The following is a 259,799-nucleotide window of genomic DNA, read 5'->3' on the forward strand; positions in this document are numbered from 1 at the left end:
CACAGGGCTATATCGCATTTTGCGTTGTTACTGACAATGATCGCTACCAGTGAGCTTTTTATGAATGAGCGATTTTCCACTAAATAAATGTCAAGCTTATTTACGTTTTGGGGGGCATATTTTCAGTTAGCAGATGGTACTGTTTGAATCGCGATTCCATCTTCTACTGCCGGGTAACGTCGTAGAATAATCTTCAAAGGGGGTTCTTTATTAATGAATGAATGCAATGAGTAGGCTAAATGCATGAAAATATCACGAGAAGGGAAAAACTTAAAAGGACGTTTAAGTCATAGAGATTAGGTCAATTTGTACACCGGTCTGCCAAATGTATTCGTTTTGATTCAACGATGAGGCTGCCTCTTGCCTCTTGGGGAAATGAGAAGACATCCATTTCATTCTACACTTCACTCGTATTTTCAGTTGTAAATGAGCAGCAAAAAAAAATGCTTTTAAATCTGTCATCTTTATAAATAATAAGTATGCATTTTTATATAAAATACAGAAATATCAGTTGTAAAAATGTCATTAAAAAACAGACCCCTGTCCAACCGACGCAAGCAAGCACACCCTACAATTTCCCCAGAAATTGTACCCTCTCTAGTTATTATTATGTTTTACCCATGGGAGTCAATGGTAGCCCCTAGACCAGTACCGTAAAAAGTTGTGAAATTTGGCATGTTGAAACTGCAGACCATAAGTAACTACCATACCAAACATGGGCCATGTGAGACAATAGGTGGCGCTACAGGCCACGCCCCAATATGTCCATTTTCAAATTGATGCCATTTGCAGGCCATAAGTCCCAAAATTCTGAAATTCATTACATATGCCTTATTTCTCATGAGGAACAAAAAAGCCTCTAGAAGCTATAACGGCCTCCATATTGGATTTTTCTGTACAATAAAGATTAAGGAAACGCGTTTTTCCACTACTCCTCCTACGTTTTTGATTGAATTTTCTCCAAAATTGCCATAGATGATCTCCGGACTGAGCCTCACAAAAGTTATCGTAGGGATTTCTGATTTTCAAAACCGTTTGTCCGGTAGAGCCAATCAAAATATGCAACAAAGCAACCAAACAGGACGTTTGGTCAAATCTCAGCAAATCTTTGAGATATCAACACCAAACTTGGTATGTCACGTGGAAGACACTACAACATGTTACCATGTGCAAAGGCAACTTCATACCTCTAAAAATGATTGATATAAAGCAAATTGAATTTATTGCTAATGCTAAAATAATGCTTTACACATCCGCCGGCCAAAAACTGATACTCTGATTCAATCACTAGTTCATATGAAGACTCTTGAGAATGTTGAGTACACAAATCTGAGAAAAAGTTGACTGTAACATGAAAACTCGATTTTTAGTGAATATTTGAAACATGCATGCTTGGCTAATTTCTAGGGCTGTTTCCCCAAATCCTCTCCCTTTGCTCTTGTGCGCGCGTGCTCCACATTCTCACACACACAAGGGGCCAGAGCCCCTTGACACACGCGCGAGCTTGGTACGACGCACAAGAAGACGACCATTTTATTTTATCGTTGGAGAACTCCTGCAGCCCTCAGAGATTTTCATTGTTACATTTGACAGTGAGTAATAAGAGCCTACAACAGAAGTACAAAACATGTATTTTAGCGTTTGTATTCGTATGATAACTTGAAGACTTTTATACTGTCGTAAACAGGATAGCAGCTAATCTATCTAGGCTAGCTGAGCTAAGGATTTCTCTTTGTACAGACAGTATTACAGGCTAGCAAGTCGTAAAATCTTTAACATTATACTTGCTTCTGTGAGACGCGTTTGAAATTTGTATACTGTGCGTAACTATGCGGTTGGGTTGTTCTATTTTTACATGTCATTGTTGATGTAATTTAAATTAGTACGGTGAGTTCCAAATGTGTCTTTCGATTAAACACTGCAACGTGTATTACACAATGATAATTTGTGGTGCGGCGTTTATTCGAAGGCAACGTTTAATTAGAAGACAGATTCAGTGAATTGTAGCTGAAGTGCGGCCATACACAAACAAATAGACAAGCAGGTCAAACAAATGCCGAGCAAGCTATAACCCTTAACCCTTTCACACGTAGGTTCTAAATTCCTTGACTGGTCCCCCAGAGTGAGTTTTTTATGCGCGTGAGTTTGGATCAATCTCAACGTTCCAGAAATTGATTATGACGCATTAAAATCGAATTGCTATACAATTTAAGTATTTCTCGGTTCGCATTTTCCATTGACCTAGTTTGCACCCCGTATTAGTGACGAATACTCCATTCATTGGTTGTTTTGTTTATCCACCTTCTCGTTACGTATTTCTTCCGCTTCAGGGGACTGGCTGAAACCTTCAAAGTAGATATTTTGGCTATTATTCTGGTGACTGAAGTATTTATATAACTCAAATTATACCACCCATATAGTTTGCACGATACTGAGATGAAAGCATGAACTGTTGTATTTCACGAGGTGATGTTTTTGCCAAACTAGCTAGCTCGTAGTGTAGTAAAGAGTCAATCAACAAGTTAGCTGTTGCTAATTTACTAGGCTATGTTACGTTGTTTGTGTGGTCGGATTATAACGAATACAAAATAATTTGGATACATCCAGTCAGTCTAATTTGATTTCTATTCATCGTTTTGTTTTCTCTAGCTGGCTTCCATCTCGTAAACCTTCTGAGTTGGCAACGCAGCCAGTGTTCACAAAATAAGTTACTGGATGGAAGCCAGCTAAACGAAAACAAAACGATACATTACAATCCTAGTAATACACTAGACTGACTAGATGCACTTGCATTACTTTGTTATAATCCTACTACACAAACTACGTAACATAGCCAAGTAAATTAGCAGCAACTGTTGATCGTCAACCAAATTGAGCTATACTGTAGGCGAGACTGGAACATGACTCCCAGACACCTCGGCGAAAGGCGATCAAGCAAGCTCATGCTGCTTGGATACCTTCAAACCTTTTTGGTTGGCTTCAATTTATCTGGGAAACTTTTCTGGTGAGTAGATTATTTATACCCACAAAATATACACATACCTGTGGCATGATATTGAGACGAAAGCATGACCTGTGGTTGTTTTCCACTATCTGATGTTTTTGCTAGCTAGCTCATAGTAAAGGGTATTATTCAGGTAACTAGCGATTACTAACTTGCCATGTTTAGTCAAATTAAAGCAAACACAATAATTCAGACATCCATTCTATATTGATGGCTATGTTTTGTGATCTCTTGCTACCATCTACTGTCATTAATTTCCGTGTTGATAGAAAATGTATTCCTCATTTATTGTCAGGCCACAGTTCAAGCAAAAATGAGAGGCAAGTGTAATTTGTTTGGAAAATCTGGGCTAGGGCTAGTTGATGGACGACATGTAGAATAAACCAGACTTTATGCTTTATGCTTATGGGTAATGAAACGCACCACTTGTCATACCACTTGATTGCCTGCTGTTGACCGTTTTCTATATCTTGAACATCTCCCTATAATTTTACAGGTGAATGTTGGCCCGCACAGGTCCCGTTCCAAGAAACAGAACATGACAGCCCTGCTGTACAAATTGTCCATGTATAGTACATGGCCTTCTCTCAGGTGTCGAGCAAGTACGGTCAGCACAAAGTGACCATTCCTTGCTGAACATCAACAAGACCGTCAAACACCTAATTCCTTGATGTACCAGCAGCATGTTTATTTTTTTGCAAAGGCTGAAAGCCCATCTCCCATCCCACACCCTCACCACATTGCATAGAGGGACTGTAGAGAGCATCCCAAGGAGCTGCATCACGGCCTGCAGAGGACAGTGAGGACAGCTGAGAAGATAGTCAGGATCTCTCTGCCCTCCCTCACAAACATCTATACCAAATGCTGCATCCCCAAACCCACACGCATTGTGGACAAACCCATGCACCCCACACGCTCCTGTACATCATCAAACTCAATATTTTTGCATATTGCTGCTACCTCAATAACTGATGTCCATGTATTATGGTATTAGTATGTTATGTTTACATTCAGTTTCCCTTGCACTAGCTTACTTGTTTACATTCACAGTATCCCCACTTCTTGGTGTTTTGAGGCATTTGTCACAAATTTCATCTTGTCTTATTGGACCAATTTTATTGACCTAATTCCACACAGTTGTTGTAGTTGTCTAGGTTATGTCTAGGTCCTGGAAGAACGTTGTTTTGTTTCATTGTGTACTGTAAGTATATGATGACAATAAATACCAGTTGACTTGTCATGACAACAGATCCAGAAATCCCAAGCCCTTCATGATCCTGGATGTCCATAGTGGATCCTGTGTAAAGGATCATGTCCTAAACATAGCCAGTACATCACACAACTCAAACATGCTGTACCTTTTTGCCGATATGTTGACGGAAGCTATGCCTACCCCTACACAGTGTCAAGGTTTTAAATAATTTTGATGTGATATTTTTTATAGCTGTGTGCTAATGATATTCATTGATATGTAACGTGACAATGACGAGATTGTACCCTTTCCTGGACATGTAATTAGCTACCTGAAATGAGTAAAAGGATACGTGTTAAAAATTAAGAAACGTGTTGGTGTGGGCTTTTTAACTTATTAAAATATTTATTAAAATAACTTAGTACTGTCATTACTGTTCCGATTTTTAAATATTCACACAGGTGAATCCACAGTGAATTGATATGATATATTATCGTAGTGTAGCTTTTCGATAATGCTAACTTGGCTAATGACGATAATGTAGGCTGCCATGTTTTTTGTTTTGATCAGTACTCTGCATTGTGGGTGTCAAATGGTCAACGAGATGACCTACTCTTCTCACGAGAAAATACTGAGGTGTACGGGGTCAAGGGGTACATCATCAAGGGTCATATTTGTTGCCGGAAGACAAAAAAATCAAAGATGGCCTCTAGTAGCTCAAAACGAGACGAAAGACAGACGAATGTCAGATGTTTTAGATGCATATTTGTGAACGTATATCTATTATTTCGATCTCTGGTTGGTTGTACAATAGTAAAATCTGTTGAAAGCGATAGCCAAGTCAAGGAAAACGGATAATATTATGGTTTACTAGGTGGCGTGAGTAAAGCGTGAGTTATTTTTGGTTAGCTGTCAGCTAACATTAGCTAAACTAAATTGTTTGAACGTTTTCTTATGGATAATAAAGGTAAACTTTCTCAAAATATACAGTAAATTGAGATTCATGTTTATAACATACGCGTAGGCTAATGCTGAAGAGTTTATTGTTACTTAATAAGCTAAACTGGACATTCTAAAGGACGCGTTCCAACACACCGGTGTGTTGGTACGCTCCAGGGACCAGCCAGGACTCAACACACCGGTGTGTTCGTACGCGTCAAAGGGTTAAGGCTAGTTTTTGCTTTTGTGGACGGCGTTTCAAATGTATGTACTGTACGTACCTACGGTTGGGTTATTCTATCTTTAGCTACATGTCATTGTTGATGTAATTTTGTTTGTTCGTTCCAAGTTTTTCTGACGGTCTTCACATCGTAAGTTATTATTTTCCAAACTGTAGCTAGGTAGCCTAGTTTGCTGCACAGATAGAGCTACCTAGCATTAAACAAGTAGCAATGGTACCATGGTTGTTTTGCTTGCTAGCTTTGTTTGGGTTCATGGTTTGATCGTTTAGGAGTTCCATTGAAAGCCTATAGAGCTACAATACGTTTGTAATCGGCATGTTGTACTATGCTGCACGATTTCCCATCTCTTGATAACATTTTATATTTGTATCAATTTTATACACTAAATTGCCAAAGTATTCGCTCGGTTGCCTTTACACGCTCATGAACGTGAGTGACATCTCATTCTTAAACCATAGGATATGATGTCGGACCACCCTTTGTAGCTATAATAGTTTCAACTCGTCTAGGAAGGCTTTCCACAAGGTTTAAGAGGTTTATGGAAATGTTTTACCATTCTTCCAGAAGTGCATTTGTGAGGTCCAACATTGATGTGGAACAAGAAGGTTTGGCTCACAGTCCCTGCTCTAATTCATCCCAAAGGTGTTGTATTGGGTTGAGGTCAGGACTGTGTGCAGGCCACTCAAGTTCGTCCACATCAATCTCGCTCATCCATGTGTTTATGGGGCTTGCTTTGTGCACTGTTGCACAGTCATGTTAGAACAGGAAGGGGCCATCTCCAAACTGTTCCCACAAAGTTTGGAGCATGAAATTGTTCAAAATGTTGGTGAATTATTGCATTTCAGGAAATTAACTTATGGGTGGGAAATATTCAATGGATTGGGCTCGGCGGGGTATTTTGTCATTCATCCATTCCTACTCCATGCTCTTGATTATGTAATTGACCTACAGGTACATCTTCTAGGCTATGTTTATTTGTTTTAATTTTCTAATGTGAGTCAGTGGCTTGGCAGTATTTTAACAGTAAGGTTTGGTTATTTGTGTTAAACTGTGATGATTCTTTTGGTGAAACATGAATTTAAAGTAAAAACCATTTGCAAGATAAATTGTTCTCAATTGGTCTTAATTTGTATTTATAGTCGAGTCTGTTTCTGTATGTTTACATTTTACAGACTTAAATTTGAAATGTGTAAATTGAATAAAGGGAAATAATGGATGTCTAAATATTTTTTTTAAGTACAGAGATTGGTGTTTTGAGAATCCTAACCATTTCAATATTTTCTTAAAGGTCTGTATACTAGAACTGTTGAGTATGAAGTTATGATAATGTAAGACTATGAAATTGTTAAGCAGTAGTGTGGTATGTTACATTTCATAGTTTTTGATGGTTTTTCTATGTGTTTTTTAGATGCCACGTTCCAGCAAGAGATCCAGGGCAGCCAAGAAAAGGATATCTGCTCCAGAAGACCAAGGATCCACTGTTGAGGTTAGACTTCCTTGTGGGAAAAAATGCTAAACCAGTGTGTTTAAGTGATAAGATTAATTGAGAAAAATGAATGTGAATGAGCATTTTTAACAACGTCTTTGTTACGGACCCATGTTTAAAATGTCCTAATTCAGTCTGTATAGTTGTGGTTGTGTGTTTTTTCTTTTCTCCCCTCTTTCTTTCTATTCGCTGCATGCAGGTATGGTCTAGTCGGCGTTTGTTGGCGGTTGGCTATCAGTCTCCCTACCTCGTGATTGGCAATCAGCCGCGCACTTCCAATCAGCGGTTTAGTTGTCAACATAAAATTACCACACTGGTCAGCTGTTTCAGAGATTGCTTTGGAAAGTTGCTTGTTTAGAGAGTTGTCAAGTCAGAGAGACTTCTTGTTGAAATCATTGTAAATGTTGTTATTATTTTGTTAGAATGGTTTGCTTCATAGTGAACCCTTTTAATAGAGCAGTTAGTGGTGCAGCGTTTATTCGAGGGTGGCGTTCATTCAAGGGCAACGTTTAATTGGTAAGAGAGATTCAGTGAATTGTAGCTGCAGTGCAGCCATAGACAAACACAGAATAGACAAGGAAGTCAAACAAAAGCCCAGTGTAAAATGTATGCCGCGCGTGTCTCTACTTTGTGTACAAATCTGACGCAGCATGCCGTAACATTCTTACACTTTAGCTTTCAAACAGAAACCTGTGCAGAAAGCACTCACCACCAGCAACAGATCTATAGCACGCAAACTTGGTGTTGATGAAAAGCACATTCAGGAATGGTTAAGTCAGCTACCTCGCCATATTCTATACAATATGTATAACTATCTATAGGCCTGAATGCAATTGTCGCAATTGCATTATAATAATGTATACATTTTTTTCAAGCAATGTCTTAATTTAGAATTATATAATTGTATTCAGAATTATTACGTGACTTTATTTTGAAGGCCTTTTGGGACGCTCATGAGTGAGAGAGTCGACAACCTAACAGCAAGCGAAGCACAGACAATTTAAAGCTCTGATAAAAGTTTCAAGTTCAAGTTTATTATCATATACTCATAAACAGCATTTATAAGTAATGAAATTCTTTGTGCTCAATGTCCGTTCAACTTGCAGAATAAAAAAATTAAATACTAAAGAATGGAGAAAAAGGGTAGAAAAAATAAGAAAAATTGTAGTGCAAAAAGATATTTCAAGGACAGTTCAGCATCCTGATGGCATGTGTGAGAAAACTATCCCTGTATCTGCTGGTACAGGACCTTATACTCTTGTATCGCCTTCCAGAAGGCAGGAGGGAGAAAAGACTGTGGCAGGGATGACTAGGGTCAGAAATGATCCACTTGGCCTTTCTCCTGCACCGCTGGCTGTAAAGGTCCTGAATGGATGGTAATGCAGTCCTTGTAATACGCTGTGCAGATTTGACCACTCTTTGTAGTGTCTTCCTGTCCTGGGCAGTGCTGTTGCCAAACCATGTTGTAATGCCACCAGTCAGTATGCTCTCAATGGTGCACCGGTAAAAATTGGTCAGTATAGTGCAGTCCATGCCAAATTTCCACAGTCGCCGCTGAAAAAAGAGCCTCTGTTTCGCTGTCCTTGTAACCACACCAATATGGTGGTCCAGCTCAGATCCTCACTGATGTTGATACCAAAAAATCTGAAACTTTTGACTCTCCACAGCTGTGCCCGCGATGTGAATGGGTGCATGTTCTCCCTGCAGCTGCCTGTAGTCCACTATCAACTCCTTGTTTTTTGCTACATTAAGCAACAGGCTGTTATGCTGACACCAGGATGTCATTGTTGCCACCTCTGCTCTGTAGGCAGACTCATCACCATTCTTGATGCAGCCGATAATGGTGGTGTCATCAGCAAACATAATGATAGTGTTGGACCTTTTTGTGGCTGCACAACCATAGGTGAACAGAGAGTACAACAGTGGGCTTAACACACAACTCTGTGGGGCACCAGTGCTGAGTGTTAGACTGGTGGGGTGATGTTACCTAGCCGTACTGCCTGTGTCCTGTCCAGCTGCACATGGAAGGACTGATGTTCCGGTCCTGTAGTTTTATGATGAGCCTGGATGGTACTATGGTGTTGAAAACGGAGCTGAAGTCGATGAAGAGCATCCGCACGTATATGTTGTTCTGATCCAAGTGAAAGAGAGCAGTGTTCAAGGCCAAAGCTACAACATCATCTGTAGACCTGTTCGGCCTATATGCAAACTGGAGTGGGTCTAATGCAGGTGACAGGCAGGATGTAATGTGGTCTTTGACTAACGTCTCAAAGCATTTCATCACAACAGGGCAACAGGGCGGTAATCATTGAGACAGCTCACTGATGGTTTCTTAGAGACTGGGATGATGGTGGCCCCCTTGAACCTATTGGGGACGACAGACTGCGACAGGGAGAGGTTAAAGATGTCAGTGAACACCTCTGCCAGTTCAGGAGCACAGGCCTTGAGAACACAGCCAGGGATGTTGTCAGGTCCTGGAGCTTTATGCACATTCACTCTAAGTGATAAGTTTAAGGTTGTTATAGAGGTTGTTAGCAATCTAAGGAAACCTCTATTCCCTTGTGTAGGCTACAGCATGCAGCCAACAAAGTATGTTGTTTTGTGTCTGTATTTGACTTTGGTGAATGTTATTTACATGCTGCGCATGTCATTGCATGTTCATATTAAGCTAATGTGGTTTTTATTTTCTCATTACAGCGTGAGTTTAGTTTTAACGGTGGATTTGGAGAAAAAGCTTCAAATAAATATGTAGCAAGAAAGACACTTGTGCCTGCCAGTGTTTCATGGGATAATAGTATGCTACACTTGTAAATTACTTGTGTAATAAATACTGTGTTTTAATTTAACCAATTAAATAACCGTTTTCTGATTTTTTGCCATTTATTACACAATGTTCATTTTTGGTGCAGCGTTTATTCAAGGTCAACGTTTAATCAAAGAAAAACTGTAGTTTTCTTCCCAGCATGGGAAGGCCAAAGGATGTTTACAATTGTAGTAGGCCATTGATATGTTTTAAAAGTTCAGGGATGTAATTTGTTGGATAAGAAGCCCCCATCCCCCACTCCAGAGACAATTGATGACAGAGAGGTGCTGACATTAAGTTAAACATAGTCATGCGTTAAAGAGTAGAGTAAAAAATAGAGACAAAATGTGTACATGGATGTTGAAACTCAGTGCTCTGAGTTTGTGCATGTCAGTTTAGACAAACGTAGCCTTTTAAACCTCTAGGTTTAATTCTCTCTTTTATACATTTAAAGTTGGATTTGACATTTAACAGACATTTAATCATTTAGCAAGTTGTTTGACTCAAAAACCATAACGAAGTACATATGGTGTAAAAAATCTGCAGTCAAATTTGGCGAAATTGCTAGCTTGGATGTTATCTTTACATATAGATGGGTTGGTGGTTACAAACAATGAGGATGCGCACGCAGCTTCAAGGCAGAACAATGCCTACCATTTCACCTCTAGTTTATATGTTCCCACCCCCCCCCCCCCCTTCTGAATAAAGTTAGATTGATCTGATTTGTTGATATCTGTTGCTATGAAAACCATTTTAGCCAAGCTAACTAACATTGTTTTTAGCTAGCTGACATTACCATTCAATCACTAACAAAACACGAATAGAAATACTTTGCTAACAGTCCTCACGTGTAATCAAAAGCTTGTAGTGAGATCACATGCATGACCCCCCGAGACAAGCTTTCATGTTTGCATCGCTAGCATCTCGTCATATTACACAGCCGGAAGACAGCTAGATAATAAATATTGTAGCGTCAGCGCCCTTGGGTACCCAGCATGCAGTGCACACCAAAAACGCAAATAGCTGTGGAAAATAGTTTGGTTACAACAGCTGTGCAAGGGATTTCAGTTGTTGTGTTCGTTCACTTAAATGTGTGTAATGTTATTGTTTTTTACTTAAGATAATACTGTTGGTCACCCTGATTGTGCATGTTGTGTAGTTTAATGGGATCAGAGAGTCTGACCATGACAAAATATTGTTAAGCTGCTGTACCATCACAAGGTACACTTGCTAACAGCTGGACATCAGCTATACCTTGGTCCAGTTCTCTACATGACTCTTGACAGTTGTTTGACTGAGACTCTAGAGAGAGCTCAATTCAGGTAGAGTTCCAATAGCCATGGTCTTCTAACCAGTTTCAGTTTAGAAAACAGTGTGACTGTGTATGGTATGTTTTTTGGGCTACTTCTAATACTCATACGGCTGCCGCATTTATGCCTTGGCATGACCTGCGCTGGGATAGAGGGAAACAGCATGGATGGGGAAAGTGTGTGGGCAGAGCAAGCAGTAGTAGTACATAACCTACACACTTCCTTTAGTGAAGTGTATCCTCACTTTCATAAAGTTATTGTTGTAATCAAAGCTTTTAAAGAATGGATCTCTGCATGATGGGCCTGACCAGAGCACAGGTGGCCTGACACAACACGCTTCAAAGTTGTCACTTTCAAAAGGGTGGCATTTTAACCCTGTCAGTCCAACATGTCTAAAAGTTGGTACGCATGCCTTATTGCCAATGGGGAACAAATAAGTCTCAAGAACCCATAATGTCGGCAGCATGGATATTTCTCTACAGTGACAATTTGTGAAGAATTTCAAAAAATGACTTCAAATCAGCCATTGATCCAATTGTCTTGAAATGTTGTGTACATGTATGAAATACATGTCTGTGTCATGTCAATTTTGTAATGGTTTGCAATGCTGAGGAGGAACCCGCCATTGCTGCCTGCAGCTATATTTATTGGTGGCCAAGCCGCGAAGCGGCGAAGCCACTTAAGTGTTTCTACCTTTTCTTATTATTGGTGGCCAAGCGGCGAAGCCACTTAAGTGTTTCTACCTTTTCTTATTATTGGTGGCCAAGCCGCGAAGCGGCGAAGCCACTTAAGTGTTTCTACCTTTTCTTATTAGGGGCCAAGCAGCGAAGCTGCGAGGCACCTATTGTTATTGTTAGTATTATTAGGGGCCAAGCAGCGAAGCTGCGAGGCACCTATTGTTAGTATTATTATTAGGGTTCCTCCGGTAGGAGAACCCTATTGTTATTAGGGTTCCTCCGGTAGGAGAACCCTATTGTTATTGGTGGTATTATTATTTTTTACCCATGGGAGTCAATGGCAGCCCCTAGACCAGTACCGTAAAAAGTTGTGAAATTTGGCATGTTGAAACTGCAGACCATTAGTAACTACCATACCAAACATGGGCCATGTGAGACAATAGGTGGCGCTACAGGCCACGCCCCAATATGTCAATTTTCAAATTGATGCCATTTGCAGGCCATAAGTCCCAAAATTCTGAAATTCATTACATATGCCTTATTTCTCATGAGGAATAAAAAAGCCTCAAGAAGCTATAACGGCCACCATATTGGATTTGTCTGTACAATAAAGATTAAGGAAACGCGTTTTTTCCCTACTCCTCCTACATTTTTGGTCGAATTTTCTTCAAAATTGCCATAGATGATATCCAGACTGAGCCTCACAAAAGTTATCGTAGGGATTTCTGATTTTCAAAACCGTTTGTCCGGTAGAGCCAATCAAAATCTGCAACAAAGCAACCAAACAGGACGTTTGGTCAAATCTCAGCAAATCTTTGAGATATCAACACCAAACTTGGTATGTCACGTGGAAGACACTACAACATGTTACCATGTGCAAAGGCAACTTCATACCTCTAAAAATGATTGATATAAAGCAAATTGAATTTATTGCTAATGCTAAAATAATGCTTTACACATCCGCCGGCCAAAAACTGATACTCTGATTCAATCACTAGTTCATATGAAGACTCTTGAGAATGTTGAGTACACAAATCTGAGAAAAAGTTGACTGTAACATGAAAACTCGATTTTTAGTGAATATTTGAAACATGCATGCTTGGCTAATTTCTAGGGCTGTTTCCCCAAATCCTCTCTCCCTTTGCTCCTGTGCGCGCGTGCTCCACATTCTCTCACACACAAGGGGCCAGAGCCCCTTGACACACGCATGCTTTCTTGAAAATGTGTGCTGACCAAGCCCCCACCCTCGTTTTTTAGCCCCTGTTTCATTTCGCTTCCAATCGCAGCTCGCTGTTACGAATACAAATTATTTTTCGGCGGCCATTGTTGTTTCCCGTGTCCCGTGAAAGTCGTCTCCCGTGAAAGCCGTGTTGGAGGCAGCCACTTTCGGTAAGTCCTGGTTTTACACATTTTAAGCTAGAATTAATGATTGGGTTTGTGAAAGTACACTACTCTTGAATTATGGTGAAGGTTTAGCACTTTTAGACCTTATAGATCGTGATTCTGAAGTGACGGAAAACCAAACTCGAAAAGTAGCTACTGTAGCTCTAGCTTTTTTCCTCTGTGTTTTTAATTAGTGAGTCATTTTGCATCTCGGCGAATTGTTCATCAAAAAGGTCGAGGAGAGCAGCCTTTAGGAGAAAAAGCAATTCCCCACAGACCTGTCGGCTCATAATGGTGATTTTTGGCGTGAAAGTCTTTGTAATAAGCCTATGCGGCAGGGAGACTTTTTCAAGGCGAGCCTGTTTCATTCGTCATATGCCCTGAGAAAGCGACCTACGTTAGCCAGGCTAGTTTTGCCAATTTCGGTAAGTCAGGCTATTTAAAGGTCTCTTACAGTCAGAATCACTGTTTACAAGCAAAGGTCGAGCTGGTCTTTTGTCAGATGTGTATATATTGACCAGTTTAGAGGTAAATACTCTTGCCAGAGCCTGGAATCGAACCTGTGTTTTGAGTGACTGCATGGGTCTCCATGACGTCAACACATTTGGATTCAAGTTCAAGTAATGACACTGCATTTCACAGTCAAAACTGAAGTCTGTATCAAGTGTAGATGGGAAAAGCTTCATTTTTCACAACTGACATGGACCCTTTCTTCACTTTGACAGGTCTGGAGGGTCATGCAGAGGCCTGCTCAACAGAGTTCAACAGAGGATGCAACAGACTCGAGGATGGTGAGATCCACACAGACCCCTTGCTGGACTACCCCTCTCTAGCTGGACAGCTTCTCTTCAGCCCTGACCCCAGAACAGCTTGATCCAGCTGGCCTGCCTGCCTGCCTGCCTGCCTGCAGGCCCTGCTTGCCCCTGCCTGCCAGCCCTCCAGAGACAGTCACCCCACAGACACAGTAGCTCTGCAGCCTGCTTTTTTGAGGACATTGATGAAAAAGGACAAGCCAGCATTACTTTGATGAAAGTCTAAATGTTTAATCCTTTCCATGTGCCAGTATGCCAAGCTGCTGACTTTGTGTCTTAAGTGATGAAACTAGTTCAAGTGATAGACTTTTGACCTGAATCAAATGATTATTCATCTGAATAAAAACCACTCAAGAGAAGTACTGCTTCTTGGAGCATTTGTGCTCCACATCAGTACATCTCACACATTTGCCTTTGTTTCCATGGGATTCATGGAATTGTTAGTTTCTGCTCCACCATTTCCACCCTAGTGTAATAATAAGTATAATTTAGGACAGCAATTACATTTTTGTGTTATCCTTCCGCATTACACACATTTAGTCAATGTTCTTAAACTCAACCGATTATTGTCATTTTACCATACTGTTCATATTGAACAGACATCAGTGTTTACTTGGAAAGATGACTGTATATTTCCACTTTTGATTTGTATTTCCATCGTAAGTTTGGTCTTTAATTTCATTTGGAAGTGGTATTAAAAGGTCTTACATTTAACTTGTTTATACCTGTAGACACCCTGTGAAGCCCCCACTGCAGAGACAGTTGGTGACAGAGAGGTGCAGACATTAAGTTAAACATGCCTTAACCCTCGTGCTGCCTTCGGGTCACATGACCCAAAGGTTCATAACGAACCATCGTTGTGTTTACCCAATTTTACCCAATACAAAAACAAATTAAAATAATTTTCTTTTAACCTTTGCAATGTGGGGGGTCTGAGACAGCCCAACGGTTAAAAGAAAATGCTTCACTTTGTCTTTGTATGCGGTAAATCTGTCGCAATACGACGGTGGGTCACAATGACTGATGGGTCAGAATGACCCGAAGATAACACAAGGGTTAAGAATAGAGTAACAAATAGAGACTAAATGTGTAAATGGCTATTGAAACTGAGTTGGTGCATGTCAGTTTAGGCAAAGGTAACCTTTTAAACCTCTAGGTTTAAAACAAATTCAGATTTGATTGGAACTCTCTTTTATACATTTATAGTTGGATTTGACATTTAATTCATTTAGCAAGTTGTTTAACTCAAACAACCATAACACGGTACATATGGTATACAATGCTGCAGTCAGATTTGGCGAAATTGTTAGCTTGGATGTTATCTTTACATATAGATGGGGTCTTGTTGATGCGCACGCAGCTTCAAGGCAGAAAGACGCGTTCCATTTCACTTTTACTGTACCTACACCTTTAATGTTCCCGCCATCCCCCCATTTCTGAATAAAGTTCGACTGATCTGATTTGTTGATTTCTGTTGCTATGAAAACCAGTTTAGCCAAGCTAACTAACATTGTTTTTAGCTAGCTTGCATTACCATTCAATTGCTAACAAAACATTAGTAAAAAATAGCTTGCTAATCGGGCAGAACTTGAACTCGGGCAGGAGACTCTGAGACCTCAGCGCACCACTAGCATCTCGTCATATCACGCAGTCGGAGCACAGCTAGATAATCAGCGTCAGCGCTCTTGGGTACCCAGCATGCAGTGCGGCATGTTAAAAAAACAACAGCTACGCAAGGGATTTCAGTTGTTGTGTTCGTTCAGTTAGATGTTTGTAATGTTATTGGCCGGGTTTCCCAGATTCGTTAAGAAGCTCTTAACGCTAAGAGCTTCTTAGGAGCGTTCTAAGAGCGTTCTAGAGCGTTCTTAGAACGCTCTTAAGAAGCTCTTAGCGTTAAGAGCTTCTTAACGAATCTGGGAAACCCGGCCATTGTTTGTTAGTTAATATAATCTTGTTGGTCACCTTGAGTGTGCATGCTGTGTAGTTTAATGGGAACAGAGAGTCGGCCATTTTACTATCACAGGCTATACTTGCAAGGAGCTGAACGTGGGCTGTGCCCTAGACCAGACCAATTGCCTATGAGGCTAATCTTGATTCTGGATTGACTGAGATTCTGGAAAGAGATCTACTCAAGAAGAGAGTCAATATCTGTGGTTTTCAAGCCATCTTTGAGAAAGTTTGAAAACAATGTTGCGGTTAATATGTTTTGATTGTGGGAGGCAACTTTTGGACTACACCTAAACCTCATGCGGCCACCGCACCACCCGCACTGGCAAAGAGGGAAACAGCATGGATGGGGAAAGTGTGTGGGCAGAGCAAGCAGTAGTAGTACATAAACTACACACGTCCTTTACTAAAGTGTATTCTGACTTTCATAAAGTTATTGTTGTAATCAAAGCTTTTAAAGAATGGATCTCTGCATGATGGGCCTGACCAGAGCACAGGTGGCCTGACAGAACACGCTTCAAAGTTGTCACTTTCAAAAGGGTGGCATTATAACCCTGTCAGTCCAAAATGTCTAAAAGTTGGTACGCATGCCTTATTGCCAATGGGGAACAAAGAAGTCTCAAGAACCCATAATGTCGGCAGCATGGATATTTCTCTACAGTGACAATTTGTGAAGAATTTCAAAAAATGACTTCAAATCAGCCATTGATCCAATTGTCTTGAAATGTTGTGTACATGTATGAAATACATGTCTGTGTCATGTCAATTTTGTAATGGTTTGCAATGCTGAGGAGGAACCCGCCATTGCTGCCTGCAGCTATATTTATTATTATTAGGGTTCCTCCGGTAGGAGAACCCTATTGTTATTGGTGGTATTATTATTTTTTACCCATGGGAGTCAATGGCAGCCCCTAGACCAGTACCGTAAAAAGTTGTGAAATTTGGCATGTTGAAACTGCAGACCATTAGTAACTACCATACCAAACATGGGCCATGTGAGACAATAGGTGGCGCTACAGGCCACGCCCCAATATGTCAATTTTCAAATTGATGCCATTTGCAGGCCATAAGTCCCAAAATTCTGAAATTCATTACATATGCCTTATTTCTCATGAGGAATAAAAAAGCCTCAAGAAGCTATAACGGCCACCATATTGGATTTGTCTGTACAATAAAGATTAAGGAAACGCGTTTTTTCCCTACTCCTCCTACATTTTTGGTCGAATTTTCTTCAAAATTGCCATAGATGATATCCAGACTGAGCCTCACAAAAGTTATCGTAGGGATTTCTGATTTTCAAAACCGTTTGTCCGGTAGAGCCAATCAAAATCTGCAACAAAGCAACCAAACAGGACGTTTGGTCAAATCTCAGCAAATCTTTGAGATATCAACACCAAACTTGGTATGTCACGTGGAAGACACTACAAGATGTTACCATGTGCAAAGGCAACTTCATACCTCTAAAAATGATTGATATAAAGCAAATTGAATTTATTGCTAATGCTAAAATAATGCTTTACACATCCGCCGGCCAAAAACTGATACTCTGATTCAATCACTAGTTCATATGAAGACTCTTGAGAATGTTGAGTACACAAATCTGAGAAAAAGTTGACTGTAACATGAAAACTCGATTTTTAGTGAATATTTGAAACATGCATGCTTGGCTAATTTCTAGGGCTGTTTCCCCAAATCCTCTCTCCCTTTGCTCCTGTGCGCGCGTGCTCCACATTCTCTCACACACAAGGGGCCAGAGCCCCTTGACACACGCATGCTTTCTTGAAAATGTGTGCTGACCAAGCCCCCACCCTCGTTTTTTAGCCCCTGTTTCATTTCGCTTCCAATCGCAGCTCGCTGTTACGAATACAAATTATTTTTCGGCGGCCATTGTTGTTTCCCGTGTCCCGTGAAAGTCGTCTCCCGTGAAAGCCGTGTTGGAGGCAGCCACTTTCGGTAAGTCCTGGTTTTACACATTTTAAGCTAGAATTAATGATTGGGTTTGTGAAAGTACACTACTCTTGAATTATGGTGAAGGTTTAGCACTTTTAGACCTTATAGATCGTGATTCTGAAGTGACGGAAAACCAAACTCGAAAAGTAGCTACTGTAGCTCTAGCTTTTTTCCTCTGTGTTTTTAATTAGTGAGTCATTTTGCATCTCGGCGAATTGTTCATCAAAAAGGTCGAGGAGAGCAGCCTTTAGGAGAAAAAGCAATTCCCCACAGACCTGTCGGCTCATAATGGTGATTTTTGGCGTGAAAGTCTTTGTAATAAGCCTATGCGGCAGGGAGACTTTTTCAAGGCGAGCCTGTTTCATTCGTCATATGCCCTGAGAAAGCGACCTACGTTAGCCAGGCTAGTTTTGCCAATTTCGGTAAGTCAGGCTATTTAAAGGTCTCTTACAGTCAGAATCACTGTTTACAAGCAAAGGTCGAGCTGGTCTTTTGTCAGATGTGTATATATTGACCAGTTTAGAGGTAAATACTCTTGCCAGAGCCTGGAATCGAACCTGTGTTTTGAGTGACTGCATGGGTCTCCATGACGTCAACACATTTGGATTCAAGTTCAAGTAATGACACTGCATTTCACAGTCAAAACTGAAGTCTGTATCAAGTGTAGATGGGAAAAGCTTCATTTTTCACAACTGACATGGACCCTTTCTTCACTTTGACAGGTCTGGAGGGTCATGCAGAGGCCTGCTCAACAGAGTTCAACAGAGGATGCAACAGACTCGAGGATGGTGAGATCCACACAGACCCCTTGCTGGACTACCCCTCTCTAGCTGGACAGCTTCTCTTCAGCCCTGACCCCAGAACAGCTTGATCCAGCTGGCCTGCCTGCCTGCCTGCCTGCAGGCCCTGCTTGCCCCTGCCTGCCAGCCCTCCAGAGACAGTCACCCCACAGACACAGTAGCTCTGCAGCCTGCTTTTTTGAGGACATTGATGAAAAAGGACAAGCCAGCATTACTTTGATGAAAGTCTAAATGTTTAATCCTTTCCATGTGCCAGTATGCCAAGCTGCTGACTTTGTGTCTTAAGTGATGAAACTAGTTCAAGTGATAGACTTTTGACCTGAATCCAATGATTATTCATCTGAATAAAAACCACTCAAGAGAAGTACTGCTTCTTGGAGCATTTGTGCTCCACATCAGTACATCTCACACATTTGCCTTTGTTTCCATGGGATTCATGGAATTGTTAGTTTCTGCTCCACCATTTCCACCCTAGTGTAATAATAAGTATAATTTAGGACAGCAATTACATTTTTGTGTTATCCTTCCGCATTACACACATTTAGTCAATGTTCTTAAACTCAACCGATTATTGTCATTTTACCATACTGTTCATATTGAACAGACATCAGTGTTTACTTGGAAAGATGACTGTATATTTCCACTTTTGATTTGTATTTCCATCGTAAGTTTGGTCTTTAATTTCATTTGGAAGTGGTATTAAAAGGTCTTACATTTAACTTGTTTATACCTGTAGACACCCTGTGAAGCCCCCACTGCAGAGACAGTTGGTGACAGAGAGGTGCAGACATTAAGTTAAACATGCCTTAAGAATAGAGTAACAAATAGAGACTAAATGTGTAAATGGCTGTTGAAACTGAGTTGGTGCATGTCAGTTTAGGCAAAGGTAACCTTTTAAACCTCTAGGTTTAAAACAAATTCAGATTTGATTGGAACTCTCTTTTATACATTTATAGTTGGATTTGACATTTAATTCATTTAGCAAGTTGTTTAACTCAAACAACCATAACACGGTACATATGGTATACAATGCTGCAGTCAGATTTGGCGAAATTGTTAGCTTGGATGTTATCTTTACATATAGATGGGGTCTTGTTGATGCGCACGCAGCTTCAAGGCAGAAAGACGCGTTCCATTTCACTTTTACTGTACCTACACCTTTAATGTTCCCGCCATCCCCCCATTTCTGAATAAAGTTCGACTGATCTGATTTGTTGATTTCTGTTGCTATGAAAACCAGTTTAGCCAAGCTAACTAACATTGTTTTTAGCTAGCTTGCATTACCATTCAATTGCTAACAAAACATTAGTAAAAATAGCTTGCTAATCGGGCAGAACTTGAACTCGGGCAGGAGACTCTGAGACCTCAGCGCACCACTAGCATCTCGTCATATCACGCAGTCGGAGCACAGCTAGATAATCAGCGTCAGCGCTCTTGGGTACCCAGCATGCAGTGCGGCATGTTAAAAAAACAACAGCTACGCAAGGGATTTCAGTTGTTGTGTTCGTTCAGTTAGATGTTTGTAATGTTATTGGCCGGGTTTCCCAGATTCGTTAAGAAGCTCTTAACGCTAAGAGCTTCTTAGGAGCGTTCTAAGAGCGTTCTAGAGCGTTCTTAGAACGCTCTTAAGAAGCTCTTAGCGTTAAGAGCTTCTTAACGAATCTGGGAAACCCGGCCATTGTTTGTTAGTTAATATAATCTTGTTGGTCACCTTGAGTGTGCATGCTGTGTAGTTTAATGGGAACAGAGAGTCGGCCATTTTACTATCACAGGCTATACTTGCAAGGAGCTGAACGTGGGCTGTGCCCTAGACCAGACCAATTGCCTATGAGGCTAATCTTGATTCTGGATTGACTGAGATTCTGGAAAGAGATCTACTCAAGAAGAGAGTCAATATCTGTGGTTTTCAAGCCATCTTTGAGAAAGTTTGAAAACAATGTTGCGGTTAATATGTTTTGATTGTGGGAGGCAACTTTTGGACTACACCTAAACCTCATGCGGCCACCGCACCACCCGCACTGGCAAAGAGGGAAACAGCATGGATGGGGAAAGTGTGTGGGCAGAGCAAGCAGTAGTAGTACATAAACTACACACGTCCTTTACTAAAGTGTATTCTGACTTTCATAAAGTTATTGTTGTAATCAAAGCTTTTAAAGAATGGATCTCTGCATGATGGGCCTGACCAGAGCACAGGTGGCCTGACAGAACACGCTTCAAAGTTGTCACTTTCAAAAGGGTGGCATTATAACCCTGTCAGTCCAAAATGTCTAAAAGTTGGTACGCATGCCTTATTGCCAATGGGGAACAAAGAAGTCTCAAGAACCCATAATGTCGGCAGCATGGATATTTCTCTACAGTGACAATTTGTGAAGAATTTCAAAAAATGACTTCAAATCAGCCATTGATCCAATTGTATTGAAATGTTGTGTACATGTATGAAATACATGTCTGTGTCATGTCAATTTTGTAATGGTTTGCAATGCTGAGGAGGAACCCGCCATTGCTGCCTGCAGCTATATTTATTATTATTAGGGTTCCTCCGGTAGGAGAACCCTATTGTTATTGGTGGTATTATTATTTTTTACCCATGGGAGTCAATGGCAGCCCCTAGACCAGTACCGTAAAAAGTTGTGAAATTTGGCATGTTGAAACTGCAGACCATTAGTAACTACCATACCAAACATGGGCCATGTGAGACAATAGGTGGCGCTACAGGCCACGCCCCAATATGTCAATTTTCAAATTGATGCCATTTGCAGGCCATAAGTCCCAAAATTCTGAAATTCATTACATATGCCTTATTTCTCATGAGGAATAAAAAAGCCTCAAGAAGCTATAACGGCCACCATATTGGATTTGTCTGTACAATAAAGATTAAGGAAACGCGTTTTTTCCCTACTCCTCCTACATTTTTGGTCGAATTTTCTTCAAAATTGCCATAGATGATATCCAGACTGAGCCTCACAAAAGTTATCGTAGGGATTTCTGATTTTCAAAACCGTTTGTCCGGTAGAGCCAATCAAAATCTGCAACAAAGCAACCAAACAGGACGTTTGGTCAAATCTCAGCAAATCTTTGAGATATCAACACCAAACTTGGTATGTCACGTGGAAGACACTACAACATGTTACCATGTGCAAAGGCAACTTCATACCTCTAAAAATGATTGATATAAAGCAAATTGAATTTATTGCTAATGCTAAAATAATGCTTTACACATCCGCCGGCCAAAAACTGATACTCTGATTCAATCACTAGTTCATATGAAGACTCTTGAGAATGTTGAGTACACAAATCTGAGAAAAAGTTGACTGTAACATGAAAACTCGATTTTTAGTGAATATTTGAAACATGCATGCTTGGCTAATTTCTAGGGCTGTTTCCCCAAATCCTCTCTCCCTTTGCTCCTGTGCGCGCGTGCTCCACATTCTCTCACACACAAGGGGCCAGAGCCCCTTGACACACGCATGCTTTCTTGAAAATGTGTGCTGACCAAGCCCCCACCCTCGTTTTTTAGCCCCTGTTTCATTTCGCTTCCAATCGCAGCTCGCTGTTACGAATACAAATTATTTTTCGGCGGCCATTGTTGTTTCCCGTGTCCCGTGAAAGTCGTCTCCCGTGAAAGCCGTGTTGGAGGCAGCCACTTTCGGTAAGTCCTGGTTTTACACATTTTAAGCTAGAATTAATGATTGGGTTTGTGAAAGTACACTACTCTTGAATTATGGTGAAGGTTTAGCACTTTTAGACCTTATAGATCGTGATTCTGAAGTGACGGAAAACCAAACTCGAAAAGTAGCTACTGTAGCTCTAGCTTTTTTCCTCTGTGTTTTTAATTAGTGAGTCATTTTGCATCTCGGCGAATTGTTCATCAAAAAGGTCGAGGAGAGCAGCCTTTAGGAGAAAAAGCAATTCCCCACAGACCTGTCGGCTCATAATGGTGATTTTTGGCGTGAAAGTCTTTGTAATAAGCCTATGCGGCAGGGAGACTTTTTCAAGGCGAGCCTGTTTCATTCGTCATATGCCCTGAGAAAGCGACCTACGTTAGCCAGGCTAGTTTTGCCAATTTCGGTAAGTCAGGCTATTTAAAGGTCTCTTACAGTCAGAATCACTGTTTACAAGCAAAGGTCGAGCTGGTCTTTTGTCAGATGTGTATATATTGACCAGTTTAGAGGTAAATACTCTTGCCAGAGCCTGGAATCGAACCTGTGTTTTGAGTGACTGCATGGGTCTCCATGACGTCAACACATTTGGATTCTAGTTCAAGTAATGACACTGCATTTCACAGTCAAAACTGAAGTCTGTATCAAGTGTAGATGGGAAAAGCTTCATTTTTCACAACTGACATGGACCCTTTCTTCACTTTGACAGGTCTGGAGGGTCATGCAGAGGCCTGCTCAACAGAGTTCAACAGAGGATGCAACAGACTCGAGGATGGTGAGATCCACACAGACCCCTTGCTGGACTACCCCTCTCTAGCTGGACAGCTTCTCTTCAGCCCTGACCCCAGAACAGCTTGATCCAGCTGGCCTGCCTGCCTGCCTGCCTGCAGGCCCTGCTTGCCCCTGCCTGCCAGCCCTCCAGAGACAGTCACCCCACAGACACAGTAGCTCTGCAGCCTGCTTTTTTGAGGACATTGATGAAAAAGGACAAGCCAGCATTACTTTGATGAAAGTCTAAATGTTTAATCCTTTCCATGTGCCAGTATGCCAAGCTGCTGACTTTGTGTCTTAAGTGATGAAACTAGTTCAAGTGATAGACTTTTGACCTGAATCCAATGATTATTCATCTGAATAAAAACCACTCAAGAGAAGTACTGCTTCTTGGAGCATTTGTGCTCCACATCAGTACATCTCACACATTTGCCTTTGTTTCCATGGGATTCATGGAATTGTTAGTTTCTGCTCCACCATTTCCACCCTAGTGTAATAATAAGTATAATTTAGGACAGCAATTACATTTTTGTGTTATCCTTCCGCATTACACACATTTAGTCAATGTTCTTAAACTCAACCGATTATTGTCATTTTACCATACTGTTCATATTGAACAGACATCAGTGTTTACTTGGAAAGATGACTGTATATTTCCACTTTTGATTTGTATTTCCATCGTAAGTTTGGTCTTTAATTTCATTTGGAAGTGGTATTAAAAGGTCTTACATTTAACTTGTTTATACCTGTAGACACCCTGTGAAGCCCCCACTGCAGAGACAGTTGGTGACAGAGAGGTGCAGACATTAAGTTAAACATGCCTTAAGAATAGAGTAACAAATAGAGACTAAATGTGTAAATGGCTGTTGAAACTGAGTTGGTGCATGTCAGTTTAGGCAAAGGTAACCTTTTAAACCTCTAGGTTTAAAACAAATTCAGATTTGATTGGAACTCTCTTTTATACATTTATAGTTGGATTTGACATTTAATTCATTTAGCAAGTTGTTTAACTCAAACAACCATAACACGGTACATATGGTATACAATGCTGCAGTCAGATTTGGCGAAATTGTTAGCTTGGATGTTATCTTTACATATAGATGGGGTCTTGTTGATGCGCACGCAGCTTCAAGGCAGAAAGACGCGTTCCATTTCACTTTTACTGTACCTACACCTTTAATGTTCCCGCCATCCCCCCATTTCTGAATAAAGTTCGACTGATCTGATTTGTTGATTTCTGTTGCTATGAAAACCAGTTTAGCCAAGCTAACTAACATTGTTTTTAGCTAGCTTGCATTACCATTCAATTGCTAACAAAACATTAGTAAAAATAGCTTGCTAATCGGGCAGAACTTGAACTCGGGCAGGAGACTCTGAGACCTCAGCGCACCACTAGCATCTCGTCATATCACGCAGTCGGAGCACAGCTAGATAATCAGCGTCAGCGCTCTTGGGTACCCAGCATGCAGTGCGGCATGTTAAAAAAACAACAGCTACGCAAGGGATTTCAGTTGTTGTGTTCGTTCAGTTAGATGTTTGTAATGTTATTGGCCGGGTTTCCCAGATTCGTTAAGAAGCTCTTAACGCTAAGAGCTTCTTAGGAGCGTTCTAAGAGCGTTCTAGAGCGTTCTTAGAACGCTCTTAAGAAGCTCTTAGCGTTAAGAGCTTCTTAACGAATCTGGGAAACCCGGCCATTGTTTGTTAGTTAATATAATCTTGTTGGTCACCTTGAGTGTGCATGCTGTGTAGTTTAATGGGAACAGAGAGTCGGCCATTTTACTATCACAGGCTATACTTGCAAGGAGCTGAACGTGGGCTGTGCCCTAGACCAGACCAATTGCCTATGAGGCTAATCTTGATTCTGGATTGACTGAGATTCTGGAAAGAGATCTACTCAAGAAGAGAGTCAATATCTGTGGTTTTCAAGCCATCTTTGAGAAAGTTTGAAAACAATGTTGCGGTTAATATGTTTTGATTGTGGGAGGCAACTTTTGGACTACACCTAAACCTCATGCGGCCACCGCACCACCCGCACTGGCAAAGAGGGAAACAGCATGGATGGGGAAAGTGTGTGGGCAGAGCAAGCAGTAGTAGTACATAAACTACACACGTCCTTTACTAAAGTGTATTCTGACTTTCATAAAGTTATTGTTGTAATCAAAGCTTTTAAAGAATGGATCTCTGCATGATGGGCCTGACCAGAGCACAGGTGGCCTGACAGAACACGCTTCAAAGTTGTCACTTTCAAAAGGGTGGCATTATAACCCTGTCAGTCCAAAATGTCTAAAAGTTGGTACGCATGCCTTATTGCCAATGGGGAACAAAGAAGTCTCAAGAACCCATAATGTCGGCAGCATGGATATTTCTCTACAGTGACAATTTGTGAAGAATTTCAAAAAATGACTTCAAATCAGCCATTGATCCAATTGTATTGAAATGTTGTGTACATGTATGAAATACATGTCTGTGTCATGTCAATTTTGTAATGGTTTGCAATGCTGAGGAGGAACCCGCCATTGCTGCCTGCAGCTATATTTATTATTATTAGGGTTCCTCCGGTAGGAGAACCCTATTGTTATTGGTGGTATTATTATTTTTTACCCATGGGAGTCAATGGCAGCCCCTAGACCAGTACCGTAAAAAGTTGTGAAATTTGGCATGTTGAAACTGCAGACCATTAGTAACTACCATACCAAACATGGGCCATGTGAGACAATAGGTGGCGCTACAGGCCACGCCCCAATATGTCAATTTTCAAATTGATGCCATTTGCAGGCCATAAGTCCCAAAATTCTGAAATTCATTACATATGCCTTATTTCTCATGAGGAATAAAAAAGCCTCAAGAAGCTATAACGGCCACCATATTGGATTTGTCTGTACAATAAAGATTAAGGAAACGCGTTTTTTCCCTACTCCTCCTACATTTTTGGTCGAATTTTCTTCAAAATTGCCATAGATGATATCCAGACTGAGCCTCACAAAAGTTATCGTAGGGATTTCTGATTTTCAAAACCGTTTGTCCGGTAGAGCCAATCAAAATCTGCAACAAAGCAACCAAACAGGACGTTTGGTCAAATCTCAGCAAATCTTTGAGATATCAACACCAAACTTGGTATGTCACGTGGAAGACACTACAACATGTTACCATGTGCAAAGGCAACTTCATACCTCTAAAAATGATTGATATAAAGCAAATTGAATTTATTGCTAATGCTAAAATAATGCTTTACACATCCGCCGGCCAAAAACTGATACTCTGATTCAATCACTAGTTCATATGAAGACTCTTGAGAATGTTGAGTACACAAATCTGAGAAAAAGTTGACTGTAACATGAAAACTCGATTTTTAGTGAATATTTGAAACATGCATGCTTGGCTAATTTCTAGGGCTGTTTCCCCAAATCCTCTCTCCCTTTGCTCCTGTGCGCGCGTGCTCCACATTCTCTCACACACAAGGGGCCAGAGCCCCTTGACACACGCATGCTTTCTTGAAAATGTGTGCTGACCAAGCCCCCACCCTCGTTTTTTAGCCCCTGTTTCATTTCGCTTCCAATCGCAGCTCGCTGTTACGAATACAAATTATTTTTCGGCGGCCATTGTTGTTTCCCGTGTCCCGTGAAAGTCGTCTCCCGTGAAAGCCGTGTTGGAGGCAGCCACTTTCGGTAAGTCCTGGTTTTACACATTTTAAGCTAGAATTAATGATTGGGTTTGTGAAAGTACACTACTCTTGAATTATGGTGAAGGTTTAGCACTTTTAGACCTTATAGATCGTGATTCTGAAGTGACGGAAAACCAAACTCGAAAAGTAGCTACTGTAGCTCTAGCTTTTTTCCTCTGTGTTTTTAATTAGTGAGTCATTTTGCATCTCGGCGAATTGTTCATCAAAAAGGTCGAGGAGAGCAGCCTTTAGGAGAAAAAGCAATTCCCCACAGACCTGTCGGCTCATAATGGTGATTTTTGGCGTGAAAGTCTTTGTAATAAGCCTATGCGGCAGGGAGACTTTTTCAAGGCGAGCCTGTTTCATTCGTCATATGCCCTGAGAAAGCGACCTACGTTAGCCAGGCTAGTTTTGCCAATTTCGGTAAGTCAGGCTATTTAAAGGTCTCTTACAGTCAGAATCACTGTTTACAAGCAAAGGTCGAGCTGGTCTTTTGTCAGATGTGTATATATTGACCAGTTTAGAGGTAAATACTCTTGCCAGAGCCTGGAATCGAACCTGTGTTTTGAGTGACTGCATGGGTCTCCATGACGTCAACACATTTGGATTCAAGTTCAAGTAATGACACTGCATTTCACAGTCAAAACTGAAGTCTGTATCAAGTGTAGATGGGAAAAGCTTCATTTTTCACAACTGACATGGACCCTTTCTTCACTTTGACAGGTCTGGAGGGTCATGCAGAGGCCTGCTCAACAGAGTTCAACAGAGGATGCAACAGACTCGAGGATGGTGAGATCCACACAGACCCCTTGCTGGACTACCCCTCTCTAGCTGGACAGCTTCTCTTCAGCCCTGACCCCAGAACAGCTTGATCCAGCTGGCCTGCCTGCCTGCAGGCCCTGCTTGCCCCTGCCTGCCAGCCCTCCAGAGACAGTCACCCCACAGACACAGTAGCTCTGCAGCCTGCTTTTTTGAGGACATTGATGAAAAAGGACAAGCCAGCATTACTTTGATGAAAGTCTAAATGTTTAATCCTTTCCATGTGCCAGTATGCCAAGCTGCTGACTTTGTGTCTTAAGTGATGAAACTAGTTCAAGTGATAGACTTTTGACCTGAATCCAATGATTATTCATCTGAATAAAAACCACTCAAGAGAAGTACTGCTTCTTGGAGCATTTGTGCTCCACATCAGTACATCTCACACATTTGCCTTTGTTTCCATGGGATTCATGGAATTGTTAGTTTCTGCTCCACCATTTCCACCCTAGTGTAATAATAAGTATAATTTAGGACAGCAATTACATTTTTGTGTTATCCTTCCGCATTACACACATTTAGTCAATGTTCTTAAACTCAACCGATTATTGTCATTTTACCATACTGTTCATATTGAACAGACATCAGTGTTTACTTGGAAAGATGACTGTATATTTCCACTTTTGATTTGTATTTCCATCGTAAGTTTGGTCTTTAATTTCATTTGGAAGTGGTATTAAAAGGTCTTACATTTAACTTGTTTATACCTGTAGACACCCTGTGAAGCCCCCACTGCAGAGACAGTTGGTGACAGAGAGGTGCAGACATTAAGTTAAACATGCCTTAACCCTCGTGCTGCCTTCGGGTCACATGACCCAAAGGTTCATAACGAACCATCGTTGTGTTTACCCAATTTTACCCAATACAAAAACAAATTAAAATAATTTTCTTTTAACCTTTGCAATGTGGGGGGTCTGAGACAGCCCAACGGTTAAAAGAAAATGCTTCACTTTGTCTTTGTATGCGGTAAATCTGTCGCAATACGACGGTGGGTCACAATGACTGATGGGTCAGAATGACCCGAAGATAACACAAGGGTTAAGAATAGAGTAACAAATAGAGACTAAATGTGTAAATGGCTATTGAAACTGAGTTGGTGCATGTCAGTTTAGGCAAAGGTAACCTTTTAAACCTCTAGGTTTAAAACAAATTCAGATTTGATTGGAACTCTCTTTTATACATTTATAGTTGGATTTGACATTTAATTCATTTAGCAAGTTGTTTAACTCAAACAACCATAACACGGTACATATGGTATACAATGCTGCAGTCAGATTTGGCGAAATTGTTAGCTTGGATGTTATCTTTACATATAGATGGGGTCTTGTTGATGCGCACGCAGCTTCAAGGCAGAAAGACGCGTTCCATTTCACTTTTACTGTACCTACACCTTTAATGTTCCCGCCATCCCCCCATTTCTGAATAAAGTTCGACTGATCTGATTTGTTGATTTCTGTTGCTATGAAAACCAGTTTAGCCAAGCTAACTAACATTGTTTTTAGCTAGCTTGCATTACCATTCAATTGCTAACAAAACATTAGTAAAAAATAGCTTGCTAATCGGGCAGAACTTGAACTCGGGCAGGAGACTCTGAGACCTCAGCGCACCACTAGCATCTCGTCATATCACGCAGTCGGAGCACAGCTAGATAATCAGCGTCAGCGCTCTTGGGTACCCAGCATGCAGTGCGGCATGTTAAAAAAACAACAGCTACGCAAGGGATTTCAGTTGTTGTGTTCGTTCAGTTAGATGTTTGTAATGTTATTGGCCGGGTTTCCCAGATTCGTTAAGAAGCTCTTAACGCTAAGAGCTTCTTAGGAGCGTTCTAAGAGCGTTCTAGAGCGTTCTTAGAACGCTCTTAAGAAGCTCTTAGCGTTAAGAGCTTCTTAACGAATCTGGGAAACCCGGCCATTGTTTGTTAGTTAATATAATCTTGTTGGTCACCTTGAGTGTGCATGCTGTGTAGTTTAATGGGAACAGAGAGTCGGCCATTTTACTATCACAGGCTATACTTGCAAGGAGCTGAACGTGGGCTGTGCCCTAGACCAGACCAATTGCCTATGAGGCTAATCTTGATTCTGGATTGACTGAGATTCTGGAAAGAGATCTACTCAAGAAGAGAGTCAATATCTGTGGTTTTCAAGCCATCTTTGAGAAAGTTTGAAAACAATGTTGCGGTTAATATGTTTTGATTGTGGGAGGCAACTTTTGGACTACACCTAAACCTCATGCGGCCACCGCACCACCCGCACTGGCAAAGAGGGAAACAGCATGGATGGGGAAAGTGTGTGGGCAGAGCAAGCAGTAGTAGTACATAAACTACACACGTCCTTTACTAAAGTGTATTCTGACTTTCATAAAGTTATTGTTGTAATCAAAGCTTTTAAAGAATGGATCTCTGCATGATGGGCCTGACCAGAGCACAGGTGGCCTGACAGAACACGCTTCAAAGTTGTCACTTTCAAAAGGGTGGCATTATAACCCTGTCAGTCCAAAATGTCTAAAAGTTGGTACGCATGCCTTATTGCCAATGGGGAACAAAGAAGTCTCAAGAACCCATAATGTCGGCAGCATGGATATTTCTCTACAGTGACAATTTGTGAAGAATTTCAAAAAATGACTTCAAATCAGCCATTGATCCAATTGTATTGAAATGTTGTGTACATGTATGAAATACATGTCTGTGTCATGTCAATTTTGTAATGGTTTGCAATGCTGAGGAGGAACCCGCCATTGCTGCCTGCAGCTATATTTATTATTATTAGGGTTCCTCCGGTAGGAGAACCCTATTGTTATTGGTGGTATTATTATTTTTTACCCATGGGAGTCAATGGCAGCCCCTAGACCAGTACCGTAAAAAGTTGTGAAATTTGGCATGTTGAAACTGCAGACCATTAGTAACTACCATACCAAACATGGGCCATGTGAGACAATAGGTGGCGCTACAGGCCACGCCCCAATATGTCAATTTTCAAATTGATGCCATTTGCAGGCCATAAGTCCCAAAATTCTGAAATTCATTACATATGCCTTATTTCTCATGAGGAATAAAAAAGCCTCAAGAAGCTATAACGGCCACCATATTGGATTTGTCTGTACAATAAAGATTAAGGAAACACGTTTTTTCCCTACTCCTCCTACATTTTTGGTCGAATTTTCTTCAAAATTGCCATAGATGATATCCAGACTGAGCCTCACAAAAGTTATCGTAGGGATTTCTGATTTTCAAAACCGTTTGTCCGGTAGAGCCAATCAAAATCTGCAACAAAGCAACCAAACAGGACGTTTGGTCAAATCTCAGCAAATCTTTGAGATATCAACACCAAACTTGGTATGTCACGTGGAAGACACTACAACATGTTACCATGTGCAAAGGCAACTTCATACCTCTAAAAATGATTGATATAAAGCAAATTGAATTTATTGCTAATGCTAAAATAATGCTTTACACATCCGCCGGCCAAAAAATGATACTCTGATTCAATCACTAGTTCATATGAAGACTCTTGAGAATGTTGAGTACACAAATCTGAGAAAAAGTTGACTGTAACATGAAAACTCGATTTTTAGTGAATATTTGAAACATGCATGCTTGGCTAATTTCTAGGGCTGTTTCCCCAAATCCTCTCTCCCTTTGCTCCTGTGCGCGCGTGCTCCACATTCTCTCACACACAAGGGGCCAGAGCCCCTTGACACACCCATGCTTTATTGAAAATGTGTGCTGACCAAGCCCCCACCCTCGTTTTTTAGCCCCTGTTTCATTTCGCTTCCAATCGCAGCTCGCTGTTACGAATACAAATTATTTTTCGGCGGCCATTGTTGTTTCCCGTGTCCCGTGAAAGTCGTCTCCCGTGAAAGCCGTGTTGGAGGCAGCCACTTTCGGTAAGTCCTGGTTTTACACATTTTAAGCTAGAATTAATGATTGGGTTTGTGAAAGTACACTACTCTTGAATTATGGTGAAGGTTTAGCACTTTTAGACCTTATAGATCGTGATTCTGAAGTGACGGAAAACCAAACTCGAAAAGTAGCTACTGTAGCTCTAGCTTTTTTCCTCTGTGTTTTTAATTAGTGAGTCATTTTGCATCTCGGCGAATTGTTCATCAAAAAGGTCGAGGAGAGCAGCCTTTAGGAGAAAAAGCAATTCCCCACAGACCTGTCGGCTCATAATGGTGATTTTTGGCGTGAAAGTCTTTGTAATAAGCCTATGCGGCAGGGAGACTTTTTCAAGGCGAGCCTGTTTCATTCGTCATATGCCCTGAGAAAGCGACCTACGTTAGCCAGGCTAGTTTTGCCAATTTCGGTAAGTCAGGCTATTTAAAGGTCTCTTACAGTCAGAATCACTGTTTACAAGCAAAGGTCGAGCTGGTCTTTTGTCAGATGTGTATATATTGACCAGTTTAGAGGTAAATACTCTTGCCAGAGCCTGGAATCGAACCTGTGTTTTGAGTGACTGCATGGGTCTCCATGACGTCAACACATTTGGATTCTAGTTCAAGTAATGACACTGCATTTCACAGTCAAAACTGAAGTCTGTATCAAGTGTAGATGGGAAAAGCTTCATTTTTCACAACTGACATGGACCCTTTCTTCACTTTGACAGGTCTGGAGGGTCATGCAGAGGCCTGCTCAACAGAGTTCAACAGAGGATGCAACAGACTCGAGGATGGTGAGATCCACACAGACCCCTTGCTGGACTACCCCTCTCTAGCTGGACAGCTTCTCTTCAGCCCTGACCCCAGAACAGCTTGATCCAGCTGGCCTGCCTGCCTGCCTGCCTGCAGGCCCTGCTTGCCCCTGCCTGCCAGCCCTCCAGAGACAGTCACCCCACAGACACAGTAGCTCTGCAGCCTGCTTTTTTGAGGACATTGATGAAAAAGGACAAGCCAGCATTACTTTGATGAAAGTCTAAATGTTTAATCCTTTCCATGTGCCAGTATGCCAAGCTGCTGACTTTGTGTCTTAAGTGATGAAACTAGTTCAAGTGATAGACTTTTGACCTGAATCCAATGATTATTCATCTGAATAAAAACCACTCAAGAGAAGTACTGCTTCTTGGAGCATTTGTGCTCCACATCAGTACATCTCACACATTTGCCTTTGTTTCCATGGGATTCATGGAATTGTTAGTTTCTGCTCCACCATTTCCACCCTAGTGTAATAATAAGTATAATTTAGGACAGCAATTACATTTTTGTGTTATCCTTCCGCATTACACACATTTAGTCAATGTTCTTAAACTCAACCGATTATTGTCATTTTACCATACTGTTCATATTGAACAGACATCAGTGTTTACTTGGAAAGATGACTGTATATTTCCACTTTTGATTTGTATTTCCATCGTAAGTTTGGTCTTTAATTTCATTTGGAAGTGGTATTAAAAGGTCTTACATTTAACTTGTTTATACCTGTAGACACCCTGTGAAGCCCCCACTGCAGAGACAGTTGGTGACAGAGAGGTGCAGACATTAAGTTAAACATGCCTTAAGAATAGAGTAACAAATAGAGACTAAATGTGTAAATGGCTGTTGAAACTGAGTTGGTGCATGTCAGTTTAGGCAAAGGTAACCTTTTAAACCTCTAGGTTTAAAACAAATTCAGATTTGATTGGAACTCTCTTTTATACATTTATAGTTGGATTTGACATTTAATTCATTTAGCAAGTTGTTTAACTCAAACAACCATAACACGGTACATATGGTATACAATGCTGCAGTCAGATTTGGCGAAATTGTTAGCTTGGATGTTATCTTTACATATAGATGGGGTCTTGTTGATGCGCACGCAGCTTCAAGGCAGAAAGACGCGTTCCATTTCACTTTTACTGTACCTACACCTTTAATGTTCCCGCCATCCCCCCATTTCTGAATAAAGTTCGACTGATCTGATTTGTTGATTTCTGTTGCTATGAAAACCAGTTTAGCCAAGCTAACTAACATTGTTTTTAGCTAGCTTGCATTACCATTCAATTGCTAACAAAACATTAGTAAAAATAGCTTGCTAATCGGGCAGAACTTGAACTCGGGCAGGAGACTCTGAGACCTCAGCGCACCACTAGCATCTCGTCATATCACGCAGTCGGAGCACAGCTAGATAATCAGCGTCAGCGCTCTTGGGTACCCAGCATGCAGTGCGGCATGTTAAAAAAACAACAGCTACGCAAGGGATTTCAGTTGTTGTGTTCGTTCAGTTAGATGTTTGTAATGTTATTGGCCGGGTTTCCCAGATTCGTTAAGAAGCTCTTAACGCTAACAGTGCGTTCACACTGCAGCGTTTTTTAACGCTCTGCATCGCTTGCCTTCCCACAGTACACCACGCTCGGGGGCGTGTTAGACAAGTTAATACAGAGTTGTAGTTCTCTAAGGTCACTGTTGTAGTCATGGCCAAGCGTGCAGATTTGGGTTAATGTACTCACAATATCGATCAAAATACCACTTTTACACAACATTTATGTAAGTGCAAGATTTTACTAGTGCAAGATTACAGTAGAATACATGTTACGCCACCGGTCACTCAACCAGTCGTTTGTAGGCTGGGCTAGCGAGCTAGCAGTGGCACAGAACAGTCACGTAATGTGACGACTACATTTAAAAGTAGGCTATAAAAACACACTAGGAACAATGACGACATCGGCAACCATGCACCATGCATTATTAGTTTAATGTAATCTTTAAATTCAGGCTCGTCACATTAGTAACTTTGTTCTGAACAGAACTGGGTGTGCAGACACATACGAAAAGTTTCTCCTCCATCTTGAAATTGTCAAACCTAGAAATGTTTACCATGACGAACAGTTGCTACGTTACAAGAAACAAGAAACCAATCCGATTGGCCAACGCTAGCGTTTTCACGCTCCTCATTTACATAAAGTTGAGAAAATCCAACTTGCAACGCTCCGCTCCGCTCCGCTCGCCTTCCCACAATGCCCTACGCGAGCGTCAACGCCTGGTTTCATTGAAAATGAATTGGAAGCCGACGCCGCGCGCCGCCCGCTCCGCTGCAGTGTGAACGCACTGTAAGAGCTTCTTAGGAGCGTTCTAAGAGCGTTCTAGAGCGTTCTTAGAACGCTCTTAAGAAGCTCTTAGCGTTAAGAGCTTCTTAACGAATCTGGGAAACCCGGCCATTGTTTGTTAGTTAATATAATCTTGTTGGTCACCTTGAGTGTGCATGCTGTGTAGTTTAATGGGAACAGAGAGTCGGCCATTTTACTATCACAGGCTATACTTGCAAGGAGCTGAACGTGGGCTGTGCCCTAGACCAGACCAATTGCCTATGAGGCTAATCTTGATTCTGGATTGACTGAGATTCTGGAAAGAGATCTACTCAAGAAGAGAGTCAATATCTGTGGTTTTCAAGCCATCTTTGAGAAAGTTTGAAAACAATGTTGCGGTTAATATGTTTTGATTGTGGGAGGCAACTTTTGGACTACACCTAAACCTCATGCGGCCACCGCACCACCCGCACTGGCAAAGAGGGAAACAGCATGGATGGGGAAAGTGTGTGGGCAGAGCAAGCAGTAGTAGTACATAAACTACACACGTCCTTTACTAAAGTGTATTCTGACTTTCATAAAGTTATTGTTGTAATCAAAGCTTTTAAAGAATGGATCTCTGCATGATGGGCCTGACCAGAGCACAGGTGGCCTGACAGAACACGCTTCAAAGTTGTCACTTTCAAAAGGGTGGCATTATAACCCTGTCAGTCCAAAATGTCTAAAAGTTGGTACGCATGCCTTATTGCCAATGGGGGACAAAGAAGTCTCAAGAACCCATAATGTCGGCAGCATGGATATTTCTCTACAGTGACAATTTGTGAAGAATTTCAAAAAATGACTTCAAATCAGCCATTGATCCAATTGTATTGAAATGTTGTGTACATGTATGAAATACATGTCTGTGTCATGTCAATTTTGTAATGGTTTGCAATGCTGAGGAGGAACCCGCCATTGCTGCCTGCAGCTATATTTATTATTATACTTCTTAAGACTGGGTGTCTATGGCAGGCCCTAGAAGCGCTTGGTCGAAAGTTGTGAAATTTGGCACACTCATTAGGGACAGTCCCCTGGTCCAATTCACAAAGTTTCATGTCCCATACTTGGGCACTCTAGCGCCACCAATGGGTCAAAGTTGGACTTGTGTTTACACACGCAACTTTTGAACCGTATGACCCATTTTCAAAAATGAGGTACCATTGGATTCCCTGGACCAAGACGAGTTCAACGCACCCTATGGGGTCAATTTCCGGTTATATAGATTTTCCGCTATTTCCGGTTTTATCAAAAACCTTTGAAAGCCTACTCCTCCTACAATCTTTGTCAAATCTTCTTCAAAATTACCAGATATGCTCTTCAGACCAAGCCGCACAAAAGTTATGGTAGAGCATTTTGATACCCACAAACGTTTGTCCGTGACAGCCAATCAAAATCAGCAGAAAAGCCACCAAACAGGAAGTGAAGTCATATCTCAGCAGTTGTTTGAGGCAGTGAAACTAAATTTGGTACGCCGCCTCGGAACCTTATTCTGAGGATGTCCTCCAAAGATTGTGTCATGTGACTAAAAGGGGGCGTGGCCGGAAGCATAAACGTGTTTACGCTAATAACTGTTGAAGTGTTTACCTTAATAAAGTAATTTCTTTGTCTGTTGATGTCTTGTGAGATATCAAGCCTGACTATTAATAACTTTTCATAAAATTCGAACGGACGTGGCCGCCATTTTGGATTTCATGGAAAAGTGTAAAAACCTTTTGCACGCCACAATTTTTGTCCAATGTTTACCAAATTTGGCAAAGATGATCTTTAGACCCAGTTTCACAAAAGCAATCAGATGAATTTTCAATTTTCAAAAACGTTTGTTCGGTAGAGACGATCAAAAGCGGTGGCGAAGCCGCCAAACGAGGCGCAAGAGCATATCTCAGCAACCATTTGCGCGATTGTCACCAAACTTGGGTTTCATCGTTCCCATGAGGAGCAGAGGAGGCCTGCAGTGTTATACCATAAAAATAACTTTGAACTCTCAGTACTCTTGAACACAAACATATATTTCAACCAAACTTGGTGTGTTGCATGAGTGCAACAGGTTGTTGTGACTTAATTGTTGCACAAGTGCTATGGAGGCCATGTCCTGCTCTGGACTGCTTGGCCCCTCCATTGCTGCTTGCAGCTATATTTATTATTATTATTAGGGGCCAAGCAGCGAAGCTGCGAGGAACCTATTGTTATTGTTAGTATTATTAGGGTTCCTCCGGTAGGAGAACCCTATTGTTATTGGTGGTATTATTATTATGTTTTACCCATGGGAGTCAATGGCAGCCCCTAGACCAGTACCGTAAAAAGTTGTGAAATTTGGCATGTTGAAACTGCAGACCATTAGTAACTACCATACCAAACATGGGCCATGTGAGACAATAGGTGGCGCTACAGGCCACGCCCCAATATGTCAATTTTCAAATTGATGCCATTTGCAGGTCATAAGTCCCCAAATTCTGAAATTCATTACATATGCCTTATTTCTCATGAGGAATAAAAAAGCCTCAAGAAGCTATAACGGCCGCCATATTGAATTTGTCTGTACAATAAAGCGTTTTTTCCCTACTCCTCCTACATTTTTGGTCGAATTTTCTTCAAAATTGCCATAGATGATATCCAGACTGAGCCTCACAAAAGTTATCGTAGGGATTTCTGATTTTCAAAACCGTTTGTCCGGTAGAGCCAATCAAAATCTGCAACAAAGCAACCAAACAGGACGTTTGGTCAAATCTCAGCAAATCTTTGAGATATCAACACCAAACTTGGTATGTCACGTGGAAGACACTACAACATGTTACCATGTGCAAAGGCAACTTCATACCTCTAAAAATGATTGATATAAAGCAAATTGAATTTATTGCTAATGCTAAAATAATGCTTTACACATCCGCCGGCCAAAAAATGATACTCTGATTCAATCACTAGTTCATATGAAGACTCTTGAGAATGTTGAGTACACAAATCTGAGAAAAAGTTGACTGTAACATGAAAACTCGATTTTTAGTGAATATTTGAAACATGCATGCTTGGCTAATTTCTAGGGCTGTTTCCCCAAATCCTCTCTCCCTTTGCTCCTGTGCGCGCGTGCTCCACATTCTCACACACAAGGGGCCAGAGCCCCTTGACACACGCGCGAGCTTGGTACACGCACAAGAAGACGACCATTTTATTTTATCGTTGGAGAACTCCTGCAGCCCTCAGAGATTTTCATTGTTACATTTGACAGTGAGTAATAAGATCCTACAATGGCAGTACAAAACATGTATTTTAGCGTTTGTATTCGTATGATAACTTGAAGACTTTTATACTGTCGTAAACAGGATAGCAGCTAATCTATCTAGGCTAGCTGAGCTAAGGATATCTCTTTGTACAGACAGTATTACAGGCTAGCAAGTCGTAAAATCTTTAACATTATACTTGCTTCTGTGAGACGCGTTTGAAATTTGTATACTGTGCGTAACTATGCGGTTGGGTTGTTCTATTTTTACATGTCATTGTTGATGTAATTTAAATTAGTACGGTGAGTTCCAAATGTGTCTTTCGATTAAACACTGCAGCGTGTATTACACAATGATCATTTGTGGTGCGGCGTCTATTCGAAGGCAACGTTTAATTAGTAAGACAGATTCAGTGAATTGTAGTTGCAGTGCGGCCATACACAAACAAATAGACAAGGAGGTCAAACAAATGCCGAGCAAGCTATAACCCTTAAGGCTAGTTTTTGCTTTTGTGGACGGCGTTTCAAATTTATGTACTGTACGTACCTACGGTTGGGTTATTCTATCTTTAGCTACATGTCATTGTTGATGTAATTTTGTTTGTTCGTTCCAAGTTTTTCTGACGGTCTTCACATCGTAAGTTATTCTTTTTGAAACTGTAGCTAGGTAGCCTAGTTTGCTGCACAGTTAGAGCTACCTAGCATAAGCAAGTAGCAATGGTACCATGGTTGTTTTGCTTGCTAGCTTTGTTTGGGTTCATGGTTTGATCGTTTAGGAGTTCCATTGAAAGCCTATAGACCTACAATACGTTTGTAATCGGCATTTTGTACCATGCTGCACGATTTCCTATCTCTTGATAACATTTTATATTTGTATAAATTGTATACACTAAATTGCCAAAGTATTCGCTCGGTTGCCTTTACACGCTCATGAACGTGAGTGACATCTCATTCTTAAACCATAGGATATGATGTCGGACCACCCTTTGTAGCTATAATAGTTTCAACTCGTCTAGGAAGGCTTTCCACAAGGTTTAAGAGGTTTATGGAAATGTTTTACCATTCTTCCAGAAGTGCATTTGTGAGGTCCAACATTGATGTGGAACAAGAAGGTTTGGCTCGCAGTCCCTGCTCTAATTCATCCCAAAGGTGTTGTATTGGGTTGAGGTCAGGACTGTGTGCAGGCCACTCAAGTTCGTCCACACCAATCTCGCTCATCCATGTGTTTATGGGCCTTGCTTTGTGCACTGTTGCACAGTCATGTTAGAACAGGAAGGGGCCATCTCCAAACTGTTCCCACAAAGTTTGGAGCTTGAAATTGTAAAAATGTTGGTGAATTATTGCATTTCAGGAAATTAACTTATCGGTAGGAAATATTTAATGGATTGGGCTCGGCGGGGTATTTTGTCATCCATCCATTCCTACTCCATGCTCTTGATTATGTAATTGACCTACAGGTACATCTTCTAGGCTATGTTTATTAGGGTTCCTCCGGTAGGAGAACCCTATTGTTATTGGTGGTATTATTATTTTTTACCCATGGGAGTCAATGGCAGCCCCTAGACCAGTACCGTAAAAAGTTGTGAAATTTGGCATGTTGAAACTGCAGACCATTAGTAACTACCATACCAAACATGGGCCATGTGAGACAATAGGTGGCGCTACAGGCCACGCCCCAATATGTCAATTTTCAAATTGATGCCATTTGCAGGCCATAAGTCCCAAAATTCTGAAATTCATTACATATGCCTTATTTCTCATGAGGAATAAAAAAGCCTCAAGAAGCTATAACGGCCACCATATTGGATTTGTCTGTACAATAAAGATTAAGGAAACACGTTTTTTCCCTACTCCTCCTACATTTTTGGTCGAATTTTCTTCAAAATTGCCATAGATGATATCCAGACTGAGCCTCACAAAAGTTATCGTAGGGATTTCTGATTTTCAAAACCGTTTGTCCGGTAGAGCCAATCAAAATCTGCAACAAAGCAACCAAACAGGACGTTTGGTCAAATCTCAGCAAATCTTTGAGATATCAACACCAAACTTGGTATGTCACGTGGAAGACACTACAACATGTTACCATGTGCAAAGGCAACTTCATACCTCTAAAAATGATTGATATAAAGCAAATTGAATTTATTGCTAATGCTAAAATAATGCTTTACACATCCGCCGGCCAAAAAATGATACTCTGATTCAATCACTAGTTCATATGAAGACTCTTGAGAATGTTGAGTACACAAATCTGAGAAAAAGTTGACTGTAACATGAAAACTCGATTTTTAGTGAATATTTGAAACATGCATGCTTGGCTAATTTCTAGGGCTGTTTCCCCAAATCCTCTCTCCCTTTGCTCCTGTGCGCGCGTGCTCCACATTCTCTCACACACAAGGGGCCAGAGCCCCTTGACACACCCATGCTTTATTGAAAATGTGTGCTGACCAAGCCCCCACCCTCGTTTTTTAGCCCCTGTTTCATTTCGCTTCCAATCGCAGCTCGCTGTTACGAATACAAATTATTTTTCGGCGGCCATTGTTGTTTCCCGTGTCCCGTGAAAGTCGTCTCCCGTGAAAGCCGTGTTGGAGGCAGCCACTTTCGGTAAGTCCTGGTTTTACACATTTTAAGCTAGAATTAATGATTGGGTTTGTGAAAGTACACTACTCTTGAATTATGGTGAAGGTTTAGCACTTTTAGACCTTATAGATCGTGATTCTGAAGTGACGGAAAACCAAACTCGAAAAGTAGCTACTGTAGCTCTAGCTTTTTTCCTCTGTGTTTTTAATTAGTGAGTCATTTTGCATCTCGGCGAATTGTTCATCAAAAAGGTCGAGGAGAGCAGCCTTTAGGAGAAAAAGCAATTCCCCACAGACCTGTCGGCTCATAATGGTGATTTTTGGCGTGAAAGTCTTTGTAATAAGCCTATGCGGCAGGGAGACTTTTTCAAGGCGAGCCTGTTTCATTCGTCATATGCCCTGAGAAAGCGACCTACGTTAGCCAGGCTAGTTTTGCCAATTTCGGTAAGTCAGGCTATTTAAAGGTCTCTTACAGTCAGAATCACTGTTTACAAGCAAAGGTCGAGCTGGTCTTTTGTCAGATGTGTATATATTGACCAGTTTAGAGGTAAATACTCTTGCCAGAGCCTGGAATCGAACCTGTGTTTTGAGTGACTGCATGGGTCTCCATGACGTCAACACATTTGGATTCAAGTTCAAGTAATGACACTGCATTTCACAGTCAAAACTGAAGTCTGTATCAAGTGTAGATGGGAAAAGCTTCATTTTTCACAACTGACATGGACCCTTTCTTCACTTTGACAGGTCTGGAGGGTCATGCAGAGGCCTGCTCAACAGAGTTCAACAGAGGATGCAACAGACTCGAGGATGGTGAGATCCACACAGACCCCTTGCTGGACTACCCCTCTCTAGCTGGACAGCTTCTCTTCAGCCCTGACCCCAGAACAGCTTGATCCAGCTGGCCTGCCTGCCTGCCTGCCTGCCTGCAGGCCCTGCTTGCCCCTGCCTGCCAGCCCTCCAGAGACAGTCACCCCACAGACACAGTAGCTCTGCAGCCTGCTTTTTTGAGGACATTGATGAAAAAGGACAAGCCAGCATTACTTTGATGAAAGTCTAAATGTTTAATCCTTTCCATGTGCCAGTATGCCAAGCTGCTGACTTTGTGTCTTAAGTGATGAAACTAGTTCAAGTGATAGACTTTTGACCTGAATCCAATGATTATTCATCTGAATAAAAACCACTCAAGAGAAGTACTGCTTCTTGGAGCATTTGTGCTCCACATCAGTACATCTCACACATTTGCCTTTGTTTCCATGGGATTCATGGAATTGTTAGTTTCTGCTCCACCATTTCCACCCTAGTGTAATAATAAGTATAATTTAGGACAGCAATTACATTTTTGTGTTATCCTTCCGCATTACACACATTTAGTCAATGTTCTTAAACTCAACCGATTGTCATTTTACCATACTGTTCATATTGAACAGACATCAGTGTTTACTTGGAAAGATGACTGTATATTTCCACTTTTGATTTGTATTTCCATCGTAAGTTTGGTCTTTAATTTCATTTGGAAGTGGTATTAAAAGGTCTTACATTTAACTTGTTTATACCTGTAGACACCCTGTGAAGCCCCCACTGCAGAGACAGTTGGTGACAGAGAGGTGCAGACATTAAGTTAAACATGCCTTAAGAATAGAGTAACAAATAGAGACTAAATGTGTAAATGGCTGTTGAAACTGAGTTGGTGCATGTCAGTTTAGGCAAAGGTAACCTTTTAAACCTCTAGGTTTAAAACAAATTCAGATTTGATTGGAACTCTCTTTTATACATTTATAGTTGGATTTGACATTTAATTCATTTAGCAAGTTGTTTAACTCAAACAACCATAACACGGTACATATGGTATACAATGCTGCAGTCAGATTTGACGAAATTGTTAGCTTGGATGTTATCTTTACATATAGATGGGGTCTTGTTGATGCGCACGCAGCTTCAAGGCAGAAAGACGCGTTCCATTTCACTTTTACTGTACCTACACCTTTAATGTTCCCGCCATCCCCCCATTTCTGAATAAAGTTCGACTGATCTGATTTGTTGATTTCTGTTGCTATGAAAACCAGTTTAGCCAAGCTAACTAACATTGTTTTTAGCTAGCTTGCATTACCATTCAATTGCTAACAAAACATTAGTAAAAATAGCTTGCTAATCGGGCAGAACTTGAACTCGGGCAGGAGACTCTGAGACCTCAGCGCACCACTAGCATCTCGTCATATCACGCAGTCGGAGCACAGCTAGATAATCAGCGTCAGCGCTCTTGGGTACCCAGCATGCAGTGCGGCATGTTAAAAAAACAACAGCTACGCAAGGGATTTCAGTTGTTGTGTTCGTTCAGTTAGATGTTTGTAATGTTATTGGCCGGGTTTCCCAGATTCGTTAAGAAGCTCTTAACGCTAAGAGCTTCTTAGGAGCGTTCTAAGAGCGTTCTAGAGCGTTCTTAGAACGCTCTTAAGAAGCTCTTAGCGTTAAGAGCTTCTTAACGAATCTGGGAAACCCGGCCATTGTTTGTTAGTTAATATAATCTTGTTGGTCACCTTGAGTGTGCATGCTGTGTAGTTTAATGGGAACAGAGAGTCGGCCATTTTACTATCACAGGCTATACTTGCAAGGAGCTGAACGTGGGCTGTGCCCTAGACCAGACCAATTGCCTATGAGGCTAATCTTGATTCTGGATTGACTGAGATTCTGGAAAGAGATCTACTCAAGAAGAGAGTCAATATCTGTGGTTTTCAAGCCATCTTTGAGAAAGTTTGAAAACAATGTTGCGGTTAATATGTTTTGATTGTGGGAGGCAACTTTTGGACTACACCTAAACCTCATGCGGCCACCGCACCACCCGCACTGGCAAAGAGGGAAACAGCATGGATGGGGAAAGTGTGTGGGCAGAGCAAGCAGTAGTAGTACATAAACTACACACGTCCTTTACTAAAGTGTATTCTGACTTTCATAAAGTTATTGTTGTAATCAAAGCTTTTAAAGAATGGATCTCTGCATGATGGGCCTGACCAGAGCACAGGTGGCCTGACAGAACACGCTTCAAAGTTGTCACTTTCAAAAGGGTGGCATTATAACCCTGTCAGTCCAAAATGTCTAAAAGTTGGTACGCATGCCTTATTGCCAATGGGGAACAAAGAAGTCTCAAGAACCCATAATGTCGGCAGCATGGATATTTCTCTACAGTGACAATTTGTGAAGAATTTCAAAAAATGACTTCAAATCAGCCATTGATCCAATTGTATTGAAATGTTGTGTACATGTATGAAATACATGTCTGTGTCATGTCAATTTTGTAATGGTTTGCAATGCTGAGGAGGAACCCGCCATTGCTGCCTGCAGCTATATTTATTATTATTAGGGTTCCTCCGGTAGGAGAACCCTATTGTTATTGGTGGTATTATTATTTTTTACCCATGGGAGTCAATGGCAGCCCCTAGACCAGTACCGTAAAAAGTTGTGAAATTTGGCATGTTGAAACTGCAGACCATTAGTAACTACCATACCAAACATGGGCCATGTGAGACAATAGGTGGCGCTACAGGCCACGCCCCAATATGTCAATTTTCAAATTGATGCCATTTGCAGGCCATAAGTCCCAAAATTCTGAAATTCATTACATATGCCTTATTTCTCATGAGGAATAAAAAAGCCTCAAGAAGCTATAACGGCCACCATATTGGATTTGTCTGTACAATAAAGATTAAGGAAACACGTTTTTTCCCTACTCCTCCTACATTTTTGGTCGAATTTTCTTCAAAATTGCCATAGATGATATCCAGACTGAGCCTCACAAAAGTTATCGTAGGGATTTCTGATTTTCAAAACCGTTTGTCCGGTAGAGCCAATCAAAATCTGCAACAAAGCAACCAAACAGGACGTTTGGTCAAATCTCAGCAAATCTTTGAGATATCAACACCAAACTTGGTATGTCACGTGGAAGACACTACAACATGTTACCATGTGCAAAGGCAACTTCATACCTCTAAAAATGATTGATATAAAGCAAATTGAATTTATTGCTAATGCTAAAATAATGCTTTACACATCCGCCGGCCAAAAACTGATACTCTGATTCAATCACTAGTTCATATGAAGACTCTTGAGAATGTTGAGTACACAAATCTGAGAAAAAGTTGACTGTAACATGAAAACTCGATTTTTAGTGAATATTTGAAACATGCATGCTTGGCTAATTTCTAGGGCTGTTTCCCCAAATCCTCTCTCCCTTTGCTCCTGTGCGCGCGTGCTCCACATTCTCTCACACACAAGGGGCCAGAGCCCCTTGACACACCCATGCTTTATTGAAAATGTGTGCTGACCAAGCCCCCACCCTCGTTTTTTAGCCCCTGTTTCATTTCGCTTCCAATCGCAGCTCGCTGTTACGAATACAAATTATTTTTCGGCGGCCATTGTTGTTTCCCGTGTCCCGTGAAAGTCGTCTCCCGTGAAAGCCGTGTTGGAGGCAGCCACTTTCGGTAAGTCCTGGTTTTACACATTTTAAGCTAGAATTAATGATTGGGTTTGTGAAAGTACACTACTCTTGAATTATGGTGAAGGTTTAGCACTTTTAGACCTTATAGATCGTGATTCTGAAGTGACGGAAAACCAAACTCGAAAAGTAGCTACTGTAGCTCTAGCTTTTTTCCTCTGTGTTTTTAATTAGTGAGTCATTTTGCATCTCGGCGAATTGTTCATCAAAAAGGTCGAGGAGAGCAGCCTTTAGGAGAAAAAGCAATTCCCCACAGACCTGTCGGCTCATAATGGTGATTTTTGGCGTGAAAGTCTTTGTAATAAGCCTATGCGGCAGGGAGACTTTTTCAAGGCGAGCCTGTTTCATTCGTCATATGCCCTGAGAAAGCGACCTACGTTAGCCAGGCTAGTTTTGCCAATTTCGGTAAGTCAGGCTATTTAAAGGTCTCTTACAGTCAGAATCACTGTTTACAAGCAAAGGTCGAGCTGGTCTTTTGTCAGATGTGTATATATTGACCAGTTTAGAGGTAAATACTCTTGCCAGAGCCTGGAATCGAACCTGTGTTTTGAGTGACTGCATGGGTCTCCATGACGTCAACACATTTGGATTCAAGTTCAAGTAATGACACTGCATTTCACAGTCAAAACTGAAGTCTGTATCAAGTGTAGATGGGAAAAGCTTCATTTTTCACAACTGACATGGACCCTTTCTTCACTTTGACAGGTCTGGAGGGTCATGCAGAGGCCTGCTCAACAGAGTTCAACAGAGGATGCAACAGACTCGAGGATGGTGAGATCCACACAGACCCCTTGCTGGACTACCCCTCTCTAGCTGGACAGCTTCTCTTCAGCCCTGACCCCAGAACAGCTTGATCCAGCTGGCCTGCCTGCCTGCCTGCCTGCAGGCCCTGCTTGCCCCTGCCTGCCAGCCCTCCAGAGACAGTCACCCCACAGACACAGTAGCTCTGCAGCCTGCTTTTTTGAGGACATTGATGAAAAAGGACAAGCCAGCATTACTTTGATGAAAGTCTAAATGTTTAATCCTTTCCATGTGCCAGTATGCCAAGCTGCTGACTTTGTGTCTTAAGTGATGAAACTAGTTCAAGTGATAGACTTTTGACCTGAATCCAATGATTATTCATCTGAATAAAAACCACTCAAGAGAAGTACTGCTTCTTGGAGCATTTGTGCTCCACATCAGTACATCTCACACATTTGCCTTTGTTTCCATGGGATTCATGGAATTGTTAGTTTCTGCTCCACCATTTCCACCCTAGTGTAATAATAAGTATAATTTAGGACAGCAATTACATTTTTGTGTTATCCTTCCGCATTACACACATTTAGTCAATGTTCTTAAACTCAACCGATTGTCATTTTACCATACTGTTCATATTGAACAGACATCAGTGTTTACTTGGAAAGATGACTGTATATTTCCACTTTTGATTTGTATTTCCATCGTAAGTTTGGTCTTTAATTTCATTTGGAAGTGGTATTAAAAGGTCTTACATTTAACTTGTTTATACCTGTAGACACCCTGTGAAGCCCCCACTGCAGAGACAGTTGGTGACAGAGAGGTGCAGACATTAAGTTAAACATGCCTTAAGAATAGAGTAACAAATAGAGACTAAATGTGTAAATGGCTGTTGAAACTGAGTTGGTGCATGTCAGTTTAGGCAAAGGTAACCTTTTAAACCTCTAGGTTTAAAACAAATTCAGATTTGATTGGAACTCTCTTTTATACATTTATAGTTGGATTTGACATTTAATTCATTTAGCAAGTTGTTTAACTCAAACAACCATAACACGGTACATATGGTATACAATGCTGCAGTCAGATTTGGCGAAATTGTTAGCTTGGATGTTATCTTTACATATAGATGGGGTCTTGTTGATGCGCACGCAGCTTCAAGGCAGAAAGACGCGTTCCATTTCACTTTTACTGTACCTACACCTTTAATGTTCCCGCCATCCCCCCATTTCTGAATAAAGTTCGACTGATCTGATTTGTTGATTTCTGTTGCTATGAAAACCAGTTTAGCCAAGCTAACTAACATTGTTTTTAGCTAGCTTGCATTACCATTCAATTGCTAACAAAACATTAGTAAAAATAGCTTGCTAATCGGGCAGAACTTGAACTCGGGCAGGAGACTGAGACCTCAGCGCACCACTAGCATCTCGTCATATCACGCAGTCGGAGCACAGCTAGATAATCAGCGTCAGCGCTCTTGGGTACCCAGCATGCAGTGCGGCATGTTAAAAAAACAACAGCTACGCAAGGGATTTCAGTTGTTGTGTTCGTTCAGTTAGATGTTTGTAATGTTATTGGCCGGGTTTCCCAGATTCGTTAAGAAGCTCTTAACGCTAAGAGCTTCTTAGGAGCGTTCTAAGAGCGTTCTCTTAAGAAGCTCTTAGCGTTAAGAGCTTCTTAACGAATCTGGGAAACCCGGCCATTGTTTGTTAGTTAATATAATCTTGTTGGTCACCTTGAGTGTGCATGCTGTGTAGTTTAATGGGAACAGAGAGTCGGCCATTTTACTATCACAGGCTATACTTGCAAGGAGCTGAACGTGGGCTGTGCCCTAGACCAGACCAATTGCCTATGAGGCTAATCTTGATTCTGGATTGACTGAGATTCTGGAAAGAGATCTACTCAAGAAGAGAGTCAATATCTGTGGTTTTCAAGCCATCTTTGAGAAAGTTTGAAAACAATGTTGCGGTTAATATCTTTTGATTGTGGGAGGCAACTTTTGGACTACACCTAAACCTCATGCGGCCACCGCACCACCCGCACTGGCAAAGAGGGAAACAGCATGGATGGGGAAAGTGTGTGGGCAGAGCAAGCAGTAGTAGTACATAAACTACACACGTCCTTTACTAAAGTGTATTCTGACTTTCATAAAGTTATTGTTGTAATCAAAGCTTTTAAAGAATGGATCTCTGCATGATGGGCCTGACCAGAGCACAGGTGGCCTGACAGAACACGCTTCAAAGTTGTCACTTTCAAAAGGGTGGCATTTTAACCCTGTCAGTCCAAAATGTCTAAAAGTTGGTACGCATGCCTTATTGCCAATGGGGAACAAAGAAGTCTCAAGAACCCATAATGTCGGCAGCATGGATATTTCTCTACAGTGACAATTTCTGAAGAATTTCAAAAAATGACTTCAAATCAGCCATTGATCCAATTGTATTGAAATGTTGTGTACATGTATGAAATACATGTCTGTGTCATGTCAATTTTGTAATGGTTTGCAATGCTGAGGAGGAACCCGCCATTGCTGCCTGCAGCTATATTTATTATTATTATTATTATTATTATACTTCTTAAGACTGGGTGTCTATGGCAGGCCCTAGAAGCGCTTGGTCGAAAGTTGTGAAATTTGGCACACTCATTGGGGACAGTCCCCTGGTCCAATTCACAAAGTTTCATGTCCCATACTCGGGCACTCTAGCGCCACAAATGGGTCAAAGTTGGAGTTGTGCTTACACACGCAACTTTTGAACCGTATGACCCATTTTCAAAAATGAGGTACCATTGGATTCCCTGGATCAAGCCGAATTCAATGCACACCATGGCGTCAATTTCCGGTTTATAGATTTTCCGCTATTTCCGGTTTTATCAAAAACCTTTGAAAGCCTACTCCTCCTACAATCTTTGTCAATTCTTCTTCAAAATTACCAGATATGCTCTTCAGACCAAGCCGCACAAAAGTTATGGTAGAGCATTTTGATACCCACAACCGTTTGTCCGTGACAGCCAATCAAAAAAAGCAGAAAAGCCGCCAAACAGGAAGTGAAGTCATATCTCAGCAGTTGTTTGAGGCAGTGAAACTAAATTTGGTACGCCGCCTCGGAACCTTATTCTGAGGATGTCCTCCAAAAATTGTGTCATGTGACTAAAAGGGGGCGTGGCCGGAAGCATAAACGCGTTTTGGCTAATAACGGTTGAAGTGTTTACCTTAATAAAGTAATTTCTTTGTCTGTTGATGTCTTGTGAGATATAAAGCCTGACTATTAATAACTTTTCATAAAATTCGAATGGACGTGGCCGCCATTTTGGATTTCATGGAAAAGTGTCAAAACCTTTTGCACGCCCCAATTTTTGTCCAATGTTTACCAAATTTGGCAAAGATGATCTTTAGACCCAGTTTCACAAAAGCAATCAGATGAATTTTCAATTTTCAAAAACGTTTGTTCGGTAGAGACGATCAAAAGCGGTGGCGAAGCCGCCAAACGAGGCGCAAGAGCATATCTCAGCAACCATTTGCGCGATTGTCACCAAACTTGGGTTCCATCGTTCCCATGAGGAGCAGAGGAGGCCTGCAGTGTTATACCATAAAAATAACTTTGAACTCTCAGTATTCTTGAACGCAAACATATATTTCAACCAAACTTGGTGTGTTGCATGAGTGCAACAGGTTGTTGTGACTTAATTGTTGCACAAGTGCTATGGAAGCCATGTCCTGCTCTGGACTGCTTGGCCCCTCCATTGCTGCTTGCAGCTATATTTGGTGGCCAAGCCGCGAAGCGGCGAAGCCACTTAAGTGTTTCTACCTTTTCTTATTGGTGGCCAAGCCGCGAAGCAATAAGCCACTTATTATTATTACACTTCTTCTGCCATTGGAGTCTATGGCAGCCCCTAGAACCGTATGGTAAAAAGTTGTGAAATTTGGCACACTCATTAAGCACAGTCCCCTCTTTATATTCACAAAGTTTCATGTCTCCCATTGGAGCACTCTAGCGCCACCAATGGGTCAAAGTTGGACTTGTGTTTACACACGTAACTTTTGAACCGTATAACCGATTTTCAAAAATGAGGTACCATTGGATTCCCTGGGTCAAGACGAGTTCAACACACCCTATGGCGTCAATTTCCGGTTATATAGATTTTCCGCCATTTCCGGTTTTATCGAAAACCTTTGAAAGCCTACTCCTCCTACAATTCTTCTTTAATCTTCCCCAGAATTGGCACACATCATCGTCAGAGCAACCCTCACAGAAGTTATCCAAAGATTTTTGATTTTCAAAACCGTTTGTCCGGTACAGCCAATCAAAATCGGCAGCAAAGACACCAAACAGGAAGTTGGGTCATATCTCAGCCAATCCTTGAGAAATCAACACCAAACTTGGAATGATGACTCGGAACCCTCATCTGAGGATGTCCAAACAATTTGGTGTCATGTGATCACTGGGCGTGGCCGCAGGATGCAAAAATGTGTTTTGGCCAATAACTGTTGATTCGTTTGCCTTTATTAAGTGATTCCTTTGTCTCATGATATCTTGGGACATCCCGTGTGTGACACATGATAACTTGTGATAACAGCCGAATTGATGCGGCCGCCATTTTGAATTACTGAAAAAACGTTTTTTCTGTACTCCTCCTACAAATGTTTTCCAATCTTCACCAAATTTGGCAGAGATCATCTTCAGACCAAGCCTCACAAAAGCCATCATATGTTTTTTGGATTTTCAAAACCGTTTGCCCGGTACGGCCAATCAAAATGTGCCGTTAAGCCAGCAAACAGGAAGTTGGGTCGTATCTCAGCAAATCTTTGATGGATTCGCACCAAACTTGTTGCGTGTACTCGTAACCCTCTTCTGAGGATGTACAACATGTTTTATGGGTCATTCGATTGCTTGGCCACCTCATTGCTGCTTGCAGCTATATTTAGGGGCCAAGCAGCGAAGCTGCGAGGCACCTATTGTTATTGTTAGTATTATTATTATTATTATTATTATTATACTTCTTAAGACTGGGTGTCTATGGCAGGCCCTAGAAGCGCTTGGTCGAAAGTTGTGAAATTTGGCACACTCATTGGGGACAGTCCCTTGGTCCAATTCACAAAGTTTCATGTCCCATACTCGGGCACTCTAGCGCCACCAATGGGTCAAAGTTGGAGTTGTGTTTACACACGCAACTTTTAAACCGTATGACCCATTTTCAAAAATGAGGTACCATTGGATTCCCTGGATCAAGCCGAATTCAACGCACCCTATGGGGTCAATTTCCGGTTATATAGATTTTCCGCTATTTCCGGTTTTATCAAAAACCTTTGAAAGCCTACTCCTCCTACAATCTTTGTCAAATCTTCTTCAAAATTAACAGATATGCTCTTCAGACCAAGCCGCACAAAAGTTATGGTAGAGCATTTTGATACCCACAACCGTTTGTCCGTGACAGCCAATCAAAATCAGCAGAAAAGCCACCAAACAGGAAGTGAAGTCATATCTCAGCAGTTGTTTGAGGCAGTGAAACTAAATTTGGTACACCGCCTCGGAACCTTATTCTGAGGATGTCCTCCAAAGATTGTGTCATGTGACTAAAAGGGGGCGTGGCCGGAAGCATAAACGTGTTTTGGCTAATAACTGTTGAAGTGTGTACCTTAATAAAGTAATTTCTTTGTCTCTTGATGTCTTGTGAGATATCAAGCCTGACTATTAATAACTTTTCATAAAATTCGACTGGACGTGGCCGCCATTTTGGATTTCATGGAAAAGTGTAAAAACCTTTTGCACGCCCCAATTTTTGTCCAATGTTTACCAAATTTGGCAAAGATGATCTTTAGACCCAGTTTCACAAAAGCAATCAGATGGATTTTCAATTTTCAAAAACGTTTGTTCGGTAGAGACGATCTAAAGCGATGGCGAAGCCGCCAAACGAGGCGCAAGAGCATATCTCAGCAACCATTTGCGCGATTGTCACCAGACTTGGGTTCCATCGTTCCCATGAGGAGCAGAGGAGGCCTGCGGTGTTATACCAGAAAAATAACTTTGAACTCTCAGTACTCTTGAACGCAAACATATATTTCAACCAAACTTGGTGTGTTGCATGAGTGCAACAGGTTGTTGTGACTTAATTGTTGCGCAAGTGCTATGGAGGCCATGTCCTGCTCTGGACTGCTTGGCCCCTCCATTGCTGCTTTCAGCTATATTTATTATTACACTTCTTCTGCCATTGGAGTCTATGGCAGCCCCTAGAACCGTATGGTAAAAAGTTGTGAAATTTGGCACACTCATTAAGCACAGTCCCCTCTTTATATTCACCAAGTTTCATGTCTCCCATTGGAGCACTCTAGCGCCACCAACGGGTCAAAGTTGGACTTGTGTTTACACACGTAACTTTTGAACCGTATGACCGATTTTCAAAAATGAGGTACCATTGGATTCCCTGGGTCAAGACGAGTTCAACACACTCTATGACGTCAATTTCCGGTTATATAGATTTTCCGCCATTTCCGGTTTTATCGAAAACCTTTGAAAGCCTACTCCTACAATTCTTCTGTAATCTTCCCCAGAATTGGCACACATCATCGTCAGAGCAACCCTCACAGAAGTTATCCAAAGATTTTTGATTTTCAAAACCGTTTGTCCGGTAGAGCCAATCAAAATCGGCAGCAAAGACACCAAACAGGAAGTTTGAATTACTGAAAAAACGTTTTTTCTGTACTCCTCCTACAAATGTTTTCCAATCTTCACCAAATTTGGCAGAGATCATCTTCAGACCAAGCCTCACAAAAGCCATCATATGTTTTTGGATTTTCAAAACCGTTTGCCCGTTACGGCCAATCAAAATGTGCCGTTAAGCCAGCAAACAGGAAGTTGGGTCGTATCTCAGCAAATCTTTGATGGATTCGCACCAAACTTGTTGCGTGTACTCGTAACCCTGTTCTGAGGATGTACAACATGTTTTATGGGTCATTCGATTGCTTGGCCACCTCATTGCTGCTTGCAGCTATATTTATTATTATTATTTTTATTTCTTTCTCCCACTTTTTTCCGTCGCCTACTCCTTTCACACCGTTTAAGCTAGAAACACCGTTCAAACTTCATTTGATAAAGTCTGAACTGCTCTAGTGTGCTATTACTTTTCTCATTGATAACTTTTAAAGTTTTTAAGGTATTAAAGTTTAAAGTGCTAAAAAAAATGAATGGGTTTCAATGGTTCAGAATGTTCAAGTCAAATTCAATTGTGACGTCATGCACTGACAGAACTGTTTCTCACCGCGTCAATTTTTGACAGTTTAACACTTTCCTGCCTGAATATGCAGACTTTTTCAAATCAAATTTCAAAATACCTGAACTGTTTATACCATTTTGAAGACAAGATTTAGGGCTTTCTAATGATGTAAATATTTATATGATCATATTAGGCAAATCATCCTTTATCAAGACGATTTCACGGAGCCATTCTGACAAAAATCTTCTCCGTCTGCATTACTTTTTTAGAAAACCTAATTTTTAACCACTTTCACTACAAGATAGAGGATATGTTAGAGCGTATGAAATGTGCGTACGTTTGTCGTGAATTCAGAACAGCAGACAGATTTAAGATAGACTATTTTGTTCAAAAGTTATGACCACTGAAGTGATGAGTGGGATAACGCAATTCCAAGCTAGCGCGATGGCTCTCCATAACTAAAAACGGTTCTACTTTTTTCCACAATCGACCAAATTGGCCAAACAAGCTTATTTACGTTTTTGGGGGCATTTTTTCAGTTAGCAGATGGTAATGTTTGAATCGCGATTCCATCTTCTACTGCCGGTAACGTCGTAGAATAATCTTCAAAGGGGGTTCTTTATTAATGAATGAATGCAATATGAGTAGGCTAAATGCCTGAAAATATCACGAGAAGGGAAAACTTAAAAGGACGTTTAAGTCATAAAGATTAGGTCAATTTTTACACCGGTCTGCCAAATTTATTCGTTGATTCAGCTATGAGGCTGCCTCTTGCAGGGGAAATGAGAAGACATCATATTTCATTCTACACTTATTTTGAGTTGTAAATGAGCAGCAAAAAAAAGATGCTTTTAAATCTATGTAGGCTAATCTGTATAAATAATAAGTAGGCCCTATGCATTTTTATATAAAATATACAGAAATATCAGTTGTAAAAATGTCATTAAAAAACGGACCCCTGTGCAACCGACGCAAGCAAGCACACCCTACAATTTCCCCAGAAATTGTACCCTCTCTAGTTTAATATTGAAACAACGTTGAAAAACCAATGCGATTCTAACGGTATTTCCACCAATATAACTATTGAAACAACGTTGAAAGATCAACAATTATTCTTTACAGCAGCAACACACTCGTCCCGTTTTTATAGGAAATTTAAACTTGTTGACAACTTGTTCTTCCCCAATCTCAACGAACAGCCAAACACAGCAACATTTTCTGCCACAGTAAAAAGTTACTTGCTCACTTATGCTTCTAAACTGACTTCCATCAAAACAATCATTCGCGCGTCTGAAACCGGAAGCTTTCAAGGGCCAAACTTGACGAATTAAAATTCTAGAATGTTCATCAAAAAAGGTCTATACTGTGGGTTTAGGTTTCACGGTGGATTTGGAGAAGAAACTTCAAATAAACCTGTAGCAAGAAAGCCACTTGTGTCTGCCAGTGCTTCGAGGGAATTATAGTACACTTTTGATTTACTTGTGTAATAAAAACTGTGTTTTAATTTAACCAATTAAATAACCGTTTTCTGATTTTTTGAGTAAATGTATTCTTATCTAGGCAAGCAGCCTTCACAGTTCCCAACAATAATGCCTTTTATGCTGGAAAGATTTACACTCCAGCTTTATTTAAACTACCGCCTTCAAAATCAATCTCTGTCCTTGTCCATTTCTCAGCACCACCACCTTCATCACTAATTACCTTCACCCCCCACACACATACACACACCCCACACCCCTCACCATAGACTAGGCTGTAACAGGTCTTGAGGTAACGGATGACGCTGATGGCGGCGATGGTAGACATGCCGCACAAGCCGAAGATGTAGCAGCCCAGGCCGTAGTAGGTGCAGGTGGTGTGGTGGCCCAGCCAGCCGTGGCTGAAGGAGGACAGGATGGACAGAGGGTAGAAGCAGATACAGCTGAAGAAGTCCACCACGGCTAGGTTGACACACAGCAGCTCGGAACCCGTGATCTTCCTTCTCCGCTGGTAAGAGACGATTAGCACCAGACTGTTCCCTGAGATGGACAGCAGCACTGTGCGACCAGAGATTTATACACATATTTAATTAATTTTATGTCAGACCCCAAACTTTCTATATGGATCAGGAATTTGTGCATAACATTGGAATGATAACGTAAAACCCTTATCCGGTATTAAATAAGGGGAACTTCCTCTTTCCATTTCTCCCAAAGTTTGAAATATAAACCCTTTGATCTGGACTTGTTATATATAACATTGTGCAGGGTTCATGTTTTATGTTCAACCACCAGGCTCATGAGGAGCTCAAGGGTTATGAAGTCATATAAATATTTCAAAACGATTTTACTCATTACATAACACATGAACTTAGGTATGACATGGTGTGTCATGTTCCTGGAAGACCGCAGATAATGCTGGTGTTTTGAAGTGTGTGTGTGTGCAGAGAATGTTACATTAGCAAAGACAAAAGGTTACATTAGCAGGACATGGGAGAAAGCACTGTCCTATATAATCAGAATTATGTAGCCTAATTGCAGTTGTCTGGGAAAACACAGATCGTTCTTTGGCACTAACTACTAAACGCAGTTAGAACTGTGCACATCTGGTCCTAGATTTACTGATGTACTATATGCATTATTTTATGTCCTTTTGGATAAAAGTGTCTGCTAACTTAATAAAATGGTATAAGTAAATGTTAAGCAACAAAACCTCGCCACAATTAAGCACCAATTCAGCACTTTTCAGGGATTTCCATAAAAACATGGTCAAATGACAATTCCCATTTTCTCTGAATGTAAACCTTCTTTGTAAAAGTGCAAGTGAAGTCACAGAAGTGAAGACTTTGAAATATTAATATAGAGAAATCAAAGACGTTAATTCAAGGAAAGAGGATGATATTCAAATATATGTAATAATGATGCGATAAGTATGTATTCAATACATTTCATAATTTAAGAATTCACCTAACCCTAAAGAAAGTAAATTAATACATCTTCTCAAATAATTAGTCTAGTTCGTTAAAGAGCCATGAAAAAAAGGCATGACTGACTTTTTATGTAAGCTACATGGTCCTACTTGTAATTCGGGGGAAAATAATCATCCTAATGTTTCACTCACCAATCGACAGGATAACAAGCCCGACACCGATATCAGCACCGGGCGCAAGTTTAGAGGTGAAGATAGAGTTTTGAATGTTCTCATCGAAGCCGGGCAGTGCCAACGAGTCCTCTGTCATGTTGGATTGAAACCCAGTCCAAAGACTCACCAGTCTATCAATCGTTGGATATGAACAGTTCTGACAAATGGCATGTTGATGGTTTAGACCATCTCTCAATACACCAATCCTTGACGTCAAAGACCTTCAACTACATGTGTAGGTTACACACGTGTGAGTGGAGGGATGATTGCCTGTATACGAACGCTGCTTTGCAGTTTTTTTTAGTTGACATTAGAAATGAAAAGCAGTGGCGGTCCTAGCACATTTGGTGCCCCGGGCGAGTTTTTCACTTCCCCCCCCCCGGGACGAAGAAATCCAGTGCCGCCTCTACCCCGCCGGCCGCACCAACAAAGTACACGGAATGAATGGCACAAACACAATTGCAATACCGTGTTTTGGCCAAACACACAAATTGCAGAAAATGCGCCCCTTCTCTGCGGAAAATGCCGCCCCTATCGTCATAGCACCCCTGGCGGCTGCCCGGTTGGCCCGTGCCTTAAACCGCCCCTGATGAAAAGAATCTTCATTAGCATGCAATATCAATGTTTCCAAATTATCCATAGTTTAAGAGAAACATTTCAACACATTTCATTAAGTCAAATTGTTTTCAAATGTTTATATCCCCCAGATAATCAGTGCCTAAAATGATCAGGAACTAGTTTACATGATCTGACTGCCCGAAGCATCATCTTATGCTGGGTACACACTAAAAGATTTTTGAAATCTTTAAGATTTTCAAAATGTGAGAGACCACAAACATGAGGACAAATAAATCCTAGATGTAACTGTTTTGCTCCTATAGTGTGTGGTGTTTGTCCTCGGGGTTTCCCCCACACATCAGGATTTCTGATCGTAAATATTCAACACTATTCGCGATTGGGGCGGCTCCGACGTTCTTCCGAGCAAGTTCGGTCACTGAACACACCTCGGGAAAATCTGATCAAATAATCTGTAGATAAATCGGGACATTACCTAGGATTATCGGGACATACCTAGGATTGTCGGAAGAGGGAAATCGGCCCAAAATCAGCCCGATTATCTTGTGGTGTGTGCCCAGCATTACTTAGTTTCCCAACATGTGGCATTCTTTACAAACGACTAATAGTAGAAGGTCTTGAAATTAGTCTCTATTTGTAGACTCTGGCACCACCTATTGGCTACAACCATCCACTGCTACTCAACACAAAATCAAACGTTACTACTGTACATTGAGTAGAAACATAAGGTAGACTTTATTTTGATGGTGTTCAAAACCTATATAAGGTCTGTCATTACAAAACAGGTTCCCCACACAGTTGTATGTCACAGAGATTGGAATGGTACACTCTGACAGAAAAGGCATCAGAAAGACTGGGACCTACAATAGAGAACAGACACGATAAAGCAGACAATCCCCTCATACATACTGTACACATGCGCACGCACACACACTAACTCCATCCAGCCATGTTTTATCTGCAAAACCAGACAATCTGTCACCACCTAGTTTAAAAACCAAGATCTTTGTCTAACAATACTCGGAAAAAATATATGGCTCATTTTTACTCATTTTTTTATCAATCAATTATATATTCAGACTGAAAAAATATGGAATTAAATCTGTGCCCATTTTGTTGTTCATTTGTCTAAAGTCTGTCATTTCAATACTTACTGTAAATAGTCTTCTGGCTGCAGATCTGCAGGTGTCACAACAGCTAGAACATTAAGCTTCATGTATTCAGATAGAAATATCAAACATCCGAACAACACAAGATCTCATGATAGTGACATTCACAAAGGTCTCATTTGGGAAATATGAACACCCTGGGCTCTCTAGCCACCCCCTCTCCCCCACCTCTTAAAGTTTTCACCCCTGTGTGTTGGCAGCAGTGAGGAAAGCACATACAAAATAGACAACATCTTCAAATAGCCATTGAGCTTCTCTAAGTGCAGCACAATCAGAAACGTTATTTTCAAGTCATTATCCCCCCCTGCAACTCCCGTATTTGTATACAATGAATATCACAAAAAATTCTCAGTTAGGAAACTAAATGTGAAAGGATAAATCTTTGATCAGACAAATTTTTTTTACCAATATACTGTGGCCACACTGTAACATCCAAAAATAGTCTTAAGTTGAAATATATGTTTCCTGCCATAGAATTGCTGGCATTGAAGTAGATTTATATAGATTTAACATACTGATGAGGTTTATCTTTTTTTCTCTTTTTGCTATTATCTTTCCTCCATCTCTCCCCCCCCCCCTTCCTGACAGTCTCAAACCATTAAGGAGTAGAAAATGCAGTCCTGTGTCATTTGGCCTCTGTGACGCTCTCCTCGGTCTCCATGGCGACGGCGAGGCCTTCGAGCTCTGCAGCAATGGTGGCCGTGGTGCTCTTCTCTTTGTCGTCACCGTGATTGTTGTTGTTGCTGTTGTTGTTGTGGGCGTTGAGGAGGCCGTGGCTGTTGTTTTGGACCAACACAGAGTTGCTGAGCCGCAGCTCATCCAGCTTCTTCCACAACTCCTCCCTCTCCTGCTCCTTCTTCTTCTCCCTGGAGGTCAGAGAGGCCATCTCGTTTGAACTAGTTTGTGTGATGAAGATTCTAACTCTACACACAGGTATTACCTAAACTTTGTTTTGCCAAGTAAGCACCTCATAAGTGCTCCTTCTGAGTTGAGCCCATTTGGACAGAGTTACAGAAGTGTGGAAGCACAGTGACACCATTTACATTTACATTTTAGTCATTTAGCAGACGCTCTTATCCAGAGTGACTTACAGTACGTACAGGGACATTCCCCCTAGGCAAGTAGGGTGAAGTGCCTTGACCAAGGACACATCATTTGGACCGGGAATCGAACCGTCAACATTCTGATTAATAGCCCGATTCCCTAACCGCTCAGCCATCTGACTCCAGCTGACACCAGCTGCAGCTAGGGGGCGCTCACTCACCGTTGCCTGTCTGATTTGTAGGAGGCCGTCAGCTCGTCAAACAGTGTGCTGTTCATCTCCATCAATGTCTTCAGCACGTTGTACACCAGGGCTACAATCGTCCTGGAGGAAGGGAAACATATATACATCATACTGGCATTATGACCCTGTCCATGCACACAGAGTGGACAGCATCAACAGCTTTCAGAGGACAGTGAACATGATGTTGCAGATATCTCTAGTTGGCACCACCTATATTCTCTCTCATATATTTTTTTGTTTATTCATTATCCCCCCCCCCCCCCCTTAGATTTTTTTTTTGCACTACATAGACAATGTCGGTGTCAAAATGTGAGTCCCGTCCCGATTCCGTATTCGCTCGAACGTTCCGTTTGACAGTTCAGGCCTAATTTAAGTTTTTGTGGAGAAAAGTGAGGCATTTCCCCAGAAATTGTACCCTCTCTAGGAATATGGACTCAACTTGAGTCTAACTTCTGCTTTGCACAGCTTCCAGGCACATTCATCACTTCTTGTGATTCCTGCAACTGTGTCCTTTCCCAGCACTTTGTCTTTGAGATACTGTTGTTCCACTGTCAAGATAATGCACCCATGAATAGATGAAGTTGCACTTAAGATATGTTGATCTTTCTGCTGCACTGTACTAGGCACTACTGTAATCAAAATGTTATTGTTACACTATAGTTGAGGAATTGAGATAGTGTTATGGCACTGTAATATTATTTTTGTTCGCCGCACCTTTTAGCTGACATGTGGTTAGTTTGCATTGTGGCTTGAAAATACAGACCATTCTTTGACTCTGAACACTGAATTACTGTAGAACTATGCACTTTGGATGAAACCATCAGCACAGATGTTTCTAAACTCCTGCACAGTAGGGTTTTGGTATGTGGCACTAAAGTGATGAACCAGTCAGGAGAGGTGAGAATCAGCTGTAGTGACATGGTGTCAGAGGGTGATGAGGTGAAGGCTGTATGCCATACGTACGGATTCCAGTGTTCTTTGGAGATTCTGTACAGGCTGCCAAACATAGTTGGCAGAATCTTGTGGATGTTCTCCTCAATCAGACTGAGGATGTACTCGTTATTCCAGAAGTAGAGAGCTCGCTCAGCTACCTGAAAGAAACACAGAGTTGCCATCTCTCCAGATACAGCCCTTCTCCGTTCCTCAGGACAGGGATGCATGTCAGGTGGAACATCCACTTTGAGGCAAACACACTTTCAAAAGGAAAAGGAGCTTAAGTTGTTGTGTGTGTGCACTTTCACATGTACCTGGAAGTGGGGATTGGCCACACACTTGGAGATCTGCTTGAATAGAGGTTCCTGGATCTTCTTAAACTGTGTGGGCTCAATTACATCCAAGATCTCTTCGATTTCACCCAGGTACATTACCTAGACAGATGGACACAACACATAGGACCATCAATACAAAGATCTGCTAGGTGGGACATCGTTGGCATGGAAGAGGGATTATTACAGACTGGTTTGGCATGGGAGAGGGGTTATTAGAGACTGGTTTAGCATGGGAGAGGGGTTATTACAGACTGATTTAGCATGGAAGAGGGGCTATTACAGACATACCTCCTTCTGGCTACAGGTTTTGGGCCAAAACTTCAACAGCCCACGAATCACCTGCGAACACAAAAGAGAACCTTAAAAAAGGATAATTCGGTCTCTTATGTTTGACTTTTACGATCAGAAGACTTAGGGAACTTAGTCTGTATGACCAGGATCCTTTTTTTCTATATGGATGCTACAGCATTAAGTGCTTTCTGTATCCTCTCAAAGTGACCGTTCTATAGACAGCACATCACGCTCTAAGCTTACCGGCTCAGTGAGGGTAGGATCCTTCTCCAGGAACTGGACCACACAGTAGGCCAGCTAACAGGAACATGGGATAGAGAGAGGGCTTTAGGTGAACAGAAGGTATTACATGAAACAAACTGTACATATCAAATGGGGCCTGCAAGGACTTTATTCACATCAGAATCAGAAAGGGTTTTACATACCAAACATGTTGATGTCACAGCCACTAGGTGGCTGTACAATCCAATCCAAAACAAAATATGGACCCCAAGAAATGTATAAATCTCTATGAGTATATAGATGGTTAGGCCCTGTCCTGCAGCGTTATCAGGTGAGCGCTGGGACAGTTACCTGGGCGTGGAACAGGGCCAGTCCTTTAGCGGTGTGCATGGGGATGAGCACCTTCATCAGGAACTGCTTGTGCTCTGCCTTCAGCGGCAGCGCAAACCCGTTGATGATGCTGCGGACAGAAGCAGAAGTGAACTCGACACCATGACCGGGGGACAACGGCAACACCCTGGAGAGGATACTCGTAGGACAGGACGGTGCTCAGTGGGGGAGGAGCAGAACGTCGGGTTCGCGCCAGGAGGGGTATAAAAAAAATTATGTAAATAGTTTAACTGTTCTTTGTGAATGGATTGAGTAACCGAATCAACGGACCCTTTGTAGATACATGTGGTGTCCACATTCTTTCTGTCTCTAAGCGTCCCAGTCCTTTAATACATCTGTGTATGTTTACTGAGCGTCATCCTAGCCATCATCACCCTTTTGTCACTTTACACTAAAGCAGACAATACAAACAAATACCTAAACTAACTAAACTAACCGCGGTAAAGTTAAAGGTCATGTTGCAGGGTTAATTTTCCAACAAATTTGCGCAATTTGCTTGTTGGTAATAAACATTTAAACTGTGATCCATTGTATTTTATTTGATGTTGTTGGGTGTCACAAAATCGAATATAATACAAAATATAGCTGCAAGCAGCAATGAGGTGGCCAAGCAGTCAAATGACCCAGAAAACATTTTAGACATCCTCAGAACTGTACCGGGCTGTACCGGGCAAACGGTTTCGAAAATCTAGCTTTTGTGAGGCTTGGTCTGAAGATAATCTTTGGTGAAGATTGGACAACATTTGTAGGAGGAGTAGAGAAAAAGTTTTTTTCATTAATTCAAAATGGCGGCCGCATCAATTCGGCTGTTATCACAAGTTATCATGTGTCACACACGGGATGTCTCAAGATATCATGAGACAAAGGAATCACTTAATAAAGGCAAAAAAATCTACTGTTATTGGCCAAAACGCATTTTTGCTTCCTGCGGCCACGCCCAATGGTCACATGACATCAAATTGTTTGGACATCCTCAGAAGAGGGTTCCGAGTCGAAATACCAAGTTTGGTGTTGATATCTCATAGAGTTGCTGAAATTGACACCATATGGTGTGTTGAACTCGTCTTGATCCAGGGAATCCAACGGTACCTCATTTTTGAAAATCGGTCATACAGTTCAAAAGTTACGTGTGTAAACGCAAGTCCAACTTTGACCTGTTGGTGGGGCTAGAGTGCTCCAATTGGAGACATGATACTTGGTGGAAATAATGAAGGGACTGTGCCAAATTTTACAACTTTTTACATTACATTTACATTACATTTATTCATTCAAAGCAGATGCTTTTATCCAAAGCAACTTCCAAGAGAGAGCTTTACAAAAGTGCATAGGTCACGGATCATAACAACGAGATAGCCCCAAACATTGCAGGTAGCCAAAACATGAAGCATACATTGTGAAAAACCAAATAGCCTAAGTGCCAAAGGCAAGAACCATAAGAGCATGTAGTAAAACAAGTTGCAACTAGTGATAAACAATTTAACTGTTTGAATTGTTTATCACTTGTATTATTGTTTTTATTGATTTTATGTAAAGCACCTTGAGCTACAATTCTTGTATGAAATGTGCTATATAAATAAAGTCTTACTTACTTACTTACTTACTAGAGAGCCTACAATTTCTGGGGAAATTGTAGGGTGTGCTTGCTTGCATCGGTTGCAGATGGGTCCCTTTATTAACTGTAATTTTTACAACTGATATTTTTGTATATTTTATATAAAAATGACTTATTATTTATGAAGATTGCATAGATTTAAAAGCATAGCCTACATTTGTTGCTGCTCATGTACAATTCAAAATACAAAAAGTGAAGTGTAGAATGTCCCTGTACTTCCTGTAAGTCGCTCTGGATAAGGGTATCTGCTAAATGACTAAATGTAAATGTAGAATGAATCTAACCTATATGACTTAAACTTCACCTTAAGTTTTTCCCTTCTAGTGATATTTTCAAGCATTTAGCCCACTCATTTCATTCATTCATTAAGAACCCCCTTTGAAACAAGCTGAACCCCCTTGAAACAAGCTATTTTAAGTAACAACGTTGTCACCGGCAGTATTAGATGGAATCACGATTGAAACAGTACCATCTGCTAACTGAAAATATGCCCCCAAAAACGTAAATAAGGTTGACATTTATTTAGGGGAAAATCGCTCATTCAAAAAAAAGCTCACTAGTAGCGATCATTGTCAGTAACAACCATAGACTTATTATATAGGTAACAACTCAAAATGCGATGTAGCCCTGTGTGGAGAAGCTGACCCCGGTAAATTGTACTAGACTACTGCTGTGTTCGTCTGGGTGGTAGTGATTGCGTTGCTTGAATTCGATGTAACGTTCCGTTTCCGGTTTAGGCTGATTTTTTTCATGAACAGATTGACAAAGTTTAGGCTGTGGCAATGAAGTTCAGGTTAGTAGTCAGATAGTTTCACCAATTGAAAGACTTTTGATTTAAGTAAGGGGAGTGCCGAACATGTTCTGTCGCCGTTTGACTTCCTAAACAGCTGTGGAGTTATTTTTATTTCTAGTGTCTTGCGTACAGCGTTGCAGTGAGCTACACTGGTTCGAAACCACAGGTAATGATAATTTCACCAACAAAAATTTTATTTGTGAGGAATGTTTATTTAAAGGACCCATGACATGAAAACTTCCCTTTAAGAGGTTATTTAACATTAATATGAGTTCCACTAGCCTGCCTTTGGTCCCCCAGTGGCTAGAAATTTTGATAGGTGTAAACCAAGCCCTGGGTGTTCTTCTCCGCCTTTAAAAAAATTAAAGCTCAAATGCTCGGTTTTGAAAATGCTATCCTTGTGACGTCAGAAGGAGGAAGGTTACCTCCCCTTTCTCTGGCCTGCCCATGAGAATCTGGCAATGCAAGTGCAATATCGTTTTTTCCTCGAGAGACATCTTGGCTTGCAAACGAACGAAGCATAACAGTTGCTCAGTGTTTGTATGTACAAATGAAAACAAAAGTATTTTTTTAGTTCCTTCATCCGAGCCTCTGAAGAACCAGTGTCTTAATTTTATTTTCTCTGGAAATGCGCCGGCACAACTTCCCAAAGTTTTGTATGTCTGCGCCACAACTGTCTCAACTTGGGCCAATACAAAGCTGGCCTTCCTGACCATCTAAAATTAAATTCTGGATCAGTACCAACTCTCCTTGGTGCGGCCACAAACCTCGGATAAGTAAGTCAACTAACGCTCATTTTGTTGCTTTACTGTATATGGTTACCTAGCTTGCTACTCTTCATCATGTCAGAATGTCACCTTCAGAATGTGGCTGTAAAATTATCTCTGCAGCTAACAGCTAACCGCTCAGTTACTGTCGCTAACAGTAGCGGCGGTTAGAACCGAAACTGTACTGTACTGTAACGAGTGGTACGTGCCAGTGGAGTGAGTGGTACATGACAGTAGCTAGTGGTACGTGCCATTGCCTCCACTGGTACGTGACAGTAGCTAGTGGTACATGCCAGTGCCTCTACTGGCACATGACAGTTACTGTTCTGTTGATAGTGGTACGCAAGTGTCTCGTGGCAGTTGCATTGGGTGTCTTGCAGCTTTAGTTTACTGTTGTGTAACTGCCCCACGGCCATTTTAGAATAAGAGAACAGGCTATAAACTTTTATTTTTGAAATATAAGTTAAACTGTTCGTGCTAACAGACTCCAAACCATACTTTTGATGTCTCACTACAAGCTCACCATACGAAGTAGTCTATTTAGACATTATGTTGCATATAGTGTAATAGTGTGACTGTAATGTAAAGCAGATTTGTACACACGTAATGAATGTGTGTACAAATGAATGAATTAGTAAAAAATTATTTTATTCAGAGTAACCGAATTTAAGCGTGCACATGAGCCACCGTTGTAGACTCTCCTACGTCTCTAATGCACATCGTTGTGTTGTTATCAGCGCCTCCTAGTGGCGTATATAATTAATTGTAATAACTGAAGTCAACATATAGGTAGCCTACATTTGCATTTCCCCCTCCCTGAGTCACCACCTTACCGCGGTGGAGGGGTTTGCGTGTCCTAATGATCCTGGAAGCTATTTTGTCGGGGGTTTTATGCCCCTGGTAGGGTCACCTAGGGCAAACAGGTTCCAGGTGAAAGACCAGACAAAGCGTGGCTCAAAAAAACATGAAGAAACACAACAATGGTTCCCAGTTGCCCTTGCCCGGACGTGGGTCACCGGGGGCCCCCCCTGGAGCCAGGCCCGGGGGTGGGGCCTGATGGCGAACGCCTGGTGGCCGGGCCTTTTCCCATAGGACCCGGCCGGGCTCAGCCCGAAGAAGCAACGTGGGACCCCCTTCCAGTGGGCTCACCACCTACAGGAGGGGTCATGGGGGTCGGGTGCAGTGTGAGACGGGCGGCGGCCGAAGGCGTGGGCCTTGGCGGTCCAATCCTCGGCTGCAGAAGGTAGCTCTAGGGACGTGGAACGTCACCTCGCTGGCGGGAAAGGAGCCTGAGCTGGTGCGCGAGGTAGAAAGGTTACGGCTAGATATAGTCGGCCTCGCCTCGACGCATAGCATCGGCTCCTTGAGAGGGGCTGGACTCTCTTCCACTCTGGAGTTGCCCTTGGTGAGAGGCGTCGAGCTGGGGTGGGAATACTTGTTTCCCGTTGGTTCGGCGCCTGTACGTTGGGGTTCACCCCGGTGGACGAGAGGGTAGCCTCCCTCCGCCTTCGGGTGGGGGGACGGGTCCTCACTGTTGTTTGCGCTAACGCACCAAACGGCAGCGCAGAATACCCACCCTTTTTGGAGTCTCTGGGGGGGGTGCTGGAAAGCGCTCCTCCCGGAGATGCCCTCGTCCTCCTGGGGGACTTCAATGCTCATGTGGGCAACGACAGTGAGACCTGGAGGGGCGTGATTGGGAGGAACGGCCTCCCCGATCTGAACCTGAGCGGTGTTTTGTTGTTGGACTTTTGTGCTAGACACGGCTTGTCCATAACGAACGCCATGTTCAAGCATAAGGGTGTCCATATGTGCACTTGGCACCAGGACACCCGAGGTCTCAGTGCGATGATCGACTTTGTAGTCGTGTCGTCGGACGTGAGACCGAATGTCTTGGACACTCGGGTGAGGAGAGGGGCGGAGCCGTCAACTGATCACCACCTGGTGGTGAGTTGGCTACGATGGTGGGGGAGGACGCCGGTCAGGCATGGCAGGCCCAAACGTAATGTGAGGGTCTGCTGGGAACGGCTGGCAGAATCTCCTGTCAGAAGGAGCTTCAACTCCCACCTCCGGGAGAGCTTCGATCATGTCTCGGGGGGGGGGGCGGGGGGGGGACATTGAGTCTGAATGGGCCATGTTCCGGGCCTCCATTGTTGTGGCGGCCGACCGGAGCTGCGGCCGCAAGGTGGTCGGTGCATGTCGCGGCGGTAACCCTCAAACCCGGTGGTGGACACCGGAGGTGAGGGATGCCGTCAAGCTGAAGAAGGAGGCCTATCAGACTTTATTGGCTGGTAGGACTCCAGAGGCAGCTGATGTGTACCGGCAGGCCAAGCGGAATTCGGCTTTGGCGGTCGCGGAGGCAAAAACCCGGGCGTGGGAGGAGTTCGGCGAGGCCATGGAGAACGACTTCCGAACGGCTTTTAGAAAAGGTTCTGGACCACCATCCGGCGACTCAGGAGGGGGAAGCAGTGCACTGTCAACGCTGTATATGGTGGGGATGGTGCGCTGCTGACCTCGACGGGGGACGTCCTGGATTGGTGGAAGGAATCTTTTGAAGACCTCCTTAATTCCACCAACACGCTTTCCGACATGGAAGCAGAGTCTGGGGACGTCAGGGGGGGGGGGCCCTTCTATCTCTGGGGCTGAGGTCGCCGAGGTGGTTAAAAAGCTCCGCGGTGGCAGAGCCCCTGGGGTGGATGAGGTCCGCCCGGAGTTCCTTAAGGCACTGGATGTTATAGGGCTGCCTTGGTTGACTTGACTCGGGGACAGTGCCTCTGGACTGGCAGACCAGGGGTGGTGGTTCCCCTCTTTAAAAAGGGGGACCGGAGGGTGTGCTACTCCTCAGTGTCACTGGGAAACCTCGGATTCAGGAGGAGCAATGTGGTTTTCGTCCTGGCCGTGGAACTGTGGACCAGCTCTACAGCCTCGGCAGGGTCCTGGAGGGTGAATGGGAGTTCGCCCAACCAGTCTACACATGTTTTGTGGATTTTGGAAAAGGCGTTCGACCGGGTCCCTTGGGGGCTCATGTGGGGGGTGCTCCGGGAGTACGGGATACCGGATTCCCTGATCGGGGCTGTCCGGTCCCTGTACGACCGGTGCCAGAGTTTGGTCCGCATTGCCGGCAGTAAGTCGAACTTGTTCCCGGTGAGGGTTGGACTCCGCCAGAGCTGCCCTTTGTCACCGATTCTGTTCATAATCGGATCGGTGCTGCGTCCCCAGTGATGCGGGCTCTGCACCGGTCCGTCGTGGTGAAGAAGGAGCTGAGTCAAAAGGCGAAGCTCTCTATTTACCAGTCGATCTACGTTCCTATCCTCCCCTATGGTCACGAACTGTGGTTCGTGACCGAAAGAACGAGATCGCGAATACAAGCGGCCGAAATGAGTTTTCTCCGCAGGGTGTCCGGGCTCTCCCTTAGAGATAGGGTGAGAAGCTTGGTCATCCGGGAGGGGCTCAGAGTAAAACCGCTGCTCCTCCGCGTCGAGAGGAGCCAGTTGAGGTGGCTCGGGCATCTGATCAGGATGCCTCCTGGATGCCTCCCTGGTGAGGTGTTCTGGGCACGTCCCACTGGGAAGAGGCCCCGGGGAAGACCCAGGACACGCTGGAGGGACTATGTCTCTCGGCTGGCCTGGGAACACCTTGGGGTCCCCCAGGAAGAGCTGGTGGAACTGGCCGGGGAGAGGGAAGTCTGGGCCTCCCTGCTTAGGTTGCTGCCCCCGCGACCCGACCCCCGGACAAGCAGCAGATGATGACGATGACGACATTTGCATTTCGATACTCTGAGTAAATATAGGTGTAAACGCAAGCTGTAAGTATGATTTTGTCGATAACAGTTAGCAATGCTAACGTCTCCTGTATCTAGCATAGGTAGAATGCTAAATACGTTTCTAAACACATCAACATACCTTACTTAGCAAATGACTCTAGCTAGACTAGCTGTAGTCGGGGGAAGGGAAGCTTCCGAAAAAATAGCCAGAAAACGAATAGCAGTCTGGCCTATTGCCAACGCCTGTCAAGATTATTTATTTGAAATAACTAGAGAAAGGCAGGTGCTAGATACAGGATACGTTAGCATTGCTAATAACTGTTACCGACAAAATCATACTACAGCTTGCGGTTGGGATGAACATAAAGTCGGAACACATCTCTTTTCAGCAACAGCAACAAATCCTGCTTTACATTGTCCCAGGTTTTCTAAACGTCCTTGGTAAAATGGTTCACGCAAATGTGTCCAGGGTCGAACTGCACATGGATCTTCTACGCTACGGTATAGACAAACATCATGCCCGTCTAGTCAATGTTAGATAGACTCTAGCTCATCTGCTTTTTAGTAACGCTGATTTGCAAGGAATGCAAGAACAGCTAGATAGCGAAAACACCTAGACTGTAAACTAGTTTAGCTTGCTAACGCAAGAGCATAGGTAGAATGTGTGATGATGTAGCCTAGTTTATTGGCAATGGGGCTAAAGTTATTTCATGTTCCTGACTGTTTCATTCAAATAAATAAAACGTGTTGTCATGTAATTCTACAATTCAAGATGCATGTTTGTCCAGATCTATTTTTCAGTACGATAACTAGAGCTAACTGAAGCTGAGTTGAATCACGATAGTTTGTTTGCTAAGCTGTAGTGCTAACGTTACCCACCTAAGGCGATCCCATTTGCTTCGACAACATAAGTGGAAACAACTAACGTAATCATTTCAAATGATACCTAGTCAATCAGTTGAAAACAGTGTTGTGTAGACACAATAGATTTATTTGTACGTTTTTATTTCAAGTCTCCACCTTCATGCTTCAGTGAGTGTTGGTAGTGTTGCGTCTCTGCTCCGCAGCTTCATTCGTTGTAAACCAACCAATCAGCGCGCAGCTCATGTATATATTCATGAGCATACCATAAAACGTTTTTTTCACGGGAAAATTTCACTGGATGTATAAGGGGGCATAGAACAGCACCCGGGCCATTTTCAGCCCAACCAATGTTACATACCCTATTCGGAGACCTTAAGGAACAGTGTGAAATACCCCAAAAACCCAGTCAATCACCCCTTTAATAACTTCTATTTTTAAGTTTAACAGCCTGACTTCATTGATCAGTTGTTAGGGGCTGCTGCAGCACACAAAAGAGCAGGCAAACTGAGCATTTGATTTGACATGGCTTGAAAATCTTGCTAGCTGACATGTCCAAAAAAACGTTTAAATTGACAGTTTTTCATAAGTAATCATATACTTTTTGTACATTATAATGAAGTTTACAAAACATCAAAAATCTCAATTTTGACAGAAAACGATTTTCGATCTTTTATGGCTTATAGCCAACAATTAGCGGCCGCGACATCCACAGGTTTCCACAGGCCGCCACACATTTAAAAAATAAAAGTTTATAGCCTGTTCTCCTATTCTTAAATGGCCGCGGGGCAGTTACATGACAGTAAACAAAAGCTGCAAGAGACCCAATGCAACTGCCACGAGACACTTGCGTAACACTATCAACAGAACAGTAACTGTCATGTGCCAGTAGAGGCGCTGGCATGTACCACTAGCCACTGTCACGTACCACTCGCTCCACTGGCACGTACCACTCACTACAGTATAGTACAGTTTCGGTTCTAACCGCCTCTCGTCGCTAATGTAAAGGTAGATAGCATCAAGTATGTGTGTGAATACACACACTGTAACACGAGTGTTGTACACTTCTTTGTTATTTGGATAACCGTTCTGCTGTTGGTGTTTCATGGCGTGCGATATCCGCCTTTCCCCTCATTGAAATGACTATGGGTGTGCACCTCTGCAAACCAGGGTGATAAGATGAGAATGGGCAAATTCGAGGCATCTTACAGCAACAGGGCTACGAGCCATTGCGATATATCCACTGTAAACATTAGCGTATGGTGCCGCCTCTCTCCTCCTCATTAGCATTTAAAGCAACAGACACCGAAACAGCTCGTTCTGAGGAAAGCTCATTGTGGGACTGCTCGTAGTGGCTGTAATTCTGCACCAAGGCTGAATTTCGGGAAAGACACTTCAGATACAATATTAGGGGACCATTAAGGCCTATATAAAGGCATCCAAAAACAGCATGTCATGGGATCTTTAAATAGAACTACCGTATTTCTTCGATTAAACGCTGCAGCGTTTATTACACAATGATCATTTTTGGTGCAGCGTTATTTCGAGGGCGGCGTTAATTTGAGGGCGGCGTTTAATTAGTAAGAGAGATTTAGTGAATTGTAGCTGCAGTGCGGCCATAGACAAACAAAGAATAGATAAGGAGGTCAAACACAAAGCCTAGTGTAAAATTGAAACCGCGCGTATCTACATTGTGTAGAAATCTGAAGCAGCATGCCGAAACGTTCTTACACTTTAGCTTTCAAACAGAGAGCTGTGCAGAAAGCACTCACCAGCAGCAACATATCTGTAGCTTGGGGTTGATGGAAGGCAAATTTGCGAGTGGTGAAGTAAAAGCATAAAAAAAAAGCATGTCATGTGACCTTTAACGATTGAAAACAGATGCATAGACCGCTGTAGTATGTGTTGCCCGGGCAACAGAGGCTAATGTCATGATGCTAATGCTTCAGTGAAATAGTAGACTACTGTTTCCGAAAGTAGATGTACTTCCTTCAGCTTATATTGGACATTACACTTCAGAATTGTGTTTCATATCACAAAGTAAAATGAGTAAATAGTTATCACCCTGGCCTCTTTGCTTGTGGAGTTTCTGCAGCTGCCTTGCAGTAAAGCTATAGTTAGCCTAGTCATCTCCCAGAAGTTAAGGAGCTGCTAAACGAATGCTCTGCTACAGGTAGTCACGCGTGTTTTCGTGACGTTAGTAACGTCAGTGACTGTGGCTAGCAAGTTAGCCACCGTTAGCTTCACTTGTCTCCACAAAAACTTAATTTCAACTTAAACCAGGCAACGGAACGTAAATAAAAATACAAGCAACGCAATCGCTACCAAGACGAACCCTTTGACAACGACGTTGTCTATGTAGTCCAAATATTGAGGGATCCTTAGGGGTGTGAAAAGAAACAATAACTAGAAAGTGCATTTCCTGCAGAAAATGTGTTAGAATGCTGTACCATTTGTATTTTTTGTAATATTAGTATTTTTTGTATTTTTATGATGTAAATTACTTCAACTTATATTTTATTTGACATTTTATTGTATAGTTTATTTTAATTCTAATTCCACTTAGTATTGCTAGTTATGTACCCTTAGTATAGTTAGTCCTCATATTTAAAGTTTAGATTCCTATATGTTTATTGTTTGCACCTTCCTGCCAAAGCAAATTCCTTGTCTATGCAAACTTTCATGGTGAATAAAACCCATTCTGATTCTGAAAGCTGAAATTTTGTAAAATTGCAGAAAATACAGAAATGAGAAAATACCAGTTAGCTGAAAGCTAAAATGAATGTAAAAAATGTGTGAGTCACACAAAAGAGGCAGTATGGAAGCTGAACTGCATCATCTAACAATGCTAAGAGCTGAAATACAATGCGGGAGATGCTGAAAGCTGAACTGTTAAACTGTAGAAGTAGTAGAATATTCGTTTTAGTAGTTGAAATTATAGTTGGGATAGTAATAGCAGTAGCAGATACAGTAGTATCAGTGGCGTAGTAGAATAAAACAGTTCCATTAGCAATAGTAGTAAAAGAGATATTAGCAGCATCTGCTGAATTAATAGTTGTAGTAGTGACATAAGATATAGCAGCAGGTGCAGTAGTAGTAGCAGCACGAGTAGCATCAGTAGTGGTAGTAGTTGTGTAGTAGTGCTCTTAGTCTTTTAATGAAACGAGTTGACTGAATAGCTCCGTCTTGTGACTCCACTAATAAGCTAATACCAATCACCTGTGTGAGAGACTGAGTGGTGCGTGTCTGTGTGGTTGCCACGATGATGGCGCAGCTGTGATCGCTAACGAGCTGGGCAGAGAGAATAACATACATTTACCTAGCACCACACCTCAAACAAGTTAACCTAGACGCAAAACTATACGTCCAATCCAAAAAATAAGGATATTTTCCGAGATCCAAGACTCTGCCGAAACCAGAGATATCCTTTATACGTCTGTGCGGTCAGAAATACGACTCTACCGGCAGTTTCAAAAACGTGTACCTTCTGCTTTCTCTGAGAAATTTGTCACCAGATTTGCATTGGTCTCTATGGGGCGAGAGTTGGACTTTGTCTCACTCTCGTGGGGCTCTGAACAAATGTGTAAGTCTGTTGGATTCCAGAGACAACTGTCTACGACCAGCACAAAATTAGCTATCTTTTGATCCAAAATTGAAGCATGAGTGAAAATTGTGGTAATGCTGACGAACTAGAAAGATTTTGAAGCTCCTCTCAACTGTAGCGTTTCACGCCTGGGACACAGTGGCTGCGAAGCGCCTGGACGCGCCGTGCAGCGCCACGATCGGCTACGACTGAGCAAAAGCTGTTCACACCAGATGCGCATTTCTCCGCAACGGTCATCAAGCCTTTCAGCTACTCTGAACTTTCCTTTTTCACTGACATGGTACATAAACATGGCATAGGCTATATTTGGGTAACGTGTTATTCCAACGGCCGCCCCAACAGCATCCCAACATTGATCCTTCTCTACGTTGTCCTTGTAAAATTGGTGCTGGGGGTCATACAACTCCCTTTCAACTTAGAGAAATAATTTAATGTCGTCCATCTCCTTGAATTTCTCGCTGATTTTCAAAATCGACTTGGGGGTTCTCTCTCGGTAGACTATGTCTGCTTGCGTGTGTGTTGTGTGCAATGCGTGACAACTCGTTTCTCTCAAACAAACAAAACAACTATGAGCATGATGGGTCAACAGATCAATCCATTTATTTTCATTCTTTTTTATCAGGGTAACCACATGGAACGGCCGTTCGTTACCAACATTGTGCAGTTAGGTTTTTATATAGAGTTAATATTGTACGTAGGCCTCCAAAGTAATATAACAAAAACAATGATAAAGTCTACAACTTTACAAATGTTCACCGTGCTCTACAATTAATGTAGTAAAATATTAACATGTTTTTGTATTCAAATATATCAACTAATATGGTGTATTCTATCATCCTGCAGCCGATTTCGCAAGCGTCTTGCGAAAATATTCGACCAGCTGCCGAAACGATCGCTGCAGATCGCAGGCAATCGCGGCGCTTTGCAGCCCTTCGCAGCCAGTGTGGTCGGCCCCATTTGATAACATGGGCGCCGAAAGAAAAAAGGCGGCGCTTCCAGGCGCTTCGCAGCAGATCGCAGGTAGTGTGTCCCAGGCGTCAGTCAGCACTCTAGGCTCTCACATACACACCCATGTAAATCTCAGAAACGGTTTGAAAAACTCGCGAAACATAATCAGTGAATAGATAGTTTAGGGTTTTGTCAACATTTTAAAGTTTAAATGGTGGCTGTAGCTGAAATATTGAGGAAGAAGAAGGATTTGAAAGTTGAAGAAGTTTAACCTTTTAAGGAGTGAGTTCTAAATATTACCGACGCTTCCACCAGAGTTATTTTTCCAAAACGGAAGCTAGCTAGCTTTAGTTAGCTTCCGTTACCTAGCAACCTAGCATAATACTCGTAGCAATGCTACTACCTGCTAGTATTACTTGTTAGCCTCCTAATTGTAAATTTTGAAGCCATACTATAGCGTTTGTCATATAGTTTTTGTCTATCGGAAAATAGTCGGTTGGAATGTTCAGAATCACACATGTGACGGTACTCTGTGGGGCCCGCTTTCGAACGATCACATATGTGTGACGCTACTCCTTAACGGGTTAAGAGGATTGAGAGGATTTGGAAAAAAAACTCCATTGGATAACCATGTAAAAATATTATGAATATTGATTTATATTAATTCAAGCATAAGGGGTACAAAGCTTAAAAGTCATAGCACCCACAGCCTAAAACTGCTGAATTTTTTGATAGCAGAAGGGTTTTAATACCTGAATATTTGAAAGAGCTGAAAGGTGTCAAGGAAAAAATTGAAGAATATGAAGAAGTTGAATAAAGATTCAAAGAACAATACTTGGAATGCTCTCGCCGAAGGCTTGAGCACACCCAATTAAACAACATGAACCTCAAAAGTGCAAGAGTGTACCTGTAGAAAGCAAGCAACAATAATATATTTCACAGCGAGTACAAGAATTTTAAATCAGTTACAACTAACCAACAAGAGCAACGAGTCTCTCAATAAGAGTCATTTGTGATCCTGGAGGAAACTAACATCAGGTCCAGCAAATCATCCTAAGTACCGTTGTACTCCCGGAACAAGTGCGTCTTGAGCCTTTTCTTTAAGGTGGGGAGACAGTCAGTGTCTCTGATGGAGGTGGGGAGTTGATTCCACCATTGGGGGGCCAGACAGGAGAAGAGCTTGTGTTCGGACCGTATGTTACCATACGATTCTCGGGGCTGCCATAGACTCCAATGGGAGAAGATGTGTAATAATAATAATAATAGTAAGAAAAGGTAGAAACACTTAAGTGGCTCCGCTGCTTCGCTGCTTGGCCACCAAAAAGTAGGTACTATCTGAGCCCGTCTACGGAGAGCCTGTCCACTCCAAGCCCCATTGTACAGAATTTGGTTGCAGTTCCACCGAGAGTTCCACTGGGGGTGATTGAGGGCGAGTGCAAAATGAATGGGAGTCCATGGACCTAGACGGCTAAATTTGTCTGATTGTCGTTGAGAAATCTCAGATTTGATTGTAGTTTTTGCATGGTCAACATGGATTATAGGTTGAAAAGTTGAATGAACGAGTACTTATGTCCTTTCGATTTCTTACAGGGTGAGTCATTGTTGCCCATAACACGCTAGCATTCTGTTAATGAATGCTGATTATATGACGTCATTGACATTTTAAAAAGCTTTTTATAACAAAAAAGCGACTTAATTTTTTTTTAACACCTAGCAGTGTGCATTTTCTTTGCCTTCCCTTTCAAATGCAACATTCAACTTACTAGACAAAAATGATATCCTGAGAAAAGTGGATTGAGGGGTATAGCTCCATAGACCTCCCTTCATTCTGCACTCGCCTGTGAGCGCCCTCATATGGAACCTCGAGTGGAACTGCAACCAGTCCGGGACAAGTGGATTTTTTTGTAGGGCAAGTGGAAGAGAAATTGACTTGCCCCACTGGACAAGTTAAAACTAACAAAATAAAATTCCATGTTACTTGCACTGGCCAGCTTGCAAATACTGAGGATAGCCTATCGAAGTTGAGTTAGCCAATGTCGTTAGCGATGCTAGCTAACGTTAGTTTGCTAGCTGTATAACATTTCACTGGGTCTTGCAGCTGTTTGATTTACTAAAATGATTATGAAATGTTATGTTCTACTAGCCATTTGCCTACTTTAGCAAGTCACAGTATTTCCAAGCCCTGATAGTGTAACTGAGACAACACAGTAAATAATTCCTCTTTCAAGTAATAAGCCCCCGTTCAAGTGTTGCGCATTAAATTAGATCAAATAAGTGTGCTGGAAACTTCACATTGCCTACTTGAATTCGGAATCGTAGATTATAAACTTGAACATGACGCCATAACCAGTGTTGGGAAAGTTCACTTTCTACATGAACTAGTTTAGTTCATAGTTCACAAATTTTAAAATGAACTAGTTCAGTTCATAGTTCATAATTCATAATTTTGAACTAAGTTCACAGCTCCAAAAAATGAACTAGTTCAGTTCTTTTTTTCAATATGTTGCGGGCTATAATTTTTCTAAATTATTTCCACAGCCCATATAGAACCACAGACGGTGCGGCGGTGCGACACTGGTGGCTGCCGTTGCCAGATTGAAATCTCTATCTGTCTGCAATACCGCTCTCGGCCTCTACGCAACTTCGGCGCTCTCACACTTGCCAGCAGGCATAGACAGTAGAAGAAAGCACACGCAGCGATTGACTGGTTGGGCAACCCTGGATACAGTACTGTCAATGGTGTGTTTTTCGCTTGGAAGTCTCTAGAAATCTGGCACCTTATTGAACAAATTTAAAAAGAGTGAACGTGCCGTTCACAGACACCAGAATGAACACGTTCACAGTATCGTTCATCAGGCAGTAATACAGTACGTTCAGTTCACGTTCACCAAAATTATGAACGAGTTCATGAACTTTCGTTCAATGAACGCGTTCAGGCACAACACTGGCCATAACAACCAATTACGAATTGATTTTAATCACTGAAGCAGTTTAACCAGAGAATGTCTAATATGGGGAGAACTGCCACTCGGGAAACTTCCGGGTTCTGAACTGGTTGCAGTTCCACTATAGTTCCATATGAAGGAACTAACGAGCGAGTGCAGAATTAATGGAGGTCTATGGAGCTATACCCCTCAAAATTCACTTTTCTCAGGATATAATTTTTTGTCTAGTAATTTGAAATCTGAATTCGAAAGGGGAGGCAATTTTTTTTTTTTTGACTTTCTGTTCTAAAAAGCCTTTTAAAATGTCAATGACGTCATACACATCCGCCAGATATACTGCTTTACGGCAAGCTCTGGTCACTTCCTTTTTTCTCTCAAGGCATCGACAACACAACTGACAGGTTAGGCTCTCCCTGTCAATACACATGCTAGAAAGAGTTTTGGCTTGCTAATGTTGCTAATGCTCTGACATTCTGCTTCTGCTTCGGATGCCATCAAGCGGGATCTCTGGTCGTAGTCAGTCCTTCACTAACCAATCAGCATTCATTAGCAGAATGCTAGCGTGTTATGGGCAACAATGACTCATCCTGTAAGAAATCGAAAGGACATAAGTACTCGTTCATTCAAGTTTCGACCTATAATCCATGTTGAACATGCAAAAACTACAACCAAATCTGAGATTTCTCAACGACAATCAGGTGAAAGAGACAAATTTAGCCATTTAGCTCCATAGACTCCCATTCAGCATGCACTCGCTCACGATCACCCCCAGTGGAACTCTGGTGGAACTGCAACCAAATTCGGTACATGGGGCTTATTAGGGAGTGGACAGGCTCTCCTTAAACAGGCTCTGATTTAACCTTGACCCTCTGCTAGTACTACTGTAGTGTAGTACAGTATGCTTTGCTTTAATTATTGATATGTCCCCTTTCTTGTTGATTTGAATATTCTGAATATATCCACTGCATATTGCAATCCGTTTCCCCTCAATCTGGAGGTATCACTCCAAAAAGAATCACTTACACTGACCGGTACAGTATGCTACTGATACAGCAGTATAACAGTGGTACACTATACAAAGAAGTAACGCTTGACGGACTAACAACGGTAACTAAGGTGGTCGTGGCTTACGTAAAAGGTCAATTGAGCTCCAATGTTGACATGGCACCATGTGTGTGCAGTCTGTGTGATTAAGCAGCGCTGTGAGACGCAGACTCACCTCCCCAGGATCTCCAGCAGCTCGGCCACTCCGTTGAAGTGGTCTGTCTCGTAGATGAACCTGCAGGAGACAGAAAGACGCATGAGAACGCAAACACACCTGCAGCCTTTCCACAAACACACATCCGCAAGAAACAGCAGCGCACGTATGGCTGCCAGCGCTAAGTGGGATAGTGAAACTGGGGATTCAACCCTGAGTCTGAATGAGTTGAATATTTAAATGCATAAATCCCCCCACATCCCCAAAAATGAAATACTGTATGTTTAGTCACTGTAGGGCAACTAACTCCATACCTCATTTGTCGCAGACAGCCTGGCTGAGGTGGGAAACCTATGTGGGCCAGCCCAGGCAGCTCTGGAGGCAGTACCAGGCTGCACCAGGCCCAGCTTCTATTTTAAACCCCGGCAGCAGATGGTTGGAGGAGGCACATCCATTGTCTTCTACACCACTTAACTGGTGGCCGTATTATTATATATATTTTTTACTACTTTCTGCCCTCAGCTGATGGCAAAACACAGCCCTTTTTAAAATATATATTTTTGGCCTTTTTTAGCTTTATTGGACAGAGATGGGGACAAAGTGGGCCACTGTTAAGGCCTCAACACATATGATACACGCCCCTGTCCCTAACCCGCAAAATACAGACATTTGTAGATACAATGCTGGACTTTAGTCTCCAGCAACCAGCCCAAGTTGCTTAGCGAAACCTAGAGCTGCATAGACCTGCATGCCTTAGGGACTGACTACTAGTTTCCACTAACACAAACCATATGTTTCTTGCCTCTCTATTAATTAGGAAATGAAAATTATCTGTGAAAGTGCATTTAGAGATAACAATGCCTGTGCACCATCAGCTTTCAACTCAGTAGCCTTCCTCAACCTACCTAGCGCCTAATAGACAGTATTGACATGACAGGATGGGATAAATGCTGGCTTATCAGATCTGTTCTGGTATGACTGGGAGATCAGAACAGATCACTTGTTTCTCTGGTAGAAAACAGAACTTGATAAAATGTGTTTCTCACAACATTCTGTTGGAGTAGAGGAAAATTCTAGTTGAAATAAAAACATCCTTAATTCATATTTCTGACATTTCGTCCTTGTGTGTGTATCAAAGTAACAAAATAGCTGGTGCTTAAAGTATTTGTGTTTTCCATGGTGATGATAAAATTAATTTGAGTCTGAAATAAGTCTGCTCTCCAGAGCTGTTATACTCATGGTCATCTTTAGGTGCAATGTGCAGCTCAGAAAGCCTGAGCAAATGGTTGGGGGGGATGGGACATCACGCTGTGTGATGTCCCACCCATGACGCAATGTCAGAGCGCATGTGTGAAGTCTGTAACTTTTCCAGTGAGAGCCCCCTGTGTGACTCCAGACCCTCTGACCTAAAGGAATTTCAAGCGTACATGACAGCAGATGTGCTTGGCTCTGATCTACACTCCTGTCATGTCTATCTAGCTGTGAAAGCTGCAGAGGAAACGCTCACAGCTCTGCTCGCTTTCTACCCAGCAGGCCAAAGACAGAGAGAGGAGCAGAGAGAGCAGGGAGGAGCAGGGTGGCAGGAGAGCTGGAGGACAGAGAGGAGAAGAACAGGGATGGTTCAACCTGCCTGACCCTCCCAAAGGCTGAGCTGAAGGCAGGCTCCACCTGCAGCTAGATGGATGCTGCCATGTGACTTACAGACACAGCCCCAACATCAGTCCCTACAATAAAAAGTTTTACGCAGCTCACCGCAAGAAAATGTTGTTGATCTGTTTCCTGATGAATGCTCGCAAGCCCAGGAACTTCCCGTAGATCCGATGCAGGACTGTCTTCAGGAAGTCCCTCTCTCGGGGGTCCTCGCTGTCAAACAGCTCCAGGAGCTGCAAAGACAAACACCAGGAGGAGGGAGGGAGGGAGAGACAAAGAGAGAAATAGGGAGTGTCAGGAGAGATATAGGGGCAGAGAAGGAGAAAGAGCATAATTTAGTCACTCGTAGTCACTCGACGTCACTCGTAGTCACTCAACGTCACTCGTAGTTGGTTAACAAGCAAACCGTCAAGGACGTATTTTTTCAGTGTACCGGCTGCATAGTTGATCACATACAAAACACACATAGAAAACCCAGGAACAGAAGAGCACAGTATAAAAAGATTTGGCATCAACCTTTATACCAAACAAACAAATAAAATGTTCCAACGCATGGCAGGCATCAAATACACAAAAAAAAACAAATAGCCTACTGAACATAATCAAATCGTATCATATTCCAGTGTTAAACTGTTATTTAACATGCATGCATCCCTGTTGGCTCTGTTAAGGGATAGGACTGACACAGAGCATTTATTTCCAGCAGTGTGTGATGAATGGTTCCACTAGAAGTGCTCTTGGCAGCAGGGCAGCTGGCAGCAGCAGGCTGCTAACCCTAACACCAGGATGGCAGGGTTGCTACCATTCCACTGAAGACCCTTCCAGACCTGCCATCTTCTCCCAGCCCAACACTTTGTGGAAGGCCACAGGGTTGTCTCAAACGTGCGTAAAAAATATTTTTGGTAGTTTGTGGCGATGGGTGGCATTTCACGACATTGACACGTGGCCCCTTGTGGGTATTCAGCCATAGTGAGTGCCTGAGGCCTGGGTCAATATTCAATTAGCGCCGTACAGTGCTGCACCACAGGGGGGATTGAACACAGCTGTGGAGCGTCCTGATTTGAACTTCACCTCTGACCTGTGTGGCACGAAGCAGAGACAGTTTTCCTCACGGCACACCCTCATCACATTACTTAGCCTTGTCGGATGCACCGTGTTTGTCACATCCGTCAATAGACTATGACTTCCTGACAAAAGGGAGAATGACATACAATTGCTTGTAGTGAAAGCAGAATTAAACAGTCTATTGAGAGCTGGCGAGTGCCTTGTAGACTAATTCAACTTCTGACAAAATTCCCACTGTGCTTATGAGAGGAAACAAGAAGCCTGCACTGCAACTATCTGGATGTTAAAACAGCCTCCTGTGACTAGCCTATCTCACAATGTTCACATTGTAGCGCTGAAGGATATGACAGCTGTCTGTTTTAAATGAAATCACATCGGCATCAGATGACTATACTGGTGAGTGAAAGTCCACAAATGTGTCTGTCAACCATCTGAGAGGAGACACATTTTCACAGACAGAGTGAAGTTCACGTGAACATACTCCATTTCTACCCAGAGCTATTTTTGTGGGGTTTTTTTTGTACCTGGAACCTCATCTGAAAGTGCAAATCTGATGCGTATCTGCCTGCTACCTCAAAGAGACATTGGGCTCAGCTTGAAGCCCTCTTAGTCGATCGATTTGGAAGCCAAATAACAGGTTTCTATTTTTAAAAGGCCCAACTCCCGCCATGCCCTGGATGGAAAAAGCGTAATAAATGAAGGGGACTTGGACTAGTCTATTTTTGTCGCGCTGGCAAACACTGCTTGACAGGCTTAAGGAACATGTTGATGCATTTCGTGTGTAGGGATGGGGATCGTACATTTTTATCGATATCGATACCATTTTCGAGACTGCTTAACGATCCGAGTCTTTAATCGATTCCACTATCGATACTTTTCTGGGGTGAGCTTAAACTAACCACCATCTAAATGAATGAATTTGGCAAATGTTAAACATATAGCAGCACCCACAAAACCCACGTCACACTTTATGTAAACAAGATTACTGAACAACATTTATAACAATAACTTAAGTAAAACAGATGTCAAATAGAACAAGGGGAACGTGTTGCTCTCAGGAGGAGGCTGGATAAAAGGAGCACATATTGGCACAATGGATCCTGGCTCTGGCTAAATCTACAATTGTCCACTACAGATGTACTATCCACAACCTGGATAAGTAACTAGTATAAATGACTGTGATTGGTTGGTTGTCAAAAAGTGACATTGACAAGCCGTCATTGTTCAAAACTTTATGAAAAGTTTAACACGTTTCAACAAAAGGCACTTGATATACAGTTAGGTCCATAAATATTTGGACATTGACACAATTTTCATCATTTTGGCTCTGTATACCACCACAATGGATTTGAAATGAAACAATCAAGATGTGCTTTAAGTGCAGACTTTCAGCTTTAATTTCAGGGTATTTGCATCCAAATCAGGTGAACGGTGTAGGAATTACAACACATTTTATATGTGGCCCCCCCCTTTTTAAGGGACCAAAAATAATTGGACAAACTAACATAATCATAAATCTAATTGTCACTTTTAATACTTGGTTGCAAATCCTTTGCAGTCAATGACAGCCTGAAGTCTGGAACCGATAGACATCACCAGACGCTGGGTTTCGTCCCTGGTGATGCTCTGCCAGGCCTCTACTGCAACTGTCTTCAGTTCCTGCTTGTTCTTGGGGCATTTTCCCTTCAGTTTTGTCTTTAGCAAGTGAAATGCATGCTCAATTGGATTTAGGTCAGGTGATTGACTTGGCCATTGCAGAACATTCCACTTGTTTGCCTTAAAAAACTCTTTGGTTGCTTTCGCAGTATGCTTCGGGTCATTGTCCATCTGCACTGTGAAGCGCCGTCCTATGAGTTCTGAAGCATTTGGCTGAATCTGAGCAGATAATATTGCCAGAAACACTTCAGAATTCATCCTACTGCTTTTGTCAGCAGTCACATCATCGATAAATACAAGGGAACCAGTTCCATTGGCAGCCATACATGCCCACGCTATAACACTACCTCCACCATGCTTCACTGATGAGGAGGTATGCTTTGGATCATGAGCAGTTCCTTCCCTTCTCCATACTCTTCTCTTCCCATCATTCTGGTACAAGTTGATCTTGGTCTCATCTGTCCATAGGATGTTGTTCCAGAACTGTACAGGCTCTTTTAGATGTTTTTTGGCAAACTCTAATCTGGTCTTCCTGTTTTGAGACTCACCAATGGTTTACATCTTGTGGTGAACCCTCTGTATTTACTCTGGTGAAGTCTTCTCTTAATTTTTGACTTTGACACAGATACGCCTACCTCCTGGAGAGTGTTCTTGATCTGGCCAACTGTTGTGAAGGGGTTTTTCTTCACCAGGGAAAGAATTCTTCTGTCATCCACCACAGTTGTTTTCCGTGGTCTTCCGGGTCTTTTGGTGTTGCTGAGCTCACCAGTGCGTTCTTTCTTTTTAAGAATGTACCAAACAGTTGATTTGGCCACACCTAATGTTTTTGCTATCTCTCTGATAGGTTTGTTTTGATTTTTCAGCCTAACGATGGCTTGCTTCACTGATGGTGACAGCTCTTTGGACTTCATATTGAGAGTTGACAGCAACAGATTCCAAACACAAATACCATACTTGAAATGAACTCTAGACCTTTTATCTGCTCCTTGTCAATGAAATAACGAACTCCCATGAGGGAATAACATACACCTGGCCATGGAACAGCTGAGCAGCCAATTGTCCAATTACTTTTGGTCCCTTAAAAAGGGGGGGGCCACATATAAAATGTATTGTAATTCCTACACCGTTCACCTGATTTGGATGTAAATACCCTGAAATTAAAGCTGAAAGTCTGCACTTAAAGCACATCTTGATTGTTTCATTTCAAATCCATTGTGGTGGTATACAGAGCCAAAATGATGAAAATTGTGTCAATGTCCAAATATTTATGGACCTAACTGTAGTTAAATGACTAGTTAACCAAACCCAAACCTTCCTTATCTCACCCCTATTTTGTTCTGTCTCTGATATTGTTTAACAAGATGCTTAAGCAGCCCACAGAGCCATGCTTCCCGGTGACTATGTTTTGAATGATCAGCAGCGGGGCAGGGGAGACTAGTCTTTACTCACACACTGACTGTGCTTGTAAATAATCTTTCCGGTTTGCGCACACATCAAATTTTAGGGGCAAATGCGAGTGAAATAGTTGCACTGTACAGCCCTGGCTCTTATTATTAGGGTTCCTCCGGTAGGAGGGAACCTATTGTATTCGTTAGTTTTATTATTATTATTATTAATCTTCTTCTCCTTGCGCCACAATAACTCAACATGTTATTGGTAACAAATTTTCTAATTTGGCACATTGATACTACATCCAAGTGGGTACCCCCACACCAAATATGGGACACCTTCGACTGTAGGGGGCGCCACAGGCCACGCCCTAAAGTCTGATTTTCAAAGTGATGGCATTTCCACCCCATTGCTCCAATTCTTCTGAAACTTGGCTCATGGCTCATTTTTCATGAGGAACAAAAAAGCCTCAAGGACCCATAAGGTCCGCCATGATGGATTTTCCTGTACAGTGATAATTTGGGAAAACCTTCAAAATTCCTCTTCTCTTGAACCAAAGCTCTAATTGACTTGAAATTGAAATTTTACTTAAGACAGTTGAATCAAATACAAAATGGCTGAAAGGGGTGTACTTATGTAAATGTCCACATTGCCTCAATACGTTTGTGTCACTAAATCAAATGTCATTTTGAATGATGGTTTTTCAAACCTAATAGGGTTCAAGATGACATCACACTGAAGTACCATAAACAATTTCACCTTGGTATGTCAAAATATGATTGAATTAGAGCTGTTTCAACCTTGGCTGAATCTAACAACGCTTACCACAGGAGAAACAGCTTACTTTTTCATACAGTAACTGAACATGACAATATTCAACACTGAGAATAGCTCAATGGGCTGGGACGGTGACCCGCTAAGTATAAGGTCGTAGGTTCGAATCCAGCCACAGTGGTTGAGCCTGTCTTACATTTGAATATCTGTTTAGTTAAACAGGATGACATCGTTCTGAAGTACCATGCGCAATTTCACCTTGATATGTCAAAAGATCATTGAATTACAGCTGTTTAAACTTTGGCCGAATCGAACAATCCGTGCTACAGGAGAAACGGCTTCTTTTTTTTGTACAGTAACTGACCACGTATTCTCATCCTTGAGGGTAGCTCAATGGGTTGAAACGGTGTCCTACAAAGTGCAAGTCACAGGTTTGAATCCAGGCACAGTCTTTTGGCCTGTCATCATTTTGATTACTTGTTTAGTTAAACAGGCAGACATCATTCTGAAATCCCATGCGCAATTTCACCTTGAAATGTCAACCGTTTCTTAACCTTTGTCCCAAAGCTGACCAAAAACTAATACTCATATCACGCAGTCGGAGCACAGCTAGATAATCAGCGTCAGCACCCTTGGGTACCCAGCATGCAGTGCGACATGTCAAAAAACGCAAAGACTTTTGGAAATAGTTTGGTTACAACAGCCGTGCGAGGGATTTCAGTTGTTGTATTCGTTCAGTTAGATGTTTGTAATGTTACTGTTTGTTAGTTAATATCTTGTTGGTCACCCTGATTGTGCATGTTGTGTAGTTTAATCGGACCAGAGAGTCGGCTGCTGTACTGTCACATGAGCGCTGCCCTAGCCCAGTTGCCCACATGACTATTGTTAGTTGTGCATTGTCTGGAAAGAGATCAACTCAAGAAGAGTTTCAGTATCCTATAAAAAGTTAATACTCAGCCCTTACTAATCATACAATCTCAGCAGTTGGTGTGCAGCAGAGAGGCTAGAGAGACTGACTAGTAACTTTATGCTCATGAGTTAAAATCCCTGTTCAGCCTATTGTTGTTGGCCAAACAAAGTAGTTTTGCTCTCTTGTTGTTCAAGTCTCGATCTTCTACAGTGTACATGTTTATAATATTTTGCCATTTTGCGGAGGAACCCGCATCGCTGCTTGCAGCTATATTTGAGGCTTATTATTGTCAACGATGGATAATTGCTACGCAGTTGGGGTGAGCTGACAGCGCTCACCGTGCATACCTTGGGTTGAGGAGGATTGTCCTGCAACGGCAGCTGGAGTTGGTACCGTTGCTTCTCGAAGACAGTTGAATGTACTGCATTTTACCTTTAGCTGATGCACAACGTTGAGGTGCTTATTCATTGCAGTAGTGTCCCGTCCCCTTACAAGAAATTTTCTTCGATCATATATTACACGTCACTTCGTCCTTATCTTTGGCTTTATTAAAATGTAGCCAAGCCTTTGACCGCTTAGTACGTTCAGCCATCGTAGCTAGCAACAACATGAGAAATCAAATGTAGTGAAGTAGGGCATGAGCCAATTACATTCTTCTTTTGGTTTAAAGGCGTTTGGCAGGCCATTCAATTGAATTTAGTAATTTTATTAGACAATCGATATATGTTTGTGCACCAGTGATTTGATTTAAATGACATGACTTGTCTCTCGAGACATAAGTTACATTATATTACCTGGTCTCGATAAGCTCGGACCTTATTGATATTCGGGTTTTGAGAAATTTGGAACCGGGTCCTTACAGAACCGGGTATCGATCGTGTCAGATCAATTCCCAACCATGAGACAAAGTACCTGGTTTCCTATGTACATAAGCAAGGCAGAGACCATCCAATATTATGAAACAAATTAGCATGTCCACAGTAGAAATATTTTGTGTGTGTGTGTTGTTACACCATATGTATTATCGTGCTTGCGTAGCCGGGTGGGGTGCTGACTGAGAAGGCACTAGGAGGAAGTGTGTGTGGGTGCACTAGGTAAACACGCAGAGAGGAAGTTGTGACCCCGGGATTTCCTTTTCACACCCCCACAACCCCTGAGCTCTCCTTCCTTCACTGATGATGGGTCTTCATGATAACCCAGAGCTCTCCTCCCTTCACTGATGATGGGTCTTCATGATAACCCAGAGCTCTCCTCCCTTCACTGATGATGGGTCTTCATGATAACCCAAAGCTCTCCTCCCTTCACTGATGATGGGTCTTCATGATAACCCAGAGCTCTTCTCCCTTCACTGATGATGGGGCTTCATGATAACCCAAAGCTCTCCTCCCTTCACTGATGGGGCTTCATGATAACCCTGAGCTTTCCTGCATGGGAAGTGTTCCTGCCAACTCTGTTTTGCTTTCAACAGACTCACCATCCTGAGGAAAAGCATGGTTCCAAAACAGCATACAAACATCTTATCTTAACAGCCAAGAAAAATCGGCTTCTGAGATACAAGAAAAGGTTCACCAGAGATGATGATCCTAGATTTGAGGTTGTATATCAGCGTGCATCTTAAGAGCAGAGGTGTCAAGTAACGAAGTACAAATACTTCGGTACCTTAGCTACTTAAGTAGAAATTTGGGGTATCTATACTTTACTGAAGTAATTATTTTTCAGCCGACTTTCTACTTCTACTCCTTACATTTTCACGCAATTATCTGTACAAATAGCCTTGTTAATCCAATTTCAGTTCGGCTTGTTTTCATTCCGGCTTGTCATTGTTCAAAAAAACACACACACAAAAAAACTATCCAGAAAAAACGCGCCATCCGGATAGAGTGAATTTGATTGTGGTTGGATGAGAAGTATAAACATATACCATTCCGACACCCTATTGGTTTATATGTGATCCATCACCTGCACATGACACAAAATAATGTCAAACTCCAGCAAGGAAATAGCAGACGTATGTAGCCTACGAAGATGTCCGTGGCAGAGACTCAAGAGAACTCGAGCAAAATGTCCGAACCAAGCACCAGCGAGGAGGTTGGTAGCTAGGAAGATTAGCCAACCCTTCTACATCCCTGGCCGTACCTGGAAGAATTTTTTGACATGTTTGGATGCAAAAACAACTCCTTTAGAATGCGCTGCAAGCTCTGCGCACCCAAGGAGGCTACCACAAGCTAATGGCTTTCACAAACTCGCCGTCTAATTTGAATAAAGGCTATTGATAACATGCCTCTGAAGTTTGACTTTTTGCAGCATTACAATACTTATAGGCAACTAGTCATCATATCTTCTGCTCAATGAAACACATGTTAATGCTTAGTAGTAGGCTAAACATATATGGTTCTTTAATGTATTTGCATTGTACTAAAATGCGTTCATTTTCACAAATTTTTCAACATTAACATTTCAATATAACAAGTCATTATGGCCTTTGGAAAAATAAATGGGGGGGGTGGGGGGGGGGTGGGGTCGTGCATTATAGACCCGTGCCTAAGCTTTTGTCCTTAATGGCATTTCTTCTCCTTACTTTTACTTTTATACTTTAAGTAGTTTTGAAACCAGTACTTTTATACTTTTACTTGAGTAAAAAGCTTGAATTGATACTTCAACTTCTACAGAAGTATTTTTAAACCCTAGTATCTATACTTCTACTTGAGTAATGAATGTGAATACTTTTGACACTTCTGCTTAAGAGAGCTGAGGACGCAAACAGCTTGTTCAGATGTAGGGTTGAGGGCAGGGTTGGACTGGCCGTCGGGAGAGTCGGGAGATTTCCAGAACAGCCGGTCAAACGTCCGCGGCATAAAATATATATATATAAATAATACACGGTCGTGGGCTGGTCTGCGTTTCAAAGTCCTGGGCCGTGTTTCAGTCCCAGTCAGGACCTGGTTGAGGGTGTGGTTATGGATGTATGGATGTCTCTGTCTGTCTGTCAAGTCAGTCCTTCATCTATCAGGTCGGCCAAGTCCATCAGGTCAGCCAGCCAGAGTGATCACCGTGGTGCCATGACGCCGGTCCCAGCAGGGCACCTACTCATCCCTGGCCACATCTCTGACAGGAGTCTGAGTGCTCCTGCCCCAGCAGCTCTGCAGCATGACAACCCTGACAGCCCACACCATCCCAACACCGCCTCACACACCTCCCCGACAGCCAGCACACACCGTCAAGACAGCATGATAGGTATTCTATTGACAGAGACATTTCTAATTTCTGATAGCTACAGGCCAAACCGTTGCTGTGAGTCCAATGATCAGCCCTGTAGATGCAGGAAAAGGCTTAAGATAACCATCAGACGCAAGAGTTTAGTTGATCCTATTCGATTCAGGATCATCAAAGTCAGCATTCTGAGAGGAAGTTGTTCTGTGGTACAGTGGCACTCTAGCTGTAATGACACGCCTAACTTCCTTCCTTACTGCTTTGTACTCACACACACTTTCAAAAATATATCACCAGACGCCTACAGGCTGAAGCACTCTCCCTGGTTTAGATGCCAGGACCCATCCTGACAGCAGAATGAAAGGAGTCCACTAAGCAGTAGTCCGGTACAGAGCCGCTGGGACTAGTCTCACAGCCTGACCCTCCCAAGCCTGGCTCGTTGAGTGAGAGCGGGGTGATAGAGGATAATAAACCAACCCAAACTCCTCCTTCCCCCCCGCCCCCCCAACTGCCGTCCCCTGTTCCTTCCTGCTAAGTAAACAACAGCGGCTATTTAAAGCTCCTCCGATGCCGAGCTCACATCATGGAAACTCAGCCTTAGCACCTCAGACGGCTCCAGACAGCATTCCAGGTCGTGTCCCTGTTCGGTCACTTGCTCCAGTGCATGCTTGTTACCCCCTAGCCCAGCCGAGACTGATGCAGTGGCAGGCAGGAGGGAACCACAGCCCCCATGCGAGGCTCTGGCTGGACCCTCTACCTCCTTCTTGATGAGGAGCATTAGTGAAACTGCATTCTGGGAAAGACAGAGCCCAGAGGGGATTAAGGCCAGCGGCATAAGGGGAAGCTCAATAATGTGCTCCAAACAAATGAGGTTGTGGTGTGGCCTGCCTCACAGAAAGCCTTTTGTTTAAACATAATCTTCTTCTAACCAGGTGGTAACAAGAAGAGTTTTTATTTTATTTGATGAGAATCTAAATCATCATTGTTCTTTTGTGTCAAGCTGAGGTTTTCAAAGACAGAATTAAAAACTGCCACTTCTTTCAAAGCAAAATCAAATAGCCACAACCACCCCAGATAGATTTCCCTTTCAGAAGATTATTCAATCATGGTTTGTGTTTGATGTATTGTACTAGAATGCTTTTGAAGAGGATATGTTTAGACGTTTCAGTGAAGCCTGTAAGACTGCAGGATTTGTATTTAGCACTGGCCTTTTGAGTGTGATGCAGCTTTTTAAAGTAGTGCCAAAAGCTTCCATCAAAGAATAAAAAATAACACACACAATTTAGCTGAAAACAACAACACCAAAACTTGTCATTGTAATAGTTTGGGAAATTAATGGCTCGACAGACATACCTGCAACACGAACTTCTGGTCAATGTAGCGCTTTGCAATGCTGGGCTGAAAGTCTGGGTTCTCCAGAAAACGCAGGAGAAATTCATAGACGAGCTGGTGGAGAAGCAGATCATTGTGATAATTAGAGTTCAGTCATCAGACCAGCACAGTACTTCTAATTTCACATGGAAATAATAAATTACTGTCAGGGCTCGACAATAACGATGGCCCGGGGCCAGTAAAAAGTAACGTCGGGACAGTTAAACTAGCAACTCACTGGCCCGATCGGGCCACTGCAAATTATTGATTGAAAAAAAAAATTGCATCGTAAAAGTCTAATGAATAAATGACTTTGCAGCTCGTGGGGGGCACAGTTGGCAAATCAAGACTTGAGTAGTGCATGACGACTGGTTGTCAAATTGTAATTCTCTAATCTCTCACATTTTTTAACAACTGGCGCGAGACTGGCGCGAGACAATAAAGTGAAGATGGCAGCAAAGTAGAGCTACGAGCTCAAACAGAAGCAACTTTTTTTATGGAACAAAGATGCACTGTGTCGTCTGTCGTATGTTCCCGTCTAAAGCAGACAAAAGTGGATATTTTTACAGAGGCACCGACAATTTTCGAAAACAATACCTGACCAGCCATGCTAGCAGACAGCACCTGGTTTGCGTGACAGCTAAGCGGATGGTTGACAATCCATCTTCGAGGCCGTTGACCATGCTGGTCAGGAATTTAAATGTAGATGCCCATCGTGTTATTGCACGACTTAGAACAACGGCATAGCACGTAATTAAGACGGGCCAGCCGTTCGTCTCGTTCCCCCAGGCTATTGAACTGCAGCAGAAGAATGGTGTCGACTTGGGTACTTAGTATCATACTGATGAAATGCTATGGAAGCTTTTATATATTAGCATTGAGGGACCAGAGGTTTCAGTTTCAGCCAGACAGAGTTGTGCAGAGATGGCTGTCAGCAGGGAAGAGATCACGTCATGTTTGAGGTTAAAAGTCAATTGTTTTGCTGACTATTACCTTTTAATTTTTTATCACTAGAAATGTGATTTCATTTTTGTTCTTTTTATATCCAGGATGTGTTTAATAAATGGTTAAACATGTTAACAGAATAACACAACTTATAAGTCTTTGGTTTTGTTGTAACAATGATAAATTACAACTTTTGGAGGGGGGGCCAGTAAAAACTGTCTTGGGGCCAGTAAGTTTCAAACCCACTGGCCCAATGGGGCCAGTGCCAATTTTTTTTAATGTTGAGCCCTGACTGTAGTATTTATATTACAGATTATGATCCAAAAAACTCCCAAATTCTCCAGTGCAGTAGCTAAGCACAGATATGTCACCTGTATGTGAGGCCAGGAGGCCTCAAGAGTGGGCTCATCCTCCTCTGGGTCAAAGTCGGGGTTTTCACTTGGCGGAAGAGTCCGGAATATATTGGTGCTGATCTGGGAATAAAAAGAAAGAACATGAGATATAAAATGGCTGCAAACAATGATAAAGAGATCAGTCCACAAATCACAGGAATTTCACCCAGTTGACAAATCAAATAAACTCCACAAAAAAAGTTCGGAAACGTTATTTCGATCGATTATTCCTCCCCTTCAATAATACCAACCGGTATTGTATTTTATATAATTGGAAAGCCTGATTAGTCACATTTACAACGAGGTACAACTTGTAAGGATCATGCATTCGTGGAATGAGCAACACAGCTAACCATGTGGGTAGCGGCCCCAAAGAATTTGCCAAAATCCCCAGTAATCTTCCCCTGCAATACACTCTCATTTTGAGCTTCAAGTGGTGTCAGCTTGGGCGTGCTGTACGTGCCAGGGTGACCAATGCAAACATGTTGGCTGACTTGCGACAAATTCTGGTTGAGGAATGGGATGCCATCCCACAGCAGTGTGTGACCAGGCTGGTGACCAGCATGAAGAGGAGGTGCCAAGCTGTTGTGGCTGCGTATGGATCTTCCCACACGCTACTGAGGTCCCTGACAGTGTAAAATGAATAAAGTGTAAAAATGGCCAATATGTGTCGTTTTTTCCTTATTACTGTGGGAGAGTGCAATTATCCAATCCACCAAGCAACTCAAAACGAGAGTGAATACCAACAGAAGAATATTTCAGGGGATTTTGGCAATTCTTTTGGGTCCGCTACCCACGCGGTTAGCTGTGTTGCTCATTCCACGAATGCACGATCCTTACAAGTTGTACCTCATTGTAAAGGTGACTAATCAGGCTTTCCAACGATATAAAATACAATACCAATTGGTATTGTATTCTCCAGGCTCTCCCTTAGAGATAGGGTGAGAAGCTCGGTCATCCGGGAGGGGCTCAGAGTAGAACCGCTGCTCCTCCGCGTTGAGAGGAGCCAGTTGAGGTGGCTCGGGCATCTGATCAGGATGCCTCCTGGACGCCTCCCTGGTGAGGTGTTCTGGGCACATCCCACTGGGAAGAGGCCCCGGAGAAGACCCAGGACACGCTGGAGGGACTATGTCTCTCAGCTGGCCTGGGAACGCCTCGGGGTCCCCCAGGAAGAGCTGGTGGAAGTGGCCGGGAAGAGGGAAGTCTGGGCCTCCCTGCTTAGGTTGCTGCCCCCGCGACCTGACCCCCGGACAAGCGGCAGATGACAACGACGACCAATTATTGAAGGGGAGAAATAATCGACCGAAATAACGTTTCCGAACTTTTTTTGAGGAGTTTGTAATACATTAGACTTGCGAAAGATTTGTACAGACGACAAGGACAAATTAATCCTCAGGTTCCGCTGCTGAAGTCCCTCTGAGCCGACAAGCCACATTCATTCAAGTACTGGTGAGGTTAAGATAGCATGCTGCTTTCTCACTCATTCTTACTGTAGCACTGAACTCAGACACATTTGAATAGAATGACCACAGGGTCATTTGAACTGAAAGCCTGTGTCTTGTGACCTAGAATATGGTAAGTGTGCTGAACGCCTATGCTGCTATGGTCCGAGAACACATGAATAAGACAAGGCCAGGAAGTGACCCATTCCAGTAATAGGAATGTTGTATTAATGTATTAAACTGCTGTTTAATACCTATTACAGAGAGACATTATCACACCAAAGCATGGCAAAGGGAAAGGAAGCACACAGTGTTAGGAACTATACACCAAAATACAAAATACTGAATAAATGCATCTATCAAACCCCTGTGGAGCATTTAGTCTAGGCCTATTCATCTATTAAATATAAACTAATCAGCGCATTACCAGAGGTTTGGCTAAGACCACTAGTCTCCAACCATTGCTCTAGCTCTAGAGGACGCACAGGAAAATGGCATGGCCTCCTGGGGAGAATAAATAAGGAGGGTCCATTACCAAAAGAGGGAAGGAGAGAGAGAAAGAGAGAGACAGATAGAGAGAGGGAGAGATAGAGAGAAGGAAAGACAGAGAAAGAGAAACGGAAGCAGAGAGTGCCGCAAGGGCAAAGAACTGGCATCTTCCTCCCCCATCTTGTCTCCTGGTCCTCCTCCCTCCACACATTCAGGGTGGAATTCTGGGCTGCTCTCTTTGGCCTATTTCTAGCAGCAGGAAGCCGTTGGGAGCCAGCTTTCTGCAGGAGCCTTCCAGGTGGAGTGGAGAGCCTAGGCTACAAGCTCTCACAATCCTGTCTCCTTAGACCAAGGGATGTCATTCTATTTCTGGTCAACTTTCACAGTCTCCTTCAAAACTTAGACTGAAAAGGTGGTTGAGATCTGAGATATTATTGCACATATATAGTATTTCTTTATTTCGCCATAGATTGATTGGGGAGTCAGATGGCTGAGCGGTTAGGGAGTCGGGCTATTAATCAGAAGGTTGTTGGTTCGATTCCGTGCAAAATGACGTTGTGACCTTGGGCAAGGCACTTCACCCTACTTGCCTCTGGGAGAATGTCCCTGTACTTACTGTAAGTCGCTCTGGATAAGAGCGTCTGCTAAATGACTAAATGTAAATGCGGTTAACCAGAGGGCAATGGGCTTGGGCACCTGTAGCAGTGTTGAGTTATTATGACTCATTCTGTCAGGGCAAAAATGAGTGATTCACAGTGCACAGCACTGACAAGCATGTGAGTCAATCATAGTTTTGCATAAACCAACCGTGATTTAGAGTGATCGTACAACTTCCTTTTTCCTTGATTGTGACTCAGCGTGTTTCAATACAGCGATGATGGATACAGAATTAATGAATGAAATTGGAAAGAGTGAGCAGCAGCCATTCTGGATTCCAAATCAACCCCATGTTCTTATTAAAATGCAGTGCTAGAGACAAGGTTTGTAGGCAGGTCATCACTGCTACAATCACAGCAAGATATTTTTAGCCTTGGGGAAATTGGAAGTGACACACACAGTAGACGCTGGCAGAAGAGCTACCGTTCAGACAAATCTTGGGGTGTGTGTGCGCGTCTATGCACACAAAAGAGACAATGACCAGCCTGAACATCCAAGTGACACTAATGGCCGAGGAGAGTGGCAAAGAAAAGTAGTGGCTGGCAGTAACCCACTGTCTGACATGCAGCAGAGCTCTGAGTGCAACTTATAGTGCAACAATATTCTGTTGCTTTTGGAAACTTCTAAAGATGTGCCTTTTGGTGGAATCCCACCAGAATGAGATCGACCTACATTCCAATTCACAGTGAGTGAAAAAAACAAACTTACTTGGTTTGTACTAGCCAATGAAAAATATGCAACACATTTCCACCCATTAGCTATATACTACTTTTTCATGACCGCAGCTTTTTCTGGCCCGCTTTCCCAGAGTGCACTGCAAATGATGTGTACCCCATTAAAGATAACGGCTCGCCCGTCTTTTGATGTGCGGGTTGTGGAAACACTTTGCTGGTTTCACAAGCCAAGGTTTCTAAAGCAACAGGGTTCTGGATATGCTTCTGCGAGGATGTGTGAGAGAGGGAGGAGAGATGGGGGGAGACAGGTGGAGGGAGAGATTTGGAGGCAGAGTATTGAAGAGAAATGGAAATAATAGAAAATAGGTTTTTAGAAAGGCAAGTCAGAAGGAAAGACTGAGAGATGATGGAGAGGGGGGGATGAGGAAAAACGTAGGCAATCTAGAATATAGCGGAGTCCCACTTTGGTGTCGTCAAGAGCAGCGTGCCACACATCCCTCCCACTCACACCCCGGGACGGATGAGCAACAGTGTGGGGGAGCTGGAAGGACAGACACACACAGCCTGGTACCCCTCCTTTAAAAAAACATAAATAAATTAAGACCACAAAACACACTACAAGCTAATAGTTTTTATAATATACTGTATGTATATATATATATGTTATACTTAAAATTAGAAGATATAGAGCCCCTCCCGAGATGACCACTAGTTAACCCAAGCCTGTCAACAAGCAACTAAAGTACCCCTAATTTATCCCAAAATAGCAATAACGTCAAGAGCAGGTCCAATGTGTTTCACCAAAACCTTTCTTGTTGACATTTATTAACACTTCACAGAAACTGAAAAAAAATAAGAGTCACTGCAAGAAAATGCCAGATGTTTGTTTCATCACATCAAATTGTTTTAAAAGACGGGATGATTAATCTTTTTGCTTAACTGAAAAGCAATTTCTAAATGGTGCTGGTGTGTTGGACAAGGCATGAAGCTGCCTGAAGCCCTGCTAATTCCTGGTTCTTTCAGCAAGCACCTCTCTTAGACCCAGAATACCTTGCACAGGTCCCGGGGCTCTATGTGCAGGTGCAGCTGGAGAGCTGCCACGCTCGCCTGTTTCAACCTCTCTTTACGTTTTGCCTTGCTTCCTCTTTCCCTCATTTCATTCCCTCCCTCATTCCCTCCCTCCCCTCATTCTTTCCCTCCCTCCATCTGTACACTTCCTCCTTGCTCCCTCTCTCTGGTCTTAATCGCGTCTAGTCTCATTAGGATGGGCCAGTCCTGCCATGGATAGGGGATAAGAGGCCTGACAACGGCCACCATTGGCAACAAAGCCTTTTATCTCCAGCCCGCGTCCTCTGGGAGGCTGAAGGACAGGGCAGGAGACACCCTCGCCCACGATCCCAATTAGTGACATTCAGAGACCATGCGCAATGGAACATTTTGAACTATGTGGGCCGGCCAAAGTGGGATGTACTCATTGTTCAACCAACCCTTTGTATTGCTGATCCCAACCTGGTTGATAAGAGGACACTCATTTGAGTAAGAGGCCCAAATGAAACCCCATGGTGGAGGAGGTCTGAGTGATTGTGCTGACCATGCTCAGCTGCTAGCTGATGAGGATGAGAGAGCTGGCCCTAGCAGCACTCACAGGAGTACTGCCTTTCCTAGCGAGGTGCACCTTGTTGGCTGGCGTGTTGTCATGTGAGCGTGGACCATAGGAGAGGGATGTTCAGCCTCAGTGCTACACTGGAGGGAACTACACACACAAATATAAAGATTGTAATTTCTAATATAAATTCACTTTTTCTGTGCTGTTCAGCATAACTGAAGTATCAAAATCGTTTTCCAAAAATAGCCTATTGTATCTGTCAACCCTGACACACACCCGTGTGAGAGTATGCTGTGTGTCGCCCACACTCGAACAAGCTCCATCCAGCTGACATAGAGGGTTATGTAACTGGCTCCACACACGCACACAAACACACATTAGACATGTCCATTCAATTACCCAACCATGAACACTGATGATATAGAAACGTGGGCACAGACATTATCCTACTTCTGACAATCATGGCAAGGTGACCCTAACAGGTAACCAGGTGTTTTGGATGTTAGATGTAATAATGGGGGGGATCAAGAGAAAGTGGCATCAAGAGAAAAGGAACAAATCATGTTCCTTCAGGTAGGTTTGTATTCAGGACTGAGCTGTGAGTGAATCATCGTGTGGACTTGTCAGGCTGCTTTCTGTATGTAGGGGGTCGAGGGGACAGTGTGAGAGTGCAGAGACTCAATCACACCGGGGGAAACCAGACATCTAGAAACGGCTAGAAAGAAAGCAGGAGCAGCAGAAAACCAGGAGACGGGGGGTGGAGAGAGAACATTGCTGACTTCTGAAACGACACTGTGTAATCCCAGTCTCGCGGGCTGGGGAGATTTAGAAGAAAGAGAGAGCAGGGTTTTTCCTGCATAGAGAAAATTTTGGCGCGCGCCAAAGCCGTTTTCCCGGGCGCCAATGACAAATCCCGAGAGCCAAAGACAAAAAAAAGTCCTTGATGAAGAAAAGAAAAAAATACGTGTTCTTCACGCGTGCAATGCATGTCAGCGAATATTGTCTCAATAGTATGTTTCAAGTAGGCTACAGCCGAACCCTCGTTCTGTTTTGATCAATAGTAGGCCTAATCGAGTTGATAAGCGTGTCTTCTTGTCTGATCAATACGCAACTGTGAGGTGCGCGAATGGACAGAGTGGCCACTAAACTGTTGTTCTGCTGCGAGGGCCAGCCCGACGTGCACGAATACACCTGTACAAATGCAAATGAAATTTCCACTCAAGATGCTGACAAAAGTTTGATTTACAATTTCCAACGCAGCATCCATTAGTATTCTTAACCTGGAATGATAATTTATAGTGCAGTGTTTCCTCTATGGCTAAATCTCTGCCGCCACGGTATCAGAAATCAGGCTGTACAAAATTTTAGGCCGTCTATCAGCAGTGATTGTTAGAGTGCATGTCGGAGAATTGCACGGACACGCGCTTCACACGGCAGTTGAGATTGCGTGTGTGCGTCCTTGAGAACTGTAAGTCGTATAACTTATGTTGTCAGTTCATTTAAGCCTGTTATTGTATAAGTCTATAGTTCTTGCAATATAAATCAAGTTAACTGGTGATTTTCGTTGTTTGTATTCTTCCCCTGCTAGCTAAATTGCACATGTCTGTTGATTCGATAGCGATTGCTGCCCTTGCTCAGGTTTGTATTTTAGGTGCATTATTATGCTGAAGTAGTTTTAATTAATAAAAAGTGGGTTTATTGTTATTATTTGCTACAGAATGCTTAGCCTATCAAGATCAAATGAAGCAGGCAGTGTACATGCTTCAGAGTGTTCTACCTTAATCGATAGACCAGGCTACTGACCATTTACAATAAGTTGTTACGTCAGAGAGCCGCCCCTTTATGGGGCTACATCTGTGATGAGGCTGCTTGTAATTTCCCATTGCTTCAATGATCAAAGTGCTCCTTGTTGCTCCGGCATAATAGACTGCACCTAAAACACCCACTCCTTAATTAGCAGGGGCAGCAGAAGGTGGAGAATCCCAGAGAGGGGTTAGGGTGTGTGTGTGGGTGCTTGGAGGGGGGGGTGCATCACCCCACCCTTACTTTAGCTTCCCTCTGTCACCACCTGAACCCCCCCCCCCCCCCCGCCCCTGAACACAAGCTGCCAACACCTTCTGATTTCTGTTCATGTGTGAATAATAAGGGAGCTTAACGGTGCGTGTCCACTACAGCGTTTTTTAACGCTCTGCACCGCTAGCCTTCCCACAGTACACCACACTCGGGGGCGTGTTAGACAAGTTAATACAGAGTTGTAGTTCTCTAAGGTCACTGTTGTAGTCATGGCCAAGCGTGCAGACTTGGGTTCATGTACTCACAATATCGATCAAAATACCACTTTTACACAACATTTATGTAAGTGCAAGATTTTACTAGTGCAAGATGACAGTAGAATACATCTTACGCCACCGGTCACTCAACCAGTCGTTTGTAGGCTGGGCTAGCGAGCTAGCAGTGGCACAGAACAGTCACGTAATGTGACCAGACTGAATTTAAAAGTATAAAAACATACTAGGGACACTGACAACGTCGGCAACCCTGCACCATGAATTATTAGTTTTATGTAATCTTTAAATTCAGGCTTGTCACATTACGTAACTTTGTTCTGAACAGAACTGGGTGTTCAGACACATACGATAAGTTTCTCCTCCATCTTGAAATTGTAAAACCTAGACATGTTTACCATGAGCAACAGTTGCTAAGTTACAAGAAACAAGAAACCAATCCGATTGGCCAGGGCCGGAGTGGGGCCACTTTTCAGCCCGGGAGTTTCAGGCCCATGACCGGCCCTTTTTTTTGTATACCAAACAGGGGCGGATGCAGCCTGCTTTGACTGTGGGTGCAGTGAACTTTTCTGGGGGGTATCATTACAGAAGGGGATTGTATTATTTTTTATATTGATACAATTTTTGAGACTGCTTAACAATCCGAGTGTTAATCAGGCATGGAGCCAGACGTTGTAAACATTCGGAGCTTTGCCCCAACCTAGGACGTATGTGTCTGATGTGATGTAAGATAGGCACTTCTACACTTAATGCGAGCGCGCAACATTTTTTGGCCATTACTTGAGCGCAAAATACTTTTTGAGCTTTATGTAAAATAAACAGACGTTTTTCAATTGGTAAAACCTTGTCTTGTGATGCCATCACTCCGGCCCTGCTCCCATCCATTCCCCATGACGCGTATCGTTACGGTAGGGCCGCCCGTCCCAGCTATCGGTAGCTGATCTGAGAACATTTTTAGGAAAAGACGCGCTATGGACCAAACCAACTCTATTTGGGAGGGGAGAACTCCCTCACATGGTACAACCCATGCAGAGGCTGAGGTGTCAGAATGCGGAACGTGTGTAGCCTACTTTAAGAAAAGATAGACTAACGTGACAAATGTCCAAAAAAAAATAATCCTCGACCGGCCCAAAAGTGAAGCGGCCCACCGGGAACTCTCCCGATTCTCCCGATTACCCACCTCTCCCATTACACCAACCAATCTCCATCCCTGACACAAAGGTTAATTTAGGCTGAGCCCGTCGCTACTGTGACGCACAAACACTTTTTAGTGGCCATCTTGAATTGGCAACGCTGAGTGGAGAAGGCTAGCATGGCATCAAGGTCATCTTTATTATCCCCATGGGTCAACTGGTTGCCCAGCCAGCGGTAAATACAGTAATTGTCAACAATTACACACAAATCAACACACAAACAATTCACACAAAAAAAACTGAAAATTACAATGTGATTCAAAAGGGCAATTCGAATCAGAGACAAATTAGCTTTTTAAATCTCTTGGTCCTGCATCTTGGCATATTGTATCTGTACCGGTTGGAAGCAAGCTGAAGTCACTGAACAGTCACTGGACCTGACTGGGACTTCTCTGTGGCTCTGATTCAGGGCAAAGGGACGAGGCCTGATTAAGACTGCATGGAAGGCTTTGTCAGGCGCTACCCCAGTCTATTTCATTACCTCACACTCCTGCTCCAGTGTTCCTCCCTCTCTCCTGCCCCAGTGTTCCTTCTTCCTGCCCCAGGATCCCTCCCTATCTCCTGCCCCAGGATTGTTCATCTACCCGGATTCAAGTAAACTGAAAAATTGCTAGTGCAGGAAATTATGGCAACTCTTCAAGCCAGAAATACTCATCTAATTTTTATATGTGTGTGGTGCTATGATAGCACACCCTCAGGGGGGTTGTAAGGAATTGGGACACTGAAAATGTATGGTGGCCTAAAAGTAAAAGTGTGTGGGGAAGTGCACCCTCTTTCTGTGATCCCTCGCTCACAGCATTCACTGCTGCTGCAGCATCATGCTGTTTGACAGTGTCAAGGCTACTACTCCTTTCATTCTAACATGGTTCCTGATATTAGATACTTCTCATCAAGCCCCCACAAATCTCACAAAGCGTCTTTATTTGACCTAGCATCCAGTATTAGAAGAAGCCAACATGTCTAATAAGGGGATATGGGTTCCTCACCATATTGGAGATCTCTGGATAGGCAGACTCCACCAGCACACCTCTGTTGGTGGACACGTAGTCTACCAACTCATTGAGTGTGGCCCTCTTGATCTCCTTGCTCTTCAGGTCGGTGACCGAGTCCATGAAGTCGAACAGCATGCAGCACTGCTGCAGCTTTTGAGTGAACAGCTCCTGTTGCTCTGTGGAGGGCGCATCTGCAGGAGCACGGAGAGAGAACATGAGGAAGCCACATCTACAATAGGGATGGAATATAAATAAAATAAAAAATGTTTTTTTAAAGAACAAAAGAATGTTTGCTATATCCAAATAACTTTGCTGTGATAAACGTAAGGGCTAATATAACAAAATGGAGCCATACAGTCACAAGAGGACCAGTCACTCGAACACCCCCTGCTTGATAAATACTACAGCTGTGAGGGAAAACGTTCACCAGCGAGCACAAAAGCCTGCCCGCTCCTGCCCTGACAGTGAAAACCACAGCTTGGAATAACAAATGAGCACTTTGACAATTGAAATGATCCTGTGTACCCAGGATCATAACTATATTGACACAATCCTTATTCAGATCACAAAAGAAAGGGAGAAGGATTGATATCTTATACAACAGTCAACAGGACCCAGAAATAAGACTCTATAAGCACTTATCTTAAACTTCTGGAGGTTCTGGCTAACTGGCAAGTTTATGACATGTTCGACTCAATAGGCCTGGTGGTACTTTGTCTTTGCCGTTTCAGGCCAGTACAGTCACTCAAGGATTTTAGCATTAAGCCCAGTGTTTCCTCTATGTTGATTTTGCCGTGGCGGACCACCACGATTGCGTGTCTGCGTCCTTGAGAACTGTAAGTCGTATAACTTATGTTGTCAGTTCATTTAAGCATGTTGTTGTATTAGTCTATAGTTCTTGCAAATTTAAATTAAGTTAACTGGTGATTTTCATTGTTTGTATTCTTCCCCTGCTAGCCAAATTGCACATGTCTGTTGATTCGATAGCGATTACTGCCCTTGCTCACGTTTGTATTTTAGGTGCATTATTATGCTGAAGGAGTTTTAATTAATACATAGTGGGTTTATTGTTATTATTTTCTACAGAATGCTTAACCTATCAAGATCAAATGAAGCAGACAGTGTACATGCTTTAGAGTGGCCTACCTTAATCGATAGGCTAGGCTACTGACCATTTACAAGAAGTTGTTACGTCAATTATTAATTGGGAGCATTTATGCCATTTAGAACATACTTGGTGCTTTATGGGAAATAGGACGAACATTTGTGCAATATTACATTAGCTATTACATTAACCTGCTCCGAAATATCGGGTTCAAACTTAGTTTCAGTGGGGGGGGGGGGGGGGGGGATTTATGGATTAAACGGTGAGTGTGTGCAGGGTTATTAGAGCTGTCCAACTTGACCCCGGCCAGGCTATAAACAGTGTCGGGCAGCCTGCCAGAAATACTACATGAAGTGTAGGCTACAGGAGTAACTTCTGTGATAATGTTAGCCTATAGCTGGCAGCCATTGGGGCCAAAATACCTCTTAACTGACACCAGGACATTATGCACCTGAAACCACTGCTCTGGAGTGATTTACAGCCACACAGAGTGTGTGTTTGTGTGTGGGGGGTGGGGGGGGTCTACGTGCCCTCTGCTGGGCGCAGTCACACACAAAATGAGGAAGCAACAGGGCTGTAACAAGGCTCTCCAACTCACGCTGAAGGTTGGGAGGTTGTATAAATTCTCCCTGGGTAAACAGTAGGGATGCACCGATCCAACTTTTTCAGTCCCGATACCGATGCCTGGGCTTTGTGTATCTGTCGATACCCAATACCGATCCGATACCGTTGTTGAATTAATAATAAACTGTATACCTCCCACCTTATACCTTCCTTCCAACATGTGGAAAAGACTAAAGGCGCCAGACTTTCCTAACTAAGAGAAAATAACAAATGTAATGTACTGAATTCTTATTTAAAAATCAATTGTGCATTCAAAATGCGAAAATAGAAAGTAATCAAATGTATTAAAATAAATCAAATGTAGCAGTAGAAACAAAATAGTGTATTGGTCAAACATACAATAGTAATCAAACAGTTACCAAACATTGTAAAAATGTAAATAAATAAATAAATAAATTGAATTCATATGCATTTGTTGTTGCTGGTGTGTGAACCATGGAAGTTTTTATCTTGAAGCATTGCACCGTGCGGTGTACAGCTAGTGTTCAACCAGTGGACAGATAGCTAAACTTAAAAGCAACATGGAGCGAGCCAAAGAGTCGGCTGTGTGGATATATTACTAGCCAACTAGTTCGTCGGCTGTTAGCAAAGTAAATGATTTGAGGGGTGGTGGAAGTATTGCAAAGTACAATCCTACCAATTTAATCAAGCACATCCAAAAGCACAATGCTAGGAGCACGCCGAATTCCTGCAGCTCAACAACTCTACTATACTGTAGAATCTACAGTGTAGCAGGAGTAGCGTCGCACATGTGATCGTTCGAATGCGGGTCTCACAGGGTAACGTCGCATATGCAATTTCGAAAATTCCAACTGAATATTTTCCGATAGACAAAAACTATGCGTCAAACGCTGTACGGCTTCAATATGTGCTAATGAGAAGGCTAACAAGTAACACTAGCATGCTAGTATCATTGTTACAACCATTATGCTTGCTGTGGGGACCGTCGGAAATATTTAGAACTCACGCAACGCATCTAAAAGGTTCGGTTAACTCATGCTGCTGACAAATGACATAGGATGTGCTGGGAAAGAAAAATGGATGGATCCCCGATCCAGCTATTTGTCAGTATCGGGGCCAATATCCGATCTTAATATCGGATCGGTGCACCCCTAGTAAACAGTCATGGCTCGGTTGAGAGTAGGAGCTAAATCCCCCCCCTCCCCCTCATCTGACAGACTGTACCCGCACAGATGTGCAGTTCTACAGACTCTGAAGAGAAGAGCAGGATGGTTTAGTAAGGTTGTGAATACTGGCAGAACCATGTTGAGAACACGTTTCCATGCACTCAAGACCTCCTGTTAGTGACTGACTTAAGCACAGACTGGACCATGATTAGATGATAGTAGTGCTGTCAAACGATTAAAATATTTAATCGCGATTAATCACATTGTCATAGTTAACTCGCGATTAATCGCACATTTTTATCTATTCTAAATGTCCCTTGATTTCTTTTTGTCCCATTATTTTTTCTCATTTTAATGCTCTTATTAACATGGAAAAGTGGATCGGATTGCTTGGTGCAAATGTTTTTTTTTATATATTGAAAACAACATTGCAAATCGCCTGGCTTTGAAGAGGGGGCGGAGAATTCGCATCAGCTGTGTGCTTGGCCATCAAGTGGTATTTCAGACTGGACGTGCTGCGATGATAGCTCAGTTCACAACGACAAAACACACAGATCACTTTGGTCACAACTTTTTAAAAGTAAACTTTCCATTCAGAATCTTATTGGCATCCATTTCGGCGTCTCGCGCTCGCCATCCACTGAAAACGTAACGTTAGCCTACTACTCTTTAGCCGGCTCACAAGCCCAAACAAGTGTGTGCGGCGTGCCTGTTGTTTTGTTTCCGGTCTACCTAGATCCGGTGTGGTGTTGTAGTTTTTCTAACGTCAGTAGTTGTTGCAACAGCATGTGAAAAAGAACTACAAAGTTTGCTAGGCCAAAAAGAATGTTAATCTCACAATAAAAAATTGACGCCGTTAAAATGGGTTTGCGTTAACGCAGGGCTCTACAGTGCGAGTATTTCACTCGCATTTGCGCCTAGAAATAGGTATGTGCGAACTTGAAAAATAATTTTCGAGCACAGTGCGCGAGTGACGGGCTTTTGTCGATACACGGAACAACAGTGCGATGAAGTGAAGCATACCATTGATTTCACATGGAAAGCAAGTCACGGAGTCGCGACTGCACGATGTGAACATAGCATAATGACGCACGAGCGACGATTCGCTTTTATATGGCCAGAGCCATATAAAAAGAGAGTTACAACACTCTTTGATCTCGCCGACACGTGATCACTTGGTTCAAGAAGCTCGCAAAAAAAACACTGCTGCCAACCTGTTTGAATGGTTTTCAACAAGACGGACAGTAGCAGCATCTCGATTTACTGACATTTTCGGTATATTAACACATAATATCAATTGGTTACTGGTGTGTTGTATTATGTATATGTCTGATACTTTATTAACATTTATGTATTACATTAACTTATAACACTAGGCAGCGATTGTGAAGCAGAGCTAGAAATGGATATGCTAGCTACCATACTGTAACTCACACCAGCTCAATTTAAGACAAGAAAGGAGTTTGGTAAATAGAACAGAATATACAAGGCAACAAATTGCATTCAATAAAACATTTTATTATGCAATATGTGCAGTGAGAGGGTCAAGTTTGTTTTTAGTGAGTGGACCTGAAATTCCCGCCGAGCGTCGACAGCTAGCTGGACGATTGGGGAGCCTTCAATCTGCAATTCATTGTTGCAAGCTCTAATCAGATGTGCATTTAGAATCTAACAAGCTATATCTTACAATAAACTTTAAGTAAAGCTGGCTATATAGGCTAAAATTTGGGTGACCAGATGTCCTCTTTTCGAGACCTAAAAAATGCATCCGGCAGGGATTCCAAAATTGTCCGGGATTTTGTCTCGTCGGATATTTGTGTTTCTCTGGGTCTTTCACAAACTATTACGCCATTCATGTTCAGTGTGATGAAGCAAGTTAGCTGGTAAATTGATCAAATTACTGCATGATTTTAAAACTATTTTCAAAACAGCTAACTTGATTCGTAACACTGAACATGAATGGGATTGAACGTTGCAAAATACAATGTTTGGGACTATAGGTTGCAAACGCTTTACTTCTGCCTTCTTCGATGACAATGGATGTCTATGGAAGTGTCCCAACTCTCTTTTTAAATGGCTCTGGGTCTACCTAGCTTTGACTACCAAGCCTTTTAATCCGTGGCGTGCGTACATAGTCTATAATGTCCCAGTATTTTAAGAAAATATTAACTATAACTATATACATGTTTGTTAAACTATTTGTTCTAGTTCTATCAGAGTGAAAGTTGCTAGTTGTCTAGCATTAACTGTTAAGTCAGTGGCGTTGTTAGACATAAAACTGTACTGGGGCACAGGCCCCTATTCATATCCCTTTTTCCAAGCGTGTTGCGAACAATGCACTATTAGGCTATAGAAACTCCCCTCGCTTAACCCACTATATAACAGTTCAGGGACGCAAGTTTGATATCAGCTTTGGCAGGGACATCTATAGTTAATGCAAGCTTTGTGTTAAACTGCTTTGATTTTACATGCGTTGATTGGGATATTGCGTTTATTTTTTTCGGGATTATCAACCTTAATGCACTGACTAATAAAGTAAATTGTTAAAACTCAAACTTTAGATTTTACTGGGACACAGCAGATTTATACTGGGCACGTGCCCCTATAAAAATGGTCTAACGACGCCCCTGTGTTAAGTTATGTTTCATAAACGTATACAATAAAAAAAAACACTGTGGTCCTGAATTTCTTTGTTTGCTCCTAAATGTTTTCATTTAGGAGCACATGTACTCCTTGGTGAAAACATTAGCAATAGGGCCCAGTAACGCCGTTACTAACGCGTTTCACTGACAGCACTAGATGATAGATTGTGCGTGTTGGGGCGGGGGAGGAAGGTAAGAGAGAGCGAAAGTGAGGAGAGAGACAGGCCGGGGCCTTGGTAGAACTGAGACAGGAACTCTCATAACAACCTGACACTATCATCTGTGGAGTCTTCCTGTTCCTTACCGTCAGATAAGCCACCGATTTCATTTTTTTTTTTTATGTCTGACACTTCCTGTCTCTGTTTAGTGTTATGTCCCTACATGTTACTGGCGATTTTCATGTCGGATCTCATATTTGCTGCGGTGAATATGAAAGTATAGGCTACGTGCGCACTACATTACCATTCATGACAAAATAAATGGAGACAAAATAAAACATTTGCAGGCTCGCATGAAGTGGGATTCGATCGCACTAGAGCAAAACACGTAGTAAACCAAAGGGCATTGCTTTACACTACGAGCTATTCTAGCTCATGGAAAGTCATCAAATCAGTTACGTACTTAGTAACCACCTTGGCCTTCAGGTAACATCTTGATTTGGCTTCTTCTGAAACAACTAGTACCCATAGACACTACCCGAATGTAGGCTACTAATCACGTATTTGTGGTTGTTTCGAGGCAATAGCCGTATTTACCACAAAATCACAGCTCCTTCTGACACCACATATTAAAATGTAATACTAAGAACGTTGTGCTACCCCAGACAATACGATCAAAATACGCGTAACCCTTTGAAACAACATGGGTCTATTTGTTTCCTATGCGAATAGACCCATGTTGTGTATGGCTGAGTGTTTCTTTGCTATATCTTTTGAAATCAATTCATTTTATATTCTGAACAAATGTAGTGAGCACGTGAATGTGCCACCTATTATGGCAAATTCACGCCATAATAAATGGAAGCTAAGAAAATAAAAAATTAGAGTGGGATTCGATCCCACGAGCAAAAACACATTCATCATTGTAGTCCATTGCATTACACCACGAGCTACTGAAGCACATGGGAATTTTAGGAATTCAGTCACGGATTTATTAACTACGTTGACCTTCAGGCAACATGTTTTGGTTTTTCTGAAACGACTAGTTACCGTAGACACTACCCGAATGTAGACTACTCATCACATACCATCTGGTACGCTGCTGCCACTGCCAAGGACAAGAACAGGCTGCAGCGTATCATCCGCACTGCGGAGAAGGTGATTGGCTGCAATCTGCCTTCCCTCGAGATCCGACTTGAAAATCGAAAACAAACAATTATCGGTTTTAAAAGCGAATTCGCTTCTAAATAACAAGTGTCAAAATGTTCGTCTTGGTACCGATTGCGTTGCTTGTATCCCTGCAAACGTTCCGTTTGATGGTTTAGGAATAATTTACGTTTTTGAGGCGAAAAGTGAAGCCAACGGTGGCTACCCAGCTGGCCACAATCACAAATGTCACAAACCCATGCGCTCGTTAACTTCTTGGAGATAGCTAGCTATAGTGGGGCGGATAAGAGGAAAATCGTGCATATGGTGATACAAGCACCAAAATTGGCATGATGACTCCCAAAGGTATACTTAAAGGGGAAATTGATTGCAAAACCGATTTTACCTTGTCATAGTTGAAAAATGACAGTTTGGTGTGTAAAATAGACATACAGTGAACCTCAAAGTCCATTGAAACCTCTTTCCTATCAACATTTCACTTCTCACTACTATTTTGAAACTGCAACTTGCAAACGCTAGCTTTTTAAACAGTGCAACTTGTGATGTCACAAGTTGCAGCATCAACTTTGTCACTCACCAAAATTTACATTTACCCGCCCTCTGTTTTTTTGGACCAGGAACATAAACGGAGGTCGCGTAGATCTCCGACACTTTTTTTTAGCTAGCTGCGCGTTGCTCTGTACTTCCACACGAATTACAAATAAGAGAGTCTTCCTAAGGAACCAAACACTCGACGGGCTGTGATGTTTGTCTATGAGAAGATCCCTGTGCGGTTCGACCCTCAATTACACATTTGCTCTAACTAATTCACTGAGGACAGTTTTGAAAACCTGGGACAATGTAAAGCATGATTTGCTATGAAGCTGTTGCTGAAAAGAGGTGCTGTTCCGACCTTATGTTCATCACAACCGCAAGCTGTAGTATTATGTTGTCGCTAACAGTTATTAGCAATGCTAACGTATCCTGCCTGTATCTAGCATTGGTAGAATGTGTGATGATTTAGTTTATTGGCAATGGGGCCAACGTTATTTCATGTTCCTGACTGTGTGTTTCATTCAAATAAATAACCCGTGTTGTCATGTAAATCTACAATTCAAGATGCATGTTTGTCCAGATCTATTTTTCAGCAAGATAGCTAGAGCTAACTGAAGCTGAGTTGAATCACGATAGTTTGTTTGTCTGTAGTGCTAACATTACCCACCTAAGTGAATCCTGTTTGCATCGACAACATAAGTGGAAACAACTAACATAATCATTTCAAATGATATCTCTGTTGAAAACAGTGTTGTGTAGACACAATAGATTTATTTGTACTTTTTTATTTCAAGTCTCCACCTTCTTGTTTCAATGAGTGCTGTTGGCCGTGTTGCGTCTTTGCTCCGCAGCTTCACTCGTTGTAAACCAACCAATCTGCGCGCAGCTCATCTATATATTCATGAGCATACCATAAAAGGAGAAAACCTCACGTTTTTTTCCCGGGACAAATTCAATGGAAGCATCAGGGGGCATAGAACAGCACAAGGGCCACTTTCAGCCCAACCAATGTTACATACCCTATTCGGAGACCTTAAGGTACAGTGTGAAATACCCCAAAAAAACAATCAATCACCCCCCCTTCAACAAATCTGTCCGACTAGCCACTTGAAAATCCAAGATGGCGGCCATTTTCGTCAAATGGAGCTCCCGATAACAATTGTTCTCATAAACAGGGATCTACCTGGCCGATTTGAGTGATTTTGGTGTCAAATTGTGTTTTTGGGTATGCTGAAATAATTTTTTCTACTTTCAAAAGGTTTTTAGCAACGCTTAGATGAATATCAATAAATAAAACCAATTCAAATAATAAAACACGTTTAAGAGTTTCAATCAGGCACTTATAGCATTGAGCATGTGCATATACAAAATAAATGGACGGAGTGATTATGTTACACAAACTGACATAGAAAATGAGAACATCCCATTAATACTTAAATAATAATACATCAAAACATTTAGAATGTCCCGTAGTGGGTTTAGGTGAGTGTTCCTGTACAAAATTCAGAAATTCAAAAATCTAGCGACAAGCGTCAAATCAAGCGACTTTCCGTTACTTTGGCAATCTCCGTTTTCGTTGTTGAGCAGCAGGCAGCAAAATAACTAGGCCTACGTCTGTTTTCACAGCAGCCATAACACAGCATGTTAACATGCAGTCAAGCGACGGTGCGCCATTGAAATCTGCGCTAAACTTATTATTTGCCTGTGGCCATGACACAGGGTGGTAAAAGGATAAACCTTCGACCCTGAGCATAACAATGGCTTCAAGTATATCATCTTGGCACACCGACTGGGACAAATGTTGCCTTTGCCAAACAGACAGGAAGGAAGATCTCACGTCTCCACTTACAAATCCTTCCAAAAGTGTAGATGAAGGGTACAGCCAGTTGGGAAGGAATATTCCTAGATTCCTTTCTGTCAACGAGCTACCAATCAAGCTGGATCCAGCAAGACTTGACGATGGCAGCGGGATACAGGAAACTTTAAGGAAGAACAAGGCGCAATACCATTCCAGTTGCAAGCTGCTGTTCAACAACACAAAGTTACACCAAGCTGAAAAAAGATCCGCCCCTGCAGCTGACAGCAGTGAGAGCAGCAACAACAGCAACTACAGCAAAGTACCACTGAGAATCACAGATCCCAAAACGACAGAATGCTTCCTGAATGAGGAGGCAGGGGACAGCCTGAGACCAGCAATGACCATGAAACTGAACAAGAAAATCAATGACTGTGCAAAGACTCTCAATGATGGGAAGCTCCTCGCAAAGCTGAGTGCTGGAGATGTCATCGCGCAGGAGCTGAAGTATTACCCTGCTTGCTTGGTAGATCTGTACAACAGATCTACGGTCCTGCAAGAAAAGAACGCCTATCCAATGGCTTTTTCTGAACTGGTGACATACATCACTGAGCAGAAAAATGCAAGTGAGAGTTCAGATCCACCCATTTTCCGACTTGGAGACTTGTGTTCCCTCTACAGGGAGAGGCTAGAGCAGCTGGGCATCGAATCGCTCGATGTGCATTCTACCCGCCTGAAAGAGCAGCTGCTTTTTCACATCCCTGAGCTAGAATATCATCACCAAGGGCGTGATGTCCTACTGGTCTTTAAGAAGGACGTCGGGGAGATTCTTGCACAAGCCAGCAAATACAGTGAAGCAATCCACCTGGCAAAGGCTGCTGGGATGATACGACGCAACATGCTGAAACAGAAGAGACAATTTAACAGCACATTACATGATGGATGTCTCGAAGATGCTGTCCCAGCTTCACTACTTGAATTTGTATGCATGATCGAACATGAAGCCGATATCAAGTCCCAACTCCAACATGGAGCATCGAAATATGAGCTTGCAACTAAGAGCCAGAGGGTCTTAGTTAGGTCTGGGGGTTGGGGGAGATTGTTATCTCAGTTGAGCGAGCTGACCTAACCTTTTGGCCAAGGAGATTGTGTCCTGTGTCCTGTTTGTGTATCATTAACCATCTCCTCATTTAGAGAGGGAGCTGGGGCATCAAAGAACTGTGGGACACTTGATGTGGAGTCAAACTGTCACTGAGTAGTGCTGGCCAATCACAGAGACCGCTATATTGATGGATTGACCATCAGAAGAACCATTTGTTCTAAGTTTATATAAGGCAGGGTTTTAGGGTTGTTCTTCACCACTCTCTTGAACGACCTGTAGGTTACATCTGCATGTCTTTCGCTATGACCGGTCCAGAGTACTCTGTTAACCCTTGTGCTGCCTTCAGGTCACATGACCCAAAGGTTCATAACGAACCACCGTTGTGTTTACCCAATTTTACCCAATACAAAAACAAATAAAAATAATTTTCTTTTAACCATTGCAATGTGGGGGGTCTGAGACAGCCCAACAGTTAAAAGAAAATGCTTCACTTTGTTTTTGTAGGAGGTAAATTTGTCGCAATACGACGGTGGGTCACAATGACTGATGGGTCAGAATGACCCGAAGATAACACAAGGGTTAATTCTTAAATTGTACAAACTAAATAAATCATATTGAAACCGCCATCTTGACTATTCAGATCTACACAGTGCCACTTGAATTTCCCCCACGTCACATCCCAAGGACCGGGAGACACCTTTTGCTGTGTATGTTGGCATGTCCGTCTTTGCCAAGACAAGGAAGAGGCAACTCATTGAGATGCTTCATGAGACTGGGATCAGCGTGTCCTACGATAGAGTCCTCGAAATCTCAGCCCACCTAGGAGAGGCTGTAGTGGCACAGTATGTGGAAGATGGAGTCGTCTGCCCACCAGTCCTGAAAAAGCATGTGTTCACGACTTCAGCAGTGGACAACATTGACCACAACCCGACTGCAACTACAGCCCAATTGCCCCGGGGGCAATAAACAGAAAGCAGCACTTCGAAACTGGTCAAAACAACCACCACTACTTTATTTAAACAACTAAGTATTTAAGAAGAGCAAGACAATACGATACAAAATTCAAGTTACAAACATAACAAGATAGTGAGGATATCGTTTTTTTTGTTTTTTTTGTTTTACTATATCCTCTCATCCACTACCAAAAAGCATGTTAACTAGCTACTTGAACATCCAGCCAGCCAACACTAGCCTGCTGCTTCGTCCTCGGTCACTGGCCTGTAGCTGGATTTGTAAATCGTGTTGGTCCGAGATCCTTTATCCTCTTTTTTTCTTCCAGCGAACGTCTTGTGAAAGGGTTTTTTTGTAAATCAATGACAGAATTTGTTTTGACGCACCGCCACTGATTCACAAAACCAACGTTTCTGCTAGCTATGCTGCTCTCGTAGATGCTTGTTCTGGTAAGTAAGGGAATTTTAAAGGTCGCTGATTCACCGAATCAGTCCAATCGCGTTGAAGTAAGAACGATAGGAAACCATGTAATTGGTTAGGGCGCAAAGATTTGCGCCCCAGAATCGAACTTTCAATCCGCCAATTAAAAGCTGTCCCTGCTGAATTGACAGCGAAAAGTTAACTAGCTTCCATAGACTTTGCTGTTACTGGCGCCCTTCACCTGAAGGAGGGGCTTATCTCAGTAATGACGAATGGCAATATATTATGTTTTGTCACATTTAAGTGGTTGCTGTCAGGGGCTTACAGTCTCCCACACACATTTAACGCGTAAACACGGTACATTTCTTATTTTATTATTTGGTCTATATTTTTTGACATGCCTTTTGACATGTTCATCTAAAAATGTTAAGGGGGGCGGCGCACTTGCGCCCACTATTGACGCACCGCCACTGGTCAAGTGTCACCAGGGCAAGACTTGCCCACCAAATCACAGCATGCAGCCTTTACACACTGATGAAAGAAGCTTACCAAGACTACTGTTCTGAGGCAGCTCGCCTCTGACCTTGACTGGCACGATAAGCGGAGGAGTGCGAGTCCAAAGTTCCAATTCTGGAATCTGGTGTTGGATATGGAGCTCGCCATATTCCTCCTGATCCGCTCTTTCAGGGAAGGAGACTTCGAGCTGTACCGAGAAGCCCTGTCGGAACTGATCCCGTACTTCTTTGCAAACAACGACACAAACTATGCCAGATGGCTTCCAATCCACTTGCGGGACATGTTGGCACACATCACGAGAGAGGAAAACAACAATTTAAGTCATTCGTGGAAGTCTTGGAGATTGAAGATACAAGCTCATTCTACCATCCCATCAAGAACAAGGTTGCTTTCTTAAAACATGAGAAGGCTGCCAGCAGTTCCAAGGAGAAGGTGCTGAAAGATAACTGCCAGCTTTTCTCCAGACTATTCATCTCCTGCCAGGTCAGACAGTGTGATTTGCAATACTTCTTCAAGCATGAGAACCAGGCAGTTCCTGTCTTGCTGAGTGACAGTGGAAAGCTCCATACATACCAGAAGTCACAGCTGACTGAAATTCTTCAAACAGCAGTGACTATGCCAGTCAGAGAACCAAAAGGAGATGTCATCATCATTGATGGCTCAGCTCTCATCAATGCCATACCTCCACAGAGCTCAAAGTCAATTGATGACTACGCCACAGAAGACATCCTGCCGAAGGTGGAATCGTATGGTGCCAAATACGATCGGGTGGACATAGTATTTGATGTCTACAAGAAGTCAAGTCTGAAGTCTGAAACCAGATCCAAAAGAATGGTTGTTACCAGGCTTCTGCTGAGCTAGATAACGACCCACTCATTTGAGTCAGGTGTGTTGGTGCAGGGAAACATCTAAAACATGCAGGACAGGGGGTCCCTGAGGACCAGGGCTGAAGACCTCTGCAGTACAGGAACACTCACCTAAACCCACTACAGGACTTTCTAAATGCTTTGATGTATTATTTCAGTATTAATGGGATGTTCTCATTTTCTATGTCAGTTTGTTTAACAAAAGCACTCCATCCATTTATTTTGTATATGCAAGTGCTCAATGCTATAAGTGCCTCATTGAAATTCTTAAACGTGTTTTATTATTTGAATTTGTTTTATTTATTGATATTCATCTAAGCGTTGCTAAAAACCTTTTGAAAGTAGAAAAAATGATTTCAGCATAAAAAGACCAAAAACATAATTTGACACCAAGATCACTCAAATCGGCCATGTAGATCCCTATTTATAAGAACAATCGTTATCGGGTGCTCCATTTGACGGCCATCTTGAAAAATGTCCGCCATCTTGGATTTTCAGGTGGCTAGTAGGACAGATTTGTTAAGTATACCTTTGGGAGTCATCATGCCAATTTTGGTGCTTGTATCACCATATGCACGATTCTACTGCAAAATTGCTGTTATCTGCCCCACTACTAAAACTGCAAGACAGCAGCAGAAACACCACAGTCAAAGGCCAAGGTGATAACTATTTGCTCATTTAACATTGTAAGAATGTTGGGTGTGAGAAGTAATGTACAATACGATATACGCTGATATTATTAGTACATGTGTAGATGGCGCACCATATATGACGTTGTGATATACATGGGAGAAGAGGATAATAAAAGTTGTCGAGTTGCATCCTGATGGTTGTGTCCTTGAATACCGCGTATATAGGCACAATACATGGTGTCAGAAGCTTGTAACCCACGACAGATAGAGTCTGGAGGTACAGACAACTAGTTGGAGTAGTTTAACGGTGTGGAGAGTGAAGACGGTGTGGAGCTAGAGAGAAAGTTTGACGGTGAAAGCTAACAACGAGCTAGCGGTAAGCTACTAGCACACAGCATGGATCACATTTTTACAATCCCACCACCGGGACCCTTGGGTCCCCAATGGGTGAGAAAGCTGACGATATCCTGAGCTCATTGCAATTAGCTGAGGATAAACAGGATGACTATGACGAGTAAGGCTGAACGATTAATTGCATTAGTGATTATATCTTATTATATGTGACAAAACGAGAATTTGTAATAGCAAAGGCTGCGATTTTACTTTGGTGCACGTTACACTTTACCTTGACCTGTACGATGGCCTCAGGCTCAACAGAACCTGACAATACAGACACTGCCAATTTTGCCTTTAAAAAAGATGCTGCGCAGTGTCAAGTATGGTGCAAAACCTGCCTGGCTAACTGTGCATTCACACTGCAGCGTTTTTTAACGCTCTGCACCGCTTGCCTTCCCACAGTACACCACGCTCAGGGGCGTGTTGGAAAAGTTAATGACACCAAGGTCACTGTTGTAGTCATGACCAAGCGTGCAGACTTAGGTTCATGTACTCACAATATCGATCAAAATACCACTTTTACACAACATTTGTGTAAAAGACTTACTAGTGCAAGATTACAGTAGAATACACGTTACCGGTCACTCAACCAGTCGTTTGTAGGCTGGGCTAGCAAGCTAGCAGTGGCACAGAACAGTCACGTAATGTGACCAGACTGAATTTAAAAGTATAAAAACACACTAGGGACACTGACAACGTTGGCAACCCTGCACCATGCATTATTAGTTTAATGTAATCTTTAAATTCAGGCTTGTCACATTACGTAACTTTGTTCTGAACAGAACTAGGTGTGCAGACACATCCGAAAAGTTTCTCCTCCATCTTGAAATTGTAAAACCTATAAATGTTTACCATGACCAACAGTTGCTACATTACAAGAAACAAGAAACCAACCTGATTGGCCAACGATAGTTGGCCAATCAGATTTCACGCTCCTCATTTACATAAAGTTGAGAAAATCCAACTTGCAACGCTCCGCTCGCCTTCCCACAATGCCGTTCGCGAGCGTCAACGCCTGGTTTCATTGAAAATGAATTGGAAGCTGACGCCCCGCGCCGCCCGCTCCGCTGCAGTGTGAACGGCTACTGACTGGATCAGAAATGTTCAGACAGTGTTTCTTTTTCTTTTAAGATTTAACCTTTAGATGCGTGAGTTCTAAATATTTCCGACGGCCCCCACAGCGCAAGTTTTTTTCCCAAAACGGTAGCTAGCTAGCTTTAGTTAAGAAAGTGCAACGCACATTTGATTCATTTTCGAAGAGGTAGGCGGGTATGTTTTCCTTACTTTTTCTGAACTTTGTGTGTTATGTTGCTGACTGGAGATCAGTAGTATATATCTATATTTATTTATGATAAATCATATAATAATCGCATATTTAAAAAGCGCAATCCACATTTCACGTTTACATGTCATCTGTTTATGACAGTGACTTTAAATACTGAGTGTCGTAAGACAAAGACCTGTTTTTATATTTCAGATTTTCTGTGATTTGTTACTGACTCTTACATTAATGTTTACACCAGGCTTATTTGACAATGCTTTATGTTATTATTACATGTTTACAAGGCTGGAAAAAATCAGTCAATGTACGGGAGTCAGGTGGCTGAGCGGTGAGGGAATCGGGCTAGTAATCCGAAGGTTGCCAGTTCGATTCCCGGTCATGCCAACTGACGTTGTGTCCTTGGGCAAGGCACTTCACCCTACTTGCCTCGGGGGAATGTCCCTGTACTTACTGTACTGTAAGTCGCTCTGGATAAGAGCGTCTGCTAAATGACTAAATGTAAAATGTAAATATACTACTGTGATTCAAGTAGGTAAATAAAATGTGTATATTAAGTCACGCATCACCTAATTTCATCATAAGTTTATTTTGAATCTAATATTGTGAAAGGTCATACTATACAGTTATTCGGCCGTCTCTGTTGAATATTACAGAACATAAAAATAAATAATCGCAGAAATAATCCCAAATGCAATATTGGTACCAAATAATCGCAATTATCATTTTTTCCAAAATCGTTCAGCCCTAATGACGAGGTAAAAAATGCTTTTGATGGACATTTTGTAGGAGTGTATAATGTAATTTTTGAATGAGCCAAGTTTAATAAACGAAGTCAGGAAGTTGGCGAATCTGCAGATAACTTTATCACAGCAGTGCACAAGCTAGCTGAACATTGCAAATATGGCGTCTTGCGTGATGAGATGATCCGAGCCAGGATTGTTGTCGGGATAGGTGATGCCAAATTGTCTGAGAAAATGCAGCTCAACCCAAAATTGGATTTAGCTACAGCCATAGTTCAAGTGAGGCAGCACGAAGAGGTGAAAACGCAGCAAGTTGTTCTCCGGTCAGCCGATGATGCAGTGTCTTACAACAGCAAGAGACAGGCTTATAAGAAAAATTCTCAACAACACTTTGCATCTGTGTGCAGATCAGCTCAAAACCTAGAATCCATTGAGGAGGATTATGTGGAGGCTTATTTGGGAGCTGTTGACAATCCACAGTCGTCTACATGCACTGAAAGGCTTACCATAAATGGTAGCCCGATGTGCTTTAAAGTGGACACGGGGGCATCTGTGACTGCTATCCCAGAAACAGAATACACGCAAGAGAAATACGGCAGCTACACAGTGACACACAGACCTCTGCTGGGCCCCCTGGAAATTCAGAGAATGAAAAATGCCAGTTTGCACTGACAGAAGTCCGTTTTCTGGCATGTCATAAACTCAAAGGGCATCAGAGCAGACCCGGATAAGATAAAGGCGATCCGTGACATGCCTGAGCCGAAGGATGTGGCAGATGTTCGCCGTTTCATGGGCATGGTGAACTTTATAGGGAAATTCTCACCACGCCTGCCTGACTTGACAAAGCCCATCCGCGATCTGTTGAAGACAGAGAACAGCTGGACATGGGGAGCACCCCAACAGAAAGCGTTCCTGGACACTAAGAAAGAATTAGGGTCAGAGACTGTGTTCGCCCAATACAGCCCAAACCATGAAACCATGGTGTCAGTGGACGCCTCTTCGTATGGACTAGGAGGTGTCTTAACACAAAAACAGATAGGTGGTGAGTGGAGACCTGTCGTCTTCATTTCAAGAAGTTTGACCAAAGCCAAGTCAAGATATGCCCAAATAGAAAAAGAGGCTTTAGCTACGACCTGGGCATGTGAGCGCATGCGCGGATACTTGAGCTGCCTAGATTTTACTATAAGAACAGATCACAAGCCACTCATAACACTCCTGAAGTCCAGAGCACTGGATGACCTTACGCCGAGGATTATCAGATTCAGATTAAGGCTGCTCAGATTCAATTTCAACATCATCCATGTCCCAGGTAAAAAACGCAAAAACAGCTGATGCTCTGTCCAGAGCGCCTCTTCCAGCCACAGCCACGGAGGCGGAGCAAGACCTGGAAAAGGAATGCAACACAGAGGAGATGTGCATTAGCTGCTGTTGCCCTACTGGCCTGAAAGGTCAGTCCTGCATGAAGGAGGAGGACTGCTTATGAAAGGTGAGAGACTCATCATCCCAGAACACATGAGACCTGACATCATACAGAGACTTCATCAGGGACATCAGGGTATCAACAAATCCCTATCTAGGGCTAGAGAATTAAAGCTGTGTTTGCTAGGTATGGATGCCCAGAAAAGCTAGTCACAGACAACGGTCCTCAGTTTTCCTGTCATGAATTCTCTCAGTTTGCAAGAGATTATGACTTCACACATGTGACAAGCAGCCCCCGTTATCCCCGCAGCAATGGGGAGGCTGAACGGGCCGTCAGAACTGTTAAGTCTCTCTTAGAGAAAGAGGGAGATTTCCACAAAGCTCTACTGGCCTACAGATCTACTCCATTGGCACACGGGACCTCCCCAGCACAACTACTGATGGGGAGGAGACTCAGAACACCAGTCCCAGTGTCACCGCTACAGCTACAACCACAGTGGCCTGATCTCAAAGCATTCAAAGAAAAGGACACTGCGTTGAAACTGCAACAGCGACAAACATTCAACCGGAGACACCGCACTCAAACCCTGCCACCTCTTCAGTCTGGACAGCAGGTGTGGATCGGACCCACACGCACCAGAGGGACAGTTGTGGGCCCTGCACCTACACCACGCTCATACGAGGTGGAGACCCCGGATGGAGGACGGCTGCGACACAACCGTTCACACCTCAGGGAAGTACCGGTGCCCCCAACATGAGGTGACATGTCAATGACTAGGTCAGGGAGGCTTTTCTAGGGCTCCTGAAAGACTGGACCTTTGAACACTAAACACACTACGGAGGACAGAAAATAAAACATGAAAAGCTGTTAACCTTTTCATGTTCCTGTTAAATTTGCCTGAAAACGCCTAAACAGCATACCCAAAGTAAATTGGAAGCTGTTCTTGAACCATTTGGAGTACATGCATGTAAATGATCTCTTTTGAAAGCTGACACTCTGAAGTTATGTCCCCTGTTGTCAGGACCCCTGTCAGTCCTTCTAGTGTTGAGTAATAGAAGCTTGAACACAAGGAAAGTGAAAATTTCTATTTCCGCCTAGATTTTGTTTTGAAAACAGAGGCCTGAAGAGGCCTAGAGGTGGTAGGTATTATCTGGAAGACTAAATTGGACCACAGGTTGAAGCCTTACCCAATTCAAATCAAAAGTCAAACATAATACCACAATATATTCATATTTGACACATGTTTTTATAAGAGTACATCCAGGAATTTTCTAAAAGGGTCTTTTGGAGACTCCAAAATGACCCTTTGTAACCAAGGTCAAGGTCAAATAAAAAGGTATTATTTTTCATAATTGTTATCTCTGGCCCATCTCTGGTACTTAGAAATATCATATATAATAGCTAAATCCCTAATTAGTAATACTGAAACACAAAAACTGAAGCATGAACACATTGGAGTGCTTTATCTGATTCCAAGGATTGGCGCACAAAGAACACTGATTCTGTCAACCATATTGCGCAATCGACTGTTATTTTGAAGGCTCCACAGACGCATACAAATGAGGTATTGGCATTTTCAGCTAGCTGTCAGCTACAAGGCTAACGAGCTAATTTCAGAGCCAGTCGAAGCCAGTTCGAGAAATTTGTTTAGAACGAGTGTGGGGGGGGGGGGCGGGGGGGGGCAGGACGCACAGACCTAGTTGGCTTTAGAGGGCTGTCAACGGGGCATGGAAGCTCCTATTGGGTCGAACAAGGTGTCAATCAAAAGGGGAGGGTTCAACGGACATTTTGAGACCTTCATTTTGTAAATACTCCGTTGATAAATCGGAGAAAATAACACTTTTATGTGAACAAGTTGTTTCTTCCGTCGGCTAACTTGCATAATGAAACAAAGGATAATGGCTATTCATGAACGTAAAACATTGTATTTGGACGAATTACTTTACATGGTTAGATACTTTGAACCCTTGGGACTTACGCAGATCAAGTTTTGATGGCATGATTTGCACACCTGGACCTATTTGAACAACTTAGGGTGAGTACAACTTTTTTCTTTGGCATTGTTGAAGGAATGTTCACCGGAAAAAGACGTTGACTTTGCTTGCTATTGCGACTTGATCTTGAATTGGTTTATTTCAATGGAAGCACAAGAATCGTAGCTTTCCAACGATGTATAACATGTGTAGCGTCTAAAAAATATATTTTTTAGAATTTAGTGCGTCGTAACTGAGGAAGGGGGAGGCAGCATTTTTGTCTCGCGGGCGAAACAGGAGCGTAAACAGGTTAAAACAAAAGTCATAATGTTCAGTTTAAAAAGTGAAATGTTTTGTTGAAAAGCTATGTGCTGATTTAATGCATCTAGTGAGTAATCCATACAATAGCTACAGTAAAGTATAATTTATTCTGTTAGTTTCTCAGTTTAGACTTAAGTTTTAAATAAGGATTCGAGTGAACTCCTGAAATTATAAGATAAGTTAGAAAACTGGAAAGTAGCTATATTGTTGAATGCACTTTGTCATCTTGAGGTTCTGACAAAGCAGTTAAACTTTCATCTAAAGGGGGGAGATGTAGTGGCCGTCTACGGCCAGGTGATGGCGCACCATATATGACGTTGTGATATACGTGGGAGAAGAGGATAATAAAAGTTGTCGAGTTGCACCCTGATGGTTGTGTCATTGAATACCGAGTATAGAGGCACAATACACATGTACTTTCGGAAACAGTAGTCTACTATTTCACTAAGCGTGAGCATCATGACGTCATTAGCCTCTGTTGGACGACACATACAACAGCGGTCTGTAATACCGTATTCTTTGGAACAAACGCTGCCCTCGACAAAACGCCACCCTCAAATAAACACTGCACCAAAAATGAACGTTGTGTAATAAACGCCGCCTTCTTCGAATAAATGCACCAAAAAAATATCTGAAAACGGTTATTTAATTGGTCAAATTCAACCCCAGTGTTTATTACACATATAACTTTCTGCATAGCTTTCTGTTTGAAAGCTAACATGCATGAACCTTTCGGCATACTGCATCAGACACACAATGTAGAACACTTGTATTTGAGACAGTTATACTACCAACACACACCTAATTGTTGCCAATGAGAAAGGGAGTTGCCGCACTCATAGACAAACAAAGAATAGACAAGGTGGTGAGCGGTAGTAAAAAAACAAAAAAAAAACAGTGTTTTTAGCTGCATGATTCATTTGTCACAATGCCAGCAACGAAGTTGTCCATGGCTGCACTGCACCTACAATTCACGAAATCTCTCTTATTAATTAAACGACGCTCTCGCATAAACGGTGCACCAAAAATGAACGTTATTTAATAAACACTGCAGCGTTTATTCAAAGAAATACGGTACATCCTTTTTCAAAACGTTAAAATGCTAAACATTCCTCACAAAAAAAAACTTTTAGTTTAACATTAGATTACAAGTAAATTAGATTTGTTGGTGAAATTATCATTATAGACCTGTAGTTGTAAACTAGTGTAGCTCACTAACGCTGTACGCGACAATGGTAAGAAAAACGTTATTCCACTGCTGTTTAGGAAGCCAAACGGCGACAGTACACTTTCGGCACTCCCCTTATCAACATCGACATTAGCTTTACCACAGACATTTGGACATCAAGCATGAGTCCTGTTAGCATAACATGGCTCCAGACTAACTTTTTTCCTTGGTTGATCTGGTGTGCCTAACCTTTCTATTTAGGTGCACCCGCACAAAATTTAGGTGCACCCAAATTTTTCCTTGCGTCGCCACAATTTCAAGGTCACCTTTTTATAACGCTCCATATACATTCATATATATTATATAAATGATATTAAACAAGAATAAGGTGTAGGTAAATACTTTTTTTATTTGAAGCACAATTATACTGTATATAAAAATTAAAATATTTTAAGTGCTTCACTGAGCTGCCAAACAAAATAAAACATTTCAAAATAGAAAGTGCTACTGTTTAAAAGTGCCTACCCTAAACTGAGACCTAACATCTCATGGTTCCAAGTCTTCTAGCGTGTCCCCCCTTGCTGTCGCATGCCCTTCAGATGGCCAACACCTGTAATTTGGCCTTCTTGCCCTTTGGCCTTGGCTAAACCAGCTTGCCACACTCTCCCTAGCATCAAAATCCTAGCTCCATGGGTTAGCTCCATGGCCCAGCTCCGTAACTCAAGGGTGGGCAATTATTTTTTACAAGGGGCCACTTGTAAAAATACAACACATTTCAACACCTGAAATGTGTTGGAGGGCCGCATCAACGATAACTTGAACTTAATTCTGCTCACTATTCATTTTCTCCCATTGTAAAAAGCAGTAAAGTATATATTTTGATTAGCTGCTTCTGGTTACCAGAAGAATAAGGATATTTTAAAACGTTGGTGTAGTTCAAATAGGAAGACTATAAAAGTAATAAACAGTAAAAACTAAAACAATCATTACATCAGTGTTTCATCCATCCATCCATCCATCATCTTCCGCTTATCCAGGGGTCGGGTCGCGGGGGCAGCAACCTAAGCAGGGAGGCCCAGACTTTCTTCTCCCCGGCCACTTCAACCAGCTCTTCCTGGGGGACCCCGAGGCGTTCCCAGGCCAGCCGAGAGACATAGTCCCTCCAGCGTGTCCTGGGTCTTCCCCGGGGCCTCTTCCCAGTGGGACGTGCCTAGAACACCTCACCAGGGAGGCGTCCAGGAGGCATCCTTATCAGATGCCCGAGCCACCTCAACTGGCCCCTCTCGACGCGGAGGAGCAGCGGTTCTACTCTGAGCCCCTCCCGGATGACCGAGCTTCTCCCCCTATCTCTAAGGGAGAGCCCGGACACCGTGCGGAGAAAACTCATTTCGGCCGCTTGTATTCGCGATCTCGTTCTTTCGGTCACTACCCACAGTTCGTGACCATAGGTGAGGGTAGGAACGTAGATCGACTGGTAAATAGAGAGCTTCGCCTTTCAACTCAGCTCCTTCTTCACCACAACGGACCGATGCAGAGCCCGCATCACTGCGGACGCCGCACCGATCCGCCTGTCGATCTCGCGCTCCATCCTTCCCTCACTCGTGAACAAGACCCCGAGATACTTGAACTCCTCCGCTTGGGACAAGATCTCCTCCCCGACCCGGAGATTGCACTCCACCTTTTTCCGGTCGATAACCATGGCCTCAGATTTGGAGGTGCTGATTCCCATCCCAGCCGCTTCGCATTCGGTTGCGAACCGCTCCAGTGAGAGCTGGAGGTCACGGCCCGATGAAGCCAACAGGACCACATCATCCGCAAAAAGCAGCGACCCGATCCTGAGGTCCCCAAACCGGACCCCCTCAACGCCCTGGCTGCGCCTAGAAATTCTGTCCATATAAGTTATGAACAGAATCGGTGACAAAGGGCAGCCCTGGCGGAGTCCAACCCTCACCGGGAACAAGTTCGACTTACTACCGGAAATGCGGACCAAACTCTGGCACCGGTCGTACAGGGACCGAACAGCCCCGATCAGGGAGTCCGGTACCCCGTACTCCCGGAGCACCCCCCACATGAGCCCCCGAGGGACACGGTCGAACGCCTTTTCCAAATCCACGATAACTTGAACTTAATTCTGGTCACTATTCATTTTCTCCCATTGTAAAAAGCAGTAAAGTATATATTTTGATTAGCTGCTTCTGGTTACCAGAAGAATAAGGATATTTTAAAACGTTGGTGTAGTTCAAATAGGAAGACTATAGAAGTAATAAACAGTAAAAACTAAAACAATCATTACATCAGTGTTTCATTTGATTTGTAACTAGTTAATATTCACAAACACTGAAAAGCTGTTTTGCAGTATGTTATAGATATGCAATTGATCAACTTTATACAAAAAGCAATACTTTTTGGTGGCCAATGCAGAGCCATTTTTTGATTTTCAAAACAGTTTGTCCGGTACAGCCAATCAAAATCGGCAACAAAGCAACCAAACAGGAAGTTGGGTCATATCTCAGGCCAATTTCAGTTTACGCAAGCCTTTTAATTCAAGTCAGATTTAAGTAGCTAATTGCACGTGCTATTCTTAAGCAGCCCGAGAGGTAGAACATGGAATATATCGCTCCACCATGGCAAAATCCAGAAAGAACGTTCCCTTTAAGCAGCTCCCTCATCCACCACTTACATTTACATTACATTTAGTCATTTAGCAGACGCTCTTATCCAGAGCGACTTACAGTAAGTACAGGGACATTCTCCCCGAGGCAAGTAGGGTGAAGTGCCTTGCCCAAGGACGCAACGTCATTTGGCACGGCCGGGAATCGAACTGGCAACCTTCAGATTACTAGCCCGACTCCCTCACCGCTCAGCCACCTGACTCCCAATCAAAATAAAATGACACGCCCTGATTGACGTGAACAATAGGCTACGTAAATTAAGGTCCTTTTTTATAGACCTTTAATTCATTGATAAAAAAAAGACACCCTCTAAGCACATTAAATTGACTTTCTTGACATTGTTTTATAAATAGCCTACTATTAATCAATACATTATCCAATAACCTAACTTTTTAACCTGGTTTTTGTGTCAGGAAAATGAAGGATATGTATTTATATTCGTTTTGCAATTGTAGGCTACTGTTAACAATAATGTAGCTATGATAATTACACTGGGATAATTTAGATTGAGATATAGGATTATATGCCTTATGACTAAACATCACAAACTTCCACCATATAGCCATACGTTTAACGTAGGATATGTAGGTTAGTATCATTATGAAATCATTGTTCATCATTGTTTAATGCATTAGGCTAAATGGTTTTAGCCTATGTATTTAAGTTTATTTTCAATAAATGTAGCCTACATATTGAACTGAGGGAGAACGACAAAATAAGAATGTCTGTGGTAAATCATTGTTTTCCCGTTGGGTCAGTGTTACAGGAATGTCTGGTTAAGCATGGGCTAAGCCTGACAGTTAGCCTGCCCCGGACCAGGCTAGTTTCGAAGCATAAATTTCCCTAGTAACTGAGTTCGAACTACGTGGAGCTGGCTTTATGGAACTGAATGAACTAGAAATTAGTCCAACTAACTGGCATAAGCCTGGCTTTTTTGGTAAACTCGCTTTATGGAACAGGCCTCAGGGGGCAACATCCATATGTCAGCCTACAATACATGACATGTTTCAGAAACAACAGATCAAAACGAATGGACAAACTGATCACATAAATGATCATTTCTGACAACCAACCATTCACAATTGTCTCTGACGTTGGCTTTAAGCGACTCATGGATGTGGAAGAACCACGATATGCACTAAAAAGTGAGAAGTATTACCGCACTGACAAGCTGCCAGAAATCTATGAAAGAGCTGTAACCAAGATAAAAACACTAATCCAGCCAAAAAATGCCATTATATTGACAATGAATGGAACAGAAGGCAGTTTTTAAATTGTTTTAAATACAAGAGTAATGCACGGATCCCATATTGGGGGATACATCAAAGACACATTCCTGCACATGCTGGAGGACTGGGAAATTACCAAAGACCGTGTAGCTCTGGTCCTGCGTGACAATGGCACAAACATGGTGAAGGGTTTGAGGCTTGCCGATATTGCAGACCTTAGCTGCACAGCACATACGTTGCAGCTGGTGGTGAATGATGGTTTGGCCAGCCAAAGATCTGTGATAGATGTGATTGCCATGCAAAAAAAAAATGTCACTCACTTCCAACATTCCATCTTGGCCAAGCAGCGTCTGAGAAACATCCAGAGGGACCTTGGCCTACCAGAGCACAACTTATTCCAGGCAGCCCCAACATGGTGGAATTCAACATGCTGCAAAGGGCATTGGAACAAAAGCAAGCTCTTAAAATCTACCAGTGGGACATTGTGTCCAATTTGGTTGAAACATTCATCCCCATTGAGGAAGTGACACTAGAGGTGAGCTACAATAATTAATCTGCATCCAGCATCATTCCCTGTGTGACAGTGCTCAAGATGCTAAAGGACCATCAACACAGGGAATCAGAACGCTCAGGGAGGTAATGAAGGAGATCATAATCAAACGATTCGCCAAACTTGAAGAATGTTATAGCGTGTCTTTTGGATCCACGTTTCAAGTCATGCATTCTCCTCTGCCTCTACACTAAACAAGGCCAAATAATGACTTAAAGATGTAGATGGTGCTCTTCAAGAGCAGGCTGAAATAGAGAGAGAGACAATCAAGAGCAGCAGGCGGATGGAGAGGAGTCTCCTGCAGAAGACCAAGCCTCTAAAAGGCAAAGGAGAGAAGAGACACCCTGCCATAGCCAAATAGACAAGATCTTCAGTTCTCTTCTTGGCCCCCATACTGGTAATCTGTTGGTCAAGGACAGCATTGAAGACGAGTTACATCAGTACCTCAAAGAGCCAGTGATTGACCGGCGTAAGGGGGATCCACTCCAGTGGTGGAGACAGAATGAAGAGTGCTTCAAGCTACTTGCCAAAGAAGCAAGAACATTTCTTTGCTAACCACGCTCATCAGTCCCTAGTGAGCGTGTCTTCAGTGAAGTGTCTGCAATTTATGACAAGAGAAGAAGCAAGCTCCCTGGAGAGCATGCCGAGCAGCTCTGCTTCCTGCACCACAACCTGGTGCTGCTGGATTGGGACTACTAATTGTTAGTTACCCATTTTATTACCTTATAAAACTTCAGGGAACTATTACATTTATTTTCCATTATTTGTTCATTTGTTGCTAGTTGTGGTTTAAATTGATTTCTTTAAGTTTTACAAAATGTTTACAGAATGCTGCTGGATGCTCCTTGCACTTTTTATGTTGTTGTTATTATTAATATTAATGTTGTTATTATTAAGTTCTCAGAATTAAAGATATGGTTAAAATAATTTAAAGAGAGTCTTTGTCAGAGGCTTTTTTATTCTTAATTTTGACATTAATTTTCATTTTTACACTAGACATATATATCGGTTCAAAATATCGGTTATTGGTCTATTTGATCTGTAATAATCGGTATCGGTCCTGAAGAACGCATATCGACCCCTAAAATCTACCATTAAAATGATAGACTGATCATTTCTTTGTCAGTGGGCAAACATACAAAATCAGCAGCGATAAAAAAAAAAAAATTACCTCACTGTAGCTTCGCAAAACTTGCCTACACAAGCTAAGACATAAGTGTTTAAATACTGACACAAAAACAATATGTATTTTTGTCTCATTCATAATTTATCTGTATGTACACATGCCTTTGCTTCTGCAGACTTTTGAGAAGACAGCACTGTATGAAAACGACTGTAAGGCTATATAGCAAGTAAAAAAAAAAACGTGTTGTATGTGAGTGGCCTCCACTCACATACAACACTCCGGAGCAGCCGCGCAAAAAAGTCAGACCGCTCTGAAAAAAGCACTGTAGTATGACACTCAGCCTTACTCCCCATAACTAAATACTCTCTGATACAAATAGGCCACATATTGAGTAGGCCAATATACGAGAGTGAATACCAACAGAAGAATATTGCAGGGGATTTGGGGGGAAAAAAATTTGGGCCGCTACCCACACGGTTAGCTGTGTTGCTCATTCCAGGAATGCACAATCCTTACAAGTTGTACCTCGTTGTAAAGGTGACTAATCATTCTTTACAAAGATATAAAATACAACACCAATTGGTATTATTGAAGGGGAGGAATAATCGACCGAAATAACATTTCCGAACTTTTTTTGGAGGAGTTTACATAGTTTCTCACTGAGATCCAAACCTACATCGCCCTGTGTGAAAAAGTGATTGCCCCCTACAACCTAATAACTGGTTGGGCCACCCTTAGCAGCAACAACTGCAATCAAGCGTTTGCGATAACTTGCAATGTAACTCATCTTTGCAGAATTGTTGTAATTCAGCCACATTGGAGGGTTTCAAGCATGAACTGCCTTTTTAAGGTCATGCCACAGCATCTCAATAGGATTCAGGTCAGGACTTTGACTACGCCACTTCAAAGTCTTCATTTAGTTTTTCTTCAGCCATTCAGAGGTGGAATTGCTGGTGTGTTTTGGATCATTGTCCTGCTGCAGAAACCAAGTTTGCTTCAGCTTGAGGTCACAAACAGATGGCCGGACATTCTCCTTCAGGATTTTTTGGTAGACAGCAGAATTCATGGTTCCATTTATCACAGTCTTCACTGGTCCTGAAGCAGCAAAACAGCCCCAGATCATCACACTTCCACCACCATATTTTACTGTTGGTATGATGTTCTTTTTCTGAAGTGCAGTGTTTCTTTTACGCCAGATGTAATGGGACACACACACACTTTCCAAAAAGTTCAACTTTTGACTTGTCACTCCATAGAGTATTTACCCAAAAGTCTGGGGGATCATCAAGATTTTTTCTGGCTAAAATGAGACGAGCCTTAATGTTGTTTTTGCTCAGCAAACAAAAACAAAAAAAAAAGAAATCTGGAAGGGGGCAAAAACCTTTTCACACCACTGTATTTGGATGGCATAAGCAACTGTGGCAACCCTGGAGCTCGGGGTCAGGTGATTGAGGGGAAGTAACACAGATTCCCGCTCCCCGGCCAGCTAACGAGGGCCACAGCTGCACCTTGTCAGCTACTCAGGGATCCACAACATATAAGTTGGCCAGTACCTTTCCCTCCACCGAGGCAGTTTGAGTGTTGGTTCGGAGCCAGAGCCTATTTTCAAATCAGTTCTTTCTCTTTCGCCACCTAAAGAACCAGCTCTGAACCAGGGAAGGTGGTTCTTAAGTAGCACCAAAACATTGCTGGTTTAGAAGTAAGAACCGTTCGCGTCAGGGGCTGGGGGCAGGGTTACCTTGACCAACAAGACAAAGAATCCTTTGACCGCCATTTTTGAATTAGCAAACCGAGCTGCGCGAACACATTGGATGCGCCGTGTTTGGATGCCGATGTAGGTCCGCAAAGCCATGAGCATCAACAGCAACGAAACAGTCGCCATTGTTGTTTGTGTTTGGCGCTGCCGCACTAGCGTTGCTTGGAAAGATGAGACGTATACAGTGATGCAAGACCTGGCTCTGTGGTGGCTCTCTAGCCCGTGGAAAGGCAAACCGGTTCATAGAAGCCCGTCAAACGAACCAACTCTGAACCGGCAATAGCACTAGCTCTGAACGGGTAGTATTTTTTTTTTGCATTTTGGTTCTGTTCTGTTGAATCAACACCCTACCTGGGTAAAACTGGATATATAGCTATAGCAGCACTGTGCAGCTCCTGCACAGTGCTGCTATAGCTCCTGCTGCTGTATCTTCTGCTGCTATAGCACAGGGCTGCTGTAGCTCCTGCTGCTGTAGGCAAGTGCTGCTGTAGCCCAGTGTTGCTGTAGCTCCTGATGCTGTAGCCCAGTGTTGCTGTATCTTCTGATTCTGTAGCCCAGTGTTGCTGTAGCCCAGTGTTGCTGTATCTTCTGATTCTGTAGCCCAGTGTTGCTGTAGCTCCTGATGCCGTAGCCCAGTGTTGCTGTATTTCCTGCTGCTGTAGAACAGTGCTGGTATAGCACAGTGTTATTGTGCCAGTGCTGCAGTAGCTCCTGCTGCAGTAGCTCCTGCTGCTGTAGCCCAGTGTTGCTGTAGCATAGTGTTGCTGTAGCTCCTGCTGCTGTAGCTTCTGCACAATGTTCCTGTAGCCCAGTGCTGCTGTGGCTCCTGCTGCTGTAGCCCAGTGTTGCTGTATCAGTGATTCCCACACATAGACTAATTTGTGGCGGTGCCCACAGAATCAACACCGGTCGCCACATATAGCGTTTCGTTAATATTTTTTTTACGATATTTAAAACACGCAGCATATTCGTTGAGCTGCATTTCCTTTCCCTGCTCTCCCTCCATCTCTCTGTCACTCACGCGTCTCTCAGATACACACACACAGTCACAACGTCAGCACTATGCGATATCAGCGAGCCTTCAGCATTAGTACCGTAGCTAAAAGTCTAGGAAAGTTGAGGTTACTTTTCGCTAGGTACCTACGAACATGTCTGCTGGACAAGTGGGTTCCCCATCGTTCTTTTGGTGAGCTGTCTCACGAGCCGTACTTACCCGGCGTCATGGAGCCGACCAGCTAAATAGTTATTTAGCATCCGAGTTGCTACCTGCATATATGCAGAATTTGTTTACAATATTTTCAGGCTTCAACCAGTGCTGCTCAAGCAGAAAGACAGGGTCAGGGAGAGAAAGAGATAGATTCGTTAGGCATTGAAGAAAGAGTAGGAGTGGAAGATAATACATATTTAATTTTAAAAATTAAATATGTATTACCCCCCCCCACGCCACAAATTGCGTTCTAATCTGTGGGAAACACTATGTCCTGTTGCTGTAGCAGTGTTGCTGTAGCTCCTGCGTCTGTAGTACAGTGTTGCTGTAGCCCAGTGTTGTTGTATTCTGCTGCTGTAGCTCAGTGCTGCTCTAGCTCCTTCTGCTGTAGCACAGTTCTCTTGTAGCATAGTGTTGCTGTAGCTCCTGCTGCTGTAGCTTCTGCACAGTGTTGCTGTATCTCATGCTGCTGTAGCAGTGTTGCTGTATCTCCTGCTGCTGTAGCACAGTCTTGCTGTAGCTCCTGCTGCTGTAGCTTTTACACAGTGTTCCTGTAACCCAGTGTTTCCCGCAGCAAAGGCGGCCGCCTAAGCAACACACGCCTGCCGCCTTAACTACGTCGTAAAAAAAAAATATATATATAGATATTTTATAATTTGAGGGATATCTGCCGTGTTACTCTGTCCTGTTTTTCTCCCTTTCATTCCAAACCGTGACCAACGCCAGTCTCCCTTCTCTGCAGAACGCATTAGTCTATCGCACAAACAAGCGATAGACTAATAGACACCCCTAACAAGCAATAGAGGACCCCCCGGTCTGCCTGCAAACCCCACCCTACCAACTAAGTAACACATTTTCTGTGGGAAACCATGCTGTAGCCCAGTGCTGCTGTACCTTCTGATGCTGTATCTTCTGCTGCTGTAGCCCAGTGCTGCTGTACCTTCTGCTGCTGTAGCCCAGTGTTGCTGAAACTCCTGCTGCTGTAGCACAGTGCTGCTGTAGCTCATGTTGCTGTGTTCTCCATAAAGGAATCCGCTCTGAGGTTCACACCTCATGAACGTGCCGCCAGCATGGAAGACTACTTAACTCTCCCAGAGCACAAATGCTGCTTGTTGCTGCGCAGAGTTCAGAGGAGGACATAGTTCTACCCATACATTGTGCCAGTTACAACTGAAAGCTCGAAAACGTAATCCATTAGTTTACACAGATGAGTTTACTCCCAGTAGCTGAGCGAATAAGACTAGAAGTACAAAAAAGGCTGTATCTTAGAATTTTGCATGTGTAGTACACATATGTGGTACTACAGTAGTAGGGGGCTAGTATGCATGGTTGGGCTTCCCCTCGCTTTCTCCTTTACACATGAGCTCATCTTTCTATCATAGAGAGAACATCCAGGCCTTCAAAATGAATACTTTCCAAACACAGAGGCCCCAGAGAGGATTCTTTATTATGAGCCACTGTCTGAGGCCAAACTGAATCAGGCAGGCCTACGGCTCAGGCGAGGGAATAGAATGCACCGGGCATGAAAGTGTAGTGTGTTTAAACGCGTTACATTACAGTTGTGTGTGTGAGGTTTTTTCTGCTTTACTTTTACTGTGCAGTGGGATTCCTCATCCAATGATGTGCATGCAGACTCACACAAATACAAAGCTCCCATTCCTTCTCTGTGAGTGCAAATTTGTGTTTGTCTGGGGCATAGGTGCTGGATGGGATGTAGTTGTGACTGACTGGTTTCAGGCTCTAGTCCTCTCAGGTAGTACAGATGCTACTGCTAGGCTCCTGACTGGAACCAAGAAAAGAGACACTGTGCAATGGCCTCTTCACTGGCTTCTCACATTTCATAGTTACTGCCGACCCCAAGTTCAATACAGAATTCAATTTAAGGTTTTAATTATTTGTTTTCAAGGGATTGCATGGCTTGGCACCTGATTACTTTCTGACCTTATTTCTGTGAATAAGACCCATAAGGTCGTTAAGGCCTTCAATCTTAACAGTGCGTGTCCACTGCAGCGATGCGATGCGAGCGACAACATGTTTTCCATTCATTTTCAATGGAGCCAGGCGAATCGCTTGCGTGGTGCATTGTGGGTAGCGACGCGACCGAGTTGAGATTCTCAACTTTATGCAAATGAGGAGCGATTTTCGCTAGCGATGGCCAATCGGAGTGTTTTCTTGTTTCTCGTAACAATTGAATCGAATTATTAAATTTTGCAGTGAAATATGACGTCTTACTCTACTAAAAGCACCAATGTTTTCAACATTTTACCAGCCATATAGGGTAACTGGGTGAACATTATTTGTTACTGAAGGAACTGACTGTTTTGTCACAAACAGCATTTGATGTTTTAGTCAAACTTTCCATGGAAAAAAACTGTCAACCTTGTATTTTTGTCATGTCTCTGTGATATTCAAGCACTTCCAGTTAATTTCCAGTGTGCCTTCATTTGTCCTTTTGAAAACATAGTTTGACATTCAAATACAGAGAAATACAAAAAGAGGACGCAAAGACATGGAGAAAGGAAAGACACTGTGTTAGTCTGTAGGGTGAGAGACATGGTGATGGTGAGGCCGGGCCTCTGAATGACAGAGTTCAGAAGACCTACGTGTGCGTCCAGCCTGTTTGTTTACCTTTTAGGGCAGAGGCATGTTAAACACTGTTTTCAGTTAAATGCCTACTTCAGAGGACACTGAGCAGCACCTGAACTGGAGATGCCTGGGATTAGAGACTTTAAGCTCTTTAGCAACATGACCTGAACTGATGAGACAATCCCCAAACCCACCCAAAACTGCAGTGCAATTTATAAAATGGGCCCACTTTATTGGAAAATCCACAATGAGTGGATTCCTCAAAACACTGTCTGCAAGTGAGTTAGAGAAAATACAAAGACATGACTGTATTGTGCTGCTCCCAGTCAAAAAAAACGCAATGATTTCAAGTCAGGTTTTCTAGTCATGCAAGTTGGTTTTAAGGAAGACTTTTCTTCTGGCAATACACTGCTGCAAAGCTGCTCTGCATTTAGCAATGCTAGCCTCACACAAGAGGCTCTTGTAACTAAGCAACCAGATAGTGCCCTGGCCATGCTGAGTCTGCAGCGTGGGTTCTATTTAGAGTTACCGTCACAAAATATACTTGAAATGGTTATTTAAGGAGCTGCTGAAAGGTTTATGAGTTTTTTTTATCTGTTTCCGCTTTAAGGATACTTGGCCTAAGGTTGGAGTTTTGTCAGAGATGCTGGACTATACTCAAATTTAACCCACAACATACTGTCAGAAGGATCCCAAAGCTGAATTGTCAGTCAACAGACTGTTGTGGAGATTATTGTGGTATTAAGATTTTAGCAGCCATTTTTTTTTTATCAGCAAAATGACTAATGAGGAGAGGACTTGGAAGGTGGTGGTTAAGTCCAAAGTCTGGGAGAGTGTGGGGGTATGGCAGTGTTTCCCCTAGGTTTACAGCTTGGGGGGGGGGGGGGGGGGAGACAGAAGTGACACGCCGTCGTGTAAATAAGATAAACATAAGGCCATTTAGTTCGTTTAATAAAAGAGAAAGCTATAGACCTGTTTTATAGGAAAGGTAACCTTAAATGACTTATTTTGTGATCGGGTGCTATATATATATATAGCATATATATATATATATACAGTGAGGAAAATAAGTATTTGAACACCCTGCTATTTTGCAAGTTATCCCACTTAGAAATCATGGAGGGGTCTGAAATTGTCATCGTAGGTGCATGTCCACTGTGAGAGACACAATCTAAAAAAAAAATCCAGAAATCACAATGTATGATTTTTTTAACTATTTATTTGTATGATACAGCTGCAAATAAGTATTTGAACACCTGAGAAAGTCAATGTTAATATTTGGTACAGTAGCCTTTGTTTGCAATTACAGAGGTCAAACGTTTCCTGTAGTTTTTTACCAGGTTTGCACACACTGCAGGAGGGATTTTGGCCCACTCCTCCACACAGATCTTCTCTAGATCAGTCAGGTTTCCGGCCTGTCGCTGAGAAACACGGAGTTTGAGCTCCCTCCAAAGATTCTCTATTGGGTTTAGGTCTGGAGACTGGCTAGCCACGCCAGAACCTTGATATGCTTCTTACGGAGCCACTCCTTGTTTATCCTGGCTGTGTGCTTCGGGTCATTGTCATGTTGGAAGACCCAGCCTCGACCCATCTTTAATGCTCTAACTGAGGGAAGGAGGTTGTTCCCCAAAATCTCGCAATACATGGCCCCGGTCATCCTCCTTAATACAGTGCAGTTGCCCTGTCCCATGTGCAGAAAAACACCCCCAAAGCATGATGCTACCACCCCCATGCTTCACAGTAGGGATGGTGTTCTTAGGATGGTACTCATCATTCTTCTTCCTCCAAACACGTTTAGTGGAATTATGACCCCAAAGTTCTATTTTGGTCTCATCTGACCACATGACTTTCTCCCATGACTCCTCTGGATCATTCAAATGGTCATTGGCAAACTTAAGACGTGCCTGGACATGTGCTGGTTTAAGCAGGGGAACCTTCCGTGCCATGCATGATTTCAAACCATGACGTCTCAGTGTATTACCAACAGTAACCTTGTGGTCCCAGCTCTTTTCAGGTCATTGACCAGCTCCTCCCGTGTAGTTCTGGGCTGATTTCTCACCTTCCTTAGGATCATTGAAACCCCACGAGGTGAGATCTTGCATGGAGCCCCAGTCCGAGGGAGATTGACAGTCATGTTTAGCTTCTTCCATTTTCTAATGATTGCTCCAACAGTGGACCTTTTCTCACCAAGCTGCTTGGCAATTTCCCCGTAGCCCTTTCCAGCCTTGTGGAGGTGTACAATTTTGTCTCTAGTGTCTTTGGACAGCTCTTTGGTCTTGGCCATGTTAGTAGTTGGATTCTTACTGATTGTATGGGGTGGACAGGTGGCTTTATGCAGCTAAAGACCTCAAACAGGTGCATCTAATTTAGGATAATAAATGTAGTGGAGGTGGACATTTTAAAGGCAGACTAACAGGTCTTTGAGGGTCAGAATTCTAGCTGATAGACAGGTGTTCAAATACTTATTTGCAGCTGTATCATACAAATAAATAGTGAAAAAATCATACATTGTGATTTCTGGATTTTTTTTTTAGATTATGTCTCTCACAGTGGACATGCACCTACGATGACAATTTCAGACCCCTCCATGATTTCTAAGTGGAAGAACTTGCAAAATAGCAGGGTGTTCAAATACTTATTTTCCTCACTGTATATATATAAAAAAAAAAAAATATATATATTATTAACTTGACCTTCCAGGGGGGGCAGGGGGTGCCGTTGGGGGGGCGGGGCGCGGGGCGCCCCCCTAATATAATGGTAGGGGAAACACTATGGGATTACTCTAACAATTAATTCTCAGCATAGTGCAAGCAATATATGGCTAAATATTTAACCCAGCCGAGAAAGGAGAATTTATAAATGTATAATAACAGAACAGGTATGATTTGCTATCCCCATGTCCCGGGAGTCAGATGGCTGAGCGGTGAGGGAATCGGGCTAGTAATCCGAAGGTTGCCAGTTCGATTCCCGGTCATGCCAACTGACGTTGTGTCCTTGGGCAAGGCTCAAGGAGGGGGATTTTGGCAAAAAAAAATGTGGCCGCTACCCACACGGTTAGCTGTGTTGCTCATTCCAAGAATGCACGATCCTTACAAGTTGTACCTCGTTGTAAAGGTGACTAATCAGGCTTTCCAACGATATAACATTTATTTTTATTTAAATTTTTATTGTAACGTTTCAGAACTTTTTTGGAGGGGTTTATAAGCCGTACAACCACAAGAAAACTGTAAAATCGTGGTACAAGCCGCAGCTTTATTTCCCAAAAATACAGTACCCAGATGGGGAAGACCAAAACAAGACTTCACCTGCACACCCTACCCTCCCCAGCTGTAAAAAAAACATGCAGTATTTGTATTATACACTGAAGCGGCAATGTTTATCATCTAAGTTCTTTAAACCAACAAGTGGCCCTGCAGTGCCCATCAACATTTCCTAGAACAGCAGCCATCCAGAGAAAGACCAAAACAAGTGTGATGTAGGTATGCAGGCTAGATTACCTCCTCCCCCTCTCTCTTTAGTGTGAGACGGGCAGCTGAACTATGCTGATTCCCTCCACTCATCTATCACTCACTCACTCTTGGTTGGTCTGCTCCCAAGTAAAAGTATCAATGAGCCTGTCCCTTCAGGTAGAAAAGCAAGCTGGTAGGGGAAAAAAAAACACAGGATTGTTATTTAATCCTAACCTTCTATGTGCCTTTGGACATTCCCACCCAGTAACACAGAAGGCACACACAGACATGTGCACACACACAACCAACACGGGGCCTCCCCATGCAGTGCACCGGCACACAGGGAACCACATTTTATAAAAGTAAGATGTAGCACAGGACTATGAGGACAAAAAATCCATTAGAAAATGTTCGTTTTGGAATGGAATCAACTTTTGATTAAACAAAAACATTGCCTGGAATTATTCAATATTGGAAGTATTAAAAATGCTCGAATAAGATATGATTGTCTATATGAAAGTGTCCAACTCCAAGTGTGCCCAGGTGAACTGACAGATGATACCAGTAGGATAGAAGTACAGAAGCACTCCAGACAACAACCACTTCAGGACAAACCTGCTCCGGAGTTCCATTAAAGACCAAGGAATCGGGCTGCGCAAAATGACCTAGGATCCCCTTTTTAAACAGTGGGTGTTAAGGTAGGCAATGGAAAAACTGTTTCCTTTACTGAATAAAATGTCACACTTTATGCTAACTGCAAACAACCCTTATCGACGATCTGACTGAAATAACTTAGAAGAAAACTTTACTTGAACTGCATGGGATTGTGATGAGTGCAGCGTCATCATTGTGTCTGGTTCAGGGTTGGGCGTGGGGCACCTCTGAACGGAGGTGGGGCACCTCTGAACGGAGGTGTGAAACCTCTGAAGTAGTAACACACCTTTATTGACCAGTAGTACAAGGAGCCCCAAGAGCTTGGGCGTTACAAGGCAGTTATCTGAAACCTCATATCATTACCTTAGTGAGGCAATGACAATTGTCAAATATATGGACTCAGATTGTAGTTAGGCTAGCTAGTTGTCAGGATAAGCCCATAGAGTGTTTAGTCACCCACACAGACATAAGGATGCAAATGCAAACAGAGAGCCTGAAGGTGTGCAGGTAATGGCAAGTCATAGACATGGGAGTGACAGCTTGCTGTAGTGAGTGAATGCGTAAATCTGTGTAAAAACGCGTTGCTTGAATGATGCCACATAACTTCACATAACTGGTTTGGCAAGACTCAAATCTGTCGGCTTCACATCAGGCTTGTTTAAGGTTCAAACTGAATTAGGCTGGTGACAAAGAATAGAAGACAGGTTTAACATGGGCCTTGCGTCATCGTGTGACATATACAGTTAGGTCCATAAATATTTGGACATTGACACAATTTTCATCATTTTGGCTCTGTATACCACCACAATGGATTTGAAATGAAACAATCAAGATGTGCTTTAAGTGCAGACTTTCAGCTTTAATTTCAGGGTATTTGCATCCAAATCAGGTGAACGGTGTAGGAATTACAACACATTTTATATGTGGCCCCCCCCTTTTTAAGGGACCAAAAATAATTGGACAAACTAACATAATCATAAATCTAATTGTCACTTTTAATACTTGGTTGCAAATCCTTTGCAGTCAATGACAGCCTGAAGTCTGGAACCGATAGACATCACCAGACGCTGGGTTTCGTCCCTGGTGATGCTCTGCCAGGCCTCTACTGCAACTGTCTTCAGTTCCTGCTTGTTCTTGGGGCATTTTCCCTTCAGTTTTGTCTTTAGCAAGTGAAATGCATGCTCAATTGGATTTAGGTCAGGTGATTGACTTGGCCATTGCAGAACATTCCACTTGTTTGCCTTAAAAAACTCTTTGGTTGCTTTCGCAGTATGCTTCGGGTCATTGTCCATCTGCACTGTGAAGCGCCGTCCTATGAGTTCTGAAGCATTTGGCTGAATCTGAGCAGATAATATTGCCAGAAACACTTCAGAATTCATCCTACTGCTTTTGTCAGCAGTCACATCATCGATAAATACAAGGGAACCAGTTCCATTGGCAGCCATACATGCCCACGCTATAACACTACCTCCACCATGCTTCACTGATGAGGAGGTATGCTTTGGATCATGAGCAGTTCCTTCCCTTCTCCATACTCTTCTCTTCCCATCATTCTGGTACAAGTTGATCTTGGTCTCATCTGTCCATAGGATGTTGTTCCAGAACTGTACAGGCTCTTTTAGATGTTTTTTGGCAAACTCTAATCTGGTCTTCCTGTTTTGAGACTCACCAATGGTTTACATCTTGTGGTGAACCCTCTGTATTTACTCTGGTGAAGTCTTCTCTTAATTTTTGACTTTGACACAGATACGCCTACCTCCTGGAGAGTGTTCTTGATCTGGCCAACTGTTGTGAAGGGGTTTTTCTTCACCAGGGAAAGAATTCTTCTGTCATCCACCACAGTTGTTTTCCGTGGTCTTCCGGGTCTTTTGGTGTTGCTGAGCTCACCAGTGCGTTCTTTCTTTTTAAGAATGTACCAAACAGTTGATTTGGCCACACCTAATGTTTTTGCTATCTCTCTGATAGGTTTGTTTTGATTTTTCAGCCTAACGATGGCTTGCTTCACTGATGGTGACAGCTCTTTGGACTTCATATTGAGAGTTGACAGCAACAGATTCCAAACACAAATACCATACTTGAAATGAACTCTAGACCTTTTATCTGCTCCTTGTCAATGAAATAACGAACTCCCATGAGGGAATAACATACACCTGGCCATGGAACAGCTGAGCAGCCAATTGTCCAATTACTTTTGGTCCCTTAAAAAGGGGGGGGCCACATATAAAATGTATTGTAATTCCTACACCGTTCACCTGATTTGGATGTAAATACCCTGAAATTAAAGCTGAAAGTCTGCACTTAAAGCACATCTTGATTGTTTCATTTCAAATCCATTGTGGTGGTATACAGAGCCAAAATGATGAAAATTGTGTCAATGTCCAAATATTTATGGACCTAACTGTAGGTCTAGACAGCGCGGTCAATTGGCGTTAATCATCATTCATTTCAAGAACTTTAACTAAATGATGAAAACAATGTAACAAGCTGTGGTCCCAACACAAGCTCTTCTCCTGCCTGGCCCCCGATTGGTGGAATCACTTTCCCACCTCCATCAGAGACACTGACTGTCTCCCCACCTTCAAGAAAAGGCTCAAGACGCACTTGTTCTGGGAGTACAACGGTACTTAGGAATGATTTGCTGGACCTGATGTTAGTTTCCTCCAGGATCACAAATGACTCTTATTGAGAGACTCGTTGCTCTTGTTGGTTAGTTGTAACTGATTTAAAATTCTTGTACTCGCTGCGAAATATATTATTGTTGCTTGCTTTTTTGTACAGGTACACTTGCACTTTTGAGGTTCAGGTTTTTTAATTGTAACTTGTTTAACTGGTGTGGTTTTTCACAACGTATGCTTCATGTTTTGGCTACCCGCAATGTTTGGGGCTATCTCGTTGTTATGATCAGTAACTTATGCACTTTTGTAAAGCTCTCTCTTGGAAGTCGCTTTGGATAAAAGCGTCTGCTAAATGAATACATGTAAATGTAAACTTCAAGAAGACTCTAAGTGGCCACTCTCTTTAAGCTACAGCACAACTTTTAAACAAGTGGTTCACTCTGCAAGTCTCGCTACTCTGGTTTCAAATAAACAGGGCTCGAAATGTACTTTTTTACTTGGTAGAGCACCAGCAAAGATTTTGGCACCCACCGGAAATGTTCATATTGTCTCTTCAGCTCCTCAAATTTAGCGCGCTAGTTAGCTCCCTGTCACGTGACAATGGAGCGCAGTGACAAGGATTGATTGACGGCTAATATAACCAATCTGAAATCTGCAATTAAGTTAAGAACGAAAATATGAAGTTCAATTGGTTATGTAACGTTGGATAGAATGGTGGACCGATCACTGTATCACCTCACAGCAGGCACGTACTGTGCAGTAGGCTACTTTGCGAGCGTTTTGTAAAGAAATTAAAACAGGTCGCACCATAACGATTATTTGTACTTGCACAAATGCTCCCAAATATATTTTGAGGTCGCACAGATATAATTTGGGGGCATATGCAACCAAAATCGTCACAATTTTGAGCCCTGAACCTATTTGCCAACCCTACGCTAAACTCCTGGGTTTGACAGACAGGGAAACTGGGCACAAACCACAGACAGGCTTGATTAAAATAAGAAAGGAAAGCAGCAGAATACCTGAGAGGAGTGGCATTCTCCTGAGGTGTATTCTGGGCATAACAACTTCTGTACTTCCCAAGTGTTAATCCTGCCTGTCGCCCTGTGACTGCAGGGCAGGGGTTTACTACTCACCTTACGTCTATGGGGAAGCTGTGACATCTGAGAATGTGTTAGCCATTCTGAGACAGTAGTCTGTAACGTGAACTGTTCTATGGGTGTCAGGGCTTTGCTTCGAAGTATCTACCCTGTCAGCTTTCACTGTGAGAGCAGTTTGCGGTGGTGTGTTTGCTATATAGACTGTATATAAATGGGCGACGCATCTCCGCTTCCTTCCACTGTACAACAATGAAGCCAAAATATTCCGGTCCGGATACGGGTGCTGCCATCTTGCGCTGGTGATGTCATTTGGAGCAAGAGTCGGCGCAGTTGTGATCGGGTGGTGGAGCTGCAGTATTGAGATGCCACCCCTACACTTGCCCGACCCAATCGCAAGCACACACTAACCCCTTTTTATATATTTTTATAACGTTAAAAACAAACTGATCAGAAAAATGAGCAATTGAACAGACATCAGTGTGGTAAGAACGACCTAAAATGACAGAAACCATCTTTGGGAAAGAAAAAAAATGGGCGTGCTCTTAGATTTTTTCTTTTGGTTTATGTCCCATCCGCTAACATGGGGGGGGGGGAACTTATGACTTATACTGCCACCAGGGGGCGATCAAAATGTTTTGGCTTCACTTTTGGGGAGCTGTCATGCCGTCCATTCTTTGTACAGTCAATGGTTTGCTCCACTTGGTTCTCTAAGCCTAAACTTCTGGCTGGTGGGCTTGCTATTAAACAGACATACGACGGGGAGTACAGTGTGGGGAGACTGAGTAGATACCAAATCTTAATTAAAATCTGCTTTCAACCGAACACCAGCACAAGGCTGGATAGCCGTCCAACGTAGGCTATCTGGGAAGAAGCCTACACACTTTTTTTGTTTACTTTTATTAGGTTTACTTTTCTCAAAGTAAACCTAATATAGATCACTAATGGATATCAAGTCAAGGGACCTGAATGGGGTGAGAATTTTGTATTCATAGTTTTCAGTCACGTGACATGCTCTGTGACCTGGAGGGCAGAAAGCTGCTGGTGATAGCAGCTCACACCATTGAGACGCAGCAAAAGCCGGCAAATTTACCTTCCCACGTTTCTTTGGATCACCTCTCAGCTAAAGAAAAGGAAAGATATGGACACAAACTGCAAGTGTTGGCGTCTAACACAACAACCTAACTATTTAGCTAACTAGCTAACTTTATCTCACTACGACCAATGCAGTTGGTCACCTCGATACACAACAAACTATCTACAACCGATTACATAAAGATGTGTTTTATGTCTAAAAATACGATCATTAATATACTTGCGTTTAACTTTACTTGTGCTTAGCTTTGATGAAGTGTTCGCTGCAAATACGTGTATATTTGGACGGCTGCCATTGTATGCCCTCACCTGAGACAGAGGTAGTGTTGTTTAATGGCACAAATCCACAATCTTCTCTCTATATTTTCTTTATCGGACGGAATTCTGTAGAAACCCAACCCAGGCTTAACTCCTCTGCAATTAGTGCATCCGATAGCACAACAACTATCCGGCATTATGCCTGAACAAAAGCAGCAGACTCAACATAAATGTATGACTTTATAATGGGTGGCAGGCAGCAGTCTTTTTTGCCCTCCAGGGGGGTGTGTCCCTTGGAACGTGACGTCACGTGAAAACTATGAATGAAGTGTTAAATGTGTGGATTTTGGGTTGGGCATGTGGATTTTGTGAAGGTGTGAATAATTTTTTATTAATGTTTTATATAGTTCTGTGTAACGAATTATTAACAAAGGAATTATTTTGAACCCCCCCGCCCCCCGGTCAGACACGGGGTGACCCCCACGGAAAGGTTACCTCCCCTTTCTCTTCCCAGAGAATTCGGCCCACCAATGAGAAAATGAGCTACGACCGTGCGAGCGCGATATTGGTTTTCCCTCAAGACACATCATGGCTTGCAAACGACCGAAGCATGGCAGTTAGCCCCGCCTCTCTCTTCCTCATAGCATTTAAAGCTACAGACACAGAAATGGCACGTCCTAAGGAAAGCTCATTGTGGGACTGCTCGTAGTGGCTGTAATTCTGCACCAAGGCTGAATCAGAGGAGTAAACATGCAGTGTGTGGCTATTACTAGCGAAACTTATGTAGTCCAAATGATCTGTTTGCCAGAGAGAGTGGAAATTCCACTGTGTTTGCCTTTGAAAAACTTTGAGAACCATCCATTGCAAATGAGTCATTAAGCACATTAATAAATCAAATTAAAACAAGAGAGAGAATGAGCTATATGAAAGCTTGACACATCTCTTTGATATCTAAACAAATATTCATTGATTCCCATTCTGCTGGCACACACAATGGAAAAAGGCCACATGACACAGTCGGTCAATTAATTGGCAAAGCTGCCATTACAGCAGAGTGCAGTGGTAGTCAACCTCACTCAAGTTCTGATTCCTGGACTCAGTCCTGATTTTGTCTTTTAACCTTTTGTTGACCTTTTCGTCAATGGAAAATCCAAAATAATCCACTTTTTTGCCAGTCAGGTCCGAAAAGGGGCAGTTATAAAAAACGGCCTTGTGACAAACCTTTATAGTCAGCCATCTTTGAAAAATCAAAGATTTGTCTTACTTGCTTCAGAGAAAAACTGCCTACCTCTCAGGGCTTCAGGCTGCCATGGCAACACTGTCGTTCTCCCAGTGAGTCATCATTTCAGCGTCTATCACACAACAGGGGCTATAAACAGTCCAGCAGCACATCCACTGCAGGAAGGAAGCAGCATCTCTACAGCTGTACTTCAACACCCTCCTACATTTAGGTTTGGTCACTGTGGTCCATCTCTGACAGGTCAATCATTATGTCTGAATGTCTTTTCCAGCTGCAGTACCTTCATCATCCCTGACCTTAGGTCAGAGAGAAACAGACAATATTAATAGAACGTAGAGAGTAATGTCACTGCTAAAACATCATTATAGCAAATGCCAGGCCTTTATTATAAGCTTGTTCTTAATTGACTAAAATTAAGGTAAAATAAATATAAATTGCATGTGTCGAACCGTGAGTCTATTCAATCAGCTACAGTATGAATGCTGATACGAATACTTCAAAGAGCTGAACAGTCAAAGCGTTTTACGTGAATCACGCCAGCCTTGTGTTTCCTAGGCATTGCTGATTGCGGACACAGGCCTTTTTCGAATTATGTATAAACCAAGGTACATAACCACTAGAGGTGGGTGAAAAATCGATTCACATATGAATCGCAATTCAGTCTTATAGCGATTCACAAATTTCAAATATCGATATACCGTATTTCTTCGATATATACCGCCCTCAAATAAATGCTGCCCTCGAATAAACGCTGCACCAAAAATGAACATTGTGTAATAAACGCCGCCCTCGATTAAACGCTGCACCAAAAAAACGGTTATTTAATTGGTTAAATTAAAACACAGTATTTATTACACAAGTAAATCACAAGTGTACTATAATCGAAGCACTGGCAGACACAAGTGGCTTTCTTGCTACAGGTTTATTTGAAGCTTCTTCTCCAAATCCACCGTGAAACCCACAGTAACGAGAAAATAAAGACCACATTAGCTTAATATGAACATACAATGACATGCGCAGCATGTAAATAACGTTCACCAAAGTAAAATACAGAAACACACAACAACATACCTCGTTGGCTGCATGCTGTACACAAGGGAAGAGAGGTTTCCTTAGATCGCTAACTCAGCTATAAAAACCTTAAACTTTTATCGGAGCATTACATTTTCCGTGCTTCGCTTGCTTTTAGCTTGTCGACTCTCACTCAAGGCCTTCAAAATAAAAGGCACTGTACTCTTACCAAATAAAGTCATTTAATAATACTGAATGCAATTATATCATTCTAAATTATGACATTGGTTGAAAACAAATGATAAATTATTATAATTTTATTGCGACAATTACATGTACAATATAGCGAGATAGCTGACTTCACCACTCGCGAATTCACCTTTCATCAACCCCAAGTTCGCGTGCTACAGATCTGTTGCTGCTGGTGAATGCTTTCTGCACAGCTTTCTGTTTGAAAGCTAAAGTGTAAGAACGTTTCGGCATGCTGCTTCAGATTTCTACACAGTCAATTTTACAATAAGCTTTGTGTTTTACCTCCTTGTCTGGTCTTCGTTTGTCTATGGCCGTACTGCAGCTACAATTCACTAAATCTCTCTGACTAATTAAACACCGCCCTCGAATAAACGCCGCCCTCGAATAAACGCTGCACCAAAAATGATCATTGTGGAATAAACGCTGCAGCGTTTAATCAATGAAATACGGTATATATATTATTATTTATTTTCTCAACACAACTGCCTATCACAGTCAAATAGAAACAAGTAACACTAAGCAGAAAACAGGAATCAAATGTAAGCATATATTGAATGGAAATTTGATTAAAAATCGTGAGTCGATTCTTTATTGAATTGTGACCCCAAGAATCGATTCGTATCGTGAGGTACCAAAATATTCCCACCCCTAATAACCACACCACCCATTAGAGCAGTATAGATTTAACAGAAATCAAACCAGTCCGGTTGTGAGCTCCCCTCTCCCATTTCTGCTCCCAGGGAATACTTCAATGTGACTGAGGCGGGGGAATCGACAAGTTATTTAAAACAGGCTCATCTGAACTGGAATGAAAGGTCGGTTCAGAGAGAGCCCCTGGGGAGGGTCTGTTATGAGACCTGACCCTGGGAACCACAGATGACCGTTGGGATCTCCGTATGTGTGAGGCTAAACCCCAACTTAGGACCTACACCTGAGCTGTAACAAACAAAACCTTGAGTTGCTTGCAAAAAAAGACCATGACAAAACATGGTCAAAGTGACCGATATTACTGCTCAGTGACGAGTAGGGTGGGTTACCGAAACCTGGCGCCAATATGGCACCGGTATCTATATAACCGGTACTGGACCGAATCAGAACGCTGATTTTGGTGCCTCTTAACTGCCTGAGCTGTCAATTGAAATATTTGTCCTCTGGTGCTCAAAAATGGACGGAAGAAGCACCATCACCACACATAATCGCTAGTTAAATTATACTGCATTCATGTGGTATGATAATGGTGAATAATCAACACAGCAACACAGCAACACAGAAATTCAAAGAACATGGCAGACAACAGTGATTGGTTGATGGTTTTTGTTGTGTTTACTTATATTTATACATTTAAGTATACTTTAAGCTTTTAACATATTGTTCAATTTAAAGAAAAATAAATTTCAATGAAAAGGTCATCCACCGTCGTTTTGTGGGTCTTTAAAAAAAGGATGGGTTCAGACACCGTTTAGGCACAGTTACCATTTTATAAGTATCAATTTGCCACCGGTATCTAAAAAACCCAAACGATACCCAGGGCTCGACATTAATGGATTTTTTTGTAGGGCAAGTGGAAGAGAAATTTACTTGCCCACTGGACAAGTCAAAACTCAAACAAAATGCCATGTTACTTCACGTTATGTTCCACTCATTATGTTTATTTTACCGATTTTATTTGACCGAATTCTGCATTAGCAAAACACAAAAGTCCCAATATCTCTACAGACGATGCATCTAATATCATGCTCAACACTTGAACGGGGGCTTATTACTTGAAAGAGGAATTATTTACTGTGTCATCTCAGTTACACTATCAGGGCTTTGAAATACTGTGACTTGCTCAAGTAAGCAAATGGCTAGTAGAGCATAACATTTCATAATAATTCCAGTAAATCAAGCAGCGCTGTAAGACCCAGTGAAATGTCATACAGATAACAAACTAACATTAGCTAGCATCGCTACGACATTGGCTAACTCTACTTCGGTAGGCTATCCTCAGTATTTGCAAGCTAGCTAAATTTATACTGTATCTAAAATAAGATAAATAGTCCCGAGACGAGCTTTCACGGGTGTTCGCGTGTCTATGTTGCTTCACTCCTTGTGCCTGTGCCTCGTCCATTACTGTTTACAACGTTAGCATTTACATTTAGTCATTTAGCAGACGCTCTTATCCAGAGCGACTTACAGTTAGTACAGGGACATTCCCCGAGGCAAGTAGGGTGAAGTGCCTTGCCCAAGGACACAACGTCATTTTGCACGGCCGGGAATCGAACTGGCAACCTTCTGATTACTAGCCCGCTTCCCTAACCGCTCAGCCACCTGACTCCCTTAGCAGGACTACTTGGTTGGCGTTGCCTTCTTAGCGTGAGAAGTACAAGGTTTGGCGTGAGAGCGTGTGAACTGGTTGAATTGTGTCTCACGGCCAATGCGTGAGCGTTGGCAGCCCTGTATTAAAAGGTGTATAGCCTACTTTACAGTTGAATATGTGCTGATATTTAACTATGTAACTACATTTAACCGATACAAATGCTGCTAATGCTTGCTAGGTACACAGCTGCCAACGCTAGCTAGAAACGTCAACACAATGTTTTTTTTAAATAAAATGATAAATCTTTACCCGGACAAGTGACTTTTGTGCATGGACAAGTGAAACGTGAATGTACTTCAAAAAGTTAATGTCGAGCCCTGATACCCAATGAGTGATGAGGAACAGTGACAGATGATCTACTGCAGTCACTAAGCAAACATGAAGCAAGTCCTCATTGTGCTGCTAACTCACTGTATCATTCCAGCTTCCTTACTGCTAAATTATGCTACCATAAAGATGGGACAACTGGTCTAAAGCCAACCAGACTTCACAAACATACCTAGCTGCCCCCTCCCACTGCTGCCCTGGCTTCCTAGACCCACAAACACAGACCACTACCACCCTGGCTTCCCAGTGCCACAACCACAATGCCCTGGTCTCCCAGCCCCACAACCACAGACCACTACTACTGCCCTGGCTTCCCAGCCCCCCGTCTCCACAGTGACTCGTGTGCTGTCATTGATAACTTCCTGAATTAATTCTGTCTTGTGCTTCACATCCTACCAGTATCATGTTTCAGGCGATATCCCTAAAAATAATGGGCCTCATTCTCAAACATTTTCTGAAGTTTCTTCTGAAATGTTTCTTACGGGCTTCGGAAAAACAACGTAAGAAAAAGACATCCGCCAAATTCAAGAACGCTTGAAAATGTGTTCCTACGCAGCAGAAGTTCTGAGCTGTGCTCCCCCGAAAGAGTTTTCTTAAGTTGAAAGCGTGTCCTCGTGCTCCTGAATTTGCATACATACACACCCCGACAGCTCCTTATAAGGGCACGCAACAGCAGTGACGTGTGCAGTCAGAATCGACACAATTAGGAAAGCAACAGGAACGCACGTTATGTCCAAGCGAAAAGCAATTGTGCCATATTGTATGCCTAGGGTGCACACTCGTCCCTTTAAATAGGTCGAGTGATCAGTGATAATTGGATGGCCTGGTTGAATTTATATGATGTTCAAGTCCAATTTAAAGGTTTTATTTGTCACATACAACATCATACCAGTAAGATGAGCAGTGGAATTGTTTCCACTGGATCTAATAGTGTGCACACTAAGCAAGGTAAATTATTATAATCCGAGGATGTCTGTAGAGTTGATGTGAACGCAATCACCAACGATTTCTCACAAATTCATTAGGTGCGTTCGACATGGACTGCGGCTACATGAAACGACCGGCGAGAGTAGCTGCTTGCAGTCGGGGAGGAGTTGAAAACGGCTCTGTGAAGTCGGACATTCCAGCTTCTCGTGGTTTGCTGCGTTGACGTCGAAGTTGTCGTGTGTGAGTCTGGCCAATCATGAAATAGCTGTGTCGTCATTGGAACCCTTGCAGTTGCTCTTGAGAAAATGCGCTCGGCTACACAGCCGGCAGTTCTCGAATCGATATCGCGGTACTTTGATGGCTACGTCACAGTGACCTAGCCTCGGCGCCGTCTCAAGTCGGACAAAAAGTCTAACCAGAATTCATTGTTTCAAGTCAGCCACCTGCAGCCGGCTGCAGCGCTGCATGAAGTCAGTTCATGTCGAACGCACCTATTAACACTTGTAACACAGAGTTTTCTTAACCCTCGTGCTGCCTTCGGGTCACATGACCCAAAGGTTCATAACGAACCATCGTTGTGTTTACCCAATTTTACCCAATACAAAAACAAATAAAAATAATTTTCTTTTAACCTTTGCAATGTGGGGGGTCTGAGACAGCCCAACGGTTAAAAGAAAATGCTTCACTTTGTCTTTGTATGCTGTAAATCTGTCGCAATACGACGGTGGGTCACAATGACTGATGGGTCAGAATGACCCGAAGATAACACAAGGGTTAAATGCGATTCCCCTTGTGGTTTTTTAACGAATCGCATTTGAGACAACTCTGGCCGATTTACGACTGCTATTTCAAGTTCGGAAAGTCTTCTGAAGTTCAGAACAAATCCCAGATGAGAAAACTTTCATGAATGCCAAATGTTTTCCTAAATCCAATTCAGAAGAAATTACTTCTTAAATTCTTCTTAGCTGCGTTCGAGAATGAGGCCCATTGACATTAGTAAAGAATTCATTTCAAACAATAAACCAAACATTGACAAGACAAACCTTTCTTGACCCCTTATTAACACCGAACGCGTCTGCGGAGCTGATCGGGTCTGCACACGGTGTTTCAATGCACAGTGTTTTTACTTTGAAGTGACCAGGGGCATGTTCCGCAAAACGAATTTAAGCCAGGCATGTCAGTTACTTTCCTGTTTATTTGGTAAACTCGGTTTATGTAAGACGCATTCGATTTGTCGATGTTATCAACAACGTAGACAAAAAAAAAAAAATATATATATATTTCTGTTGTCGACAAGTAGTTTGATATAATATGACCTATTTTAAGGGCATGCAATAACGGGATTTGATCAGTGCAGCACTGTAGCGCTAGACTGTAATGCTCCCTTATGCAATTCAATAGAAAACCAGACAGAGCCGAACTAGCAGTGTGGGATCGTTTTACAAAACTTCAAACAAAATTCTGTCGTGTGTAGTAATACCTGCATGGCGGAACTTGCCTTTCATGGGAGCACAACGTGCATGTTGGAGCCTTAAAAACGGGCTAGTTGTATGTGTCCTCTCGTATTTCACGCTTAGGCCTACTAACACCATAGCAACATGTTCAAAGACAGCGGTTCGACAGCACTGTGTGTATAACCATTTAACCCTTGTGTTATCTTTGGGTCATTCTGACCCATTAGTCATTGTGACCCACCGTTGTATTGCAACAAATTTACTACATACAAAAACAAAGTGAAGCCTTTTCTTTTAACCGTTGGGCTGTCTCAGACCCCGCACATTGCAAAGGTTAAAAGAAAATAATTTGTATTTGTTTTTGTATTGGGTAAAATTGGGTAAACACAACGATGGTTCATTATGAACCTTTGGGTCATGTGACCCAATTTTTTTTCAGACAGGCCTGCCCCCACTGCTAAAAAAAAATCCTGACGGAAACACCGGGTACTCTTGCTTGTCTGAACTTGACCAATCAAGTAACAAAAACAAATTGCATTTTTGCCATCAAAATAACACAGGTATGATTGCATCTGCTAAAAAAGTATTCAGAGAATCCTGCTTGCAGCCACCTTTAAGGTTAAAACAAGCACAATTTGTAATTGTCTTCAGAGACACATTTGTCATTGCTGAATACATTAACATTTCACTTTCAGGCACATGCTTTAGCATCACAATGTTTGCTATGGCAGCTGAACCCGCTGAGATTCACCTACTAGTTAGATTCAAGGCAGAGCCACCATCTAAAGGAACAACATGGCTTGGGTTAAACCTTTTATCTGGTCACTTCTCCCAATAATTCATAGTTGATAAATGGGAAATGACTGTCAAGGCTCTCCCAAGAGCTGGATCTTGATACTGATAGTCAACACACACACGCCCCTCAGATAAAAACCCAGCTCTATACCTTGAAAGTGAACACGAGACTCAACACCTGTGACTATGCGAGTGTAGCAGGGCCGCAACAACCAAATAAATGAGAAGGGCCAATCCTAAATCAACAACTGCCATATTTATAGCATACTGTTTCACATATATGGGCCAGCGCAAGATCTTTCACACACTAAAGTCTTTAATGGAAAATACCTTGCCTTCTCAAAGCTAAGCATGTGACATGTCTGCACCCCTGGTCATTACAACAGTTCCAAAGATCTGACACTGTTTACTGACACATGACATGGGATGGGTGGGTTATTAGCCCTACCCAGAACTGTGCGAGGTATCTGAAGGACTATGCAGGCTTCTCTCTGTAAGCTGTTTAAGTCTGTGCACTTGTCAAATCATACGCTTAATTTCCATGTGAAGTCTTTAGCCTCTAGGGGAAAGGTGAATACATTTATGAGTCAATGACATACAGTCCACCAACTGATACCAATAGTATAATCAACGTAAGTGCTATTACGCTCACTAGATTAGCCAGTTGCAGGTATTTCAATATGATCCGCCGAACTGAAGACACCTTAACAGCATACCGCTGCCTCCAAAGAACTAATATTTCCGTTCCAAGAACGCTCCTGTAATGTTAAGGCTACACAGCTTATGTATGATCAATAATTTGTCTTCCAAATACCCAACCGAAAAGAGAAATGTATTTTCATACAGATATAACTCGTCACTTGTAAAAAAAATATCCCCACTAATAACACAAAATCTCATTTTCTTACACGTTTATTTGGCCATTTATCGTCTTACCTTTGAGCTGTGGCAAGGGTGAAAGCTCGACCAAGGCGCTTTGAGTTCGAAACTGGGAAGAACCTTGGGATTTTTTCTGTTTCTGGGCCTTCCTCATTGATTTTCGGGTGAACCCGTCCACTTTCTCAGACGCAGAGATAGCAGACATTTTGATTCACCAACAATTGAAAGATTTCTGGCAAGTACACCTGACTACAACAAACGGGTTTTCCTCGGATATTCTCCCGTGTGCATCAGAAATGTTCTTGAAGTTAAAACCACTGATCACCCAGCAGGCTTGTTGAGGCAGCACTATCCTTGTACGATCCACCGTGGTCGGTCGCTCGCTAGTCAATTTCCACAACCCGCATCATTCGGTCTGCTCCGCTTGTTGATAGTCCCGCGAGCTGTTTACAAAACTACTTGCATTAAGCCAGGAAACTCATGACATTCAACTGACTGAATAGGTGCAGGTGTGACAGCTCTAAGAAACTGCAACAACAACGACCTATCTGAATGTGTACGTTGACGGGATCATAATTGCTAAACATCTAGCTACCTGTTGCTATCATTGCATGAACACTTAGCTTTAGACAGGAAAAACAGCTTAGCTAGCTTGTAATGCTACTGCTAGCCAGGTTGCTGACTCAATGACACCACACGCAAAGTTCAGAGTAAAGTTACCTAGCTTCCTGGTTTGAAAAGTTGCAAACTAAAGAAAACAATAGTTATTAAATTATTGCAGTTTCTAAAAATAAATATCTAGCTATTCCGTGCAGACGGTTGGTCCAAATACAAGTAACCTGGCCGTGTGGTCTGGAAACCTCGAACTGGTAGAAGCTGCTAGTTAGCTAACGATCGAAAGGGAGGAAGCAGCACAGCACCAATGGAGTCACACTCGGTCTTGCTTTTGTGATAGTCTGATGTTGGTGAAATGAGGCAACAAAAATCAATAGTTACTGTACTGAATATCGGATTTTTTCCAATATAAACGCCTGAATCATGCAATAGACCTCCACAATGAGCTGACGAGTCCATAGACAATCATAAACTGTCGCCCCGTCGTTGTAGAATTCGGGGGTGACGCGTGAGTACGTCATTGACAGACACTTCCATAACCCAATGAAAATGTAGACAGTTTTGTACTTTTGAACCAATCAAGTTATTTAATATATTAAAACCTAATAAATAAACTTAATCCCAAATGTAATTATCCACAACCTACTGTATAGTTATTTGATGTATTCAAAAAAAACAACTCACATGTAAGATTTTGTTGTGAAACGTAATACATAAGTTTCAATCAAAGAAATGCAAATACTCACTTCCACATGTGATAATTTATGAACAAGCATTTAAATTCAAATTAGAAGTCAAATATTGCATCTCAAATACCATAATCCCAATTGGTAAAAAAGAAAGAAAAGTCGATGGCAGAAGAAGTAGAGGGTTCAGGAAAAGGCCATGTAAATAAACAAGTTATAAGAGAAGCCAGCCAAGACAGTTTTGTTCCAAACATAAAACCATCAAAGTGGCAGACAAAAGGAGAGTCAAGGAATACTACTGACAGGAATGGGCTTGAAAGTGTCAGTCTTCAGTTGAGTTCAGCCAGGTGAGATGGTTTGTTGCTGGACACATTGCAGGTAATTCTACGGTTTGGGCTACAATTGCCACAATTTCTTAGCTTTTTATAACTGAGTAACAAACATTTGACTGTCAATACTTCAAAATTGTAATTAAAAAACGATATATTTTTTTAACAATATAGCAATTTGAAAGGATTACATTGAAAATGAATATCAAATAGCTTGTTTAATCCATGAAACGTAGCTTTGGTTCAAGCAATACACAAGCAATCAGTTATCAATATGTACATTACAAACATTGAATCATAAATGGTGCCCTGTATGACAATGAATATATGGTGTAAAAGTTCAAGGCCAAAATACAAAATTCATGCACAAAACAAGGAAATGGGATTGGGAATCTCAGACCATGTGGCAATCTTTGATGAGTAAACCACTCATCTTCAGGTTACCACATATTGTATCCATTGAATGTAAAGACTATGGAGATCTTTAAAAAAATATTGATATGTTTAATTGTGATACCAATTAAAATAGGTACACATTTAAATATGGGCACAAAACGTTTAAAGAATGTACATTTAAGGAAAATATAATCCCTAACTGATTTAAGGCCGGAGAATGTTGTCAGTTAGGGGTCACTCTCTGGAAATAGGAGGATATCTTCTTCATGGCATTTGGGGAACTCAATGACTGAAGGAGAAAAGAAAAAAGAGAGTAAATGACTTTATTTATAATTATAGTGTTAATTACTATATCATACATACTTGATACGGTTTACACACAACACACACAGGACTTTCTACACATAAGCCTGACAAGCAAAGAGCAATTAAATAATGAGGATACGTGTCTTGCAACTTTCAAACACGCCGCAAAGAGATGGTGAACGTTAATTTAAATCTCATCAACTTTATTAATTTGTGGCTAGCTTGGACTGGGAGTATTGTGTGCTTACCGGTGAGGGTGGTGTTCTGCCATCTTGCCTTTTGGAGGCACTGGGACTTTTGGGACTGCTTGGCCCTCCAGGTCCTTCCTTCAACTTCCGGCCCATCACTGACAACCAGTCCACCACTCCCAGGGAGCTGTTCTCCTTATCTGCCTGTCTGAACGGCTTCTGGTCTTGCATGTGGAGCTCTTCTCCTTCCAAGATCTTCTCTGTTCCTGCCTGGGGTCCTTCTTGAGCACAACACACACCAACCAGTGGCCGGCTTCTCTTGGCAGCGGGGTAAAGCTCTGTGACACAGTCACAATTCCTCATGCCCCCACAACTTCCTAAATCTCCAGAACCAGTCTCCAGCCTGCGCTTGGCCCTCCTCTCTGAGGGTGGTGTGCCAGGCGCAGGGCTCTGGGGACATGGGCTGAGCACCTGCCGCAGAGGAGGACTGGCCTGCTCTATTGGAGCGGTGTGTGAACACCACTGTCTGATGGAAGTGGGCGTCCGTAGGTGTGGGCGGTTGGCCTTGGCCCCCTGAGCCTGTGTGGGTGAGCTGGTACTGGATGGCAGGGGCAGAGCGGCACCACTAGGAGCACAGGCAGCAGGTTGGGGAGATGATAGGCCTCCCAAATTCTCTGTCCTAGGGTTCTTAGGTGGCGTGTGCTCAGCCTGGTTCAAGGGCCCTTTAAGAAAGAGACAGTTTACATTGAAAAAATTTATCAAGTGTTCTACCTTTAACAATGCCCAAACATGTTCAAAAATGAGTAAACCAAAATGGTGCCTGCCAGCCCCAACTCGACAGACAAATAACAGAACTCACTTGAGCTTGCTACAGTGGAGGTAGGACCAGGACAGGCCCAGCCAACTAGATTGGCCCCTGCCACAGATGATTTAGCCCCGTCCATTCCCCGGTCCAAACGCCAGATCCGTACAGTATTGTCGTCAGAACAGGAAGCAATCTGTAAGACAGGGCTGAAGGTTACACAGTGACACAATTACCTGACCACTTCAAATAAATTGTAACAAAGCAAATGTAACAAACCACGATAACTTTCTGCCAATCAAAGAGAGTATCAGTTCCTGGGAGGCTGAATAAATGACAAACGCAGTGCAAAGTGTTTGACGTAGAGAGTATAAACTTGTACAGAAAGTCAAACTCTACTAGAAAAAGGAATATCTCACCTTTGTGAAATCTGTGGGGCACCATGCAATCGAGGTCACCTCCTGGCTATGGCCCTGAAGCATCATAGTGGCCTGTTTTGGGTCTGAGATCTAAAAAGCAATCACATTAAATAAATAAGTGAAATAATATGTTTGTAGCCATAGGAAGTACCAGCCATATACTGATAATTTAATGCTAGATGTTAATGGCACATACTAGCATGCTTTTTAAGGACAGTAAAATACCTTCCATATGTATGTGTGATGGTCACTTGAGCCACTAGCCAGGAACTGGTCATCAGGACTGACGGAAGACTTGACATAAAATGAAGAGTTACGGTGACCAGTGAAGAGAGCCACTGTAGAAGACAGATAAACACAGAGGCACATGAAAAACTACTTCAAGCTCAGTTGGTAGAATTTTTTTTAGGAGAATAGTCATAAAATTGTATTTCTTCAAGAACAGTAATTCTACCGCAGATAATTGATAACATTTCGAAGGTGGTATTACTTTTTCTAGCCTCTTGTACTATGCTACTCTGCATGTTTAATAAACTCAGAAACTGTCTGATGCAAATTCACATTACAAATACATGTGCATGATGTTTTAATCTCATTCTATCCATTACGGGTGGAACGGTACATGTATTCGTACCGAACCGTACGGTACGGGCGTCACGGTTCGGTACATGAAATTACACGGAGAATACACGGTATAAAAATAAATAAAACTTGCGTGCAAATTAATTAATGTAATGCGGAACTACTGTTAGATACTCGTGTTCTTTAGATACTTTGATTGGCACCGCCATGAGTCAGAGATAGGCTAGCTAACAGCACTAAGGACGAGTATGGCGAGTCGGGCAACCCACGAGAGATAGAGGACCCGCCGGCCTTTTTAAGATTGAAAATTTGGGAAAACTTTGGTTTCCCATTCAGTTACAGTAGTACAGGCGAGAGAGTGGTGGATAAGACCATAGATATATAAAAAGACTAGATGTCTCGTCCACGTTGCCGGACAATGGAGTCGAACGTCCGCACATGGCGGCCATCTTGCTACAGTCAACTCGCTCCCCCATAACATTGTGTTGATGCTACATGTACTTTTTAAATGACCATAACGACATCTCTGATGTTGATAACAAACCAAACCGTTTGAAAATCGGTTGAAAATTGAGCAAGTTCTGGTCATTTAAAAAGTACATGTAGCATCAACACAATGTTATGGGTGAGCGAGTTGACTGTAGCAAGATGGCCACCATGTGCGGACGTTCGACTCCGTTGGCCGGCAACGCGGACGAGACATCTAGCCTTTATATATATCTATGGATAAGACAAGCACTGTGTGTTGGCGTTGTTCAGCAGTTCTGGGCAGTGACGTGCAATCTGGGTAGGCACTGCGTACGCTGCCAAAATTCAAACGTAAACATTTTTATTAAATCATTTTATTTAATAAACTTGTATTTTTACTGTTTATTCTTGTGATTTATATATGCAATATGTGTGTTATTCCAATTGTTTAGACGTTTCGATGAAGCAGTTACGCATAATCAAATACATTTTTTTTTTGAATAAGCAGTGCTTTTTACTGATTGTGGGGTATGTGAGTGGAAATACATCTAACATGCTAACGCATATAACGCATCTGGCATGTGCTAAATGACTACAAATATCCGACGCTATCACCCAGGTGTGCCAATCACTGGAACGAGACAAAACATTTTTTTTTTTAAGTTCTCCCTACAGTGCTTAACCAGCCATTAGATACACATACAAACAGGGCCCAAAAGATTACTGACGCTATCGGAATTTACATGTCATATTCAATGTGCCGTATTCACTCGTAGAGGAACCTGGTTTGTTTTGCTTTTCCCTCCGTTGTATAGCCTGGGTGCCAGCCAAACTTAGCCCCACCCACAAAAAAATTGGTCGGGAAGTTGGGTCTGGGGTCGCTCGGTTGGGGAAAAACTATGTCCGAACAAGAGCTGTTCGGACCAATCAAATTGTCAGGGCGGACTTTAAACGATGGACAGATGATCAACAGTAACATAATCAACCACGTCACCAAAGAGCACTTGGGTTGAATTAATTTTCAACAAACATGGCTGCCGCTGGAGAGCTGAGATGTGATGATTCTACCATCGATTCTGTTTCAGAAGACTTCGACAGCGCATTAATTTTGAAAGAAGGACACAGAAACGCGTTCAAGGCATTTGTAGATGGAAAATATGTTTTTGCCGTCCTTCCTACGGGATTCGGTAAAAGTTAACATGATAATTGGCTGACCACAGTAACAAAGTATTTAAGACTGGGTTAGTATAGCTCAGTGGTCGATTTCCTGCAGATATAGGAAGCCGGTTCAAATAGCTTTGGATAAAAGTGTCTGCTAAATAAATGCATTACATATATTTATAACTTGCTTGCTAATTGGGTGTGCTTTGACTTCGGCAAGGGCACAACCTTTGTTCTCTCACATATATCTTATTATTATTATCCCACCCCTAAGGATCATATTTGGACTACATAGACAACGTCGGTGTCAAAACGTTCGTCTTGGTCACGATTGCGTTGCTTCTATTGGGATTTACGTTCCGTTGCACGGTTTAGGCTGAACTTAAGTTTTTGTGTCAAAAAGTGCCTTGTGTCAACAAAGGGTACTCAGTGCTAGCCTTCGTCACAACGTCAGCACACGTTAGCAACGACGCATGGATACAACGTGCATAGATGTGCTGTTGCACAGCGAGTATCATGCCGTGGTGTACTAGCAGCATCATACATATACATTTAGAACAAATCAAGACTTGCATGTACAGTAAGTAATGTAACGTTGTGTAAGCTTGTGTGGTGCGTCGCTGGCTTCAGTGCCACAGCCTAAACTTTATGTCAAAAGAAACATTCTCATTTCCGGCACTTTTAAACAATCCCCTCACTCAGTGAAGTTTGGCTAGCCACCGCAACTAGCTTGCTCATAGCGAACCTCTTTTGAATTAGCCAATTCTCCCTAAATAGATGTCAAGCTTATTTACGTTTTTGGGGGCATATTTTCAGTTGGCAGATGGTACTGTTTGAATCGCGATTCCATCTGAAATACTGCCGGTGACAACGTTGTTACAGTAGTTTGTTTCAAAGGGGGTTCTTAATGAATTACGCAATATGAGTAGGCTATATGGTTGAAAAATGTCACTAGAAGAGAAAAACTTAAGGGGACGGACCCACCTGCAACCGACGCAAGCAAGCACACCATACAATTTCCCCAGTAATTGTACCCTCTCTAGTTATTATTGGGTGTGCTCACGCCTTCGGCGAGCACAACCATTGTTCACTCACATATATATTATTATAATTTCTTTTTGCCCCCCCAAGCATCAGTCAATATATACAACATCGCTGTCAAAAGGTTCGTCTTGGTAGCGATTGAGTGGCTTGTATTTTTATTTACGTTCCGTTGCATGGTTTAAGTAGAAATTACGTTTTTGTGTCGAAAGGTGAAGCTAACGGTGGCTAACTTGCTAGCCACAGTCACTGACGTTGCTAACGCCACTAACGTCACGAAAACACGCGTGACTACCTTAAGCAGAACATTAGTTTAGCAGCTCATTAACTTCTGGGAGATAGCTAAGCTATCTGCTTTACTGCAAGGCAGCTGCAGAAACGCCACAAGCAAAGAGGCCAGGGTGATAACTATTTACTCTGTGTGATATGAAACACAATTTTGAAGTGTAATGTACAACATAGGCTGATATTATTAAGGAAGTACATGTACTTTCGGAAACAGTAGGCTACTATTTCACTGAAGCATTAGCATCATGACATTAGCCTCTGTTGCCCGGGCAACACATACTACAGCGGTCTTTGATGCATCTGTTTTCAATAAACATTCCTCACTAATACATTTTCGTTGTAGGATTTATTATGACAATAGATTACAAGTAAACTATTTGTTGGTTAAATTATTATTACCTGTGGTTTCAAACCAGTGTAGCTCACTGCAACGCTGTACTGTAGCCAGGGTCGTAGCCACGTGGTGGCCAAGGGGGGCCACGGCCACCATTGGTCAGAGAATGGCCCTGCCGCCCCCCTCCCCCCCCCCAACCTCACAAAAAGGTTGGGGGGGGGGCTTTTATTCTTTTTTATAAACCTTCCTGGACAGAAACGGTATAAAGCTGAAATAAATGCATTAGTATTTTTTTATATAGTCGTCTTATATTGGCATTTGTCACTTATGCTACAAGCCCCATATTCGCAACATGTTGGGCCACGCCCCCATCAACAGCGCAAGACACAAACCAACGTACCTGCATTCTGACAACGCTTCAATGGAGACTAGCAGCTAACCACTGGATACCGTTAGAAAACTGCTGCTCTGAGGGATGCAGTGTGTGAGTTTTAAAATAGTAGTTTTTGACAATCTAGTGCCACCCCAAATAAAAGACTGGCCAGAGCTGGCCCCCCCAGAAATAATGTCCTGGCTACGCCCCTGACTGTAGCCTTAGCAAGACACACTACAGGGCTCCAGACTGCAACCAAATGGTCGCATTTTGCGATCAGTTTTTGAGACAGTGCGAGCATTTTTTACAAGTACTCGCGCATGTGCGACCAACAAATTTGGAATTTATTGGGTGTGCACAACGTCAGCAACGACGCATAGATACCACGTTCTAGTAAGACAGCGATATCAGCGAGCCCTCAGCATTAGTACCTTAGCTAAAAGTATTGGAATGTTTAGGCTATTTTTCGCTAAGTTCCTACGAACATGTCTTTATCCGCCAGACAAGTGGGTTCCCCTTCGTTCTTTTGGTGAGCTGTCTCACGAGCCCTTCTTACCCGGCGTCATGGAGCCAAGCAGCTAAATACTTATTTAGCACTAGCGTTGTTAGCTACTGTATCCCTGCATGTGTTTGCGCTGTTGCTCAGCAAGTGTGGTGTAGGACTGGGGCGATATTAGGATCAGACCTTCAGGGGTGCTCAGCCCCCAATGAGAATGTGACATGAATACAGTGCCTTGCAGCCTAGTGCTAAACCCCCTTGTTAATAAATCCCTTAATAAATCTTTATGTATTATTATTCAAAATATTGCATGAATGAAAAAACTAAGGACTACCAGCATCAAATGATAATAAACAATAAGTTTTTTTTTTTTTTTTTTTGGGGGGGGTGCTTGAGCACCCCTAAAAAGGGTCTAAAATCTCCCCTTTTAGGAGGACTGATTGATAAGTGCATCATACATTTAAGGCATAGCTAAGACTTGCATACAGTATGTAATGTCACATTAGATAATGTATTTAAACTCAAGCTTGTGTGGTGCGTCGCTGTATATCAGTTGTAAAAATGACCCATCTGCAACTGACGTAAGCACACCCCACAATTTACCCAGAAATTGTACCCTCTCTGGTTACATTAATAATTGCATTGCAGGTCGATTTTAAAGGTGTGCCCCTAAATTTTCTGCTTGCGCTTCTAAAATTTTCAGTCAGGGGCTACGGTGCTCCTAGTAAAAAAAGTTAGTCTGGAGCCCTGCACTAGTATAGTAGCTAACAAAAACATCTCCACACAGCTGGGGGGTATTCGTCGTAGCTCGCTAAGCGGTTTAGCGAGCTAATTTTCAGGCTAAGATAAAAAACGCCCCTCTTTTTGGTTCGTGGAAGCAACTTTCGATAAATCACCATAGTAACATATCAATTAGCACTAACCTGCTCCAGATCAGGCTAACGTAAGTGTAGCTGGATAAGCTTGCCACACCCCCGAAAAATAACATGGCAGCTCCCTTTTTGAGAGACCCAGACCAAGGAGCTATATTTTAGTTCGATTAGCTTTCCATACCAATAGAGTTCTTCGCGATTGCCAAGATCCTTTGTTTCACACGGATGAGTTCTTGTTTGAGCGATATCGATTCAGCCGACAAGGACTCATTTATTTGCAAGACCTTCTCGGGCCGTACATTGCAAATATCACACGTCGCAGCAAGCTTTATGCTTTATTATGAGCTTATGCTGCTGTATGTGAATATGTAACGCTATGTTTTAGGAAATGTCTTATCTGTTGTGCCTGTGCTTTTTATGTTTCACTGTGGGAGAGTGGGAAACGTCATATCGATTCCTTTTTATGTCTTGACATGTGAAGAAATTGACAATAAAGCTACTTGAAACTTTAACTGTGCTTCAGACTCTGTATAGCCTTGAGTTTTTTTGCGTCAGGTATAGGCTACATTTTTATACAGTATGGGCGATGCAGAAAACATTGGCAAAGCCGCAGCATGCGTTGCTGTAAGAAAAGTGTACTTGGCGCTTAACCAGCTGATGAATCAATTCATCATATTCCCTGGCCATGTCCCAGTCAATGAAATCAAAGAGGGATTTACACATAGGCCTACATGCATATACACATATATAGTACATGATATAAGCGCAGTAGCCTACATATATCCTCATAAGTGTCTATGAATTCGTATCAATTAGATACTCTTTGGCCTTGTTTTTAATCTAGCCCACTTATTCTGAAAGAGTTGAGATCATTATTTTCGCTAGCAAGATCTCATTCGATTATTAATTTCCATTAAGCCTACTGCCAGCAGGCACATTTAAAGAAATGTTATCTGATTGATTGGTGTAATGAGGCACTTAAGATGAGCTTATACATTTCCCCAAAACTTTCGCATTTAGCTTATCGGCAATTTTTTGCCAAGCTGCTTGTCTTGCTCTGGCAGCGGTGGCGGTGTTTGACTTAGCCATGATAATATGTTCATTGTCTTCATAGAGACTCATTATAATAGTTTGCGCGGATGGCGAGATAGCCTATCACCGCTCTCTCTTTCGTCTTTTCCGCCATCATACCGTTAGAAAATCACGGTTTTGGTTATCGACCTTTCCTGCCTTTTGAAGTAGGACGTGCACGTGCAATTTCTCTGATAAGTTTAGCCTGATTGAAATTAACCACATGATTTGGATGCGGATCAGCCGTTGACGAACCGATATTTGCTGTTCTCACTCATCTCGCTAATGTTAACGGGCTAAAGGGACAATTGATTAACTTAGCTTCAACCCTTACGACGAACGGGGCCCTGTTTTGTTAGTCAAACGGCGACAGAACATGTTTGGCACTACCCTTACTTAAATCAAAAGTCTTTTAATAGGTGAAACTATCTGACTAGTGACTACTAACCTGAACTCCATTGCCACAGCCTAAACTTTGTCCATCTATTCATAAAAATAATTAATTTAAGCCTAAACCGTACAACGGAACGTTAAATTGAATTCAACCAACGCAATCGCTACCAAGACGAACACAGTCTAGTACTGTACTGTAGTAGTACAATTTACCGGGGCAGCTTCTCCACACAGGGCTACATCGCATTTTGCGTTGTTACTGACAATGATCGCTACCAGTGAGCTTTTTATGAATGAGCGATTTTCTACTAAATATTTTCCCCAATTTCCCCAGAAATTGTACTCTCTCTAGTTCTTTATGTAAAACCTTTGAATGGGTGACACTTAGGGTGCTTTCACACCTGACATGTTTGGTCCGTTTCAATCGGACCATGGTTCGTTTTCTCTGAAAGTCCGGCTCGTTTGGAGAAGTGAGAACACGCATTCGAACTCTGGTGCGGACCAAACAACCGAACTATGGTCCCCCTAAAAAGACGGGACTCGGTCCGGTTCCAAGTGAACCATGGTTTGGTTCGCTTTAGGTCTGAACGTAATTGGACTTAATATTGACCTATTCCAGGAAGCAAACCAAAATGTAGTCCATTGTGGGTTGAAAAAGGAATTGACACTTGTATTGGCGGAGACAGCCGTGCCACTCATTAGTTGAGGGAAAACGTGGGGGAATGATGAAGTGAAGGCTCTTCGGCAAATATGGGCTGATGATATTGCAGAGATACTTGGAGACACATAAGAGTAGCGAGGTATTTCAATTATTTAGTGACATACTGAAATAAAGAGTCATCATTGCACAGTGGACCAATGTTGGTTGAATGTTAAAAAACGAACTAAAAGTGCGTGATGTTCTATGGAAAAGTCGGACGGAAAAGTCGGACAAAAAAAAAATAATTCCCATGTTTTGATAACCTGGATTTAATCCTGAGTAAAAGACCATTGAGCAACCCAAAAACCGTGTCTTGCAACACCAACTCATAACAATTAAAGATAGTATTGTAATCGCAATACGCTGCTGTTGCTCCATTGTTGTTCATGACAAGGAAGTGATTTTCCCTCACACATTTTCTGTCCAATAGATTAACAACCTGTACAACCGCATGTCATTGTTTTTTTCAAACGTCATTGTTTTTTTTACACACGTTGGTTCGCTTAAAACAGGACCGTGTGAACACTAACCGGACATAATTAAAAATGCAACAAAGTAGCAACTCATCCACTGATTCGGACCAAGCAAACGGACTAATGGGTGTGAAAGCACCCTTAGGGTAATTTTACACCTAACCTGTTTGGTCTGTTTCAATCGGACCATGGTCCATTTTCTCTGTAAGTCCGGTTTGTTTGGAGAGGTGAGAACACGCATTCGTACTCTGGTGCGGACCAAAGAACTTAACCATGGTCCTCCTAAAAAGACGGGACCGAACCATGGTTCGGTTTGCTTTAGGTGTGAACGTAATCAGACTTAATATATGACTTATTATAGGAAGCAAACCAAAATGTAATGCATTCTGGGATGAAGAAGGATGTTGACACTTGGCAGAGACAGATGCTCATTAGCAGCAAAATGAGTCGAGGGAAAACATGGGAAATGATTAAGTGAAGGCTCTTCTGCAAATTTGGGCTGATGATCATATTGCAGAGATGCTTGTGGAATAGCGAGGTATTCAAATTCTTCAGTGATAAACTGAAATAGTAGTTGAGCGCACGGTGGACCAAATGTCGATTAACACAGGACCGTGTGAACACTAACCGGACCTAATGAAAAATGCAACAAAGTAGCAACTCGGGGGAACAGGGGGAATGTCCCTGTACTTACTGTAAGTCGCTCTGGATAAGAGCGTCTGCTAAATGACTAAATGTAATGTAACTCATCACTGATTCGGACCAAGCAAAAGGACTAATAGGTGTGAAAGCACCCTTAAAGACACATTTACATTTTAGTCATTTAGCAGACGCTCTTATCCAGAGCGACTTACAGTAAGTACAGGGACATTCCCCCCGAGGCAAGTAGGGTGAAGTGCCTTGCCCAAGGACACAACATCATTTGGCACGGCGGGGAATCGAACTGGCAACCTTCAGATTACTAGCCCGATTCCCTAACCGCTCAGCCACCTGATTCCCTCACACATACACTACAATCAATGAAGATATTCCATAGCCCCATCTAATGGTAGAAAATGGTAATGAATGACAAAAAAAATACGCTAAACAGGGCTGAAAAGAGCGTCACAACCGAATAGGTATTGATTTTTATACAGAAAGTCAAAAGAATAGGTTGCGTATCACTGAATGGTGTCTGGTACATACAGCGACTTCCAACAGAACACTTATTTACCTGGGGTAGTTTTCAGCCCACTGATGTTAAACATGTAGATGTTGTCATCAGTGCAATTGGCAAACAGGTTGGCTCCACTGGAGTCTAATACAAGTCCTGAATAACCTGAACCACAAACAACACAAGTTATAACTATTTTCTTGTGAACTGCAACACATTCCACCCTCTCTTGAAATCCCATTTGAGGTTAGAGAACATACCTAGCTTCCGTGTGCTGGCTCCTGGGTAAGGGTATGCTAGGAGCGGTGTAGGATCCTGGAGGTGTGCGGTGTAGTTTTTTCGAAGGTCCCACATTTTGATAATTCTGGTGAGGGAAATGTATTAATTTTGCAATTATTATTGTGTATACATTTGTACCTATCAATATGGGAGACAAAGACCTATGGCTTACCCATCAACAGCTCCTGTGGAGATGAGGGTGTGTTCATCACGAAACAGAACAACAGTGACGCTCTGTTGGGAATCCTGTAGGAGGAGCAAGCAAAATATATATATATTTGTGCTGTCAAACGATTAAAATATTTAATCGCGATTAATCGCATTAATGTCATAGTTAACTCGCGATTAATCGCTCATTTTTATCTATTCTAAATGTCCCGTGATTTCTTTTTGTCCCATTCTTTTTTCTCATTTTAATGCTCTTATCAACATGGAAAAGTGGATCGGATTGCTTAGTGCAAATGTTTTTTGTTTTTTTTATTGAAAACAACATTGCAATCGCCTGGCTTTGACGAGGGAGCGGAGAATTTGCATCAGCTGTGTGCTTGGCCATCAAGTGGTATTTCAGACTGGATGTGCTGCGTTGATAGCTCAGTTCACAACGACAAAACACACAGATCACTTTGGTCTTGTCAATGGAACCATTTGGCAACTTTTGAAAAGTAAACTTTCCATTCAGAATCTTATTGGCATCAATTTCGCCGTCTCACGCTCGCCATCCACTCAAAATGTAACGTTAGCCTACTACTCTTTAGCCAGCTCGCAAGCACAAACAAGTGTGTGCGGCGTGCCTGTTGTTTTGTTTCCGGTCTAGCTAGATCCGGTGTGGTGTTGTAGTTTTTCTAACGTCAGTAGTTGTTGCAACAGCATGTGAAAAAAACTACAAAGTTTGCTAGGCCAAAAAGAACGTTAATCTTGCGCTAAAAAAATTGATGCCGTTAAAATGGGTTTGCGTTAACGTTGTTAATAACGTGTTTAACTGACGTCCCCACTCAGTCGACTAGTTGATTTTCTGGTCGATATGCTCTTGGTCGATTAAGATTTTTTTAGTCGAGCTGCCGTATGGCAGTGTAAGATCTGATTCCCACTTGTGTCATCATTGCTGAATTAACGAAATGTTCTACAGAAATTGTAGATTATATTATTTAAGACAAATAAAGCAAATTTAAAAGAAAAGGTGTTACTGTTTTCCCTTTCCTTAATCTGCGCTTTGTTTTGGTTTGGTAATTTGCACACGGCACAAGCATAATTGGCTGCCGAACTACAAACTCTGCCATAGCCTACTTTGTCTGTGTTATTAGTCAAAATGGCTAAGAAATCTGTGGTATGGCAGCATTTCATTAAAGTACATTTACAAAGTACCGGGTGACTCGAAAAACGTTGAATGCAAACTCTGCAAACAACGGTTTATTTTTTATAGTTCGACGTCGAATATGATGTAGCCTACCACCAGAAAAACGTAAGTTGACCTAGCCCTACTTCGCTAATGCTAACGCGCTGGGTTGAAAAATGAATATGCCTATTATAAAAATCACATCCAAATCGAATGACATTATCTTCTCCGGCCAAGACAACAAAATCTTTCTCTGTTGCATCGTTCCCCACTCAACTTCTACGTAAGTTCGCATGCTGCAAGTTTTCAGGCAGTGATAAGCGCGCTCTGATGATTTGCATGTTAAACAAACAATATTTTTTAATTTGTAGTACATTGTAAGAGATACTAAATACCATCTGCATTCGGTTACAACAGGACTGGTGGTACGAGTCTTATTATTAGTAGGCTATCTGAATCTGCAAAATGTTTGTAAACTTTTTTTGGTGTGAAAAAAAAGCGTTTCAAATTTCGATTAGTCGATTTTCAGACGTTTTAGTCGAGTCTTGTTCGACCAAAGAAAATCTTAATCAGGGACAGCCCTAATATATATATATATATATATATATATAACAATCTTTGCCGTCTAGCCAGTTCCTAAGGATGTGACCCGAGTATAAAACGAACAGTCAAATCTGGCCGTGTTCAGGTCACTCACCACAGAAGGAGCTCTGCCACGCTGGCCAGGCCGTCTTTTCTTCATCTTAGAAGGGGTATGTGTGTCCATCTTGTTGTGGGCCCCACTGATCTGCTTTACCTGCCTGTAGAAACCATCTGGTGGGGAAAAAAACAGTATGCAATCACTTGAAAAACGGAATTAGGGCAAAACGTCTAAAACATTTTGGATGTCGTTGGCCATACCTTTTTTGCTGCACCTGGTGTCCCAGATCATAATATTTCCATCTCTGCCACCAGTGCAGAACACAGCTATAGAAAGGGAAGAAGACAAATACAACTGTTGTGATGGAGACATGGTCATAGAAAATTGGTATTCTTACTAACAAGAGACCAGACACATTACATTTACATATTTAGCAGACGCTTTTATCCTAAGCGACTTCCAAGAGAGTTTTACAAAAGTGGGTAGGTCACTGATCATAACAACGAGATATCCCCAAACATTGCGGGTAGCCAAACATGATGCATACATTGTGAAAACCAAATAAGTCCCAAATTGAAGAACAATAAGAGCATGTAGTTAGACAAGTTACAATTAAACAGCAAGAACCTCAAAAGACACATTCTACACCAGTATGGAACGTACATTTCTCCTGCTGTGTGAAAGAGACCGACTTGAGGCTGCACTGGTGCCCCTTGAAGCTGCCAAGGAGGTTCTGTGATTTCACATCCCACAGCTTGGCCAGCTGATCACCTGAAGCAGTAACCTGGAGGTGACACGACAGTTTCTTTACCTCATGGACTCTCACATGCTCACTCTGACTGTATATTTATTCTCTGACTGTATATTTATTCTTCTGACTGTATATTTATTAGGGATGTAACAATATATCGTGGAACAATATATCGCAATACAAAAACTGTACAATATGTATCGTAGAGTTATGGCAATATTTTTACAATATGACGTCCGTTTGATGCTATTGGTTGAGCTACCAGCACGCGACCTACTCTGCGTGTCATGCGTGCATTCACAGAAATCACTTGAACTGAATTCACTAAATTGTATGTACAACAAAGAAAATTATTGAAAATGTTTAATGTGGAAATACATCTGTTAATCAAATGTTTTTTATTAAAAATGCTGTTCAAAATATTGTGATACATATTGTATCGTACACCCAGTATCGTAATATGTATCGAATCGTGAGCTGAGTGTATCGTTACACCCCAAATATTTATTCTCTCTTTTTTGTATATTTTTCTTTTATTGTAATTATATGGAAGGAGGACATTGCACTATAAGAATTTCATTGTACCGACTAACTTTGTTAACCCGTATACGTGACAATAAATATCTTGAATCTTGAATCATTTGAGTTGACCAAAGGAGAAAATCTGCTCACCAGGCTAGTTTCTCCAGGCACCCAGGCAATGTCAAAGACAGCATTCTCATGCGCCATCCACTCTGAGGAATATGAAATTCAGTTAGTCATTACACAAATTTATTTGAAGAAACTAATGCTGATACCCAGTGCAGAAGGGCCTATATGTGGAAGACCGGCCGACATTACCTTTGAGAACTGGACTTTTCCGGTTTTCTGTGTTATACAGCCTCACTATTCCCTCTTCATTGGCCACAGCCAGAACACCCTGCATCCCTCTGGCTAAAGACGGCCAAAACGTGACACAGTTAACATAAACAAATATAAGAAAGTGAATGTATGTACATTGACTCTACAACGGTATTATACCAGTCGAGAAGGCACATCCAAACGGCGGCACTGCTTCCCCCAAATTCCCATTGGAGATGTGCTCATCGTGCTGGGAACACTGGAAGCAGTCCAGAAGCGATGTCAAGTGGAATCCAGGGCATGAATCTAATCGGAACGACCAGAGAATTTCTTGGGTAAAATTACATGTAAATAAACCTACTAGTTCTCAACCTAGGCTAGTTATCACTCCTCCCCCTGCCCAAACCAACTAGCATGTATACATTTAGCGATATAGTTGAGCGTTGTAAAACATGTATGATCATGATTTCAATTGGTGATCTTTATACATTCGACTCTATCATATCGCTACCATTTCACTCGACCTCAAATTTACAATGGCATCCACTCGCTAGCTGGCTAATTTGACTACAAGTCTGACCGTGTACATTAGCATTAGTTGATCATTTAACATAAGTCTTACCATTGCGCCTTCGTTTACTAACTCCTCTGTCTACTATTGAGCGAAACAGCATTTTAACGGGTCCAGCAAAAACGTCTCGATTTACCGATTTGTATTATGTTGATCTATGATTGTCTTGGTGGTCGCCTTCTTGCATCCCTTTCCCGCGAACTGAATGAACATGAACAGTAAACCCGAATACCCCGCTAAACTTGCGTCACGCTATAGGATTGGTTGGGAAGTAACACTTCCGGTCTTGTCACTTCCGGAATATAGTCTAGTTGCCCACCGAGAACCGCTAACCTTATGTTCAACTGTTCCCTGTGCACGACGTTTTACTAGGTAGTTTAATGTCAATGATAGCGTAAAACATGTCGCTTTCTACTGCACGATCCTTTCTGTCAGAGGCTGGCTATGGGGAACAAGAACTAGATGCCAATTCTGCTCTCATGGAGTTGGACAAAGGTGTGTACACAGTTAGCTTGCTAGCTTGTTGGCACTCATACTGCTATAGTAAAGTATACTGGCTACGTCTGTATAATAGATTGTCCACATTGTTATTTAGTTACGCCGTAGCTAGCAAGTAGCAGCCCAGTGGAGTAGGTTGGTATTACTAAACTCGGTTTTACGTATCAGTTCTTTACTCTTGGATATGTTTTAATTTGTCTCATTTTCTAGGATTGAGGTCGGGGAAGCTTGGGGAGCAATGCGAGGCCGTGGTGCTATTCCCCAAACTCTTTCAGAAGTATCCTTTCCCCATCCTCATCAACTCTGCATTTTTAAAACTGGCAGACATTTTCAGGCTGGGGTACATATGACGTTATTTAACAATTCATGGTATTTGTTCCTCATACATGTATATTCAATAAAATCTACACAAGGCAAGTAATAATCTCTTTATACTCTTTCAGGAACAACTTCCTGCGTCTGTGTGTGTTGAAGGTTACTCAACAGAGTGAGAAGCATCTTGAGAAGATTCTCAACGTGGATGAGTTTGTCAAAAGAGTCTTCTCTGTCATCCACAGCAATGACCCAGTGGCCAGAGCCATCACTCTGAGGTACCACAGCACGTCTGTTTCTCTTCCACTCTTTCTTATCTGCCTCATCCTCTAAACATTAAATATAATATTATATAAAATAATTACATTATATACCTTTTGTGTTTTTCTGTTTTATGTAATTTATTTAGGATGCTTGGTAGTTTGGCTTCCATCATCCCTGAAAGGAAGAATGCCCACCACAGTATCCGTCAAAGTTTGGACTCTCATGACAATGTGGAAGTAGAGGCAGCCATCTTTGCTGCTGCCAGCTTCTCTGCACAGTCAAAGTAAGGAGTTCTCAGAAAGGAGCATGTGGGACAGTATATTTTGACATCTGTTTAACACCCCCAAAAAATACAGATGTCTGAAATTGCTCTTATACCTTATTCTCAATATCAGAGACTTTGCAGCTGGAATTTGCAACAAGATCAGTGAGATGATTCAAGGTAAAGTGAAGCGGTGACGTGTTCTAAGCATCATCTCACTCAACCAAAGCCCTCATATACAAGGCTTCAATATCTATCTGCCAAATGGTTACTTACAAAATAATTTGATGTTGCCCAGACATAATTTTATTGGAGAGGAGCAAATTAATAATTTGTCAGTTATCTTCTGAGGCTGATTTGGTCTAAGTGTGTAACACCGTGTCCTAACTGGATGCGAGCTTCCGACTATTTCGTCTCATCGGACGCTCTCTGTCACCCTGTCCCCCCTCAGGCCTGGACACCCCGGTAGACCTGAAGCTGAAGCTGATCCCCATGCTGCAGCACATGCACCACGACGCCAGCCTGGCCTCCAGCAGCCGCCAGCTACTACAGCAGCTGCTCACCTCCTACCCCTCCACACCCCTGGTCATTGTCAGCCTACACACCTTCACACAACTGGCTGCCTCCTCTCTGGTTGACATCCCCAAACAGGTACCGCCCGTTTTGTGCCCGCCATTGTACACTCGCTCCATGGCAACATTAGAAATAAATGCCTCTAGTGTCACATTTTTGTTCACTCAATAAAAGGTGATTTTATTTGATGAATTGTTTTTGTCCTTTAGTTGGAGCTGCTTCTTCAGTACCTGAAGGAGGACCCCAGGAAGGCTGTCAGGAGACTGGCCATCCAGGACCTGAAGCTCCTGGCTAAGAAGGCTCCCCATCTCTGGACCCGGCAAAACACCCAAGTCAGCACACAGCTGCCGACACCACTCTCATTCAATGTGTCAGCAGACCCATACGTCTAACAGGAAGTTGTATCCCCTGTGTTTGCAGACTTTGTGTGAGTGTGCCCTGAGTATCCCCTACAACAGCCTCAAGTTGGGCATGCTGTCTGTGCTCTCAACGCTCTCTGGAACCATCGCCATCACACAATACTTCAACTCTGGAACGGGTGAGATACAGAATTAGTTTGAAGATTGTTATTTTATTGTTAAAGGGTTTCCATATTGATCTGATTATATTTCAGAAGAATTGGTTACCAGTTGTACTGATCTGATAGTAAAAAAAATAAATAAAAAAAATCCACAAATCCACCTATTGCTTAAAAGCATATAAGTTTTGTGAGAGAAAGTTGGGAACACTGTTAAGGGATGTAGACAACAAGGTTGAAAGTGTTTGTGTCCTGTTTCTCAGGAGGTTCTTCTGCCTCTCCCCGGCTCACTGACCTGGTTAAGCTGGCCGAGGAATGTTGTTACCACAGCAACCTGGCAGTGGCCGTTCATGGAGTCACTGTGCTTGCCAACATCTCCATTTCCTGTCCGGAGAAAGGTGTTGTAAACAGTGGGATGAGCTGTCGCCCTTAGTTATACTTCAGAAATGCCAGACCTCCCCAGGCTCTGGATCATAGTTCTTCTTATCTGCCAAGTTAATGACAAGCACATGCATGCTATATTCTCGCATTTCTTCCTATTATCACATTTCTTAGCTGCTCGGCTAGTCTAATTTCCTAGTCTGCTACTGTGTTGATTGCCAGTGAGTATGCTACTGAATCTGAGTCCTTGTTGCCATCGTCAGACATGGTTCAGCTGGAGCAGGACACAGTGATGGGGGTCGAGTCCCTGCTGTTGCTCTGCAGTCAGGACGACTCCCCCAGCGCTCAGGCCACACTTAAGGTCTCTCTGACTTTCTACTCTTCCCTTGAAACAAACATTCTTTCTTTTTTATTTGATAGATATCCATCTCTCATATTCACTCCTTCATTCGTCTTTGCAGACGGCCCTCACCTCCTTGGTTCGGCTTCTGAAAAGTCGACCTCACCTCAGCCAAGCTGTGGTGGAGTTCCTGCTGAGTCAGCTGCACTCCGCTCACGCCTGCTCCCGCGTTGTCATGTGCCACGCTCTGGCTGCCATTGCCACTCACCTGCCTGTCCTGGGAGAGGCCATGCTGGGAGACCTGGTGGACCTGTACACAGTAGCCAGCCAGTCGTCCGCCGACAAACAGCAGGAACTCCTGGTTAGAGGCATTTTTGTCCGAATGACTATACCATTCTATACGCTGTACTTAAAGCGTAACAATGCCTGCTCTTCCCGGGGTCGTTGGCAGGTTTCCTTGGCGACGGTGGTGTTCGTGGCCGGCCAGGCGTCCCTGTCGGCCGAGGTGAAGATCCTGATCAAGCAGCAGCTGGAGGACGTGGCCAACGGCTGGACGGTTTACCGCATCGCACGACAGGCCTCGCGCATGGTGAGGCCTCATAGCTGTGGCTGCTAGGCTGTGTATAGTCATGTCAGAGGAGATGGAACAGTCATCTCACATGTTTTTGATCACATCCAGCTTTGTTGCACTGTGTCCAGTAACACACTGTTCTTTTGTGTAAGCCACTGTAATGTTACAAACTGTGCACCTTTAGTCCTGGATATTAATAACCTCCAGCCTTCACACTTTCCTGGATGACTTCACATGTCGTCAACTACTGTAGCATTTACCAGTTCAGCATAAATGCTGCACCTCTGTCTGTTCTCATCACTGTTTCTTCCTCATACCTTTTTCCTGATCTTTTTTATATGTCCATAATCAAATCGCCAATGGTGATTCAACAAAGTTGTGTGCTCCGTGTCTCCAGGGCTGTCACGAGTTCTCCAGCGAGCTGTACCAGAGCCTGCGCACACGTGTGGCCTCCGAGCACTTCTACTTCTGGCTCAACAGTCTGAAAGAGTTCTCTCAGGCCGAGCAGTGTCTGAGCGGTCTGAAGGATGGAGACTACAGCGCTGCCATGACGGCCATTGCCGAGGCGCTGCGCTCTTACCAGAAGGGCATCGCCTCTCTCACGGTCAGCCTCTGGTCAGGGTTGTCGGACTTCCAGCTACAGAACATGTACCTCTGAGTTTCCCCAGCAGTGAATTACATGTTCAGTCAAGCAGTGGGAGCATGTCAATGAGGTCTGTCGTGTCATGGTTGCCCTGTGTCCTCCTCCAGGCAGCCAGCACCCCCCTCAGCCCGCTGGCGTTCCAGTGTGACTTTGTGAAGCTGCGTATCGACACCCTGCAGGCTCTGTCCCAGCTCATCTGCACCTGCAACAGCCTGAAGACCAGCCCTCCGCCCGCCATTGCCACCACCGTAGCCTTTACCTCGGGCAACGAGCTGCAGCGCTGCGGACGCATCTCCCAGCAGGTACACACACACACACACAGCCAGGGGTAAGTTGCTGGACAATAAACAGGAGAGGGTGTCTATAGCTGAATAGTAGACCACCATTCCAGTGTATCCTAATGTATCCATCTAGTCATCAACATTGCATCGTCATTTGATTAGGAATATGCTGAGTCCGATGCCATCTAGACGTCTCAACTACCAATAGCAACATATCATACTTTCCTCAACTTCTTCTTTTCTCCACCAGATGCGAGTGTCCATGGACGAGTTCAGGGGCCTTGCAGCTCGCTATGCTGATCTGTACCAATCTTCCTTTGATGCCGACTATGCCACCCTCCGTAATGTGGAACTGTATCCTTAAAGCACATGTCAATCTCAAGGTCATTTTATGTGGCCCGCGGGAGCTTAGATGGTGTATTGAAATAATTCTACGCTGCTTTACAGCATGCATTGACCATAAACTACATCTCTCACAATGCATTTCGATTATGTTATGGCAAAGTGACGACATCCCGCCTCTAGAAAGCCGTGTACACATCAGTGTTTAACGCAAAGTTCCAAGTTTAGCACCGAAGTTGAGCACAGAGTACTCCAATGGAGCTGGTTCTGGAAACGTACCCCATGCGCATTTTCAGCCAAGGTCCTTGGACCTTGATACCAACCCAAGTTGGTATCGATCTCGAACTTGGTTAGATACTCAGCCAAGCTAGATGCATGTTTCTGCTTTCCCTGTACAATTTGGAGCCAGAAAAGATACAGAAATCACCTTCACTAGACAAGGTTTTTCCAATTGGAAAACGGCAATGTTTATTTTACATTAAGCTCAAAAGGCTATTTTTCTGTGTGCCCTCGCATTAACTGTGGATGTCCCTATCTAGCATCACATCGAACCTAGAGTACGTCCTAGGTTTGGGATAATCCCCGAATGTTTACAACGCCTGGCTCCGCGCCTGACTAACACTCGGATTGATAGCCTAAGTCTCAAAAATGGTATCAATATAAAAAATTATACGATCCCTTTCCGTAAATGTTCACTGCACCCCCAGTCAAAGCAGGCTGCATCCGGCCCTGGATGGAAGGCATTTTCAAGAAAGATGGGAAAGCGAATACATGTCGGTATCTCTGGTATCTCCGTCGGCATTTTGACACTTAACACAGAGATAAATATGCCAAATTTATCCTCCAAGAAAAACGGTAGATTGTCCAAGAATTAAATGGCGGACTGCAATCGCAGCGGAATATGTTCACAAAAGCTACAGCTAAAAACAATGTTTTTACATTGTTACATTGTAGTTACAATTGGCCCTTTGAGGGCAACCATAATGCTGATGTGGCCCTCGGTGAAAATGAGTTTTACACCCCTGCCTTAAAGGATGGGGAGAACAAGCCACACGTTGTGTACATGATTCAACCAAACATGTCAAGACATTTTAATCCAGCCCTCTTCTCTTAACATGTTATTACTTTCATAAAGCTCTTCTTTCAATTGTCTTTAACTCTGGCTCAGCCAGCAGCAGAGCTGTTTGCTCGTCTCCCACGTGATCGAGGCTCTGATTCTGGATCCTCAGGCTGCCAGGTGAGAGCTGAGGAGATCGCCATCAACCAGCCGACCTCCAACTACCTTACCCTACACCCAAGCGATACAGGGATCACTAAATATTGAATACATTCTGATTCGGCAAATATTGTTTTTAATGTTTTGCTTTGCTGGTTCAGAAATATATATATATATATATATCACATGTCAGCAACTCAATGCATTTAGGCATGTAGACATGGTCAAGACAACTTTTTGAAGTTCAAACCGAGCATCAGAATGGTAAAGAAAGGGGATTTAAGTGACTGAACGTGGCATGGTTGTTGGTGCCGGACAGGCTGGTCTGAGTATTTCAGACTGCTGATCTACTGTGATTTTCATGCACAACCATCTCTAGGGTTTACAGAGAATGGTCCGAAAAAGAGAAAATATCCATTGAGCGGCAGTTGTGTGGACAAAAATACCTTGTTGATGTCAGAGATCAGAGGAGAATGGGCAGACTTGTTCAAGATAATAGAAAGGCAACAGTAACTCAAATAACCACTCGTTAAAACCAAGGTATCCAGAATACCATCTCTGAACGCACAACACTTGAAGCAGATGGGCTTCAGCAGCAGAAGACCAGACTGATTTCAGCTATGACATTCAGATGGTAGGGTCAGAATTTGGCATAAAAAACATGAAAGCATGGATCCATCCTGCCTTGTATCAACGGTTCAGGCTGGTAGAGATGGTGTAATGGTGTGGGGGATATTTTCTTGGCACACTATGGGCCCCTTTGTACCAATTGAGCATCGTTTAAACCCAACAGCCTACCTGAGTATTGTTGCTGACCATGTCCATCCCTTTATGACCACAGTGTACCCATCTTCTGATGGCTACTTCCAGCAGGATAATGCACCATGTCACAAAGATAAAATCATCTCAAACTGGTTTGTTGAACATGACAATGGCCTCCACAGTCACCAGATCTCAATCCAATAGAGCACATTGGGATGTGGTGGACCTCGTGCTGTCAGTTTAACGCGTTATTAACGGCGTTAACGCAAACCCATTTTAACGGTGTCAATTTTTTTAAATCGCAAGATTAAAGTTCGTTTTGGCCTAGAAAACTTTGTAGTTCTTTTTCACATGCTGTTGCAACAACTACTGACGTTAGAGAAACTACAACACCACACCGGATCTAGCTAGACCGGAAACAAAGCAACAGGCACGCCGCACAAACTTGTTTGGGCTTGCGAGCCTGCTAAGGAGTAGTAGGCTAACGTTACGTTTTGAGTGGATGGCGAGCGCGAGACGCTGAAATGAATGCCAATAAGATTCTGAATGGAAAGTTTACTTTTCAAAAGTTGCCAAATGGTTCCATTGACAAGACCAAAGTGATCTGTGTGTTTTGTCGTTGTGAACTGAGCTATCATCGCAGCACGTCCAGTCTGAAATACCACTTGATGGCCAAGCACACAGCTGATGCGAATTCTCCGCCCCCTCGTCAAAGCCAGGCGATTGCAATGTTGTTTTCAATTTAAAAAAAACATTTGCACCAAGCAATCCGATCCACTTTTCCATGTTGATAAGAGAAATAAAATGAGAAAAAATAATGGAACAAAAAGAAATCAAGGGCCATTTAGAATAGATAAAAATGTGCGATTAATTGCGAGTTAACTATGACATTAATGCGATTAAATATTTTAATCGTTTGACAGCACTAGGTGGAACGGGAGATTCGCATCATGGATGTGCAGCCGACAAAAATGCAGCAACTGCGTGATGCTATCATGTCAATATGGACCAAAATCTCTAAGGAATGTTTCCAACACCTTTTTGAAAGTATGCCACAAAGAATTAAGGCAGTTCTGAAGGCAAAAGGGGGTCCAACCCGGTATTAGCGAGGTGTACCTAATAAAGTGGCCAGTGAGTGCATGTATACAGTGTTAATAGACATTGGAAGATCAGTGTGGAGGACTGATGTCTTCCTTTTCCTGACCGTCAGTTTTCAGGAGTACGGCACCCTGGGTTCGGTGCAGACGGAGAGCGAGTACGAGAGGAGGATGATGTCAGTCTTCAATCACGTCTTGGAGGAAGTGGAGAGCCTCAGCAAGAAGCACCCTCCTGTTTCCTACCAGGTGAGCTCGCAATTCGCTTCTGCCGTTTCCAGGTAAAAAAACAAGTGTCAACGGTAAACGTGATACCTACTCTGTATTGGTAAAGGCTCTGGTGTACAACAAAAATACTTGTTTTGCTTTTTTGACTTTTTCTAGCATACTGGCTGTCTGTGTGATGCAGTCATAGCTCTCCTCAAGGTCCCAATGTCCTTCCAGAGGTACTTCTTCCAAAAGCTACAGTCAACCAGTATTAAGGTGAGCATACAGACAGTAGTGATAATCTCTGCTCTACAAACCCTGAAACACTGTTCATTTCAATGTTACTTTCTCCTTTTTTGATCCAAACTTTTCCATGCTGCTTGGTTGTTTTCCAGCTCGCACTTTCTCCATCCCCTCGAACACCGACCGAACCGATCCCGGTCCAAAATAATCATCAGCTGACTCTGAAGGTGGAGGGCGTGGTGCAGCATGGCTCCACCCCTGGGATGTTCCGGAAGATCCAGTCAGTCTGCCTCAACGTCAGCTCCACTCTGCAGAGCAAGACTGGGCCCGACTACAAGGTCAGTACCCAGATATGAAGTTACCAAACATACTCCCTTCTCTATATCTATAAACGCATGTGCCTGTATGCTGTGTTATAACCAATGGCTTAATCTCTCCCATTCAGATTCCTCTGGACAGTAAAACCAATGAGATTGAGCAACGGGTAGAGCCCCATAATGACTACTTCAGCACCCAGTTCCTGCTCAACTTCTCCATCCTGGGCAGTCACACAGTCAATGTGGAGGCCTCAGTGGTGGATGAGAGTGGCATTGAGTGGAAATCTGGGCCCAAGACCACTGTGTCTGTCAAATCCCTGGAGGATCCTTACTCACAGCAGCTCCGCCACCTGCAGCAGCAGGCTGGGCCCCAGCCAGCCCCGCAGAGAAGCGTGTACACTCGCTTCCAGTAATTCACCAGCACTGTACATAGTCCCCCTAGGACCTTGGTAGTATTGTTAAAGCCTGTTTAGACTTCACATTATTTGTGTGCATTTTGCCAGTACAGTCAGAATCCCATTTTTGATATTCACATTGATTAAAAGACCACGTTTAATTATTGTCTGTGTTTCGTGTGTTGTTTAGCAACGGGCTAACAGAATACACTTCAAACTTGGAAGGCAGGTATATCTCAAAAATATATGTGTGAAATGAGTTCCTGAAAGCATGTGCAAAGCGCTAAAACTTTGTCACACTGAAATGTGGAGTTAAACCGAAGAACAGTTTCTCTTCCGTTTTCAGATCAGGTTTTAATGGGCGGAGCCAAAAAATGCCCTATCTACGTCATTTCGCCCTATCTACGTCAGATCACTGAATGGCTCCTCCTGCTGTACTGTTATTGTAGCCTACATCAGCTAGCTAGCTAGCTTCAGGATGTCTCCCACCAGCCGCAACTGCATCTTCCCTGGATGCAAGAACTCCAGCTGCGCTGCAACGCCATTTAAGTTCCCTATTGATAATGAAAGGAAAAATAGGTGGATAGATTTTGTGAAGAGCCACGCTCATGGAAAGCTTCGGATAAACTCCAACAGCCGCCTCTGCACTGACCATTTCACGGCGGACAGTTTTAACATGGACCAGAGACAGACGGGGTTCACCAACACACGGCTTCTCTTGCAGCGCGGAGCCGTACCGAGCATCGCCCCTCCGGCCGTTCATCCTCCGGTCGCACCTGGACCATCCACCGCCGCCAGCAGTTCATCACTCAGTTCTGTGTGCTTGTTATAATTATACTAGATACCTTTTCCAGAGGTATCTCTGCTATGAGTTAGTGCAAACCGCTAAATTGATATTACGCTACTCGGTGTAGAATGATGGTATTTTGGTGAAATGGTAGCTAATGTGTTAGAAGTAGCCTAGTTGGAGAGCTCACTGTCTGCTGTATCTGGTGTCCATTTTTACTGTTACAGCTCAGGGGAACATTTCATTTATATGCATCTGTATGTTTCACTCATTGAACAAATAAATTCTAATTCTATACGGTTTTGTTCGGCTTGACATAGCGTTTAGCCATTATCTGGGTCGGAGGTCGGCACTCGGCAGCGAGGGGCGGAGCTTCAGCTCCTTCAGGCGACACGCCCCCCCAGTCTCAAGCAGAGAAGACTGCAGATTTTTCACGATTTCAAAGCCTAATTTAACATACTTGTCGGTGTTATTTTTTCATTCGAATTTGGATGGGTAGTTAATAACACATTATTCTGTGGTGTGGCTAACTTAAAACTCGTTTCCAGGTCCACTTTACAGGAGCTTTAAACAATGCTACACAGTACTGTGAAACAACAACAGGGGGCAGTCGACCTCATAAAATGAGTTAACAGTAAAGCAATTCTATATTTTGTAAATTTGATAGCCTAATTATTTTTTAACTATAGTCTCCAATTTAAATGATTAAGTACTTTTTCTACTAAAGCATTTTGCTGATGTTTGGTGCTATACATGTATCTGGTAAAAACAGTTTGTGTACTGTGATGCTCTGAACAGCTTTTCTATTCAGAGATGCAGTAACCATTTTTGTTGTATTAGTTATGTATCGTGTGCCTACCACATTTATCTATATCGATGGTTTGTCAGCATATTATCGTAGGGATGAGAAAGATGTTTGTGATGGGATGATCTTCACCGCAGCACAAAGTGATCACAAAAAAGCTTTTGACGCAAGAACGTGCGCGTGCGACCTAGGAACGTTTACTAGATCCTCTCCTCCGTGTTAGTGGGGCTGCGCTCAAGAAGGGTTAGCTGGATGGCTAGCTAAAGATAATCTAACGGATTGTAGCTGTCGCCGGCTGCCTTGGAGCAAAGTACACGTTGGTTATCATCATTGACCTATGATCACTTCATCAAGGACTATTTTGGCATTTGGATAAATACGGTTCTTGATTTGCAACCTAGGTAGCAAACTGATGTTGCATCGATGGAATTATTCCAGTGCGCTGCCATTGATTGAGATGCACCCGGGGACGCCAAACTGGAATACATGGATGGCTAGCTAACGGTCTGCTAGCTAGCTAGCCTTATGACCGGAGCTTGACCGATGAACATTGTGTAGTATGTACTTCATGGCTAGTATGAGTCTCGTAGACAAGATCAGTGTTATAAGATCTTGGCAACATGTTAACTAAATAGCTAGCTAGCTAGCTACATGTGACTTGACATTCATCCATCTTAAGGCAGCTAGCTAGCTAGCTTTCTCTGCTGCCTGGCTGATACTATTACTGTATCAACCGGTATTTCAGAATAGGACTTGGATGGTCAAATTTGGGTAAGTAATATTTGCCAATGAATGGGGCATATTTTTTTCTTTCAATTAGCTAGGCTATCTAGGTTCCATGTATTGGCCTTTAACCTACTCTCCCTTGTAGAGATAACGTAATGTATCTAATCAGAGTTAGCTGAAATAATAGCCCACACATTAGCCAGTTTACCAAAGGTCGAATAGTCGGGCTGAATAAGAATCTTTCGTTTTATCTGAATTTGGCCAATCGCGCATCACATGGCCACGTAAAATCACTAGATAAAGCCGGCGGATCGGGCCGCGCAGACAAGATAGTTCTATTGGGTATCTAGAATAGCGACAAAATAATCGAATGTGTAATTGGCTAATACTCTTAGAGATCTTTCAAAATGAGTATGTGTGTCACATGTTGGCAACTTAAACGGACCAACATTTTTTTTATGAAATACACATGAGAAAATCAGGAGTCAGGTGGCTGAGCAGTTAAGGAATCGGGCTAGTAATCAGATGCTGGTTCGATTCCCTGCTCTGCAAAATGACGTTGTGTCCTTGGGCAAGGCACTTCACCCTACTTGCCTTGGGGAAATGTCCCTGTACTTACTGCAAGTTGCTCTGGGTAAGAGCGTCTGCTAAATGACTAAATGTAAATGTTAATGACCGACCTTGCTGACGTCATTGTTTTGGCCCCGGTGAGCTAGCTACGGTTGTCAGAAACTGTTATCTGGAGCATATAATAAGTAATATGTGTTTAGACATCCAACATGATACATTCAAGCAAATAGTCATAGATCGATAGGTCTAGGTGTAGTCAACCATCTCCCTGGCGCACCGGCGGATGTACTGGTTATCTAAACAAATTACTTCTAGAAACCAGTTTTACTGGGCGCGTATTCTTGACTAATGTTAGCCTATGATAGCTGGGCATATTTTGCGAGGATGCCTGCAAACTGTTAGCTGGCTAGTATCTCACAAAAAGACGGACTTTGAATGAAAGTTTTAGCCACATGTAGCTAGTTAAGCAAGCTAACGTTAATCATTATGTTTGCTTCAACAATTTTAGCCACCTGCTGGCTATCAAATACTGTGTTTTTTATTCAGCTAGATAGCACTTGATTTCTAATAGCTCTAGCTCTAATTATGGGGTGGTCGGTTAGCTACAAGTAGGGGATATGTCCTTAATGTTGTTAATAATCTAATTCAATACCCTATTTTTTTATAGGTGGCAAATTATGATCCGAAGTTTAAATGGATCAGCATTCATGGTTACGATTTAGACGACGTGAAATGCCAAACGGTGTACCAGCCAGGGCGGAGTTTAGCAAAGGGGCCATACAGACAGTGACCAGGTAGTGAGAAGCTTTCACCCATGTTTAAAATGTAGAAAATACTCGTCTAATTGTTTTACTCGTTCCTCCACAGGCAGTGAGCATCAGAATGGCACAGCTTCTAGAAGACGCCCGCAAGCTGGGCTGGATTCTCCTGAAATCGTTGCTTCGCTTCGTTTTTATGTTCATCAACAACTGTGTCGCCATCCCTTCCTATTGCCTCTACCTAATCCTTCTTCAACCTCTCAGAGTAATGGATAGTGGCACTTTCTGGCAAATTGAAGGAATTATGTTCAGATGGATGTTGGCAATGGTGTCGTCCTGGGGCTGGGTTGCCGGTTATACAGGTGAGACAATACCCAAGTTAAACACACATTTTTCATAGTGTAAAAAAAAAAACTCATCTGTGAGTGCAAATTCTGGTGTTAAGCTTCTTGGTCTCTTTATCCCTTTGTTAGGAAAGTTGGCATAATAGCAACGTATGCTACAACACTCTCCCAAGTTAATTCACAAAAACGCATAGTGTTCTCATCATCAGCCAGGCTGATTGAATGTCCAGAAAGCCTGTGGTCGAGGCCAGGTGTTTGGTTGCAGTGAGTGAAGTAAAATGCTTACAAACTGGTGTTGCTGAACATTGAGAGTAACAAGACATGCTGATGAATAATGGAGAGGTATCTGCTTAAAGAGCAACAAGACTTGATTTTATGTAGAAATCCTATATCCTCTGCTTCAATAGAAGTCTGTTAAATACTGCACTAAGTTGGAGGTAGGTAACTGCTGTGACTGTTGGAAGGGGCATGTGTTTAGAAGCAGTGTAGGCTGATGATTTAATCATGAATCATGTGTCTAAACACTGAAGATGGCTTTGCATAGAAGGAGACCATTTTATTGTGTGGTATTTTCAGCCAGTATCACAGATGGAAGGGATCCTTCGCATGTGGAAAGTTCCAAATGTCTTTGCATTTCTAACTTTGTAACTGCTATCTTGAGGCGTGATAACTTCTTTGAGTGTCACATCTCCACTGCTGAAAGATGCTCCCAGTGGGAAGGTCTCTTCAGAGGACACTTGACACAATGAGTCATGTGTTAAGCTGTGCACTGATCAGAGGGCTGTATAGAAATTCTCCAGGAATGTTGACAAAATAGCTAATCAGGTAATGGTTTGACTTCAATCTAGCAGTATAGGTCAAATGTTGACCCGCTGTACTGTTTGAGTAAGACTGCCTAAAAGCTCAGTCCACCACCAGCTCAGTCCCGACAGCCCCATTTCTAGCAGCATCTTACCGGAGACTACCCTGTCCTTCATGGACTTGAAGGTTTTTACAATCTGATTTTCACACGGGTCGCTGTTTAATGTCCTGATGTGGAACATGGCCTCAAGTCCTGTGTCCAAACCTCCTGGCCCCCACCCCAGCCTGCTGGCTGGGACGCTGGAATGGCACGCACCACACTGGGGGGAGACAGCTGCCTCGGACCAGGGGAAGGCAGGATTAAATTGCCATGTCAGGTCCAGTGACTGACTGGTCTCGTGGAAAGATGAAAGATAATGTCTTTAAGTCTGAAGCCTAGCTAGCAAGAATTGTGTTAGACCCCGATCATATTTTCAGATTAGTATTGTGATGTGCACAGTTATTGCTTGATCCATTTCGAGCATAGAAAAAAAGATCAAGATCCCATATCTTGAAATATTGTCTCTTTGTTTTTTATGATTGTAAATTATACTCATCTTTGAGCTGTGGCAATTCCATTTGCTTACATGCCAAGACTCCACCATCTTGCCTGACGGTAACCTGTGACCTGGCTATACCAGTGTTTTATCTCTAGCAGGACAGGGTGATCCAGACCTCATTTGGTCTGTGCTTACTCAAGACTTGGAGGCATTGAAGTCAAATGCAGAAATTGGTAAAATTCCTTAAGTACAATTGTTGTTTTTAGTCCTCAGTGCCTGATTCCGTCTCACAGACACGCTATTCACAGGAAGTCAGTCACAGGAAGTGATGTCATGATTTCTCTCTTTCTCACTTCCAGACTGGCTCAAGGAGGATGGGCACATGCTGGTGTTAATGCTCAGGAGAGGAGGGTGTCTTGCTAAATCACAGCTCCCCTAAAGAGACAGGAGAGAAGGAGGGAGGAGTGTATGGGAGAGGGGCAACCTAAGGTCAGGGGATCACCATTTAGCTGGCCTCTGCTACCGGATTAGAAAGTGTCCTTAAGCCTGGCCGTCCAACTGCTGGGATAACTGTCATCTCTCAGATACAATCTCCCTAATGAATTCTACCTGACAGCCCTCTTGTAGATGCTCTGTCTCTGTGATATCACTTTGTCTTCTCTCTCAACAATGGGATGTGGTGCTGCTCATTCTTTGACATTCATCACCCTCTCCAGGGCTCTGGCACCCTCCCACACTGAAGCAGAGCTGTCATTGCGTTGTAAAGATTGCTCTCATTTCCAATTCTGATGGGGGTTAACTCTCCTGAGACCTATGGAAAAATTGGAGGGCAAAACTGAGCAAGTGAATGACATGTCATTTGTTTCTTATCATCAAGAATCCAGTTTGCACAACGGAGCGTTTGTATGATAGCCTAGCTATAGACTATTTGAATAGATTCGGCTTGCATGCATATATTTACATGCAAAAGCAAGAGTCATGAGAGAATGTTTAATGACATTTGTGGGTTTATATAACCTGTGTGTTTAGATGGACTGAGTAAATAGCTACATGTTTACATGGTGGGTAAGTACCGTTAATGGAAAGAACCAGTTTGAAGCCAGTTAACTCCTTATTTGTGAAGATACATGACTATTGAGATGTTTTCTAGCTCTGTGGTGAAAGCTATGATGGTTTGCCCTGGGGTGATCTTAACTGAATTCATACTTGTTTGCAGTACACGTTTGAGGTAAATGCCTATGTGCAAGTACTGTGTTGAAACTTCTGTTTAATATCTCTTATAAGACCAATCTTATCAGTGTGTTTGTTTGCTATAAGGGAGAAATACATCAAACATGTATTACTTTTCAGGTGTAATGTATCTGCCCCCTATCTAATTTGGAACTATTTCTGCAATTAAGACCACCGTAAACAGGTATATCCATGGAACTTGATTGATGTCCTTTTAATCACTGCCTGCGTAAGTCTTGAGGCACCAGTCATACCTTTTTAAAGGCTGAACACTTTTTCTGCTTTCTGCTTCCAAGTGGCTTTAGTGAGTACACTCATTCAGGGAATGTTCTTATTCTAGATGATCTTGTAGGTATTAACCCTTGTGTTATCTTCGGGTCATTCTGACCCATCAGTCATTGTGACCCACCGTCGTATTGCGACAGATTTACTGCATACAAAGACAAAGTGAAGCATTTTCTGTCTCAGACCCCCCACATTGCAACGGTTAAAAGAAAATTATTTTAATTTGTTTTTGTATTGGGTAAAATTGGGTAAACACAACGATGGTTCATTATGAACCTTTGGGTCATGTGACCCGAAGGCAGCACGAGGGTTAAAGCATGCAAGGGAACTTCTGCTGTGCTGCTTTCAGTAAGCACCTAACATGTTCGAGAGAACTATTTGACCTAGAAACTGGCTTTGAAACACATGGCCTGCCTATGGTTTTTCTCTTAGTTTGATATTTATTTATCTGTTTTGCACCATATTGTTAAATATTACGGCTTACCACAGCTTCACTGAAGGAACATTTACTCTATTGATGATACTGAATACTCCTCAAACACATCTTGGAAACCCAGTTGATCACTGATTTTCTCTTTCTTGCCATCCACCATCTCATCTCTTACCCTTTTGTAACTGATCCAACTCCAGTTATTCATTCTGCTCAGTATAAAATGAGAAAGGTATATTGTTACTGTGTTATAGTGGCAATTGAGATTCTGCTACATAGAAAACTGTTTGGCTGCGCAATTTATTTCAGTTAAGCATTTTTATTTAGTTGAGTAACTTGAGCGTGTGGGGCATAATCGGTAACAGATCAATTAAGGGCAGAGAATGCCTTCAACCGGTTTTCATCATTATTATGATGGCAGAATGGAACAATCAATAGATGCTTGTCTTTGTGCAGCTGGGAGGTGTAGATCAAATATATCTCCTAGCAACATCCTATCACGATATTTGACTGTAAGCCAAGTATCATTTTCTTTGTCATCCTACAGTGGGGTGGATTGGGAGGAACAGACCAGGCCTGTATTTCTGCAGTCCTGTGCTATTAGTCCAGGCTAAGTAGCGTTTTACGACAGACTAATTGTAAAATAATTTTTTGCAGCATAGATAATTTCTATGAGGTGTCCAGAACAACATACTAAAAGTTCTAAGAAATCCTAGTTGTGGAAATGTTTAATTCTCATCAATCTGAGATGTGTGCCAATAAGGCCAGGCAACATTACACCCCAATGGGGCTTTTTTTTCCCCTTTACTCCTATCAAAATGAAACTTTACACAATGAAACTACCCATGAAAAGTAACATTTTTTGCATTACAAGTTTCTTTGAAAATGAATTTTAATATGCAAATGACGACCTATACACTATTCGAATATGCCCAAAATACACCCAAATAGGCTTAATTTTTTCCTTTACTCCTACCACAATAAAACTTTACATAGTAAAAGTATACATGAAAAGTAACTTTTTTTGTATTACAAGTTTCTTTTGAAATTAGATTGAATATGCAAATCAGCGCCACACTTATTGAATATGTACTAATTTGCATAGGCAGAAACACCATTCATATGTATGACAAATACATCGGCCCAATCTTCATCCAATCATCCTACTGCCAATGACCTGATGGTCATTATTGGTATAAATCTCCAATCAAAAACATGCCACCCCCAGTCTTTTGGGTCCATATGTTCACTTCCCCCTTTCCACTCCATCATTTGGTAAAAGACAAAATGTTACTTTACATGGGTAGTTTCATTGTGTAAAGTGTCATTTTGATAGGAGTAAAGGAAACAAAATAGCCCCATTGGGGTGTAATGTTGCCTGGCCTTATTGGCACACATTTCGGATTGATGAGAATTAAATATATTTCCACAACTAGGATTTCTTAGGACTTTTAGTATGTTGTTCTGGACACCTCATAGAAATGGTCTGTGCTATTTTTGGCTCCAAAATGAGTTACTTTGCCTGGACTATATCCCTGAGTGTTGACTCCTTCCTGTACACCCTCAGTATTCAGGGGCCCCCTTCCTGGGACTTACTCTGCCAGTAGTCCCTTGAAAATGAATCTCCACCTGGACTTCCACAGGACAGTAAATGCTAACTCATTCTGCATTATCCACCCTGGTTCTGATGGCTAGCAGCAGCATTGTAGTGAAATTCAGTCATCAGAGAAGAACCATGGTGGGGGGGGGGATCCCAGAGAGACCAGCTCAGCGGTGCCCTCTACCATGTTGCTTCCAGGCCCACCCTCACTCATTGCATCACTGCAAGACGTAAGGGTTTAGTGAGTTGATGTGTTGGTCTTTTGCAGGGGAGCATGACAATTTGTGGTCCGGATTATCCAGCCTAGGATTGCTCACTGGTGGTTAAGGCCTACTTGAACAGATCCAGGTTATTTTTTGCATAATGCAGATGCTGTTTCACATTCTCCCCCCCACCCCCGTACTGTTTTGACAAATGGTACAGCCCATTTCAACATCCTGACTCTTTGCCAGACCTTGTAAATTTCCCATCCTGGATCAGTCTGCACAAAACATGAGACACATATCGTTAACGTGAAGTTTTTAAGTTGTGTAGCTGAGGCTAAACATCTCAAATACAATCTTTCTCTCCCCCTCTCTCTTTATCTCTCTCCCCACATGTCCTTGTTTGTCTCATCCCCTATCTCACTGTTTTCCTCTGTCTTCTAGTCATGGAATGGGGTGACGATGTGAGGCCCATCTCTGAAGAGGAAGCCATGGTGATAGTGAACCACCAGGCCACAGGAGATGTTTGCACCCTCATGATGTGCCTGCAGGACAAGGGCACGGTAAGAAGCCTTGAGCCAGGGAATCTCTGTGCTGAATGTTAATGGGTCACTTCACTAAGGCGGCATTCACACTGCAAGCATTAATGCTAAATTCCAATTGATCAGATCCGATTTTTTGGCGGTCTGTTCATATTGTCATTTTAAATGTGGCCAATATCAGATTTTAATGTGAACTTGTCGTGGTCCTGAACTGCAAAAGAATGTGCAAAAGAACAAAAACAAACACCTCACATGCACACGCTCTCACACTTTTTAAACATGGAGGTCAGTGAAGTACTTTTTCAAGCATTTTTGTATAAAGTCTTGTTCTGTGAAGCCAGAGAATGTATGAGCAAGTAATACAGAAGAGGAGGAGAAGAACCACAGCTTTTTCTGCAGCAGTGGCTGATTGACGAATATCGGTCAAGGGTGACATAAAAGTTGTACAAATTCCAATTTGACTGTTCAGACTGAGGTTCCATCGCCAAATAACAGACCTGATTTAAAACCACATGACAGTGGCCCAAATATGATTTGAAAATGTCAATTTCGATGCGCTTTGGGCTGTTTATACTGTCATCCAAGTAACAGACCTGTGTCACATGAGGAATTTGGGCCACATTCAGCTGCAGTGTGAACGTAGCCTAAGTGGATATCTACCCTGTCTGAATGGATCGTTGCTGAGACGAGTTGGTGTTTGAGCTCCTCAAGGACAACTCCTGTCGGGTGTTAGTGGACAGTTAGTAGACGTGTTCTTGTAGCTCTCTTAAAGTTGTGTGTGTGCGCAGGAGCTGGAGCAATTGACTGAGTCCCCACACACACCATCTTGTGAGCGTCCTAAGAATCTTCTATTTAATCATGTCATCTTAGCTATAAAATAGAACCATCCATCCAAAGTATCGGGATGGTGTTTGTGAAAGATAATTTCTGCATTTCCTGCATATCTGTGATAAATGGCAGTGTCTGACTGTCAGTCAACAGTTGACATCATTAGACCGAAGCTAGATTTGATTTTTCTTCCTGCTTTTACAAGACTTGCATGCCTGTGTTGTCCACATTGCGATTTTGGTTGATTTGAAGTCAGCTCCGTTAGTTTGATGGATTACTTATATTTCCCGGACAACAATCTTTAAGTATTCATTCTAGTTAAGTGTGTTTGACTCACAGCACACTCACTCTTTCACACTCGGTCACTCCCAGATCTTCATCTACACATTGATCTGGACTCTCCTCCTCAGTCCTGTTAGTGGCCTGGAGATATCTGCTTCTCCACCTTACTCCATTTATAGGGATTGACTGGTGCTGTCACGTTCTGATGCCCTCTGAGACCTAGTCAATGGCTCTGGCCCAACTGTAAACAGAAATGGATCCAAACAACAGCCTGGCTAGCTTTCAAAAGGGCCATCAATAGCTTCACTTTAATACAATTAATATCTTTCCCTTTAGTACAGTGGAGGTGCAACTCTGTCGGTGACAGCCAAGCTAGGTATGGGACTCTGAAGGGCTGGGGTCATGTGACAGGGGATATCCACAAAGTCTTGAGAACCACTTTGGTCTGGTGTCTGTTTTTCATTTCTGTAAACTGTTACTCTACTGCTCGCAACAGTGTGACAGAGACTTGTATGGGAGGGTGTGTTGCAGTGTGGATGTGAACAAGCGTAGTCATCTCATTCATTCAGCGTGTTTTGCTCACAGATGTTATCACTCTGTCACAACAGGCTGGTGTGGCCTGTCTGTCACCAGCATACAGAGCCTCACTCCTGTCTTCCTGCCTCCCTGCAGGTCGTACGCAAGATGATGTGGTTGATGGACCACGTGTTCAAATACACCAACTTTGGCCTGGTGTCCCTGATCCACGGAGACTTCTTCATCAGACAGGTGAGACCTTGCACGCCCAGCTCTTGGGTTTTACCTCTGTCTGGGGCAGGGGAACTAGAAGCCTGACAGCCAAGTGTTTTTCAAAGCGTGAATTCTGGGAGGGGGTTAGGTCTGTAAGCACTGGTCTTCATACGTGAAGTGAATTTGAACCCCCAACACCCTCCATCCTTGTGAGTACAGTTGACCAGTCATCATCACGTCTGAATTCGGCCAGCAGCTCGGTTCGATTCCCCATGTGAGCCGTACAGTGGTAACGAGTGAGTGTAGTCCAGCTCCCTCAGAGCCCCACCAGCAATAGGGTGTTTGTTTATTATGTGATGGGTACTGCTAGCAACAGTTAGCAGTGTGTCGCACACACATTTCCTTGTCGCTTGTGATAGCCAGGCTGTATGTGTGTGATGCTGTATCTGTGAACTGTAGAGTGCTGCTGTACTGTAGCCCTCCAGCTGACCTAAGATCACTGTAGCGTGGGCGGAGCTGGAGTCTCCAGTCTCCCTCTCCGTCCCTCGAGTCCCTGCATTCCTAGAATACCTCATGCAGCCTCACCCCTAGCCACGTCAAATGTGCTCGTCTGACACGCCTGAAGTCCTGCACTGTCTTAGACCCGTACCCACTCGTGTTGCTAGAGGGACTCACCACTGAACACACGGCACACATTCTCTTGGTCTCCTCCTCTCTACCACACATACACACCTCCTCACTCTACCACACACACACCTCCTCTCTTTACCACACATACACACCACCTATCTCTACCACACACACACCTCCTCTCTTTACCACACATACACACCACCTATCTCTACCACACACACACCTCCTCTCTCTACCACACATACACACACTAACACAGGGGCCACTCATCCGCCAACCGGCCTGTGTTGACGCATTTAAGGTGCCTTTTAACCTGGCCTAACTGAAAATGAATCCCCCCCACCCCCAATCATTGCAGGGCTTTCACTTCTAATTCGGTAGCGTAGCTAATACGAAGCCCCCTCACTCTGCTGCTGTTGTTTTGATTGCACTCCCCCTGCCTGACGCGTCTGTGTGTCCGCAGGGTAAAGCCCACCGGGACAAACAGCTGATCTACTTGAAGGACCACCTAGACAGGTACTATCACAGCCGGGACAGGAAGTGGATTGTGCTGTTCCCGGAGGGTGGCTTCCTCCGCAAGCGGCGGGAAACCAGCCAGTCGTTCGCCAAGAAGAACTCCCTCCCCCACCTGTCCCACGTGACCCTGCCACGGCTGGGGGCCACGCAGGTCATCCTGAAGACTCTGGGGCCCCAGCTGGAGAACGGCAACCTGGGGGCGGAGGCCGGGGCCCCCAGCCTGTCAGGTACCCACACACACATTCACACCCTCTCAGTGGGAAACTGCTGCCCCCAACAGAAATCTAGAGTTGTCTCCTGCCTTCCACACACGCTCCATCTCTCTGAAGTCCTGATGATCTTCCATCCTCTCGTCTGATCCCCACCCAGGTTCTTCTAGGGTCAGACATGTGTGTCCACAGACACACACACACACAGCCCCTTGCCTGGGACACAGCACTGCTTAACTGGCCTCCTGCAAGTCCTGTACACAGCCTCCCCTGAGGCAGACGAGCTAGCTTGCTGTGAGGACAACAACATGGAGCTGCTGTTACACAGACAGCAGGCTCTGCTCATCCTCTCATTCAGAGGGTGCCGCAGCGAACACACCTAGAAAATATGACACTCCTTTTAGTCTTCTTTTTCTTCCCTTCCTTCTCCATCCATCCAGCTTTGCTTAAATCTGTCCTTCATACAGAGCTGTTCCTGTCCACTGCTGACGACCAATCAATAATCCAGTCCCACTGGCCCTGAGTTTGGGAAACAGGGACTTGACAGTTTCTGTGTGTGTCTGTACACGCATGATATATTTTCACACACACATCCATCCGCACTTTTCCGGGCACCCTGGCAAGTCCCACATGCTTGCACATTGGAATTCCCTGGCTTGAACTCAAAATCCATTTTAAATGACTCCCGTATCCACAGTCATTTTGACTGGAGTGTTTGAGCCAGCACTATGGAGTGCTTAGCTATGTAATTCACTCCCAAAATAGGGGGCTGCAAAAGCAGCACAGTCTCCTGACAGTCAAGAGTCAGCACTACCAGGAAAAACTGCCCTGACACTATCTAGGCCTTGCAAGGGTTAACGCACACTCCCTGCTAAAACACTCACTGTCAGCCAGCCTTTTAGTCTCCCTTGAATATTAAGAAGAATGACACAATCTGATGTAGGGCATTTTGTCATCGAAGGGGAAGAACCTTGTTGGCTGTGCCCTTTGTCTTTGAATGTAAGATGGCACCTCTTCTTAATGAGGACGATTCTGTTTCAGCAGAGGGATCGCGTTGCACGAGACACATCTCCAATGCTGCTTTAGAAAGGAAGGATCATGTTTGAATGCTGTAGAACCACGTTTCCTCTCCCTTCACATTCTCTTCTGTTTTTCTCTGCTCCTTCTGGCTGGACACTAATGATGAGAAAGTAGGCCCTGCCCTTCCATTAAGCTTGGCTTAATAGTATGAAACTAGTGTTTTCCTCGTGTGTGTGTAAGAAAATTAGAAAAGGAGAGCATATGCGCTCGTGGCTTTGGGTACAGTGTCCGTGTGTGTGTGTGTCCGTGCGCACACATGCATCTTGTGTCTGTCTGGTTGATCAAAGGCACAGTGCTCTCTTTGACTGAAGGGTGCTGACTCACACAAAGACAATGGCTGCAGGGAGGAAATTGGATTTTATGTAAATTTGAGTGCCCCCTGCGTTGGCTACACAATGTCAACAGGGATAAACAACACTGCTCTCTCTGAGCCATGGCTAGCTGCTGGTAGCTAGCTACTGTAGTATAGAAGAGACAGACAGACAGACAGACAGGCGGACAGATGGACAGGTGGAAAGACAGACACACAGGTGTCAGGCAAAGACAAACAGGAATGTCAGCAGACTGTCCTAAACACGATGTAATCACCCTCCAAGGCCAGATTTCACATGAATGAGAGGGCGAGCCACAAACCTATCCTGTTCTGTTGCCAAATCAGATTTCAGCATAATTTCTAAAGCGGCAGACACTTTCAAGTAAAGAGAATCACAGTCAAAGACTTGTTTGAGTTCCAAATCCTTTCCCCTCTCACACGCCCCCTTATCTCTCTCTCCCTCTATTTGTCTTTTTCTCTCTCACTCTGTCTCCCTCTCTATCTTTTTCTATCTCTCCTTCTCTCATCTCTCTGTATATCTCCCTCTATCTATATCTCTCTCGCACACTCTGTATCTCTATCTCTCTCTGTATCTCTCTCTGTAGCTGTTTCTCTACATTCTCCATCTGGTGTCTTTAAATTTAAAGACATGCAAGCACATACAAACACACAGCCTACTTACATAAACACATACACACACACCCGACTGACTCACATAAACAAACACACACACAGCCTACTAACTCACATAGACAAGGCATATACTCCTCTCTTATACTTCAGACAGCACACACACTCAGGCCACATCTGGATTGGGACCTTATTCCAGGGATTAGAGGGCTGGTGGGAGTGATGAGCTTTATCCTCACCTGGGCTTTTCCACCTGTGTGATCCACTTACATTGATGATGTATGATGGCGCCATGTTACTGTGTGTGTGTGTGTGTGTGTGTGTGTGTGTGTGTGTGTGTGTGTGTGTGTGTGTGTGTGTGTGTGTGTGTGTGTGTGTGTGTGTGTGTGTGTGTTGGAGTGCCAGACCCGACCCCTGTCTTCCTCTCAGTCACAGTCTTAAGGTTATTCTGGATTCACATACTAACACATCCGTACAGTTGGCATCTGTCTCCCCTACCCAGCCCCCTCCACTTGCACTCCTCCCTCGCCTTCCCCTCTCCAACATGTCCAAGTCCTGATCTCGCCCTCCTAACTCATCGTTCTCTATCCTTCCCTCTCGCTCTCTGTCTCTATCCCTCCACCTGTCCCTGTCTCTGCAGGTAGTAAACCCAGAGGCCTACAGTGGGTGGTGGATGTGACTATAGCCTACCCCAAAGCCAGGCCCATGGACATCCAGACCTGGATCTTTGGCTACAGGCCTCCCACAGTCACGCATGTGCACTACAGGTACGGAGAGTCCACAGACACATACCGTGTTTTTCGGAAATACGCCGCGGTTTGTACCCCGATTTTACAGTTTTCTTGTGGTTGTACGGCTTATATTTCGAAGCGGCTTAAAGCCCGGTTTTAGAACAAAAAAGTGGCTTCGTCCCAAGATCTTTACAGACCGTGCAGCTAATTTAATGCTCAACACTTGAACGGGGGCTTATTACTTGAAAGAAGAATTATTTACTGTGTCGTCTCAGTTACACTATCAGGGCTTGGAATACAGTGACTTGCTAAAGTAAGCAAATGGCTAGTAGAACATAACATTTCATAATAATTTCAGTAAATCAAACAGCTGCAAGACCCAGTGAAATGTTATGTACAGCTAGCAAACTAACGTTAGCTAGCATCGCTAACGACATTGGCTAATTCAACTTCGGTAGGCTATCCTCATGTTACCTTCCTGACTCGTGGCTCCGTACCGTGGTAGGGAAATCTCAGGGTGAAAAGGCTAGCTTGCCTTGCTAGCCTGGCTCGTTGCTGGTAACTTTGCTGCCCGGAAAAATCCACAGTGCACTGGAGAAACAGTGAAGGACTCCAAAGTAGCCTTTTATGCGAACCAGACTTTATTAGTTAATAATATTACTTGTAACAGTAAGTTACTAAACGTTACCTCGGACGACGTGCTGTGTACAGTAACCCAAATAGTAAAGTCATACATCGACAGGGCAAAAACTGTCTACTTGCTCGTTAGCGAACTGACAGACATTCCCCGGGCCAAGGTTGCTAATACAACCGTCCAACAAACCCACATCACACACACAGTAACCTACGAGGCTGCCTCCCAAAAAGGGAAAAGGCTCGGCTGGTAACACTCTAACACAATCTGCAAGCTAGCTAAACGTATATTATATAAAAAATAATTTTGTAGATATAACAATGGATTTTGCCACTAAATAAGTGTCTTTGCTTTATTTCTGGACATACAACCGAAATGTGTTACACATGGCCTATACTCGTGCATTGCTTGGTATTGTAGCGACAATGCTCTGGTACCCAGAATGCCCCGCGGCAAGCTGAAAAGCTACAAAGTTAAGGGCATTAGCTTAGTTAGATAAGCATTGTTTGGAGTTCTATTGTTGTGTTCGTTCTGTTTTGATATGTGTAATGCTATGGTCTGTAGTTTAGATCATTTTAGTGTTCACCCTGATTGGGAACGTTGTCTAGTTAGATGGCTATCCAAGCTGTCCTATAGGAAAGTGATTTCTGGTTAAATAAATAGTCGTGGGCATTGTTCTGCTGAACGCTAGCCGGCGCTACGGTATTGTTGTTGCCGTTTAAAGTGCGGCCTATAGTCCAGTGCGGCCTATACTCCGATTTACAAACACAAATCCTCCATTCTGGCGGGGTGCGGCTTATAGAAAATGCGGCTTATTTACCGAAAAATACGGTACACAAAAACACACACCCACCCATTCTCTTTGGGTGCTTCGGATTTTGGTTTGAAGTTGAACCTTCCAAGAAGGGTGGCTTGTTTTGTGTTGGCCTCTGAGTTCTTTTTAGCTCATATTCCATTATCTCGCGCTTTTTCTCTCTGTCTCTCTCTCCAGTCAGCTTCTATCATTTTCTGTTCATTGTAATTGTGGAGGGATCATATCCTAGAGGACTCCTAAGCGCATGTCTTTAATGAAATTACAGTGCATCCGGAAAGTATTCACAGCGCTTAACTTTTTCCACGTTATGTTAGAGCGGTATTCCAAAATGGATTAAAGAAATGTTTCCCTCAAAATTCTACACACAATACCTCATAATGATGATCATTTGTTTTTATTATATATTTTCTTCTTTTTTGTTTATCACATGTACATGTAGTATTCACAGTATTTGCCATGACACTCAAAATTGAGTTCAGGTGCATCCTGTTTCCACTGATCATCCTTGAGAAGTTTCTACAAGTTGATTGGAATCCACTTGTGGTAAATTCAGTTTATTGGACATGATTTGGAAAGGCACACACTTGTCTATATAAGGTCCCACAGTTGACAGTGAATGTCAGAGCACAAACCGAGGCAAAAGGTTCAAGGAATTGTCTGTAGACCTCTGAGACAGGATTGTATCGAGGAACAGATCTTGGGAAGGGTACAGAAAAAGTTGAAGGTCCCAATGAGCACAGTGACCTCCATCATCCGTAAATGGAAGAAGTTTGGAACCACCAGGACTCTTCCTAGAGTTGGCCGACCACCCAAACAGAGAAGGGTCACTCTGACACAGCTCCAGCGTTGCTTGTGAAGAAAGGAAGGACAACCATCCCTGCAGCACTCCACCAATCAGGCCTGTATGGTTGTGTATGGAGTGGCCAGACGGAAGCCACCCCTCAGTAAAAGGCACATGACAGCCCACCTGGAGTTTGCCAAAAGGCACCTGAAGGACTCAGACCATGATAAACAAAATTGTCTGGTCTGATGAAACAAAGATTGAACTCTTTGCCCTGAATACCAAGCGTCATGTCTGGAGGAAACCAGGCACCACTCATCACCTGGCAAATACCAGTTGATTAGTCTCAGCAACAGGAACTGGGAGACTAATCAGAATCGAGGGAAAGATGAATGCAGCAATGTACAGAGACATTCTTGATGAAAACCTGCTCCAGAGCACTCTGGACCTCAGACTGGGGCGAAGGTTTATCTTCCAACAAGACAACGACTCTAAACACACAACCAAGATAATAAAGGAGTGGCTTCAGGACAACTCTTTGAATGGCCCAGACTTGACATCTCTGGAGAGATATCTGAAAATGGCTGTGCACCGACACTCCCCATCCAACCTGATGGAGCTTGAGAGGACCTGCAAAGAAGAATGGGAGAAACTGGCCAAAAATAGGTGTTCCAAACTTGTTGCATCATACAAAAAAATATTTGAGATTGATTATTGCCAAAGGTGCTTCAACAAAGTATTGAGCAAAGGCTGTGAATACTTATGTACATGTCATATTTTCGTTATTAATTTGAGCAAATCTATAAAGAAAAATATGAAACAAACTTTTTTCACTTTGTCATTATGGGTTATTGTGTGTAGAATTTTTAAGGAAAAAAACAATTGTCAAATTAATTTTGGAATAAGGCTATAACATTAGCCTGATGTTGTCATACTCATAATTATAGTCAGAATATGAGTCTGATACCACTCCGTTGGGCTGTGAGTATGGGGCTTTCCAGATGCACTGTAGATTGAAATCATCCGTGGCACACTCATACTATAATTTCCATTCCATACCTCTCCATAGCATTAAATAAATAAATTGGGATAATTTATTATACTTGTACTGAGAGAACTTTGAACCTTCCTTAGCATCATCTAAGTGACCAACATATAGCATGTTAGTCATAGGAATTTCCCATCTCACACCTTGACACACATTACAGTTGTTAAGATACTGTGTCAATATGACGCTCCTGTAATGAAGGAGATAAGGACAGCAGTTGGGAGCGTTCAGGCCAGAACAGAGGATCCATCAATGACTGACTATTGCTGGCAGACCAGGACTGAGGTTCTAATCCCTCCCTCTCTGTCTCTCTCATCCTCTCTTTCCTCTTTTGCTTTTTTTCTCTTTCTCTTCCTTGCACTTGCTTTATTTCTCTCTTGTGCACACACTGTTAGAACTATTAAAACAAGAACTATTAAAACAAACATCATAAAGTATGGTCTTTCTTACTTTGAACAATGATGGCGCTATACCTGACCCATCTTCTGGGGTGTGTTCTTGGCAGCATTTTAAACAAAAAACAGGTAGCCACATTGCAACAAGCTAGCTTAGTTTAGGATTTATTTACGACAGCCTTAACCCTTGTGCTGCTTTCGGGTCACATGACCCAAAGGTTCACAACGAACCATCGTTGTGTTTACCCAATGTTACCCAATACAAAAACAAATAAATAGCATTTTCTTTTAACCTTTGCAATGTGGGGGGTCTGAGACAGCCCGACAGTTAAAAGAAAATTCCTCACTTTGTTTTTGTATGCAGTAAAGTTTTCGCAATACGATGGTGGATCACAATGACTGATGGGTCAGAATGACCCGAAGATAACACAAGGGTTAAACGGAATGTATTCAAATAAAATAAATAAAAATTGAGTTTGGACTCAAGGATGAACTGGTTAGAATTTGGTGGTACAAATGAAAAATATATATTGTTAATTGAAATGCTAGAAAATATCTAATTACTATAAATATCAAATAAATAGTAGTCACCCAAAATTACGTAATTGGTGTTAATGCTAGGCTAAACACTTAAGAAATAATGCTCTGAGTCTTTGAAGGTCATTAGAGGAAGTGCAGTGGACAAAGGCGTATTGGACCAAATTGAACATGTATGTCTTTTAACCCTCGTGCTGCCTTCGGGTCACATGACCCAAAGGTTCATAACGAACCATCGTTGTGTTTACCCAATTTTACCCAATACAAAAACAAATTAAAATAATTTTCTTTTAACCTTTGCAATGTGGGGGGTCTGAGACAGCCTAGCTGTTAAAAGAAAATGCTTCACTTTGTCTTTGTATGCGGTAAATCTGTCGCAATACGACGGTGGGTCACAATGACTGATGGGTCAGAATGACCCGAAGATAACACAAGGGTTAACATGGTCAGGTACATGACTGCAGTTTTCTCCTTTAATTAGCTAAATACAAAATGGCTAAACTGTACTGGCAGGCTAATTGGATTTGCCAAGATGGCAAGATCCAGGAGACAAACAACATATGGCTTTAGCATACCATTGTATACAGCACAATCTAGATGACAACTAACAGCAACATGATACCTCTTATAGTTAACACAGAATTTTGCTCAAACATCTGTTAAGAACGACTATAAAATCGTTATGAAAAATATATATATTTAAGGGAAGACACTCACTCTTTGCTTGGATGTCCCTAACCAAATAGACTACACTACATTTATTGTAAGAGTCTAGAAAGACAAGGATGTAAACTGACACTTGACTGGCTGGCGGAGGCAGAAGACGGAGAGGTGGTTCTTTTTAGTTTTCGTAAGTGTTGTGGAGGCTCTGGGAAGTACAGGGACAGCCTCTCCCCCAGGAGCACATGTCTGAGGGGCTGTGGGGGGCTGTGGGGCTCTCCTCTCCCATGTTCAGGGTTGACGTAAGGATCCCAGGACCAGGAGCTGCCCTGGAGGCTAGATGAAAGCTAAAGACTCATTAGAGCCGTAGTTAGAGAGTCAGTCAGGAGAAGCCACACCTATGGGACTCTGAGCTGGGCTGTGGAAACGATGGCTGTCCCCCACCCAGAGTGGCAGGGTCTCCAAACTGAGAGACAGATAGTGAGACACCACACACACACGTACGGTCATGTGAGCTACACACATTCTCTGGCTGTGGATGAGGCATAGCTTAGCCAAGAGAGGCCTACATGAGTCCAGGTGCAGACAACAAGAGCATTAATGTGGTCTGCTGATTAAGTGGAGGCTGCAGATGTGTGTTCAGTGTTCTGTAGTATAGTCTGTGTATGGGTAGTGTAGGCTGTTCCCCTCTCTGGCTCTGGTCATTCAGCCTTTTGTGTCCTCTGAATCTGGGATAGAGACATTCAGTCAGCTAATGAGAGGCGTTTCACAGCAAGCCACACAAAGCACCATGCACTTCTACCTGAACACTTTCTCCCTCTCCAGATCCCTCCCTCTCCCACTGCCTCTCTCCGGCATAATCTCAATTCTGGCAGTATTATAATCTCTGTACACCAACCTCATTAACATCTGTCATTCAAAGGTGAGATGTGGGAAGAAGGAAGGATTTGATAATGTGTGTGTTCCAGGCATATTTTCCTCTTTGTGCCGCTGCCTGCTTTTCTGACTGCTGGTTCTGAGGTTGTGTGAATAGGGATTTATGGGAGTGGAAGCCTGCCTGTTCATCAGACCGCACACCTGCTTGTGATCGTGCACACGCACACACACTCATCTGCAGCCATATCAGATATTTCAGTTTATTGAGGCCAGTTGAATGGCTTATCTGGTGTAGCTCTGGTCTTTCTCTCATTCTTCCTCTGACTCAGTTGTCCCTCTGTGTTTGGCAGGCATGCAAACTCCTCACCTTTAGGTGAGACTCACCTTTTTGAAACCAAAATGGGTCACCTACGTGGGGGGGGGGGGGTCATGGCCTTGGCCAACACAGCATTTTACCCGTGCTTTGCAACTTTACAACTGGCTCTGGAACCAATCGTCACTCCTAATGCCTAAACCTCACAGCCAATCAGTGGTAGTGTGGGGAGAGGTTTTCTTCATTGATCTAGCCTCTTAATTTTGCTCTCAAAGTGCACTAGATTGATGCGTTTAACTTTAAAATTTAAGACATTTTCTTCCGGGGGACCGGACCCCCCTAAAGGGTCTGGGGTTCGCCGTAGCGTTCTCACCTTATTTACCCCTGACCTGTTGTCATGCCTGGTTTGGGTGAGGAGTGCTGGAGAGTAGCGGTAAATGTGAGAACTCCAACCAAAAATTGGTCTAACAGACCACACTGAGGACATTGCACCCTAACACACACACACAGAACGATGCTTGTTTGAGGTTTGGAAGAACGTAATGTTGACTGTGGCTGGCTACTAGTGAGAATTTGTTTTATTTCACACAGCTGGTGTACCTACCCTGTGTTTAGAATGGTGTTGGTAGGCTGTCCTGTCCAATGCACTCTGTTCCTTTGAAATATGGTTGGCATCTAGGGTACACTCATGGGAGATCTAGGCGTGGATACACAATGGAACAAAGTTTCTGTGTTTGTTTAGCAAATATTTTAACATCTGGGTGTGAAAATAGAATGGAAACGACATAATAACTTTAAGAATAGGTAGGTGGTTCTGTGAATGGTATAGTTTGCTGGCTACAGTCTGCATGTATTTGTGATAAGTACCCAGATTTCAAGCATACTGTACTTAAAAAGTATGGCTTTTTAAATGATAACAAAGAAAAATATAATTGTGACGTAATAATTTCAAAGCTTTTATCGGCTTACATTTCAGTTCTATGAACTTTTTACTATCTGTATCCTTTGTTTTAGTGCTAATCATTGCATTTCATATCAGAGAAATAGGCTTTTTCATGCATTTCAAAGAAGTGTCTTATACGTGAACCATGAGGACCAACCTTTTACAATAATATTTTGTGCAGCAAGTATATATTTGATGGACGAGAATAAAATATTTATTTTTGGACAAACAAATCTAACATTGATATGGTCACACATTTAGTATCCAGCCCTAATGTCATCCAAGAGATTGTGTCTTTGACCAGGATGTCATTAAGTGCTATTTATGCTCAGGTGTAGGCCAGTGTGAGTTTGAATTCAGTTATCTTCCTTAATCCATTTTATCATTTTATTAAAGGGAAATTGCATTATATTCAAGAGAGAGATGTCTTGATCCATAGGATGGAGTTATCTTTTTATTGTTTAGAAGTTTCCTTGGTTTTTCACACTTCTAGTTGAGGTAAGGTACATTTAAGTGGGGTAGGAATGGAAGTGGAGTTGAGTAAGGTAGAGTAGAATTGATTTGGGTGCAGCTAATTAGGGTAGGGCGGTGTGTGTTCTGGTGTTCTATTCCAAACAGTTTACTGGAACTATACAAATTGTAGACTAAAGATCGTAATTAACCAGTGGACTCTTGTCTGTTTGACTTTAGATAAGAGGTTGTTAGGAGTTTTGTAGATGCCCTTTGATAGCGCAAGGATCGTTATAGCTGTTTATAACTGCGAGTCATCGGCAGCACACTGTACTTTTTAGTCATGAGACTGTTGAAGCTTAATCTCTTATCTAGTAGCAACGATATCAGTATGCTAAAAACTCAGCCTCTTGTGATACCGTTCCTATGGTAGCCTGATATGACTATAATCTCAGGGCCTTTAATCAGTCTGTTTTTATGGAACCTGTGTTATCTTGGGTAAGAAGGAACAGTCTCTCTGTGTGTTCTCCACAACTCTATAGAAACAAGGACAGCCTGCCCACAGCCTTTGCTCCAGATGCTTCACTTGCAGTTGCTGTCTTGCTCTGTGTGCGCTCATTAGAGATGTGTCATGTCACAACGGACAATCAATGGCTCACATCCGAGTGTTTGTGTGTTTTGAGGGTTTGCCATAACGTTGGCCGGCCGTGGTCCGGCAGGAGCTTAAAGGGCCGTTGAGCAGGGCAGCCTTCTTGTCTTAGGGGAGTAGGACGCGCATCAGCAGCTAGGGCAGCACCAGTGATGGCGGTAACGCGTTACTTAGTAACGCATTACTTAGTAACGCGTTACTCTAATCTGACCACTTTTGTCAGTAACGAGTAATCTAACGCGTTACTATTTCCAAACCAGTAATCAGATTAAAGTTACTTGTCCAAGTCACTGTGCGTGTGCACTATTTTGTCATTAATAGTAAAATATATATTTGATTTCTTCTTGCGTCTCTGGGAGTAAAGCCTATGCGACAATTAAGTCACGTTTTCAGCACAAGGGTCACGTCACGTGTATATACATAGACCTACCACTCAGCGACACAAACAACAATGTAGCAGGAGAGAGAGAAATGCGCATTTTCGAGTTGGAAATACAATCACTATTTTGAGTATTTGTCAGATGGAAATATCAAGGTTCGTTGTACACTCTGTGCTGGTGGCGACAGTGCTATCAAGCTACAAAAACATGACGTCAAATTTGAAGAAACATTTGGAGTCGCAGCACTGCACAGTCAAACTTATAGAGACGGTTGTCAATAGGTGTGTTCGACTTCGCTGCATGAAGTCAAACGCACCTATTTTTATGTTGAGGCGGCGGGGGTGTTGTCGGCAGCTGCTGAATGTAACTAATGAAGTAACTTGTAATCTACCTTAGTTACTTTTAAAATCAAGTAACTGTAACGTAACTAAGTTACTTTTTCAAAGTAACTGTGGCAACACTGGGCAGCACCTCCACCCAGCAACCGCACACACTGTACAGCTGGAGACAGGAAGGGCAGCTGTGGTCCAAACTAGTGACAGTAGACCGCAGTGACAACCATTACGCTCTTACTAAATAGAAATTGATCCAAATGGGCAATATCGGATTTGTTAGTGTTTCTGACAACTTTCTTTTGGTACACTGTTGTTTCACCTGACCTGGACGGTTCACGCTTCTGCATTGTCCATTATTTTATGAAAATGTAAACCTTGTCGTGCATTATCCCTTATCAGTGTTATTATTTGCGTTAGCCCATTTAGTATAGATTTGTGAAGTTGTTCTCATAGCGCATGTTCAAACTATTCAGTAAACCCTGGCAGGCAGGTCTGGTTGAGGACTGCTGAGAGGTGGAATGGGAGCGATGGTGGAGGGCTGACAGACTGAAGGAATGGGAGGGCTGGTGGAGTCCTGCTGGTGGACAGGAGGAATGGGAGGGCTGGTGGAGTCCTGCTGGTGGACAGGAGGAATGGGAGGGCTGCTGACAGGAGGAATGGGAGGGCTGCTGACAGGAGGAATGGGAGGGCTGCTGACAGGAGGAATGGGAGGGCTGCTGACAGGAGGAATGGGAGGGCTGGTGGAGTCCTGCTGGTGGACAGGAGGAATGGGAGGGCTGCTGACAGGAGGAATGGGAGGGCTGGTGGAGTCCTGTTGGTGGACAGGAGGAATGGGAGGGCTGGTGGAGTCCTGCTGGTGGACAGGAGGAATGGGAGGGCTGCTGACAGGAGGAATGGGAGGGCTGGTGGAGGGCTGCTGAGCGGAGGAAGGGCAAGGCAAGTTTAGTGTTTGTGTAGCACATGTCAACACAGCAATTCAAAGTGCTTCACATAAAACAATTAAAAGCATCAAAACATAATGCAAAAGAAAACAAGATTCAACAAAAAATAAGAACATTCAATAAAACATTAAAAACATTCAAAAAGCAAGAAATAGAATAAAAGTTGCTGTGCAGTTTAAGAAATAAAAATGCAGGAGTGAGATGCCGAAATTGATTGATATCCTTGAATCTGGTTCAATCAAAGTCAACAGTAAAGTCTTCAATCTGGTCTCAGCAGACCTGCAGCTTTCAGGGACCTTGTTCCAGATATGTGGAGCAGAAAAACTGAAAGCTGCTTCTCCATGTTTAGATCTTGACTCTTGGAACACAAAGTAGACCAGTCCCAGGTGACCTGAGGGGTTGGAATGGTTCATAAGATAGCAGCAGATCACAAATGTATTTAGGGCCTAAATACATTTGTATGGGGGCTGACAGATGGGAGGGCTGCTAAGAGGAGGAGTGGGAGGGTTGGTGGAGGGCTGCTGAGAGGAAAAATGGGAGGGCTGCTGGAGGGCAGACAGACAGCGGGAATGTGAGGGCTGGTTGAGGGCAGAGAGACAGGAGGAATGGGAGGGCTGGTGGAGGGCTGCTGAGAGGATGAATGGGAGGGTTGGCAGAGGGCTGCTGGTGGACAGGAGAGCTGGTGGAGGGCTGCTGACAGGAGGAATGGGAGGGCTGACCGACAGGAGTAATGGGAGGGCTGCTGACAGGAGGAATGGGAGGGCTTCTGAGAGAAGGAATGGCAGGGCTGCTGAAAGGAAGAACAGGAGGGACCCAGCTGTCGGTCCGGCACTGCACAGCAGGGTGTCAGGTTTGCAGGCCACTCCTGTGCCAAGTAGGTTAAGGTGAAGAGAAGGAGTGAGTGGACAGGACCATCCTCCAGAATTATGCGATGGTAACCAGCTCTCCAGTACTGTGGTAACCAGCTCTCCAGTACTGTGGTTACCAGCTCTCCATGGTTCAGGACTACTGCTCCACACAGTAACAGATGCAGCAACCGGTTACACTCTACTGCATCGCACAACATTACACCGTAATGGGTTGTAGCAGCAAGCACATAGCCCGAAGGACTTCACTTCCAAACACTTTCATCCCGGTCCCCACGTGTGACCTCTGAAGTGGCAAGAGGTTCAAAGTCATGGAAAAATGAACCCACCACACCAGCTGTGGGAACTTAATACATTTTTATTGAACTGGCCTACATACCTCCATACCAGCATGTTCCATGAACCACCACTGGTCATTTTAGCCCAGATTTGTCATTAAATCAGGTCTTGGATCTCAGCCGCTCTCACTGCAGAGAGGTGGAACAGTAAAGATCCCCTGAATGAATATTTTAACAGGAGTAAAACGCAGACAGCCACCTGCTAACCGAGGCCTAAACAGCCCTAACACCTCTTAAGCGGCCCAACCCATCTCCACTTCCCTCCATCTCAAGGATTACCGGCCTATAGGTTTACCCCTGGCCCCTGGGGATGCCCAGACCAGGCCAGACCAGACTAGGACAACCCGCTTACCAAGAACGTGGGAGTCAGGTGGCTGAGCGGTTAGGGAAGCGGGCTAGTAATCTGAAGGTTGCAGCCCTGTTGGATATGGGAAGCTATCTGCTATAGGTGTAGTTTTCACAATCCTGTATCTATACTTGATACTTGATAAAATGTGAAACCTGAAGGGTCTTGGTCATTTTAAGCCCATCTGGTATTTAAGAAGGAATGTTGTTTTTTTATTGGGTTCTTTGCCGGGGGCAACACACACAGGGAGAACATGTTAACTCCACTCAGAAAGACCCGGGAGATACCCTGTCTGAGCATCGAGGCACAGCGACAGGCGTCAAGCAAGGATCACACCCAGGAGCTTCTTGTTACCAGTCCCATGAGTGGTAGTTGATAAAGTGGTAAAAAAAAGTGGAAAAAACAGGCAGTTATTAGGGCTCTATTCTCTTGACCCTTAGGATAACGCTGTACAGGGCCTGTACAGTTGGCCTACCTGGTTGAAGTTTGGTAAAACGGGACCTCTGTTCTGAACGGTAGTTAAACGTGAACACAGCAGTGCTAGTGGTGTTTGTGATGTCCCGTGACAGGCAGGAGACCTGATAGCCCTGTAGGGCTCTAATGGCAGTATCGGGTCACAAGTGACTAGGCCGAGCCAGCATAAACCACTCAGACTAGGCAGAACATAAACCAACTGCTCTGTAGCAGATGAGGAACGGGTGGGGGGGCAGACAGACAGACAGACAGAAGAAGAGTTAGAATTGGAGGACCTTGCTGAAACCACTTGAGAACCACAGAAGATGGATACATTTCTGGGCAGCACCATACAGGAAACGCTTATGATCTCTTTCCTACTCAAGTGAAAGACAGCTTCTCTCTTGTCTTTCGTATGCACGGGCTGTGACCTGACACCCACCGGCGGTAAAAGGTGATAAAGAGGAAGTGATGTATACAGCGGTTAGTCGTCCCTCACCACCAACCGTGTTCCACCGTGTGCTGCAGTCCTCCCATATCTGAACCACATCAGCCATGCACATTCCACACAACGCAAGTCACCACTTGTCAACCACCCCCCCACACACACACACACACACAAACACACATTCTCGTTGTCAGCCTAAGGTCCTGTTCATGTAATAGCTATTTGAGTACCAGTATAGCATTTGTAGCAGCATAGCTTAGCTTGCTGAATGTCTTATGACCTTGCTTCACCAAACCTTTAACCGCTCCTAGCAGAGGCTGTTGAGGGAGTGGGGCTGTGTGGCTATGGAAAGGCATTTTTCCCAGGGAGGAGACAGTCACCTCGGCCCTGTCTGGATGTGATTCCAGACAGCTCTGTCTGAGAGAGCAGCCCACTAGGGACATCTGCTGGCCAAAATAGGAGTAGCACACACAAAATGACCTTGTCAACCAGAAGGGAGATTGATCAAAGAATTACATTTCTTACTATGACTTGTCATGTAGCAAAATCTGCAACAGTGTACCGGAGTCATATTACACATATTGACACCAGCATTTAGCTACCTGGTGGTAGTTTTTCCACGTTAACAGTCTTGAGAGAGAGGGATTTCTTGTTGTTTGTGCTGTTGTTTTCCCTATCTCAGGCTGTTTTCAGGGGGCTGGATGCTCCCACAGGCAACCTCCCCTCAGCACTACTGTCTCCCCTGTTACAGCTTGCCAGCTAATGAGCTCTTAAAAGAGCTGAGGCTGGAACACACACACACGTTTGCATTCTAGACAGACAACACATACACACATGCACTACATTGCTCGATAGACTGAGTGGGACACTTGAGTTTTGGCTTCAAAAAGGAATCAATGAAGCTCACCATGGCTGAGTAAGACTTCATTAGTGCCGCCTCCTCTTTCTCTTTGTATGTCTTTCTTATTCTGTGTCTCTCTCTCAGGTTGTACCCCATCAAGGAGGTTCCTGTGGAGACAGAACCCCTCACAGACTGGCTGTATCAGAGGTTTGTGGAGAAGGAGGATCTGCTAGCCCACTTCTATGAAACAGGTTAGTAGCATCCACACCTGCAGAACAGCACTGTCTATCCAGCCTACTGACCAACCACACTTACCTGCCTCTCTAAACCCACAGGAGCCTTCCCGCCACCCAAGGGTCAGAAGGAGGCTGTTTCCCGGGCGATGACCCTTGACCCCATGTGGCTGTGCATCATCCAATCTCTCGCCTTTGCCTCGGGCTACATGTGGTACAACGTTCTCCAGTACTTCTACTGCTGTCTGTTCTGAGTGCACTGGAGGAGGGAGGGTGAGGGGAGGTGCAGAATCCCAGCAGACCCTCTGCTCTACACACCCCTCCTCTCCCCCTCCCTCTCCCACGATGGATGAATGTACATTTGCAAAATGGAGGGACTGGGGTTTTTTAAAAGAGGAAGAAGAAGAAAACAAAACAATGCAGAGGCGCCCACTACCCCTTGTTCCCTTTTCTCTCCCCTATCCCGGATACATGAGTACACACAGACGCAGTTGATCAGCACCATACATATGAACATAATCATGTTTACACATTCTGCTAACGCAGCACGCTGATACAGTACACTCGGTAAGATACAGTAGATACAGCATCACCCCACACACACACACATACACCATATTTAATGTTTACACACTTTCATAAGACACACACATTACATTGGTTTTTAATTCTAAAATGAGAATGAGGCTCAGGACTACCCCAAGAGGTCATTCTGGACTGGACTCTCCTGTATCCTGGTTTAGTAGTGTTACTGTGTTTCGTATGTGTGTGCACAGATGTCTGAGTGTCAGCATCATGTCTCCCTCTTACTGCCCCTGTTGAACCCTTCCTCTCCCTCCAAGCCTGCTGAAACCCTCCAAGCCCCCTCCCCCCCAGAGAGAAGAGTTGTATGTGTTGAAGAACTACACAGCCTAGCCCTCCTCTGGCTTTCATTGCACTAAGGATCCATAACTGCCCTCCCACCCTGGGAAATATTCCCAAACGGTAGACGTTAGTATTTTATTATAATTTGTACTTTATTTTTTTATTTTTTTCTTGTTTGTCTATTTTTGTTGGGTCCTGTCCCCGCAAGCCCTAACAGCCATTTTAATTTGTCTTCGATGTTGTTGCTGTCTGTGTTTCCCCTCAATACTTTGTTTTTGAAGCCTCAGACTGTATTCTGAGCTGGTGGAAGGATCTTGTTTACACTAGTGGTCCTTCTGGGTCTACAGGGATGCTGGCTGGGCCGGGCAGGGGGGTGGTCAGGCTCTGGGAAGGACTGCTTCCATGACAGACAAACATGGGATGGGGGGGATTGCAGAGGGGAAGGCCAGGATTTTGGGGGCGGAGGCAGGGCCAGAGAAGTGCCCAATAGCTGATGATGTAACCCCTGATGGCACAAGCGGCAACACTGATCCAAATTTCCATGGGGGGGAAAAACTCCTGGAACAGGGATCCACAACACCCCTCTTCACTTCCTGGGTTCTCATGAATATTCTGTTACACACACACAGGCATGTGTGCACAAGCCCACCTTTGCACACACACAGAGCCAGCGTGGGTCTCTGTATGTAGGATAATCTCAGCGAGCCAGGGAAAGAAAGGCAGAGCAACTGAATTCCCCTCATTGGACTCCATAGTTTAACAAATGTTTTAGCCATAAGCTTAGTGTCATGGAGTGAGAAAATGACCCAATGGAAAAAAATCTAGATCTTTTTATAAAAACAACTACCCTAATGCTCTGAATTCAAAGTGTTTGATTTTGGCTTAAAGATTCATAGGAGTCATTACTGTAAATTTACAGCATAACCTGCCTGAGTGAGTGTGTGGTTGTCTCCCCCCCTTTCTTTCTTTCTATATATATATATATATATAATTAATGCTGTGATAACGCTCCGACATCGGAGTTGACGGCAAATCACTTAGTGGTCAAATTTTATTTTGTTTTTAAGTTACTTGAACTATTGTCCTTACGTCATTGTTTAATCTTGTACATAAAGTTGAGGAAGACTTCATAGTTTTTGAACGACTGTAAAGTTATCTCTCATATTTGTTCCTTACCATTTCTGATTTAGTTCGAAATATCATGAATGTGGAAAAAGAAAATGGAGAAGGGCAAGGTTTCCAGCCGTCACTTCTGTCAGTGTTCCACTGTTTCTTTGGTGTGACCTCTGACCTGGATGTTATTGTGTTGGTCCAGGCTCCCTGCTCCTGCACTGTCTCTGCTCATTCACACTCGCAGGCCCAGTTCCTACCAAACACCCTCCCCCCCCCCCCCCCCACAAGTGGGCTGAGGGGCTGCAGTGGTGTCGACCAGAGAGGCAGGGGATCTCTAACCATGGTATTCCCCCCTAGCTGGTCCTGAGACGTCAGTGGAGCAGGCCGGGGGGGGTCGAGGAAAGTCTCATGGTCGGCTCAAAGGGGACAGAATAAAACTGGGCCTTTGTTAAAGAAATCACTTTTCACTTTGAAGGGAAATTAAGACGCGTCCTTGCAATGATGCAGCTCCCAGTTGTTTTAAACGTTAATCATGTATGACATTGTATTATGTAGTAAGGTGAAACACTAAAGACAAGCTGTACCGGTTACGGTAAATGAAGAATTCACTAGAGTGCTTTTTGGTAGGGATTCCTCTAAATATGGAGGGAAAGAGGCTGTTATGAAATGCAGAGAGAGCTAGCTGGCTTGGGAGACTAGGAGCCCATTTCAAGACAGGCCATAAATATGGTTTTGGCTAGCAGCCGTTTGAGATTGCCCTTCAATGTGAGAGTGACAAAGTAAAACATCTGCTTTTTTATTTTTGACTGTCGCTTCAAAGAATGCAGGGAAAATATTATTTTCCTAGATATGGTTTTAGGAAGGAAAGAAATACTAGGAATTTAAACAAATTGTATTAGAACTGTCTGTAATTTTCCATTTTGTACTTCTCCTTTTCTTCCTAGCTACACAGCCATTTTACAACACAAATAAATTGTGCTGGAATAAATCTGATGGTTAAAAAGATCCCAAAAGTCTGTTTGTTTTGTTTCTACCTAAAATATTCCAATGGACATCCACTGTAAATATTGACTGTTGACGTCTACTTGTAGAGTACAGGGACATTCCCCCGAGGCAAGTAGGGTGAAGTGCCTTGCCCAAGGACACAATGTCATTTTGCACAGCCAGGAATCAAACCGGCAACCTTCTGATTAGTAGCCTGCTTCCCTAACCGCTCAGCCAACTGACCCCCAATCGCAATCACGATAAACGGTATCACGACGGCAGTTATTAACTCAACCCAGATCTTTCCAATCTAGAGACGTGCGCGTTCACATAAAGGGGCGGTGTTTGCACCGTATGTCAAATCGCAAACATGGACAAAACTATGGCGTGAAATTAGTGCCAGGAGAGCGAGCTCTGTAAAAACGATTTGTAACTTGCAAAAAGGATTTGTGTCTCTGTAGAAAATGATTCGTGTACTTGCAAAAAAAAGTTGTGTGTCTCCGTAGAAGAAGGAAAGATTTGTGTACTTGCAAAAAAGATTTGTAACTTGCAAAAAAGGTTCGTGTACTTGTAAAAAAAAGTTTTGTGTCTCCGTAGAAGAAAAAGATTCGTGTACTTGTAAAAAAAAAAAGTTTGGTGTCTCCGTAGAGGAAAACGATTCGTGTACTACACTGCTCCCAAAACCATCTAAGCCAATCAAATATAGCCATTTCTGTGTCTAGTATCATTGGACATTTTCGTCTGTCTATCACACAAAGAACGTCAGAGAATAGGGGATTATCACGCTTCCGGGTTTCATGGGCGGGATTTGTCAACTTTGTGCATGTCCACTTCCGGCGCAGTTCAACAATGGCTGAAACGAAGGCTAGATGTCACTGCTCTGTTCCACTTTGTAAATCGAACAAACAACGCCAACCCTACTTAAGTTTCCATGGATTCCCGACTGAATTGAGTCTAAGGAAGAAGTGGATTAAAGCGGTTCGCCGGGATGAGGGGCCAAACTTTAAAATAAAACAAGGTAGCACGTTTGTTTGTAGCCGGCACTTTAGTGAATCAGACTACACTAACGCTACAGGTAGTGCTAGCAGGCTAGCGTTAGCTGACGTGGCTAACTTTACCAACCGAGGTCGCATCAAGCGTCTGCAAATCGGTTCTGTGCCCTCCCGTTTCCAGTGGAACAACTGGGGACTGCCAAGAAGGGAGTCTGCTTATAAAAGAGCATCAACTCGCTTAGGCCATGACGTTTGTCCAGCCCATCCTCTGGAGCAGCCCCTACCATGTGAGGAAGAGGCGATGGAGGAGGTCGCAGCTTCGGTGGTGATGACAGAACATGATTACGGTTCTGCTCTTAAACCAGGTATGTCAGTGTTTGCCGGTGTTCTGAAATGTTGGACTACCTCCTCATGATGACCTACCAGCTTCATCACAAGTACAAACATTGCATTTTATATCTTACTTGATTAAACGTAAAGGTGAATATTGAGCTATAAAAAGCTATTTCATGTAGCTTTAGAGGTCCAAAAAACTTCCAATATGCAAGTCACAGACAAAATCTGGGTCAGATGTTTTAATTTTTTCTCTCCTCTCATACAGGTGCACTGGATGCTGCTGCTGCACACATACAGCAACTGGAAGACAAAATCAAGGAGCTGACAACAGAGCTGTCACAGCTGAAAGTGGGTGAAGTGCATTTTCACCGATTTTGTGTCTCAGACAAGGACATCCTTTTTTACACAAGATTCACGTCAAGATATGTTTTTTGTCACTTCTGGGAGGCAATTCAACCATCTGCCTCCATGGTGGTTTATTGGTCGAAAGCTCAGAAAAAGGGACAAACATTTGAACCCATTTCTCCCAGTCCAACGCGTAGGCTGCAACTGGTTGATGAGTTTTTTCTTTTCTGCTGCAGAGTTGCTGCAGGCCTGCAAGAGAAGGTGCTGGCTGACATGTTTCAGGTCAGTGTGTCCACTGTCTCCCGTGTTGTTATAACGTGGGCCAACTACCTTTACCTGCTCCTTGGCTCCCTTCCCATCTGGATGAGTAAACAGCAAGTCAAGAACACCATGCCAAGCAAATTTGTGCAGTACAGTCCAGATGTTCGGGTAATCATCGACTGCACCGAGGTGCGATGCCAGAATCCATCATCCCTCACTCTCCAGTCTGAGGTTTTCTCATCGTACAAAAACACGACAACCTTGAAGGGATTAATTGGGATTGCCCCATGTAGTGCTGTGACTTTTGTGTCAAGTCTCTTCACCGGCTCCATCTCTGACCGAGAGCTGACTGAACAAAGTGGACTGCTGGACTTACTGGAGCCAGGAGATGGCTGCATGGCAGACAAGGGTTTCACCATCGAGAAGCTGCTAGCTGACCGTGGGGCAATGCTGATTATACCACCCTTCAAGATGACAGGTAGGCATGAAAGGAATGAACATTTCAAATTAAAACTGTGACCAAAATGATAATCATTAAGGTGTGCAGACAAATGTTTAAAAAAGTACTGAGGCACTCACTGAAATAATAGAAATGAACTTATTTCATCTCAAACCACAGCGCAGTTCACCAAAGAGGATGCTCTAAAAACACAAGCAATCGCCCGACTTCGAATCCTCGTGGAAAGAGCAATACGCAGAGTCAAGGAATATCGCATCTGGGAACACACTCTCCCTCTAACCTTGTCTGGGACAGTCAACCAGCTGTGGACCGTCTGCTGTGTGATGACCAACTTCCAGGGACCACTTGATTTAAAAGGCTACATCCCTGTTGAATAGTGTTTCCCCCGATCACATGCATTCAACTGTATACTGAATACATTGTATATATTGAATGAGATGTATATAATGAATGAGAAGTCATTCATCTATAATCAATTGTAAAGGTCAGTCCATCCTGAAAGTATTCAAATAATGTAAATATGTAAATAATGTACTCAGAAAAAGGGAATTAATAAAATCTTTTATTCATTCAGTTCATTTCACTTTCTGCTGAAGATACACATTCATATATGTACCAAAGAAGTACAGGTCCACCTTCTTTTTCATCTCTTTTATCATTTCATCATCCCTCCAGACCCTTTCGACTGTTAAGTCTCCCTCAGTATCTGTTATAAAATCGCACCAACTCAATCCAGTTACTGCCAGTTGGCCTTGAACCTGCCAGTGGTATTTATGATTCTGCTTCAGTTTTGCCTGACCATTCACAATTTTTACATGTCCTGCCTCAGAAATGCTGGAGATGTCTGGGCACTTAACTTCAGCAAGCCCAAAACACGGAATGGCACTAGGGTCATATACCCTCGCATCGGGGCTAGCCCCGATGTGAGGAGCATCGGGATGGATAACAAATCCACAGCGTGAGACATTTACATTGAAATGTTTTGAATATTGTTCCAGCACCTGTGGCTCGCGTTCAAGGCCCCTTTTCATGGCGGGAGTCTGGTGTACTCCCTTAAGTATCCGCCCTGCCAGGGTCTGACCAGAAGACGGCCCTTTCACATGGCTAACCTCATAGAACCTACTAGCTGTCACTCTAGGCTTGCGTAAAGCTTGCCATAATGGGCACTCAGACTGCTCACGTGTCTGCTCCTCTCTCTCAGCTGCCATCTCGTGTGTCACAGTTAAGCTGTCCAAATGGAGAAACTGTTGGGAGTTTGGGTCAACGTTTGGAAAAGTAGTGGGAAATGTTGACCCCTCTAAAGGCAGTTTAGGGAATGTTGGTGCACCTGGGTGTTGGACATAATTTCCGCGTTTGACCACAGGAGGACACTGGTAGGACAGGGGTGAACCTCGCGGCACAGGTCCGAACCTGGAGTCGACCATGGAGAGTTGAGACAAGCCATGCAGCACTGAGGATATTAGTGGTTGCGGCCTGAGGTTTTTCAGTCCTTCCCCAAGAGACAAGACTTGCGGGTCTGGGAGGGATCCTGAAATGTAAAATTAAAAACAGTAAGTGTTAAATTATCCACACATCTCTTGTCTTTCTGGAGAATTGCTCACTGCTGTTACACTACTGTGTGTTATATTTGCTACATAATTATGTGTATAAAAGTGGCAAGATACAATTATGTATTATACGGCAGCCAACAGTATGATATTAGTTACAGTAACATTACCTGTGTATGCTTGATAGAGTGTTGATTTGCATACACTCCTGGCAGATGGCTTTGGTCTCCTAACAACCAAGTCCTGAACCGGCTCTGCATGGATCCCCTGGGAATGATATTAACAAGTAGCCATGATTGTAATAGTATCTTGCTTGTAATGGTGTAAACACTATGCTCGCGGTAGCCACACAGAGTGGCACCGCTTCCAATTCACTCCCATGTTAACCAATGTAGCCAGACGTACAGCTGTGCTGCACCGCTTTGAATAGACTTCCAGTCTATTTTTCAGCTGCCCCGTGTGCCACGCTTCGCTCCGCGAACAGTGTGTCCCAGGCGTAACGTTTGGGATACACTGCTCGTGGAGTTAAGGGTGGCACTTGGGGCAGCTCACGCCACGGCTGAAAAATAGACTGGAATTCTATTCAATGCGGTGCAGCTCCGCGCGGCTACAATGTTACCTTTGTCCTTGGTCGATGCCATGTTTGCAGAGAGCTTGTGCAGGCCACAGGTGGTGGTACAGCTCTCACCTGCAGAACAAGAGATAGAAAAGCAAACCGGGATGTGCTTGTTAACAATCAAAGGTAGACCTCTAGAACCAGTGTCACTCCAATCAACCTGCCCATGTTAACATCCCAGACCACAGCCCTCACCTGCAACATGCTGTAATGGGCACTCTGGAACAACAAGGCCACTAGATGGTTGCACAGAACCTTGCCTGCTGTACAGCTGCATGAGGTTTCTTGAAGTTCGGCTGCATCAGCTTGGAAAACAATCTACATTAAAGACAACACTAATAATGTTAGTTGCTAAAGTTAAACTAAAATGAAAATCTTGTTGCAAATGATACAGAAATGTAAGAAAGAGCATTACAATTAACCAAAAATCCTAGGAAATCTGCAACCGCAGTCTAGGAAATCTGCAACCGCAGTAGAGTAGTTAACCCCTTACACCATTAACTTGCTGGATTCAACAAAAAGGATATTAAAGAATTTAAATGCAAAGTTACATTATCATGATATATATTGATATTTGCATACCGTACGTATGTCACAAATCACATGGCTGTTGACTGACTTGATGTAAACAGGCAACAGTGGAAGGGGTTACATTTCTTGCCATTATGCCTTAGCTTCTTAAAATAACCTTCAAATAATGGGGCTGTTCTCGCTTCTTCATCGACCTGTAACACCTAGACCTGACAGCCACCGCCCTGTCAATGATGTTGGACACTGGTGGACAAAATAATTAATGCATATACTGTGGATTTTTCATTCTAGCAAAAGGGACACTCCTATGCTGACGTTAGCTAGCTGACACTGACAGAGGCTAACGTTCTTCCTATCAGAATACAAATTAAAAGGGTGAATTGACTCAGCCTCATTTAAAGGTGAATAATCTTACTTTACTTGGATTTAACGTAGGTTAAACACATTATAACCATACGAACATCTGAGCTGACGCCAAACTGACGTTAGCATAAGCTAACCTACCTAGCTAATGTTATGTTAGCTAGCTAGCTAGTAGCCACTCACCTTCGTAGTCGTAGATGAAGTTCTCGAAAAAGAAACTGTATCCCTTGTCCACTTTGGAGCGGGCTGTGATGGAGTGTTGTTCAGTTAGTCGATGTACGTCAGAAAAAGTTATTTTGGGTAAATTTACCAGGGATGCAGTATAAGTTAACTTATAATCGTCCATCATAGGTTCGCCAGAGTGATGAGTGATCCACCGGAAGTGGCAGTGCACAAAGATCACTGAATGCGGAAGTACTACGTATCAGCGTGATAATGGCCTATAAGAACAAAACTAGAATGCTGATGATTTCAATGGCGAGTCATTTGGTAAGTAGTTCAAAATATCCATGGGCATGTACCTTTAATGCAACATTTAAAGATTATTCGGTTAGCACACTCTTAACAGTATACATTAATGGATAAGAGTCGTAGTAAGTTGAATAGTTTTTTAATGTAAATATCTATACGGATATTTAATTAGACGACCAGTCATTAAACCTAGCATTAGTTGGACAATGTGCAGCTAAATTGCAGCCGGTAAGCATCATACTAAGCGTTCACAACTTTACATGTTTTTTAATGTTGGTGTATTCGCCATGCTAAACTAAACATGAGCTGGACACACTGGATAGATCTCAAATGTTGGCTGGGAAAGTTAAGCGCATAAATTAAAAAGATATGGATATTTCACTCTAGAGTGTATTATTTACTGCCAGCTTTCATTTCGAATGAAAACCACTAAGTATATTGAGTGATTTCGCGGCAGTTCCCTGCCATTTAGCTGCACATTGTCCAACTAATGCTAGGTTTAATGACTGGTCGTCTAATTAAATATCCGAATACATATTTACATTAAAAAACTATTCAACTTACTACGACTCTTATCCATTAATTTATACTGTTAAGAGTGTGCTAACCGAATAATCTTTAAATGTTGCATTAAAGATACATGCCCATGGATATTTTGAACTACTTACCAAATGACTCGCCATTGAAATCATCAGCATTCTAGTTTTGTTCTTCCCCTATTCTCTGACGTTCTTTGTGTGATAGACAGACGAAAATGTCCAATGATATTAGACACAGAAATGGCTATATTTGATTGGCTTAGATGGTTTTGGGAGCAGTGTTCCCGCCTTCTTCTACGGAGACACAAAACTTTTTTTTACAAGTACACGAATCTTTTTCTTCTACGGAGACACAAAACTTTTTTTTACAAGTACACGAATCTTTTTCTTCTACGGAGACACAAAACTTTTTTTTACAAGTACACAAATCTTTTTTGCAAGTTACAAATCTTTTTTGCAAGTACACAAATCTTGCCTTCTTCTACGGAGACACAAAACTTTTTTTTGCAAGTACACAAATCATTTTCTACAGAGACACAAATCTTTTTTGCAAGTTACAAATCGTTTTTACAGAGCTCGCTCTCCTGGCACTAATTTCACGCCATAGATACAGAAAACCCTGGGTTGAACCTGAAGTTACCTCGCTAACGCCAAATCTTGATTCATAGTACAGGCCCCGGATCCTCCCTGTGTGGTGCTTTGGATAAAAGTGTCTGCTAAATTAATATATTATTCAACTAGTTTATTGGCATTCTGTTTGTATTGCTTTCACCACACTTGATACAGTATTGTAATGACCAGCCTAGGTCCGAAAGCAACAGGCATGCGATGACGTTACAGGATCTGAATCGTTTATTCACGGTAACACAGGCTACTGTTTGGCCATAGCCTACGCCAAATCAACTAACAGAAGGGTACTAGCACACACAGAACAATCACGACCAGCTCTTGAAAACCCAGGCGTAAGAGAGAGCGCTAAAAAGGTCAAACCTGGTCCTAACAATGCCCCATCCTTTCAGCCCAACCCCCCCATGCCCCTCCACCAACCACCAGGATGCCCTGCAACCGAACATACCGTGCATTCCTGTGATTGGCAGATGGCAGGTTGATCGGCATGTCAGACCCCGCGAACACTGAACAATGGCCACAAAACACAACAGCCCAACATGCCACACACATCTGTCTGTGCGGGTCGCTACACAGCCCCCCCACCACAAAGTCCCTCGTCCCCGAGGGAACAAACAAAGTCTTTGAAGCGACCCGGAGGTCTCCTTCGCCTGCGTGACGGTGAAGTTTGCAGAGTGTCCAGATGTGGAACAGGAGGCTCCACCCGTGGCAGAGGGCTGACCATCTGAGAACCAGGGGACGAGGGCAGTGATATGGGGGACAAGGAAGCAGGAACGGGGAATACAGTCCATGGCTCCGGGGAACCACACGGGGACACAGGGAGGGAGACAGGGGGGGGGTGCCTGGGGAATGTCATGGCCAGAGAGGGGAATTGTGGTGGTCCCTGGGGTTTGGGGGGAAGAGGCCCCTCTGTATGGGGCTAACCTGTCCCGGTGCAGTGTCACCTTTCTCCCCCTGGGAGGAAGCTGCACCCGGTAAACCACCTCCCCTACCCTCTCCAGGACGCTGCAGGGTCCCACCCAGTGACTGTCCAACTTGGGGCATCTGCCCTTTTTCCTTAGGGGACTGTAAACCCAGACCAGCTCCCCAGCCACAAAGTGCCTACCCCGGGTGTGCACGTCGTAGTTCCTCTTCTGCCTCACGCCTGCATTCACCAGTTGCCCCCTGGCGAAGGTGTGGGCTGTCTCCAGCCGGTCCTGGAGTCTCCGGGCATACTCCAGCCCCGGGGGAACAGGAGGGCTATCCAGGGGCCGACCAAACGCCATCTCCGCAGGGGTGCGGATCTCTCTCCCCAGCATGAGGAGGGCAGGCGTGCAGGCGGTGGAGTCTTGGACAGCAGAGCGGCATGCCATGAGGACCATAGGCAGGTGCTTGTCCCAGTCACGCTGGTGTTTGGCAGAGACGATGGCCAGTTGCTGTCCCAACGTTTTGTTGAAGCGTTCCACGAGGCCATCACTTTGAGGATGGAGAGGGGTAGTGCGGGTCTTGTGCATACCCAGCCTCTCACACATGGTGGCGAACACACGGGACTCAAAGTTTCTGCCTTGGTCGCTGTGGATCGCCTCTGCAGCTCCAAACCTGCTGAACATCCCTGCTGTCAGGGCATCGACGATGGTCTCTGCCTCCTGGTCAGGCAGAGCATAGGCCTCAGGCCATTTTGTGAAATAGTCCATGGCCGTGAGCACCCAGCGGTTTCCACTGTCTGTGGTGGGGAACGGCCCAACTACATCCACTCCCACCCTCTCCATGGGAGCCCCCACTGGGAACTGTTGGAGCTGAGCGTGAGGGCGGCCTGTGGGGCCCTTTCTCGCTGTGCAGTTGTCACAGCGGCGGCAAAAGTCCTCAACATCCCTCTTGTGCTGCCCCCAGTAAAAGCCCTGACGGAGGCGGCGGAGTGTTTTTGTGACTCCAAAGTGTCCAGTCCCCACCTCCCCATGAGTACTCTGGAGCACAGCCTCCCGCAATGCTTTTGGGACCACCACCTGCCACCTCTCCTCCCCTGTAGCTGACTCCTTCCATGCCCGCTGGAGCACGCCATCCGCCAGCCGCAGTCTCTCAAACTTTGACCACAACCCTTTGGTTGCAAGTGAGAGCGCTGTTACCTCTTCCCATGGTTGCCTCACCTGTGCCTCTACCCACTGTAGCACTGGCTGTAGGTCTGCATCCCGTACCTGCTGTTCCCCCCATGCAGCCACGTCGACAGTCTGCAGCTCACAGCTGACAGGCCCGCTCACCCAACACTCTTTGTCACAGACCCCCTCCGCTGCACACAGCTCCCTCTCCCGTTCCTCTTTCCGCTCACAGTGGCGGCAACCGTCTGCAGTACAGGGCCGGCGGGACATGGCGTCGGCGTTGGAGTGGCGTGCCCCTGCCCTGTGCACCACTGTGGAAAGGAAGCCAGGGGTCCGCACCACCCGGTTTATGCGGACCCCGAGCCGTTTCCCGGAGCTCTGGGGGACACTTTGGGGTCTTAACAGACACGGAAGAAAGCGGGGACTGGGCGCCGCCATGTTTGTTTACCATCCGAGCCCCAGATTCCTCTTCCCGCCGAAACGTCGACGTCACCACTTCGGTCCGCCCACCAGAATCCGCACGAAGCACAGTTGAAGAAGCACCCATGCCCGCTTCAGCCGCCATCGCCCTAACGTCCTCCCTCAAGCGGCCTCTGCGTTCCGACGCCCCGGCGATCCCCTCAGCCATATCCTCCGACGTCCATGCACACGCACCTCCCTGGCCGTAATCGTCCTCCACTTTCACCTTCGGAGTCCCTCGAAGCATGATCGACTCCTGTTCGGCCACGGTAGCTAGCCACAGAAGTCAGCTAGCTAGCTGACTAACTTTCCCTACGTTTTTACTTCTGACACCAATGTAATGACCAGCCTAGGTCCGAAAGCAACAGGCATGCGATGACGTTACAGGATCTGAATCGTTTATTCACGGTAACACAGGCTACTGTTTGGCCATAGCCTACGCCAAATCAACTAACAGAAGGGTACTAGCACACACAGAACAATCACGACCAGCTCTTGAAAACCCAGGCGTAAGAGAGAGCGCTAAAAAGGTCAAACCTGGTCCTAACAATGCCCCATCCCTTCAGCCCAACCCCCCCATGCCCCTCCACCAACCACCAGGATGCCCTGCAACCGAACATTCCGTGCATTCCTGTGATTGGCAGATGGCAGGTTGATCGGCATGTCAGACCCCGCGAACACTGAACAATGGCCACAAAACACAACAGCCCAACATGCCACACACATCTGTCTGTGCGGGTCGCTACAGTATAATCAAATCCCTGTTTTACATAAACATGAATAGACTAAGTTAGCAGACTGCATTTGTGCGTTCCAGCGATGGTTCTGTTTCACACTGGCATCGGCACTGATGTGTAGTGCAGTCTCCAGTTAACTGAAACCTGCGTTTGCTTTGGTTTGTACCTGTTGTTTAACTTTGACATCTTTCACTGGCAACCCAGAGCCAATGGCTTACATGACATATCTGTTTTCAGCTGTGAAATCCGGTCTCTTATGTCTGAGGAAGGAAATGCTGGCACGCTTCTTGCACAAGAGTATCTTTTACTGTCTTTGCCCTTGTGGGCCAACTGACTGGCATCATGTTTTATTATTCAGACTGTAGCCTTTTTGAGTTTTACCATCAGGTACACTTAAACTGCTGGGTGAAAAACCTTGCTGAAACTGCTGTGAATCCAGACTGGCGTGATAAACGTGTTTAGGGCAAACAGGAAAGAGATGAAAGTGATGAGTGTGGGGGGGTGGGGGGGGGGGGGGGGGGCTGGGTCACCAAAATAACCACATGCTGCAGGCAACCAATAGGAAGGAAAGACCCAGACACCGGGAAGTGAACTGTAAAATTGTATTAAAGATGCGTAGAGCTTCATCTCCATACTAAACACCTCAGAGAACCAGAGATAAGCTATCACGGTGTGTCAGACCAAGACCCAATGCCATTTTTATGGCTAGTTATGGCCACAGACTTAGCAGAAGGAATCTTTGTGATGCACGACATCTGAACACAGGCACCCACAAAAGGTGGCATTACTTCATCTGATACTGTGTGTAAGGCCCAGGTAAAAGCATGTGGCTCTTCTGACGTGAGAGACTGGAGCACAGGAAAGTATTCCCCCAGCAGGCAGCAGGGTCTGTCAGCAGAGCCCTGGGGTTCTCAGACATGGCTCTGCAGGTTCTCTCTAGCTGGGCTCCTGGTCCTGGCTGCTGAGTCAGCTAACACTCAAACTCCCAGCTGTGTCGGGGGAGGGGGGGGGGTCATGGTTAGCCGTGGTTCCTGCGGCCAGACAGATGAATGTCAGAGCCGCAACCTAGGGCGTCCATGTTGGTGTGATGCTGGGCTAGGGGCATTAGGTTCATAAGGTTCTTATGCACTAATCCCCCACACATTCACACAACTGACTAACAACACACCTCACTTTTGGGTCTTGTTCCTCGAGACGGAACTGTGAACCTGTCATTAGAGTCTTGGCGGCTGTGGAAATCTCCGTGTCCCCTCCCTCACAACTCCTGGGGGGGCAGGATGACTTCTAAGTGCCCTGCGAGGCCCCTGTCAGTGTCTGTTGATGTGGATGTCAGTTCTCCCTTCAGCATCCCACTGTTGTTCTTATGCATGGAGAGTGATGTCACTGCCATGAACCTTGTACAAATGACCTTTTGCGCAGACAAGACGGAAAGCTTCTCTCTCACCCTGCTGCTATCTGGGAAACGTGTCAGCGCATGTTCGCAAAGGAGAGCTGTGAGCAGGGGCGGACTTAGCTACGGGCGGCATGGGCAGCCGCCCAGGCCGGCATCTTGCTGGGGGCCCAGACAAAAACCATCAAAATCTGAATGGTGTCATTCGCACGATCAGTGTCTATCACTCATTTGCAAGTCACGTAAATGATAGCCAATAATGTCACAGTGTGGGACAATTCGCCTTGACTTGAATGGGCGTGAGTGGATGCCCTTGTTCAAGTTTGTGAGCTAGGCAGACTTCTGCCTGGGCTGGGAAGGTCTCCCACTCAGAAGCACGAGATGGGGAGGGGGGCAGGGGAAAGTTGAACTCAGGTCTCCCCACTTGAAGCACGACGGGGGAACAGGAGATTCTATCAAATAGCACACCTCTAACTTTGTACAGTATGCAAATAGTGAAATCTGTCACACTACGAAATGCTACCAAATTAACCACAACTCATGACACCGAGAATACATAATTTCACAGATATATAGTTGCATTTTCTTATGTTTTGTACGAAATCAAATAGGAACTAATATACAACCAGTCTGCACACCACCAAGGTGAACTGGTTTAGTCTTGACCCTTGGTTGACAGTGTTTGGGGAAGGGCATGGGCGGAGCGGGGGGTGGCTTCTGGGGCTTGAGCCCTAAATGTTTTTTCTAAAGCCCCAAATCTTTTGGGTAAAAATGTTGTTGTAATTTTCGGCATATATAATAATTTGAGTCTGACGTAATGTTTATATTACATTAAGCTCCAAAAACCATTTTGCAACTACCTCTGATGCTGCTCATGAAGAGCATCACAACCTAGAAAAAATTATTTATTGATCTTACAGTGTGGTAAACACTGTAAACACTGTGGTAAACACTGTAAATGTAAATACAAACACATGCGTGCAGCTTTTCGTGCTGCGAATCGGCAGTGCAAGGCACTCTATTAAAATATGAGACTTGTTCTCAAAAAAGGGGTACGTTTTCTTCCCTTGATGTTCGTGTGTCTTTACCGCCACCCTGTGGTGAGAAAAAAAAGCCTTTTTCACACCCGCGTTACACTCGCGGGTTTCATATGCGTAGCAACCTTGGTAGCAACCCAAGCTTGCCTCTTCATGAAAGCCAATCAGAATGCCCGAGTGACATTGGAAGACCAATCGCATACAAGTATTTAGGCACCAATTTGAAACAAGCTCTACTCTTCCTACTTGTTTTTGTCAACGTTAACGCGTTGTTTACGCAGCAACGAGCAAAATAAACAGCTGGATCTATTATATGTAATAGCTAGATGTTATCTAGATTCTAGATTATGTAAAATAATCCGCTACATATACAGATTTTGACAGAATAACGATTTTACTTCCTGACACTATCTTGTAAAGCTGGTTTGTTTGAACCGTTGTTTAACTACTGGAGCGGACACGAAGCTAATGCTTGGCCATAACCGCTTTGCTGGAAAATGCCGTCCCGTGTTGAGGATTATGAAGTTTTGTATACCATAGGCTCCGGCTCGTACGGCAAATGTCAGAAAATACGGAGGAAGTCTGACGGTAAAGTAAGTGTTTCATTTACTAGTTTAACGTTAGCAAGCCTCTAGCTTTTTGACTGGCTGAACAATGCACGTGACATCCATTATACATGTTTTACTGTTACAGTACTGTTTCAACAATGAAAGTACTAGGCTAGCAATAGCTTATGAAATCAACTCTAATAGAATTCAAGCATGTCTAATAATAGACGGACACCAATTTGCATAGATTTTAGTTTGGAAGGAGTTGGACTATGGTACCATGGCCGAGGGTGAGAAGCAGATGCTGGTGTCCGAGGTGAACCTCCTACGGGAGCTCAAGCACCCAAACATCGTCAGATACTATGACCGCATCATAGACCGAACTAATACAACCCTGTACATTGTCATGGAATACTGTGAGGGCGGCGACCTCGCTACCCTCATCACAAGATGTGTCAAAGAAAGGTTTGTTCTTTGTTTTTTACATTTTGTGTTTGTACTGTGAGATTTTACAACCTTGAGGCCTTCTAACTTTGCAAGGCTGACACAATGTCAGAACTGTATAATAAATACATTCATTGGAAAACGGATGCCATTATGATGTTGTGCTACTTATCAGGGCGGTTGTGTTTTATAACTGTCTTCTTTATACTTGGCAGGCGTTACCTTGAGGAAGAGTTCATCATGCGTGTCATGGCACAGCTTGCATTGGCACTGAAAGAGTGCCACAGGAGAAGTGATGGAGGTGCCACTGTATTACACAGAGACCTGAAACCTGCTAATATCTTCCTTGATGTAAAGCAGAACATCAAGCTTGGGGACTTTGGCCTAGCTCGCATCCTTAACCACGACACCAGTTTTGCAAAGACTTTTGTTGGGACCCCTTACTACATGTCTCCAGTGAGTCATTTTTCATCTCAGGATGTGGGAAGGGGAAACCCTCGACTTACTAGGTTAGACTAACACTGTTGCTTTGTTTCAGGAGCAAATGAATCGGATGTCCTACAATGAGAAATCAGATATCTGGTCATTGGGATGCTTGCTGTATGAACTGTGTGCCCTATCGTAAGTTGTAATATAGATAGATCGTTTTTTATTGTCATTCAACAGTACAGCTAAAGTGCACATAAGAATTAAATGTTGTTCTACTGGCTCCTAAGTAGTGCTCTAACAAAAAATAAAAACAAACAGTACTCCTGTGCGGAGTGAATAAAAATAAAGGCAGATAGATACCATATAAAATATAAATATTGCACATAATAAATATAGGTATTGCACGTATTAAAAAGACAGCATAGAAATACAAAAATCCCTTGCAAAAAGTGGCATATAAGACCAATCCACATGAAGCTCACTGTAACGCATTGAGATGTAATGATTAGGGGTTATTTAGAATTCAGAAGTCTGATAGCTTGTGGAAAGAAGCTGTTGCAGAATCTGACTGTTCTGGCCCAAATGCTGCGGAACCTCTTGCCAGAGGGTAGCAGTGAAAACAGTTCTTGATGTGGATGGGTGGGATCTTTGGTTATATTTTGGGCCCGAATTAGACATTAGGTCCTGGATGGAAGGAAGGCAGTGAAGACCCGATTATCTTTTCTGCTGTCCTCTAAATATATATTTTCTATACTGCTTCTTCTGCCAAAACTAGTGGGAGTGTGACATTTCTGTGTATCCCATGCAGGCCCCCTTTTACAGCATATAACCAAAAAGAACTGGCAGAGAAAATAAGAGAGGGCAAGTTTAGAAGGATTCCCTATAGATACTCTGAAGAGTTGAATGCACTCCTGTCCAGAATGCTCCACTTAAAGGTTTGTAATAATTACTTATTTATTATCCATTATATTGTGTGTGTGTGTGTGTGTATGTATGTGTATATATATGACTGCATTTTTTAAAGTATTTTTATACTTTAAAAAGATGCAGGCAATGGCATAGTATGGGTGATATATCAGTTTCTTCAGGTTAAATGCTTGTTTAGGTCTTTGTAGGCTGTTGTTTTGTTGACTGAACAAAGCCGGGCCCTGTTGCTAGGACTTCTTGAGGCCCTCTGTGGAGTCCATACTCCAGAGCAGCCTGCTGGCAGGCATGGTTGCCGAGGAGCAGAGGAAGGTACAGGGGCGACAGCGGAGGTCAGCTGATCCAGAAGTTCCTAAAGCAGCAGAGCCTGCCCCCACACTGGCTGCAGAGTTGAGGCTGAAGGAGAAGGTGCTGCAGGACAGGGAGAAGGCTCTGAAGGACCGTGAGGAGAGACTTGAACGTAAGCCCATAGTCATGTAGTAGCTTGAACACCTTCCACTTAATGTGCTTGGTCATGCACTGATCTTCTGGATTGTGTGTCTGATATTAACAGAGAGAGAGCAGGAGCTCTGCCTTCGAGAAAGGCAGTCCAATGAGAGACTCGCCAGGTAGCTTAAAACTACTTCCTATTTCAGCACTACAAATATAGCACACTGCGACCACAAATTTGCAGAATATTAGCATTTTATCCCTCCACCATACTGATGTATTGTTGTCCTTGATTTGGCATCCTAATTCCTTTGCAATATAATTGTAGTTTTTTCCCCTCCAGAGCTGAGAGTTTGCTGAAGAATTACAACATCCTGAAACAACAAAAGAGCCTGGCACAACTTTATACTAATAACATAGGTATGGGAGTCAGAGGAAATCCCTTTGAGCCACTGAATATAGACAAGAATTGACAATCGCATTTTGTATTCTGCAAATGGTGGAGAAGGGGATTTTATTTCAGTATAAGTGTATTGTTTATGTATTTAATGTTGTAAATAAAAGTTTATCTTAAAGCACAAAAATATGGGGGCACGGCAACAAAAGCATGTTTCACTGTTATGTTCTTAGAGATGCAATAAAAGGGAGGATGCACGTTAAAGTCACTCTTGGAACATCTCACACAATATTCCTTTTTTTATGTGGGGGGAGGGGGGGTTATAGGTTATAGGGGGTTATAGCTAGCTTATTTAAGAGATATTGATGCAATATATAATATGAATCTGTACAGTTTATGCCTGTTTTTGACACCTGGTCTTTAGATGAGGGAGAGGAGAATATGTCCCCGGGAAAGAAGAAGGTTCACTTTGCTGGAGACGGCAAGGAGAACCAGCAGGCTGGCTGTCCTCAGACCCTGAAGACCCAGGAGCTGCTGCTGCACAAGAGGCTACAGACAGCCAACTTACGTGCTCAGGCCCTGGGGGAAGTGGAGAGGAACTACCAGCATAAAAGCAGGCAGATCCTGGGAATCCGCTAGCTCTGCCTGGTCCAGGCCTTCTGTGTCTTACAGGACTGATGTATTCAGTTCTGACTGAATTAGAATCAAAACTTCAGATGGCTAGTACCTTTGTTGCCCTTTAGTTAAAATATTAAACTTTTAATTTATTTATGTTGCACTGGGTCATGTTAACTGTGGTTATGGTGAATCTCAAATGTTGAGGTTGCTTTGTATATTTAGGTAACAGAATGACTGTGAAATTGTAGTGACGCGAATGTCTTCTTGATCATTTCTAAAGTTTTAAACATTTAAAGACCAGATATCAATACCATCTATGTTTGTTGATTTGGGAACATTAAAAGCAGCTGATTACTCTGATGCTATAATTGCTGTCCTTGAATTTCCAATCAATCAAATCGTTTTTGTGATTTACTCAGATCGAGTTGATTGACTGGCTGTAGTCCAACGATAAATTGAATGCCAATGCAGTTTGGAGTACCTCCCACAAGAGGTCATCAATTGTCTTTAATGTGATGTTATCTGTTACTGCTATCAGCGTTTCGCTGCATTTTAGTTGAATTTGTTGCATAAGTACCCTTTCCTTCTTACCATCCTGTAGATAAGCAGACGAGTCACTCATGAGAAATAGATACTTTTCTTCTGTCGTGAAGTACAGTACAGTCCTTTTCTTGACTCCTCTTCTAAAAGACAACCCACAATAATCGTTTAGAAACAGTGCTACGATTTTTACACGGTACAAAAACATGTTGGCTTGCTTTCTTATACTCTTTAAACTGAGTCTTTCTTGATAATATGAGATAGACGTGGATAAAGGGGACATTTCTTTTGTCTGTGCACACCTTCCTAAAATTCAAGAGGATGGCTCGCCTGTCGTCAAGTCGAGAGATGCTCTCCGTACGTTTACATTACGCAACATGCCTACATAGCAACGCCGTTGTTAGGCCGTGGGGCTCCTCCTAGTTGCGAGATTGTTATAAAAATGACCAACCAAATTAGACTTCGTCTGCTAACGTCCAATCCTATAATACCGGGGCGTGTCTGACAATTCCTTGTTCCGTGTGGAAACTTTACCGGCTCGGGTGCAAAGTTTCAGCCGTCTGCAAATCGAAGTGTATTGTCAACGTATTTGGAAAATGCTGCTGTGTTCTTATAATAGGTGAATCGCAGTCTGTCCGTGCGGTACCTGTGACAAGGAAAGTCTAAATATTGTCAGCTAGATGACGAATTGTGAATATACCGTTGATCAATAACGACGTGGACTCGATACGTGCTGGAATCACTGTGATTTAGCCAGCTAGCTAGACTAGCTAACCGCTTCATTGACGCGCAGTGTTCTTCTAGAAAGCCTGTTAGCTGTTTACTACAGTAGGGCTGAGAGCTAGCAGCAGACGAGTTTCAGAGAGACATCAGTACGATGGGGAAAATGTATTGTGAGCCTAACCGTGTTCGGCTGCTATGCATGCTTTCATTGACTTTTGGATTTTTCATTGTGGAAGTGGTCGTAAGCCGGATCACTGCATCTCTGGCCATGCTTTCGGACTCGTTTCATATGCTATCCGATGTCATAGCTCTGCTCGTGGCTTTGATTGCTGTGCGTTTTGCCGAGAAAACGCAAGCGACGAATAAGAACACATTCGGATGGATCCGGGCAGAAGTGATGGGGGCTTTGGTCAACGCCGTCTTCCTCACGGCTCTTTGTTTCACAATAATCTTAGAGGCTAGCGAGCGTTTCACAGAGCCACATGAAATTGAGAAGCCCGAGGTAGTCATCGGTGTTGGGGCCGCAGGTCTCCTGGTGAATCTTCTTGGGCTCTGCTTGTTCCACGGACACGCGGGAGGTGGACATGGCCATTCTCACGGAGGTCATTCCCACGGAAGTAAGAAAAACAAAAGGGGTAAAATATGCAAGTCTGAAAGACCTTCGGGCGAGGAGACCAACAACCTGGTGGGACATCATAACAGTCCCAATGGCGTGAATACCGAAATACGTAGACATGGTACGTAAATATTACATTTACATTTTATTCATTAAACAGACGCTTTTATAAATGTTCTATAAAGTAGTCTATGTTATTTCAAGCTAGTGTTGCAATAAACAAGGGCCATCACACCCCAACAATCACAATATTCACAGCCTCATCAATAATTAACATTTCTGGTCCACTGTACATTGTTTTTTTCAGTTTTTTCTTTAAACCATACTGCTACTAGGTAATATGAAACCGTACAATACAAACCAGTTTGTCTGGAAATTAATGTTTTATTTTTTGCATTCAGACAACACGCAAACTTGTTTCGAGAGACCGAAATTGGGGTTTGGGTTTCATTTATATTGTAGGCACAGCGACATACAAGTGCAGGAAGGTGTATAAATGGCATGTGTCGTGACTTTGGCATGAGTTTTGATGTAAAAATAAATAAATAAAAAAGGCACTAATGACCGGATGTGGCTCCTCTTGTTAAATTACTTTTACTAACATTTCAACAGAATCTCTAGCGCTTTCTATAATAATGATGATCCAATTTATTTTAAACTTGTGTGAGAAGACATTACCAGTCTCCAGTTGGGGTAGCCTTAGGGCTATCCCCACTCAGTCGACTAGTTCGATTGTTAGTTTGGTCGATATGCTCTTGGTCATTAAGATTTTTTTAGTCGAGCTGCTGGTGTTACCGAAGTGGAGAGGAACTACCAGCATAAAAGCAGGCAGATCCTGGGAATCCGCTAGCTCTGCCTGGTCCAGGCCTTCTGTGTCTTACAGGACTGATGTATTCAGCTCTGACTGAATTAGAATCAAAACTTCAGATGGCTAGTACCTTTGTTGCCCTTTAGTTAAAATATTAAACTTTTAATTCATTTTAGTTGAATTTGTTGCATAAGTACCATTTCCTTCTTACCATCCTGTAGATAAGCAGACGAGTCACTCATGAGAAATAGATACTTTTCTTCTGTCGTGAAGTACAGTACAGTCCTTTTCTTGACTCCTCTTCTAAAAGACAACCCACAATAATCGTTTAGAAACAGTGCTACTATTTTTACACGGTACAAAAACATGTTGGCTTGCTTTCTTATACTCTTTAAACTGAGTCTTTCTTGATAATATGAGATAGACGTGGATAAAGGGGACATTTCTTTTGTCTGTGCACACCTTCCTAAAATTCAAGAGGATGGCTCGCCTGTCGTCAAGTCGAGAGATGCTCTCCGTACGTTTACATTACGCAACATGCCTACATAGCAACGCCGTTGTTAGGCCGTGGGGCTCCTCCTAGTTGCGAGATTGTTATAAAAATGACCAACCAAATTAGACTTCGTCTGCTAACGTCCAATCCTATAATACCGGGGCGTGTCTGACAATTCCTTGTTCCGTGTGGAAACTTTACCGGCTCGGGTGCAAAGTTTCAGCCGTCTGCAAATCGAAGTGTATTGTCAACGTATTTGGAAAATGCTGCTGTGTTCTTATAATAGGTGAATCGCAGTCTGTCCGTGCGGTACCTGTGACAAGGAAAGTCTAAATATTGTCAGCTAGATGAAGAATTGTGAATATACCGTTGATCAATAACGACGTGGACTCGATACGTGCTGGAATCACTGTGATTTAGCCAGCTAGCTAGACTAGCTAACCGCTTCATTGACGCGCAGTGTTCTTCTAGAAAGCCTGTTAGCTGTTTACTACAGTAGGGCTGAGAGCTAGCAGCAGACGAGTTTCAGAGAGACATCAGTACGATGGGGAAAATGTATTGTGAGCCTAACCGTGTTCGGCTGCTATGCATGCTTTCATTGACTTTTGGATTTTTCATTGTGGAAGTGGTCGTAAGCCGGATCACTGCATCTCTGGCCATGCTTTCGGACTCGTTTCATATGCTATCCGATGTCATAGCTCTGCTCGTGGCTTTGATTGCTGTGCGTTTTGCCGAGAAAACGCAAGCGACGAATAAGAACACATTCGGATGGATCCGGGCAGAAGTGATGGGGGCTTTGGTCAACGCCGTCTTCCTCACGGCTCTTTGTTTCACAATAATCTTAGAGGCTATCGAGCGTTTCACAGAGCCACATGAAATTGAGAAGCCCGAGGTAGTCATCGGTGTTGGGGCCGCAGGTCTCCTGGTGAATCTTCTTGGGCTCTGCTTGTTCCACGGACACGCGGGCGGTGGACATGGCCATTCTCACGGAGGTCATTCCCACGGAAGTAAGAAAAACAAAAGGGGTAAAATATGCAAGTCTGAAAGACCTTCGGGCGAGGAGACCAACAACCTGGTGGGACATCATAACAGTCCCAATGGCGTGAATACCGAAATACGTAGACATGGTACGTAAATATTACATTTACATTTTATTCATTAAACAGACGCTTTTATAAATGTTCTATAAAGTAGTCTATGTTATTTCAAGCTAGTGTTGCAATAAACAAGGGCCATCACACCCCAACAATCACAATATTCACAGCCTCATCAATAATTAACATTTCTGGTTCCACTGTACATTGTTTTTTTTAGTTTTTTCTTTAAACCATACTGCTACTAGATAATATGAAACCGTACAATACAAACCAGTTTGTCTGGAAATTAATGTTTTATTTTTTGCATTCAGACAACATGCAAACTTGTTTCGAGAGACCGAAATTGGGGTTTGGGTTTCATTTATATTGTAGGCACAGCGACATACAAGTGCAGGAAGGTGTATAAATGGCATGTGTCGTGGCTTTGGCATGAGTTTTGATGTAAAAAAATAAATTTAAAAAAGGCACTAATGACCGGATGTGGCTCTATTACTTTTACTAACATTTCAACAGAATCTCTAGCGCTTTCTATAATAATGATGATCCAATTAACTTTAAACTTGTGTGAGAAGACATTACCAGTCTCCAGTTGGGGTAGCCTTAGGGCTATCCCCACTCAGTCGACTAGTTCGATTGTTAGTTTGGTCGATATGCTCTTGGTCATTAAGATTTTTTTAGTCGAGCTGCTGGTGTTACCGTTTTCGTTAATCTGCGTTTTGTTTTTTGCACATGGCAAATGAGCACAATTGTAGCTAGCTGTTTGCCTAAACTCGACCATACTTTGTCTACAATTGGTGTTATTAATCCTTTAGGAAAAATGGCAAAGAAATCTGATATGGAAGCATTTTATCAAAGTACCGGGTGACTCAAAACATGTTGAATGCACACTACCAACAACGGTTTATATTCCATAGTTCGACGTCGAATATGACGTAGACTACCACTTGAAAATCGTAAATTGGCCATCGGATCATTATTTTACAGTGTGTATAAGGCCCAGGATTTTTATGTTTTGGGAACAAAAGGTTTAGGCTATGTCTGCTTATGCTGTGCTACTGTAGGTCTAACCATCTGCATTTTATTTTGAACAACAGACTAGTTTCCCAAAAGTCAATTTGAGAGACTGCACGCTTTCAACAATTATGTCGGCTTTGGATGTTTGAAGTTGTTAGACTCTTGTTACTATAGTCAATAGCTAGTTCTGTATAGGGCTGCCAACTCACACATTGGCCGTGAGACACGCATTTCAACCAGTTCACACGCTCTCACGCCACACCTTGTATTTTTCACGCAGAGAAGGCAACGGCAACCAAGTAGTCCTTCTAACGTTGTAAACAGTAGGCCAATGGACGAGGCGCAGCCACACGGAGTGAAGCAACATAGACGCGCGAACACCCATGAAAGCTCTTCAACTTGCAATTTGAATAATCTAGGTTAAACATATCACATCCAAATCGAACAACATTATCTTCTATGGCCAAGACAACAAAATCTTTCTCTGATGTTGCACCGTTCCCCACTCGGCTTCGACTAAAGGCCGCAATATGCTTCTCCGACTCCGTTTACGGATGGGCGGGCTTACGGATACGGACGGATAGACTGCGTTTATGGTTCTCCGTAGGCTGTGGGTGCTGAAAACAATTCACTGCCAGAAGAGTAGGTGGCGTAAAGTTTTTTTGTAAGTTTGGAGAGGGCATTACCATGTGTCAGTTTTTTGGAAAACGGAGAAGCATATATCGGCCTTAAGTTCGCACGCTGCATTTTTTCAGGCTTGTGATCAGCGCGCTCTGATGATTTGCATTTTAAACAAACAATATTTTTAATTTGTTGTACATTGTAAGACATAATAAATAATAACCAATCTGCCATTTTTAATATCGGCATTCGGTAACAACAGGACTGGTGACACGAGGCTTATTATTAGTAGCCTAATAGCAAATTTGATAACGGCTGAATCTGGAATGTCCAGCAGCTACGTTGTATGGAAGCAAATCAGTGACATGTTTTGAATTTCAAAAGATGGGGGGGAGTCAGGTGGCAGAGCGGTTAGGGAAGCGGGCTTGTAATCAGAAGGTTGCCAGTTCGATTCCCGGCCGTGCCAGATGAAGTTGTGTCCTTGGGTAAGGCACTTCACCCTACTTGCCTCGGGGAATGTCCCTGTACTTACTGTAAGTCGCTCTGGATAAGAGCGTCTGCTAAATGACTAAATGTAAATGTAAAAGGCATTGAATACTTAATATTGAAATTTCTCATATTTCAAAAAATAAAATAAATTTCAGGTTGCTCAAATTCGAGCCCCAAAAAATTGAGTTTAAAAATGTCAAGCCAATAAAAATTAGAGCCTATCAAATTCGAGCCTAAACATTCAAGAATTCCGATTGTAACATCCGGGATACCAAGAATAGGCAGAGCAATCGAGCCTTAATTCAAGATTTGATCACATCGGACTCACCGAAGCATGGTTGTTTTCCCTGGTAGTCATCATGAGTTTTCTCTTCTCTATTGCTCTACCTATCCTTGGTATCCCGGATGTTACAATCAGAATTTTTGAAGGTCTCAATTTTTCTGGTCGAATTTGAGCAACCTGAATTTTATTTTATTGAAATATGAGAATTCGGTCTTGTTTAAATTTCAATATTAAGTATTCAATGCCTTTTAAAATTCAAAACATTGTCACTGATTTGCTTCCATACATTGAGTCAGATCATGAAAATGTTTGTACATTTGTTTGTTGTCAATCTCCCTTCTTACGTATGTATTTCTTTCAGATTATCTCTTAAAACAGTGAGCTAAAACATCACACAAAATGGTTTGATGAAAAACATTGTGACATTGAGGCCTATAGATTTATAAAACGTTTTTATAACAAAACAACATTAGAAACACTTTATTCGTGAATGCTATTTAACCCATTAAGGAGTAGCGTCGCACATATGTGATTGTTCGAATGTGGGTCTCACAGCGTAACGTCGCATATATGCGTAGCCGGTGAAGCCATCTCCCTGAAATTAGTTTTATCAGGTTGGGATGTCTGCTAGCAAGGTAGTAGCATTGCTACGAGTATTATGCTAGCTAACTTAGCCCAGACCTAACTAAAGCTAGCTAGCTACCGTTTCAGAAAATAACTTGCGCTTTGGGGACCATCGGAAATATTTAGAGCTCACGTGTCTAAAGGTAAATATGCGTTAATTCCCGGGCAATAGAAAACAAACATTACGCACTTTCGTTTTCGAAGTGTGTTACACAACGGCATGCTGTACTGCCTATACTCGGCATATATTCCAGTGCGGTTTATACTCAGATTTACAAACACAAAGTTCCCATTCTGGTGGGGTGCGGTTTATAGAAAATGCAGCTTATTTTCCAAAAAATACGGTAGTCGATTTTCAGAAGTGTTTAATCAAGTCTTGGTAGACCAAAAAAATCTTAGTCGGGGACAGCCCTAGGTAGCCTATTGGGGTTTTAGCCCCAATAGGCCCGCCACGGCTAAATTTGTGCTGCCACGGTATCAGAAATAGGGCTGTACAAAATTGTAGGCCATCTATCAGCAGTGATTGTTAGAGTGCATGTCGGAGAATAGTACAGACACGCGCTTCACACCGCAGTTGAGATTGCGTGTCTGCGTCCTTGAGAACTGTAAGTCGTGTAACTTATGTTGTCAGTTCATTTAAGCCCGTTTTTGTATTAGTCTATAGTTCTTGCTAATTTAAATTAAGTTAACTGGTGATTTTCGTTGTTTGTATTCTTCCCCGGGTTAGCTAAATTGCACATGTCTGTTGATTCGATAGCGATTGCTGCCTCTGCTCACGTTTGTATTTTAAGTGCATTATTATGCTGAAGTAGTTTTAATTAATAAATAGTGTTTTTTTTGTTATTATTTGCTACAGAATGCTTAGAATATCAAGATCAAATGAAGCAGACAGTGTGCATGCTTTCGAGGACCTTAATCGATAGTCTACTGACCATTTACAATACGTTGTTACGTCAATTATTAATCGGCAGCATTTATGCCATTTAGAACATACTTTGAGTGGAAGGTCTCTTTAAGTAGCCTAACCTTATTGCTTTAGGGGAAATGGGACGAAAGTATGTGCAATATGACATTAGTTATTAGACTATTACATTAACCTGCTCCGAAATATATAGGGTTAGAACTTGGTTTCGACCAGGGAGGGGGGGGTCGGACAGACAGACAGACCTGCCCCCACTGCAAAAAAAAAAAATCCTAGAGGAAACACTGACCTGTGGAGTTTTTCTTGTTGGTACCCTTGTCATCTTTGTTGATTGTCTCACCTCTTCTAACCTGCAAGCTCTTCATGTCCCTGTGTTTGGCAGAGACCAACTGCAGCGAGAGTCAGATGAATGGCATGGCTGCATACGAGGAGCTGGACCATGACACTGGATCCCTCAATATGCGTGGCGTGTTCCTACACGTGCTGGGCGACGCACTGGGGTCTGTCATCGTGGTGGTCAACGCCCTCATCTTCACCTTCGTTTGGAAGCCGTGCCGCACCGGGGAGGCCTGCTACAACCCCTGCATCAACACCCACACTACAGACCACCAGCACGTCAACCACACCCTGGTGGACCTGCTACATGGGGCCAACGGGACGGCTGTGGCACACATGGAGGCCGGGCCCTGCTGGGTGCTCTACCTGGACCCTACTCTCTGCATCATCATGGTGTGCATCCTGCTGTACACCACCTACCCCCTGCTGAAGGAGTCGGCCCTGATCCTGCTCCAGACCGTGCCCAAGCAGATCAACATGCATCGGCTCAACGAGCGCCTGCTCAGCCTGGAGGGCGTGCTGGCCATCCACGAGCTGCACATCTGGCAGCTGGCCGGCAGCCGTATCATTGCCACCGCCCACATCAAGTGCCAGGACCCCACCTCCTACATGGACGTGGCCAAGCGCATCAAGGACTTCTTCCACGATGAGGGCATCCACGCCACCACCATCCAGCCTGAGTTTGTCACCTTCAACTCAGAGTCGCGCGCCTCCCTGTGTGAGCTGTCCTGCCGGACTCAGTGCGCGCCCAAGCTGTGCTGCGGCGCTGGTGAGAAGCCGGGCTCCGCCGCTGCCGTGGCGGGCCTGGAGAAGGATGCCAACACAGAGGGTGACACGGCGCCTGCCTCAGCCCTGGAGGTGATCAGTGAGAGCCAGGAGCAGGCCTCAGCTGTCAAGGTGGGGCCCCGGACGGAACAGGAGGTCATCATCACTAGAGAGGTGGAGTCATCTCTGTGAGTCGAATGGAGAGACTGTAGAGGGCTAGAATCACTAGGCAGATGTTTCAAATGGGTTGGCGCTCGGCCACAGACGGGCTTGTCTTCTGTTGTCTTGAGGGGAATAGGTTGGAGAATGACTTCAGGATGCTCGGATGAAGAAGCCTTATTTTCCTGAGCCCCACACCCCCACTTCTACTGCCCCCTTAACGGCAGGAGCAGCCAGTCCCCACCCACCACAGACACACACACACACACACACACACACTCACTCCTCAACCACGCTGGCGCTCTTTCCTCACTAGTGCCCAGGCAGCGTCAGTGTTGAGGCGTGCTAAGTCACTCGAGTGCTGTCCGCTGCATGCATGTCCCTCATTCACACTGTGATGCAGCTCTCCGTCCCATGATGAATCTGGGCCAAAGCTTCTCACTGCAGGACCAAAGGGACAGGAGACACTGCTTCACACGGACAGCAAGGAAACAATTACAACACATGCAAGTCAATGCACACCGGGCTTTACAAATACAGTAGTAGGTTGTCGTTTTGTGTTTAGTTTTCCCAAATTGGCATTTGAATCGTTTTTTCATTGCCTTTCACTTGCCCCAAATACAAAATTATTGTATTACAAATAATTTATGTATTTAAGTTATTAGTAATTATATATTTCTCTCTGTAGAAGCTTTTATAATATTTAGTTTTGATGATAGCATTTTTGTTGCAATTTTCTCCCTATTTGACAAACCATCTATGCTGTGGACATTTCTGAAATGTAATGTTTTCCAATGATTAACTTCCGCTTTTTATTTTAATTTTTCCTTTGCCTTGACAGAGTTTTAATGGCAGTTAGAACATGCAGAAATGTTGTCTATACCTCTTTCATCGTGGCTTTTAAACTGCTTTCATATGACTGAGAACAGTTAAAAACATCAGGAAGGATGATGTAGTTGTTCCTTTCAGGCAATTTCAACTTAAATATACATCAAATATCATTGCTGCCTTTTGAGGGTGTTGAGCTATAAAAAATAGCACTGTTCACAAATATTTGAACAATACTCTTGTTTAAATGTATGCTGGTGGCCATTTGGATGGCGGTTGACTTCAAATACTAGTCCTCATGAATGTGTTGGGGAAGGGACCTTGTTGAAATCCATGCTGAAGATTTTTACTTTTCAGGAGACATTGTGCCACTGCATTGTTGCATGACCAAACTGACGTGTGTAATTTACCCCCCCCAGAGTTTCACATCAAGCTCAAAGTGCACACACGTTGGTATTTTTCAACAGTTCAACTATTTTCAAATGGAATGAAATGGGACAAAGCTTGTCTCTGCTTTTGGCTGTGTGTGATGATTTAAAAGTCATATTGGTGGCCTTCTATATGGTAGACAAACTCATCATTCTCATTTAACTGTTGTTATTTCATCAGTTACCATTTGACTGTTGATTCATGAATGCATTTCCGATCAGATTTCCACTGAAAGTAAATGTGTATGCAAGATATATATATATATATATATATCTATCTCTTTTTGAAATGTATGGTTACTTTCATTTTGTCTTTTGAACTCTTCATGTGCAAATTGAAACGTGTTATGGATTTTAGGTATTACATGTCCTGTTGTGTCATTGTGAAAATAAAACATTGCCGTTTGGTTCAGTAGAATAAGGGTTTTGTGTAATTTTAATATTTCTGATAAGGCTAAGAGATGGTCAATTGAGCAAAATAAACTCTGTTTAATACTCACACACAGTTTAACATCCAGCCTGTTCTTGATTTCAAAAATTATTTGCAAAAGGTATGTTTGTGTTTAGTTGGTGGTAAATCCCAGCTCTTGCCGCCAGTGGTTGAAAACATCTGAGGGTTCTTGTTTTGTATAGGGACCTTTTTGGTTTGTGTGATAGTGGGCCATGTTTGAGTCACTTCGAGCTTTCAGTAAGTCCCAAAATTAACATTCATGAACATCTCCCGTTAGCGAAATTTCACCTGAAAGCATTTTTTGAAAATATGAAGGGATTTGACGAGGGCGAAAATTGTTACTCTTTAAACCTGACAACTCAAGTTGCATTCAGTTGCATTACGCACATTTTGGGCCTTTGTCTCAGTTTTCAATTTCATAAAACACTTTTAGCAAAACACCACACAATTCTCCATGTAACACACCAAATTCTAACAGGAAGCATCTTGATTTCCTAATCATTCATCCAATTCATTAGTGTCTTACACTAACTCCTCACATGTGCAAGCACTCATTGCTTTACTCAACACCAACCAATCATGGCTTTAGAATTGGCCTATAAATAGCCTAATTTGAGTCTATTTACAGTGGTGGGTATTATTTGAACCTTTACTGTAGAAATGATAACAGGTATGTAACAATGTACTGTAATTTACACATGTTCTAATGTACACATAATAGCTGTTTCAGCACAACACACGGTATACTATACACAAACATATTTTAGCACCCATGCATCCATTGACTGCAGTTCACTGCATGATTGGTCACAGTCTGGTGGATTACTGTATCATACCGTGCAACAGTACAGTGACTGTAAGAAGACATTCTGACAATATTGTAGAAAATAGTATATATTACTGTATGCTACAATTCATGGCACACACAGACACACCATTCCGTAATCACCTTTTTAAAAATTACGTTTGGTTTCTGTCCTACTACACTCTTTGTTTTGTACTGTGTAATACAGTATTCACAACCACAAATGCTTATAGTAGAAAAATGTTTGTTTTTGTGTTTACGTAACATGAATTTTTCATCTCTGCCATTTACTTTCAATCTTGTACAGAAATGTACAAAGGACCTCATGAAAGAAGAGCTTTAGATTTTGAATAACTGTGTGTATAAGATATATCCAAAAATGTAATATAATGGAAAAAGTATTTGCAACATGAGACAAATGTGTGCTTTTGAGACGTTTTTTTGATATTTTGAATGCAGTGTTTAATTTTGCAAGAGAAGCGAGGCATTTTGCATTTTGTGTGTGCAGTTGTTGGATTTGTTTAAGTTTTGAAAAAAAGAGGACAAGTAAAAAAAATGTGTAAGTATTTGAAAAAAACTGTAACATTCATACACGAACATTCATTGCAAATGAATTTATTAATTGAAAATTATTGAAATTCAAGACAAACATGTTACAACCTACCAACCAACTACCTTGAAAAGGCTCAAGACGCACTTGTTCCGGGAGTACAACGGTACTTAGGAATGGTTCGCTTGACCCGATGTTAGTTTCCTCAAGGATCACAATGACTCTTGCTCAGAGACTTGTTGCTCTTGTGGTTAGTGGTAAATGATTGAAATTTTTTGTACTCGCTGTGATATATTGTTTTTATTATTGTTGCTTGTTTTTTCCACAGGTACACTTGCACGTATAGCGGTTCATGTTGTTCACTTGTTTAACTACATGCTCTTATGGTTCTTCCCTTTGGCACTTACTTTGGTTGTTCACAATGTGTGCTTCATGTTTTGGCTACTCGCAATGTTTTGTGGCTATCTTGTTGTTATGATCAGTGACCTATGCACTTTGTAAAGCTCTCTCTTGGAAGTCGCTTTGGATAAAAGCGTCTGCTAAATGAATAAATGTAAATGTAAATGTCCTTGATTACTGTAAATCAGAGAAAGAGTAAGAGGTGAGCAAGGAGAAGGAGTAGGAGAAGCCAGAGCTGAGGAGAAGACCTCAGGAGATCAAGAATCCAAAGAACAATGCTTCACAATTCCACTTATACCAAACTATTATCTGTAGAACAACCAATCAGGGCTGCGTTTCCCGATAACGATGGATCGTAGCAACGATCGAGCAAAATAACGAAACCATCTATATTTTTTACGTGCGTTTCCCAAACATGCTCGTAAGGAGTGGGCTAATCTATGCACTTTCAAGACCTACGAATTTTCAAGAGACACTTTAGCTACGGTGTCTTTGGGAACGGCCTGTAAAACTTGGATTCAAAGATCAACTTAGGCTTACGACACTTTCGGGAAACGCAGCCCAGATCACATCTTGACCCTTACTTATAAACGTATGACTATCAATGCGACAGTAAGTTACACAATGAGCTGTGAGACCGATCAAGTAGAGACTCCGTCCAGCAACTCCAGATTTTAGCATGAGAGGTGGGGACAGGATGACACCCAGCCTTACACCTTGATAATATCTACTATTATGGTTCAGACAAGGTGAGAGTACAGTACATTAAGCATTATCTTCTGACCCCACTAAGCAGCGCAAAGCGTCCCCAAACTTCAGGGACTTATATAAGAGGCCCCAGGGAAGACATTCCACAAAGCCACAGGGCTTTACCCAGCATTCCACTTTACCGTCATGCTGCTCGCTCTCTGTCAACTCATTACCCACCCTGATGTGTGTTGGTGTTGGGAGGGGGGGCAGTTGGATTAGGTGTCATTATACCTTGCATTGGAACCTAGAGCTGGACCTAAATGACCTGGTCCAACAATTTATAGGTCTTCTGTGCTGAATAGCTACCGATGTATCTACATCAGCTGAGCTCTGGGGCCGGAGAGGGGAGTGGGGTTATTTACATTGGAGTCTAGTGAACATTCCTATGAAAAGGTGTCCATTGAGCATTGTTACAAGTGGACTATCCAGGTTAAATGGTTGAAAAATAATTGTGCTGACTTAATGGTTTTATGTCTGTGAGGACCACCATTCAGAGAACGGTTCACTAGTCTCAATTTGAATACCCTTGAGTTTAGCTGATGTGGTTCCACTGGTGGCATGTTTACAAATGATATGCTAGGTAGGACCAATCCATTTAGCTCCAGTTTGACCTTTAACCTTTTGGCCCATCTGTTCAAGCATGCATTCAGAGAGCATTCAGCCAACCCTGTTTGTAGGCTCCACTACAACCAAGCCCTACTCTCTCCTCCCTAAACTTCTGTCCTACTGTCTGGCCTGGCAGAATCCCAGAGACAAGCAAGAGACACAGATGGCCTGGTGCTCCATTTATGCAACAACCCTCCTACCGCCTCTATTAGAAGGCAGGAATGACCCTCTGCCTGGGGAGGGGGCGCTGAATGGGCTTGGGTTGGTTGAGGGAGTAGTGACAGGGTTGCATGGTTGGCCAGCAGAATGCTGACTAATCAGGTAGGCTTTTGATTGCAGAGTAAAAAGTGTGAAGTGAAACTCGACACTGTAGTTAAACTGAAATTAAGCAATCCTTTTTCTTTGTTCTGTATCTGCAGGAAGGGTGAAAGATCCTTTATATTGGTTCACCCTCTCAATCTTGGACCATAATGCATTTGTGTTAAATTAAGATGTTTGGAATGTGTGTGGTGCCTACAGTTAAAGTTGTTACAGTGTTGTTTGTGGAATCCCAGTATGCTGCCACAGGGATCAGAGCATCAGTAATTTGGACCCATTGTCATAGTTTAGTTGGGTGCCAAGCAGCGAAACTGCGTAGGATTAATTGGGATTCTACATTTTCTTGTACATGCCTACCCTCGAGGACCTGCACACCTCGAGGACCCTGAGGCGAGCGAGGAAGATTGTGGCCGACTCCTCCCACCCTGGACACTCCCTGTTTCAGTCACTCCCCTCCGGCAGAAGGCTGCGGTCCATCAGGACCAATACCTCACGCCACAAAAACAGTTTCTTCCCTTCCGCTGTTGGCCTCCCTTGGCCTTGTTGAAGGCCAAGGGAGGGGACCACACTGTCTCTAATGACTTCCTGCTTAAAACACACTGCTTTTTGCACTGCATTACAAAATTGTATCTTGTACATTCGTATTTTTTGTAATATTTGTATTTTTGTATTTTTATATTGTAATTTACGGCAACTTATATTTAATTTGATTTTATTGTATATTTAATTCAATTCTAATCCCACTTAGTACTGCTAGTTTATGTACCCTTAGTATAGATAGTCCACATATTTAAATTTTAGGTCCCTATATGTTTATTGTATCCACCTTCCTGCCAAAGCAAATTCCTTGTCTGTGCAAACTTTCATGGCGAATAAATCCCATTCTGATTCTGATTCTTCTTATTATTACTAGTTCAGTACGTTGGTGGCTGCAAGATAAATGGCTCCATGGCTTAATCCAGCTCAACAAGGTTGTATTTATCTTAATTAATCTCAACGAGGTTGTTCTTATTTCTCAAAATTCAGCTCAACAAGGTATTTATTTCTTTTACAGTTTTTGTTCAACTGCTTACACATATTTTCTTCATTTTTCCTCTTTTTTTCAAGACTTTACACACAAATCCAAGAATTGCACACACAAAATGCTAAATGCCTCGCATCTCTTGCAAAATGAAGCACTGCATTCAAAATATCACAAACACGTTTCAAAAGCAAACATTTGTCTTACGTTGCAAACACCTTTCCCATATTACATTTTTGGATAAATCATATACAGTTATTCAAAACCTAAAACTCTTCTTTCATGAGCTCCTATGTACATTTCTGTAATGACAGAGATGTTGAAAAATTCATGGTAAACACGAAAACATGCTTTTTACTGTAAGCATTTGTGGTTATGAATACAGTATTACACAGTACAAAGAAAGAGTGTAGTAGGACAGAAACCAAACCTAATTTTGAAAAAGTTGATTACGGAATGGTGTGTGTCTGTGTGCCATGAAAATCTACAATATTGTCAGAATGTCTTCTTACAGTCACTGTACTGTTGCACAGTATGATACAGTAACCCACCAGACTGTGACCAATCATGCAGTGCACTGCAGTCAATGGATGCATGGGTTCTAAAATATATGTATGTATATTAAAACACCAAAATCCATTATTCAACTTTATAGATGTAGGACAGGACCGGGAGACTCGCGACCAGGTCCAGCGTTGGCTGACCGACGACCAGGCAGGTGCTGACAACTCAAACCCCCCACACCACAAGGGATGTGTGTGGGGGGGGGGACAGAGAGAGGAGAGCAGGGATTAGAGAATGCCAGGAGCAGCTAACAGTTACAGTCATAATAGAATGAGATCCCCACCGGTCAAGTGTGGACTGGTGCAGCAATTTAACAGAGCAAAAAAGGGAAATTTGATGCAACCCCACACACCAAGACAGCGACAGCCCCCCTCATTTGGAACATGAAATCTGTTCCAGGGGAAGAGAACTCTAAAATAAGTTATACTTAAAAAATAAGGATGGAAACAACCCGTCCCCCGTTGCCTCCAACTAGTAACATACTTACCTTTAACAGTCGTAGAATTGACTAAACAATAAAGTTTTTAACCTAATTTTAAACGTCGAAACAGTATCAGACTCCCTAATTGAGACGGGTAGTTTATTCCAGAGAAGAGGCGCTCTATATGAGAACGCCCTACCTCCAGCTGTTTTTTTTCTTAATTTTGGGAACCACCATCATATGAATAGACATTTATAAGAACCATTTGAACACTGATGTGCTCAATGTAAAACACTATGATGAATGGAAAACACTTCTTCTTCATTCATCATAGTGAGTTAGGCCTTTTTTTGTTCAGTGTTACACTTACTACAGACAGTACATACATAAGTGTGTTGTAAAATATTTGAGAATATTGTTTTTATACTCAGAACACAGAAATACACGGTAACAAATATATTTTACGTATTTTTCCCAGAAAAACAATGTACACAGTGTACATCCCAACCAACACAAAGTTGCACATACAGTGGTCTACATACAAAACAAAAGAATAATTTACTGTATAGTGTACACAGTTACATTATTATTTTTTTTCTTTGTATTTGTCGAAATGTTATGGCGTTATTTTCTAGGACCATGTTCATGATTTCAGTTTCCTGTTCAGGAGACAGAAGATGTTCCCGACCACCTTGTGTTGGTAATCTTTCAGTTCTGCCAAACAAATAGTAAAATACTGTAAATACTGTGTAGGAATACAAAGTAGGAATACATTTCCCAAATACTTGAAACATACTTTATTTTTACAGTCCTACAGAACAATCCACAGGCAATACTGTACTACTGTACTCATTGAGTACTGTATTGATATGCAGATGGCCTACTGCAATTTTGTAGTGAGAATAGATTTCTTACCTATTCTCATTTCGGAAAGTCCGGATGATGGTGCTACTCTTTGCCCAGCCTCCCTCATTGTTAGACCATGGTTGACTGCATGGTCAACCAAAGCGGCTCGGATCTCATCAGAGATTACGGTCCTTGACCTTCCTCATCCTCGTCCTCCCCGTCCTCCTCCTCTTACTCTCACTCATCTGCCTCTGTTTCCAATGTTGGCATCCATTGCTCAAAAACAGAAGAGGTCACCTGTTGCCCTTTTAATGCTAAAGCTCTGATTGCTAATTGTAAAACTGTGTGACAGGTGTTTGTCCATGCGATGAGTCAGTGTGCGTATTTGAATGGCAGTGTGTTCCTTGTGAAAACAAAAGATTTTCTTAATGAAAATTGTGCCAAATGCAGAGAATTGTGTGTAATGTTTTGAAAAAAGTGTGTTTTAGAACTGTAATTTGAGTGTAAAGCAGGAATTGTGCTTGTAGTTAATCAGAATTGGTTCATGGGGTTGGTGCATGAGTTACATGTTGTGGTCATTGTGTCTCAAATACCAGTATTTGTGTGTAAACAATTGAGAAAAACTGTTATACCCACCACTGTACATCGGCTCAAATTAGGCTATTTATAGGCCTATTCTAAAGCCATGATTGGTTGGTGTTGAGTAAAGCGATGAGTGTTTGCACATGTGAGGAGTTAATGTGAGGCACTGATGAATTAGTGTGGCATTTTGATTGGTTGTGTTTGAAAAAGGAAATCAAGATGCTTCCTTTTAGAATTTTGTGTGTTACGTGGAAAAATGTGTGTTGAGTTTTGCAAAAAGTGTTTTATGAGTCAAAGGCCCAAAATGTGCGTATGGTTTTGCAGATTTGATGTGTGGTTCTGGTGTTTGAGTGTCAGGTTTCAGAAATTGTGTGACAAGTAAGGATTTTGTGTGTAAGCAGTTGAAAAAAACTGTAATCCAGCTCAACAAGGTCTTGCTTATTTCCCTTCATCAAGCTCAATGAGGTACTTATTTCTCTTAATCCAGCTCAATTAGGTTGTTTATTTGTCTGAATTCACCTCAACAAGGTTGTACTTATTTATCTTAATCCATCTCAATGATGTTGTATTTTTAAAATCCATCTCATTAAGCTTGTACATATTGATCCATGGCCATGTTTATATATTTAGGCTATATTTATTTCTCTCAAACGCAAACCGCACATCCAAACACAGTCACATGCACTTCAATTGGCGGCTGGAAAGCCCCCGCAGCCCCCGCGAGGCGGGGGGGCCCCCACGCCCTAAGGGCCCCGCCCTGCATATCAAAAAACATGCTAGGCCTATATAAAAAAAATATATAAAAAAACCCCAAGGAAAACACTTTGAGGGCGCTCATTGAGAGCCCCAAGTTTCAACTGCCAGGTAAAGGAATTCAGTAATGTAGGCAACGTAACAGATCTAAATAGGCTTCCATCCATCCATCCATCATCTTCCGCTTATCCAAGGGTTGGGTCGCGGGGGCAGCAACCTAAGCAGGGAGGCCCAGACTTCCCTCTCCCCGGCCACTTCCACCAGCTCTTCCTGGGGGACCCAGAGGCGTTCCCAGGCCAGCCGAGAGACATAGTCCCTCCAGCGTGTCCTGGGTCTTCCCTGGGGCCTCTTCCCAGTGGGACGTGCCCAGAACACCTCACCAGGGAGGCGTCCAGGAGGCATCCTTATCAGATGCCCGAGCCACCTCAACTGGCCCCTCTCGACGCGGAGGAGCAGCGGTTCTACTCTGAGCCCCTCCCGGATGACCGAGCTTCTCACCCTATCTCTAAGGGAGAGCCCAGACACCCTGCGGAGAAAACTCATTTCGGCCGCTTGTATTCGCGATCTCGTTCTTTCGGTCACTACCCACAGTTCGTGACCATAGGTGAGGGTAGGAACGTGGATCGACTGGTAAATAGAGAGCTTCGCCTTTCGACTCAGCTCCTTCTTCACCACGACGGACCAATGCAGAGCCCGCATCACTGCGGACGCCGCACCGATCCGCCTGTCGATCTCACGCTCCATCCTTCCCTCACTCGTGAACAAGACCCCGAGATACTTGAAATCCTCCGCTTGGGACAATATCTCCTCCCCGACCCGGAGATTGCACTCCACCCTTTTCTGGTCGATAACCATGGCCTCAGATTTGGAGGTGCTGATTCCCATCCCAGCCGCTTCGCATTCGGTTGCGAACCGCTCCAGTGAGAGCTGAAGGTCATGGCCCGATGAAGCCAACAGGACCACATCATCCGCAAAAAGCAGCGACCCGATCCTGAGGTCCCCAAACCGGACCCCCTCAACGCCCTGGCTGCGCCTAGAAATTCTGTCCATATAAGTTATGAACAGAATCGGTGACAAAGGGCAGCCCTGGCAGAGTCCAACCCTCACCGGGAATAAGTTTGACTTACTACCGGCAATGCAGACTAAACTCTGGCACCGGTCGTACAGGGACCGAACAGCCCCGATCAGGGAGTCCGGTACCCCGTACTCCCGGAGCACCCCCCACATGAGCCCCCGAGGGACACGGTCGAACGCCTTTTCCAAATCCACAAAACATGTGTAGACTGGTTGGGCGAACTCCCATGCACCAGAACCCTGCCGAGGGTATAGAGCTGGTCCACAGTTCCACGGCCAGGACGAAAACCACATTGCTCCTCCTGGAACCGAGGTTCGACAATCCGACGGACCCTCCTCTCCAGAACCCCTGAATAGACTTTCCCAGGGAGGCTGAGGAGTGTGATCCCCCTAAAGTTGGAGCACACCCTCCGGTCCCCCTTTTTAAAGAGGGGAACCACCACCCCGGTCTGCCAGTCCAGAGGCACGGTCCCCGATGTCCACACGATGTTGCAGAGTCGTGTCAACCAAGACAGCCCTACAACATCCAGAGCATTAAGGAACTCCGGGCGGACCTCATCCACCCCAGGGGCCCTGCCACCGCGGAGCTTTTCAACCACCTCGGCGACCTCAGCCCCAGAGATAGAAGGACCCCCCCAATGTCCCCAGACTCTGCCTCCATGTCGGAACGCGTGTTGGTGGGATTAAGGAGGTCTTCAAAGTATTCCTTCCATCGATCCAGGACGTCCCCCATCGAGGTCAGCAGCGCACCATCCCCACCATATACAGCGTTGACAGTGCACTGCTTCCCCCTCCTGAGTCGCCGGATGGTGGTCCAGAACCTTTTCGAAGCCGTTCTTCAGCTTGACGGCTTCCCTCACCTCCGGGTCCGAGGGTTACCGCCGCGACATGCACCGACCGCCTTGCGTCCGCAGCTCCGGTCAGCCGCCTCAACAATGGAGGAGGCCCGGAACATGGCCCATTCGGGCTCAATGTCCCCGGCCTCCCCCGAGACATGATCGAAGCTCTCCTGGAGGTGGGAGTTGAAGCTCCTTCTGACAGGGGATTCTGACAGCCGTTCCCAGCAGACCCTCACATTACGTTTGGGCCTGCCAGGCCTGACCGGCGTCTTCCCCCACCATCGTAGCGAACTCACCACCAGGTGGTGATCAGTTGACAGCTCCGCCCCTCTCCTCACCCGAGTGTCCAAGACATTCGGCCTCAGATCCGACGACACGACTACAAAGTCTATCATCGAACTGAGACCTCGGGTGTCCTGGTGCCAAGTGCACATATGGACACCCTTATGCTTGAAAATGGTGTTTGTTATGGACAAGCCGTGTCTAGCACAGAAGTCCAACAACAAAACACCGCTCGGGTTCAGATCGGGGGGGCCGTTCCTCCCAATCACGCCCCTCCAGGTCTCACTGTCATTGCCCACATGAGCATTGAAGTACCCCAGGAGGACGAGGGCATCTCCGGGAGGAGCGCTTTCCAGCACCCCTCCCCACGACTCCAAAAAGGGTGGGTACTCTGCACTGCCGTTTGGTGCGTAAGCACAAACAACAGTGAGGACCCGTCCCCCCACCCGAAGGCGGAGGGAGGCTACCCTCTCGTCCACCGTGGTGAACCCGAACGTACAGGCGCCGAACCGAGGGGAAACAAGTATTCCCACCCCAGCTCGACGCCTCTCACCGAGGGCAACTCCAGAGTGGAAGAGAGTCCAGCCCCTCTCAAGGAGACTGGTTCCGGAGCCGATGCTGTGCTTTGAGGCGAGGCCGACTATATCTAGCCGGAACTTCTCTACCTCGCGCACCAGCTCCGGCTCCTTTCCCGCCAGCGAGGTGACGTTCCACGTCCCTAGAGCTAGCTTCTGCAGCCGAGGATCGGACCGCCAAGGCCCCCGCCTTCGGCCGCCGCCCGTCTCACACTGCACCCGACCCCCATGACCCCTCCTGCGGATGGTGAGCCCACTGGAAGGGAGTCCCACGTTGTCTCTTCGGGCTGTGCCCGACCGGGCCCCATGGGAAAAGGCCCGGCCACCAGGCACTCGCCATCGAGCCCCACCCCTGGGCCTGGCTCCAGGGGGGGGCCCCGGTGACCCGCTTCCGGGCAGGGGCAACTGAGAACCATTGTTTGTTTTCTTCATGGTAGGTTTTTGAGCCACGCTTTGTCTGGTCCTTCGCCTGGAACCTGTTTGCCTTGGGTGACCCTACCAGGGGCATAAAGCCCCCGACAACATAGCTTCCAGGATCACTAGGACACGCAAACCCCTCCACCACGGTAAGGTGGTGACTCAGGAAGGCTCTAAATAGGCTTAATAGTCTCAAAATCCCTGAATCTGGCAACAATGGCTTTTGCGTATCTTAAGTGCCTTTTGTGCCATTACGCCCATTGAACGCGCACATTTAAAAAATGCTAATCGTTACGTTCTGCTAGATGACAGTAGAGACATGAGTAAAATAAAATATGCACGCGGTGCTCAAAAGCGCAGCAATAAACTGTTGTCTGAACAAGCTCGAGCAAAACACCCGAAGATTACACACTTATTTAGACCAGCCAGAGAGGAATATTATCAACATCTCCATAGACGAAACACTACCCCAGCCGCAGGTAGCTAACAGCAGCACGTCTTCACCAGCAACCAACAATAAATATACCTGCTTAGCTTACTTATTGGCAAGAATGAATGTTTTACTTTCCTCCATTGATTGTGTGTTATTTCAGCGATGCTATCCTTGGTGCTGAACTATCAGAAGGCTAGTGCTATCTTTGGTTTTGAACAATGACAAATGTGTGGCGGCCTGCGGAAACCCTTCACATCGTGAACATTTTGGTATTATACATATTTGGAAACTACAAACTATCCTGAATACAAATCAGTTTAAATCACTCAGATATCTTTATCACAACTGAAGTTACATAATTTTAAAGTTGACCTGTGTCAAAAAGTGATAAGCGAGAAAATTGCATTCCACTCCTTTTCATTCTAATTCTGTGGCGAATATGGAAAGGAAATCCTTTTGTTCGTAATTAAGTTGTGAATGTCAGTTTAAGTATAGGCTACATAATAACTTTTCAGCAAGTTATTTTTAAGTTTAACAGCTGACTTACATATTACATATAAGCGCAGCTAGTTCAGGCAGGGCAATCGGGCAGCGCGCGTCATCCATTTATCGGGGACGTAAGGCGTCTTACGCCTGGGACACACTGGCTGCGAAGTGCCTGGACGCGCCGCGCAGCGCCACGATCGGCTACGATCGTCTACGACTGAGCAAAAGCTGTTCACACCAGACGCGCATTTCTCCGCGCCGGTCACCAAGCCTTTCTGCTACTCTGAGCTTTCCTTTACGCTGACATGGTACATAAACATGGCATTGGCAGGGCTGCCTACTCTCACGCATTGGCCGTGAGACACATGCATTTCAACTATTTCACATGCTCTCACGCCACACCTTGTATATCTCACGCTGAAAAGGCAACGCCAACCAAGTAGCCCTGTTTACAACGTTAACAGGGCTACTTGGTTGGCGTTGGTTGGCGTGGCCAGGGTGGGTAATCGGGAGAATCGGGAGAGTTCCCGGTGGGCCGCTTCACTTTGGGGCCGGTCGAGGATTTTTTATTGTTGACATTTGTCACGTTAGTATTATCTTCTCTTAAAGTAGGCTACACGTTCCGCATTCTGACACCTCAGCCTCTGCATGGGTTGTACCATGTGAGGGAGTTCTCCCCTCCCAAATAGAGTTGGTTGGGTCCATAGCCTGTCTTTTCCAAAAAGTTTTCTCAGATAGGCTACGGATAGCTGGGCCGGGGGTCCCTACCGTAACGATACGCGTCAGCGAGGATGGATGGGAGCAGGGCCGGAGTGATGGCATCACTAGACAAGGTTTTTTGATAAACGTCTATGTTTATTTTACATTCTATTTTGCGCTCAAATAATGGCCAAATACTTGGCGCGCTATGCACGCTCGCATTACGTGTGGAAGTCCCTATCTTGCATCACATCAAACCCATACGTCCTAGGTTTGGGCTAAGCCCATAATGTTTACAAAGTCTGGCTCCGTGCCTGATTAACACTCGGATCGTTAGCAGTCTCAAAAAATGTATCAATATAAAAAATAATACGATCCCTTTCTGTAATCATGATACCCCCCAGAAAAGTTCACTGGAGAGGGGGGGGGGGGGGACCAAATACCAAATCTCACTCCAAGGTTTTTGCAAAAGTTGGCAGCCCTGCATTGGCTATATCCCAGCATTGATCCTTATCTACGTTGTCCTTGTAAAATTGTTGCTGGGGGGTCATACAACAACTCCCTGTGCTTTTCAACTTCGAGAATTCATTTGATGCTGATTTTAGAAATCGACTTGGGGGTTCTCTCTCGGTAGGCTATGTCTGCACGCGTGTGTGTTGTGTGCAACACGTGACAACTCGTTTCTCTCAAACAAACAAAACAACTACGGGCATGCTAGCTCAACGGATCAATCCATTTATTTTCATTCGTTTTCATCAGGGTAACCACATGTAAAGGATGTTCGTTACCAACATTGTGTAATTATAAAGTCTACAACTTTACAAATGTGGACCGTAGTCTACAATTAATGGAGTAAAATCTTAATAACATGTTTTTTAATGAAAATCTATCAACTAATATGGTGTATTTCATCATCCTGCAGCCGATTTCGCAAGCGTCTGGCGAAAAAATTTGACCAGCTGCCAAAACGATCGCTGCAGATCGCAGGCGATCGCAGGCAATCGCGGCGCTTCGCAGCCAGTGTGGTTGGTCCCATTTGATAACATGGGCGCCGAAAGAAAAAAGGAGGCGCTTCCAGGCGCGTCGCAACAGATTGCAGCCGATCGCAGCCGATCGCAGGCAATGTGTCCCAGGCGTTACTCCACCTTCCTTTCCTCCGCCCACTACTACACCCATGTTAGCAGCGCATATTCATTGGGCCACGTCCGATAAGGCGTCTTTAAAAGACGCGCGGATACGCACAAACTCACCCCGGTTGTTGTATGATCAGTACTGCTGCCGCCCTCCACCATCCCCTTCTCCCCCTTGCTGTCTGTATGTTCTCTCCAACATTTACATTTAGTCATTTAGCAGACGCTCTTATCCAGAGCGACTTACAGTAAGTACAGGGACATTCCCCCTGAGGCAAGTAGGGTGAAGTGCCGTGCCTTGCCTTGACACAGCGTCAGTTGGCATGACCGGGAATCGAACTGGCAACCTTCGGATTACTAGCCCGATTCCCTCACCGCTCAGCCACCTGACTCCAACAGGGGGATTATATCTCTATCACTCCGTGCATCATATGTCGTGTATGTATGTGTTGCATCGAGGAGGCAGGGAGTGCTTCCCTTCGATCGTCCACTCCGCCAAAGTTAAATCTACATGTCATGTAACAATAAATGCTCAAATCTAATACGTGATTGTCTTTACTGAAATAATGATGTTGTTCTTCTACCAATGAAGTCTATGGCAGCCCCTAAAAAAAAGGTTGGTGGATGATTTTCTAATCATTATATGCTTGATCAGCAAGGAACACTATTGTTAGCTCTTAGTTATTCTTTTTACTACTATTCATTGTTATACCCACCCTAACACCTCCCACACTTTATGACATGAAAGGTCTCAACATATGCATCTTATTCCCAATAGTGTTGCAATTGGTTTGTGAAAGGTTCTGTTGCACGGTTTAGGAAATATTTAATTTTTTCTGGTGAAAAGTAGAAGTCAACTAGCTATGCTAGCCACTGTTAGGTTTGAACATTTGATTCCTGGTGTAAAAATTACATTAAAAAGTTAATTTCATGAATAGTCTGGTTCAGGAGAAGATCTGAATTTTTTAACACTCACTTTGCCATCAATAGAAGAGGGCTACCCATCAAACCCCACTGACCTTGGCAACACCCAAAACAATTTGGGTCCTAAAAATCAGGTTCAATGCAATGCAGCTAAATAGTTACCTATTTCTCCTGCTAGACTAGTGCCACTCTTTTAACATTATCAGATCAAGTTGCCTGCTATGCTGACGACATAAGGAACCTCGGGGTGAACATGGATGACGAGCTCTCCCTCACAGCCCACATTGCTGCGGTCTCCCGGTCGTGTAGATTCACCCTCTACAACATCCAGAAGATCAGGAGATACCTGTCTGAGCATTCCACCCAGCTGCTAGTCCAAGCACTTGTCCTCTCCAAGTTGGACTACTGCAACTCGCTGCTCGCCGGTCTCCCAGCATGCACAACCCGCCCTCTCCAGAGGATTCAGAACGCGGCAGCCCGTCTGGTCTTCAATCTACCCAGACGCTCCCATGTTACCCCGCTCCTCATCTCCCTCCACTGGCTTCTCATCACAGGAAGTTGCTTTGGATAAAAGCGTCTGTTAAATGCATAAATGTAAATGTACGTTTCCATGGCATTCCTGCTGTGCTGGACTGGTCGGCATTAGTTATATTTTTGAGAGTTTGTCATAAATGAGAGCTGAAACTACTAATCTTTTTCTAATTAATTAGTGCTCGATTACTTGATTTCAGTCAGTAAGCCAATATATATTGTTTGTGTCTTAAACTATGAAACAGTTGTTAAAGTCATCCCAGAGTTCACCTTGCTTAGTTTTAAATCTGCATAGGTAAGAAACATAATAAAATAAAGATGAGAAACAGCACCCCCAATTCTTTTTCAAAGTCCCGCTCTTTCTTCCAGTTTGAGTTTGATTGACAGTGGTTTTACAAAGTAAACTAAGGAGGAAGGCATGCCTGCCTTAAGACATTTGGCTAAAACAGGATTGCTGGAACATAGGGTTAATTTGGCCTGGAAAGCAGAAACTTAAAAGCAGTAGCTTAAAATTATAAATTGACATTTCACTGACACCAAGCTGTCTGGGTTGCTAAAAAACTGTCAGAGGGCTTCACCAGTGATGGACTCGGGGCAGGGGGGGCTATCGTGCCCCCAGAGGCCGCCACGTTAGGAAAAAATGCAGCAAAAGTGCCCTCTTGGATGCCCCGGTGGCAGATTAAACATGATAAAGGGCCCTCTATGGGGGCCTAGTGTGCAAGAAAATTTGATATAATGCTTTCAAGAGTGCCCTTCCAGTGTAGAAAATGTGATGAAGTGTCCTCTCTGTGCCCTTCCAGTGGAAAAGGGTGCTGTTGTGAAATGCCATTTATGCTGCCCCTTGATGACAGTGTCCCAAAGGGTGCCCTTTTCTGGAGAGAAAATGTGATGCAGTGCTGTATACTCCTACTGGTGAGAAAACATGGTTCCCAATTATATTCCCCGACAGTGGATAAAATGTGATGTGATGCAATATATGTGCCCTTATAATGGCATAAACTTGAGGTTCCTTTCTGATGAAAAAAAAACACATGAATTAGATGCCCTTCCAAATGAGAAAACATGAAGTGCCCTTTCAGAGAAAAAAATCCCAGTGAAGAAAATGAAATGCTGTGCCTTAGTGTCCCATAAAATTTACCTTCTAGGCCATGCTTTTCTTAAGTGATGACAAAAGGGGTGCCGCCAAATACTTTGATAAGATTTTGAATTGATTTCTCAAATCTTGCTTACATTCAAAACACATTGTATGGCTCCCTAACACATATTTTCTGTGTTTTTTCAAGATGGTCGAGAAGTTAGGCTGCACTTTTTTTTCAATATATGTACCCTTTTATGTTAGGTTAACTGTATTTGATAGTTTAAGATAAAGTAAATTGTTGCCAATTATGACACAATAAAGCTAAATAAAATACTAATCCATTGTTACACTGGTTGGGCCCTATGGTAAAGAAAAGGTGTCCTTTCGCCACTGTCCTTCAGCAGTGTCACACCCTGATCCGTTTCACCTGTTGGTTTGTGTCCACCCCTCACCAGGTGTACCCTATTGTCTTCTGTATTTAATCAAGCGGAGCTGGTTCATGCAGGGGGACGCGAGACATAGCGCCTCATTAGCAGCGCGTCTCTGCTCGGAGGTCGAGACGGTGTCTCTGTTGGGTGGGTCATGGAGCCGATGCAAGCAGAACCATAATGCCAAATCAAGTGTTACAATCATGTGTTGTACCGTGTGAAATAAAGTATCAAGTACATACTATACTGAGTCCTCCTGCCTGAACCTCTGTTCTCTGTTCTGTCTGTTGCCAGATCGTCTTGTGCTTCACAGTCGTTTCCAGCATTCCAGTTTGTTTCTTGTCATAGTGTTTTCTCGGTTTTGATCGCTACCTGTTTTGTCTCCCGACCACGGACCTACCTGCCCCCAGTGTACTTCTGCCATTCGGCCCCGATACGACCTCCGACCGCCCACCGACCAACGAGCCTGCCTGCCCCAGTGTACCTCTGCATTGATACCCTTGCCCTAGACTACGAGATTGCGTTGTGAATAAAACTCTTCTACCGCAAACCACCCCGCTTCCTGTCCGTATTTGGGTCCACCATCCTGCCTTGTGACAGATAGCCTAAGTTTGCTACTGGGCCTCATTGTATTATTTATTTATTTTGCATGTGAAATATATCTGATTATATTATTTCTGTAATTAATGAATTGAAAAATTCGGGACCCTTTTTTCAATTATGAGGGCCCCTTTCATACTTACCCTGTCAATTCCAAAGCTGATTTCCATCATACGTTTATTTGCCATTTGCAACCAATATAGGCACATTGTAATTCTTGTTCCTGTTCCTCTCGACAGTTTCCTAGCAGAAATGTCCTTGTCCACTCGAATGAAAACCAAATAATTGAAGACCCACTTCATATTGCAACTGTAGGACAGACAGGAAATGGGAACCGGTGTAGGACAGAAGGGGTTAACGTTTCACTGGCTGAGAGTACAGGATGGCTTATGCCTCACTCAACAATCTCTCAGACTTTGATCACAGAGTTGAGTGGGGTCAGCCTGCCATAATGAATGTCTCACTGATAAACCAACTGCCAGCTCAAAGACAGAAGAAATAAACCTGACACAAGCTTACTCTCTCTCTCTTTCTATCGGTGTTATTAGCACACTATAAAGATAAAGACATCTTGGAGATGGTGTTCTCCATTGGCCCATGTGAAAGACACATTAGCAGCCACTTCATCACAACATCAACTCCAAGACTTAAACAAGACTACATGTTTTGTTACCTTGCTAGCAAGGGATTAGCAGACTGATCACAATACACAATTGCTTTGTTAAATTGATTGCTAAGCAGTTTCAAAGTTAGCAAGAATGAACAGCAAGTTAAAAACACTAAATACTTTTTCATTGAAGACATTTTCTTCAAGTCTTCAGTTTTTCCCATAGATCAATGTTCGGAATACCACCACATATGTATTACAGGAACTAAACAAAGAGGATTAGTAGGATGTGTTGTTTGTCAGGCTGTACAAACTGCTAGACTGGCGTATTGCTAACTGCATTCCACGACCCCAGTGTGTGCTCTGACCCATTAAGCCCAGGTTGAATAGAGCTGGCGACGTACTGGGTGGCAGGGGAGGGCAGAACTGCCATGCTACTTTTGATACTTCCCATCCCACGATGTAGCAGAAGGGGAAAATACCTAAACTACATCAAAGTACTTAGTGATACATTTCACATTGTGACTTTTTGAGAACCGAAAAATACAGATTTACCAGACTAGAAATTTGCTACCCCCATCTCTTTCTCTGCTCTCTGTGTAAGTTAGAAACCTAAGAATACATTTGTTTTCTTTTATCTGAAAAATGCAAGCTCTAAACACACACACATACACACACACACACATACACTTCCATTCTCCATATCACGCGGATGAGCAGAAGTGAGTGCTAGGCAAACAATATGATAAGAAGGAAATACCAAGTACTTGTGAGGAAATACCAAATACACTAAAAAGTTGTTTAAAGAGCTGTGCTACACCATGCCTTGTCAGGACTTCTATTCAGCACTATCAAAAAGTATTCCTTTTCATAGGAATCTGACATTCTTCTTTTTCTTCTTGCTGTGGTTACTGAAATTGCTCGTTGATTAAAGTGTTGAGTCCACGTGGTGTGGCATTTACAGTAAATCACACTCTATCTCAGCTCCACAGTGTCTGTAATGTCTTGACATGTATACAGTCATTTACAATATTGCACAGTAGTAGTGGCTCAGCCAATGAGTTAATGCGTCTCAGACATCTAATGTTACTAATCTCTGTAATGCTTTATTTATATTTTCTACAAGTAAACCATAAAATGACACAAGAATCTTAGCTAAAAGGCTGAGACCAAAGCTGAATTGGTTAAATGAGCTTTGGTGTGAAGTAAATCATTCTGGTGGCTTAACTCTTACTTTATCAGTTAATCCCATTCATTCCCATCACGTTAATGGCCCATTCATCCTTTCCATTCAAATAAAGTATAGCAATTTACTGACACAATGTTTTCAGGTTACAAGCCAAAGGCTACAGGATAAATGCTGCCTTGAGTGACTTGATGTTAAATCACATAATGACGTTGCAACTGTGTCCCACAGAAAGAGAAAGCGTTAGAAGAAATAATGAAGCACCTGTGGCAGTGGATGTTGGGCTGGCACCAGGCTGCTAACACATCCTGCTCCTGTTTACACACAGTTATTTGGACACAGGAGGAAAACAACATTGTGCCTGCAGGCAAGAATGACACAGCGCTTAGTTTGAGCAAAAGTGCTCGATCCAACAGTGAGATCATTTTTACCCCAAGGTCATTGGCTTTCCATGATCATTGCTTTCAAAATGTACAACATGTTGTACTTTTTGTATACATGTTATACTTGTACTTCACAAGTTCAGTAATCACACCATAGATTGAATAGATAGCTTTTATTGAAGCAGAGCTGGTAGCAGAGCCAAGCTCGATGGTGGAGGAGGCTGGTAGCAGAGCCGAGCCTGGAGCGGTTGGTGGAGGCCGGTAGCAGAGCCGAGCCTGGAGCGGTTGGTGGAGGCTGGTAGCAGAGCCGAGCCTGGAGCGGTTGGTGGAGGCCAGTAGCAGAGCCGGGCCTGGTGTCCGGGCATGGACTCGGGGTGTGGCGGAGAGTCCTAATGGGTCACGGCCGAGCAGCAGCTCAAGCAGATCCCCTGGGAAGCCTGGATAGATGACAGGGAGAAGCAGAGAAGAAAGGGAAGGGTGGGAGGGTGACAACAACATGCTAGCACAGGGACCAGAGGAATGGAAGATACTTTATACAGAACTCTTAATTGACCAAGGGGAGTTTGGTCGCATTCTTCCGTGTTTTACTGGACTGATGTGTATTAGTTTGATTGGAGAAGGAGGAGTCTTGGTGTGCCACCTTCCTCCCGAACTTTAGTTAACCTTTCAGGCCTAACTCCATTTGTTGTATATAGCATGTTGTCTACTTTATTTAATTGTATGCCACATTATTGTAGAATTGTATGTAATAGCATGTCTAGCCATCTGCTGCCTCAATATTGCTGTGTAACAGACTGAGTTTGGCCTCAGGGAACACATCTTCTGTGACTGTATCATGTTATTCTCCACTCACTGAACTTATATATATTAGAAAAATATATTAATAAAACAAACCCACAGCTTTGCATGAAAATTAATCTGCCTCATAAGTGTGTCAGTTTGTATATTGTTTGAGTCACTGTCGAGGATTAGATTTTAAAACTGTTAAAACGTTAGTGTTCTTTCTTTCAGATGTCTTTATTTTTCCCCCCACTGACCTTGTAAATCAATATAAATCAGATAACATTTGTGCTTTTATCTATCAAGCCTTGCATTTATATAACACTAACTTCCCAAGTGTGACCTTCGTTTTACAATTTGTGACATTCTTATGTATCTTATCAGACTTCTTCAACAACATTGAGCTGTGCATTAATATGGAGTGAGTTAACAGAAATACTGACCTTAGATCTTAATCCATGGAGGATCCTAATGTTGAAACGTTATCTTGGGCAAAGGCCAATGAAAAAAAAGCAGATGTCAGCAAACGTGGGTTTTTTCTCTAGGCCTCATGTGATCAGACTATCAGGCTTCCTTCCCGTTCTCACATCAGCCATGTTTAGCAGTGGTGAGTATCCTTAGAGTTGGATGACTACAAACATGTAGCTTGGTAACAGATGAGTTAAGAGATTCTACCCTGAGCTGCTTTTATTGATTGCTATGCTTGTGTTTCTTTTTAAGTTTTCCTTCCCGTATGGTCTAATTTGCCCTACTCAATGTGGTGTTAGACTTTTTTTTGTTGAAAAGATAAGAAATAAACATATAAGAAATTAACATTATGAAAAAGACTGTATGCATGACGAATACATTTGAGGTCTGAGGATTTACCTCATTTTTTCTCAAATTACAATGGCCTATCAAGATGGAAAGGCTTTGGTGTCAACAGTCATCAGGACATCAGAGTCAGGTGCTCCTTTTGCACTCATGTCACAGACACAGCACTGTGCAGAACAACACACCCATCCTCCGTACACTCATTCAAGTCTAGGTTCACATTTCTTGCCCCCCCCCACCTTATCTTCTCTTTCTACCCTGTCTTTCATTATCTCCTATTCCTTTATTTCTTCCTCTCCCCACCACACGAAATGTGACTCCAATATGGAGTCAAGTAGCTGACTCATCGTGGCGATGGGCTCAACATGTGACTGCACCGTTCAGTATAGTGTGCAAGCCAGTAGACAGTGACGCAATGTTCAGATGCGGGTAAAGAGGCTGCATGAGGATCAGACAAACGAACAATGGTTTTATTCAGTCTGCTTGTGTCCACAGTATTCCACTACTCTCTCCCCAACTGTGTGGCGTAGTGTGTTACTTTGTCTGTCCAGTGATTGAGAAAAGGACTGATTGTTTTATAATGTGCAAGCCTTTGAAGGGAAAGGGAGGGAGGACAGAAGTTTGTGGAGGAGACACATGTAATGCCCGTTAACTCTACTGAATGACCTGTTAGGCTCTTGCAGTATACAGTTAGATACTCAGCTATTTTCTTTGCGTGCCTATTGACCAAGGGATGGGTATGAACACAGACAAATTGTTTGATTACATTTACATTTACATTTAGTCATTTAGCAGACGCTCTTATCCAGAGAGACTTACAGTAAGTACAGGGACATTCCCCCGAGGCAAGTAGGGTGAAGTAGGGTGACACAACGTCAGTTGGCATGACCGGGAATCGAACTGGCAACCTTCGGATTACTAGCCCGATTCCCTCACCGCTCAGCCACCTGACCCCTGATTAAGGGGTTGGCGTGTGGCTTAACTTAGCTGAGTTATTCTTGAGTGATAGAGTGATATCTCAAATTGGTGTAATTTTCTTGTTCTTGTTCATGTTAAGCCTAATAACATCCACATAACTTATCCTCACACACAGCAATTAGTGTTGATCAATTTGTCAAAACCAAGTGTTGAGATTAAGTTGACATTACAACTTCTGGCAAGTCATTTGACTTACTGTTGAAGATTTTCTAAAAAGGGGTGAGAGAGCTCTCTCTAGTGGTGGATTCGAGACAACGTCTTTAGGAATACATGGGACTTGTTTCATGTGTTATTAGGTTGAAGAATGTGCTTAGCTCCCAGTATTCCTAGGTGGATGATCATTTATGTTTCTAGTTTGGTTTATTTGACATCAAATACAAATTGTTCCCGAAACAAGCCACTCAAAAACAGCAAACCCATGATAATTCAATTTTTAAACTTTTTTATAACAATGTACAATTTGAGATTTTTGTCTCCGAATAGCAATTTGTCTGACTCAGAAATGGTCCAACTGAGGATGGCACAAGAAGTGGCATGTGCTCTGGGGAGCTACACCTGAGACACCCTGCTTCCTCAGGTGCAGTCCACAGACTACCACCTGGACATCCACCACCTGCGGCCATATGTGAGGCATATGTTTACAGAGTCCAGAGTAAGGTGAGCTCAGCTAGGAGGAGGAGGGGTAGAGTATGAAAGCTTTTCCTGAAGATTACCCCCATAGACATCTGCTTGGATTGGTCCTGAGGCATGGCACCATCACAGACGTGGACACGCTGCCTGGCTGACAGGATCGTTTAGTAGTAGCGCTGCTGGGTCAGGATGGGGGTCGAGGGAGAGAGAGTGAAAGAGGCCTTGGTGTAGATGATATACTGTTGGTGCTCCTTCATGGGCAGGC

At 43.2% G+C, this 259,799-nt stretch overlaps 9 protein-coding genes across 11 annotated transcripts; 6 read left to right on the plus strand and 3 right to left on the minus strand.

Moving 5' to 3' along the window:
* Positions 1-57,104: 57,104 nt before the first annotated feature.
* ppp2r5a (protein phosphatase 2, regulatory subunit B', alpha isoform) lies at positions 57,105-151,805 on the minus strand. Its single transcript, XM_062468327.1, has 13 exons — positions 150,741-151,805; positions 100,201-100,397; positions 90,848-90,949; positions 89,514-89,606; positions 79,259-79,389; positions 77,528-77,587; positions 60,980-61,088; positions 60,650-60,703; positions 60,404-60,454; positions 60,095-60,214; positions 59,811-59,938; positions 58,827-58,928; positions 57,105-58,428 (listed from the first exon to the last, which is right to left on the minus strand). Exons 1-13 carry the CDS (start codon positions 150,886-150,888, stop codon positions 58,188-58,190), a joined length of 1,536 nt encoding a protein of 511 aa, XP_062324311.1. The 5' UTR covers positions 150,889-151,805; the 3' UTR covers positions 57,105-58,187.
* A 711-nt stretch (positions 151,806-152,516) lies between these two features.
* On the minus strand, positions 152,517-168,492 carry dtl (denticleless E3 ubiquitin protein ligase homolog (Drosophila)). Its single transcript, XM_062468319.1, has 15 exons — positions 168,298-168,492; positions 167,856-167,981; positions 167,676-167,768; positions 167,508-167,569; positions 166,748-166,868; positions 166,345-166,410; positions 166,142-166,257; positions 164,284-164,357; positions 164,093-164,196; positions 163,893-163,997; positions 154,650-154,762; positions 154,425-154,514; positions 154,063-154,201; positions 153,264-153,925; positions 152,517-152,998 (listed from the first exon to the last, which is right to left on the minus strand). The coding sequence occupies exons 1-15, from the start codon at positions 168,347-168,349 to the stop codon at positions 152,933-152,935; spliced, it is 1,989 nt and encodes a 662-aa protein (XP_062324303.1). The 5' UTR covers positions 168,350-168,492; the 3' UTR covers positions 152,517-152,932.
* A 31-nt stretch (positions 168,493-168,523) lies between these two features.
* ints7 (integrator complex subunit 7) lies at positions 168,524-177,630 on the plus strand. The gene is made up of 20 exons (XM_062468317.1): positions 168,524-168,741; positions 168,955-169,084; positions 169,188-169,334; positions 169,466-169,603; positions 169,716-169,762; positions 170,034-170,233; positions 170,365-170,487; positions 170,576-170,693; positions 170,936-171,070; positions 171,317-171,414; positions 171,515-171,754; positions 171,845-171,982; positions 172,362-172,568; positions 172,715-172,909; positions 173,139-173,242; positions 174,399-174,467; positions 176,419-176,551; positions 176,687-176,785; positions 176,905-177,090; positions 177,198-177,630. The coding sequence occupies exons 1-20, from the start codon at positions 168,648-168,650 to the stop codon at positions 177,480-177,482; spliced, it is 2,886 nt and encodes a 961-aa protein (XP_062324301.1). The 5' UTR covers positions 168,524-168,647; the 3' UTR covers positions 177,483-177,630.
* A 1,623-nt stretch (positions 177,631-179,253) lies between these two features.
* lpgat1 (lysophosphatidylglycerol acyltransferase 1) lies at positions 179,254-207,256 on the plus strand. 3 transcript variants are annotated; one of them, XM_062468337.1, is made up of 9 exons: positions 179,254-179,827; positions 181,020-181,146; positions 181,220-181,472; positions 186,987-187,105; positions 188,867-188,962; positions 190,020-190,299; positions 192,945-193,071; positions 206,228-206,334; positions 206,419-207,256. In XM_062468337.1, exons 3-9 carry the CDS (start codon positions 181,235-181,237, stop codon positions 206,568-206,570), a joined length of 1,119 nt encoding a protein of 372 aa, XP_062324321.1. In that variant the 5' UTR covers positions 179,254-179,827; positions 181,020-181,146; positions 181,220-181,234; the 3' UTR covers positions 206,571-207,256. The 3 variants fall into 3 exon arrangements, with proteins under 3 accessions (XP_062324321.1, XP_062324323.1, XP_062324322.1); XM_062468339.1 differs by having other exon boundaries at positions 179,254-179,613; XM_062468338.1 differs by lacking the exon at positions 181,020-181,146.
* Positions 207,257-210,880: 3,624 nt separating this feature from the next.
* On the plus strand, positions 210,881-212,192 carry LOC134025496 (uncharacterized). Its single transcript, XM_062468543.1, has 2 exons — positions 210,881-211,689; positions 211,831-212,192. Exons 1-2 carry the CDS (start codon positions 211,074-211,076, stop codon positions 212,046-212,048), a joined length of 834 nt encoding a protein of 277 aa, XP_062324527.1. The 5' UTR covers positions 210,881-211,073; the 3' UTR covers positions 212,049-212,192.
* A 29-nt stretch (positions 212,193-212,221) lies between these two features.
* Positions 212,222-215,890, minus strand: LOC134025495 (uncharacterized). The gene is made up of 5 exons (XM_062468542.1): positions 214,912-215,890; positions 214,030-214,152; positions 213,838-213,906; positions 213,389-213,485; positions 212,222-213,199 (listed from the first exon to the last, which is right to left on the minus strand). The coding sequence occupies exons 2-5, from the start codon at positions 214,036-214,038 to the stop codon at positions 212,247-212,249; spliced, it is 1,128 nt and encodes a 375-aa protein (XP_062324526.1). The 5' UTR covers positions 214,039-214,152; positions 214,912-215,890; the 3' UTR covers positions 212,222-212,246.
* Positions 215,891-222,268: 6,378 nt separating this feature from the next.
* Positions 222,269-226,209, plus strand: nek2 (NIMA-related kinase 2). The gene is made up of 9 exons (XM_062467382.1): positions 222,269-222,653; positions 222,856-223,073; positions 223,268-223,508; positions 223,591-223,673; positions 224,290-224,416; positions 224,640-224,865; positions 224,959-225,013; positions 225,178-225,254; positions 225,656-226,209. The coding sequence occupies exons 1-9, from the start codon at positions 222,558-222,560 to the stop codon at positions 225,868-225,870; spliced, it is 1,338 nt and encodes a 445-aa protein (XP_062323366.1). The 5' UTR covers positions 222,269-222,557; the 3' UTR covers positions 225,871-226,209.
* A 653-nt stretch (positions 226,210-226,862) lies between these two features.
* LOC134025325 (proton-coupled zinc antiporter SLC30A1-like) lies at positions 226,863-228,342 on the plus strand. Its single transcript, XM_062468294.1, has one exon. The coding sequence runs from the start codon at positions 227,267-227,269 to the stop codon at positions 227,855-227,857; it is 591 nt and encodes a 196-aa protein (XP_062324278.1). The 5' UTR covers positions 226,863-227,266; the 3' UTR covers positions 227,858-228,342.
* An 850-nt stretch (positions 228,343-229,192) lies between these two features.
* Positions 229,193-237,053, plus strand: LOC134025324 (proton-coupled zinc antiporter SLC30A1-like). The gene is made up of 2 exons (XM_062468293.1): positions 229,193-230,156; positions 234,462-237,053. The coding sequence occupies exons 1-2, from the start codon at positions 229,574-229,576 to the stop codon at positions 235,370-235,372; spliced, it is 1,494 nt and encodes a 497-aa protein (XP_062324277.1). The 5' UTR covers positions 229,193-229,573; the 3' UTR covers positions 235,373-237,053.
* The last annotated feature ends 22,746 nt before the right edge of the window (positions 237,054-259,799 follow it).

The sequence above is a fragment of the Osmerus eperlanus genome, chromosome 8 (genome assembly GCF_963692335.1).
Source record: "Osmerus eperlanus chromosome 8, fOsmEpe2.1, whole genome shotgun sequence".
Classification (NCBI taxonomy): domain Eukaryota; kingdom Metazoa; phylum Chordata; class Actinopteri; order Osmeriformes; family Osmeridae; genus Osmerus; species Osmerus eperlanus.

What these genes read in the sequence shown, in the direction of transcription:
- ppp2r5a (XM_062468327.1), bottom strand. Translation starts at nt 150,888, where the DNA reads ATGTCTGCTATCTCTGCGTCTGAGAAAGTGGACGGGTTCACCCGAAAA. An exon ending in ATCCAGAGATCTCCAATATG is followed by an intron (nt 90,950 to 100,200) that starts GTGAGGAACCCA and finishes TTTTATTCCCAG; the next exon opens with ATCAGCACCAATATATTCCG. An exon ending in ACCAGAAGTTCGTGTTGCAG is followed by an intron (nt 79,390 to 89,513) that starts GTATGTCTGTCG and finishes TTGTCTTTGCAG; the next exon opens with CTCCTGGAGCTGTTTGACAG.
- dtl (XM_062468319.1), bottom strand. Translation starts at nt 168,349, where the DNA reads ATGCTGTTTCGCTCAATAGTAGACAGAGGAGTTAGTAAACGAAGGCGC. An exon ending in TCCACAGGAGCTGTTGATGG is followed by an intron (nt 164,197 to 164,283) that starts GTAAGCCATAGG and finishes TTCCCTCACCAG; the next exon opens with AATTATCAAAATGTGGGACC. An exon ending in CTCCACTGTAGCAAGCTCAA is followed by an intron (nt 153,926 to 154,062) that starts GTGAGTTCTGTT and finishes TCTTTCTTAAAG; the next exon opens with GGCCCTTGAACCAGGCTGAG.
- ints7 (XM_062468317.1), top strand. Translation starts at nt 168,648, where the DNA reads ATGTCGCTTTCTACTGCACGATCCTTTCTGTCAGAGGCTGGCTATGGG. An exon ending in GGACCCGGCAAAACACCCAA is followed by an intron (nt 170,488 to 170,575) that starts GTCAGCACACAG and finishes CTGTGTTTGCAG; the next exon opens with ACTTTGTGTGAGTGTGCCCT. An exon ending in GCGCTCAGGCCACACTTAAG is followed by an intron (nt 171,415 to 171,514) that starts GTCTCTCTGACT and finishes TCGTCTTTGCAG; the next exon opens with ACGGCCCTCACCTCCTTGGT.
- lpgat1 (XM_062468337.1), top strand. Translation starts at nt 181,235, where the DNA reads ATGGCACAGCTTCTAGAAGACGCCCGCAAGCTGGGCTGGATTCTCCTG. An exon ending in GCCTGCAGGACAAGGGCACG is followed by an intron (nt 187,106 to 188,866) that starts GTAAGAAGCCTT and finishes GCCTCCCTGCAG; the next exon opens with GTCGTACGCAAGATGATGTG. An exon ending in GAGACTTCTTCATCAGACAG is followed by an intron (nt 188,963 to 190,019) that starts GTGAGACCTTGC and finishes GTGTGTCCGCAG; the next exon opens with GGTAAAGCCCACCGGGACAA.
- LOC134025496 (XM_062468543.1), top strand. Translation starts at nt 211,074, where the DNA reads ATGGTGGTTTATTGGTCGAAAGCTCAGAAAAAGGGACAAACATTTGAA. An exon ending in ACCACCCTTCAAGATGACAG is followed by an intron (nt 211,690 to 211,830) that starts GTAGGCATGAAA and finishes CTCAAACCACAG; the next exon opens with CGCAGTTCACCAAAGAGGAT.
- LOC134025495 (XM_062468542.1), bottom strand. An exon ending in GGCATCGACCAAGGACAAAG is followed by an intron (nt 213,486 to 213,837) that starts GTAACATTGTAG and finishes TATCATTCCCAG; the next exon opens with GGGATCCATGCAGAGCCGGT. An exon ending in ACTCTATCAAGCATACACAG is followed by an intron (nt 213,200 to 213,388) that starts GTAATGTTACTG and finishes TTTACATTTCAG; the next exon opens with GATCCCTCCCAGACCCGCAA.
- nek2 (XM_062467382.1), top strand. Translation starts at nt 222,558, where the DNA reads ATGCCGTCCCGTGTTGAGGATTATGAAGTTTTGTATACCATAGGCTCC. An exon ending in TATGAACTGTGTGCCCTATC is followed by an intron (nt 223,674 to 224,289) that starts GTAAGTTGTAAT and finishes TATCCCATGCAG; the next exon opens with GCCCCCTTTTACAGCATATA. An exon ending in ACTTTATACTAATAACATAG is followed by an intron (nt 225,255 to 225,655) that starts GTATGGGAGTCA and finishes CCTGGTCTTTAG; the next exon opens with ATGAGGGAGAGGAGAATATG.
- LOC134025325 (XM_062468294.1), top strand. Translation starts at nt 227,267, where the DNA reads ATGGGGAAAATGTATTGTGAGCCTAACCGTGTTCGGCTGCTATGCATG.
- LOC134025324 (XM_062468293.1), top strand. Translation starts at nt 229,574, where the DNA reads ATGGGGAAAATGTATTGTGAGCCTAACCGTGTTCGGCTGCTATGCATG. An exon ending in TACCGAAATACGTAGACATG is followed by an intron (nt 230,157 to 234,461) that starts GTACGTAAATAT and finishes TGTGTTTGGCAG; the next exon opens with AGACCAACTGCAGCGAGAGT.